The following is a 266,585-nucleotide window of genomic DNA, read 5'->3' as shown; positions in this document are numbered from 1 at the left end:
CATCTTTCTAGTATTCTGGGTGATGAGCAGAAAGGACATGTAAGGGACTTGCTGCATAAAAAAAGTGAGGGTTGGCTTTAGGAAAAGCAGTGAGATATTGATTGAATTGCAGGCTGAACAAGCTTTTTACATGGAGTACTTTCACTGGAAAGACCAATAGACAAACAATAGCACTGCAGACTTAGCTGTTGGGCTCAAGTGTTCTTGCAAAAGAAGAAAGCAAGCCCAACACTTAAAATACTTGACAATATTTGTTATTACTGATAAAATGTGAAGCTTCAGTTTATAGAAAGAAAAAGGTTATTTTGCAAACACTATTTACCACCATGAACTCTCCATCATTAATAGGCTTTTTCTGATCAGAGGCCAGGGGTGATATTAATGAATGTGAGTTTGAAAATATTAGATAATAAATTGTTTACAAATAATATTTACATAAAATAGAAATATACCTATGCATGTTATATATTATGGTATATAATATAAATATTTATAATTAATATATAAGAAAATATTTATGAGATCTGCATAAATCAGTGAAGTATTTTCCAAATAACTAATGTCACACAAGATTAATTCAAAGTTAATATTGAATACAAATTAATCTTGAATACAAGATTAATTCAAAGTTCACGGTAGACCAGTGCATGCAAAGTTCATTGATGCAGTTTTATTTACTTGTTTTGCCACTACTAAGCTTTGAACTCAGGGCTCTGTGATTGCTGGGCTTGCTTGTGTAGATAGCACTCTACCATTTGAGCCATGCCTCCAGCTTTGTTTCTTCTTACAGATCTCTTACTCTGCTTTCTTGACACGACTGCTTTCTTTGCTTTAGCAAAACTGTTTTCTCGTTTTGTTTTGTTTTGTGCTGAGCCTGGGGCTTGAACTCAGGGCCTAGGCATTGTCCCTAGATTTTTCTACTCAAAGCTAGTTCCCTACCACTTGAGCCACAGCCCCACTTCCAGCTTGTTGGTGGTTAATTGGAGAAAAGAGTCTCATGGACTTGGGCTGGCTTTGAACCTTGATCCTCGGATCTCAGCCTCCTGAGTAGCTAGGATGACAGGTGTGAGCCATTGGTGCCTGGTCAGCTCAGCTCTTAACATTGTTCTAGTTGTCATCTCATACTTATAAGGGAGGTGGATATTGCCCAGTGCTCTGCTGGGCATATACACAGATACATATAACATGTTACCAATATAAATGTGGATTGTGCAAGTGATAAATAACAATAAACTATACAATACTCTTGATGATAAATTCCATATATCCAATTGATGGGCTCAGAATGCTTCCATTGATTGCTGCAGAAAGAAGTCCTGTGTGCGGAGCACGAGTATGGTTATAATTGACAAACAATCCCAGCTCTGACATAAATGCTGGCCGATAGTTTTAACAAGTAAGATGAAAGTAAAAAGATGAAAGATACATGTCAGAACTCTACTTATTGGTCAATGATGTGAGAGAATATTACCAGATAATAGTTATCAAATACTGGAAGTCTCTGTCTTCCCTTTTTGCTCTATTTGCTAAGTAATGGTTACAGACAACACACTTCCAATTTAATCTGTATTGATGACCTTCTACTCAAAAGAGATTTTGCTCCTCAGGGTCCAGGTTGTGGTTGTTGTAAGTTGGGAAGGCTACTACTGACCTATTGAGTAGAAGCCAGAGACTTCCCTCCCACATTGAGAAACCCTGATCTTCATTATTAACACATTAAATATTTATTTATTTCTTTTAGTCATGGGGCTTGAACTCAAGGCCTATGCTGTCCCTGAGCTTTTTTGCTCAAGGGTACTGCTCTACTACTTTGAGCCATAGATCTACTTCCAGTTTTCTGGTGGTTAATTGGAGATAAGAGTCCCATGAGGGGGCTAGGAAGATGGCTCAATGGTAGAGCGCTTGCCTTGCATGCCTGAGGCCCTGGGTTCGATTCCTCAGCACCACATAAGTAAAATGAAAAAAGCTGGAAGTGGCGCTGTGGCTCAAGTGGTAGAGCGCTAGCCTTGAGCTGAAGAGCTGAGGGACAGCGCCCAGGCCCAGAGTTCAGGCCCCACGACCGGACCCAAAAAACAAACAAAAAAAAAGAGTCCCATGAACTTTTCTGCCTGGGCTGGCTTTGAAACACAGTACTCAGATCTCAGCCTTCTGAGTAGCTAGGATTACAGTGCCCACTTTAAAGGGATTTTTTTAAACAGTTATTTTAAAAGTTGAGTCCATCACCAAAATGTTAGGTCAAGCTTTGGTGTACAGCGTTGGTCAGTTTCTGTGTTATATATAGTCTTACTGTGAGGATTAATTGTAGGTGTCAACTTGACTGGCCTAAAGACTGCCCAGATAGCTGGTTAGACATTATCTTCTAAGCATGTCCATGGGCTCTTTTTGAGCTTCTTGTACCTTTGAACATTGGAGTTTCTGGTGTCAGGCTTCTTGTGTCACTGAGTCTCTTAAGACTCTACACAGATTGTCTTTCCTCCCTCCCTTCCTTTCTCAGGCCAATACTGGGGTGTCAACTCAGGGCCTCTCACTCTTGCTTGGCTTCTTTTGTTCACATCTGGCACCACTAGATCCATGCTTCCAGTTCCAGCTTCTTGCTGGCTAGTGGGAGATAAGAATCTCCTGGATTTGTCTGTTTGAGCTGGCTTCAGACTGTGATTCTCAGACAGCCTCCTGAGTAGCTAGGATTACAGGCGTGAGCCACCAGCATTTGTTATAGGCTAGACTGCATTTCTCACATACTGTCTCCTATGTCGCAAGAGCTTACAAAATAACAGACCCACTGTGTGGTCTCTATATGAACGGCATTGGTTCATTTGGAAATTTGTTCAAAAGGCACATTTCTTGAGCCAGACCCCCCAACCCACACAATGAGAAATTCTGGGGAGAGAGACCAACAGTCTATGATTCAAATGGTCTCCAGGTTCCTCTGAGACACCCTGCAGCCTGAGAGCCCCGGTATTAGATTATATAGCTTCTTTTCTTCTTTAAAAAAGTTATATTTTATCCTTTAGGAGAGCAACAAAACAAATTCAGGTCATCCTGATTAAATTTGGTAGTTTCCTCCAGACTCCAGGAATGACAAATAATGTTTGAGAATGCATTACTCCTATGAAGGAATAATCTCATTGATCGCATATTGATTTATTCTACTTCTTCTTAAGAAGATGACTGCTTTTTTTTAAAAAAAATTCTGTGCCTATTGTAGCCACCCATACACTATTAAACCATATCCATCTAGCATAATACAACTTTTTCAGGATATATTTCTTGATTTCCACACCTTTCTGATATTCTCCTCATAGGTAGAGATTTAACTTTTGAATCTGGTTTAGGCTACAGCACCTAAGGAAGTTCAGAGTTCACCTGAGATATCAAAATATGAATGATTTTTAGGCTTTAAACAACATTCTTTCTGTTGGAGCATTCGCCTTCTTTTATTTTAAATTTCATTTAAAATCTATCATATGCGTTTTCTAAAGTATATATGCTGGTAAAACCTATAAAGAATTTGAGTAAGAATTAAATAAAACAGAAAATGACTGATAACTGGATTTCCCTCCCCCCAATTATGTAATTTGTGCCAAATTCTGGTATAAAAGCAGTAAGACTCACCAGTTGGCCTATTGCCTAGATGACAATTTGATACTTTGGCATGCTTCCTTCTAATAATTTTTTAGTATTTCTACATTTTTATTATACAATAGAAGCATATATTTGTGCTTTCATTATGCTACTTTTTAATTTTTTCTCTTTTCATTATGATACTTTTTAAACTAAACATTACGTCATGAGCATTTCCATGTCATTGGATATTTTTTTGAAATACGAGTCTCTACATGGTTCTGTATTAATTATGTGTATGAAATAGGAATTGTTCGACTAAACTCCTATTTAGGACCTTTGGGTTATATTTAATTATCTTACTTTTCAAATAACAGTCATGATGAAGCAATGTGCGTATTTAACAAATTAATACATTGTTTTCAAAGCTTTTCTAGTTTCTTGGTCATCTTTTCCCCCTCTATGTTGTATGACTTGCTTCTCAGTTCACACCTACAAATTCTTTATCATTCTTTGATCTCAGGCTTTCTTTAGATTGTGATACATGTGTTTGCATAAGCATCAGAAAGCCATGAAAATCTAAAATTTGAAAGGACTTTATATGCAGGTTCACAGTGCCAAGAATGGTAGTGAACCCTTTTTCTCTGTAAACTTCCATTCCTGTTGCTGTGCCAACATGCAGGTTTCTATGATTTCTGATTCCTAAGACAAAAGCATGGCAATAACAATTATTTGGTTACAATTTGAAATGTAAGTGACCCAGGAAACAGAGAACATGCAAGAATGTTATTATGTTTAATTCATAGACCTTGTTTGTCTTTGTAAAATATCTTGGCTGTTTCAAAATCTAAAGACAAGCAAGGCATCTTAGGTAAGAAGGTGAACCATCTTCCTATGTTCATTTATTTCTGGTAAAAAGTCACATGAAATATTCCTCTCTCAACATCCACATCACAAAACTTCTGAAGCTGAAATGAATAATTTTCTATTATTTTTAACAAACCATTTTGCCTACTATCTGAGTCTTTTCTCAGTGTGTTCCAGTACTGGGGCTTGAACTCAGGGCCCAACACTTGGCTTTTTTCACTCACAGCTAGTGCTGTACTACTTGAGCCATGCTTCCTTTTCTAGGTTTTTGCAGTTATTTAGAGATAAGAGTCTCTAGGGCTGGGCGCCGGTGGCTCATGTCTGTAATCCAAGCTACTCAGGAGGCTGAGATCTAAGTATCTCAGTTCAAAGCCAGCCGGGGCAGGGAAGTCTGTGAGACTCTTATCTCCAATAAACCACTCAGAAAACTGGAAGTGGTGCTGTGGCTCAAGTGGTAGAGTGCTAGCCTTGAGCTGAAGAGCTGAGGGACAGCGTTCAGGCCCAGAATTCAAGCCCCATGACTGACAAAAAAACTCACTTGGATTTGAATCTTGATCCTCAGATCTCAACCACTGGCATCCTGAGTATTTTTCTTTTGAGAATAAGGAAAATTAAGGTCAAATGTGGTTCAGTTATGACAAAAAATTTAAAGAAACACTTCCATGGCATAAAACCAAAAAGTAAATGCATTACAAGTGGTTCTTACGATATGTATGTCTAAATGTATGAATGTACCAAGTCTTGATTGTCCAATGCATGAGCAAAATGATCTCAGTATTGGTTTAACTCCACAGGACAAGTAATAGCAATGAACAGTGACCTTTTGCTCTATCCTGAGAAGTTCCTGTTATCATTCAGATTTACTTTACTTTCCACTTAGCACATTCATCCTCTTGATAAGCAAGAAACTTTAGGAACTCTAAGGAGACCTATCTATTATAGTTTTAAAAAAATCTTATTTTAATTAGCATACTTGAGGTACTTCCCATTGAGGCTTTTGGCCCTAACTAGCAGTTACAAAAACAATTTTTAAAAATGGAACATTCAGGCACTGGTGGCTCAGGCCTGTAATGCTAGCTACTCAGGAGGCTGAGATCTGAGGATCGTGGTTTAAAGCTAGACTGGGCAGGAACATCCGAGAAGACTCCAATTATCCAGCAGAAAACCAGAAGCCCAAAGTGGTAGAACACTAGCCTTGAGTATAAAGAGCTCAAGGACAGTGGCTAGGCCCTGAGGTCAAGCCTCATGACCAACAACATCAAAAGGAACACACCAGCTGTTCAGAAGATGTGGCTCTGATCCTTTTTTTTTTTTTTGCCAGGCCTGGGGCTTGAACTCTGGGCCTGGGTACTATCCTTGAGCTTCTTTTGCTCAAGGCTAACACTCTACCCCTTGAGCCATAGCTCCACTTCGAGCTTTTTGTGTGTATGTAGTACTGTGGAATGGAACCCACAGCTTCATGCATGCTAGGCAAGATCTCTACCACTAAGCCACATTTCCCAATTATCTGGCCCCAAATTCTATACTGTTTTAACTCTGTCCTAGGGGGATACTGTAGGAGCTTTTCCGGAGGTCGCCGTCAGAGGGCGCTGATGAGCAATCGCTTCGCCACCCACAGCAGGCCGGGGCGCTCTCTTCCCTCTTCTCTCTGATCCCGATTTCCGCCGGAAGCGGGCGCGTCAGTTGTTGTTGTCCGGTACCGGCGCGGCTCCGCTGCCAGTCGGCTGTGGGGTGAACCTGGCGGGGTGGTCTGGGTCGGAGGAGCTGGAAACTCGAGCTTCGGGCCGGGCGGCGGGATGGACGTCCTGAAATCGGAGATTCTGCGGAAACGACAGCTGGTGGAGGACAGGAACCTGTTGGTGGTGAGGACCCGGATGGTTGTGGGGCTCGGGGGTGGGCGTGGGGGTGGGGGGAGGGACGGGGGGGTGGGGGGGGACGGGGGGGTGGGGGGGGACGGGGGGGTGGGGGGGGACGGGGGGGTGGGGGGGACGGGGGGGTGGGGGGGAGGGACGTGGGGGTGGGGGGGACGTGGGGGTGGGGGGGACGTGGGGGTGGGGGGAGGGACGTGGGGGTGGGGGGGGACGTGGGGTGGGGGGGCGTGGGGATGGGGGGGAGGGACGTGGGGTGGGGGGAGACGGGGGTGGGGGGGAGGGACGTGGGGGGGGGGGCGTGGGGGTGGGGGGGCGTGGGGATGGGGGAGGGACGTGGGGGTGGGGGGAGACGTGGGGGTGGGGGGCGTGGGGGTGGGGGGGAGGGACGTGGGGGTGGGGGGGACGTGGGGGGGACGTGGGGGTTGGGGGAAGGGGTGTGGGGATGGGGGAGGGACGTGGGGGTGGGGAGGACGTGGGGGTTGGGGGAAGGGGTGTGGGGATGGGGGAGGGACGTGGGGGTGGGGGGGACGTGGGGGTGGGGGGAGACGGGGGGGTGGGGGGGGACGTGGGGGTGGGGGGGACGTGGGGGTGGGGGGAGGGACGTGGGGGTGGGGGGAGGGACGTGGGGGTGGGGGGACGTGGGGGTGGGGGGGAGGGACGTGGGGGGGGTGGCGATGCCACCGAGGGAATGGGGGGGCGGCCATGGGGTTGGGGAGAACCCCCCTCTGGGTCACCCTGGCCACCTCAGCATAGGAGACCCCAAAGTTGTGGCACCCCCTTCGCCTCCTCCCCCCAGCCCCCCATCAGTTCCCCTCCCTCCTCCTTGGTCTTCTGGCGGAGAGCCCCCGTCCTGTTAACGGTTTCCTCCCGAAGCAGGGGCAGGGCGGCCTCGGGACTCTAGGACTAGAGTTCTCTTAGTGACACACGCCATCTCTGGAGTCGGTTCCCCAGCACCAGGCTCGCTGCCGCGCTCGGTGCCTGGCACGGCTAAGACGGTCCCGAGAGGTACTGAAAGCCAGGGAGAAAGGAACGGGGACCGGGGTTCTGACCTGACTCAGGAGCGTCCGTACGCCATCCCGCTGTCTCACCGGGGAACAGTAACCCAGCGCCGCCAGTTCGGCAAGGTTTGGGTCTCAGGAGACCTCTGTACTCGTAAACATTGTTGAGTCGGGGACTTCTATGGACGGGTTATTCGTCTGTCTGTGTTTACCCGCTAATAAGTTAGAGAAACTTGAAAAATACATGTTCGCTGATCATCTGGGGAACACCGGCTAGCCAATGACAGTCGCACAAAATGATATTATTGTAGTATGCCTGAGGTTTCTAGAGCATTCTTAAGGCATTAAGGAAACTCAAGTACGCGGATGGCAGGTCTAAACTTCTCAGCACTTTTTTTTTATTCGGAAGCTGGGATTTTTTTTTTAATCATAGGCAACAAATAATGATAGCCTCATGGTGTTCAGTGGGAAACATGACCGATTATTCAAGCCCTAAGTGTAGTTTGTCAGTATCAGTTCATGATAAAATAGTACTCCGTGAAAAAAAACAACAACAGCCCATTTAGCTTTCAGCTTAGTTGCCTTTCCCTCGGGGGGGGGGGGGGTGGGGGGGGTGGGGGGGGGCTATTGTACTTTGGTATAAATGCAAAATGCTTTATGCATACTTCCTGTTTTGTCCCACAGGATATTAAAAGACTGTGGCCAAGTATCACGGCTTAATATAATTGTTTTACTATAGATTAACTCTCATCCAAACATCTGAAATACTCCAAAATCCTGCAGCCGACTTCAGTTGAATTTTCAAAACACAGTCACACTAAAACTATTGTGTAAAATTGCCTCTGATCCTGTAAAGTGTACATGGACACATGGGAATTTTGTGTTTCCCCTTCTCCAAAGTAACTTATTATGAATGTGCAACTACTGCAGAATAATTTAAGAAAGAAAAAAGCCCGTGGGATCCAGAACACTGCTGGTTCCAGGTGTTTTGAGTAAGGGCTGCTTAACCTTGATCTCTTCAAAGAGATTGTGGAGCAAAACTGGCTATCTCTGCATGTTGACAGTCCCGTGCCTCTGCCTTGATTTCTTGTCGAAGCTTACCATTTCTTACCCATAGTATTGAAAACAGCTATGGCCTCATGGTTCCTCTCAAAAGGTCTTTCTAAACCCACAGGTGTCTGAGGTCCTATGCTTTGCCAATGCTTTGAGGCCTTTGATTGATGGATGTATACCATATAAGTTAGAGTTGTTAAGTTGGTGGGTGGCAGATTTCATAATCATTAGTTCTAAAATAGTAGCCAGTTGCTGGTGGCTCATCCTGTAATCCTCGCTACTCAGGAGGTTGAGCTCTCAAAGCCAGCTTAGGCAGGAAAGTCTATGAGACTCTCTTCGCCAGTTAACCACCAAAAAGCTGGAAGTGAGCTGTGGTTCAAAATGTAGAGTGTTAGCTTTGATTTTTAAAAAAATGCTGAGGGACAGTGCCAGGTGCTGAGTTCTAGCCCCAAGACTGGCCCATTTAAAAACAACAGCAACAAAAGAACCAGCTGCGAAAAAGGGAGCTAATTAAAACACATGTGCTGGATCTGTACTTGATATGAGGGAGCACAGTGCTGTAAAGGGAGAATTGCTTTATGAAAGACTCAGCTCAACCTGTGTTTACAGAATGCACATTTGCATAATTAGGTTTGATTTAAAACAGTGTTCATAATTACTTTTAATTTTGCATCATGAACTTTTCCTAGTTGACTTTAGCTTTTAATTTAGCACTTGGTTTGGTCATATATATGTGCTGATTGTGTGTGTGTGTGTGTGTTGCAGTTGAGACTTAGGGTTGCATGTATATATGTATATGTAATTTTTTTGGTGGCATTGTAGATTGAACCTGGGGCACTGTGCATGTTAGGCAAGCATTCTCTACTGAGTTACATCCCCAGCTCGTGAAGGGTCTCTGTCGCCCCCAAAAGCAAGGTTCAAGCCCAGTATTGGCACACATGCACAAACATAAGGACTCTCTAAAATAATCAAAAAGCCAAGATGAAGGCATGGCTCAAGTGGTGGGCAACCACTTGATGGGCAATCTCCCCATCATGCCTGGCTTTTTTGCTCAAGGCTGGTTTTACCAGTGAGGCTACACTTTCCATTTCCTGCATTTGCTGGCTAATTTCTACTTTTCTACTGCGGCTGTTTTTGAACTGCAGTCATCAGATATCAGCTATAGCTAGTTTTATATATTCATGAGTCATCAGCGCCCAGCTTTACTGTAGTCTAATTTGCATTTTCCTGATAATTAGCTACGCCAAGCACTTTTCTTGTGGCTCTTATCATTTAATTGAATATTTAAATTAGATTAGTTTCTGTTTCATATTAAGTTGAAAGGCCTCCACCCCATCTCTCGGTACCTCGGTTTGAACTCAGGGGTTTGTTCTTACTCAGCGTGCTTGTTCACTCCTGACACTCTACCATGTGAGCTGTGCTTCCAGTTTGACTTTATGCTAGTTATTGGAGTCTTTTCTACTTTTGAATTTCTGGATTTCAGTCTCCTGATGAGCTAGAATTATAGACTTGAGCCACCAGCACCCAGCTATCATATGATACGATTGGTTATTTCCTTCTGTTTTTCTCCCTCTGTCATTTCCCCACCTGTACCCTACCCTCCCTCCCTCCTCCTCCTCCCTTTTCTTTCTAAATCGTCTTGTGGAATCTTATTTTTAAAGTAGTTTTGGCATGCAGTAACTATGTTTGTTTGTTTGTTGCTGCCCATCCTGGGCTTGAATTATTTTGCCAGTCCTGGGGCTTGAACTCAGGGCCTGGGCACTGTCCCTGAGCTTCTTTTGCTGAAGGCTAGCACTCTACCCCTTGAGCCACAGTGCCACTTCTGGCCTTTTCTGCTTATGTGGTACTGAGGAATGGAACTCAGGGTTTCATGTGTGCTATGTGAACACTATCACTAAGCCACATTCCCAGCCCTAGGCTACACTTTTAATATGCACAATTCAGTGAATTTCAACACATGTATGCATCTGTGAAACTGTCTACAGCAGAGTGTGAACAGACCCATCTCACCAGAAGTTTCCTTACATGCTTTGTAATCCCTCCTTCCCTCCTTGCAGCCTGTCCCACCCTGTCCACCCATAGCCACTGTTCTCCTTTGGTTACTTTATATTAGATAGCATGTTCTAGAATTTTATGCAAATAGAATGATTGGTTATGTTCTCTTGCTTGCTTGCTTTCATTCAGCCTATTAGATGCACTGACATCACTGAAAAATATATTGCCTTGATAGTATAAAATATGTATAGTATATAAAAATATATTCTTGATAGTTTTTTTCCATTTCCTAGAATTCATCTTGATAAATATTATTTTATGTAATCAGAAGCGCAGAAGCATTGTGCCTTTGGCTTCCTCCCCTAAGAGTATCCTCCTTTGGTCTCACTACATGTGCATACCTAGAGCTCTTGATAATGTTTGCTGTCACCATTGACTCACTGATTTTCATGTAGGCAGACGTTATGGATGATGGAGCCTTCACGAGCTTAGACCTGTGAATCCTCACTTTTATCATCTAGAGAGTACAACTTGGATAGAATCCAAGAATAACATTTATAAAGCAGGGTTATAGGGTCTCACCAGGTTTCCTAAACAATATTTTCAGATGTTCTGATATTTAACGCCTAGTAAATTAGGTGTGTCCTATGGAATTGAGACAGTTCAATGAGACATTCATGGACAGTGGGCCCTGGCCTTGGCAGTCCTTTCGGGGAGTACCCCAATGGAGTTGGCAAACGTATTTGAAATATGATGATTGTAGAACACATAGGAAAAAAGAATAATTTGAGATGCTGAATTTGGGGTGTCTGGGTACAGAGGACCACACCAAAAGCTTAAGAACCAGAGTTCTGGCTCTGCCTCTGTCACTCAGCAGTCTTGCCCAGTTCTTAGAATGTTGCCTGATCTCATTCTCAATTTTCTTAACCTGTAAAAGGGGATAGTTCCTTAGTAGTTTCATACTGTCAGTTCCTTATCAAATAGCATTTCTGCCTTTTGTTTCTGGCAAATTGTGTTTGCTGTGTGGTTGATAAGTGTATAATGTTTATTGAGTTAATGAGTGAACTTTGTTTACACGAAAACAGTTGTCTAATGGGCTCTATATATTCTTTCCCTAACCCACATAACTAGCAAAAGGGACATGTTTTTATGTCACCAACATATATTCATATCCAACAAAATTAAATTATTTGATATAAATTCACAGTCATATATGCCAATCAATTTATGTATGTTTTTGTGTTTGCAGTTGGTTTGTTCAAATCAGATCCACACAAAATTAACTAATTGCATTTCTATATCAGGACTTCTTTCCTTTTAATCTAGAATATTTTCATTCCTCCAGCTTCCCCTTTTTGTCCCATGAAATTAATCTGTTGGAGAGGCTAAAACTAACCCAGTGTCCTGGGTTGATTTGATTGCTTCCTGGTGTTGTCTTTCCTTACTCCTTTATTCTCTACCTTTGAGAAGAGTATGTCATAGATGCTGCTGTCTCCTTCTTGTGATTTTCATAGGCTGGGCATAATATTTTACTGACAATTAGTGTGGATTCAGGTGCTGGTAACTGGTTCTTGCTCTTATTGTCACCCTCAAACCTTTGTCCTAAAATAGATTTAGCATTTGTACAGAGTTGCTACCTGAGTGAGTGAACGTTGGAACTACAAGATACTAAAGACATGTGAGATAATATTGAGGTTCTGTTATCATTAGTTTACAAAGTTGGGAAGTGTCTATTTGAGTAGAGTCATCAATGGAATAATATCCAAGAGGCAGAGCTGCACATAGCTTGTAAATTGGGCTGTAGATTTCACAGTACAGGTATGTAAAGTACTAACATTTTTAGCCTGGATCAGACTCTCAGATCTCTGTTACTTAACATCAAAACAAATCAAGCAAAAGCCTTGGATTCACTAACAACATTTGGTATCAATATTATTTTAACAATGAATTGATAACTAAAATTCTAAGACACAAAAAGGGTTTAGGGATATCCTTGGAACTCTTTTTTTCAAAAGTTGCCTATATCTGCCCAAGTTATGTTGGTTTTGGTTATGAGTAAAACATTAAAACACAATTTTATGGTACATAATCCACTTGTAGAAATTTTCTTTCAACTTAGACCTTAGGAAATTATGAACATTTGGAAAATATTACTGGTTCTTTGCTGAGTTGGACAAACATAGTCAAGTGATAGTTTGAGGAAAATACTTGCACATCTGTTTCACATCCATGCCAATACCCACTTCAGGTTACAGAGACCGTAGAACCAAAAAGCAAGAAATTTTTGTAAAACTTAGGAGTTATCAAAAGCTTTCCAAAGCACTTGAGGACTATGGGACATTAAATTTGCCCAAGGATATATTATTAACCTTCTTGTTTCCTTTAATAGGAAAATAAGAAATATTTCAAGAGAAGTGAACTTGCAAAAAAAGAAGAGGAAGCTTATTTTGAAAGATGTGGCTACAAGGTAAGAATGCCAGTTTTTTATGTTAAATTATATGTTTCTGAGTTTATTATTGTACAGTTGATAAATGACAAAATTATTGATCTCTGTTCAATTTATTAATGTTATACATTAGCCTATAAGTGAGAAGCCATCTGGAGAGGTATGAGTTTTTGCCTTTGCTTTTTAAAAATACATCTCGAGTTCAGGAAAATACATGCATGACTTCTGGCTTGGATTGGTTTGGCTTTTTGTGGACAGCATGAAGTGGCTTGAGATCAAAGCTGGATCTGCAACTGCCTGATTTCCATCTCCACACCTCTCCTCTCCCCACCTCTCCCACAAGAGTTCAAAGCACTTTAGTCACTCAGCAGCAGTGACACTGGCAGCGGTGATGTCCCTGCTTTCTCCTGAATATTTTAAGCCATTGATTTTGTTTGCAGTGATGGTAAATTCCTTTGGGGCCCTAAGTACTGCTGCCTAAACTACAGCATACTGTACATTAATATGCTTTTGTGTTAGAATAAGGGATAGCATTTTATAGTTATGATAGTCCATTGGTTGAGAACAATTTTGAAATACTGTTTAGAAACAGATGACTTGTCTGAAAGACTTTGCTTGTGTATTTTAGAAGCAATGCTGAAATGATCTTTGACATTAGTTGATATCGTACTGGGGTTTTTATTGGGAGGGGTTACTGGTTGTAACCTCCCATATGGAGAAGCCATGTTTGAGATCTTAGACAACTAGATCTAGTCTAATAATCTGAACTCACTGTCATGAGAGTCTACTGAAATACTTACGCTGAACCCTAATTTGAAATCAACTTTCTGCTTGTGAAACATCGATATAAAATTAACATTCTTGTGCATGTAGTGGGCAAAGTCCTGGAAATTAATTTATGTGACACAGCATTTCTAAAAGGACGCATGAGGAATGCAAATGGTATGCAGATGCACTTAGCTTCATTTTGTAGTGCTGGAAAAGGGCAAGTAGTAAAGAAGCATGGGTTAGATTTCTGGCAGCTGTGTTCTGTTAGTTTTCCGTGGATGTATTTATTTCATTTGCTTTTAGTTTAGGAAGTTAAAATGTGTTTTATGTAAATAACTATTAGGTAATCAGCCAGAAAGAAAAGTCCTTGTATTTTGCTTGTCCGACCACTATTATATAATTCAAGCTTATTATAAGTTTAGTCTGCTGACTTGTCACATTCCCAGATCTCTAACATTGAACCTTTTCAACTTTTTTGCTAAGGTAGGAAGATAATTCTGCCCCACGTGAATAGTCTCAGGGAGTGGGTAGGCTTCTTTTATATATTGGAAAGCAATGAAGCAGAGTAATTACTGTGGAGGGATTGCTTGCAACTTTGAGTCCAGCTGACAAAAATCTCTTTCATCCTTGTCCTACAGCTGTCAACTGCCACTGTGTAATTCAAAGTGTTTTTAGTTTGGAGATTTGGATTACAAACTTGAAAATTAAGCACAGTTTTTTGTTTTTTCTAAAGATGTATTTAATATTTTCTTTTTGGTAATGGTAACAATATAGTATTGCACAATCCCTTTTCCTTTATAAGAGTGAGTTACCATTTTTATGACTTGGTCATGGGTGCTGTCCCTGAGCTCTTTATTTCAATGGTAGTGCTCTACTACTTTGATCCACAGCTCTACGTCTGGTTTTCTGGTAGTTAATTGGAGATAAGAGACTCACAGGACTTTCCTGCTCGTGCTAGCTTCAAACCATGATTCTCAATTCTTAGTCTCCTGAGTAGCTAGGATTACAGACATGAGCTACCAGTGCCTGGCAGTTCTTTTTACTTTGATTTAATCTCAATGTCAGTCAGTTATGGTAAATACAACTTTAACCATAAACTGTAGAATCATGAATTAAATAATTTTAACCAAATGCTTTTCTTAATTGAATGAGTTTCTTTCTTTACTGTTGATCTTTGGTGGTGTTTTGAATCTGGCTCCTAGAATTGAGTGGCTAAATTGGAAACCATGAGTCAATATGCAGTGGGGCTCACATTAGTTTTCCTAATCTGTGACATGGACTGCTACTCAGATATGGAAAACATTGAAGAGCTTTTTCCTTGAGGTTTCATATGCAAAGTCTATCCACTCTTTCTTTGACTGACATACAAAGAGCTGCCATTTTTCATTTTCCTATAAATATAGTTCATACCTTGGTTTTTGGCCAGTTCTGTATAGCATGGAGAAGTTTTCTGTACGTCTGATAACAATTTCTCTGGGGTTGGAAGAATCCTTTTCCAAACCAAAATAAGGAAAAAGCTTGAGTTGGAAGTTTCACAGATTTCTGGTGGAAAGCAATTTTTTAGTCTTCATTTTAACACTCGCAGCAATCAACACTGTAAAGTTTCTCTCCGAGGAGAAGCAAATTGATTGTTGTAAAGAAGTGTACCTAAAATAGAAGCCAAGGAGAAAGTGAGTGCAGATTTCAGCCTTATTGAGTTTGATTTTGGAAACCACTATAGTAATGCCACGTTTATAGCAAGAGTGCTTTCTCTGCGTGCATGCTGTCTACTTGCGATGTTCCTGACTGAAATGGATGCATTTACTAAGCTCTTAAAAGCATGTACAACTATTAGGATTAGGAATTTTTTCCTTAGAGAAACATGTAGAATACATTTAGTATTTAAACATGCTTAATTTTTGTGCATAGCTAATGTGGTGATGACATTAATTGTATTTTAAAAACTGAACTTTATTTCTTTTGGCAATTAATATAGATACAACCTAAAGAAGAAGACCAGAAACCACTAACTTCATCAAATCCAGTATTAGAACTTGAACTGGCTGAGGAAAAATTACCCATGACTCTTTCTAGGCAAGAGGTAGGTTAATATTACAAGCATTAGGTGGACAAAAAGAAAAATAGTGTTTGCCTAAGTTATATGTTATTTCCCATACAGGAAAGCTAACCCCCAAACCCCTGTAGCTACAGTTTTCTTCATGCGCTACTACATTATTCTCTGCTTGTTTTTTAGTAGTGGTATCTTCCAAGCATAAACTTTAAATAATGAACAAATGCATTCTAAGTAAATATAAATTCACCTAATATACTTAAATTATTTTTATGTAATTTTGCTAATTATTCTCTTTATCTGCTTCATCTTTCCAGATCAACTACAGAGATTTACATATTTTTAATGTTTTTACTTTCAACTTTCTGTCACTAGAATTGAACATGTTTTTGTTTTCCATGGTCATTAATGTTTCTTTTTTTTCTGGAATCTTTTTTTCATATGTGGAATCTAGTTTTTTTTTTTTTAATCTGAATCTATATCTCCTCCTCCTCCTTCTCTCCTCTCCTTCCTCTTCTCCTCTTCCTCTTCTTCTACCTCTTCCTCCTCTTCTCCTCTTCTTCTCTTTTCTGTGCTGGTATTGGGTCTAGAGCACGGCAGCTCAGGGATGGTGTCCAGGCCCTGAGTTCAAGCCCCAGGACAGATGTGACCCTCCCCTCCTTAATTATTATTCTTCTTCAGTTTTTTTCTTTTTATTAATTTCATTATTGTAAAGATGCTGTACTCTGAGGGGTTACAGTTACATGAGTAAGAATGAGTACATTTCTTGTCAAGCAGTGTTACCCTCTCCTCTGTTTTTCTCCTATCCCTTCCCGTACCCCACCTTCTACCCCCATACCAAAGTTGTAAGGGTTATTTCCAATATAGTGTCTTGTGAGTATCATTGTTACAATGGTTCATCCTGTGTCCTTGTTTCAGCATTTTGTTAATTGTCCTTCCCCTCCCCAAATTAGATAAATGTCCTCAATTATTTTTGTTACCTTTAAGTAGTTGTACAAAAGATTTTCAATTCAGCATGTCAGTTTGTAAGTACAGTGCATCTTGATCGGTGTCTCTCCTATTTCTCCCAACCCCCACCCATCCCTTCAATTTTCTTGGTTCTAAGAGACAAGTCATAATTATGTAAAATGAGAACCAAAAGTTAATCCTTTTTCTTATATTCTGATAAAAAGGCTCGCTTTATTTACTTTTTTTTTTTTTTTTGCATTTCTTAAACAATACAGATGGTTTATGTTAGGAGCTTGCTTTACATTTGAATTGTAGATTCATCTGTCTGGCCATTTTCTAGGAACTATTCAGTAATAAGATTTTATAGTATTGACATTTGAGTCAAGGTTTTTTTAATTAAAGTATTCTATTTTCTGCTTTGCTCCCAGTTTAGTATAATTGAAATGATTAAAATTTTTGGAGATTTTATATTCATTCAAACATGAATTTGGATAATTAGATTAGCTTTATTAAACCCACATTTCAATATTATGGTAAAATATGCAAATTATTTTGAGATGTTTAGTGTCTTTCCTGTTTTGAAAAATTAAGTAATATACTGGACATTTGTTTCTGTTTATAGGTTATCAGAAGATTGAGAGAAAGAGGAGAACCAATTAGACTGTTTGGAGAAACTGATTATGACGCTTTTCAACGTTTAAGAAAAATAGAGATCCTTACCCCAGAAGTTAACAAGGTAAGCAGTACGAAGCTAGAAAAGTAGCACAATAGCACATAAGCTACAAGAGTATAGAGCTTGGCTAATTACATGCTTATAGGCAAAAATGAAAATACTGAGTTGTCAGATTACTTCTGCTGAAGGAAGACAAGTTTTCTTCAGTTTTAAAATAGATATGTGTTTTCAGTCTAAGTTAAGTGCATATATAGAAATTTGGGGGCAAGAGTTTAGGAATAGGTTTGGGTTCCATTCCTGGATTATAGTTATTAGTATGTGATCACTTGAGTTTTAATCTAAGTCTTAAAAGTCCTCATTTGTAAAATAGAAGCAATGATACCTGGCTCCTTCAGATGTTATGAACATTGAATGAGATAATCTTTTGGAATTCCTTGTCTTCCACATGATGCATAGCAGGTACTTAGTTTTTGATAAAAGTTAGTCTTTAAGAAAATTTTTAGTTGGATTTGTTTCTTTATCTGAATGGACATTTTAAATATCTTCCTTTAAATATGCATATACAACTTAGTGATGATAGTTTTATAGATAGCATAATGTATTGATATAGAATATACCAAAAGTATAATGTGTTGATAATGTTGTGTCCTATTTTGTCAACTTCTTAACTGCATGTGGATAGAAAAATGAAGCATACATACCCTTAATGAAAAGCCATAGGTTAAAGATACATGGAAGTTCATAAGAGGTACTTTGTCTTTACTTAGGGCCTGAGGAATGATTTGAAAGCAGCTTTGGATAAGATTGACCAGCAGTATCTCAATGAAATTGTGGGTGGGCAGGAGCCTGGGGAGGAGGATACACAGAATGATCTTAAAGTGCATGAGGAAAACACCACCATCGAAGAGTTAGAGGTAATGTCTATGCTCAGCCCAGCCAGCTCCCCATTGCCTCTTTTTCCTGGGCAGAGATGGCTGAGCCAATCATTTGTCACTGCAGATCACACTGGAGTGTGCTGCCTCAGTGTTTTTCCACTGTCATTTGTTCAGATTCCTCTACCTTCTTCCTTCACAAGTATCCACTGTAATGTGTTTGATGTTTCTCCTTTTTTCTGGTGTTTGGGGAAAGCCTGCAGTATTTTATGTGCATATATTGCATGGTGGTAATTTCTATTCCCTTCCTTTTGGTTTTACTTGATTTTCTCTTTGTACTGCTTTAAGATCCATCCTTGATACTTTAGACACATTTAATTCCTTTGCTTTTAATTGTTACATGTGGCATTCATTATATTTTGATGTTTCCTTATAATGATGGGCTGCTGAATTCTTCCAGCTCCTTAACAACAAACAGCTTTGTGATAAACAATCTTATACAACTGCTGTGGTCTGAAACAGGATTGTGGAATTGTATGTGTATAGATAACTTGCCTAAGAACTGCCAAGTTGCTATCCCCATTTGTAGCACCATAGCAGTGTGCAAGGGGTTTGTGTCCTTACATTCCTGCTAACATGTGGTGGTGGGTCTAGCTTTCCAGTTTAGCCTTGTGTTGAATGTGCGATCATATGTGTAATTTTCATTAAAAAGTAGTGTTGTGTCATGTTTACCTGTAATATAATATAGCTTCAAATATTGAAAAGTGCTTAATGCAACATAAGCTGTAATTTTTGTTTCCTTTAGTTTCTGGCTCTTATACATATAGTGGTCGCTAAGAGTGAGATAATAGTTGTGAATCAAGGTTGTACTCATTTTAATGCCCCTTCTCCCAGCAGCTATCTAAAGTTTACTGAAGTAATAAGTGTAGGCAACTAGTTGTTGGTCAGAATCTTACTTCTCCCTCTTCCCCTCCCTCTCTTTCTTCCTTTTCTTTTTTTTTTTTAACAGCTTTAAATACTCAGTATGTAAGATACCCATTTCAAGTATATAATTCATTAGTTTTTAATATCTTCACAGGTTGATGCTACCATTATCATAATCTAATTTTAGAACATTTTTGTCTCTCCCAAAAAAAAATCCATTCCTAGTCACAAGCAGTAGCTTCATAAAAAGATAGCAAGCAGTTGGGCCTCAGAGGCTCACACCTGTAATCCTAGCTACTCAGAAGGCTGAGATCTGAAAATTGCAGTTCTAAGCCAGCCCAGGCAGGAAAGTCTGTGAGACTCCAATTAACCAGCAAAAATCCAGAAGTGGAACTGTGGCTCAAGTGGTAGAATGCTAATCGATAGGAAGCATACTCTCTAAATACAGATAGCAGATTAGCATCTTGATTTTTTTCCCTCCTAATGTGTCTAGAAATTTGAACAGGTTTTAAAATAAAAATAGAAGGGTGTGATAACCTTGTTTAACCTGGTGATGCTCATGTGTTCCTATTCAGTTGTGTGTTAATGAGCAGAAGTGTTGTTCCTTTCTCTTCAGGCCCTGGGGGAATCGTTAGGGAAGGGCGATGACCATAAGGACATGGACATCATCACCAAGTTCCTGAAGGTGAGTATCTTAGGTAAGGGAGGAGGGCATTTTGAACTTTCAAGAACTATTGTTTTGGGGCTATACAGGGTGAAAGGCAGGACAGGGAAATTCTGAAACATTATGTTTATATCACCACTGTGCACTTGCATGTAGCAGTTAAGGAAAATATGTATTTACTTTGTGCACACATAGTAGAATCCTAACAGCAAAATGAGCAAGATATTTGGAGGAGTTTCCTATTTTTTGTAAACACCCTAGGAAGGAGTGCAGTGGAAGGCTGCAGAGCTTTATACAAGAGTGGTGCAAATGGCCAGAAGGGAAGGACACTAGCATCAGAGAACAACACATGTGACCGTCAGCCCTGTGTGCACCTGCCTACTTGGCTGTGATGGCCAGTTCTGCCTTTGTGGTCAGCATTTCTCTCGAATGTTTTAGGTAACGCAGGCAAATCCCAGGTTCATTTCAGTATTCTCGAACAAAGAGTTCAAGAATACGAAGACATTTAGATGCCAAAAATGCTTTTACTTGTGTTGATATTTTAAATACAGAATTTGGTCATCAAGACCCTGGAATGCATTGAGGATAAGGCATAGCACTCCACAGCACTGGTGGGTGCGAACTGGGTGGGGGCCTCTCATGTAGACATGCATGCGTGCACTCCTTGGCCTTCAGAGGTGCTTTCTTTGGAAGGGTTCCAGTTAGACAGAAAACTCAGGAAGGATGGGTCACTTCCGTTTTGCATTTATTCCTTTTTTCTCCTCCATTAGTAACATCCGTTAGTGGGATTTTTAGTTGATCTGTGTGTTCTGTGTAAGAAGAAAGTCCAAATGTTACAACATACATGGAAGAATGACTACCACAGTGCATGTGGTACTATGGATGACAAATCTAGATGGGTTGATTTTTATGGTACAAATAAACCCAGTGAAAGTTTTATTTCACTCAAATAGTTAAGAAGCTTGATAGTTCTTTTTTGAGGAAATGATTTATCTTAAGGTAGGGCTGTAGTACAGTGGGAAGTTTGTGATTTGCTAAAGATACTACTTTGGAACCTATATGATAAACAAGTAGTTCATTAAGTCTTACCCTGACATTTTTAATCAGTGACATCCACTATAAGGATGAGAGAGCCTACTTTATGTTAGAATGTGCATGCACGTATTGCCCACTAGGTGGCATTGCAATCTCATGTTCCTTGTTCTTTAAACAGTTTCTTCTTGGCGTCTGGGCTAAAGAATTGAATGCCAGAGAAGATTATATAAAGCGCAGTGTGCAGGGTAAACTAAACAGTGCTACTCAGAAACAAACTGAGTCCTATCTCAGGCCACTCTTCAGAAAGCTTCGGAAAAGGGTAAGAGTTGTTTTGTGAGCTTACAAAATGAAATCAGAATATGTTAATTGGGAATAAATGCTGTTTTCACTGTCCCCAATAGTTTCCAAAGTTATTTTTTTTCTCTTCCAGAATCTTCCTGCTGACATAAAAGAGTCAATAACAGATATTATCAAGTTCATGTTGCAGAGAGAATACGTGAAGGTATATTATTATGTTGTGCCTTGAAGTTATTTTGAGCATATTTAAGTAGTGTGCATAATACAATGCTCATTTGGGATGAGAGAAGTTTACGTAGTACATTTAAGAATAAATGTTAAAGGAACTAGGAAACAAGTTGTATTTTCTATTGTTTTGTCAGCATAAAGCATTGATTACCTTCAGATCACAACTGTATTTTCTTAGTACTTTCTTCTGTTTTTGGTACCACAGAGGATTAGACTCAGGGCCTCCCAAGTGTAAGGCAGGTGCTCTATTCCTTAAACACTCCCTTACCTTAAGTTTTGTTTGTTTGTTTGTTTTCATAGTGGTACTGAGGTTTAAACTTGAGGCCTCACAGAGCCAGCCTCCACCCTGATGTTTGTTATTTTTCAGATAGGGTCTCTCTTCCTGCCTTGAGATGTGAGCTGTGCCTTGAGCCCTCCTGAGTAGCTGGGATAACAGGTGTGCACTGCTCCATCCAGGTGGTCACAGAGAAGGGGGGTCGTGTGTGTGTGTGTGTGTGTGTGTGTGTGTGTGTGGGTGTGTGTGGGTGTGTGTGGGTGGGTGGGTGTGGGTGTGGGTGCGCGCACGCGCGCGCACATGTGCACATCAGTCCTGGGACTTAAACTCAGGGCCTGGGTACTCTCCTCGAGTGTTTTTAACTCAAGTCTAGCACTCTGCCACTTGAGCTACAGCTCTACTTCTGTAGTCATTTTTAAAGTAGGTTGAAAAGTTCTTTTAAAGCATGAGTAGTTTTTAGGCAGGGCTTATTTTATGAATGAGATTACTTTCCAAGTTTATAAATGGTTGATTATAGCTTGCAACGGATTCTCCCATAGAAAGGATGTCATATAGATTTGTTTCCCAGACCTGCAATAAAAGGCCTTTTAATCTATGATATAGCTGAGCTATTGCACTGATGATAAAAGGCAATTTAGCCATGCTCAGTATTGCTTGTGTGGAAAAACAGTCCAAGGATGGCTGCCAGGACTCACTCTCACTTCTGCAGCAGTAGCAGACCCTGTGCAGGGGAATGCTGTTTTTCTTTGTTCCTGGGTGGGCTTTCCAGGGATAGCACTCTGGTGTCCAGGGCTTCTGAGGGCAGTGGAGGGCAGTCGGTTGGTATAGGGGGACAAGGAGAGAGTGCCTGTGATTGGAGTTTGAACCATGCCTCCCTAGAAGTTAGGAGAAAAGGATGTCAGCACAGATATCACAGAGCAGTGCTAGAGCCCTGGAAACTGAGAAGGCCCTGCTGGGATTTTGGGTGACCGCGTGGTTTACTTGCAGCGTTAGGCTAATGAGGGTAACAAGCCATTTTATTCCTTGTAAGAGCCAGTTCTGTCAACAGGGTTTCTCAGTTTCTGTCAGTTGCATGATACTTAGGGTAATTACATTGGACCACAGTCATCATGGCCGAAGAAAAAAGTAATCAGCTTACTCGCCTGCTGGAGGAAACACTGTTCTTGTTTTTCCTCATAGTGGTATATCAGAATCAGGTGGAAGGTTCTTGTTATTTTTTTTTTAAGGAAACTAGATATTGCTATTTTTATCAGTCAAAGTTGAATAAAAATTTATATATACAAGCTGGGTATGGTGACACACACCTGTATTCGTAGCTGCTCAGGTGGCAGAGATAGGAGCATTTAGGTTTGAGTCCACCTGGGCAGGAAGTTATTGAGAAAACCTGTCTCAAAGGACAGAGGTGGGGTGATGGGCACCTGTAATCCCATCTGCTTGGGAGGTGGAGGTTGGAGGATTGTTGTCCAAGGCTGGCTCTAGGTGAAGAACTGGAGGCTCTGAAAAATAAGGAGGCCTGAGAGGTGTAGCTTAAGTGATAGAGCTCAAACATAAGGCCCTGGAATTCATAATTTGCCTACATCCTAAACAGCACAATAAAAAAAAGCACATGAGAATCAGTGATTTAAAAAAAGTTTGTATACTGTTTAAAATTAAACTTTTCAAAATGTGTTGAGTAGAGTAAGTTCAGATGTCGTGAGTAGTGTAAATAGTCGCAACTTGTTCCTAGTGCTTATTTTTCATCAACTGAGCTCATCAATCGTATAGGTGTCTGATTTTCAAAATTAAAATCTCTTGGAGGTCTGCTTTGAAACCCACACTATCTGTCAGAATTTACTTGGCTCTTTTTTCTCTTCCTTCCTTGCAGCCAGATTTTGATTTTTAAAAGCCCTGTGTCTTTATTGGTTTAAGTGTCTTGGAAAGTGGGAGACTCGTGGGTCTAAAGAAAGAAGTCTCATCCTTTAGCCATTTGCTCGAGGGCCAGTGTTCTCTCTCTTTATACTTGTTACGGATCTTGTTGATAGTCCTAGCACACAGGCCCATTGCTTCTAGAGAGCTGCATCTGTGCAGGGCGCAGGTGGCAGCTCAGGCTAGGTGGTGGGAAATGATTGAACCTCTGTGGTCTTCGGGCTGCTCTGGAGAAGACAAGGTCTAGAGGAGACCCAAAGTAGAGTCTTTGTCACTGCATCACAATAACTGCCTTATTCCAGACCTGAAAGAATGTTTGTCTTTTTACAGCTTTCATTTCCTCCCGCCCTCCTTTTCCCCAGTGCATTTATGATTTCCAGCAGGACAATCCCATGACTCAATTTTGTGTGTGTGTGCATGTGTGCGCGTGTGTATGTGCATACATGAGCCAGTCCTTGGGTTTGAACTCAGGTCCTGAGCATTGTCCATGACTTTTGTGCTCAAGGATAGCACCCTATCACTTGAACCATAGCTCCACTTCTGTTTTTTGGTGTTTAATTGGAGATAAGAGTCTCACAGACTTCTCTGCCTGGGATGGCTTTGGTCCTCAGATCTCAGCCTCCTGAATAGCTAGGATTACAGGCGTGAGCCACTGGTGCCCTTATTTGAACAGCATAAACATTGTATCTTCAATATGCCAAAGATGTGGATGGAAATTCTGTCATAAAAGGCTGTGAAATACTTGGAATATAAATATGGAGCAAGCTGTCTTTCTGCATTTCTGATTTTCTTCAACTTTCTTTTCAGGCAAATGATGCTTACCTTCAGATGGCCATTGGCAATGCTCCATGGCCTATTGGTGTCACTATGGTTGGTATCCATGCCAGAACTGGCCGGGAAAAGATTTTTTCCAAGCATGTTGCCCATGTTTTAAATGATGAAACTCAGCGGAAATATATTCAGGTGAGCAGTTTGTAGCAGGGTTAAAGTTTGCTCAAACATTCTTTGAATTCCAAACTTGAAAGTTTCATGTGCAAGAAAAGAATTGAAATTGTTCCCTCTTATCTGGAGTTTGATTCCAAGATCCTCGCCCTCCCCAGAGTAGATGTCGACAATAAATTAAGGCATCTAAAATTTAAGGATAGTATTTTTTTTTTTTTTCTGGTTGTGGTGCTTGAACTCTGGGTCTGGGTGCTGTCCCTTAGCTCTTCAGCTCAAAGCGAACACTCTATCACTTGAACCACAGCACCACTTCTGGTTTTCTAGTGGTTAATTGGAGATGAGTCTCACAGACTTTCCTACCTGGGCTGGCTTTGAACCACAATCCTCAGATCTCAGCCTCCTGAGTAGCTAGGATTATAGGTGTGAGCCACTGGCACCTGGCTAAAGATAGTATTGAACACCAATACGTAAATTAGGCACAGTAAGAAAGTAACAAAAGCTGGGCATGATGGTGAGATCTCAAGGCCAGCCTGAGTAGTGAGTAGTGAGTCCTAGGCCAACTTGTGTGATGAGCCCACATAGTGAGACCCTGTAAATAATAGAAATAAATGAGCAGTAGTGGTAAAGTAGAACAGTTATATAGTATGCCATAGTGAATTGCCAATGTGGTCTCTTATTTCCTGTGAGGTGACACAGTTGCTCTGTGTGATGCGACTGGGGTGAAGGACACAGGCATTGTGACCACATTGGCTGCCATTGCCCTGATACATTTAGGCCTTGACCATGCTGGTTGACTGTGGGTAACTGGTGCAGTACACAGTGGAGCACAGGCCGGGCGAGCACTGTGTAAATACACAGGACGTGGCGTGATAGGGTGAAAATCCCTGTAGAGGAGCACTTGCATTTAAGACACCTTCATCGAGAAAGGAACCTTTCCATTTTCCTTCGTGATAGAGGACAGGACCAAGTGTTGGGCCTTAGTTACCTTAGCACTAAACATATTGCAGTTGTTTGTGTATTTTGGAAAAAAAATATGTATATTAGCAAGTTAAGTTTATCAGAGAAATGTTGGAGTGTGGAAATTCAGTTCAGGTCTTTTACAGTACATTGTTTTTTATAAGTTCCACTTTAGACCCAGGGTCACTAAAAGTTTCAAAGTGACCCATCTGTTTGAAAGAGGAATGAAGAGACTGATCAACTTATATGGTCATTTTTAAAGTCATGTATAATCATAATTCTGTATTTACATTACTAGGCCCAAAGAATTAGTAGTTCAGTTTTCTTGAAGTTATACATAGAAACATGTTTGCACTGTTGTTGGGCCAAACTTTTCTGAAAACTTGATGGAAAAAAAAATAAACTAATCTAGCTTTGCCAAATTGTCATAAATCCAGATTATGTCTGAATAATGATGTTTGCTGGATGGTTATTCTAAAACTTGGAGATGATACTCTGAAAGTTTACTTGGGATTTGAAATTCACTTACTTGCATAAAGTTCTTTCAGATTTTATGCCAGAGAACAGTCATTACCATATTCATGAGTTTTCTTCTTCTTCTTTGTATTTCAGTTCCAAGTGTTGGATGTTAATTTGTGTCACGCTTTATGCCTTATTCACATATATTAGCATTTTAAGATGCAATTTTAGTGTGAGTTGTAGACATTTTAGAGTTCAAGTACAATTTTACAAAATTGAGCACATTTCCATTCCTTAATAACCCCAACTGACTGTATTAAAGGCAGAAACTTTAAGTTGGGGAAAAAAAATTAGTTTGGCTTTAACAATGGAATAGAATTTCAAGGATTGAATTTATCAATTATGTTCATCTATACTACGAACAAAGCCATAATGTATAAAAGTTCATATAATTTTCTTAAAAACATGATTTACTTTTATAAATATATGATTTTCATTTCTCCTAGATTGACTTTATGTTTAAAAATACCTTGGCATTTATTTAAGATTTTTTTTTGGGGGGGGGGGGCTCCGGTGGTGGGGCTGAACTCTGGGCCTGGGCGCTGTCCCTCAGCTCATCAGCTCAAAGCTAGTGCTCTACCACTTGAGCCACAGCGCTTTTTTCTTTTTGCTTATGTGGTGCTGAGGAATCGAACCCAGGGCCTCAGGCATGCAAGGCAAGCGCTCTACCACTGAGCCACCTTCCCAGCCCTTATTTAAGATTTCTGAAGGTTTTTTTTTTTTTTTTTTAATTTTTAGAAGCTGTGCAGTGAACTATCTTCCCTCTATTTTTTAATTAATGTCCTTTGGCACTTGTTTTTAAGACACTACAAGAAGAAAATAGAAACCTTGCAATTTTCATATTTGATAAAGTACTATGCGTTAATTTGGCATTGAAATAAAATTTTCTACTAAAGACATACATTTTTATCCTTTTTTTTGCCAAGTTAATTAGGGAAAACTGGTGAGCATCATATAGTGTGTGTGTGTGTGTGTGTGTGTGTGTGTGTGTGTATGTGTGTGTGTATTTGGGTTGGTCTTGGGCTTACACTCAGGTCCTTGGCACTGTCCCGGAACTTTATTTTGCTCAAGGCTAGAGCTCTACCACTTGAGTCACAGCTCCACTTCTAGCTTTTTGGGAAATTTATTTGGAGACAAGAGTCTCACTTTCCTGTTTGGGCTGGCTTTGAACCAAGATCCTCAGATCTCAGCCTCCTGAGTAGCTAGGATTACAGGTGTGAGCTACTGGTGCCCAGCTTTGAATATACTATATCTGAAATTTATAAAATTATTTAACATAGTCTCAGAAATAATATTTGTGGATAAAACAGGTAGACTCATCCTACTGAGCAAGGGAAACCTTGTAGCACTTAATAATGAGTCTGTGCTCCATGGCTGAATGCCATGTAGCTTTAATACAGTCCTGACTTAACATTCTTGTAACTGACTTGGGTGACTTGCAGAAGTTGTTTTATCAGATTTGCTGAGAACAGGAGACTAAGAGGGATAAAGAAGTGTGTTAATGTGGAAAAGACATTGACATTCCACAAGTTCTGATAGACTAAGAGACTTTTTTGGTTGGTTTGTTTTTGTGGTGATAGGGATTGAATCCAGGGCTTTACAGATGCTAGACATACTCTACTACTAAGCCACAGCCTAGCCCTAGAGAAGGGTAAATTTAATAGCAAGGATGACCATAAGGAAATTTAGATCCTGCTTGCTTAAGTGTACAATTTGAGTAGTGGGCTTTAAGAACCAGGGAAGCTGGGCGTTGGTGGCTCATGCCTGTAATCCTAGGTGCTCAGGAGGCTGAGAGGAGGATATACAGTTCTAAACTAGCCTGGGCAGGAAAGTCTGAGAGACTCTTATCTCCAGAAAACTGGAAGTGGCACTGTGGCTCAAGTGGTAGAGTACTTGCCTTGAGCTGAAGAGCTCAAGGATAGCATCCAGGCCCAGAGTTCAAGCCCCATGACCAACAAAAATAAAGATCAAGATTATTCAGTGGACTAAATGAAATGCATTAGAACTGGTAGCATGAACATGGCCTCCAGGAAGGTTAGAGGTAGCTTTCACTCATTCTTGGTAGATTTTGCAGGACAAGAACTAATTCACTGTTGTGTCCTGAGGCTGCAACAGTATGGGGTTGACAGAGGTCCCATGAAGTATTTGTTGATTGGATAAAAATTCTGTAGCTCCAGAGCATTGGCAGTCTTGTTCTTTTTCTAGTGTTGAGAGTGTTGGTGGACTCTGGGCAAGAGATCTGTGGACATGGCAGAGCTTTCTAATTGGGAGAGGGTTCAGCTTTCCCAGTACAACCAAGGACCTGTTGAGGTGTAGGGAGGCAGATTGAGTCAGTATAAGGAAAAACTTTTGAAAATCTTTTTATCTTGAGATACAAGAAGTTGAAAAACAGTATGATGCAGGTTTGGGGGCTTTTTTTGTTTTTGTTTTTTAACTTAAAATTGTTTTATTATAAAGATGCTGTACAGAAGGGTTACAGTTACATGAGTAAGGTAATGAGTACATTTCTTGTCCAACATTGTTACCTTCTTGTTTTTGTTTTTTGTTTTGGTGCCAGTCCTTGGGCTTCAACTCTGGCCTGGACTCTGTTGTTGAGTTTTTGTCCTCAAGGCTAGCACTCTACCACTTGAGTCATAGCTCCACTTCTGGCTTTTTAGTGGTTAATTGAAGAGTCTCTCAGGTTTGCCCCAGCTGGCTTTGAACCATGATCTCAAGATCTCAGCTCCTGAGTAGCTAGGATTACAGGTGTGAGCCGCCAGTGCCCAGCATGATGCAGCTTTTTAGTAGGCAGAATTGTCCATGGTGGGGGTAGGACTGCCACAGGAGATGGAGGAGATCATGGCCATGTCATGTTTGTAGGCATTGAATTAGCTGTGACCCATTTGGCCCCAGTGGTCCTTAAACCTCTGATTGTTCTCTGCCAGTTTCCCTAGAACTTACTGTGGGAAAAACTCAGTGCCCACAACAGACAGATAATAAGGGAGCTAAGTTTTAAGACCCCATGGTGAGGTAGGTCTTTTTCTGCTAACATAATACTCATTTTCTTCTCAATGCTACTGTAAGGAAACAGGCTATGCAAGCTCAGTACTAAGCTATAGATAATGCTTAGTTTCTGAGTGATGGAGTTGCTTTATTATTTTGTAACTTTGTAGTAATAGGGTTCAAATGTGGTTAGATACATTTTCTTTTTGATGAGAAGTTGAAGTCTTTTTTTTAAAATACATACTCAGCTGAGTGCAGTGACTCAGGCTTGTATAAGCAGTCCTAGCTACTCAGAAGATAGAGATCAGGAGATTGCTGTTTGAACCTTGCTAGAGCTAAAAAGAAGCTTGAGAAACTCCATCTCAGTCAATGGCTGGGTACAGTAGAGCAAGGAGGGGCAAGGAGAAATATACATAGAAGGATCACAGTTTTGGGCCAGACTGGGCATAAAATGAGACCCTTCCCTTAAAATAGCCAATGGAGAAAGGGGTTTGAAGCGTGGGTTGAAGTGATAAAGTGCCTGCCTAGCAAGTGTGAGGCCCTTGAAACTTCATTCAGTACTGGCATGCACACGTGTGTGTGTATGCACACACACACATCTATAGTTTGCTGCCCTCTGGCAAATGTAAACAGATCTCTTATGTGATGATGCTGTTAAGAAGTCATCATGGAAATAACTTTTAAAATACACATCAAATACTGTAGTGCTTGGAGTGGTAGAGCACGGTGATTGTGGATATGTGTAGCATATATGAAGTGTAACATAAACTCATCCAGAACTTCATGTCAGTTCCCAGCCTCAGCCTGCCTGCTCTCACCATAAGTAACTGCTACTCTGACTCACGTCATTATTGGTATTGGTTAGTTCTGCCTGTTCCTGGGCATATTACATAAAAGGATTTGGGGATATGTAGAATAGTCATCTGAAATGTAGACAATATTTGTTTTTTAAAGAAGGTAGAAAACAATTCAAGAAGCTATTTCACTGAAACATGTTTTGGCTTTTACACATACCTATCGGTTTAAACTATGGAAGTTGTTTGATGTGTTTCTCATGGCAATTAAATATTCCAAGGAGAGGGTTTCTCACCATGCAGATCAAAGATGTATAGCTTACAGCTATGCACATATATACATATATATACACACGTATATATAGCTCACCTCAGTGCTAGGTTAGTGACTTCAGGATTTGTTCATTCTGTCCAAAACATTTGTAATTATGGGCCCAGATTTGGGGAAAGCTCCCTTTACACAGATTAGAAGAAGTTCTTATTTAGAGACGGTAATTCATTCATTTCTAGACACCTCTTGGACATTGCTTACTTGTTGGAGAAAAGGCAAAGAAGAAGTAGTGAAATGCTCATCACAGGGCTGTGGGCCCTCCAGAGCTCCTCAGCCTCTCCCTGGCCTTGTTCTGTGATTTCGCTTGTCCTCTGGTTGCTTCCTATTGGGTAGGCAGTGAGAGGGGACTGGAAGGTTACGTGGTATTAGGAAAACAAGTTTGGGTTCTTTTCTTAATTCTTTGCTGCAGCCTCCCTGCGGTTGCCCGCACCCCTCTGCCCAAGGCCTTTGGTCCTTTTAGGTGACTGTCTTCTCTATGGTTATCCTCCACTCTCCCTCACCCTTTCAGAGCCCGCGCTAGCCACCGCTTTCCAGGAGTGCTACCTCTGGGAACGAACTGTACTGTTCTTTGTCTGAAGTCCTGTCCGCTCCTTTGTAAAAGTCTTGGAAGTGTTATCAAATTACTGTTTGAGTATGTCCTTTTTTTCCTGCTGTGCACTCCTGGCATTTAGAGACTAATTGATGTATATACTGTGCTAAACAGATTCCTTTGGGGATTAGAACATGAAAGAATATCCCAAGTTTTTCTTCAACTCCCAACTACAAAAGCAAAAAAGCCTTTACTATTTTTTTTCTGGCAAGTTTTCAGAAACCTTATATTCTGTAGTAAAGACAATATTACAACCTTTTATGTCAGTTTGGTCCATTTATCTCAGGGTGGTTTTTTGTTTGTTTGGTTTTTGTCCATTGTGGGCCTTGAACTCTTGGCCTAGGTGCTGTCCCTGAGCTCTTTTGCTCAAGGCTAGTGTTCTACCACTTGAGATATAGTACCACTTCTGGTTTTCTGGTGGTTAATTGGAGATTAGAGTCTCAGAGACTTTTCTGCCCAGGCTGGCTTTGAAGCGTGTTTCTTAGATCTCAGCCTCCTGAGCAGTTAGGATTACAGCACCCAGCTTATATCTTAGGTTTTGATGGAGCTCTTCTTACAACATTTGCCAACTTCATTTATCCATGAAACATTTGCAAATTTCTAGTATGACCCTGAATTATCAAAATCAGTACACAGAAACATTCCTACAATAAATGATCACATCTTGATCCACAATCATTCATTGTTACTGGTAAGAGAGTTCCTCACGCATCAGTGTTTAGATTACATGTCATACATTCATAGGTCAGGTGGCTTTGTGCTGCAGCCATTTCCTTTAGTGGCCAGGTGTTGCATGATGAGATCTACCCTAACTTTGTTTTTTTCAGAGTATTAAGCCCAGAGTTTTAAGAGAAAAATACTGCTAGCATTTGTCTTTTACATATTAGCCCCTTTTAATTTCACAGAACATTATTATGTTGTGCAACCATATTTTGAGCCATGTGGATCTTTTTTCATCTGTAACTTAATTGTGAGGAAATGGACATTCAATCTTCAGCTGTGTGCTGGAAATAAAAAGACCAGGTTGCTTCTACTGTGGAAGCTTGGCATTGAAATAAGTGAGTCTTCCCCCAAATTAGAGAAAAGGAATAGAAAGGGCGATTCTATTATCCTTCTTATTAGTGGTGCTAGGAATTAGAAGATAGAGAAGTTCCTTTGAAATAATGAGGGGAGTATGTCCAGTTCTCTTCCAGTAAATAATACCCTAATTTTTAGAAACCTTCAAAGAAGTAACTTCAGTGGTTTGTTTATAGATTGGATAGTTTAGGCCCACGATTGTTGGAATCTAGTTGACAAAGGGTGAATTGTTACATGTAGTTGACCCACTTTTACTGCTCTAAAACATTCCATTGCGAGCATATTAAATGCATTCATGCAGTCTTCTATATGGATGGAAATTTAGGTTGTTTCCAAATTCTTTGCTTTTGGGCTGGGAAGGTGGCTCAGTGGGAGAGCACTTGCCTTGCATGCATGAGGCCCTGGGTTTGATTCCTCAGCACCACATAAGCAAAAAGAAAAAAGCCGGAAATGGTGCTGTGGCACAAGTGGTAGAGTGCTCGCCTTGAGCTGAAGAGCTGAGGGACAGCGCCCAGGCCCAGAGTTCAGGCCCCACGACCGGACCCAAAAACCAAACTCTTTGCTTTTTGCTTATTTGTTTTGCTAGGATGAAGAACATTGAACATTTTTGTATGTATCTCGAAGTGCATGTGAATAAACTTTACTGGGGGTACACTTCTCACTGGGATTGCTGGGGATGGCCTGTCCCGATGACAAACTTAAGGGAAGCCAGTTAGTAATAGTGCATGCATCATAACCACTTCATTCTCTTTATGTTTGTAGGGATTGAAGAGGTTAATGACCATTTGCCAGAAACACTTTCCTACAGATCCATCGAAATGTGTGGAGTATAATGCACTATGAGATCTCTGCAGTGTTCATGTGGCACTGAGAAACCTAAGGAGGCGGGACCAGACTTCTGTCATTACCAAAGGGAATAAAGGAAGAGCACAGTGGACTTGCCTGTCTCAGAGTTCCACCTGATACAATTCTTGATCAGTTTGAAAACTGTTGGCTTTCATGTGGTTCCTGACTATACACCAGTTTTCATGTCTTGCTTTCATTGTAATCACTGAAAAGTTCATTTTTAAAGACTTTTCCCCACATTTTAAATGTGTAGACAGCAGTAACAGAAGGGGGTTTTGAATGATCTTTTCCCATGTGACCTGAAAATTATGGTTAGATAATTAGAAACACTTGAGTATGGATTTAAATCTTTCTGTAAAATATGATAAATTGCACATTGCCTTTTATGTAGTATTTATAGAAAATATTTTTATATGTGGAGACACTGAGTGAAATTTTATAGTCTTTAAATGTTTCTGAGTTTTTACCATTTTGCAGGAGAATGTGAATGCAAATGTTACCGTTAAGGGCTGGGAAGGTGGCTCAGTGGTAGAGCGCTTGCCTTGCATGCCTGAGGCCCTGGGTTCGATTCCTCAGCACCACATAAGCAAAAAGAAAAAAAGCCGGAAGTGGCGCTGTGGCCCAAGTGGTAGAGCACTAGCCTTGAGCTGAAGAGCTGAGGGACAGAGCCCAGGCCCAGAGGTCAGGCCTCACGACTGGACCTAAAAAAAAAAATGTTACCGTTAACTCATATTTTTCATTTATTTTCTCTCCTTGCAGATAGATTAACAGCCAGTAGCAGTTTGAGAAACAAAACTGGTATATTATACTAACCACATATGCAGTGAGCGCCTGTGCAGCAGGGGGAGGAGTGGGGAGCAGAGCCTGCTGAGAAGGCTGGCTTGTGAGCGCCATGGAGGAGGAAGTGCCAGGACTGATGCCACCACCTGTGATGACTGTGTTCTGGCAGTGGTCTTCCAGAAAGTGAGGCCTTGTTCTAGAACTTCCACGGTGTCATACTTGGATCATTGTGATCCATCACTGCCTTCACTTTGTCATTGAGAAGACTGAGTGAATATAGTCATGTGGGTTAAGAGGCTGCAGAATGGCAGTATCTGAGAGTATCCAAAGTCAGAACTCCCCAGCTGTGTGTTTCAGCACCTTGTGCTGACAGTGGAGGCTGTGGACAAGCCTCAGCTCCTGGTCTCACAGTGAGGTGCCAAGTACACACCCAGTACCGCAGCTGTGTTTCAGATAAATGCTGAGATCGGAGCTCAGCCAGTGCTTGCTGTGTCTTTCAGGAACCCCATGCCCCCAGTAGCAGCAGGATCACCATGGTGGAATGAGCGGCAAGGACGGGAATGAGGAGATGGTGAGGCTTTTCCCAGAGTTGAGACCCAGAGTTGCTTTTCCTCTCAGTCAGTTCCAAGTTTAGAAGAGCAGAAGATGGCAACTAGAGGCTGCTAGTGGGAGGCTTAGCTTTACAGTCTCTTATTCTGGCTCCTCTGGAGAAAGAAAGCTAGTTTAGCTTGCTGTTCTCAATTGAGTTTTACATCCCTTCCCTCCCTTCATACCCTTCTTCCTTTCTCTCACCACACATTTGGGAAGTCTCCTATTCCTTCCCTGCCCTCCTCTTTTTTTCTTTTTCTTTTTGTCTGGTGCAGGGGTTTTAAATCAGGGCTTCACATTTGGTCAGCATGCTTAATTGGCTGTGCTCTACCACTTGGTCCACACCTCCAGCCCTGCTTTTTGCTGGCTAACGTTTTTAGGAGATGGAATTTCTTGGACTTTTTTTTTTTTTTGGCCTGGACTGGGTTTGAACTATGTAATCCTCTGTATAGAGGAACCTATTAGCACATGGGAGGTGAATTTTTATAAGTATCACAGTTCAGACTCCCAGCATATGTCTTGTTGAACTGGACTTATAATATTGTTATCAAATTTATAATATCAAATGGATACTGCCTGAATCCTTTTCTTCCATTCACAGACTGCAGAACAGTTAATCTTTTGCTATTAATGTTCCACAAAAAGAAGAGACTGTATCATGTAACACCAATATGGCCTAAACTAGATCATATATTTTATAGGCTATGAGTGCTAGCTATTTTTATTGAGTGGAGGGAGAGTCAAAGATGGAGATCCTCACAACAGTGTTCCAGATCTGTCACATTGAAGATGTTTGGATGGCTGGATATGGTAAAGACTTAAAGATGCTCCTCACTGAATCATGAAAATTTTGGTTTAGCAGTTGTTAATGTATTTTGGTTATAAACTATAAAACAATAAAAACCATCACAACCCTAAACATTTCTTCCCTCCTTCCATCTACATGAGAAGGATTCAGATTAAGCAAACACTGAGCTTTTTCCCTCAAGTGACTATAGATACATCTCCATATATGGTGATTCATCCTGATAAGCACTGTAGCAGAACATAGTAGATGCTTTATTTTTTGTTCCTATCCTAACCATAGCTTGACTTCCATTCACCTGTAGTTAGGTAGAGTCATCTTAACAGCTTGTTTTGTAAGACACATAGTTTGTTGGATTCAGTATGCAGTGATAGTGGTTACCAAGACCACATGGCTAGCTGGGAGCTTTGGGGAGCTGCTACCACCTCATGGAGATAGGATCCACACTGCATGGCTGTCCTGGGAAGAAACCGCATTCAAAATCTGAAGTAGGATTTCTGCTGAATGCTACTGCTTTCCCCCTTGTGAAGCTGAAAAGAGGTACGCAAGACCATCGTAAGTTGGGGACCATCTATTGCGTTTCCTAGGAGTCCCGTTTTCAACTGAAAAAGCCACATTATTTTCAGGCAATGTGGAAGCCATGGCTGTGGTTTTACTTTGGGGAGAAAAGGAGAAAAATACAACCGATGCCAAAGAACTGACACTTAAAAACAGGACTAGAGCTGGGAAGGTGGCTCAGTGGTATAGCGCTTGCCTTGCATGCCTGAGGCCCTGGGTTCAATTCCTCAGCACCACATAAGCAAAAAGAAAAAAAAACTGGAAGTGGCGCTGTGGCTCAAGTGGTAGAGCGCTAGCCTTGAGCTGAAGAGCTGAGGGACAGCGCCCAGGCCCAGACCGGACCCCCCCAAAAAAACAAAAACAGGAGAGTCCAGATCTTGTAGGAAGAAGGGAAAGGCCCTGAGAGAACGGAGTGTAACTACACAGGGATTGCCATTGGTCTCTGGAGTGCTGGCATGCAGGTCTGACAGGCTATGACTTCCCTGAGAAGCTGTTCTGATGCTTTCCTGACCTCCAGCACCTTGGTCACTCTGGGGTTTGGTCTCAGTGCAGTTGACTTTTTTAGGAAAGAGTACTTATTTTGAAAGTGAATTCCTTGGAGAAGATGGCGCAAAGTGTTTCAGAATCCTTGAGAGATTTGAATTTGGGGATGCATGTCACTAGTTCCTATTTAGGCATAGGACATCCCTTGTTAATGCTCACTGTAGATGGGTTGTGGGGTTAAGTGGGGGTAGTTCGAATGAAAGGTAGCCTTGAGTTTCCAATTTTCTTTGGAGCATAGTTTAATGCGTTGCATCTCTTCCCTGCTCCAGTCTGCTTGTAAGCCCCTGAAAGAATAACTTTATCCCATAAAAATTTGTGGTGTGGTATCATATTGGGACTTGAGTCGAAAAACACTTTCTCACGCATATCGATGTAAGAGTTTCCAGCTGTCAAGAGAGCCAGAGCCAGCCCTGGTCCCCAGAGGGTTACTATGGCAACTGGTTTTCATCACAGACTGCAGTTCCGTTGGCTGAATTATAACCGCATTGCTAATACTTTAGTGGTTAACAGTTACCTTCCTATCTTTTGAAACTTAAAAAGTTCTGGCAGGGTGAAAGAAGCAAGGGAATGCAGTGTGGCTAGCAGCACCAGCTGTGGTGTGGGTGACCCCATTCAAGATTTTGGACCCCTTTCTTTGGAACATTTAACATTGGCCAACACCATTTATTATGAAAGTGTTACTTTACCTCAGTATAAACTGGACTTTGTACAACATGCTTAAACTAACCTTTGCACTGCCTTTCATGGTTACTGAATGAGCTAGGCCAGTTCCTTTTGCTTTGTTTCTTCCCTGTTTTACGTGTGAGCTTTTTTTCCCCAACGCAAATTTTTCATACATTTTCCAAGTGTAAGCATGTACCCATGAAGAACAGGTCACAAATTTGAAGAGGCTTTCTGAGTATTGTTGGTAAATCTCCTGATCCACCCCCTGGGCTTCCTGTGCATGGCAGGCAAGTCATTCCCCTAGGCTTCCCCTGCCCCTTCCTAACTCCAGTTTTATAGCCTGATAAAACCAAAATTGCCTTTGCTTTTCAACTGCCCTTTAAGGTGTGGGGAACGTTATGACCTGTGAGTATAGTGAGCCTGGCATGGACATTCTGTCCTCTTCTGAGGGACAGACTGCAACTCACTGCAAATAATAATGCATGTGGAAGCCCAGAAGTGCATCCACACAGACATACAACCGAAACCCAAGCACTATTCTGTGTTTCTTCTGAAACCATGCTGGTTGTGACCCACTAGTCGGTTTACGACCTATTAATGTCTTGTGATCGGCAGTTTGAGAATGATGGATGAGAAGGCATTATCAGCAGATTTAAGGAAATGACTTGTTAGATGAATTCAGAGCAGAGTGAAAAAACTCTTTTTTTTTTTTTTTTTTAAATTCCGAGGTAACACTTGGCTCTTAGGTGTAGTGTGAAATTTAACAGATGATAAAACCTTGAGTACTTCAAATGCTAAGTACTTCTGAAGCAATAATTCTTAAGTTTAAAATGAGGAGACTTGTCCAGAGAGAACGAAGAATAATAAAGTTAAGCAGTAGATGTGTAAGCCATGTAGAAGGAAATTGGCATCCAGGATAGACTGTAAATCATTGAGTGAAGCAAGAATAGGGTAAGGCATTGTGGAATAAATTGGGGGTTGTTACAAGACTGAGGATGAGGGGGAGGTAGCTGCAGAGAATCCAGAATGAGCAGTTGGTAGGAAAATGATTTGTGCAGCTCTTAGAAAATTATTTCCCAAGACCAAAGTAGTGCTAGATTATGTTTTCCAATGTAAAGTTTTGAATCAAGTGTAACATCTAGACTCAGGGTACTATATCATATCCATTTCCCACAACTGAATAACTGCAAAAGCTACTAGCACCCTGATCAGGATAGATAGTTATTCCCCCAGAAAACTCTTACGTGACCCTCCCCTATCAGCCATGGCCATGATTTCTAGCATCACAGGTTTCGAATCCTCTTCATTGCAATTTCATTCACAAGCCATGGTTTTACCCAAGTAAAGCACCAAATGCAGTTTAGTGTATTCACAGCTGTACTTCCATGGTCACAGTCTTTGGTTTAGAATGTTTCATCACTCCACCACATACACATACACATACACACCCAACAACAACAAACAACCCTATTCCTGTTAGCCACTTCACAGATGGTTTTGGCTGTTAGTCTTTTAATTATTTTTTTCTTTTTCCGTAGATGGAATCAAAGAACTTGACTTCTTGGTTCAGTTTAGGTTTTCTGGTATTCATCCCTGGTATGTGTGGTTGTGGTTCATTGTTCTCATTGTGAGAAACCACAGTTTATCTCTTGTACTGTTGATGGATGTGTGAGTGGCTTCTGTTTTTGCATGACACAGAAGCGCTAAGCCTGCATGTGAAAGGTAAGTTATTTATATGCATATGTTCTCACATTATATTCTAACATCATTATACTGTTTGATGCATTTTTTACTTTTAAAATGTGACCTCTTGTATGCAGTTGTTGAATATATTTCTTTATATGTATGCACATATACATATATAGAAGATGTATATGTATACATACAGAGCGAGTATAAATGTATATGCAGTATACTGAGATGTATATACACATAAATACATACATACACATATAAATTTGAGAGCTCCAGTTGCTCTACATCTAGCTACACTGGATATGTCATTTGTGATTTTGATTTTTAGCTCTTCGGAGGGCTACAGTGGTATCACATTATGGATTTAAAGTGCATTCCCCTGATAACTGATCAAGTTGAGCCCATTTTCATATGTTTAATGGCCATTTGGATATTCCCTTTTGTGAAGTTCTTATTCATAAAAGTTATTTTTGTCCATTTAGTTGCCTACCTTTTTCTTGCTGCTTTATAGTTAATTCTTTATATATTCTGCCTGATACAGCATTGATATACTGCTCTGGCTTGCCTTTGTGCTAGGGAAATAAACTCAGGACACACCCAGATATTGACATAATTGTCTCAGTTATCTTTGGCAGATAGATTTCATAGAAGTCAAGTCATTTATCAGTCTTAAGTGATGTAATTTTTTTTTCTCTTGTTTAGTGAGTATAGGATTTAGGAGAAGAGGAAATGGGAATTTTTTGCACATTTTGTGAGATTTCGGTTTTGTAAGACTATTTTTCCTCTTCTAATATACAGGTCCATATATGTGTGGTGTATACACTGTTAGTTGCTTACCCTACTTTAATTTTCATTCTTGTCCTTAGAACCCTAATTTATTCAGTGCTGCAGTACACAGTTAAAGCTACTTGCTTTCATAAGACCCCTTCTGGTTGTTATTGTCCACGTAGTATGGCTCTACCGGTGAGATATATAGGTAGACTTTTGTTCATTGAGACTTCCAAGACTGGCTTAGCTGGCATACGTATTTTGCCTTTTCCTGCAGTCAGAAAGCGTGCCTGGCAGCCATTCTGAGAGAGCCATGTGTAAAAGATGTCAGAGATGAAGATAAAGCCTTGTTCTTTAATGGCATTATGGAATCACTATTCAAAACTTGTAACTAATAGGAGATAGGTGTGTGTGTGAGAGAAAGAGAGAGAGAGAGATAATGAGAGAAAAGTATGAGGGAGGAGGTAGGAAAGGAAGGAATTAACTAATTCATGAAGTTATGGAGGCTGAGAAGTACCGTTATCTGCCACCAGTAAACAGATTCCAGCCTGAATGAGATGGTCTAAGGAACAAGGACCGAGAGAATTAATGGTATCGCTTCCTGTGATGGTGTAAGTTCCAGTCTGAAGGCAGAGCGCTGACATTCTAGGTCAAGAAGTAATCCCACTTTTCTCCTCAACAGGATGGTAGCTATCCACACAGAAGGGAATCTGCTTTACTCAGTCTGCCAATTCAAGTGTGAATCGTACCCTCATACCCAAACTCAGAACAATATTCAGAACTCTCTGAACACGCTTAACCATCCCAGCTACCTCTCCCAAGCCTCATGTTCTATGAATATTGTGTAAATGCCTGCAATCGTGTTTCCATTATATTCAGTTCAATGTAGTCCCTAAGTGATACATTTATTGGACTTCAAACCCCTTTAGATGTTTGGCACATGTTTCATGAAATCTGACTTTGCTACATCCTCCTAAAACAAGTACAACAGTACTCACTTGAATTGGTTCTGGGAATAATGGTACAACATGATTTTGGTTACAGACGAGGCACAAATTAAACATGTTAAAGGCAGTTGAAAGGCAAGAAGGTATGAACAGATGCCAATGGGACTTGCTGTGGCCTCTCAAGAGTCTCAGTTTATTGGACAGAAACCTCTATCTTCTGTTCTTGTGTATTTTCCAAATCCCCACTAGAGTAAGAAGTGACCTTCAGAGGAATGAACTCTTGAGTATCTGCTGTGTCCGTGACACATTTGAGGAAATACATAATTTGGAGAAGGTTAGCTTGCTATGTTTGTCTGGAGGTTACTACCATCTCTCCTAATTCAGTGACTCACATAGTCATGGGCCAAAAAAATTCATGTAGTTTTTGTCCTTTGTGCTATGCATATATGTATTTTTATATATAGACACACATATATAAAATTAAAGATGAGTTTTATATATGATAGCACTAGATTTTATAGGTGTCTGCCTTTTCTTTGACCCTTGACCAGGATCTTCTAAGTGCTTTGACCAGCTATGATTCCGTGAGAAGAGGAAAATTGGTGGTTAGTATGAGTGCTGGTAGTTGAAGCCATTGTCCTATCTCCAGCCACACCTTTCCTGTTCTACTTGATTAGGAGGCTCTGCAAACCCTATCTCTCTCCTATTCTGGCTGCTTTGTGTGTGTTTCCCCACCCATAGTGGACACGTGAAAGACAGGAACCTTCAGAAGAGAAGAAGAGATCTGCTTCTTCCTGTCCTCTCTGTCCTGAGCAGTGGTGACATTCTAGCAACCATTCTTCAGCCAGGTAGTAGCAGTTTCCACCTTAAAAGAATCATTGGTTTCAGATCGCAGGTTTTCTACACTCTAGAATCAGCTCTATGCCTCCCCTCAAAGATGGCAGCACTGTCAACCAGGCATTCCTTTTCCTTTCCTGTGCTTTGGGGTCCCACTAGGTTCCTGAGGTCCCAACTCCAAGAAGTGCTTCCTGCCAACTCTTAAAGTTGAAGCACCCAGGCTCTTACTGTTTTTCCCCAGCCCTAAACATTTACCTAAGCCCTTAGCTTTTGTGTTCCCTACTACCATTTTGCCTTTTACCTTTTGACTATCTGGGTTTATAATGACTCATCTCTGTTAAAATAATTGAATGGGTCTCCTGATACATGGACCCTAGGCCATCTTTGGAGCCAATCCCTTTAGGACTTCCTACTGGTACTCATCAACATGGCTTGTGGGCTTGCACCCGAGGTTATGGAATTCACCTCCCCGCTCCCCCCCTCCCCCACCACACAACAATGGAGATAAATGTAATGAGAAACTGATGGCTTACCTTCTCTGCCCAGTCCTTTCTTCCTCGAGGCATTTTCCCCAATGTATTCCTTTCTCCTATACCTGCACCTTTTTGGCTCCCTTTCCAGTCTAGATCCTATGATCACCATATATTTACTCCCCAACTTACCAGCAGCTTCCATTATGTTGGGACTTCTGCCACACTCCAAGCAGGGATCACTTCATCACCCACCCCTCTCCCTTGTCCTGACTAGTGTTTGCTACTCAAAAGTTTCCTAGTCTCTTAAGTGTCCAGTGTTGTGGAAACACTGCTTATGCTTTGTGATTGTCCTGACTGCACTCTTGTTACACTGCTGTCCACAGCACCCAGATGTGGCCTGCTTCACTACACCCAGGCAATCAGGAAGATTTTCTTGCTCCAAATTTACCAGCCTGACCTGGCTGTCATAGGCTAAACTTTTCACAGTCCTTGTGTTTTTTTTTTTAAATTGACTCACTTCCTAATATGTTATATAATCGTTTAAGTTCTCCCTTTTTTTCTTCAATGTAATAGCAATATCTAGTGACAGGGATCTCATATCTGTTTTTCCCCCTGTAGGTTCTAAGTGTGAGAGAAAGCAAACAGGAGTGATTTCAAGTTCTCCAACCTGAGCATTGCAAGGGTGGAGCTTCCTGTAGGTGAGCTGTGGAAGCCATTAATGAAGCAGATGTGGAGGTCAAGAGTTTAGTTCTGGACCTGTTAGCATGATAGATGTCTGTGGAGATGCTCAGTAGGCAGTAGGATGTACAGGGTCAAGAGAAGAGGCTCAGGATGGAGAGAAACAGGTATCATCAAGCATACAAGTGGAATAGAAAAGATGAATTTGGGTGACAGTGGCTCACGTCTGTAATCCTAGCTACTCAGGAGGCTAAGATCTGAGGATCAAGGTTCGAAGCCAGCCTGGTAAGAAAGTAGGTAAGACTCTTCAATTGAGCAACAACAAAAACTGGATGTAGAGCTGTTGCTCAAGGGATTAGGTGCTAGCCTTGAACAATGTGTTCAGGGACAGCACCAATACCCTGAGTTCAAACCTCAGGACCAGCAGATGTATACTCTGGAGTCCAAGTACAGAAGGTGATTGAATGAAGCAAGGCAACCATTGCATCCTGTGCTGCAAGTAAGTTGCATAAAATGACAACAGATCATTAATGATGGGACTCTGCATGGCATGGATTTGACAGTACATCTGGCAGAGATGCTAAAGCACAGTTGGAGTAGGTTTAAGAGGAAATGGGTGGAAAAAAATGAGAGGAGCCAAGTAGCTTAAGGAGATAGAAATTTATGAAGAGAAAAATGGGTTCCTGCTAAGAAACAAACCTTGGTGCAACTGTCAACCTGTAAGCTTGTTATCAGTTACTGTGTAAGCAGATAATCAGTTACAAATAATAATTAATCAGCTTCGGCCCACTGAGCTCCTGCCTGCGGACAGTGACTTTGTTGGGATCATGGCATTGTGCAAGCCAGAGAAGTTGCACCTTGCTGGCTCAGCCATCTTTCCCTATCATCTCTGAACATCCAACTCCTTGAACGAGGTGTCAGGCCCTGTCTGTACATTTGTTCATCTGTTGTCCTTGAGAATCCATTTTAATCTCTTTGTTTAATGCCTGTGACTGCTAATCACTGTATATGGTGATCATGTCTGCTGTCTCATCCGTCAGCACCCCGGCTCTAGCCTAGTGTGCTATGCATGGACCAAGAGGGCCAGTGGCACACTTGCTGGCCCTCCTCAGTGGCTCTGCACAGTCTTCCTAGGGCTTCGCACAAGGTCCTTTTTGAACTGGTATTCTGGGAAAATGACAAGGGCTGGCTATTTCTACTATGGTCTGCAGGATTAAGATGTTTATGTTAATTTAACAGTTAACTTTGTTAGCACTATGTAAGGGGAGAAGGAGAGGAGACAGAAGGAGGAGGGAGAGGCATGTTAAAGGTAGATTTATTTCCTATTTACAGTAAAAGGCATACATGAGCATGTTCTTAAGTGTAGATTAGTCAGATATCAGTGGCTCTTGCTTATAGTCCTAGCTACTCAGGGGGCTGAGATCTGAGATTCGAGGTTCAGAGTCACCCCAAACAGACCAAAGTTATCTCCACCTAACTAGCAAAAAGCCAGGAGTAGAGATGTGGTTCAACGTATTAACAGCACTAGCTGTAAGTGGAAAAAGCCAAGTGAGGGCTGGAGGCCAAGTTCAAGTTTAGATTATTTTGAAATGTGCTGTGCTTCCCTAAGGAAAGGAGGTTTAGGGTCTTCCCGAGAGCTGCTGGTGCTCAGGGAGCAGGAAATGCTGCCCTGGCAGGGTCACTTCCAGCCTCATTGATGATTGTCTTTGTCTTCCCTTTTTAGCAATGCTTGGCCTGCAGGACAGCCAAGCTTTTGTGTCTTCAAGATGTTCCTGGAAGCCAGACTTCCAGCTTCCTGCTAGAGAAGAGAAGCCTGTCAGGTAAGGGGCTGGGCAGGCAGCTGTCAGTTGTAGCCATTTGCGGCTGTTGCTTTGGCCATGTGATATTTAGGCCGGAGCCAACACTGAGGGTGAACAATGGTGGTTGTACAGTGCTTGAACATCCAGTTTATCTACCCAGTGGATCTTTTCTCTTTTACAGCAAGCTGGGGACAACATAAAAAGAGAAACCAAGGCTGTCCTTCCCTTTGTGATTCTTTCACCAGGGACTGTGGGACTAGCACACACTGCAGCATGTAGGATATAAAGGTAGCTGTTGCAATGTATTGGTTTTTGTTTTGTTTTGTTTTTTGGTCGGTCGTGGGGCTTGAACTCTGGGCCTGGGCGCTGTCCCTCAGCTCTTCAGCTCAAGGCGAGCGCTCTACCACTTGAGCTACAGCGCCACTTCCGGTTTCCTAGTGGTTTATTGGAGAGAGGAGTCTCACGGTCTCTCCTGCCCGGGCTGATTTTGAACCACAATCCTCAGATCTCAGCCTCCTGAGTAGCTAGGATTACAGGCGTGAGCCACCAGCGCCGGCTTGCAATGTATTGTTGACCCAGTGACAATGGCCAAAATAGCCTCCAATGTCAAATCCTTTTTGGAAAAGAAGGAACACAATTTAGACTAGATGATCTTATATAGTTTACAAAAGGAAATTAGTCTCTACTGAAGACGAGAGCTTGTCTTTACCATCTGGAAAAATCAACAAGAATATCATGTATAAACCAGTTTTTTAAAAATAATCCAGCTGTGTGCTGGTGGCTTATGCCTGGCATCCAAGCTGCTCAGGAGGCTGATATCTGGAGGATAGAAGTCAGCCTGAGCAGAAAAGCCCGTAACCAGCAAAAAGCCAGGCTGGAGGCATGGCTCAAGTGGTTGAGCACCAGTCATAAAGCTGAGAAATTTTTTTTTTTTTTGGGTCCGGTCGTGTGGCCTGTACTCTGGGCCTGGGCGCTGTCCCTCAGCTCTTCAGCTCAAGGCTAGTGCTCTACCACTTGAGCCACAGTACCACTTCCGGCTTTTTTCTTTTTGCTTATGTGGTGCTGAGGAATCAAACCCAGGGCCTCAGGCATGCAAGGCAAGCGCTTTACCACTGAGCCACCTTCCCAGCCCCCTGAGCAAACATCTTACCACATAGAAATAAACAATGTCCAAGAGGCATCAGGAATCTTTTCATTTTGAAAATGCTTTAATAAGTGTTGACAACACTGTTTTGCAAAATGTAAAGGTACTATACAAATTCTTAATACAAAAAGAATAAATTAAAAGCAGATTTCTTTTTAATTCTGCAACTTTGTCTACAACATACATCTTTCTCATTGATTACAGTTGAACAGAATCCAGTAAAATCATTTTACATGCTCTACAGTCAGTTTCAGGAGCAACCTAATCTCCCCCCCACCCCCATTATTAAACTAGAGTCCATTTTACACAACTTGTAATAAACTATTGACATTAATGGATATGTAAAACTTTACACCTAGTTAACTAAGCAGTAATTGGTCGTTGGATAGCACCTGGATGAGGTTTGCTATATTTCGAACTAAACTAATACTTAATGAAAACAAATTGGAATTTTAACAGTTTTCAACACTCACCTGCATATAACAAAATGAGAACCCCACCTGGCTCACAGCAGTCTGATGTATGAGTCTTTTCGCCAGTCTCCTGGCTGAACAGGCAATTTCTTATTGTATCCAAAGAATCCAATAGGGGCTTTTATATCAGACCAGGAGCTTCATAATTCATTTTGTTTTAAAGAAATAGGGCTATAGAAAGAATTTGTAAGTGCTCGCATACAATCACCACAGCGTTTCCCACAACGACCATCGTGGCAGGCCAGAAGGGCTGTCACTTTATGTACATTTTATATTAACCGAACACAGCGAAACAGTAAAACCTGTTTGACTCAATCTCCTTCTTCACTACCAGACTGTCATTTTGTTTGCTGGGACTGTAATTCCTGCTTCTACTCCACTCATCTGCTTTCCCCCGCCCTACTAATCTAAAGTGTACCCCATGTTTTTGGAAGAACTTCTGCCTCTCCGTAGAACTGGGCTAAAAGCTTGATCCAACAGGCTTCAGACTTTATTTCTGACTTCTACCCATGTCCTAGAACCTGTAACCAGGTAACCGCACCACCTCTAGTTTCTCTCTTGACTTTTTAACCTGTTGCTCATAGCTGTGTTGAATTCCCTCTGTACCTTCTTTTGAGAGAAAGGAAAATGACCCAATGTGCATCACATTTCCGAGTAGGGGAAGGGGTGGGTGGAGGTAATCTAAAAACTATTTTAAGCTCTAATTACCCAAATAAGAGCCATAAACTACCCCTCCCCATTCAAGTGCCAGATTCATATCCTAACCAGTTTCTATTTATCTTGCAGGTTTACTCCTCAAGCATTCTGGGAATAACATTTTGTCCCTCAAGCTGGAAGCGTCAACCAAGCCATATGCATTGCTGGGGTGCCTGCCCTCACGCCCCACAGAGAAGTGGCAGAGGAGTTGGTGGCCGTGGCCAGGGTGGTATGAATGTCCCACTTGAGTGACAGCACTTTCCAGGCTACAGCAGAGGGAGCATCATGGCTGGTTAGTCCATTCTGCACCTTCCTGGTCTGGTAGAGTCTACTGATTAGTTCACACAGACATGAAAAACAAAGGTTTTCCTTTTGACACGGTAGCTAACTTTTAGTTCTGCTTTCCCACAAAAGTACCCCTTACCCTGGCTCCTGCTCCTGGCTGTCAAATGCCTTTGACTAGGAAGTCCTTACAAATGAGAAAATCCCCCCACCCCCCCTGCGCCATCATGCACAGTCTACCTCCTCCACAGAGACCTTTTGTGCCATCTTGAGTCACCCATCTAAGATTGTGCACTGGTTATTAGAAAAATGTTTTTTTTTGAGGCCTTTGAAGTTTGATGGCTTTCCGGTTGTGCATTGAGCATAGCTCAAAGCACATGTAAACGGCAGCTCCCACACGTGTTCTCTTCCTCGTTTTTCCTTGGTTGGATGCTGCAAACCAAGGTGGCGCTTCGAGGCGACTGTTTACGGTTGTAGTATCTGGGCCCTTCGGGAGCTGATTTTTTTTTTTCAACCCTGCTCTGCCTGCCGGCTGGTAGACACATGTAAATCTTCCCACCTAAGGGCATGGCTGGGCTCTTTAAGTGACACACAGAAGTCGCATCTGCTAAGGAACAGAAAAATGAGCCACGACAGATAAACACACTTGGCTGGATGGCAATGTGCTTTTTCCCTTGGTTTCCCATAAAAATGAAAAGCAAATGAAAAACCTTGAAGAAAACACAGGGGATACTTCGACTAGTGGCTTTAATGAGAGAGAACCCCCTTTTGGGCAATGGTCACCTTCAAGTTTCCTGGAAAGAAAGCAGGGCCTGGGCAGAGACCAGGGCTTGCTGTACACTGCTCCCTGCAAGGACTGATTTCCTGGTGTCCAGATGGATGGAGTCATTGAGTCAGCAGGGCCATGCCTTGCTGCCACCACCCTTGTGGGACTACTTTGCACGGCTCTCTCTCAGAAGGGGAAGAGGATGTTTAAAGGAGATGGACTGAAGACAAGATTTACGAGTTGGCTTTCACTTGGGGTGTGCAGAGTTTAAAATCTCGTTGAAGAAAGAATGTCTTCCTCTTGGCCCCTTACGTATTGGTTTGTTTTTGTTTTTGCATGTGTTTAATCTTTGGCAGCATAGAACTGATCGTGAATCTCCCGATGCATCTCTGAAGGGCTAGATTTCCTCTCTCACTCCCCCCCATGGCCACTCCCCGCAGGCGGTCTCACTTAGGAGGATTTTGGGGGAGACTAAGGGTCCCCACAAGGTGGGGCCACTCTCCTTGAAGGGCATGGTGGGCCTATGGCAGCAGCTGTCTGCATGTAAATCTTGCTTCCCTTCTCTCCCTTGACTACTTGTCCGCAGGAGTTCATGCATGCTGGCTTCCCGGACGGTGCCTGGCAGAGGGAGGCCACCAAGGCGCCATTGAGGATTGCTGTCTGGCTCTCTGTGGGCAAGAGAGCCAGGGGGACACACAGTGGGACCGGAACCTTCCAGAATGTCTCCTCAGTCAGGTATTTGAGGGTTTGAAGGGATTGCGGAGACAGGAGCAAAAAGAAAAAAAAAAAGTGCTGAGGGCCAAAGCTGGTGCAGGTGACAGTGCGTCTGGGTAAGGCAAATGAGAGGCCGTGAGGTGGCAGAGAATGGCATCGGGCTGGCTCACACGAGGGTCCCGGGCTTGGCTTTTTCCTGCCCGTACCACTGGACATCGGCTAGTTCTGGATAGAGGGAGGAATCCAGGAAGCAGCTGTCAGTGTAGCTCCTGTGGGGGTCAAGGAGGAGACGACAGGGTTAGAGGCGGAGCATGCAGGGATGTGGGCCCTCCCTCACCATGGTCTCCCCTGCCCAGAAGGCGCGAAGCCTGGCACTCGAGGGTGCCCAGGATACAGGAGGCACCCAGAGACCACAAGGGTCTCATAACAGGGCTTTGGAATCCTTGGGAAACTGAGCTAGCTGCTCTTCCTCAACGTGGCTCTCACATCGGCCCCATCCTGGAATCACCTGGGAGACTCAAAAATGCTCCTGTTTGAGCTCTGAGGTTGCTACTGGTAGAAATGGGGTGTGTGTGCTGGGGTGGGCCTGGGGTGCTTTCTACCCTCTCCCAGGTGATTTTCAGATGCACCCTCTGTGAGAGCTCTCTGGGGCTGCATGCCTTGGTGGTAAAGGGGAACCTGATTTCTCTGGTAGATTTTTTTTTTATTCTGTCCTAAAAAAAACATTTAAAATATGTGACTTTCCCTGTAGTCAGACTGACAGGATATTCTGAATTTGAGTTCTAATTTTTTAAAATAAAATCAATTCTGTGGATTCTAAACAATCTGTTTTTGTGATTATAAAGGAAAAATACTTATTTAAAATATACAGCAGGGGGCTAGCTGTGCAGCTCCAGACCTCGGCTTTAACCCCTGGCACCAAAACAGCCAATAGAACATACAGGAAAGCAAAGAAGGAAAGACTTCTCAAGAAAACAGGTAGGCATGACTGGTTGGGATGGGTAGAGGTGATTGTGAAACATCAAGAAGTTGTCTGGAGGAGATGGGGAAAAACAAGTCATTGCAACTATGAGAAGTACAAGTTGTCATGTCAAAAATGAACTTTACAACTTTGGTGGGGGGGGGGAGAGGGATTGGGTGGGGCGGGGGGAGGCTGGGAAGGGATATGAAAGGTAAACAAAGGAGGAGGCTGCAATGCTTGATAAGAAATGTACTCATTATCTTGCCCATGTAATTGTAATCCCTCTGTACAGTATGTTCACAAAAAATAAAAATTAAAAAAGTTGTCACATGGCTAGATTGACGGCAATATGCAATACGAGGGTCCATTATCAAGGACCAACTACCCTAAACCAGCTCCCTGTGCCCAGTGCTGGGGAAGAGGCGGGCATGGTTGGTGGGGAGGTCAAAGCAAGGCGAGTTTACAGGGTATCATAACAGCCTGCTGAGGCAGCTCACACAGAAGAATCACTCATTTACAGGGCTCTGTGGAGCAAGTGAACGACACGGTTCTGGGGCTTGTAAATTCTTGGTAAACACGCTCTGTCACTGAGCCACACATTCCCAGCTAGTGTCTGTACTTTGTGAATGTTCCTCATTTAGTCCAAAAAGTCCATGAAAGCTAGAAAATGCCAAAGGTTTGTTTGTATCCTGGTGGTTTCCCTCCCTCCCCCTCCCCCTCCCCCTTAGTATTAGGGCTTGAACTCAGGGCCTTGCTCTGGCTTGCTTGCTGGACACCCTCAGCATTTCTGCTAGGCAATTAGAGAGGTGGATCCTAAGGACTGTTCTGCTGGGGCTGGCCTTGAGCTATGATCCCTCTAGGTTTCTGCCTCCTGAGTGGCTAGGATTATAACTGTGAGCCATTGGCATCGGGCATTCTAGTGGATTCTAATGACACTTTTGTACTTGCAGCCCTGGAAACAATGGGTTAACTCCTTAAATGTGGCACCAGAATCAAAGGAATAAAAGGCCCTTAGTTATGATGCTGCCATGGTGTGTGAGTTTGGATGGTAAGTGGATGATTCTATTGCACCCACCCTAGGACTGAGAACTTCTAATGGGAAAGGTGTTTGGGCCCAACATGGGAGAATTGCAAGCTGCCCCCCTGGAGGCCAGTATCTCTTTAAGGTTGGCACTTCTTCCTGGATAGACCTGTGACCCTGGCTTCCCATGTAGAGTCCAACCAGGAATCAATTCCAAGATGGCAAAGGCCAAGCCAGGCAGCTTTGAAAGCATGAGGCTGACAGGAGCAGAAAACAGAGCCATGGGAGGAGAGTACTGGCGGGCCCCAGCCCCATCTCCATCAGCCGATTCACTCCTCCATGCTTACGTCTATTGAATTGATTTCTGTTTCCTAGGCAATGAATACTACCAGCACCTTGAAATAGGAACTCTGGAGAGAAATTCGTTGTGGATACATTTGTTTGTGATATGGATATATCTTTTGGACAAAATTTCCCTTTACACTTCATAGGCTATTTAGAAATCACCTCCGCCAGCATTTCTCAAAGTAGACCTGTGAAGGCTCTGAGGAAACAAAGGTTCTCTGGACAAGTAAGTTTGAGGACCTGGCCTTTAGGAACACTGATACACACTAAACACAGATACGCTAAAGTCCTGTATTACCATGTTTTACTCAGAACTGCTCAAACTTCATGACCTATTAATGCCCACACAACACACAATATCCCATAACTTCATACTATCAATTGTGTTTGAATCTCTTTGTGTAACATCTCAAAACAGTTTTTGGCTGAAACTCTGATAGTTTAAAAAATGGGCCAGGCAGTGGTGGCTCACACCTATAATCCTAGTTACTTTTAGGAGGTTGAGATCTGAGGATCACGGTTCGAAGCCAGCCTGGGCAGGAAAGTCCATGAGACTCTCATCTCCAGTGAACTACCAGAAAAAAAAAGCGGAAGTGGCATTGTGGCTCAAGTGGTACAGTGCTAGTCTTGAGCTGAAGAGCTCGGGCAGTGCCAGGCCTGGAGTTCATGCACCATGACCAACCCCCCCCCCCAAAAAAAAATAGGTAATAGTTTGCACCACAAATACAAAGGACCTCTGTCACAATACAATGCGCTTGAGAGGAACTGAAAATCCTCTTTATATGGAGCAGAAGCTCAATGCTCACTGAGTTCAAAGCAGTAGCATTTAAATGAGGCAGCAGGTCATGCAGTTTACAATGTATGTGAGACTCAGTTAATGGGTGGGGGGGGGGAGTTGCTGGACCACATGCTCACCTGTGCCTCATTAAGGAGACCCCTGTATTGCTAACACACAGATCTGTGGGCTTGGCAGGTTTGTTTTTAAACTGTAGAGCTCTTTACTCCTTAGCATTGAATGGACCAAACAAGATCTCTGGTGGGGCAGGGGCAGGGGCAGGGGCAGGGGCAGCCCAGTGGCTGTCCCAGATGGAATCTGGAAGGGCCACAGAGTGACAGCTACAGCCTGCCCGGTCTCTACCTCTTCTGAGAAGGGGTGCTTACAGCATCCCTTGCGACTGGCCTGAAATGTGTGTACTATTTTCTGACTAAAGTGCAGCTATTGAAGGAATAAAAGAAAAAACAAGAGGAAGCTGGACGGAAATACGTATCCACCCACTCTACAGATGTTCCACAGGAAGTATTTCTAAGAGATTCTCCAGCATTTCTGAAGGATGTAGCAGGCAGCCTTCAAGGTTGGAAATGTGGCTGAACCTGTTGGCATTGTATTTTCTGGTGGGGCTTAGTGAAGCCCTAGCTTCTCAGTCTATACAAATCAATCCTATGCTAAGAGAAGATGCCTCGGGCCAAGGAAGTGGGCAGCCCTCATGAACAACGCAAACCGGGAAGCACTACCTGGTCCCTGGGGAAATCAACTAAGTTGTCCCCTGGCACGTGACCTGGGAGGTTTTTCTGCCACCCAGGAGGGAACTTCGGAGTCTACCGTTGGCTTTATGGAATGCCCTTTACCAGGTAAGATCCAGGGCAGTGGCTAAGCCAGGGCCTCTAACTCATGATCCTCAGTCAGCTGTGTTTTACAGCTGCTTTGACAGGGAGGTGAAGTGATTGATGTGTGTATGGGGGAGGAAGGGTGGAGAAATTTCAATTAAATTCAATTACTTTGTATGAATTGATTTTTGTCAATGTACAGTTCCAAGAACAGTCATAAATTGCTTCTGCAAGTGTACACTTCATGCTTATCATCCTTTCTAAATTCTGAGCTGCGCTTTATCACTATGCCTTACTAAAAATGACTTCGTTTACAAAACTGACTGGGTAGAGAGAGGGTCACGTGACAAGGCCCTCTTGAGTCCAGTCCACCCGGCTGCACATGAACTTGTTTCTAAATTCCAGCTTCTCCATCACAGTCTCACAGTAATCTTTCAAACCTACTTAATTCTGAAGTGCCCACTTCCAGCACTTCTAGCACATTATTTTGTCAAACTATACTGAAGGAAAAAAATGGATCCTTTCTATTTAAAAAGACTGCTCTTACACAGAAGGCTGGGTGCAGTGGTAATCCTAGCTACTCAGCACTGGAAAAAGTGATTGCTCTCATCACTGAATCTTTAACATTTTTGGTTTTAACTCTTGGAGCACTTAATACATATGCACGCCTGGGGGCTGGGAAGGTGGCTCAGTGGTAGAGCGCTTGCCTTGCATGCTCAAGGCCCTGGGTTCGATTCCTCAGCACCACATAAGCAAAAAGAAAAAAGCTGGAAGTGGCGCTGTGGCTCAAGTGGTAGAGCACTAGCCTTGAGCTGAAGAGCTGAGGGACAGTGCCCAGACCCAGAGTTCAGGTCCCACGACCGGACCCAAAAAAAAAAAATACATATGCACGCCTGTCCCCTAATAGCTTTGTGAACTGTGGCCTTGAACGTGAACTTCTGGAACTAAGATCTTATATAGAGTCAAGGTTCCATTTTTTTGACCAAATTAAAAATTTTAGACTAGGCATGGTGGCTCATGTCTGTAATACCAGCTACTCAGTTGACAGATGTCCAGAGGCTCAAGGTCAGCCCAAGCAAAAATGTGAGACTCTGAAAAACAGCTAAAGAAAAAAAAAACATGGCTAGATGCATGGCTCAAGCGGTAGAGTACCTGCCTAGCAAGCACAGGGCCCTGGATTCAAACCTCAATACCACCAAACAAACATACCCCAAAAGCATTCTGTCTACCTCTGCATGGCATCCTCCTATTTCTAGAAATGCTGATCTCAATGCTATGCAATTAAAAAACCCCTGGACAGCAGCGTTTTAGAAATTTCAACAGGCATTGCAGTTAATAGCCAGGAAGGTACCAAGGGCTCATTCTGATGAGTTCCTAGGTGGTGATGGTAATGATGGTGGTGGAGGTGGTGATGGTGATGAAGCTAATCCACAGGGTTTTATAGCATCTGTACAAATACATAGCTGTCACTCAAAAATGCAGCGATGTGATCTCAGGTGCTTCTACCTTGATACTTGGACACACTAGTCCAACACTGCTCACTGAGCCACTGAAAAATATTCACGGACACTTAATTGGGAATCTTTCTAGGAAGTAGCATTAATAATATCCAACATCTGATGATAAAAACCACACATACAAATGGATAGTTCCACATTGTCTAGAAAGAAGACGTAATGGCTTCCACTCAGATGTTTCCTTCTGGAAACCGTGACAGCACATGTGCAGCGCACCTGGGATCACAAACTCATGAGCAGTAAGAACAAAACGTTCCCTTACGATACCTCTATTCATCAGTACTTTGGTGAGTTGGAGACTCAGACCCATCCATGATGGGTGAGCTTTCTGTTGCTTCTCTGAACAAAGGAAAGCAGAAGAGGAAGAGAAGAGAGGTTATGTTAGAAAGAGGCGTTTGACACACATGATTAGTAGCTCATTAGCACACCGGAAGGACCCACTGATCACCCACGTGTCAGTGACAACGTAAGCAATACAGAACGGCCCATCCCCATTTGTGTGGCTTTGGGAAGGTAGGTAGCACTGGCAGTGTTCCCTGCATGCTATTTTAAAAAAAATCATTATCTTCAGAGAGCAGCTATTGCTTGTGAATAATCACTCAATCCAATCTGGCAAAACAGCCGACTTCAAAAACCAAAGTAAGGTCTAACTTAAGTGATTAGCCTTGTAAATCCCAGCCTATGGTCAAACACACTGGCATATATTTGGATCAGGCAAGATGGGCATGATCTGGAAGTGCTGGAGGATCCAGAGAGAAGTGTTCTATTTGGATGAGATGGTTTAGCCCCTGAAGGGAGACAGAGGCTGTCTCTTGGGAATTAATCTTGGGGAGACTTGGACTGTAAGCCCTGTCCAGAGAGAGCCTAGGGCTGGAGTGAAATGGTATGTAAGTGAGTTTGCAAATGATTCATAATAAAGACACAGGGGTAGCTACTATCAAACACAACTAAGTAGCAAGGGTAGACAATACATTCTCTTAAGATTAAGAGGTAGAGCGGGACGGGGCAGGGGTAGTCAAACCATCTGTCAATCACCTAGTAGGAGGGCTTGTGGAAGCAGCCTGCTGCTTCTGCCCCTAGGCTTGGGCTCCTGGTCTGGGATCCACCAGCTGGGTGGAAGAAGTTTCGGGGGGTCAAGGCACTTAGTTTCCTTGAGCCTCATCCTTAAAGCCAAAGAATCCAGATATTTCCCCTTGCCGCAATGCATGCAGCCTGGATTCTAGGAGCTGAGAAAGCCTGTGAACTTCCAGCAAGTGCTCATGAAGTGTGAGCAGTCCCTCCATCCAAAACAAAGGCTCCGGGAAGCCCGGGTAAAATCACTGCTCGACACTGTGGAGATTCATCTCCCAGCCAGCAATCAGATTTTTCCAGACACCCCTCCCCCATCTCCAGCAGAGCAGAAACTCGCTGAGGTTGGAGACAGGAGCAGGTAGCAGGTCACTCACACCTGCTGGAGGCATGGGTGAGAACGTCCTACCCGGCCACAGGTTATAACGCTCAAGGAGGACACCTAACACCACCCAAAAAAAGAACTGACTCCTGCTTTCATATACTGTGCTGGGCCCAGCCTTTACTTGAAGGTCTTAAGGCACCTGACTCGCTTTACTTCTTCATAAAGAACAAGTGCTCAGTGCAGACAGAGCCTTTTTCCATCAGATGCATTCCGATGTACTGAGAAGCATGTGCCAGATGCCGGGGGCACCATTCAGGGAGGGCTGGCCTGGCACTTCCGGTTGGCCTGGGTTATCATTAGAACCCAAGCCAGATGTCTGGAATTCTGACCAGAGGAATGCAATATTTCCTGTTTCCCCTCCCCACATTCTGGGGAGGGGGGTGAAGGTGGGGTTCATGACCTACTGTGAAAGCATACGTACAGAACTCACCCCCATAAAGAACAGAGGACAGAGGTAGAAGGGGTCAGTGAGTGATTCATGAAGTTTCTTTGGAAACAAAGCCATGTCCCCATCATGAGCCCTGCTAACTTGCTTGCTCCTATGTCTTGCATCACTAGGGTCTCCCATTGACAATGTTCAGACATGGCCTAGAATGCAGAAGAGCCAGGCGCGGCAGGGAGGGAACACTCACCCCGTCTGCCAGGTCAGGAGGTGGTGGGGGCTGCTTGGGGGGGTGGCTCCAACCTCACTGGACGGCGTCGAGCTTCTCTGGCTCTGAGGTAAGGCAGCTGCACACGGAGGGAGTGGGAAAGAGGGAGAGGACATGGCTGAGACCAGGTGAAGGAGCTCGGGACATGGCCTCTGCACCTTTGAGCATGGGGCCCCATTGCCAGGGATTCAGGCTACAGCCCCTTTGGCAGGGTCTTGGTGACCCCACAGCACAATCACAGTGCACAAACATCTCTGTACATCCACCAAACCAGGTGCCTCCATTCTGACTTGGGCTGATCTGGGACCCCAAGTTCCCACTTTGCCACGGGAGCCATCCCCCGGAGGGGTCTGGTTTCTATGGTAAAGGCAGCAAAGGCCCTTTGAGGGAGAGCCTGGCAGAGCTCATGCAGGGATGCCTGCTCTGTGGACAGCAGGAGCCTCTGCCTTGGGACTCCCTGGGACAGAGAAGCTGCCAGAAAGATTCTCCACCTATTCTCTGCAGACTTCTGAGGTGTGTTCAGGTTGCCATTTGTTAACTTTTAACACTGCCTAAATGGGCAGCACCTTCATAACTCAGCCACATACTCCCCATTTACTGACAGGCCACAGGAGTCCACTGGGAAGTGGTGGATGGCAATCCCAGTAGATGCAGTCTTTGCTCTCTTGGAAATGGCATCCTTTTCCTCAATCATAGACATGGCTTCTCGAACGTTTTTTTTTAACACATGCCAAAAGACTGGCGGCCAAACTTGAGGAGTGCTGTTGACAGGACATAAGCTTTTCTATCTCTGTCTGCCCTGGTAGTGTCATGGATGGTCCTGCCGCTCAGCTGTACACAGAAGGTACAGCCTCAGCCTTGGAACACTGCTTTACGGTACTTAGAGGAAGGAGGACTGGGAAGAAGGCTGCAGGACCATAAAATCCATGGTACCTCCACGATCCACTCACTTGGTTCTGTTCCGGCCTCTGCGGTTTGGCAGAGTTGTAGCTTGCCTGTTTAACCTCTAATCCCTCCTCACCAGAATAGAGGGGGCACCTCGGGCTGGATAAACCCTGAGGAACGGAGTTCATCCAGCACCCTTAGATTTCTAAGCCTGGCGCTGGTGGCTCACACCTGTAACCCTAGCTACTCAGGAGGAGGCTGAGGTCCCAGGGTTGAAGTTCAAAACTGGCCTGGGCAGGAAAGGCCATGAGACACCCCTCCCCCCCCCAATCTCCAAGTAACCACCTAAACACCAGAAGTGGCTCAAAGTGGCAGAGTGCTAGCTTTAAGCAGAAAAGCTCCAGACCCTGAGCTCAAGCCCCATAACTAACTAAAACAAAGGGGGCCCGACTAGGTCGGCCTGCCACCCCCACATCCAAGCGCACCCCCCCCCCTTAGGGATGATCCCCACCAGGTCTAAGGACCCCGCCTCCCCCCTCCCCCCGGGGCGCGCCCTCTCACCTGACGTGGCCTTACACATCTGGGGCATCCTGGTGACCCGGCTGTGCGCCACGAAGGTGCTCTGGGAGGAGGTGCTGTACTGGGAGCCGCTGTCGGAGGAGGTGGAGCTGGTGTGCGACAGGCGGCAGTGCTCGCGGTGCGAGGACGTGGAGCGCTGGTACCACTGGCGCAGCTCGTCGGACACGGCCGCGCGCCCCGCGCCCTTGTCGTGCGCGCCCTCGCGGCCCAGCGACGGAGTCCGCAGGATCTGCGATCGCGAGGGGGTCAGGCGCCCGGCGTCGCCCTCGTCCCCGCCGCCGCCGCCGCCGCCGCCGCCGCGCCAGCTCTCCTTGAACAGCCCCCCGGCCGTGTAGGAGTTGGAGGTCTTGAACTGCGCCTTGACGCTGTAGTGGCCTTCCTGGTCGCTCTCCAGGCTGCGCACCACCACGGGCGTGGCGCCGCCCTCCACGTACAGCGGGTACTCCTTGATGCGGTACTGCGAGCTGGGCTGGCTCTGGCTGTGCAGGTACACGCCGCCGCCCGCGCCGCCCGCGCCCGCGCGCGCCGCCGCCAGGTTGGGCATGCTGCCCGAGCTCGCCGAGCCCAGCGCGCCCGCCGCGCGCGCCCGCTGCCGCTGCCGCTGCCGCGCCTTGCTCGGCGAGTCCTCCGCCAGCGTCGAGTAGTTGGCGTTCATCTGCGCCGGGTAGTAGTGCTCGGAGCTCGAGTGGCTGGTGCACGACGAGCAGTCGTCCATGGGGTCCGAGCCGTTGCTGCTACGAGTCCGCGGGGTGTAGAAGTCGGGGCTCCCCGTGTCATTCTCCGAACCCAGGAGTTTGCCCTGGGACTCTAAGCTGGAGCTCCGGTGTCTAAAGTGCAGAGCGAGGCTGTGCAGCCGCGTGGGGCTGATGTCCACCGACCTGCGGGGAAGACGAGGTTTGGGTCCATGGGAACCCCTGCGTGTGCAGGGGAATCCCCACTTCCTAGGCCCTCCTAGCCTCAGGGAGGTGGTCACAAAACCCACGCGGGCGCCCAGCAACGGCAGAACCAGGAGTTAAGAGTTGGGTTCCTAAGGGTGGGGCCTGGCAGAGGGCCAGAAGCTAGGACATGCAGTCCTCTAAAAAGTACATGCCAATATCTAGTTTCTCTCTGTGTGTGTGTGTGCGCGCTGGGGCTTGAATTCAGGGCCTGGGCGCTGTCCCTGAGCTTCTTTTGCTCAAGGCTAGCACTCTATCACTTGAGCCACAGTGCCACTTCCAGTTCTCTTGGTAGTTTAGTGGAGATAAGAGTTTCACAGACTTTCCTGCCCAGGCTGGCTTCAAACTGTGATCCTCAGATCTCAGCCTTCTGAGTAGCCAGGATTGCAGGCCTGAGCCACTGGTGCCCAACTAGAGGGTTTTTGTTTTTTTTTTAAGGTGCATAATAATGTTCTAGATATGAAGAGAACTAGCAGATCAATATTGTTGGTGTTATAGAAACCCTTTTTTAAAATGTCATCTTTGTAGGATAAAAGAGCAAAGATAACAACAACAACAACAAAAGGCCAGGTGTGGTGGTATATATTTATAATCCTGGCCAGGTAGGAGGCAAAGTTTAGATGCTAATCAGACACTGGCTCCGGCAAAGGAAGAAGACCCTATGAAAAACAAACTACAGCAAAAAGGCCTAGAGGCATGGCTCAAAGGGTAGAGTATCTACCTAGCAGGTATAAGCCCTGGGTTCAAAAGACAGAACTAACCCCCCCCCCCAAACCCAAACCCAAACCAACGCTCCTACAAAGACCCTTTCATATGATTAAAACAAATCACTCCCAAACCCACACAAACTGATGACCATTTCCCGTGAAGACTCTACGCTGGAAGCTTGGTGGAGCACAATCCCACCCCCCACCCCCCCCACAGATGGTACAAATACTCACCCTATGTGGAGCTGTCTACAGTCCCCGCTACCTGACTCCATCAGTGGCCCTGTCTCACTGGACAGATGATGGTACCCAAGGCTGGGGATAAGAAGTCAACGGTGGCTCCTCCACCACTCAAGCCCCCACTGGAGGCCCCCAGCAAGGGACTTTCCATGACCTGGCTTTACTTCTGTTTGAGAAGATGGATGCAATATACTGAAGCTTAATTTTTTGCCTGTTTTACTTGCTGTTAATTTATATCTGGAGCATTAAAGCCAGTCTGAAATAATCCTGGGCATACTATCAAATAAATCAAGGTCAGTGCAAGGGTGATTGGGATTCCCCACTTCCGGTGTTAACCAGCTTTCCTGCCTCCAAGTCCACTGAGGACGCTGATCCAGGAGCCTGGGGATCCCCTAGTGGACGCCCCGTGTCCCTAGATGTGCAAAGGGGGCTGTCAGATTTCTTGGCTAACGTAGTCTGACTGCTCTGGTTTTCAAGCTTTTTTCACTTACAAAGAGACCTCGTCTTACTGGCTCAGGCCGGATTCCAGCTCACCTGTCCTTTGGCCACGGCTAGGGGTTCACCATGCCTCGCTATAGACCAAGGCGAGGTGCGGAGGGCCGGAGGACTCACCTCGTGGAATGGACGTAGTGGGGGCTCCGGACGCGCAGGTCTGGCGTGGAGGGCATGCTGGACTGCGAGTTCCAGTGCGGGAGGCCTCGGATGGGGCTGTTCTGCAAGGAGCCGCTTCCCCCGCCGCCGCCGGCCTCGGCGCAGCTCCCCGTGCTGGGAAAGCGCTTGTGGCTGCTGAGGACCAAGCAGGCAAGCCAAGCTCCACACCCCTGCCCGACAGCCAGGCACCTTTACCCGCGGGCCTGAGCAACGTGGGGTGCAGAGCTCCCGGGATGGATGGGAGGCTGGTGCAGGACTCCCTTTCTCCCCTCCGGATCGCTGCCTTTTCTCCAGCAATGGGGTGTGGGGTGAGGGGGGCTTGTCCCTACTCCCCCCCTTCAGTCAATAGCAGATACAGACTCTCCCTAGACAATCTCTCTATTCTATGAAGCCTTCCCTTTATGTCTTTATTTCTGGAGCCTTCCACCCCCAGGTCTTTATAGGGTGTGTAATGAACGGAAATGAGAAAAACACAGACTTGAACCAGAAGTGCCTTCCAAAAAAACCTCCCCAGAACCCCAACGCTGTCTACAATATTATCCAAGGAATGAGCTGATAATGCGCAGCTCAGGTTGCAGCAGCTTGGCTCTACAACTCTGCCGGAAGACGGTTTTGGATTTCGCACCGCTTTGGGATTCCTGTGAGTGGCCTCTCGTTTTGCCATCTTGGAACTGTGCTGCCTAAAGATCTCCCGTGGAACTTAACAACGTTAAAGCCATCTGCCAGCAGGTTGAGTGTGAGCCAGGCCTGCCAGTTTCCCTGCGCCTCGACCGAGTGGGCAGCAGAGGGCGCTGTGAGCACAGAAAGGCAAAGCCAGGCTATGGAGCATTATGGGAGCACTATGTGGGGGGAGGACTATGTGGGGGGAGGACTTGGGGTCTGTAGGTGAGCTCTGGCCACCTTCGTGGACAAGGACAGGCAATGTCGGCAGTGACCTGCTTTGGGCCTCCTGGCCCGACTCACCCGGAATGACTGTGGGAGGAACGCTTCTTGACCTTCTCATAGGGCTCATCCAGAGACGACTCGCTCCACATCTTGGGCTTTATGGGGGACTTGTCGTAGTCGCTGCGGTGATAGTGCATCTGCCTGAGTCCCTCCAGGGACTGCGGAGGCGGGGGCCTGTTGTGTGAGGACGGCGGCCGTGGGGGGAGTCCCTTGTGCGGGGACTGTAAGGGGGATATTGTGCTGGTAACCTGAGCATCTTCTGCATGGAGACAGGAAGAAAGACAAGTCTCGGTCACCCCACTACTGCCACCAGCACGCTGGAGCCACGTGGCAAAGCTCCACCTGTGTCCCCCGAGAGCCCTGGGACTCTGCAGATCTAAACTCCCAGCAGAATGAGCTGGGAGGAGAGGTGGCCCTTTTAATGAATGAATCCTGTTAATTAAAGCCTAAATTCTATCCAATAGCTTTCAAATCACAGCAAGAACGTACTTACTATTTAGTATATCACAACTCCTGTTTTTGTAGTACAGGGACTTGAACCCAGGGCCTTGTTCTAGCAAGCACTCTACCACTTGAGCTATGCCCTCAGCCTTTTTTTCCCCTTTTTTAAAGTTGTTTTATCAAGCAGTCCCCTACTTATGCTTTTTTCCCCTAGCTAGGATCATAGACATGTGCTACCATGCCTGGCTTTATTGTAACTGTTTTCTTTTATGGTGGTGGGATTGAACCTGAGGCTTTCCATGGAGCTAAACCCCTACTTTGTAACTTTAAGAAACAGTAAACAGGGCTGGGAAGGAGGCTCAGTGGTAGAGCGCTTGCCTTGCATGCCTGAGGCCCTGAGTTCGATTCCTCAGTACCACATAAGCAAAAAGAAAAAAGCCGGAAGTGGCGCTGTGGCTCAAGTGGTAGAGCGCTAGCCTTGAGCTGAAGAGCTGAGGGACAGCGCCCAGGCCCAGAGTTCAGGCCCCACGACCGGACCCAAAAAAAAAAAAAAAAAGAAAGAAAGAAAAAAAAAAGAAACAGTAAACATCAAGTTTGTTTGGGGGAAATTTAAGCTTCAGGAGGGTTTTGTCTGCTCCGCCCTCTACGATGCCCTCAGGATCAGGAATGAGTGTGGACACTCAGCAGGTGCTCAAGAGACATTTAATGGAGGGGGGAAAATGTATGTATATCCACCAAGTATGATTCTCTGCCCATGGATCTAGTTATTTAGTCTTTTTTTTGTTTGTTTGTTTTAATTCCAGAACTACCTATATTCTTAGTCTGTTCTGATATATTTTAATTAATTGGCAGTGCTGGGACTGAACCCAGGGCCTCACACGAGCAACACAAGTGCTCTACCACTGAGTTACATCTCTGGGCTTGTGTGGGTGGAATTTCATTTAGGAAGGGCCTTGGGGTTGCTCCATCTCCCATGGGCACGGTGGGGCAGGTAGAAGACTTTTAGAGGAAGTGCTGCAGCTGGACAGGGGAAGGCACCATGGGGAAGAGGAAGGAAGGACACAGGGCCGGAGCATGCAGTGGTGATGGCTGGTGAGAGCCGTGGGCATAGTCCAGCTGGGCAGTGGCTGGTAAAAGGGGGAGGAGAGAGCAAGGGGGCCGGGTTTCGGGGTGGCACCATGACAAGCAAGGAGCCCTGAGCACTGCCTGGGACCTGAATGGCAGGCAAGCAGAGGGGAACTGCAGGAGAACTCTGCACGTCGTTGATAAGCGCGAGTCACATAGTTAGGATGGAAATCCTGCTGCAGAATGATTCATCTGGCAGGTTGGGGCTGGGACAGGAGAGAGGGATGAGGGAGGACCAGCAAAGATGTCTTGTGTCTTGTAATGAGATCCTGGGGCAGAGGAGGAAGGACCTTTGTGTTCATGGGTAAGGCGGGGTGGGAGGGCATGGGGGACGGATAGGGAACGGGTGGAGGGGGGCCACCACCAGGCAGGCACGGGGTTTCACAGCGACATTCTCAACCCTTAACCCAGAAGCCTAAATACACTCCCACCCCTCCTTTGCCCCCCACCCCCTGCCTCCCAAATCAATACAGGAGGTCTAGAAACTGAGGGCTGGGTGTGGTGGTGCATGCCTGTGATCTGAGCTATGGGACAAAATGTGAGACCTTATCAGAAAAGAATGAAAAAAAAAAGGGGGTGAGCATGGGGGGAAGCGTCACAGCTCAAGCTGAACAGCATTTACTTAGCAAGCGTAAGACCCTGAGTTCAAACCCCAGTAATGCGGAGAGAGACAGAGACAGACAGAGATTGAGAGGGAGAGGGAAAGAGGGAGAGCGAGGGGCAGAGGGGGAGGGGGAGGGGGAGGACCAGCCCCCCTTCCCTGCAGTGGGAGTCTGGGACACAAAGTGGCACAAGGGCGCTTTCAGGATATTGGAGACCTGGGAACATGGGGAGGAAAGGATGACCAAGACTGATGTCTCGCTCGAGCTAACATTACCTGTTGCTCTGGTCACTCCTCTGTCACAAAAGAACTTCACTAACTGGTTCTTGTTCCCTTCCCAGAAGAGATGGGGGCACCGGAAGTCATAACAGGGTTGGACATTTGGCACTGAAAATGAATCTTAGCCAGGTGCCGGTGGCTCACGCCTGCTATCCTAGCTACTCAGGAGGCTGAGATCTGAGGATTGTGATTCGAAGCTAGTCTGGGCAGGCGAGACCATAAGACTCTAATATCCAATTAACCACCGAAAAGACAGAAGCAGAGCTATGGCTCAAACTGTAGAGTGCTAGGCTTGAACACAAAAGCTCAGGGACTGTCAGGCCCTGAGTTCAAGCCCCAGGATCAGCGCACGCACGCACACACACACACACACACACGCACGCACGCACGCACGCACGCACGCGCACACACACACACACACACGCACGCACGCACACACGCATACACACCAGAACAGAAAATGCATTTCTGTTTCTTGGATGCCTCCATATACCTCCATGTATGAAGCAGACAATAAAATATTCCAATCTGACTTGTAATAAGTAGAGCCAAGAGGACTGGGTAAATAACTCACCAGACGTTCCCCACATCAAGAGCAATGACTATTATTATTGCAATTATCATTATTGCTAGGACTTGGGTAGGCCTTTTATGTTTTCCCTCTGAAAAACCACTTATCACTGCCTGCCTGAGGTTTCCCCAGAGGGCAAAAAAATTAACTGCCACTTAATATATTTCTATGTAATTAATGTTCCCCCTCCTAATCATTTGGTTTAACACCCACAGCAAGACTCAGAAATGGTTCCGAGTTTTGGAATTCTTAACTTTGGCTGGAGACGGTGATGGTGTGGCTTTGCTAAGACTCGTTATGAAAATATCACAGCTGTGCCTTTTACCTGTCATCCTAGCTACCCAGGAGGTTGAGGTCTGGAGGATGGCAGATCAAGGCCAGCCTGGGCCATAAAAGTCTGAGAGTCTCCATTTTCATGTAACCAATAAAAAGCTGGGTGGCTCAAGTGCTAGTGCACACCAGCTGAACAAGGAAGCTGAGTGAGTGTGAGGTCCTAAGTTCAAACCCCAGTACAGAGCTGGGGGAAAGGGGATAAACTGCCAAGGGACAGGGCTGGAGCATCTAATGGAAATAGGATAATGTCGATAATGTCCATGGCTGGCCAGATGTGGAAAGGGCATCCCCCCACGCTGTCTCAGAAGGTACCAGAGGTGGATTTTCTTCCCTCCAACTAGTCTAGACTCTGGTTGGTTCTGTGTTTGTTTTGCTCATGGCTAGTGCTCTATCACTTCGAGTTTATGAATGGTTAACTGGAGCAAGAGTCTCATGGAGGCTTTTCTGCCCAGGCTGGCTTTGAACCACAATCCTTAGATCTCAGCCTCCTGAGTAGCTAGGATTACAGGTGTGAACTACCGACATCAGGACTCTGTGTTGATTTTTGATCCAAATCTATTTCCACCTCTCACCACGACATGAATACTCCACAGGAAACTATACACAAACTACAGATTCTCTGTTTAGTATTTTTCTTTTAAATCCCATTTTACCTCCGGGCCAAAGGAAATACTCTAAAAGGATTCCAATCAATAACACCCACCCGCTTTCGACTCAGTCATGGATGTGGGCAGGAATCCAGCTGCCACCTGGCCTGGCTTTCCCCCTCAGCCAAGGCTGTCTCCATTACCGCATGCACAACAACTCAGACTTCACCACTATCCCTCCATTGAGAGCCAGAAATCAAAACCTACCATCTTCAAGAACAAGGGCATCGGAGAGGGAGCTGTCCTCGCTGGCAATATTTCCATCTAGAAGACCAAAAATAAACAAATAAGTAAAGCTGAATCTAAGAGGTTGGGTTGGTTCCTCTGTGGGAACAAAAGGACTTGGGTGTATGACCACCCCTTCCCCTTCTCTTTCTAATGCCAAAGAAAGAATCCATGGAATACAATGGCAGTGCTTTGAGGTGTTTTGACAGGCCCTACCCCAGAGAGCACAAGGCACCCGCCTTTGTGGGTTTTGTTCTGATTGAGGGGATACCACTGCAGAGCGTTTTCCTATCACATAAAGGCTGCCAGGTCCCACTAAGCACATCATTGTCCCAGCACTAACTCGGGGCATGTACTGACTGCACCAGAGGAAGTCAACTGCTATTTATGACACAAATGCGAAACTCGAGAAGGGAACTTAAGTTTTGCTCACATGGCAATAAATGGTTTCTCAATAAACTGAAGTCATTAGGAGAGAAAACATGCCTGCTAAGTACAGACTCTGTCTCTCTAAAGCTTATTTTTATAGACACCATTCAATTACGAGCACACCCAACTGGTTGACAGTAAAATAATCCTCCTTATTTCACATAAATTAAATTCCACTGGGGAAACTAAGGTAAACCTAGGAAGATGGGTTTGTCTGAACTTGCTCTGTTCCCTGGCAAGTCAGCAAAGGGCTACACTCTTCAGATTCCAAGTTTAGAGTTTTATCTTTAATTTTTTTGTTTAGTGGTACTGGGGTTTGAACTCAGGGACCTGTGCTTTGAGCCATGCCTCCAGCCCTTTTTAGTTACCAGGTTTGGGCCTGGGCTGGCCTTGAACTATGATCCTCCTGTTACAAGTACGGTACCTGGGATTATGGATCTATGCCACTACTCCAGGCTTGTTCTTTGAGATAGGGTCTCCCTATCTTTTTTTTTTTTTTTTTAAACCTGAGCTGGCCTCAGGTTTTTGGATTTTTTTCCGCAGAGCTGGAAAGTCCAAGTGCCTTGGAGGGGCAGATGTGGGCCTCAAAGGAGGTGTAAGCGAGAGAAGGCTGTGTGTAAGAAAGTTGGGGAAAGTGGAGATAGTAGAGAGATGGCCATTTCTAGTTTCCTAGAGCATGAAAGGATTTTTTTTAATGGCCTTCCCATTGGAATTCACTTCTTTATATTGTCAGGTGGATGTGGGCAAGGGGATGGAAGGTTCTGATCCGAATCTCCAGCCTGCCATTGCTTCCCTGGTATGCCCACATTTTAGGCTGTAGACACATATATAATTGTGGCACAAGATACCCAACATGCAGTTCATAATGCCTAACCATTCTGCGCTCCATGCAGGGACACAGCATACCCTTCACAGTTGTCCGACCTGTCTGGATAATAAACCTCCCAGGCTGCATCCACCCAGAACCCTCCCCCTCCCAATAAACCTTTTGGAAACTTCTATTCTTCTGCCTTTCTAGAGCAAAAGTATATACAGAACACTCCACATAGGCTATCAAGAATCTGCGGACTTAAGAGAAAAGAAAAAGTTTACGATCATTAGGGAGACTCGAAGTGTGTTGGCGGATGGAGGGGAATTTCCTTCTGGAATTTACCAAACATCATTAGCCAAACCCTTAAGCCCAGATGGGGGGTTCAGGGCTCCGGACAATCTGAGGGGATAGCCAGGGCCTCCCAAGTCACAGTTTTTGCTAGAAGGGTCCTGGCCACCCAATCAGCCTGGGGTGGGAGATTGGGGGGCCAGAGGGTAGCAGGGAGTGGTCCCCTACTTGCTTATCCTACAAGCTGTCCACCTTGCCTTCCAGCCTTGGAGAGGAGTAGGCAGATCCCTGAGATTGGCAGGGGTGGGAGTGGAGGTGGGGGTGGGTTAGGGAGTGGGTTAGCTCTGGCCTAGCCTGGGCTAGCCTAGTCACCCTGATCATGGTGAGGAGTGGGGGGGGTGTGTGGGTGTTGCTTGCTCCTTCAGGGGAGACATCAGAGGTGAGGTCCTGAGACCCTTGCCTCCCCCTCCCCCCACGGGGCTGTCACTGTGTGCACGTGGCCGCTATGTGGCCGTGGGAGGGGCTGGCACTGACCGTCTATGACCAGCGAGGTCCTCTGCGTGGGTTTCTTCCCGGACTTGACTCGGTTCTCGTTGATGGCATTTTCAATCTCCTGCAGCTTCTTCAGTGCATTCAGGTACGAGGTTTTTCTTTGTTTTTTCAGTTTCTTGCTGACGTTGGGGTCACTGGCCAGGCGGCGGGCAGCCTCGGTGATCTGGGACTGAATGGCGAACTCTCGTTCCAGGCGCTCCAGCTCTGCTTCCTGTGGTTTTTTGTATTCATTTATTTTGGGGGGAGTCATCATCTATCATGGAAGATGGCACATGGGGGGTGGGGCTCCAACCCCCCCATCCTACCCTGAATCCCTTCCCAAGCTTTGCCTGGCTTCATTTCTCCCGCCTCGAACAAGGCTCCTGGGGACATTCATCCAGCTGTCATTTTCCTTCCATTTGGGGCACAGGAAGTGGCCCGATTTCTAGAACAGTCTTCTGAGTTAGCTCACCCCTGCCCTCTGTCACACTTTCGTGTCCCTCGTGTTGGGACACGTCCTCACTGACCTGGCTGCTTTTACAAGCCCCAGCCATCCACACACCTGCCTGCTCAGGGAGCCCTGCCCGGCTTGGCCCCCACACGGGGCCTGCAGAGTAGGTGGTGGTAGAACCAGTTTTCCCTCAGCAACTTGGATGGTGTTCAGGGTCCCCTTCCTTCCTCTTTCTGGGCTAGCTCCCTCCTGGCTCAGCCCCTGTCTTTGGCCAGGATGTCAGAGGTGCCCCAGGTTCCCTCCCCACCCCATGTTGATGGCGTGTCTGCTGCCAGCCTCTGTGGCACAGCTGTTCCTCTGCATGATTGGAGGACGGGGGGAGGCAAAGGCAGGACCCCCCTTAATGCATCAGGATGTCCGCTCCTTAATTTCCTCTCTTTCCCCTGAGAGCCGGCTCTGTGATGCTCACATTTGCGCCTCTTTACTGTCGCAGGCTGGGTACCTGGGAGCTCATGGGAGTCTGCCCAACCCTCAGGAGCCCACAACAGACAGTACAACCAAGACCCCAAAGTGGCCAGGGGACAGCTTCTCATCTATCACTCACTTAACCCTAGCACTGCAAACCTGGCCTGGGCAGACCTCATTGTGGGTGTGCACTCAGCCTCCTGGGGGACCTGAGACTGCAGTTTTAGGTGATTTCCTAGCACTTCCAGGGACCCACCCCCACCCCAGGCACCTGAGTGTCCTCCTCTCTGTGTCCACACCATGTCTCACGCTAGGAAGCCATGTTCCTCTCAATCGCTTTCTCAAAAGACTGAAAGTACACTCCATTCTGTTCCCTGGGCTCAGTCCTGCCCTCTTGGGTCTCATGTTAATGAGTAACTATTCAGAAGAGATTTGGGGAGACCCTGGAGCAGAAGGTCCACTTGCCCTTCATTTCTGGATGATACTTGCTGCTGGATACTTGCTACTCAATCAGAGGTTCAAGTGTTTTGTTTTGGGAGCCTCTATCCCCCCCAAACTGATTTCTCCAGTCTTGGCCCTCACCAGTGTTCAGACAAAACAGGATCAAAAAACAAACAAAAAAAACCTTTTGAAATAAGTCTCTCCCAAATACAGACACGTGAGTCCAGGATGGATTTCACGCCTTTTGCCCGAATACACACTAGTTTCAGCAACCAGGTAAATTCAGACGGGGAAGGCAGGCCTTTCTGAACAGTGCCCCTGGGGACAAGGCCCTGCCTTTCCCTCTCCTCCTGCTCCCCTCCACAGACCCGATGAGGTAAGACTCTGAGTCACCGCGGCAGGGCCACCACTGCAGAGACAAGGAGGTACAGGCATCCCCAGAATGTTCCCCTCAAACTTAACGGGGGCCACTAGCAACTGGCCTAGAGTGTTAGACAAATAAACTTCAACCAAAGCCAAAGGCCTCCAAAGGTAAACAAAGTCATCCTCCTAAGAGAACCACATACCAAGGAACCAGCTCACTCTGCAAGAGACGAAGGCGAGCTCCTGGTATTAGGAAGCAATGGAGAAACCTTTGCAGAGAACTTGGAGGTCCTAAGGGAGGGGGAAGGGAAGGGAAGGGAAGGGCACCGCACCTCTCCTTTGGGCAGGATTTTCTGCTCATCCAGCTTGAACGCAGTCCCTATTCTTCTCCGAACAATAGGCGGTTCCTCTCCTGGATCTAGGGGATATTCGACAGGCAGTTTCCCAGTGAGCTCCTGTGTGTATGGAAACAGCATTCAGAGCGGTGATAAATCATCGCACAGCACGTGTGCCAGCATTGATGCTACACGCACACGATCATGCACGCACCCATCAACACACACATTCCATATATAAATAAGTCTATGCCTAAATAAGACTTCAGGAAATGAAATTTCACCTCTATAAAAATGTGTGACATTCTTTTCTCTACAGAATACCTGCACTTTGGAAAGTTGTTTTTTTTATTATTATTATTTCTTTCCTTTTTCCCCAGAATCAATTTCTATCAAAAGTAAATAAAAGTTTGACTGGCTTAAACACAACTACAATTCGACTCACTTGCCAATCTACTTAGAAACCCCCTATACCCACAGTGGCAAGATCACAGCCAGGCAAGATCACACAACCAGTATGCAGCAGCTATACCATCTATAGGGACTTTCTATTCTAAACCCTGTCCTCTGACTTTCTAGGAAAGGGAGGTACTGGGGTTTTGAACTCAGGACCTTGCACTTGCTTGGGCCATACTCCATAGTCCAACCATGTGTTCTCTGCCCTGTATCAAATATCCCCTGCAATATCTCAGTTGAAAAGTTCTTTCAAGTGATTTCTCTTAAGAGGAGTGGTATTTATATGGTGAATCACAGAAAAAAATGCACTACATAATTTAAAGACTGAGTATGGACAGTAAATACTCCACTCTGGCCAGATACTCAAGGAATAGGCTGAACGTAAAAAGACACTAATCCGGGCACCAGTGGCTCACACCCTGTAATCCTAGCTACTCAGGAGACTGAGATCTGAGGATCACGGTTCAAAGCCAGCCTGGGCAGGAAAGTCCGTGAGACTCTATCTCCAATAAATCACAAGAAAACCAGAAGTGATGCTGTGGCTCAAGTGGTAGAGCACTCACCTTGAGCTGAAGAGATGAGGGACAGTGCTAAGGCCCAGAGCTCAAGCCCCACAACAGACCAAAAACAAAAAAAAAGACACTAACCTGGGCTGGGAATGTGGCTCGGTGGTAGAGTGCTTGCCTAGCATGCATGAAGCCCTGGGTTCGGTTCCTCAGTACCACATACACAGAAAAGGCCAGAAGTGGCACTGTGGCTCAAGTGGTAGTGCTAGCCTTGAGCAAAAGAAACTCAGGAACAGTGCTCAGGCTCAGACAGTTCAAGCCCCAGGACTGGCAAAAAAAAAAAAAAAAAAGAAAAAAAAAGACTAACGTGTGTAAAATTAAGAGTTTTAAGTTAATCTATTTTCACTGACAAGGTATCTAATGAATTCTGTAATTCTGTTGAGTGTGTGCTTTGGGCTCTGGGGATCTAATTATCGGGGATAGAATGACAGACCCCGATGAACACAACAACCCAGGGTCAGTGCAAGATCTCAGGAATGAAGTAGATCAGGATTAGAAGTAGGCCCTCCATGAGTGTGCTACATTGAGGCTTCATGAATAAAGATCAACTGGAGTAAGCAGCTGACCCAGGCTGTGGAGGCTTAGCCTGACTGGACTGCAAGAGGTAACCTCCAAAACTACTGTGTTCCGCCAAGGACAATGTCCAGCAAAGACCAGGTCTGGCCCTAAACCAATGCAGATGCTATATACACAATGACGCAGCGGGCTGCTCTGATCAGGAAGGGCTTAGCAGTGTCTGGGAACTGCGAGTATCCCAGGAAAAGGCTTTTGGGCTGGCCAATCCAGTCCTTAGCAGCCAATGGCAGGGGATCCCACCGCAGGGAGGGGTCACTGCGGCCTCTCTCATTCTGCTGTGTGCTGATGTACTGCTGTGCTTGTGCATGTACCCACAGAGACGCACACCATCGGCTCTCCTGCATCTCTGCTGTCCTGCATCTCTTTCCTGCTGCACCCACATCACTGGGAGTGACCTGGTAGTTTTTTTTTTTTATTCCTCTGTGTAAGCATTTCAGAGCACAATGGCCACTATCGGAGCACAGACCATTTTGCTATGTCAGTCTCTGTTTTTATTCTTTAAAAAAAATGCCATTCAAATATCTCCCAAGCAGTCACGTGTCTATTCTGCAACTTTTTATCCTGTTCCCCTCCAAGGCTGTCGATAAATGAATGCAAACTATCGAGGGTTCCACATGGTCAGGACTTTTCTTTTTTTCCTGCCTTGAAACTTAGGAAAAAAGGAGAGGAAAGGTTGTTATGGTGTCATGGGTTTATAACTCTAAAGGGTTTGTGGTTTTAAAATATATGGTAAAAATGGGGCTACTGGTTTTCCACCATTGGCTTGAAGTCACCTGGGTTTGAGGCTTGATTCCACAGGTATTTAATTTGATTTTATATGTAACCAGAGCTGCATGGCAGAGAGGTAACTTTAATGCACTGCTGTGCGTGGCGCCTTCATTGGGTTTATGTCTTTATAGAAAGTCCAAAGCTCCCACTAGGCCTCCTGCCTGCCCTGGCTCTCCAGGGCTCAGCCCTGATTTCCTGACTTTTCTGAGAGCTAAAAGGGGAGCGAGTTAAGCAGAAAGGAACAAGTAGCTGCCTTTGGGTTTTTGGTTTTTTTCCCTTCTGCTGCTCAAGTTGGATTTTGTGTTGTCAACGTTGTACGAAGTGGGAGCTCTGTGTTCTGATTTGGTTTTTGTTTGAGGCGAGACCGTGGGACTGTTAAAAGCCTCACACTCACCTCGCCTGGACATGTTTCTTCTATTTTCTAATGGAGATTCACTGCTGGGTTTAGAGACTTTTCTTTTATTAAAAACAAAACAAAGCTGTACATATTATTAAAGACAGACACTGAAACCCATATATATATATATATATATATATATATATATATATATATATATATATATATATAATTTTTTTTCCTATTGTTCCAGCATATTCTTTGTAAAATCGTTGCTAACATTAACGGTATCACATAGCACATTCCCCCTGGCTGGGACGATTGCTTTCCTAAGATTTCCAATGGATTTGTGCTAATGTGGTTCTGCTTTGAGTGGGCTCTGGTTTAAATCAATCCAGACCATAATTAAGCCAAGTTGAAGTGTAATGTGATCTCATTCTACAACCCCCTCCTGATGCAAGGCATTAGTATTTGGGGGGCTCACACTTTGTTTGGGAAGCTCTTTCTAGTTCCCATTCTGAACTGTTTACCCACAGAGCTCTGTGTCATGTTCTGATCGCCCAGAATAGCAACTTCCCCATGCCCACGTGCAAGCACACCACACGCACACACAGGCACACTAAACATTGAAGTCCCTGAACATTGGTGACCAAGAGCCATACAGTCCACAACAGAAGAAGGTACAAATGCACATTGTAAACACAGGCACAAATAAACATAGGCATGGATGGCAGAAGTCACTACGTGCTCATAAAAATGAAGACGAGACTAGATAGAAGCTAGAGGAGACATTGCTTTACATCCAATTCATAATGCTAGACTACAATGCTAGACTAAGTTTTATAATGCTAGACTAACACTGCATTGAAAAATTTAAAAATGTTGGGTGCCAGTGGCTCACGCCTGTAATCCTAGCTACTCAGAAGGCTAAGACCTGAGGATCATGGTTCAAAACCAGCCTGAGCAGGAAAGTCTATGAGCCTCTTATCTCCAATTAACCACCAGAAAACTGGAAGTGGTGCTGTGGCTTGAGTGTTTAAGAGCACTAGCCTTGAGCTGAAGAGCTCAGAGACAGTGCCTAGGCGTACAGTTCAAGGCCTACAACTGAAAAAAAAAATCACAAAAAAATCCAAAAATTAAAAAAAAAAAGTCTGTAATCCTAGCTACTCAAGAGGCTGAGATCAGAGGATCAAAGTTGAAAGCCAGCTGGGGTCAGACATATGAAGAGAATCTTATTTCCAATTAACCAGCAAAATGCCAGAATACTATGTCGGGAACTTAAAAGATTTCCTGAGCATTGCCAAGCACTGGTGGCCCACGCCTGTGACCTTAGGAGGCTGAGATCTGATGATCATAGTTCAAAGCCAGCACTGGCAGGAAAGTCCATGAGACATTTACCTCCATTAATCACCAAAAAAGCCAAAAGTAGAGAGTTATGGCTCAAGTGATAAGAGTGGCTAGCCTTATGCAAGAAAGCTCGGGGACAGTGCACAGGCCCTGAGTTCAAGCAACAGAACCAGTACCAAAGAATTTTAAAATATTAAACCTAATTAAAAAATGGATTACTGAGTATTTCAGTCACATCTTGTAACCTTGCAGACCCACAATGATATCTGAAATGTCTTTAGGAAAAGCAAACGCTTCCCCCAACCATAAATCCAGATAGATACTCTTGGAAAAATAGAGTCAAGCCACTCTAACGAATGAGGTAATGACACGAGAGGAAATGTTTTATAAGCCTCCGTGCATGGAAAAGGAATTGTTCATCTGCCTTGTCATTGGACTTCTGGCAGGGTCCCAGTTAGGGGACTGCTGGCACCAATTATAACAAGTGATTTTCTCTCCAGATCTACTTCCTGTGTGTGCCAGAGTACCTGGTAGAGGTTTGGAGGTTGCCAGAACCGGCTCCACCCTTCCTTCCTTCCATAGGTATAGATGATGACGTCAGACAACACAGGTTTAACTGCTTACCGCTTCCCGGAGACACAGACGCTTCAGCTCCTCCAGCCGCTGGCGCAATGTCTCCTCCAGAGCTTCCTGCCTGGATTTCAAGGCAGCCAGCATGTCTTTCTTGGCTGACTGGGAGCTATCTGATTCCTGAGAACCTGTCAATAAACAGCAGGGTTACTAGGCCAGCTGACCGGGAGACGCACATCTGGACCAGTAATGAATTTAACTGGAGCCCACACTGTGGATCTGGGGTTTATCCTGAGGAACCAAGGGAGTGTGAAATTAAACAGGTGCTTGGCCTTCTGAGCAGGAGGAGTGCATTCCAGCACTGCCTGGAATTTATAGAGAGTCAGAGGACTGGCAGGAAAATGGACACTTCTGACAAAAAGATTCAAGATATGTCATGTGCCCACTGGAATTGCACCAGCCATTTTTAATATGCTTTGCACAATGAGGAGAGAAAAGTAAAGTGCAAGTCAATAATTTTAACACTTTTAAAAAATATGTTCTCTGGTCCATTTAAAAATGCTGTTTTTTTTTCTTTTTTGGGGGGGATGGAGAGGGCTTGGACATGGTAGGAGGATCATGAATTTGAGGCTGTCTAGCAAGATATGGCGTCAAAAACAAACCCACCTAATTTTATTATAATTAGTTTATTTTTACTTGGTGAAAAGCTTATGCCTGCTTATCATAAATATTTAATGTAGGATGGCATTGATCAAAGCTGCATTGTACTCATAAACTTAGTTTAAAAAATGTAAATAAGTATAAAATAGTCATCCAGTCATCCAGTTATGCCTTTTCTTTTGACCTTTTCTTCTACTGAAAAAATAAATTAGAGCTGGGCCTGGTGGCTCATGCTTATAATTTTAATCAGGAGGCTGAGATCTGAGAATCACAGTTCAAAGCTCGCGCACACACACACACACACACACACTAAACAGAGCCTCTGAGCAGCAAGCTCATATTCCTTTCCATACCGGGTGTCTTAGATTGTCACAGATCTGACGATGAAGAACTCTCAATAGCACATTTTAACTTAGATTTTGTTCTTTTCTTTCTCTGGTTCATTTGAACTTGATTTTGAGAATCTCTATTACCGATTACTGAACACCTATTGCTAATCAACACTGATCCTATGTACCATTCTTTTGCCTACCCAATAGCAAATCAGTTAGCTCGAATGGACAAGCAAATAAATGTTATCAGTCATACATTTGGATGGTATAATTAAAATATATCTCATCTTGGTAAGGGGAAAAAAAAAACAATCTAGCACCTGTATAAGGTTTCTTTGTTGAAACTACCTTCCAAGTGTCCAAGTAAGTTGAAACTCCTGGATTTTGATGTGCTTCACGCACTTGCAGGTTTCCAAATTCAATAGCAAACTCATGCAAAAGCATGGCCCATGCTGAGACTCTATTACCTCATGGTTCTCTTATGCTAAGTCCATATGGTGTTGCACGCACGAAAGGTATCATCGGATATTACTGCAGGCTCTCTTTTTTGAGATGGTTCAGGTTTTCTACTGCCATGTGTCAACTGCCCTGAGCTTCCCACTCAGCCTACAGCCATCCAAGGCAAGATGGTGGAAGCATTGCACATTTTTATCTGGTTTTCTTCGTATCAGTCATTTGAAGACATGGGAAAATCTAATGAGGAACTCCCTGTTTTATCATGTAAAACATTTGAGGCTGGAACTGAATAGTGGAAGGAAGTCAGACTTCAGATTTTTTTTTTTTAAATGGGCCTAGGGAAATTTGGATCCAAAGAGATTAAAGGATTTCTAGCGCGAGTGAAAAACTCATTGTTTTCTCTTTCACCTCTGCCTCACCTCTCAATAGGAAATGATTTATTAAGTAAAATTTAAGAACTGTGTTCAAAAATCGTAACAGAAATTCAGGGAAGTCAAGCACACTATTTTTGGATGATTGCGTCTCCAGCGATGGGATTAGTTAAGAGTTGGCCTTGAGGTCCAGGGCTCATTAAAGCTACCTAAATTATAATTATTTATAATAATCTACATACCAAACCCACATCAGGCAGACCAGAATCTTGGCAGGGTGGGTGGTTTTGGAGAACTGCTCTATGTGTACCTGGCCTTCCTAAGGATAGCTTTCTCCACTGTACACCTTTAAGCTTAGAAATCCTTTCAGGAACAATTTCAGGCCCAGGGGTGAAGTTATAGCCCTGCAAAGCACTGAGCTAGCCTGCCAGGAACATGCAGATTTCCAGTTTAAAAGTAACTCTATTTTTGAAGCAAGGGCAAGATGGATCTAGGTTTCCTTTTTTTTTTTTTTGGTCCGGTCGTGGGGCCTGAACTCTGGGCCTGGGCACTGTTCCTCAGCTCTTCAGCTCAAGGCTAGCGCTCTACCACTTGAGCACTTGAGCCCCAGCGCCACTTCTGGCTTCTTTTCTTTTTGCTTATGTGGTGCTGAGGAATTGAACCCAGGGCCTCAGGCATGCAAGGCAAGTGCTCTACCACTGAGCCACCTTCCCAGCCCCGGATCTAGGTTTTCTAAAGTATGCTGCATGACTACTAACAATGGGGAGGGGAAGAGAGGGAGAAACAGGGATGGCGCAGGGAAGGACGAGAGAGGGAAGAGGAGGAAGAAGAGAGAGAAGGGGAGAAAAGAGAAAGGAAGGAAGAAAGAGAGAGGAAGAGGAGGAGGGGGACAAAGGGAAGGAGGGATGGAGAAGACAGGGAGGGAGGGAAAGAGGAAGGAAGGAAAAGGGACAGAGAGACAAGGAGGAGGAGGAGGAGGAGGAAAAGAGGAGGAGGAAGTAGGGAGAGAGGAACAGGGAAGAAGAGAGATAGCCCAGAGAGGAGAGAAACAAGGGAGGCAGAGATGAAAGAGAGAGAGATCCAAAAGGCATCCCCCTCCGGAGGAGTCCAAAGTGCTGAGTGATGAGGGCGGGTGTCCACCCCCGCCACCGCCCCCCCTCCACCGTCATTCCTGAAGGAGTCTACCACGCTAACCAGGAAAAGGAAGCCAAAAGTCAGATCCACTCTTTTGATGGCAAAAGAGGAAACTGAGTCGGGGAAGAGCTCTACAGCTCACGATTATACAGGGAATGGTTCTAGACAAGAAGATAATTGTAAATGAGCATCCAGGGTCGGGGAATGAAGTGAAACTATTGGTTCCTGTGATTTATCCACTGCGTTCTTAAACACGTCACTGCCTTTGCCATGCAAGGCTAAGTTGAGCCACACAAGATGGGAGAGGAGAAAGAGGGAGATAGAGAGAGGGGGGAGAGGGAGAGAAGGGGGAGAGAGAGAGAGGGAAGAAGAGAGAATGAGAGAGGGGAAGAGAGAGGGAGAGAGGGGGAGGGAGGGAGGGATTGAAGGTGAGGGAAGGAGGGAAACAAGGAAGGAGGTAAGGAGAGAGGGGGAGAGGGGGAGGGAAAGAGGGAGGGGGAGGAGGAAAAGAGGAAGAGGGGAAGAGAGGGAGATGGAGAGAAATCTCTTCTGCTCCCTTGGAAAAGATGAAGGAATGAGGGCAGAGACCTCTGACTTTCCATCACACATCTGGGGGACAGTGTAAAGCCTCAAGGTTCCAAGTTTCTCAGAGCCATCACGGCCCCATCAATAAAATGCCCGACTGACTGCTCTCCAAGATTCTCTCAAACTAGAAGAATCTATTATTTCATAAACAATTTACTCAGGTAGTTCCCACTTATCACTAGCCATCATTTCTGTAATTTGTATAAAAGTGCAATTGGACCCTTCTCTCTCTCTCTCTCTCCCTCCCTTGTTTGTTCTCTCTTTTAAGTTTTAAACTCAGGATCTTGTACTTACCACTATACCACTTGAGCCACTGCTCCAGCTCTTTTTGTGTTAGCCCATTTTGCAATTAGGGGCTCCCACTTTTTGCCCCCCAGGGCTCTCCTTGGACCCAGTGATTTTCCTATTCAGTGCTTAGCAAACACCTCCTACTTGATGCCAAGTTGAAAATAATAACGTTTTGACTTTGGCTCTTTTATGACGACATTTTGCTCCTAATTCAAAGAACTTTATTGAAACAGGTCATCAGTAATCAGGCCAATGCAGAGGAGGCAAGGGGCTGATCATAAAGACCACATTATTATGATGTGCCAGTACTGAACTCAGGGCTTTGAGGTCTCTCTTGGCTTTTTTGTCAAGGCTGACACTTTACCACTCCAGCCACACCTCCACTTCTGGCTTCTGGGGTAGTTAGAGATAAGAGTCTCACAGACTTTCCTGTGGAGCCATGATCCTCAGATCTCAGCCTCCTGAGTAACTAGGATTACTGGTGTGAGCCAGAGGGGCTGGGCAAGAACACAGTTCCTATTTACATAGGTGCGACAGAGAGAGATGGACACAGTCATTTTCAGAGGGCGTTGTTTGGAGATCTTTTGCCAAGACGGACGCGGGCATTCTGGAAGATCCTGGATGCAATGCCTCTATCACTCACTGTTTCCTTCCTACTTTCCAGCTGGGTCTCCACACATCAGGCCAGTATGCAGCTGCAAGCAGAGGAGCTGGATGTGAAGTCAGGAGAGCAGATAGCAACTTTCCTCCTGGCCACCACATGGCAGGATCTCCTCAGTCAGCTGCTATGGAGAATTTGGGCCAATCATTCTAAAGATCCCGGGTGGTGGGCACTGGGCACCAGGCACCGGATATGAGTGAGCATCCTGCTGTGAATGAAGGGCCCAGGCAGGAATCTGGCTCATCCGTTTTCACACAGACAGAATGCTCCTGACCAGCTAGAGAATTCCAGAAAGTATGGGGTGGGGTACCTTCTAGACAGTGCCCCCCAAGACAAAAGTCTGTTGTCCTCAAAGCAAAAGAGGGGAAATGGAAATCTGCTTTGGCCTTTAAGGGGAAATTAAAAGAGAGAGAGAGAGAGAGAGAGAGAGAGAATATGAAGACAGCATTTTCCCAGCAGATCTGTAAAAGCTGCAAGGAAAAGTTTTGGCAGGTACCCAGGAGTAAATATGGGGAAAAGGTTTGAACTCTCCTTTATGATAAAGAGATATTTATTTCCCTGACAAATCCTTGAGGATGAATTCCTGACATCAAAGATTGTCCCCAGAGACCCTGTAAAATAATGCCATATTGCCAGATGGCAGATCAACATGTCATCTCAGGGGACCTGCTCAGAGAATTCAATGTCATTTTTTTTAAAACATGAAAAGTGCATGCTTGGAAAACTTTTCATCAAGCTGAGAAAGAAATAAAAGATTTCACTTTGGAGAGTACTGAAATCGAAGCTCATTGAAAAGCAAGTGCCTTTGGGGTGGTAGCTGTGGCCTCTGGGATGATGACTTTGCTTTCTGGGGAGATCCACATTCTCAGTGGCATGTTCCCCAAAGAGGAAGGAAGACAAATGTCACTCCAAAGGGGAGATGTGGAGTGTGAGGGAAAAAAAGAGAGGGAGGAAGGGAGAGAAGTACGAGGAAAAAACAGACAGATAGATGGACACAGAGGAAGTGTGATAAATAGAGAGAAAAAGAGAAATAATCAATGGCTCACACCTGTAATCCTAGTTACTCGGGATCTGAGATCTGAGAATTACAATTCAAAGCCAGTGAGGGCAGGGAAGTCTATGAGACTCTGATCTCCATTAAGCTACAAAAAAAAAAATCTAGAATTGGAGCTGTGGCTCAAGTGGTAGAGCACTAGCCTTGAGTGAAAAAAGATCAGAGAGAGAGTACCCAGGCAATATCCGCCCCCCCAACCCCAAAAAGGTACCAGCATCTGCTAAAATAGCTAAGTGAAACAATCCTATGTTAGTAGCATAGTTTCTATAGCTTACACTGAGAAAGGAGAGGGCTGATATTTCTGGTCCCAGGGTTGCTAGTCTATTGCAATGTGGAATTGGGAGATGAACTGCAAGGCTCAAAGATCTCTCTTCTATGCTCCCTAGCGCATAGAAGAGCTCACCAAACAGGAACAGAGAGGTGACAGGAAGATAGATGTGTCTTCCAGGGTTGAAAATCTCATCTCTGGAAAGAGGTCTGTTTAGATGAACCATTGTCATTCTGTCTTGGCTCTCATACTGGTACGGAGATTGAACTCTTGGCATCCCGTTTGCTAGGCAAGTGAGCACACACTCTTGGCCCTTTCCACTTTGTTTTTCAGATATAGTCTTGTACTAACTTTGGCCCAGGTTGGCCTCACACCAAGGTCCTCCTACTTTTGCCTCCTTAGGGCATAAATAACAGCCATATAAGTGATTGTTACTGTATTTTTTTTCTTCTCCCTAAAATAGGAAAGAACAACCACCCTGTCTCCCTCTGATTCTTGACTCAGGTCAGGCCTGCTCAAATGAGTCCAGAAACATGGATTCTGCAGAAGGAGCCCTTTTAGCCCTTACAGTTACACAGTGCAGGATAAACAAACCCTGGAAGCATGGACTCCTTTGGCAGTACCTGGGGGCTGTGCCCAATAGTCGAGCCAAGATGAGGAGCAAAATCAAGGCTCCTGGAATCCAGCACATTGTTAGACCTAAAAGGAGAAGCACTGGGCAGCTGACAATAGAAAACTTTAAAAGGCCAGAGAGATAGACAAAAGACAGAGGAGCAATTAAAAAGAAAAAAAAAAAAAAAGGAAGGGATGCAGACACAGAGACAAAAACCAAAACAAAGGACATCAGATGATTTACAAATATATTTGAGCTGAATGTTGACAGTGATATTGGCAGGCGCCGATCAGATCACCTCTGTAGGGAGAGATTTCAGCTAGCTGGCATCCTCATTGTTATGCTAGTTATTAATAAACTGTCTCACGATGGAGGGAAGTGTTTGTATTCAGAGAAGGAGAATGTGAGAATAGTTGAGTAATAACATGGACTGAGCCCAGGCCAGGCTGGGGCCAGCGCTGAGGACAAGATGTTTCCTCTCAACCGGGTACTCACTGGTGGCTCACGCCTGTAATCCTAGATACTTAAGAGGCTGAGATCTGAGGATCATAGTTCAAAGTCAACTTAGGTAGGAAAGTCTATGAGCCTCTTATCTCCAATTAACCACCAAAAAAGCTGGGAGTGGAAATGTGGCTCAAGTTCTAGAACACCAGCCTTGAGCAAAAAGGCTAAGGGATAGCACCCAGATCTTAAGTTCAAGCCCCAAGAACAACAACAACAACAAAAGATATTTTCTCCCAGAAAGTGTCAGAACTGTGGTATGACAGCAAACTAGTTTGGTTTTATTTTACATCTTCAGCCATCGATCTTTCCCTACATCCTTTATAATCCTACTGATCACACTGAAGATGACTCCATTCTACCTCATTAACCAAACAGCTGAAGTATCTACTTAGAAATACAACATGTCACTTTGTATCATAGGTACTGGGTAGTTTATAACCCTGTATCTCCATTCAAGATGTCAACAGTTGTCTGCCTTGTCCTTACATTTAACAGAATACACAGTAACATTTTGTTGTTGGTGGTGGTGTTTAGGTGCTTAATACAAATCACACAGCTTGCACAACACCGGGTAATTTTCCTAAAATGGGTCAGAACCACTTGTTTTAAATAGCTGGAGAGTGAAACCATTCTTTCTCTGCTCTGTTCCTTCGGTGCCAGCAAGTCGCTGAAACAATGCTTAGAGCAAACTTCAGGCTCTCTCCCACTTCCAGAGGAGTTATGAAAAGACTACAGTTACAAAGCCAAGCGCAGTTGTTTTGTGTTGTTTTTGTGTTGTCCTGTTTTTCCTCCCTTTTAGTCTTTTCTGGCATCTCAACTAATGAGAGAAGAGAAAGCAGGAATGAGCCTCTCAATGAACCTCCCTCTGCCCCTCCCTAACCCCTCTACCCCCCAAAAATAAAGGATTTAAGGACCTTTAAAAACAAAACTCTGAACACATCTTAACCAAATTCACACTTGTGTCCTCTAACTGGATCTGAGCCTTCTAAAAGATGGTTCTCTCTCTCCACACAGAGGAGTAAAAGCCATGGACAGAGGAGTCATTTCCAAATTTGGAGGAAAGTTCTGGGCTCTTATGGAGCACAACAAGCTTACTGCTAACCCCAGAGGTGAGTTAGCAGACTTATTGCATCTTACACACAGATGGATTTATCCCAGCTCTGGCCTGCAGCTCTGATGTAGAGGGAACCCATGTCAAGGTTCCTGGAGGATCGAGGCCTCTGAAGCTCCGGCTCCGGCCCTTTGCAGGATTCAGGGTCCCCGCTCACGTGGAATTATTCATTCAACTACGTTACCATTTTCTTTTCAATATGCTTGCTCACAGCTCAGGGCATGAGTCAGCACGGACTTCTGACTTTTGTCAAAGATTATCACGACTTTTCTTTATTTGTGCAGCATTTGAGGCCCTGGACATTGAAGATTTCTGGATATTGGATTTCTTGGCAATGTTAAAGGTAATTTACATGCCCATAAAAAGGAAAAATTACTGATAACATGGTAATCCTTTAGCTGTATGTATGTGTGTCTGTGTCTGTGTCTGTGTGTGCATGTGCATGCATGCACCAGTCATGGGAGGCTTGAACTCAGGGTCTAGGTGCTGTTCCTGAGCTCTTTTGCTCAAGGTCAGTGCTCTACCACTTTGAGCTACTTTCAGTTTTCTGGTGGTTAACTAAGAGTCTCACAGACTTTTCTACTGGGCTGGCTTTGAACTGTGATTCTCAGATCTTAGCCTCCCGAGTAGCTACAATTACAGGCGTAAGCCACTGGCACCTGGCCTGATATTTTTTTTTTTTTTTGTCGGTCGTGGGGCTTGAACTCTGGGCCTGGGCGCTGTCCCTCAGCTCTTCAGCTCAAGGCCAGCGCCCTACCACTTGAGCTACAGCGCCACTTCCGGTTTTCTGGTGGTTTATTGGAGATAGGAGTCTCACGGTCTCTCCTGCCCGGGCTGGCTTTGAACCGCGATCCTCAGATCTCAGCCTTCTGAGTAGCTAGGATTACAGGCGTGAGCCACCAGCACCCAGCTTGGCCTGATATATTTTTGAGGAACATTTATATTTTTAAAAAAGGGGAAGGAGAGGAAACAGTTTATCAGACTTGACACTGGTTTATCCATGTCACATTTACATTCATTCTTGTGTCACATTTTCTTTCCAGGCGCCTCAGTACTGGAGACTGAATCCAGGCCTACGGCCGTGCACATGCTAGCCAAGTACTCTACAACGGAGCATATCCCCAACCCTAGTTACTTTCTTTTGTACAAGCCAGTCTCAAACTCAGGATCCTTTGCTTCAGCCTCCTGAGTAATGAGGGTTACAGGCAGGCACCATCAAGTTCAATTCAGTGTTTCATTTTCTGATAAAAAGTTATAATGGGAAATCTGACATATATGTATGTATGCATGTATTTCTTTACAGTGCTTCAGGTCAGCATTGAGCTGTGACAGTAAGCCTGTGGGCTTGTCCTATCTATCAGCACATGACAGGCAAGAGAGGAAAGGGTAGAGACAGGGGTGGGAGACTGGCCAGCCCCCTCAATTCTCAGGTGGGGGTGCAGGGGTGGGGAATTGGGGGGGAGGTGGCCTTAGAATTGTGAAATCCAGAGGGGAGGGGCTAATGGCTTTCCCAGGAGAGGGTTTGATGTCCTTCCAACACAGGAGCCAGCAAGGGCTGTGGGGCAAGGGAAGCAGCCTTGGAGGGAGCTAGGACAAGATCTGTAGATCCTAGAAATGCACTTGGTGATAGATGGCACATATCCTGCTTGTGGTCCCTCCCCCCATTGTCCTCTCTGTTTTTCCTAAGTCATGGGGGTGGGCGTGGGGCATCCCCAAGGAGCCTCAGCCTTGGCAAGGAAGGCGAGTTTTTCAGGCTGCAGCTTGCAGGGTTGGGAAGAGGTTGATAGGGTTCTTTTCCTCACCCTGTGTTTCTTCTTGCCCAGCTGGTTTTGTGACAAAAGCGCTGAGTGTCAATGCCAGCCAGTGCATCTCCTCTGCTCGTGGCCTTAAGCTGTTCCTATCAACTCCTAAGCATCTCACCTGCGGCCTTGCTACTCCAGATTAAACATCTGAAAGTCACTTAAATAGCCTAGGAGAAAGATGCTTATAGATTAGGTGTGGGGGTAGATTGGGCCCAAAGATTTTCTTGTGATTTATTTTCTAGCCTGCTGGCTTGCTCATTCATGTCAACCCGAGGGCTGCAATAGATTGTATTGTTTCTAGGCTGCGTGGACGAAACCCATTTCATTGTAGGATGTTCGGTTTGGGGGTTCTGGTCATGGCTATGTCTACAGCTGCTGGAGGTTGTCCTAAGGATGTGAGAGGCTCAGGCAGGTGAACCAGGATTCTGTGATCTTGAGCAATACCCCTAGACAGGAAGGTAAGGTGAATAGCAGCCAGGAATTTAGGAGCGGCGTATTTAGAAACACAGTACCAACTTCTTTGTCTTAACCCTAGCGCACCTTCGTGAGCTGCAGTATTAACACAAGGAGAAAAAACAAAGAGAGCAAGAGCATCTTTCTCCATCTGACCTTGCCTGCAGGCCCCAAATAATTAGGATGAGAAAGGCCATCATAAACAAACGAACAAAAAGACCTGTATCCTAAAAAGACCTGTATTCCTAAGGAAGCAAGTGTTTGAAAAAATGGCTCTTCCTGGCACAACATGCTTATCTCAAAGGATAAACATCTGTGCCAGGATGCATTCTTTATCTTGAGGAGAAATACCAGTTTTCATATACATGGCAAAATGCATTCTTTCCTAAAAGGAATACCATGATGGGCACATAGCTCATGTACAGGCAGTCTCACTCAGGCCTCTGAGCTCAAGCGGTAAAAGTGTAACACCAAGAGTGAGTAAAGAAAAACGCTTATGGGCATAACTTTAAGTCAGACCCTGCCTTTATCATATAAATCACCCGGATGTCCAAGAGCCTCATCTCTCTCCCTTTGAGGCATCCACACTCTGTTAGTGTGGTCTTGTCTTTCTGTCATGTCTGCTTGCCTGCTTGTTTCCCCAATAAAGCTTCACCAAGTTTTCTTACCATTATGGCATGTCCAGAGAGTCATTCTGACTGAAGTTTCAAGGGCCCTAAGTGAAGAGCCACTAGTTTCTCAGGGAAAGGTCACAAACCCTCACCTGCATCTGGGGACACCCGCACCTCCAGATCTTACCTCTCCCCCTAGCAAGAAGATGGACTCTCCAAGTATAGATCCTGGGTTGGCAACATATCCTTATTCCCAGGCTTACTCCCACTTACAGAATCTCTGGGGGAGGCCCAGCACTGATCCTTTCCACAGTGTCTGCCAAATGGCTCTGCTGCAGCCTGGGACGAACCCAGGTGGCGTGGGGCTAGACTCCCCGGGACTGAATATAGGAGGCAAATGAGCTGCTAGGCCCAGGCTCTTATCTGAGGCTCAACTTTAATGATGGCTAGGGAAAGCCATTGTCTGTTTTGTCTAAAAGACAAACAGGGTGTTGGCTTTGGCTCCCTCCTCAGCCTTTCAGCAGGAGGCTGGGAGTGGCTGTAATTCCAGGCAGGGGTCTCAGGGTTTGAATGGCATTCATTCTCTTTGATATAAGAAGAAGGACTTTTGCTGAGATCCCACTCACACAGACTTCTAAGCCTTGCAAAGAAGGACCTTTTGCCGGAAACACTTTAGGAGAATCCCAGGCAGCCTTGGGATTAGAGTAAAACCCCATGGTGTTGGCAGAGGCAGCTCAGGTTTTGTGGGGCCTGGAGCTTATGGTTTTGGTGACCAACAGTGTGCAGAAGTGCACGAGACTTGACAAAACATAAGATGTAAACACACCCTTAGTGCCCTGCCCCCAACTTAGTTGTCTCTAGCTGTTCCCTGAGCTCTGGGCAGGAAGGACAGGTACCCTACCAGAATTCTTTCCATGGAGGCTTTGTCCTGGCTAGGATTGTATGGCACCAGCCATGGAGCCAACCAGATAACTCTGAGCTTCCCTTCCTCCCTTTTCTCTTTCTGATTTGCTATTGTTGTTGCAGCTGTTTTAATGACCCTGGAAGAGGAGGGAGGAGGAGACCTTCTTTGCTCAGAGGCAAAGTGATACAACACCCACGCCAATCAGGTTTTAGCCACCTGGTATGTGCAGTACTCTTCATTGGTTATACTTTTCTCATGTTTAAACACAATCGTACTGTACTCTCCCAATCTCTCTCTTCTCTTTCTCTCCTCTCTCTCTCTCTCTTTCTGTCTCTTACTGTCTCTCGCTGTCTCTCTCTCCCCTTCCTTGAGCTACTCCCTGTCATTTCAGCAAGTGGCATTTTCTCTTGAAGCCAGCCAGATCTGTAATCTCAGATCTGTCTGTGTGTCCCCATATCTAATGACAAAATGACCCGTCACAGGCTCACAGAAATCATCAGCAGAGCTGGATCTCCAGACTTGCGGTGAGAAAGGGTGTTTATCATCCTACTGTACCCAGAGACAACAGTAGTCTCTACCTGTCAAATCCCAAGAAGTTCTTGGCAAGAGAATGTAGCATCTCTTAGCACCATGATTGTGGATGCCAGTCCTACCTCGGTACAATCCCTGCTTTATGGAGGAGAATGATGGAAGGGGTGACATGAATCAAGACGTACTGCACTCACAAGTTGACGTGCTGGAATTGAACCCCTTTGTATGTCTACTTAAAGATAGTAATCAGATATTTTAAGTAATCCCTGCTTAAGAATGCAGAAGTGAACCTCACTTTCTGTCCTTGGAGCTGACATTCCTGATGACTGGGGCAGCATTCTGAAAGGATCTGGGGATGACTTGGGAGATTTCTGTGCTCCCAGAAGCTCGTCCCACATGGTGGAGTCATGCAGATCCTCTCCACTAGCTCTTGGATACTTCCAGACATTTTTCTTATCCACCCATGCAGTCCTTCTACTTCTAGAGCTAGCTTTTGGAGCCACCATTATCTCTACTGCACAGGGATCCAACTGGGGTTGAACTCATCAGCAAGACTCCACCCACCGTCCTCCAGGAGGGGGCGGGCCCTACCTGAGGACAGCAGGCTCCCGCTGCTGCCGCTGATTATCTTCCCCTTGCTCCCCATGTGGGCCAGCTTCGAGGTCTTCAGTGTCCCGGTTTCTGTGAGGTCGATGGCAATCTCGCTCAGACTTCGTGCCGCATGGATCTTGGACTGGAATGGAAAGGTAAACAGTCATCTCAAAAGGGATTAGAAAGCACTCATCTGCTGGTCCTAGATTTCAGCAGGTCTGCAACCCTCTGGCCCAAACTATGCTAATCACCAAAACTCTTCGTGGGAGCAGAGTTGGCACAGGAGTTGCTCAAATGATGGAATTCCTCTGCCTATGGTTTTGTAAGCTGTGGAAGTACATGGGAAGCTGGGCCCACTGATTCATGACTTACTCCCAGCCACTAAGAAGTAGAGGCTAAAGAACTGTGGTCTGAGCCGGGCACCGGTGGCTCACGCCTATACTCAGGAGGCTGAGATATGAGGATCTCTCGGTTCAAAGCCAGCCCAGGCAGGAACATCCGTGAGACTCTGATCTCCAATAAACCACTAGAAAACCGGAAGTGGTGCTGTGGCTCAAGCGGTAGAGCACTCACATTGAGCTGAAGAGCATAGGGGCAGCGCCCAGGCCCAGAGTTCAAGCCCCACGACCGACCAAAACAAAAAAAAAGAACTGTGGTCTGAGGCTGGCCTGGATAAATGTATGAGACAGGATCTGAAAAACAACTAAGGCGTGACTAGGGAGTGTCATGAAGATGATTAGTGGTAAAGCGCTGAGTTCATACCCCAGGAGCAGACACATACACATATACAAAGAAAGGAAGGAAGAAAGGAAGGAAGGAAGAAAGAAAGAGAGGCAGACAGGGAGAAAGAAAGAAAGAAAGGCAGGCAGACAGACAGGAAGGAAGATCGAAATGGGCAACCATCCATCAGAGCTCACGCCTGTAAGCATTAGAGACCCTGGAGGCTGAGATGTGAAGATCGCAGTTCAAAGCCAACCCAAGCAGGAAAGTCCCTGAGACTCTTTCTAATTAACCACCAAAAAGCCAGAAGTAGAGCTGTGGCTCAAGTGGCAGAGTTACCCTTGAGTGAAAAAAACTAAGGGACAGTGCCCATACCCTGAGTTCAAGCCCTAGTCCAGCGTGTGTGTGTGTGTGTGTGTGTGTGTGTGTGTGTGTGTGTGTGTGTGTGTGTGTGTGTGTGTGTGAATCACGGGCTTAATCTCACTGAGTCTCATTATACATATGTAAACCAGGAAACAACCACCTACCATGGGGGTGGGGGGAGCTGGAGCTGGGTCAGGGACATAGAATGCCTACAAAGCATCCTCTCTGCTTTTCCTACCCCTCTCCCCCCTTGCTTTTCCACCTGACACACGGCAATCAATGACAACCTGTGACTATAATGATTGTGAGCTTAAAAAGGAAAAGGAATTTCCAGCTTTCTAAATGACACGGGAGATTTAGGAAACAAATACATGAAAATTTAATGAGTTTGTAAAGGATTAAAACCTCTTAAATTGTTAGCCTGATGACCAAGGGGAAATCTAAAGGATCAAGTCAACATCCTAGGCCTGTAACCATGGTGTATTATGGATAGAAGCTTCTGGAACTGTTGATTTGGATACTTGGGTCCTACAAAAAGCATCTGCCATGGACTTTGCGTCTATTTTGATACCTGAATATATGCTCCAAAGTCTTCCTATCAAACTCTACTCAGTACAGAGATTAATTGGCTGTATTTGGCGAACAGTCACAGCAGTTAATAATCAGAAAATACTGTATGCACAGTACCATCTCTGAACATGCCTTTTTTTTTTTTTTTAAAGCAAAGCTATCTTATCTGCCTTACCACCTTCACATTGAAAATACATTGCATTTCCTCCATGCATTGCTCATTTGGTTATTTTTGTCATTGTTCGGGAAATCAGCTTTTCCTATACCATGAATTTCAGTCAACCACTTCTATAACCCACACATTTGCTCTTCTTTTCCTCTCTCTGGGGCCTTTAACTGTAGCATACAGGGATGGAGCCAGGTGAGGGTCATAATTGAGGTTTCCAGTTGCTCACTGTGCTGCTCTCGCCTGGCTGAGAAAGGTTAGGTCCTTCCACACCTGGAAGGCACTGAACAGGCAGATTCTGCAGGCTACGGAGGGGTGCAGACACCACTGCCCTCTCCCCCTGATTTATGCCTTCCTTTTGCACCTAGACACCCTCATTTGTCCTGAAGAGGCTGCCAGGGCCCCTTGAGGCCTTGCCCTTCCTCTGGCCTGATGTTGTTGTGGTGCCGGTGAATGACAACAACTTCCACCCTCCACTTCCGCCCTCTGCACACTTCTTCCGGTTAACAAGACTCTTGTTGGTCAGAGGAAACACTGAGGCATGTTGGGTATTTACCTGGTATGAACTGTCTTCCTTCTCCTCTCTCTTTGCCATTGGTCCTCCCTCAGCTAAGGCCTTCTTTCTGACCTCAATTTTTCTTCCTTGCCTTCAGAACCAGCTCACCGTCCTCAGGTTAGGGTCCCCTTCTTCATAATACAATCTCAGCTGCTAGGCCTTGCAGGATTGTGGCTTGATGCAGAAGGCAGGAAAAGGCTTTCTTTCTCAGCCTATCTACAATATCCATCTGGTTGTGCTTTATCCCCCAAGCAAGCAGAGCAAGCCCAATCCATTACTTCCTTTCTTTCTGCAAGACTCTTTCCCAAGACCGGTGTTTCCATACAAAGAAGCCCACACTTACATAGTTATGTAGCAATAACTTATAATAAGTCCTGGACCGATGTAACATAGTGGCAAGGGCCAGGCTCTGAAGTCCGAAAGACCCAGATTGGATTCCTGACTCTTTCCAATCAATCACCATCAGATTTTAATCCTTGACCTCTCTGGTCCTCAGATTCCTGTTTGTAATATGGAGATCTTAAAGCCCACATCACAGAGTTGGGATACAGAGTAAGTTAGATGGTATGTGTCAAAGCCATGGCAATAGGACTAAGATATAAATTAGGGCCTGGAAGTAATTTGCTAAATAAGGTTAGATGGATGGCTTGACCTGGTATTTTAAGGATCTCATTAATCACATGGAAAACCAGTTCTCTAACCTCCCCCTTTTAATCCTGCTACACTCCAGTCTCACAGGCAGAAAATAATATGGGAGAGGGAACAACAGATAACCCATTTAAAGATTCTAGATTCTTAGAAGTTTCTAGAACTTTCTAGAATGGAACTATCATAATGACGCAACAGATTCTGTAGAGGGAGAGAAACAAGAAGAAAATGAACACTGTCTGGGAGATTCTCTCTTTGCAAAGTATCGTCTCTGGGCCAACCCAAAAGAACTGAGGGTAGAACCATAAACTGCTGAATGTCTTGCTTTGAGAGTCTTGTCCTTAAATATCATCTTGTCACTGATGATTCTGTAGGTCAGGCTTTCTTTTCTTTTTTCTTTTTGGGTACGTCGTGGGGCCTGGACTCTAGGCCTGGGCGCTGTCCCTCAGCTCTTCAGCTCAAGGCTAGTGCTCTACCACTTGAGCCACAGTGCCACTTTCAGCTTTTTTTTCTGCTTATGTGGTGCTGAGGAATCGAACCCAGGGCCTCAAGCATGCAAGGCAAGCGCTCTACCACTGAGCCACCTTCCCAGCCCTGGGCTTTCTTTTCTTTATCGTGTTTATAACTCTTCTTTTGATTCTAGATGGAATGAATACTAGCTGACTGGATTGGGGAAAAGAGAGAAAAAGAAAAGCTTAAGAAGACTTAGAAAAGATTAAGGAGGAGGAAAGATGTTTGCCTTGGAACTCAAGCTCTACTCTGAGTTCAGAAGAAAAGTGTCTGATGTCTCTAAACAATTTAAGCTTTCAAACATTTTCCTCTGAAGTCTTACAAACATTTCTTGGCTCTGGGCTGCCAGAGTTGCTGGGATCCTGCTGACAACATTTCTGATCTTGAGGGTCAGCATATATAAGTTACCAATTATAATTAGTAACTGCATCGCCTCTCCTACGGAATGAGCCACAGGAAACCGGTCAGTACAACAGCCTCCCTTCCACTCTGCCTTTGATGTTTGATAGTGGAAGGATCTCTTTATGTACACATGTAGGGTGATGATGAATAAAGAGTAGGGAAGAGGGAGAGGGAGAAGGAGAGGGAGGTGAGGGCGTGGGGGGGCGGGGGGGGGGTGGGAAGGGAGGAGAGGGAGACAGAGGAGTTTTCCTAAATGGTTTTTGGTGACCTGAACGTCAGGGCAGCCCATGTGCTGTCTTGGTAGCCCCGCCCTCGCTGACTCAAGCCACTAGACCACACTTGTCTCTGGTGTTGATAAACATCACTTGGGAGGCCTGAGCTTTGCTGAAGCACTTCAGAGAAAGGAATGGTTGGCACCATCCCATACAGTAGAGTGTGAAGCCAAGCCAAGATGCCAGCCCACACGGACTGTCCAGACATATTTAAAGCTATTTTTTTTTTCCATCTCAAGCCCGTCAGTTATCACTCACTCCAAAGCCACACAGCCCACCAGAGACAGATCACTAGTCATGGATCCCTTCTTCAGTGAAGAATGAAGTTGCAAAGACGAAAGGTGTTATGTAATTCCTACAAGGAATTAATGTCATCGTCTTTGATGTAATGTGGGGTCTTTGAGAGAATTTAAACTTGAAGAAAGCATTGGGCAGGATACAGTAAATTAGACTAATTAGTGTGTTAATAAAAGACAGCACAATTTCACAAACATTGTGTCATTTGTCCAGCTACTGATTTAGGTCAGAGGGTTCCTTTCCCATTCGCTAGTTAGGAAAAACACATATGAATATATAAAACACCTGTTCAAAGTCAGGTGGGGGGACAGCTCACATCTGTAATCCTAGCTACTCAGGAGGCTGAGACCTGAGGATCACAGTATGAAGCCAGCTTGGGCAGGAAAGTCTGTGAGACTCTTATCTCTGAGTAGCTACCAAAAAAGTTGGAGGTGGACCTGTGCCTCAAGTGTTAGATCACTAGCCCTGAGCAAATCAGCTGAATTCAAGCCCCAGGATTGGTACATGTGTACATTATGCACACCCCTCCTCCCACAAAACCTGTCAAAGGTCATGGAGCTAGAAAACAGAGCTGTCTAATATTCAAGTAGGGAAATTTGGTCCTCCACTGTCTCTGAGGTTGAAGAGTTGGTTCCTAGGAGTAAAGCAAGAGTTCTAGAACATTCTTGACTGTGCAAGGATTTCTGGGGAGAAATTCTATTCCCGTTGGAAATGGGGAACTTTTCTTCTGTCCCCCAGGGTACTGAGCATGACAGCTGAGATCTTAATGCTCTAGGCATTTGATTTTATTTCTTAAAAGATGCTTGTTTGTTAAGTGATTTAGGATGGCTTCATTCTGAGATTCGCTTGCTATGCTAGCAGCTGACCTTGAAACCCGCTGGGCAATGCTGCCCAGGTATGGGCCATATCTGAAGGGGGGTGGGGGCTAAAGGACCCCAAGAACAGGCTGTGTGAGACAGCCAGGACCTCCAACTGACGGAAGGGCATACCTTCCTCTAGTTGAAATGTGCTACATATTTTTCCCCTTTTCAGATTCTGATATCAATGTATGGTTGTGTGTGTGTGTTCAAGAGGAATTGGCAGTGGGGTTCAAGACATTTTCCTAATCCTCCATTTTTTGCCACCCATTGCCGAACCACATATGGGGTGCATCAACTTTTAAAGGTGGTGACCTCTAACTCTCAGCCCGGGAGAGCCGGGTGCTGCCCCCTCATCCCCCCCCCCCCCCCCCCCCGCACTGTCTCAAAGCCTGAGCCAGACCCTTCGGCCCTGTTTCTTTCCATCTAATTGAGCTTTACACTTTTGTGTACGGGGCCACCAACCACCAGGAGAGTTACAGATAGTCCCATAATTCCTACCACTAAAATATTCCCCCTGGGGCACAGTCACCCCAGAAAGTAACCAAAAAGAAAAAAAAAACAATCAGGAAGAAGACTTAGAACAGGAAACAGTATTTGACAAAGGAGCTAGTGATTGTCACCGGAACTCGGGGGGGGGGGGGTGCTTCATCCCTCCCAACAATTTCTCTTGCTCTTTTCTTCTGATCCCCTGCCCTGACTTGACCCCAACTCCTTCCAAGAAAAAGAAAAGCCCATAATAAAAGAAAACAAGGCAGAACAGAAAGAGCCCAAGAGGGCACTGATCTAGTGGCCTTGGTGCAGTCAGAACAGAGTTCTCAGCCAGCTCCTGAGAAAGAGCCCAAGGGGAAAGGAAACCCCCATGGGTGTGTGTGTGGGGGGGGGGACCCACTCAGCAGGAGGCCAAGGCTGGTGTTCCCACCAGCAGGATGCTGGGACTAGTGCAGAGTCACCTGAGTGGGAGTGGCCTACAGGGGGCTGGAAGGGGAGGAGGGGAGGCCAGGTGGAGTAAGAGGGGGCAGAGTGTTGACATAAGCCCTATGTGAACCAGGGACACGTCATTCTCCCACCCACCCACAAACACAGCCCTGTGTCTGGGCTGGGGGTGGTAGGTGAATCTTCCTGGACAGATGGCTCTTTCCCAATGCCTGAGGCTCTGGCTCTACCAGAGGGAAACAGGGCTGCTACGTGTGTGTGTATGTGTGTGTGCACGCGCGCTTTTGCTTTTCCAGTTTTGCATTTTTAGAAATGAAGTTGGCAGTTGGAAAAGCCTGGAGGGTTTTCACAGCAATTAACCTAAACAGTTAAGTGGTGTCTATGAGTTAAGAATAGTTAACTCTTTTTTAAAAAAAATGCTTTTTGTTCAAAAACAAAACAATATCCCAGTGTTTAAACAACCAGTAGGGCTCCATTTGGAAGGTCTGCTCCTCAGAGTGTCTTCTGAATTCCCAAAGCAGGCTGGGAATTCTTCCCTTGGGCTCTGCCTGCTTGGAGCAGGCTGCTTGAGTAGCCACAATGGTAGCAGAGCCAGAGCCCCAAACCAGGTAGCAATGGACTTGCCCTCTCTTAAAGAGGAATCGGCCTTTTCCCCTCCCACCTGAAGCCCCAAGAGGCAAGTGCCTACCTGTACAAGACTCAGGCCAAAGACAGGGCACCTCCCTCTCCACCCATCCAATTCCCACCCCTAAACTTCTGCCCCCAGGCCAGCTCCCAAATCTGCGCACTTACCTTACTCTGCTTTCTGTCCAGATAGAACTGGTGCTGGCTAATTGCCATCGCCCAAATGGACTTGATCAACGCCGGGCACGCATACCACGTGTGTACTGCAATGCCACTGTGTCCGAAGGTCCTCCTTGTCACCGAAGCCCTATGAAAGTGAGAGTCATTAGTTTTTATGTTGATCAGGGTGGGCAAAGTTGCTCGTCGAATAGCTTTTATAGGAGAACCATGGGGTCCTAAAAGCCCTGGTATGAAGGGGACAGAGGAACTCACAGACACGTGTGCGCTCACACACACTCACAAACAGATTCAGGCACACAGGCACATGTGTGTGACTGACTTCTTAGGGCTCTGAAAGTTTCTTCCTGCTCTGGGATAAGACAGATCTTTGTAGGCTGGAGGACTTCCTGATCTTCAGCTCCTCCCTCGGGCGAAGGCAAACCTCAAAGGTGAAAAGCTCTCCGCGAATCAGGTAAACGCTGCCTCTGGTGAAGATGAGTAGAATTCTTCCCTGGGGGCCACAGGTCACAGCATCTGAAGATAACTAGACTTATATCAGTCTACCTCAACAGTCCAAGTAGATTCAAGGGGCAAGGAGGCTTGGAGAGTCAAGACACAGAGAGAGGAAGGAAGGAGGAAGGCAGAGAGGAAGAAGCTGATCAGTTCCCCTGGCCACTGTGTAGACGTTTATATGCCTAAAGAGAATACACATGTGTGAAGTAGAGAGGTGCAATCAAGAGTTTTAAAATGAAGACAAAGCTCCGATCCCAACACAATTCACATGTTAATGGAGTTTTGGAGAAAAAGAGCTATGTGGTCATATTCTCAGTGAGGTATATTTTATATGATTGGGAGATAAAAATCTGAGAACAAATGAAACCTGAGAATGTGTCCTGGTATGTGTGTGTGTGTGTGTGTGTTGTGTGTGTGTGTATGTGTGTGTGTGTGTGTGTGTGAGAGAGAGAAAGAGAGAGAGAGAGAGAGAGAGAGAGAGAGGAGTTCATGTGAGGTATGAGGGAGACAGATGATGCAGGTTGGGTGGGACTGGGGTATCTGATCTGTATGTCAAAAGTAAGGTTCATGCTGGGAGCCGGTGGCTCACGCCTGTTATCCTAGCTACTCAGGAGGCTGAGATCTGAGGATCTCAGCACAAAGCTATCCCAGTTAGACAAACGCAAGAGAATCTTATCTCCAATTGACCAGCAAAAAACTGGAAGTGGGAGCAGGCTCAAGTAGCAGAGCTCCAAGCTTAAGCAGAAAAAGCTAAGGGACAACACTCAAATCTTGAATTCAAGCCCTCGTACCCACACGAGAAGAGGAGGAAGAAAAAGAGATGTATGGTTTCAAGAGGAAGATAGGTAATGAAGCATAAGATTTGTGAATAACAGCATTGCCCCTCCCCACTCATAGCCCATTTTTTTCCCCTCGTCTAAAACTTAAAACACTTCCGGCTTCTTCATACCTGCTTCTAAGAAGAAATTCAAATCTGGTGATTAGAAACCTGATACTAAGCAGGGCTTTCCTCTCTTGAGTTCAAACAAAAGTTAAGGGAAAGTGTGTACGGTGGGAACGAGTAGAGAGGAGGGGGGAGAAGGAGGCCTCTCCCTTCCCCACCAGGTCTCTGTAGTTTTGAACATTGTGACCTGAGGTAAAGATTGGTTTCTAGGGCAACTGCTAGAGTTGGGAATAAATATATATTTTTTTCCAGAAAAACTGAAGGAGATTTAGAAAGAGGAATTATAAAGGGGGGGGTGGTGGTGAGGATAGTGGTTAGCACTGGGTGCTGCTGGCTTTTAGGTAATACAAGTGACAAAAGGTTAAGTGGCTCCCCGGATCCATCTAAATCAGATTCTGCCAGACGTCTCTCCTCCTCCATTAGTGAGTTATCTCCTCGACTCAATCTCCATTTTCAGGCCCTTCCCACCTCACTGACTTGCCTATTGTTGCCAAATCTTGGAAATGAAGTAGGGTTTGCCCTATTTCAGCTCTATTAGAGACTGGTAGAAGCTGAGGTGGGTTAGGAGAGTCAGGCTGTGTAGATGGACGAAGTCTACTGCACATCGGGTGCCCCGTGGGTCCTCACAAGCACCCTTGACCCCGAGTGATGTTGCTGTCATTGTGGGCTCCCACCAATGACATCATTACCTGATTCTACCTGGCATTTCCCAGCTGTGAACAGCTCTCTCCCTGGCTTGGAGGAGGGAAGGTCAACATCAAGGTAAAGTTAATTAGATGAACCTCCCTGTTCCCAATAAGCAAGGCAGCAAGCAACAGGGAGACCAATGCCACATTAAAAACTCCACCGGCCCACGAGAGGGGAATTAGTAGGTGGAAAGAACTAGTGGGTGGCTCTGCCATGTAACTAGCTGGCTTGAGACAATTCCTTCTCTTTGGACATCCAGAGTCTTTTCCTTCCAGCTGAAGCTAGTGTGGGCCTCATCTGCTTTCCTGCTCATCTCTGGGAAAAAGAAACATGGTGGACTGAGGACTACTTTCCTCAGAGGAGCTGGCCATACTCCAAGCTCAGCAAGCCACCTGTGGGTCCTCTCCTCCTGTCTGTTTTAGGACTTCAGATGAGGAAGGACATTCCTGCCTGGTGTCCTGAGCTGCCTTCGAGCCCACATCCTGGCTTTAATCCTAGTTACCCTTTGAGGTTCAGCTCAGATTTTCTTCTCAGGAAGCCCCTCTGGACCAGCTGGTCTTGCTTTGGCATCTGTATCCCCTAGCACTTAGGGTTTATGCTATCTGGCACTCAGCCTTGAGTTACAGTGGAGCAGACCTCTGGGTTCAAAACCTGTCTGTACTGTGTACTGGCTGTTTACAACCTACAGTGGGTTACTATACCTTCTGTGCCTCAGTTTCCCACACATAGAGCGGGAATAACAATAGGACCCACTGAAGGAATGTGTATGTTTAGACTGGTGTCTTCAGAGGGCCCCTCAATTCCCCCCAAAAGTGTCAGCTCCTTCTTCTACCTGTCACCCCAACTCTGCTAAAAGTTCTTCAAGGAAGAGGACCTGCCTTGGTGTTTCCCTTGTACCCTACCACCACAAGCCCAGTGTCCAAACAGAAGCTTCCCCGAACATATGGGATAGATTCCTTTTGTTTTAATAAGCGAAAGCCCAGTTAGTGGTAAGGTTTGAGGTTGGATGCTTTTCTCTATCTCTGGATCTTGGGGAAAAGAAGGAAATTTATACTGCATTGCTGATAGGGATGATAATGCACAGAGTGAGTGCATGTGTACACACAGACACACACATAGAGGCTTAAAATGATTTGTCCAAGGTGCTCTCTGAGAGAGCAGAATTCCCAGCAGAGGACAAGCATGGAAAATAATATTTATTTATTCAATTTTCTCTGGCATCTGACCCATTCATTTCACTCTTAGATTTTCCTTGACTCTCACATGGTGGTGAAGAATCTGCTATGATAGAGTTCACCTCGAAAAACAGCCCTGCGTTTCTTGTTGGCTGAGTTCTTTTTGGAGAACCCCTCTCCCTGTGGGGCTGTGCAGATGGACTGGCCTGTATTCGGCAAGACCCTGAAAACCACTAGCTATCCTTTTGTTCAAGACTCCTGCTTGCACCTCACTTCAGGCACAGGTATCCTGTAGAATGTTCTCCAGTTGCTAGTCCCACAGGTACTGTGGGGGCAGGGATAAGCTGTGGCCTAGAGAGGCTGCTCCGTGCAGATTACAGGGCAAGGTAAGCTGTACACGATCCCCAGGAGTTATCACCAGCTGCAGGAACCCAGGCAGCCGCACCCCCCCCCCCCCCCAGCCCTGTCATGGGTACGACATGTCTTCCAGTCCCCAGCGCTCCCTGGGAGGCACGGCAGCTTGTCTCATGGAATCAGAGCCAAGAGTGCAGTGGCATTCATGTCAGCTCTTCCTCTCAGTCTGCAACTGGGTATCACCCATCCCTAAAGGTTCATTTTGGATTTTCTGGAGCGGCAGAACTTTGGACTGTCTCCCCAGGCTACTCTGCCAATGTGCTTCTTCTGCCTTCCTTCTCAGGTGTCAGCCTGGTTCTAAGTAATTCTGTGGCTGTTTGGGGCCTGCCAGCAGACAAAGAGGAAAAGCAGAGGGCAAATGTTGCCCCGGACCCCTTCCACGCCCGACTCTGCATTCCAAACTTATTGTCTGGCACTGGACTTGAAACACGGATTTTTCACCCTGTGTTCTCTGGAGGGAAAAACAATGGTGCGTCTGTACACGCAGTCACCACGCTCACATCCTAAGAGTACAACTGCCAGAAGAAAACAATGGCTTTAGTGACAAATTCCTTTTAGTGTCAACTGTCCTGCTTGAAATCCTCTCCTACTCTGAGCAGCTCTGATGAGCAAGCTTTTTTGGCCTGCTCTTTGGGACAGCTTCCCAGAGGGACTGAGCCACTGCCCAGGGGAACTTGGTATTTGTTCCAAAGTGCCACCGACATTCTTGCTAAGTCCCCTGGCGTGCAAAGACACACATATGCAGAGAGCAAGTAGGATGAAGCCAGAGTTTGGAATCGCTAATCACACACACACACACACACACACACACACACACACACACACACACACACACACACACACAGCATTTATCAACATAAAGCTTTACCTTCTGACTTGAACTCTGTCCTCCAAGGTTCCCCAATCCCTCCCTCTCCTCCCCCTCCACCCTCCTCTCAAACTGAACAAGGATCCCACAGGCACAACCATCATCATCATCATCATCGTATCAATGGCATGCTCTACTGTGCTCTCGAGAACAAGGACTTTTTTTTTCAAGCTTACCTGCGTGGGTCATGGACTTCCACTGAAAACTTCTTTTCCCTGAAATACAGGTTTTCCAGCTGCCTCCACTGGAATATCTGGACAGAGAACAACGGGAGTTTAAATTCACCAGCGGCTCCTTCTTCAAGGCTTCACCTCCCACAGCTGGCAGCTTCCTTATCACAGCTGAGCCCGTGCAGTGGTGGGTGCCTCCTGCTCCGCTGGGGCATCCGCACACGCGCGCACACGCGCACACACGCGCGCACACACACAGAGCAACTCCGGGGTTCAAAATCCCGGGCAGCGTGGGTGTGGATTTCCCTGCAGATTTCTTCAGGGGAAACAAAAACAAGTTCTTTTTTCGAGTTGTCCTCCCGGTGCGCCTTTGTTGAGTGGTGTAGGACAGTTCCCAGCTCCGCAGACTTTTCCCTCCAAGGAGGGAGGAGGGGAGGGGGGAGGAGGGGGGCGGGAGCGTTGCGCCCACCCTCGCCGGGCGGAGGGCGGGCTGCGCCCCGGCGCTTCCTCCCCTCAAGTGCTGAAATGGGCAGGCGGTCAAATTCCCAGCCTCCCATCGGGGACTCCACTTCCTGCCGCTAATGTGCTCTGGCCCGGGACGCGATCGCAGGCGCAGGGCGGAGGCTGCCGGGGGCGGGAAGGGTCGAGGAGGAGGGAGGTGGGGGGGTCCCCGGCCACCCCGCGATCCGCGCGCCCGCCGCGCTCGCCCTCGGCTTTGTGCAGCACAAAGAGAAGCCAGCGTTCTGCGGCCAGGGCCCGGAGGGACCCCGGCGCACAGACCCCACGCCCGGGGCGCTGGGAGGGCGCAGCGCGGCTGGGAGGCGGCTGCAAGTTGGAGATGTCCCAGGCGCCCCGGGACCCACGCTGGGTGAAAGTGAAAGCTGCCCGGCCCGCCGGGGACGTCGGTCCGTCCGTCCGTCCGGGAGGCCTGGGCAGAGGCTGCGCGCGCATCGGTATCCACTGGGACGGAGGCTGCATCCATCCCCCGCGGGGGGCTTAGCATGTGAGTGGGCCTTCCCCTGCCAGTGGCTGACCCCCCCCCCCCCACCGCCCCCGAGACCCCTTTCGAGAACTCCTGAGATCAGGGGCGTCTTTAGGGTCTCGTTCCAGAGCCCTGATGTGGGAGTCTGACCCTCTTCAGGCCTGTCTGCCCATGATTCCTCCACCATACAAACCACCTTCCTGGGGCTCATCAACTTTTCCCTCCCCCCCCCTCCCTCCCTCCCTCCCTCCCAGTCTCTCTCTCTCTCCCTCCCTCTTATATTGGGGGCTAAACTAAAGCCATGCCCCCAGTCCCATTTCACTCCCGTTAATCTGTTAAATAGAGTTTCACATTTGTTGCCCAAGACCAGCCTCAGACTAACGATCCTCCCAGTTTCCATCTGTGGAGTAGCTGGGATGACAGGGAACCACACCACCTGGCTTAGTGGGTGAGATGAGGTCTTGATAACTTGGTGCCCAGGGTTGCCTTTCAGCCACGTTCCTCCTGACCAGTTCCTCTTAAGTAACTGGGATCGCAGGTGTAACCACAGGGCCCAGCTTCTGTCAATCTTATCTGTCCAGGCCCAGAGTACTGGCAGTCAATACCCGACCAACGGATTTGCCATCGATGTAAAACTGGGACGGAATAAAAACCTGGTTTCTAGAGTGGCTACCTTCTTTTCTCTCCAAAGTTTCCCTGCTGCAACTTAAAATTATTTTCCCAGCATAAGCTCTAGGGAATTAGGGGCATCTACCGTCTCTTCTTGAGGAGCAACTTCATTTGTTCATGATTTTGAGTGCGGGTCATTCCAAAATAGAAACTTCTCTAATTTTTGTTTTTGTTTTGTTTTGTGGAAGGACGGTGAACTCAGGCCCCGGGCACTGTCCTTAAGTTTTCATGCTCAAGGCTAACTAGCATTCTACCACTTGAGCCACAGCTCCTCTTTCAGCATTTTTGGTGGTTAAGTGGAGATAGTTTCGTGGACCTTCCTGCCCGGGGCTGGCTGTGAACCTCCATCATCAGATCTCAGCCTCTTGAGTAGCTGGATTACATGTGAGCCACCCACCAAAGGAGAGCTGCTGAGAACAAATGACTCAAAGCCCAGACAGCTTTGTGTCCATGTTCCCTTGTAGAGGATTCACTTGTCTAATACATAGCCCTGTGTCCCTGGCTCCCCTTAGATGGATGTTCAAGTAACTATCCATCCTTCCATGGAAGCACCCCAACTTCCTCTCTGATCCCAAGTGCCAGGTATCTGGCTCCAGACACATAAACACCAGCACATAAACAAGGGGCTCTATGATGTCAGCCTCATGTCCTACAAGTCAGGTGTGGACCAGCCTGGCCAGGTGCTGGGGCTTTGATGCTTGACTGCTTGGATTGGGGCTTGCTGGCTTCCAAGTTGGTGGCTCTTGGGAGAAATGCAGCAGTGGTCCCATTAGCCTCAGTGTTCCCATTTGTGTAAGGGCAATCATGACCCTACTAAAAAGGATCTCAGCAGCAGCAGAACCTTAGCTCTTATTGGCATTAACACTCAACAGATTCAGACAATACTATCATCCCTGATTGCTCTTACTTCTTCCTGGCAAGTAATGACTCCAGAGCAACCAAAGAAATTGTCCTTGCATTTCCTATCTCCAAGTTATTTTTTTCTTCTTTGTGCCAGTACTAGGGCTTGAACTCAGGGCCAGGGCACTGTCCCTTAGCTTTATTGATCAAGGTTTATACTCTATCCTTTGAGCCATGTTTCCACTTCTGCCTTTTTAGTGATTAACTAGAAAGAAGAATTTCATGGACTTTCCTACTCAGGCTGTCTTTAAACCGCAACCCTCAGATTTCAGCCTCCTGAGTAGCTTAGGATTACAGGCGAGATCTGCCTACATACACTCAGGTTTAGTTCAGTCTTCATTTGAGCTTAAAAATTAGATAAAATATGTGCTGGAAATCTCTATGTGAGTATGCAGATTTATTCTTCCTACCCCATGCTATCTCCTCTTTAGATCTGAATAAAGGGGTGCCTGGCTGATACTCCCTCTTGAAGAGACTTTAAGCAAAGTGCAATTGGATATGACAGTCTGACCTAGTGAGGGACCTACCGCCCCTTCACTCAAAAAGCATATTCTGCTGCTGCCATCTTGAAAGTCTAAATATGTTGCTTTTGAATTTTGCACTGGCCAGGCAGCATGGGGCGTGTGTGTGTGTGTGTGTGTGTGTGTGTGTGTGTGTGTGTGTGTGTGTATAAGTCCACTCTTCCTTAGACATGCAGGGAGATTGGCCTCTCCTGCCACACCTGGCACCTGTGTGCCAGAGGTGTGCATGAGAGAGAAAAAAAAAACACCCATGTGTGCATTTCCTTTGAAGCCCACTCCCCGCCTGATAAAGAGCCCCAGAAACCAAATGCTCAGAAGGCTGGTTCCCTGGCAACGCCTCCTTCCCCAGCCCCTTGCAAAATAAAACACAAACCCAAGCCTTCACTCTAAGTGGTCCCTGATGTTGAGCTCTGTGTGGAAATTCGCGTGTCTGCCAAAGGGCCCATCTGGTCTTGCTGGGCTGCAGCCACTGAGGCTTTCCTGGGGAGGGTGTCTGCCTCTGGCCCCTGCTTCCCAGGCATGTCCCTAACATGATGTACTGTCTGCAAAAATTTTCTAACAGGGTGCAGAACAACCAATCCCCTGGATGTCTGCTTTAAGCATTCATTAATTCATTCATTGTTGTGTGCAAATGAAACAGGTGAATGAGTAAGTAGCTTTTCAGGATTGGATCGCTGTATGGGGACAGAGGGCTGAGGAGGACGTGTGGGAACACTTGTCCTCACTTAGGGGAGAGCGTGGAGCTGGGCGTGGAGGAGCAGGAGTGTAAGTGTAGTAAGACAGGGAGGGCACAAGCAATTGCTGCTGTCTGAGAGGGCCAGGTGTCACTTGCTCTAAAGATATGGTGCCCTTTATGGGGATCTGGCACATTTCTGTTCTATCAGCCCCTCAGCTGAGAGCCTTCTCCCACCAGCTCCTCAGCATTCCACTATGAGACAGACCGACCAAAGATAATAAGAAGCAATCCTAAGACACACCCCCCACCCCACACACACGTTTTTTTTTTTGGTGGCAGTATTGGGACTTGAACTCAGGGGTCTGGATATGTCCCTTAATTTTTCATTCAAGGTTAGTGCTCTACCCTTTGAGCCATGGCTCCACTTCTGGCTTTTTGGTGGTTAACTGGAAATAAGAGTCTCATGGACTTCCCTGCACCGGCTAGTTTTGAACCTTGATTCTCAGATCTCAGCCTCCCGAGTAGCTGGGATTATATGCACAGCCATTTGTGCGCAGCTCACCTCTAATGTAAATCGGGTAGGACGGGCTTTGAGTGGGCTGGCTTTGGGACAGACCCTCACCATTCGCGTCACTCCACAGAAGATTCCTGGGTTTGGCTACAGGGACACCTGCCACCACACATTGTCATTGGTACTTGTGACATTGAGTGTGTTCCCTTAGGATTTTATGTAACTCCTGTGGCCAATTATGCCCACGTAGCCGATTAAAAGCTCAACTATGCAGTTTTATCAATAAGCAAAGGCTATAGTAATTAATACCTATTCAAATCAAGGCCTTTCTAATGCGCTTCATCTAGGCATCTTTTTATAAAGCTCTGGATACATCATTTCTTTGATCATTTAATTTCCTCCAAGGAGAGTGAAGGGGAAATTTTCTCAAGGAAGAAAATGAAGCTAAGAGTCATGAGGGAAAAACTGCTCAGGGCCACACATGATAAGTGAAGGAGCCAGACACTGAAGTAAAGGGCACCTGGACCATTAATTACTCCAGCCTCTAACTATGCTGCTTGTCCCACGCCTCTGTCAATTAGTAGGAACAACTTTTGCTCACTAATGGGTGGTTAGCTTTACAAGTAGAGCGATTTTTAACAAACGAGCAACAATGTGACTGGAAGGAGGAAGCCAGAATCCCAAATCTTGTAAGTTATCCACAATGACTACTTTCTTCACAGACTGTCAACGTTAATGTTGGAGATCTAGCTTCCTCCACATACTTGTTTCAATATTCAGTAGCTTTCAGCCAAGGACTAAAAAAATGATAGGGTGAAAAATAATAGCCTGAGTGATTTGTGGCTTCACAGAAAATGAAAACTTCAAGCTGGGCACTGGTGGCTCACGCCTGTGATCCTAACTACTTAGGAGGCTGAAATGAGAGGATCCAGGTTCAAAGCCAACTTGGCTTTGAAAGTTCATGAGCCTCTCCAAAAAGCCAGAAGTGGAGCTGTGGCTCAAGGGGTAGGTAGTGTGTCAGACTTGAATGAAAAAGCTAAGGGACAGTACCCAAGCCTTGAGCTCAAGCCCTAGTACCAGCAATGAAACAAAATTTTTGAGAAACTCTTTGGAAGTGGTGTCACTGACATGGTTTTGTCTGTCACCATCATTGGGACCCTAGATTGAAGTTCTTAGCTTCTGACCTAGACTTGCTGGGACTCTCAATGTGGCCCTCTAGGTTCCCAAGATGAAGTTCAGTGTCCTCAAGGATAAAACAGAAGATAGGAAACTTTTACCTAGGGACAGCAAATGGGAGGAGTTAATGGAGGATACTACAGGTGCTTAATGGCTGGTTCCTATCAGCGGGTCCCTTGGCTGGATCTCCATAATTGGTGAGTGGCTGAGAGCTGGAGTAGAAGAAAGGGCCTTGATCCTGCTCCCTGGATTTCCTCTGCAGCCCCTGTTTATTGAGTTCTGAAATTACATGTGCATTCGTGGGGGCGGGGTGGGGTGGGGTGAGGAGGAAGCACTCAGGATGCTGTGGAAATCAAGGCTTGAAAGGAAGCTTGGATTAGTAGTGGCTCAGACTCTAGACCAAGACTTTAGGGAGCCTTCAGTGCCTCCTGTCCCCAAGGCTGAGTCACCATGTCTGTTAATGACCTTCCAATGAGTAACTTCCTGCTTCATCCAGAGGGGCCATTATGTGGAATCCTAGCAGCCCATCTCCTCCCTTCAAAGATAAACCACTCCAGCGGACAGAGATTAGGGAAGGGGCAGAGGTGAAGTAAGTAACTGATGTTGGTACCTACGCTTTGTGACTGGGCTTTTTTTTATATACCACGATGCTCTGACAACAACTGAAACAAGAATAGTTGGAGCTCTGGCTAAGGAAAGGCTTACTTCTGCAAGTGACCAGGCTTTGGTGGTCTGAGCAAGGCTGGGCCCTTTCCAAACACCAGGAAGGAATTCTCTCATGAGAAGAATTAAGACTTGCAGACAGGAATAATCTCCAAGCTCAGAACACACAGACTAAAAGAAGAAAAAAGAAAAAAAAAAGATCCACTTCTGTATTTCACTTCTGCTCTTTCCCCTTTCCTCAAGCAGACTGCCTGCTCAGGAATGGCCAGGTTTATTTGTACATTCAGCAAATAAAAACGAGTTTCTACCCATCTGTAGGACAAAAGGAGGAAGTGGCTGACCATGAACCAGCTGGAGTTTGAAATAGGAAGTGCCACTGAAGACACCATGGCTGGGCTGGGCAGGGCTGGCAGGGGATTTTTGTCATGGACTGTCTGCTGCCAGCATTGAGACATGAACTCTTGCTTGGCTTTTTCACTCAAGCCTGGCACTCTACCACTTGAGCACACTTCCACTTCCAAGTCTTTGCTGGTTAACTGGAGATAGGAGTCTTTCAGAGTTTTCTGCCTGGGCTTGCTTCGAACTCTGATTCTCTTGAATAGTTAGTATGACAGGCATGACCTACCAGTGGCCAACTTCTGGATGGGCTTTGCTATAGTGGCTCAACTAGTTTTAGTGAAAACGGAAGCAGGTGTACAAAAGCAGGATGAAGCAGAGGGCTGAAGCCAGTTCTTCAGGCATTAAGGTGTAGCAACACCCTTATCTTCATTATCTGTCTAACCATCCAAATAGTGGGTGACTCCTGTGTGCTGTCATATGCCAAAAGTGGGGGGGGGGGGGAGCATGACACTTCCACTGTCAACATCTCCTGATTGAAGCAACCAAAGACTGAAAATATTTGAGAGAAAAGTATGCCTTTAGTGCACACATAGAGACCTTTTACTTGTCATCATTTCCCCAGATAATACAGTGTAACAACCACTTACACAACATTCACATAGTCTCAGCTATCAGAAACCATCTAGAGATAGGATTAAAAGCATGGACAAGGCTGGGTGCCCCTAATCCTAGCTACTCAAGAGGCTGACACTTGAGGATCAAAGTTTGAAGGTAGCCTAGGCAGAAAACACTGTAAGACTCTTATCTCCAATTAACCAACAAACAGCTGGAAGTGGAGCTGTGGCTCAAGTGGTAGAGTAAAAAAAACCTCAGAGACAGAGCTCAGTATTAGCATGCACCCAGGCCCACACACGACATGCACAAGGTAAGTGAATACAAACCACAGCTGCATAAGGGTCTTGAGCAGCCTCAGAGTTTGGTATCTGAAGAAGGTTCTAGAACCATTTTCCCACAGACGCTGAGGAACAACTGTACTTGTAAGGAATTTATAATCCAGCAGGGACGACCGGAACACATAAAATAGCCTGTTCATACTATAGAAACAGCTTCATGGTAGAGCTGTACCTTGTCACTGTTCCACTCCAGACTTTAAAGAAACACTTGTGTTGTGCCACTTGGACAAGCTAGGTCTCAAGCTTTTGCCCCAAATAATTCACACTCCTGGCTGTCACTACTGATTTGCATACCAAATGGCTCCTTGTTTTTAGGAGCAAAACCCTGGCTTGACAATGATCCTGTTAAGTCTCTCTCCATCCCAGCTCCCTAAAATAGGGTATGTAGGTGACCCCACATTCCCAGCATAGGTCAAGTCAGCCCTGTAGATCTAGAAATCACCACATTGCTTTTGTGTGTGTGTGCGTGTGCACGCGTGTGTGCATGCTACTTCTAGGGCTTGAACTCAGGGCCTGGGCGCTGTCCCTGAGCTTTTTTTTTTTGTACTCAAAGCTAGGCTAGCACTCTTTCATGTACCCTCATGCCCAACCCTTGAGCCTCAGCTCTACTTCTAGCTTTTTGGTGGTTCATTGAAGAATCTCATGGGCTTTCCTGCCTGGGCTGGCTCTGAACCACAATCATCAGATCTCAGCCTCCGGAATAGCTAGGATTACAGGTGTGAGCCACCAGCATCCGGCTTCTCTATTGAATTTAAAAATAAAAATCACTGGCTTTAAACATTTTCTATTTTTGAGAGATAGTACAGAATAGTTATACTACCTGCCACTTCCACAGTGGCTATACGCCTTGAAAATTTAAATGATATTTTAGTGCTACTGGGATTTGAACTCGGGGTTTCATTATTGCTAGGCAAGTGCTAGAATCCTAGTTCTCTTTTTCTCTCTCTCCATTGTTATTATTTAGGTAGGGTCTCTTTTTTTTTTTTTTTTGCCTGTGGCCAGCCTCAAATCATGATCTTCCTACGTCCTTCTGTAATCGCTTGGATTAAAATGCATGTACCATCATGCCCAACTCTTATCTTTAGCAGTCCTTGTATCTACCTTTTCATCTTTGAAATAACTACTAAAACAACACTTTGCACAGAGGGCTGCTGCACTGAGTGAATGAATGCATACCAAATGCTTCAAATGGTGCCTGGTACACAGAACTTAATAAATGTTAGGTATCCTTAAGACTGTTCCCTTGCATTGTTTATACTATGTTATTCTTAATGTAAAGATAAATAAACACAGGTCTTACTTTGAGCAACTATTAGCCCAAGGTACAGGTTTGTGCAATTTTCTTTGATACAGGCCTATAATCCTGGCACTTGGGTGGCTAAACCAGGACAGTTTGAGCTACTGTCAAAACAAAAACAAACAACAACAAATCCTAAACCAATAAGAGCCATTTTTTGCTCCACTGTTTTTTCTTTTTTAAACCTTGCAAGTGCAAGTCTACCCAAGTGCTTACATGTTTAGCTAGTTTGCTGTACTTTCTTATTTACCCAGCTAATTCATCCACAGGCTGCATTCTGACCAGAATCTGCTTTGACCACTTGATGACTGAGAAGTTTGAATCCTACTGTAGCCTAACTCAGTGTTAATCAGAGCAGAATAGGCCAACACTGCCCTCCAAAATACAAAAACCATCATCCCAAGAGATAAGCTGAGGATGTACACCCTGTATCACCCATCCTGCAACAAGCCTCCCAGAGTCTATTTTCTGCAGAGACCAACACAGAGCCAGCAAACCAAACAATGCCTAAGTTTTCTCTGCAGCCAGACCTAATGCAATTCAAGATGCTCCCCCACCCCCAGCTGCCTTCCTCTCTCTGTCAGACAACAGGAGCTCCAAATTGATGTAGTTAATCCAATGACAGATACCCAGAGCACCAGCCTCGACCCTTTAATGGATGGCCTCTTTTTTTTTTTTATACCCCATCAAAAACCTTTTAGCTTTCTTTGGCTTAAGATCATTAGGAAGTGAAAAGAAAGAGGTTAACGAGTCTTTACAATGAGCCGATAGAGAAACAGGCCATTTTATTTTTCCCTGTGGCACTTGGCTTCTTTCTATCCTTTCCCCAGAGGCTTGTCTCTCTGTTATTTTCTCCAGTGCACCTTGGCTTCTCTTGCAGAATGACTTGAGCAGAAAAGCTGTGGCATATGTAAATACTTTAAAGGGGTGCTGAGGAGGGCTGCTGTAATATCTACTCCCTCTTTTTTTTTGGTGCCAGTCCTAAGGCTTGAACTTGGGGCCTGGGCATTATTCCACTTGAGCCACATCTTCACTTTCATTTTGTGGAAGGTTAATTGAAGAGTCTCTTGGACTTTCTTGCCTGGGCTGTCTTCAAACCTCGATCCTCAGACTCAGCCTCCTGAGTACTTAGGAGTATAGGTGTGAGCCACCAGCACCTGGCTCGGCAGGTGCTCAGTTTTCCTTGAGGAAAACTGCACCCAGTGTACTGTGCCTTCCATGCAATGCTTTAAAGTTGGCTAGTATTAATGACTCTGCAAAGCACTTGGTACAGCTGGGGAGAGAATTATGATGGGTCATTTCTCACGCCTTAGCAAGAACATCTGGTTTTGGACTGCCAAAAGTGGTTTTAAAAATTATTTTATGGCTACATATTAATTGTCCAAAGTGATGGGTTGCATTGTGACATTTCTATATATGCGTAAAATACAGTTTGGTCATATTCACCCCCCTCCATTGCTCTTTCTTATCCGGCCCCTTTTTATTTCTTGAGTGCTTTTTAAAAATGGGATGCATTATGACCTTTCAATATGTGCATACAACGAACCTGCAAAGTGGTTTTTTTGTTGTTGTTGCACAGTTGGACTGCTTCGGAGGACAGATTTTCAGTAGAAAAAAAGTAGCATTTTTCTATTTTTAGGGGGTAGGTTGCCAGTTGTCTCACACACGGGAGCATCACAGAAATGTCCTGATCCCCTCATGGAGGTTCATCGACCCCAGTGAAGACAGAGATGGATGGCAGAGAATGGATTGGTAACTGGCCTAAGCGAAATACAACTTATCTCTGGTAACTAAAGTATGAAGTGCTTATACTGCCAGCCACTCAGGAGATGGAGGTAGGAAGGCCGCTGTTTGAGGTCAGCCCAGGCAAAATTAGTAAGACTCTACCTCAAAAGTAAAATAAAAACAAAGCTGCGTGCCAGTGGCTCAGATCTGTAAATCCTAGCTACTCAGGAGGCTGAGATCTGAGGATCAAGATTTGAAGCCAGCCAGGGAAGGCAAATCAGTAAGTCTCTTACCTTCAATTAATTAGTAAAAAGCTAGAACTGAAGGTATAGCTCAAATGGTAGAGCACCAGCCTTGAGCAAAATAGAGTGGTAGGAGTTTGAGGCCCCGAGGTCAAGGCTTAGTACTGGCACACATGCATGTGTGTGCGTGCACACACACACACACACACACACACACACACATACACACACACACACACAGAGTAAAATGAAAATTGGAGTATGTGGCTCAAGTGATACTTGAGCTCAAGGCCCTGGTTTCAATTCCCAGTGGAACAAAACAAAGCAATAATCAAGCAAAAAAAAAAACTAAAATAACCCAAAAGCTATCACACTTCAAAAAGATAAGATGACAGTATTCTACCTTTAGTTTTATCTGTGAAAAACAAAATACAAAGACAAGGAACAAGCAGCAAGGGCTGTTGGGGGAATCACTTTAATAGCAGTGTGTCCACACTCAGAACTCCTGGTTCTTCCAGAATTCCTTGGCCTCCTCCCCCCATTTTGTGGAGTCCGGGAAGGCCCTGTAGACCCACGGTGGGCCTAGAAGGAAGCACCTGCGTGCGGCTCAGATTTCAGGGGTGAGCTCTGGCTTCTCCACTGGACCCTGAGCCAGGGAGTGATGGAGGCGGAGAGCCAGGTCTGCAGCTTGCTTTCCATCCTGCAGGCTGCATGCACTACCCTGGGGGGTTACGGGCAGGAAGGAGAGGGCGTGGCCTGGGCTTTCTCCTGGGTGGGTCTGACAGTCCAGCTGGCGGAAGGAGGCTTGCTGCGTGCAGACCTGTGGACTCTGATGCTCTCCCTCCAGGCATCCTCTGGCTGGAGCACAGACATCCCAGTAAGAAGGGGACATGTCTGGTGGTGACACAAAGTCCAGCATTCCAGTCTTTCCAGAAAGGCCGGTCCCATTTAAAGTGCTGCTTTCTACCCTTTTGCCCTAGGGGAATCCTGGTGTGGTAGATCAGCTTATTTTGGATTTTTGAGACTCTATCATTTGGGGGACAGGGGAGTTGACAGGACCACAGGACAACTGGGGTCTTCTCAGCAGGCTGCCTAGAACAGCCTCCTTCTCACAAGGGCCAACCCTGGCCTCTGGAGCTCCCCGTGCCTCTCTTGAGGCTAGCTTTCCCAGATCATCATATATATCCCTCTCTCAAAGCAATGATCAAGCCAGGCTCATACCTGTAATCCTAAACTTACTCAGGTGGCCGAAATCTGAGGACCATGGTTCGAAGCCAACCTAAGCAGAAAAATTATCATGAGATTCATCTCCAACTAACCACTCAAAAACTGGAAATGGTGCTGTGGCTCAAAGTGGTTAGAGCACTAGCCTTGAGCAAGAATTGCTCAGAGTCAGCACCTAGGCCATGAGTTCAAGTCCCATGACTGACAAAGAAAGAAATAAATCCTTGAAAAAGAAAAGAACAAATGATGGGCTGGGAAGGTGGCTCAGTGGTAAAGCACTTGCCTTGCATGCCTGAGGCCCTGGGTTCGATTCCCCAGCACCACATAAATAAGCAAAAATAAAAAAAGCTGGAAGTGGCATTGTGGCTCAAGTGGCAGAGCGCTAGCCTTGAGCTGAAGAGCTGAGGGACAGCGCCCAGGCCCAGAGTTCAGGCCCCATGACCGGGCCCCCCCAAAAAAAAGAAAAAAAAAAGAAAAGAACAAATGAATGAAAGAAGAAAAAAACAGGGAGGGGGGGATCTTCTAGCGTTCCCTAAGCATTGCACAATTCAGCAGAAACAAGGTGCTAACATCTCAAGAGCACGAGTTCCAGGATTTGACAGTCAGGGTTTCCTAGCCTAACAGTTCCTGCTTGGAAAAAACAGGAGGAATCCAGGTGAACCAGAAGTGTCCAGCAATCTGCAGGACACCAGCTATGAGCTCTTGACACCTTATTACCGTTAGCTTACAGCTGCCTTTTGCGCTAACAGACAATAAGTAAAATCAAAGCAGAGCCCAGATGGGAGCAATATTTTATGCTTTTCATCAACAAATCAAAGCTGTAAAAAGGTACAGAGCCTCCTTCCTCCTCCTTCTCCCTTACAAATGTCTTGCTCTTCCCTATGAGTTATGCGCATTCCAATCTTTGAGGCCATTCCCCACCTACTTGCAGACCTGTTTAACCTTCGTGGTGGGTGAAGATGTGGCATTAGACTCTCGGCTTGCATGCTTTCATTTGCCGAGCATCTACCCCAAGTCAGGCACTGTACTAGACTCCAAGGATGCAGTACTAAATAAAACCACCTTGTACATCCTTCTGAAGGACGAGGCAAACAAATAAGAAATAAACAACAACCACAAAACCATAAGGCACGGTGAGTTAGAGGATAACAGTGTCTCAGGATAAATGTAAAACAGGCAAGAAGGCAGACAAGGTGGCCATTATTAGCAGGGTTGTCAGGGAACACCTTAAGATGACATCTGAATAAATACCAGAAAGGCAACTGCAACTATGTGATGGACTCCAGCAGGTGCAAAGGCCCCGTGTGAGTTTGTGTGAGCATACACTGTTGTAGAAAATGTTGAAGTAAACATCAACGAACCATGGCATATTACCCTGACACGAAAAAGGAAGAGACCACAGTGTGGATGGCACTTGAAAACCTTATTCTAAGTGAATGACTCAGACATGAAAGGCTACATATTGCACGATTTCATTCATATAAAATTCCCAGAAACCATGCATAGTGGTGCATAACCTATAATTCCCAGATACTTGGGAAGTAGAGGCAAGAGGATCTTGAATCCAAGATCAGCCTAGATAAAGTTATAAACTGCTATCTCAAAAACAAAATACATAAAAACAAAAGGACTAAGGGTGTAACTCAAAGGGTAAGAACAAGGCCCTGGGTCTAATCACTAGTACCACAAAACAAAACCAGGAAAGGAAAAATCTAGCCTAGATAAGTATGTACCTAGCACTTTCTGGAAGAAAGAGAGGTGATCTGAAGTTCTTTGTGGACTGTTCGCTGTCCCGACTACCAAACCATAGATTTCATCAACCTGGGTCCATGATGGACTTTGATTAGAACTCAGTAAAGTACTTAAAGAAGCCAGTTACTCACTACAAAGGAGAAGCTCCTAATTCTCCACGGCGCCTTTTTCCCTATGTAAGAAGCTGGTCCACCCTTGTAGAGGAAGAACTCCTCATCCAGGGAGCCCCATGGATCATAACTTACTTCCCCTAGCCATCAGTACAAAGGCAGCCATAGTAGGGAGTCTTGGGGTGACATTCTCTTCTACTGCTGTGTAACCAAGCCATCTTTCACTTTGCTAGTGAGAAACCTGGCCATTGACTAGGCTTAATTTTTTTAAATGAGTTTTCAAAGCTCAAATATAAACTCATTATGTACTGACAAATGCACACACGCACACATAGGAAATTCACTTGGCTGTGACATGTCACGCTTACCAACCGTAGGGCTGGGATTTGGTTCCTAGTTCAACCTAAAGAGTCTGGAACCCAGAAACATTCTGGCTTTTGGTCTTTCTATTAAAATGTTGGGAACAAAGAAGGCACTGGTGACTCACACACCTGTGAGCGGAGAGTGAGGATCATGGTTTGAAGCCAGCCCAGGCAGGAAAGTCCATGAGACTCTTATCTCCAATAAACTACAAAAAAGCCTGAAATAGAGCTGTGGCTCAAGTGATAGAACATTAGCTTAAGCAAAAAAACTTGAACTCAAGTTCAAGCCTCAGGACTGGCACAAAAACACAACAAATAAAAAAAGCAAAGGCTAGAACAGCAACAGCCATTGCAAGAGGCTAAGCACACTTAGTGTGTGTGTGGGGGGGGGATGCTAATTAGATGCCAGTGTTTAAGGACTGGTAGAGAGATATGCAAAAGCCCAAACAGTCACCAGAAAACACTTCTGGCAAAGGTTAGGGAAAGGGTTTCACTGGCAGGGTCCTCTTGTCACTGACCCACAAACACTTGCCATGACTTACGGATAATATCACTTTTAAAACTTTAGAGCCAAGGATTGTCCAGTAGATGTGCTGGCTGATACAAGATGCGCAATGCCACTAAAGAGCATTGACTGTCCCATAGCAAAGGGGAGTGTGGTAGGAAGATTAACAAACTGGTAAGACACAGTGACCTGTGCCTTTGTTGGCATTCAAGTGTGTCTGATACTGTCACCCAATTGTTACCCACTGCCCTTTGTTCACTTAAAAAAAATATCCTGGGGCTGGGAAGGTGGCTCAGTGGTAGAGCGCTTGCCTTGCATGCACGAGGCCCTGGGTTCGATTCCTCAGCACCACATAAGCAAAAAGAAAAAAAGCCGGAAGTGGCGCTGTGGCTCAAGTGGTAGAGCGCTAGCCTTGAGCTGAAGAGCTGAGGGACAGCGCCCAGGCCCAGAGTTCAAGCCCCACAACTGGGCCACCCCCAAAAAATATCCTGGTTTGAGTATTAAAGCCCCATGTTTGCCATATGCCAGTGGCTCACCCCTGTAACCCTAGTTACTCAAGAGGCTGAGATTTGAGGATTATAGTTGGAAGTCATCTTATGTAGACTCTTATCTCCAATTCATGGGCAAAAAACCAGAAGTGGATCTGTGTGGCTCAAGTAGTAGAGAGCCAGCCCTGAGGAAAAAGGCTAAGGGATAGCACCCAGGCACTGAGTTCAAGCTCCAGTCTAGGCACAAGCAAACAACATCAGATGGTCGCAAAATTATAAATACTTCTATTGCACTTATATAGGGACTCTAGAAGAGTCCAAGTAGAACAGGAAGAAGAAAGAGGAGGGGAAGATGAGTCCAAAGTTTCAGTTTTACAAGATGAAGACAGTCCTGTAGATCTGTTCCAAAACACTGAATACACACACATGACCACTCAACTGTGCACGGAGAAATGGCTTAAGATGGCCAACTTTGTTATGTAAATTTAAAAAAAAATCACAATTTTAAATACCTTATGTTTAGATGACTTGGAAAATCCTGATGCACATTTGGGGTGTAACATGTTCATGAAAGTGGAAACTGAGAGCACTGTTACAGGGGGCGAGGGGTGTGCCTTGAGCATTCTGTTCCCCTCAAATGAGGGGTCGGTCATTAGAATCACCGGGGAGAGCAGGCCTGGAAGTCAGGTGAGGTGAGTCTGCTTGGGAGAAGGGATATGGGTTGGAGGTTTCTATCTGGAATTTCCCCCCAAGGCCCATGTTCCCAGGGTAGTGCTACTGGGAGGTGGCAGAACCTTTAAGAGGTTAGGTTAGGGAGAGGACTTTAGGTTATTGGGAATGCACCTTTGAAGGAGACTGACATACTTCTCCCTTTCTCTTCTTCTCTGTCCCTTGCTGGTGATGAGGTGAGTGGTTTGGATCCACCCTGTACTCTGTACCATTGCATGCTGCCTCATCACAGGCCCCAAAGCAATGGATCATGGACTCCAGGAACCGCCAGCACTGAAATCAAAATTGATCTTTCCTCCTTATAAGTTGATCATCTCAGGTACTTTGTTATAGCTAATTGGTCAGGACCGCTTCAGGAACTTGCACTGTCTTAAAGCGCATCTTAATTCCTTCATAAAAGCTTCCTTTGCTATTTGGAGTGACTGTGTCGCCCTTTGCTGTGGGAGTGAGGAGGAGCCATGGGACTCCTTTGGTTTTATCGAGGGGCCAGCGAAGAATACATGAAAAGGAACAATGTGAGATAGCAAAGATTTACCCTTGAGTCTCAAGAGTTTTACACTCAGGTCAATATCCTTATGATCCTCAGCAAAGTCTTTGGTTTTGATACCAGAAAACCCAAATCTGTTCATAAGTCACTACTGGTTCATAGTTCCTTTTGGGCTGAGTGAGGGTATTGGATGTTCTTCTCTGGTGGTTTGGGATCCAACAATAGCATTTGGTTTTGACTTGCTCCTTCAAATCGCATCCAAGGTCAACAGGACTCCTACAGCAGTGGGAATCTGGGTCTGCAGAGCTATTTAGAAGTCAGCTAGTCTCCAGGGAGCTGCTGTGTCAGTCTGGCAGGGTGTTTATTTGCATGGTATAAATACCCAATGTGTGTCTGACCTGTACTATCCATGCAACCAATAGGGCTATTTATACGACTTTTTGTTTGTTTGTTTTTAATGCCGGTGCCTATGCTAACCAATGGCAGAGATGGTTAGAAGGCTAGGATCCCTGGCATTGTGTGGGGATGAGGTAAGACCCTAGGAAACCACATGCCACAACAGACATGGGATGGGGGAGAAAAACTGCTTTTGATCATCAAATCAGATCTAGTGTGGGTTAGTACAGTGGCTTTAGCTCAAGGAGATTAGCCACTTAGAAACTGGTATCGTCTCCCTGCTAACAATGTCTTCAGCAAAAAGAAAAAAAAAGGCTCATTTTTTTCCCCTTCATTCTTTATTATCCCTTTCTGGTGTGAAAATGACATTCCTCTTTGTATTTTAAGTTTCAAGATTACCTCCCCCAATCACTAGATTCTTGACAGCTTTATCAACTGCTCCAACAGGGAAGAAATCCACACTTAGGGAAATGACTCTGACTTGCAAAATTGGAGCTACAACTATCTTGACCAACTCACCTGGACACCTAAGTGCTCCAGGCAGGGCCAGGATGTCAGGCTTGGAGATGGATCCTCACAACTGTGTGGAGGCATTTTCAAAGACAAAGGGACGGACCTCCTCCAAGAATGTCACCCTGGGAGCGAGAGATTCAAATCTGTTTCTCCTTAATTCCCCTTTTGCAAGGGAAGTCTCACCCACCTTAGCTTCTCTCTTAAGATTTTTCCGCAGATAACTAACTCACTGTGAGGCAATGCTGTTTGTGTTTTCCTGCTCAGAGACAGATCAGCCTTCTCAAAGGTGACAATCTGCCAGAGCAGGCGCTTGAACAAGAAAATAAAAACAGAAGCTGGTGCCTCAGAAAGCATCGCTTACTCAGGACCGGGCTCAGAAAGGCTCCCACCAGAACCTGTGGGAACCAAGGGACCCCGGGTTCCCAGATCCAATAACCAGGAAAGAAAAGCCTCGGAACAAAGAGACATTGTTTGCTCTTCAAGACCATCCCGCCTCTCACGTTCAGTATAAATGAGACTGTAACGATATTTGCTATGCCAAGGGCAACAATGCTTTTATCTTAGGGGTGGGGAGGGGGAGGGGTTGGGAAACTCTCCCAAAGGGAAATCTACTCAAGAAGGAGAAAATTAGACATCAAGATCTAGCCTGCATCTTTCGGTCTCCATTTCACAGATACACAGAGAAGCAAATTCAGTTATCTGGAAGTGAATCAATAACAACGAAATTCTCCTTTATGATTTACTTTGGACCACTGAGTGGAACTGGTTTATAAGGCACTTTTTTTTTTTAAGTTTTAAATTTATATTTAACAAGGTATAACTGAGGGCTGGGTGTGAGGCTCATGTGGTAGGATACCTGCTTAGCAAATGCAAGGCTTTGAGTTCGAAACTCAGTACCAACCAGCCAATAAATAAATAAAAGCAAACCAGGTTTAACTGCTCTTGGAATTTGATTATGACAGACTCAAATAGCTCTATAACAAAACATGACAATAGAGAATGCTAGAGAGTTCCTTGTCATTTGTCTGTGGAACAAACTTCTCAAAGTTCAGGGAATTTACTCAGATTATTTATTTATTCGTTCATTTATTTAATTTATTGTGCCAGTCCTGAGGCTTGAACTCAGAACCTGGGTGCTGTCCATGAACACTTTTGCTCAGGGCTAGCACTCTACCACTTGAACCACAGCTCCACTTATGGCTTTTTGGAAGTTCATTGGAGATAAGAGTCTCAAGGACTTTCGTGCCCAGGTTGGCTTTGAACCACAATCCTCAGATCTCAGCTTCTTGAGTAGCTAAGGTTACAGGCATGAGCTACTGGTGCCCAGCTTATGGTCTTTATAACAACTGAATGCTCTGACTGTATTGACGGTTATAATTTAACTGTCTTTCTCACTAGACTGTAAACTCTGAGAGGGCAGGGATCTCATCTCATTTACTGTAGGGTCTGCAGGGCTGAGAGCAGGCATCATGTGACATGAAAAAGTGAAGGGGTTTCTAGAAAGTAGAGCAGCACAGTCCCACCTATAACTGGCAGCTCGAAGTGTGTGCATGAATTGGGAAATCTAGGAAAATAGAAGGTGCTTTAAAAAGTGTCTGTTATGCCAGGCGCTGGTGGCTCACGCCTGTAATCCTAGCTACTCAGGAGGCTGAGATCTGAGGATCACAGTTCAAAGTCAGGCTGGGCAGGAAAGTCCATGAGACTCTTTTTTTTTTTTTTTTGGTCGGTTGTGGGGCCTGAACTCTGGGCCTAGGCGCTGTCCCGTAGCTCTTTAGCTCAAGGCTAGCGCTCTACCACTTGAGCCACACTGCCACTTCTAGATTTTTCTGCTCATGTGGTACTGAGGAATTGAACCCAGGGCCTCATGCATGCAAGGCAAGTACTCTACCACTGAGCCACCTTCCCAGCCCTCCTTTCTTATTTTTAAATGGCAAGTTATGGTAATTCCCTATGCCCTCCCCCCATATCCATCCAGCAGGTCTGTTGCCCAGCTTTGAGGCCTTCCTCCTCCCCCTTGATGACCCATGGCCACGCTCTGTCACCTCAAGCACTGAACTCTGACAGGTCCACTTAGCCCTGCCTTGGGATCTAAAGGCACCAGAGGAAGAGGCCCTTTGATCCCACACTGTGAATGAGGGAAGGCTGCAAAATGCTAAGCATGCTAAACAGACTGGAGTGCTGAGGGCGTGGTTGCCATGGGGAAATACAGAGGCTGGGAATGAGTGAGCACTCGGCCTGGGCCAAATCAGAGGGCTGAGTGGCCAGCAAATGAGTCAGGCACATCCAAGGAGAAGCCGAGCTGAGGAGTCAGCAATGAACCAACAGCATTCTTGTCACACTGAATAATTTACCAGGGTCATGCTGTTGGGAAGTAGCCCATGGTTAATGTTATGTTTCCTGTAAATATGATTTTCCCTTCCTGTCTCATCATCTCATTGAGTTCAAAAATCTTCCCGCATAAGGGGGAGGTGGCACTGAGGCGCCAATTCCCAGATTCAGTTGCCCCCTCCCCCCCATCTTTGAAATACTCTAAGGAGTCTCAGGAAGCAACGCTGGCTGATTGGGGATGGGGGCAGGCCAATTTCTCTGGTTCCTTTTTCTAATGGCTCAGGAGGGACCCTGTAGTGATCCTAATTGTGCATCTAAGTGTACATAAAAGCCCCCCTAATTACGCATCAAATAAATAAGTAAATGCTGTCTGCTGGGTACATAACAAAGCCTGATGTCGCCATTGGTTCCCAATGGAGAGCTTTCATTCAATACAGGCTGAGGAGTGCGCTGAATCGGTAAGCACTGATTTACAGATATTGAATCCTCTGCCTGGGAAGGTTTTTGTGAATCACGTTCTTCCTATTTGCTCTCTGGTGCTTTGAGCCTCAGACATGGCCTGCATGATGGATGACTTCTCTCTCTCTCAAGCCCCGTTCAGAAAAAAATTCTATTTTAACTTATCACAGCTTCTGATTGTCTGTGGGTTATCCCGAGTCCCGGAGAGTAAAAAATACAAGCATCCAGCAGGAAACAGGGCTCCGCTTAGGACTAATGGGGCAGTTAGTGGGGTCTTTGGTGGGGAACAGTCTGACCTTCCCACACCTCTGGGACTGAAGTGGCCAAGAGGGGCTGAATGTCACAGAGATTAGAGTTCTGCACTGCCTCCAGGTTTGATCTAACAGATGTGGGAGACCTCCCTTCCCACATAGGGTGCCACCCTTGCTCCAAGTGAGATAGATAAATATATCTTTGCTCCCTGGGACCAGACTTAATAAATGACACCTCTTCAATATGAAATATAAGCATTTCACTCAAATGTTTTCATCAAAGAAAGAGGAAATATGCGTGTGTACGTGTGTGTCTGTGTGTATGATGTTGGGGATTAAACTCAAGATCTCACGTTTACTAGGCTAGGGCTTTTACTACTTAAGCCATGGGGCTAGAGAGCCCTTTTACTTTCAGAAAAAGGTCTCATGAGTTTTCCTGGGCCCACTTTGGACTGGGATCTTCCTACCTCTATTTCCTGAGTAGCTGAGCTGACAGGCTTATACCACCATGCTTGGCCAATACACAAAAAAGAAACAGTCTTGGGGCTGGGAATGTGGCTTTGTGGTAGAGTGCTTGCCTCGCGTGCATGAAACCTTGGGTTTGACTCCTTAGTGCCATATAAACAAAAAAAAAATAATAAAATTATATTTAAAGAAAAGACCTACCTTCCTTCCTTCCTTTCTCTTTCTCTCTCTCCATTTCTTCCCCTTCTTCTCCCTCTTTGGTGGTCCTGGGATCTGAACCCAGGGCATGTTGTACCACAGACAGCCACTCCCTTCACCAGGATGAGGATATCTTTCATCAATCAAGGAAGATAGAGTGACAAACATTGCCTATGTTGCAAGTGCAGCTTCTGGCAGCTGGACTCCTTGCCACCAGACCAGGAAGCCATGTTGTTTATGCCACGTGCTCATTCTCACACTTACAGAATGAGTACGTAGTGCAAGGTGCCACTGAACTTCTGGGCAATCAATATAACATCAAGGTTCAGGTGGAAGACGTGTTTCACTTCCAAAAGCTTTCCATGGACACATTCTATTTCTTCCCTTCCTGCCAGGTTGCGGAACTGGTAATACCAAACCTCCTGGCCAATTTTGGCCCAATGTACTTCTGCAAAATGTGTAGGCTGACATAGCCCTGCCTGAAGGAGGAAGGCAAAGGATGTATTCTTGGAGGCACTGCAAACAGAGCCATGGCAGAGATGTACTCTGAATCCTGTCTCTATGCTGTTCAAGTTTTTCTGCAGATAGTTTTAAGCAGTAGGAAGTAGACATTTGTCCTGCTGTCCAATTGTGGAGCACTTGCAGGTTTTTAACTTATACTCCCACCCCTATCTCTAAGCCTGCACTCAAAGTTCCTGTTCCATTAGGGGGTTAGAAGGAGAACCCAGTGAGGAAGCTCACTCTTTAAGATGTAAACTTGGTAAGAAGCATTTAGTCAACAAAATCACTGAAATGCCATAAAAAAAAGAAACACTCTTCCTTGTACAATGGGCAAAAACTATGGAGCAGCCAACTTAATTGTGGATAGTTGCTTTTCCGCTTTTAACGTCTGAAGTCTTTGTACTTGGCCATAAGTGCACACTAAGAAAAAGCTTTACCCACATGCCAGTGGGACTCTGTCTTATCATTCTCTGATGCCAATAGCGCTCTATCTTGTCAAGTATTAGCCCCTCATTTAGGCAGTGTTTCCTTGCACAAGGAATTCTGAACCTAGGCTACAATAGGGTAAAATAATCTATAGAGCCGAAAGCTTTAATTTCTTTTTCTTTTTCTCCTACTACAACTTTGCTATTTCTGCCTCCAGCGTTAAACCAAGCCAGACACAGCAAAGTCATCAGCTCTGTCCTATGATACTACCTTGTGCTACACAGAAACTCTACCAAGTCGAGTAACTACAGGAAGAAGAGACACAATAAAATAATGAAAAAGGATGTCTCTAGGTGTTACATAGTGTGTGAGTAGAGTGAGAATTCAGAAATGGGGAGGAGGCAGAAGGTGGAGGAAAATGTCATTGGGTGAAACACTGAAGTAGGGTTTCCTAAGAACTAATGAGAAGCTATTTGATGGCTTATCAACAATTCTTCAACCTATCCTCAGATACCATTTAGGGTCCTCACAGTCTCGTGTGTGTGTGTGTGTGTGTGTGTGTGTGTGTGTGTGTGTGTGTGTGTGTGTGTGTGTGTGTGTGTGTGTGTGTGTGTTGGGATGGAGGATTGAACTCTGGGCTTCATACTCTTGCTCTATTCTTTCTGCTCATTGATAGTACTCTACCACTTGGACCATGCCTTCAGTTCTGGCTTTTTTGTTGGTTAGAGATAACACTCTTATAGATTTATCTGTCTGTGCTGGCTCAGAACTGAGAGTCTCTTATCTCAGCCTCCTACCTAGCTAGGATTACAGGTGTGAGACACTGATACTTGGCTTCCTCATATTTTTAAAAGTACCGTATCAACAAGCAAGGGTCATTGTTCTTGGGAATGTGCAGACATTACATGGTTCAACTTTGCTTTTAACATTCTTTGCTGCTCTTTTTTTTTTTTTTTAAACATTTTCGGGGGGCCATTCTTCTCAATGTTTTTCTAAACACTCTGGAAGTCGGTTTTCAGAAGTTCAATATTTCTAAACTCTTTAGAACATAGTCAAAAGCCAAACTATAGGCTCTGAGACATTTCCACAAGTCTAGCTCTTCCTGACATGACATATACCCTGAAGGGGAAAAAGTCATGTTTGTTGTTGTTGTTCTGTTTTGCTTTTCTGCTTTACTTCACTTACTTCTGTTGGTACTGGGAATTAAACTCAGGGCCTTGCACTTGTTAGGCAAGTGTTCCGTTACTTAAAATCATAATCCAGTCTTTCTCTTTCTAATTTTTCACATCGGGCTTCCTACTTTTTGCCGGGGCCAACCTAAGACTGAGATCTTGTTTCCTCTGCTTCCTAAGTATCTGAGACCACAGGTATAAATCACCACAGCTGGCTTGTTTTTGAGATAGGATCTCGCTAACTCTCATCTGGGCTGGTCTCCAATCTTGGTCCTCCCAATGTTCAGGAACAGTAAGCATGTCCCACCATGCCCAGCTATTTAAAAAAAAAAAATAACAACAAATCAAGTCCAGAGGCTTGCATTAAGAGTTGAGCTTCATGCCAGACTTGAGTAAAAAAAGCTAAGGGACAGTGCGCAGGCTCTGAGTTCAAACCCTATGACCAATACAAAACCAAAAACAAAACACCCACAAAAACAAAACAAAACAAAAGAAACCCAAGAGTTGAGCTTGAGTAAGTCTAGGAAGCCACTTGTTCTGAAGGTCTGGATAGCAGATGGTAGAAGGTGATTAGAAGTGGATGTCCCATGTTTTACCCGCCTGCCCAAAGCCACTGAAAAAAAAAATTCAGTGGTAGCTGGGCACCAGTGCTCACACCTGTAAGCCTGCTACTCAGGAGGCTGAGATCTGAGGATCCTAGTTCAAAGCCTGCCCAGGCAGGGAAGTCTGTGAGACTCTTATCTCCAATAAACCACTCAGAAAACCGGAAGTAGCACTGTGGCTCAAGTGGTAGAGCACTTGCCTTGAGCTGAAGAGCTGAGGGACAGAGCCTAGGCCCAGAGTTCAAGCCCCACAACTGACAAAAAAATAAAAATAAAAATAAAATAAAAAAATTCAGTGGTATAGGGTAAACTCTGAAATCAGAATGACAAGCTACATCCTTACCCTTGGAAAGCAAGGACCAAGCTGTCTTGCCATTTCTGGATAGCCAGCCTCTACCATCCCTCGTGAGTTTGGGAGGCGTGTTTTTAGTGGGCCATATGGCAACACTGCTGCAGATCGCCTTAGCTTGGTGCTCACGGTGGCCTGTGAATCCCAGAGAATGCCTCCTAGCCCTTCAGAGGGAAGGGAGGGGTTAGAGAGGAGGCTCCACCCTGCATTGCCTCTACTTGAATGTTGGCCCTTAGTTCCAGGAGCCCATAGGACCTGGCTGCCCTAACCAGGTCAGAGTGTCAGCGAGGGCCTCCTCTGCCTTGGGCTGAGAACAGCTGCCCATACTAGAGAAGCAGCTGCTGTTGAAGATGTCTCTGAGTGCTCAGAGCTGGGCGCTGTTCCATTTCCTGAGCATTCCCTGGAGGCTCAAGGTGCCAGGAAGGAGAGGCTCCACAGGGGTGGGGGATGGGAGGGGAAACCCCTCTTGTGCAGTTTGCCCAGCCTCTGGAGGGCATCCCCTACTTTCCCTCCCTAGCTTCCATCTCTTGGTACAGTCATGGTTTACAAATTCTGCACACCCTTGAGCCTTGAGAGAACACACTAATGCTCCCGGTGAGAGATCTCAGGATACCGAGACTCAAGACTAGCCCCGTCCTAAACTGCACTCAGAAACCCTTCCACCAGGCTTCCCCCTCTAGGCCTTGGCCATTCAAGAAGCCTGGTAGTACTTGTGAACTTCTTCTCTACCTGAATGTTCTTCCACCAGAGTTGACTAATGCCTTCTAAACATCTTTCTATTTCCCTCTTCCAAACCTCTAACTGAAAGCCACGCTCAAACTCCTATCCATCCTGACCCACACTGTGAGGACAATGTCCTTGATTTCAGGTCTTGCCTTGTGTTCTTTCATCCACCCTTTACGCAGCTGCCAGAGGCACGGTCCCAAGTCAGGGAGGCTCCGACATGGACGTGTACCCTTGGCTGCAAATGGTGTCATGAAACCAGCTCATCTGTGGATTCGTAACATGTGGTTTTGACTAGGTGTGGTAGAAATCAACAGAAAGAAGTTACTACAGAAGGTATTTCTGAATTTCCATTCGCGCAGTGGACCTGCTTGGGCAGTCCTGAGTTATCATGAGTTGTGTATAAATCATTGTGTGACCTGTTGAGTGCTTCCTTGCCCTTAATTCTGTGAAAATCTGTTTCTCCAAAAATGGTACCCCCCAAAGCAAGCTCAAAGTGAATGTGCTTCATCGAAGGGAAAGAGCGGAAATTGGAGGTGTGTTCAAAGCTGACATGTCTGTCTGTAGCAGAGGTTGGATGGTGTTAAGGGAGAATGAATGGAACATCCACAGTACAGAACTGACCTCTGTGTATCCTAAGCATGAGTGGTTTGTCCTCCATGGAGCATTCTTTGCAGAGTACCAAAGGTCTCTTTGTGGGTACCAAAAGTCCACTGTACTCTGTGCCTCCTCTTGCCTAGACAGTATGAAGTTATGTCTTGTCAGAGCTGGGCCTCTCTGGGCCTCCTTGCCAGCTGGTATGCTGTGCTCCCCTAATAGCATGCTGCCCATCTCTGTGCTTCCAGCTGGCTTCTCTCTCTCTTTCCTAAACAACCCCCATCCATTCACATGGGGCTGCAAAGCTCTTACCATCTTCCTGACGCAGCCCAACTTCCCATAGGCACCTAGCTTCTTCTAGATTTTCCAGCCTAGACAATACTACTAATAATTTATCCTAGTGCTAAAATAAAATATAAATTATATTTATGAAACATTATATATATATAGTATAATAGTGATAATTGGTCCTGGGCTTTACATTGACCAAGTACTACCCCATTAGTTTTCAAGTCTTCATTAGGATCGCAATCAGAGAAGTGAAGAAGGCTTACACACATCAATGCATTGACGAGAACAGATTTGAATACTTGTTAACATCTCTTCGCTTAGAGAGAGCTGGAGATGTAACTGCCGAGGGCCTCAGCAATCCACCTCGACCAAGGTCTTCCACCTATGTGCACGCAAGAGCTGAATATATTACAAGGACTAGGAAAAGGCTCTTGGGAGTGTCCTTGGGTAAGCAGAATAATCAGTCAAGCTAGCTGGAAAAAGAGAAGAGTCTTTGAAAACAAGAGGAGAAGAGAGAACTTAGCAGCTAATGCACAGATCATCAGGATGGATCCATGGGAAAAAGCACAGAGGGAGCAGGAAGCAAGACCATAGGAAGGAGTATAGGCAGGTCCCACAACTCCAAAAGCTGAAGACAGGAAAAAGAAGAACGCAGGGTCCACGTCATTTCTTGCCTCTAAAAATGAAAACAGGTTTTGGAAACAGCCACAAAAATAAGACTATCCATTCCCACAAAGAACCAGGTTTCTGCTGAATTGTTCCTAGTAAATAATGCCTTCATATTTGTTCAAGATCTTTACTAAGAACTTAAACGATGTACGGATGCACTGAGTGAAAATCCTTCCCACCCCAAAGACAGGTGTTAACCGGGCAGAGAACAATAAGCTCAGATATGCAGTGTGGGTTTCAAGTTCAGTCATAGATTAAGACCCTTAGAAAGCAATCTGGGGTGACACATGGACTATTACTACTTTCTCTCTCCTAACACCAGAGTGGTTTTCATAGATTTTTTGTTTGGTACATATTCCAAGGTTTTGATCTGAACACCAGCTCTGTCATTCTCTGCCAGAGATTCTGAATGACAGCACTGGTCTCCAAGATATTTTTCCATTCCAATTTTCCAATCTGTTTGGGTAAAGGAAAAGCAGAAAATTCCAAGATGGCGCGCCATCATGCATTTTGTTTTGTATTTCCAATGACACTGAAGACCCTTCTCACCCTCCCTTGCCCTCTAGCAAATGACTTTACTCTCTCATCGCTTCTGTACCATAAAGTTATTTTGCAAGATTTTCAGGAGCTCTTCTTACTCTCTACTTCACTTCCTTTTGACCTATGACCTCCTCCAACTTTCAGGAGTGGCCTCAGGCTTCAAGAGTTCATTTTCCCAGAGTATATAGGCTTCCACAGTTCCACCGGTTCTGAGAGATCTGACCCAAGGCATTTTACCTTAAAAGTTTCCTTAGAGATGAGAGAAAATATTTACCCAAAAAACTCAAGATAGGATTACCATGGAGTCATTTGAATACATAGCTTAGCTGGGAGACTGGCAAACACTTGGGTTTCACAGTGTTACCATTTTCAACTTGTTCCCCTCTCAAAATGTGAGCCACTCAGAGCACAGAGGAGATCACCCTTACCTTCCTGGGCTTCACTTTATCATGGTAGTCGTACTGGAAGATTCCTTTGTAGCTCAGTCCCAGCCACCATGGTATCCCTTGCTTGTCCTACAATATCCAAAGGAGGGATGGTAAGTAAAAAATCAGAGGAGATAAACATAGGTCAAGGGATTTCCTGGCTCAGCTGACGACAAGGGGTGGTTCACTTTCCTTGGGATGGATGGAGCCCACCTGCCTACAGGTGTGCCCATTGAGGGCTGAGCTATATAGACACAGTGACGTGGACCAAAACCTGGACTGGAGAATTAGCTCTGAAGCACAGGCTTGGTCCCTCCCCGTCCCTTCTCCTCCTGGAGGTTAGGAGTAAGTGCTCCAGTCCAGTTTTTCCTTCTAAGACTTTAGGCTTTCTGGTCTGGGCCTCTCATGTATCACAAAAGAAAACTTGAAAGATATTGAGCAACCAAAAAATACAGGAAGGACATTCTGTGCAAAGAACTGATACTCACTTGTCAGAGCTAGAGGTACTCGCAGAGACCATGGGGGTCAGTGAGTTGGCCCTGCTTAAAGGTAAGTTAAGCCCTCCCCAGCTACCCTCAGCCAATGGTAGCATGGGCTGGAAGGAATCACCTCAAATGGGGACGGCTGGGTGCCAGGCAGGATCTTAAAGTTCTTGTCATTGGACAATTCAAAACATTCTCAGGACTGAATTAGAAACACCAAATCCCTCTGTTCATTAACAAGGACTCTTGTTAAATGAATACAGATTTACACTAATTTCAGGTCTCTGAATAACCAGATAGACCTCACAGATGATGAGTGTCCTAAAACTTCAGAATTTCTGTGATGGTTTTCAAACATTTATGAAGTATGAGTTATTTCTATGAAGTACAAAGATAAATGAGATAAACCTTGAGAAATGATTTGCAGCTTTAAAGGGTATATTATTTTGTGGTTCTAGGATTTGAATTCAAGGCCTGTGCTTGCTAGGCAGATGCTGTACCACCCGAGCCTGGTACAATCTTCACCCCAATTTTGCTTTGCTTTTGTTGGTGCTGAGGATTGAACCCAGAGCCTCACGTACACCAAGCATGTGTTGCCCTCCCACCACGCTACAAAATCTGAAACCAGTATAAAATCTTCGTCCTCAACCACTGTCTTTGTAAGTAGACTGTCTTCTGCACTCATTTCAGGAAATAGAACAAGAGAAAACACAATGTTGCAGGGATGTGTTGTCATTACCCTATGATTGGGCACTCGTGAGGTTGAAAGGCTGCCAATCAGTGAGCTTGTTTCAAATGGATTATTCTTGTGCTCCAGCACTCTTTTCCCAATAAATAGAAGAGCAATTGCTTATGTTTTGCGATTTCAAGAGCTAATCACTTAAAACACTCCTGGGGCCCTTTGAAAAAAATCATAAGCTCTGCTTTTGGTGTCTAACAAATAGAAAACTATTTGTGGAATGCAAAAACCAAAACCAAACCAAACCATATAGGTTAAGAGGCAGCCTTTCTGCTACATTCTAGAGCCAGACCAAAGATGGAAGCCAGTTTAGAAATCAAAGGGAAGGTTCCTGTGTCTCAAATAGGGCTTTGCTATCCAGAAGATCTTCCATGGGGAACTTTCATGAGGAGGCAAATTTCTCAATCTCTTTTAGTGATAAGAGGGGACTGGGAATGTGGCTTAGTGGTAGAGTGTTTGCCTAACATGCATGAAGCCCTGGGTTCAATTCCTCAGTACCACATGAGAGGGGGGGGGGGAGGGGGGGAGGGAGGGAGGGGAGAGAGTGAGAGAGAATAGAAACATTCCTCCACCCCCCTAAACATTCCCACAATTCCTCATGGTTTGATTTCTATGAAATGCTTTTAGTATCCTGTCAGGATCACCTGTTAGACCTATATGGTCCTTTACAGCAACTGGAATATGGGCTCCATAGTTCTCACTAGCTATGATTAATCCTGGCAAATTCTGAGCTTCTTTTTACCTAGACTTGAATTTCCTGTTGGGGACATGATTGCTCATTGGTTCCAGTGGCTACATCGCAGGGCACAATGTGGCCAAGGGTGAAGCCCACTTTCCTCATTTGGGAAAGAAGGCCAGATCACCCTACTTTTAGACCCTGCCTACAAACAGCTTGGGGTGGGTGTGACGGCGGCAATACACTCTGTGAACAATGGCCAAAGAGATTAAGAGCTCTCACTGGTGAGAACAACTCTGGTGGGAAATCAAGAAAAATTTAGTCTCATCCAGGCAAGAATTTAAGCTGCTGGATGATACTGGATCCCCATGGGAGGCTGACAGCTCTAGTTCCAACCCTTGTTTTCATTTTGGAAACGCACAATGCCATCCCTTGACTCATTTCCCAATATACAGTCATTCAGTAAATATTTACTGAGCATCTACTATGTGCCAGGTGCCACACTGTGTTCTGGGACTATGGAACAGAACACGAGACAACGTATTCTTTGCCATCAAAAGTCTGCTGTTTAGCACTGTGCGACATAGGCGATTCAGCGCATGCCAGTGGTACACAAAATACTCCATGAGCTGTCACGGAGGAGACAGAATGAAAGCAACAGGTGCACGTTTCAGTCTAAAGAAATTAAGAAGCAAACTGAAAGGAAACGAAACAATACTTGGAATAGTTGGCTGGCAAATGTATCTTTTTGGCTGGAATTTGGGCAATGGCTTCCTTCATCTTTTTATTGAGGGGCAAATGAAGTCAGAACAAGGGAAATTTTCCTTCTTTTTTGTGGGGGGGAGGGGGGTTCTTTTTTTCTTTTGCCAGGCCTGGGGCTTGAACTCAGGGCCAAGGCACTGTCCTTGAGCTTCTTTTGCTCAAGGCTAGCACTCTACCACTTGGGCCACAGCGCCACTTCCAGCTTTTTCTGTTTATGTGGTACTGAGGAATCAAACCCAAGGCTTCATGCATGCTAGGCAAGCACTCTACCACTGAGCCACCTTCCCAGACTGTTGGCTTTGTTTTCTTCTGAGATCAGGACTGGGGCTCAGTATCTGTCACTTTCCTTCATTCGCTGGCTGTCACTTTACCACCCTGAAACTTTCCTTCTTGTGAGATCACAGAGGTATACTTTAAAGGATAAATCTTACACTGGTACACTATGCATGAAATTAAAGAGAATTTAGAATTAAAAGCCCAATTTCACATTGGACTTGCAATTACAATATGTAAAAACATAGCTCCCATCCTTTTTCCCCTCCCTCTCTCCCTTTCTTCCTTCCTTTCTGGAAGTACTGGGATTTGAACTCAAAGCCTTGTGCTTGCTAGGCTGGTGCTCTACCATTTGAGCCATGCCTCCTGCCCTGGTTTTGGCTGGTCATTTTTGAGATAGAGTCTTGTGAGCTTTTCTGCCTAGCCTTGAGTCTAGCTCCCTCTACCCTTAGCTCTTGGATAGCTAGAATAATAGGCATGAAGCACTGCCACCTGACCTCACTGGCAGTCATTCTTCCTACACAAGTGTGTGCCTAAGCTGCAATCTGTCTGTTTTAGGTTTCTCTTGGATGCTGGGATCACAGGTGTGCTCTGCTGCTTCCAGCTTCTCTCTGTGTAGATGGAATCTTGTGGACTTTTCTGCCTGGACAGGCTTAGAACCATAGTATTCCCACTCTCAGTCTCTCATGTAGCTTGGGGTGTGCCCAGCTACGGATTGAATAGGGCGTCTCACAACTCCTTTCTGGCTAGCTTTAGACCTCAATCCTCCCAACCTCAGCTTCCCTAGTAGCTAGAATTACAGGTGTGAGCATCTGTAGATGCTTAAATAGTCATGTATTCAATCTGTCAGCCTGTTCTCTTCTTGAAGTTATATACATGAACTGGGCCACCAAGAGAAGTACTAGATTCTGCTGGAAGGTTCTGTTCTACAGTTTCCTATATTGCCCAGAGTCTTTCTACCAAGATACTCCAGAGTCCCAATCTCCCAGGGTTCCTCTGAGACTGAAAGCATGTAGGGATTTATTCTACTATTTCACAAAAGAAAGCACTGAGTTCCAGTATGTGACTGTATCAAGTGTCAGTACCTGAGGGGGAAATTCAGTTGCCTGATCTCCCTAGCATGCATTCTTCCTGACCAGCTTATGCTTACTCTTTTTTTTTTGGTCAGTTGTGGGGCTTGAACTCAGAGCCTGGGCACTGTCCCTGAGCTTCTTTGCTCAAGGCTAGCTCTCTACCACTTTGAGTCACAGCACCATTTCTGGTTTTCTGGTGGTTAACTGGGGATAAGAATCTTATGGACTTTCCTCCCTGAGCTGGCTACAAACCATGATCTTCAGATCTCAGTCTCCTAAATAGCTAGGATTACAAGTGTGAGCCATCAGTGCTTGGCTTCTTACTCCTTGTTTAAAAAGGAGGAAAAACAGGGCTGGGAATGTGGCTTAGTGGCAGAGTATTTGCATAGCATGCATGAAGCCCTGGGTTCGAATCCTCAGTAGCACATAAACAGAAAAAGTTGGAAGTGGTGCGGTGGCTCAAGTGGTAGAGTGCTAGCCTTGAGCAAAAGACAGCTCAGGGACAGAGCCTTGGCCCTGAGTTCAAGCACCAGGATTGGCAAAAAAGGAAAAAAAAAAAGGTGAAAAAAAAAACTTCATAATTGTGTTGTTGTATTGTTTAGTCTTTCCCCCCCCCCCCCCTTCAGTTGTGGGGCTTGAACTCTGGACCTGAGTGCTGTTCCCTGCGTTCTTCAGTTCAAGGCGAGTGCTCTACTGCTTGAGCCACACCACCACTTCCGGTTTTCTGGTGGTTAATTGGTTAAGAGTCTCAAGGACTTTTCTGCCAGGGTTGGCTTTGAACTGCAATCCTCAGATCTCAGCCTCCTGAGTAGCTAGGATTACAGGCATGAGCCACTGACACCCGGCTATACTGTTTAGTTTTTTAAGGGCAGGAGGTCACTTTCCAAGTGAGTTCGCTTACCTTCACAGCATAATAATGAACCCCATAGGTCGGGAGAGACTCCACGATGCTCATGTAGCTGTAGACAACACACAACACACACACAAACAATGCACACAAGGCTGGTTATTTCAGCAGAACTGGTACCAGAGACATGCTATTTTTATTCTTATTCTTTTGTATGTGTGATAAGTTCTGGGGGGGTGATGATTTATTTGCAAAATTGTTGAAAAACTCCCTTTCCCCAGATAGTTGTTTTCTAAGCAGAAGAGAACAACCTTACATATGATCTCTTTCACACACACACACACACACATACACACACATATACACATTCACACATATTCTTCATAAGTGTTGGGAAGGACCACTTACTTCACAATTGCTTGACCTCTCGTCTGTCCATTCAGTTTCTTGTAGTGCTCAATGACTCTGTCTTCACTGGAATCAAAAGAAAAGAATTCTGTTAGTAGAGGCCAAACATCCTGCTGACTGAGATGCTTCCAAGCATCTACTAAGCTTGATGGATCCAATCAAAAGCTCCATGGAACAATCCACTCTGGGAAAAATGATTTGTCTTCAAACAGCCTACGTGAAATCTTTGGGCTATGGACTCTCTCTTTTTCTCTCTCTCTCTCTCTTCCTCCCCTTTCTCCTTCCTTCACCCACTTTTCTTTTCTTCCCTCCTCCTTTTCTTGTCTTTTTTGTCTGTCCTAGTGCTTGAACTCAGGGCCTAGGCACTGTCCCTGAGCTTTTGTGTTCAAGGCTAGTGTTCTACCATTTGAGCCACAGCTCCACTTCTGGCTTTTTGATGGTAATTGAAAAGTCTCACAGACTTTACTGTCCAGGCTGCCCTTGAACTGTGATCTTCAGATCTCAGCCTCCTGAGTAGCTAGTATTACAGACGTGAGCCATCAGTGCCTGCCCAGCTATAGATTTTCTGAGTGGGGTACTAGGCTGGTTTTTCCCCTCAGAGAACCCACACTCTCTAGAGAGCTTTATCTTGGACTTCTAGGAGAGAAGAAGCTATAAGTAGAGGCTACAGGACATCACCTTGCTTAAATTTCTTTGTTCCCCTTCTATGCTACATGGACTCCAGCCTGAGGTGGAGGAGCGGTTGACTCTAATCAGTGTTCACAACCCCACTTTTCTGAAGAGTCTGAGATTTGGTGTTTCCAAGGAGGAAGGAAAGTTCTGTCATTTGGGCCTGGTTAACAAAAGCCTAAGGGAAACCATAAACCAGCTACCAGGATGAGATGGCAGTACCTTCACCTCTTGAAATCTTAGTTCTAAAGCAACTAGAGATTATTAGCTGGTTCTTCGATGTCAATGGCTAGTCAGGCAGATAAGAGGCAGTGGAGGGCAACCTGGGTACTGCCTTCTTGGAGAAGTGAGCTGGAAACAATGGCTGCTCCCACTGCTGCTTGGGAATCATGGGGACTGGGGGACAGGTGCAGACTGGAGACCTCAGGTCCCACCCCAAACCACCGCCTCCATGAGGCCTGGCCAAATGGTCTTTCTTCAACTATAGCCAAAAGGACCCTTTCAATCACCCAGAAAAGCTCCAAGATGGGAGTGGTGTTGCTCCTAGATGCATTCCTTTAAGATGCCATTTGTTCACCCATATTATCTATGATGAGTGGGTGTGAAGTCTTCTTTCCTTCAGTTAGTTCTGTTTTTCCTTTCTAGCTCTGTCATCTTTCTATATGCTCCTGGAGTCATCCTCAAGGGAAACCGGTTTCTCTTTCAATTACAACCTTCATCTTCAATGATGACTGCATTTCAGTGTCCTGAGATTTGATGCAGGACGGTTAGAACTCATCACCAGGAAAGGTTCCTCTAGGTTCCCAGGATGGATGCTGGCTCACTACGAGGAGGAACCTTTTTCTACCTGGGGAATGCTCACTTCTGTGGACCTGCTGTTCAGGAAGGGACCACTATACATTCCCGCAGCTCCTACACTGGAAATGTGACAGGGTTCGCTTCCAGCACACAAACCTGGAGGGACATTTTCTCTCGAGGAACCCCAGCCTCAGTACAACTCCTTCCGGAGTTGTTTCAGGAACTTCAGGGTTGCTCTTCTGGTCTCCTCCTTACCCATCTGATACACCAACAGCTGTGTTGGTGTCTTCCCTACCATGTGACCTGGGATTTGGTGAGGTCAAGCAACTCAGTGTGAATACAAGCTTTTCTTTCTTTTCTGGCTATGGGGAAGAAGGTCTCTGAGAGGGAGGTAGGGTGATGAGTCAAGGCAGTAGGGTAGTGGTGAACTTAAGGCTCAGGAAAACATCGTGAGAGAATGTCTGCAATATTGTCAGGTGTCCGTTCCTCTGCTTACAGCAACAGCCTGACCACAGGCTTCCACAGTGTGACTTCTTCTGGCCTCTGCTTTCCTGGCTCTTCTCTTCTATCTATGGGGGAGGCACATGCCTGTAATCTCACCATTTGAGAGCCTGAGGCAGGAGTTCTAGGACAGCCCAAGCTAAGTAGTTGAGACTCTCAAGAAACACTGTGGGTTTACCATGTGATAACATACATGATGCTGACGAGGGACTAATCCCACTCCCTGCTTGTCTCCCCCACCCCTGCCCCGCACCACCCCCTGCCCTCAGCCCTGCAACTTCTTCTGCAAACTATATTGGAAACTGTATCCAATTTAGTGGATCTGTGGTAAGGGTCCCATGGACCAACCATGAGAAACTCATGAATCATGGTGAACCAAACCTCAAAACATTTGTCTGGAGGGCAGTGTGACACCCAGGATTCAGGCTGAATGAACTCTGGCCAAGGGCTGGGCGGTGATGTGAAGTTAAATCATCTCTCTACAGCCAAGGGGATGCTGGAAACCACAGGTGGTGGGAAGGGAAATAGGAATGGTGACATGGCTCCTGATTTTGGAGGAGCTGTCAGCCTCTACCAGTCAGGGTTTTGGTCAGGAATGACATCTTTGTAGGCAGGTGGTAGGGGTGACTGGCCCAGGAGGGAGAATGGAGGCCAGGACTTTGATCTTGCTTTGTTCTGTGGCTCCAGGCTTATCACTGTGGCTTTCAGTGTCAGTCATCTCCTCTGGAGAACCATGTGGTCTATTAAACACTTGGTGATGAGTGCGGGATGGCTCAGCATTATTGTCTTTGTACTGCTTTCCAGTGACAGACGGGGGCTTATCTCCTGTCTTAACTGGAGTCTGAAGTGAACAGATGTGGTTATCCCCCACTTCCATTTTTATCTTTTATTATTTTTCAACTTGTTTTGGTGGGTAATTGGAGATAAGAGTATCTTGGATTTGTCTGCCTGGGCTGGCTCTAAGCCAAGATCCTCAGAGCTCAGTCTCCTGAGTAGCTAGGGTGACAGGCATAAGCCACTAGTACCTGACTCCATTGGGAGATTTTTTTTTTGGTACCTTTTAGATGGCCCATGCTATGGATTCACCTGCTCTATGCAGATGGCTTTTTTGTCCTACTATACTCTCAGTGCATATAGATCATGGCCTAAGTGCTGGTGGGTCTGAATGAGACCCAGGAGAAATGCTAGCCTGGTCATCAAGGGAAGGGACATACTATCAAGACAGTATAGGTCTAGCTACAGACAAAGATGTTCATGTTGACAAAAACAGATGCATGCGCCTGAAGGAAGGTCTTTCTGTGTTATAATAATTTGCACGGAGCAGCTGGTACAGACAATGCAAGAAAAACCCCTGAGTCCTGAGGGTGAGCAAACAAGAGGCGTTGATAGCTCTGAAATGTGTATCAGAGTTTAATAAATAGTGTTTGGAAACAAATGCACAGAGAGAGGATGGAGGGAGAGATGAAGCCAAGGGCACTTCTGACTCCAGACAATGCAACATTATAGCTCTCAATGGCAATTGCCTTTTTCCAGTCTCCTTCATGTATCCCTATGTCCTTCACCACTGGGTTCCAGAAGATAAGGCCCATGGAACATGGGCAGTTGGGAGGAAGGCCAGAGGGTTTCATAAACAAAGAAACAGAATGTCATTATGTTGGGAGCTCTCACGACCAGACTGCAAAGATTGGAAGTTTGGACACATGATGCACTTGCAGATTAAACAGACTCTGTTCTTTCGGAACAGATAATAATGCTCGAAAACTGTTACCTAAAATCACTTGGTGGAGGATGGATGGAACTGGAGATCACCATGTTAAGGGAACTATATGAATCCCACAAAGCCAAGTATCATATTTGTGGAGACTAGGGGACAAGAGTACAAAGCAACCAAGGTCACAAAAGTATGTTAGGAAGATGGAAGGGGAAGAGAAAAAAGGAGAGGGAAGAAGGGTAAGAAAATAATAGATATATATAGAAAATAATAGATATATATATAGAAAATAATAGGGTTGAATAGGATCAATGTACATTATATGCAGGTATGGAAATGGTATGCTGAAATCATTACTATGTACAAAACAACTTATGCCAATAAAAAAGAAGGTTGAGCTGCTATTTATTCACATCTGTGTTTCCAGAGGAAGAGTGATAGGTCATTCAGAACTGCAGCTAGAGGTACCAGCACACCGATGGAAGCTGGCAGCCTTAGACAGGGAACCCAGCCCTTGGTGAATCTGATCTCTCAGAAAGAACTGATTGTAGAGCTAGAGTGAACTCTAGCCAGTGAACTCTGCATCAAGGCGTGGTGTACCCTAGCAGAAGAAACTGTTAAAGCTATCTGAGCAGAAGTGTCCAGATGAGACGAAACTCTAGCGATCCAAATATTTTAGAACAAGCAGGCAGAGGTGCTTGCTCAGCGACATGTTGTGTCTTATTACAATGAACTTGTGTGGGGTTTGTTTGTTTCTGGGATTATAGGCATCTGGCTGTGATTGTTTTACTTGGGTCTTATCTTCAGAGCAGTTACATGGATTTCCATGAAGGAGTCAGAAGGAACACTGGGAAAGCAGTCCTGTCCTGGTCAGAAGGCAGTGGTCAGTCCCGATGTGTCCAGCAGGATTGCATCACACTGCCCAGAAATCTGAGCCCTGGGCCACTGTGGCTGAGGCCACAATCTGGAACTTTCCAAATGTCTGAATCACTCAGTAATTCAGGGATCCAGAGATGGAATAACGTCACAAAGGAAGAAACTCAGGAGATACAGAACACCAGTGAGAAAGAAAAGAATCTATTTCTCTCTTGGCAAAGAAAAAAACACTCCCTACATTGCTCCCCACACCTCTTCCTGTCACTGAATGACAGAATTCCCACGTGGAGCTCTACCAGCACAGGGAAAGTTCTCAAACAGGCAAAGCTTCCGAAGTGAAACCTTCCTTTTTTTTTTTTTTAAGGGGTATTCTTCCACACAACATTACCACTTAAAAAAAAAACAACAAACAACCAAAAATGATCTCCGAAGACATAGTGGAGCTGGTGAGAGCCATGAAAGCCAGTACTGGGTAGGTCCCACCAGCACCCAGTGCACTTCCTGGGGATGAGGGATTGCTGGGAGATTCTGAGGGGTCTTACCAGTAGGCCAAAGAGGGGTGCTCCTTCAGGGCTTGGGTGGGAAGGGCTGGCAGCTTCTTCAGGTCACTCCTCACCACTTCATTGCTGAGAGAGAGAAGACCAAGAAACTTACTCACCCTCAGAAAAAATAACCACATGACTTAACACGGCCTGGCCTGGTTACCTCATCTGAGGTCCTGAGGCCTGCTGCCTTTCGTCAGAAGAGGCAGGAAAGAGAGCCTATCTTTATTAATAGTTTATTAAATTTATTAATATCTTATTTATTAATATAGATGGAGAAGAACATATGTCACAGAGCCCAGAGGCCTCCTCTCCCAGCTCCAGCCCAGTGCTAGGACCACCCAAGGCACTGTCTCAACTCTCTGGCAGATCGAGGGACCCTGAACAGCCACTGGCATGAATCCAGGGAGGCGTGGGGTCCCCAGGGCCCTGCAGTTGGGCTGGCAGGCCCCCAGGAATGGGCAATATCACCATGTGCCCCTGACCACTGTGGGGCCTCCCTAATGCTCAACGCTGGGTTTCTTTGTTTCATTTTTACCACACATTGGAAATGACTCGCTCGAAGATGTAAGTCAATAATCTTGGCTTTTTGACAAGGCTTGGAAATGACTGAGAGCACACGAAGTGGCGTCTGCTACGAATGGGAAGTTTTGTACACAGACTCAAGTGGGCTCAGGTTTGGGAGATCACCGCCCCTCTCTTCCCCAGCAAAACTAAAGAAACCAGATTTAAGTTGGCGATGTAGCTGAGTGGTAGTGCCTAGTATGCACAGCCACTAGGTTTGATTCCCCAGCACTGCAAAGCCAAAGCAGATAAAAACAGCAACAAAACAGCAGCAAAAACAAAAGTTTCCCCCTAGTTTTTTTTTTTTCCGCCAGTCCTGGGCTTGAACTCAGGGCCAGGGCACTGTCCCTGAGCTTCTTTTGCTCAAGGCTAGCACATTTCTGTCACAGCGCCATTTCTGACTTTTGGTGTGTGTGGTACTGACTCAGGGCTTCATGCATGCTAGGCAAGCACTCTACCACTAAGCCACAGTCCCAGCCTTCCCCTATTTTAATCAGTATTCTTCTGATGTTCAGCTCAGCCACTTGCTACATCCCTTCAGGACAGGGCTGTTTAGAACCACCAGTGGCATCCACTTGAGGGTGGCTGTGGTATCTCTGTTCGCCTATCCAAAAGCCCAGGATGCCAAGCTGGGTGCCACGGCTCAACTCCAGCCCTGCTTGTCATCTGTAGCTCTAGCCTGGGCCGTCAGCAGTGATTATGTTGCACAAGGAAAGCAAGGGCAGATAGGTATTGGCCACTGAACACTAGGCAGTGTCTTTTAGAGATTAATGGAAAAATATGACAGAAGAAGGAAGAAAATAAGGAAGGGAGAGAGGGAGGAAAGGAGAGTGTGAAGGAAGGAATGAGGGATGGAGGGAATAAGAAAAGGAAAAAAAAGAGGAAGAGGAGAGAAAAAGGAAGAAAGAAAACCTTTCTTGGAGAAAACCATGCCAATAGTTCCAAGTGGTGATAAGGAATTACCTGCAAGTTTGGTACCATTGTCACTGCTTCTAGAAAGGGAATTTTCTTGTCTTAAAAAAATAATATGCCGGGCGCTGGTGGCTTATGCCTGTAATCCTAGCTACTCAGGAGGTTGAGATATGAGGATTGCAGTTCAAAGCCAGCCCATGCAGGAACATCTGTGAGACTCTTATCTCCAATAAACCACTAGAAAACCGGAAGTGATGTTGTGGCTCAAGCGGTAGAGCACTCGCCTTGAGCTGAAGAGCTGTGAGACAGCGCCCAAGCCCAGAGTTCAAGCGCCGCGACCGACTAAAAAAAAAAAAAAAAATATATATATATATATATATATATGTATATACACACACACACATATATATATATATGTATATATATATTTAAGGTCTTGCTATGTATCCCAGGATCAACCCATGTTTCCTCTGCCTCAGCTTCCCAAGGTCTGGAATGACAATGGTGTAATCCCATGTTTGGTAAGCTTTTACCTTTTGAGGGGAGGGTTGTTGTTGAGGTTTGAACTCATGTCCCTGTCCTTGCTAAGCAAGTGATCTACCACCTGAACAATGTCCTCAAACCTTCTGCTTTTGTTATTTTTCTAAGAGGGTCTTGGTTGGCCTGAACTTCCATTCTCACACTTATGCTTCTCATGTAGTTGTGATGATAGGTACTTCTTATTGGTTCAAATGGGGGGGGGGGTTCCTCCCAAACTTTTAACCAAGCCAGCCTCCAGTTACAATCCTCTCAACTTCAGCCTCCTAAGGAGCTAGGATGACATGTATAAGCCACTGAGCCCAGCTGAAAGAGTATTTTTCAAATGCACTATGGCTGGTGATGTTTGAACAACCAAATAGAAGGAAAAGCTCAACTTATAATCGAATCAAAATATACAAGTACTTGGGATTTTTATAATCTAACTGGCAAGGGAGATTAGAATCAATTAGCTGGACAGCTTTCATTTTGACACGGTGGTAGAGGCACAATGAGCCTTGATCAGATTCACCCTTTCCATCATTCGCCTTCATCCCTTTCCCAAACCAATCTCAACAAACTCCACTGTTCTGTGTTTGTACCTGTACATAAAGTCAGCTGACCATATTCACACTCACCATCTCTGTTTTCCATCTCTCTTTCCACTAGGGCCCTAATTCCAGACAGGATCTGTTTGACATTCTTTTTTTTTTTTTTTTTGTCGGTCGTGGGGCTTGAACTCTGGGCCTGGGCACTGTCCCTCAGCTCTTCAGCTCAAGGCGAGCGCTCTACCACTTGAGCTACAGCACCACTTCCGGTTTTCTGGTGGTTTATTGGAGATAGGAGTCTCACGGTCTTTCCTGCCCGGGCTGGCTTTGAACCGCGATCCTCAGATCTCAGCCTCCTGAGTAGCTAGGATTACAGGTGTGAGCCACCAGCGCCCAGCCTGTTTGACATTCTTATCCTTTATTCTTACTAGTTTGTGTGCTAATTGTTCAAAGAGGTTTCACTGTGGTATTTTACACAGGCATCTACAATTCAGCATCTGAATCAGATTGACCCTTCTCTTCATCTCTCTCCCCCCATCCCCGTTATCCCCCTCAATTCCATAGCTTTCAGTGAATTTCACCATGCCACCTTCATTTCCAGCACGGTGGATTTGGCCTTGTTCATCCTCCAACACCTCTTCATGGTCAACAAGGTGAGGGCATTCAGAGTCCATTCTGTCATATGGAAAGTATGGTAGGGCCTACAGAGAGATGCACATGGTCCTTATCTAAAAGGCAACTCAGGATGAAGCTGAGGAGTACAAGAGTTATCTAGCAGAGACAACTGACTCTGTGGGTAATGTCTGATCATGTTAAATCAACTAGGAAAGTTCAGAGGAAATAAAGGCCCTTTGGGGTTCTGGTAAAAAGCACATTAGAGGAAGAATCTGCATGAAGCAAAGGATAGGGCTATCCACCCATCATCTATCTACCCATCCATCCATCCATCCATCATCTATTTACCCACCCACCCAACCATCCATCATCTATCTACCCACTCATCCATTATCTATCCATCCATCCATCTATATATTGTCTATATACCATCCATCTATTCATTCATTCATCTATCCACCCATTATCTATCTGTCACCTCTTTCTCTCCCCACCTTCTTCTATCAGTTTTCTCCTCAGGGGAACACAGCTGAGTGGAGGAGGCCATATAACTTGAAATATAGCTATGAAACAGGAGCAGCTGGTGGTAAAGAACAATATGGCTGGGCTGGGAAGGTGGCTCAGTGGCAGAGCGCTTGCCTTGCATGCATGAGGTCCTGGGTTCGATTCCTCAGCACCACATAAGCAGAAAAAGCTGGAAGTAGCGCTGTGGCTCAAGTGGTAGAGCGCTAGCCTTGAGCTGAAGAGCTGAGGGACAGCACCCAGGCCCACAGTTCAGGCCCCACATCCAGCAAAAAAAAAAAAAAAAAGAACAATATGGCTGGAAAGTCAGGCTAGGCATAGAATTCTAAGAATCTTCAGTTCCAGCCTAGAAGGGTTCAAAGTGCGCCAGGAGGAAGCAGAAGATGCTCTGAAGGGTTCCACAAAGGGTCCCTAGTGCTTAGGGATTCTCAGGAATAGTTTGACACTTACTTAGACAAATGCTCAGTTGGGCAAACACTCAGAAGCCCACAGTCATGAACTTCTGGGTCCTTTCTAGCCATATTAGTGCCAAAGATGACACCTTAAAGATCAAAAGACACTTCAATCAGATAAATTGATTGGCTGAAACTGTGGGGGAAGCAATCCAGAAAAGAGCTAAACCTTGAGTGTGGCTCTCCCTGCACCAGCACATCTAGAGTGTATTTGGGAAGGAAGGAGTCACTTTACCTGCCAACCACTCATTTGTTGGCAAACAACTTTCCCCACTGCTAGCCACAGGCTAGACTTCCTCACAGAAGCTTTCTGGAGAATTCTGTTCTTCCTCCAGGGCAGGGTTACACCCAACAAACAAACAACAAAAACCTGCAACAAGAAATCATCAGGGCGTGAAGCCCATTGAAATCCATTCCATTCTGGAAGGGATCCATGACTCCTAATCTGTCCCAGAGGATGAGTGAAAAGAAATGTTCTATTTGCCTTCTGCTGTTTGTAAACATCTGCAGTGACTTAGTCAATCTAGCCCAACTCTGCAGCTCGAGATCAGAAAGCTGCCCTCATGGGAGAGGTGGATCACTCTATCTTCCAAAACTTGTGAGACTGTAGCTTAGTGAATATGCTAGAAGTTTCCAGCTCCATTGCTCAGTGATTTTCACTTTGCTAGTATCCTCAGAGTCCAGGGGACCTGGCAAAATGCCAACTTAAAACATACCATAAGGGTTGGGACAAGGTTCAAATGGTAGAGCACTTGCTTAGCAAGTGCAAGGTTCTGAGTTCAAACCCCACTAGTGCTAATATATATCTCACATATAGTTTATATTATAATAAAATTTATTTAAAAATACCTTAACCATGGTCTACTTTGAGCAAAACACACACACCAAACGGTTTCTTAGAGAACCAATTACTAGACTGACAATATAATTCAAGTCTTTTGCCATACTGGTGATTCAACCCAGGGCCTAATATATGCCAGGAATGTGTGCTACTACTCCAACCATGACCAACCCTTTTGCTAATGCTTTGTTTTTGAGACAGAGTCTTGCTACCTTTGCAAAATTGGTTTCAAACTCATTAAGCTTCTGCTTCTGCCTCCTGAGTAGCTGAGATTAAAGACAGTACCACCATACATAGTGAAGTCTTTTTTAAAAAAATATTAACCAGATTTTACTAAAATGTTTTAGATAGTTATTAATATTATCAGCATAAAACAAGTTTGTCAATATTATAATAGTTTTTCATGGTAGTGGTGGGTTGAGACAATGTCCTGTATTTAAGCACCTACAACGTGGGTAGCAACATGTGAATGATCTACTAGGGGAAAACAAAGATTTCTAACTATGCAAGCAATAAGGACTTGTCTAATGAATAGTAACAATGTATTTAATTAAGACAGCCATGAAGTACAGGTGGAAATTAAGCCTGAAAAGATGATGAACAAAATGTACAATGTGTTTTCCTTTATAAAAGTAGGTATTAAGTGATGTAAGCCACGCCCAAAGAAATACAGGTCTGAAGGTTTCCCTAATTTGCAATAACTAGTATATGTCTAGGACAAGCAGAAAAGCTCAAAAGCTATGTACATATGACATATAAGATGATGTTAAGCGAAATGAACCCCAAGATAGGGACACAAGTGGTTTTTTTCTTTCTTGCTATTGTTTTTAATGTACTTATAATGTACTATGTGATATTTTTTGTTTCTTTTGTATGTTCTTCCTGCATGGCATAACCCGTTTTCACTGTATTTGATTCTGGTGCCCTGCATCTTGTATATACATTTTTCTAATTTGGGGAGGGGAAAGGAAATAACAAAATGCTTAAATAAGGATACAGGTTGACCCACTGTAACAATGAGATGTACAAGACACTATGTTGAAAACGAACTTTACAACTTTGGGGTGGGGGGAGGAGGTAGGTGGGGAGGGAAGGGATGATAGGGGAAAAACAAAGGAGGAGGTACAGGGCTCCATAGGAAATGTACTCATTACCTTACTCATGGAACTGTAACCCCTTTGTACAGTATCTTTACAATGAAAAACATATTTAAAAAAGCAGGGAAGAACTTTTTCAGGAAATTCCCTTTGGGTCAAACAAGATGTCAACAATTTGTAGGAGAAACCTGGGGCCAACAGTGGTGTATGCTTAACATGAAGGAATTCTTCCTGAAATCAGTTGCTTTGATTTGTCTCTATACACAAAACAACAGAGCAGAGAAACCCAGAACATTATACATAATGTAAGGGAGGAATCTGATGCTCAGAAACGGGCATATCCTATACTATGTGGGACCGACGCCTCCATGTTTTACGGGTGCATCATGAAGGTAAGCTTCTCTAGGAAGGTCCATTCTTTTGTAAAACAAGCTTATTTCAGATTCCCAATCCCTTGGCCACAATTCCCAAATCCAAAAAGCTTCAAGAAACAGCTTTTCTTAACCAATTTGGAGGAAAACCAGATAGGGTCTTACGCTTTTGCCCTAGTGGCTTCAGACTGTGATCTTCCTATCTCTGCTTTCTGAGTAGGGATTACAGACATGTGCCACCTTGGTCCATACAAATCCATGTTTTACTCAAGGCCACGATTGACCTGCATCTCTCTGTCCTGGCAGAAGCATCTGTGCTTTGGGGCAAAAGTGCTGAGTTTAATGCTAGGCACTGTCCAAACCCCTGCCTAGGGTGGTAAAGGAAACCTGGTACCCAGCTCTGAGTCGCCTGTCTCAAACCCTCCAAATTTTGAATTTGGAAGCACTGATCTAAAAAGTTTCAAATATCAATGAGAGATTTCTTTCTCCAACCCTACCACAAAACTAGAAAATTCTGAGATGGATTAAAAGGATGTTACAGGTTTTTGTTTGCATTTGATCTTTAAAAAGCATGCAGAGCCAGGTACTAGTGGCTCATGCCTGTAATCCTAGCTACTCAGGAGGCTGAGATCAGAGGACTGGGGTTCAAAGCCAGCCTGTGCAGGAAAGTCCATGAAACCACTAGAAAACTGGAAGTGGTGCTGTGGCACAAAATGGTAGAGCACTAGCCTTGACTGAAAGAGCTCAGGGACACCATCCAGGCCCTGAGTTCAAGCCCCATGGTCAACAACAACAACACAACAACAACACAACAACAACAGAAAGGCATGCAGAGCTGGGCACCAGTGGCTCACACCTGTAATCCTAGCTAGTTGGGAGGCTGAGATCTGGTTCAAAGCCAGACCTGGCAGGTAGGTGAGAATCTTATCCCCGAAGAACTAGAAAGCTTGAGCTGTGGCTCAAGGGGGTATAGGGCTAACCTTGAATGAAAAAACCTAAGAGACAACACTGAGGCCCTGAGTTCAAGCATGCAGGAAACAACTATCTCTTCTTGATTTCCTCCTTGTGTCTTTCCTCCTCTGCCTCTTTTCTTTTCCAATCATGGGAATGCTGCAGTTTTAATGCACCATGGGACTGAACCTGTGTATATGCAAAACCTCTGTCATTCTCCCTGACATCTACCCACCCAGGGAAGCAGCGTAAGAGATTTCCCCCAGCATGGGATTATATGTTCAGAACATGTGTTGTGGATAAATACGCCATACTAATTTATCATCTGTTCATAGGGGCCAAGTTACAGACACTTGTGAACAATGGGTCTTTATTTTGGATGCTAATTGTTCACTTATGTAAGCAGAGATTTCTTTCTTGATGAGGCTGGTTGTCCTAGGCTAAAAGGAGCATTCTGCAAATTTAGTTTCAAATGTGTAAAATTCAAAACGAGTTTAAAAATTGCTTTTTAAGTATATGATTGTGGGTAGATAATTTGATCCAAATAGATGAGAAAAACAGAACTGATTAATTTTTGTAAGTGTCACTGTTTGGTTTGGGAATCTCAACTCTAAAAATCTGCCACAGTGTTATAACTAAGGGACCGCTTTTTCCTATTCAGAGTTTATTCAAAATGGGATATTGAGACTGAATAACTCCTTAACAAAAGGGAATAATTTGTCATCATACAATTTTTCCTCCTTAGTATCTAGCTTAATACACCCCAAAGGATTCTCAACACTCTGTGTGTGTGTGTGTGTGTGTGTGTGTACCAATCCTGGGGTTTAAACTCAGGCCTGGGTGCTGTACTCAAGTCTACAAGTCTAGCATTCTAGATAGCTCCATTTTTGGCTTTTTGGTTGTTAATTGGAGATGATAGTCTCATAGACTTTCCTGCCTAGGCTGGCTTTGAACCATGATCTTCAGATTTCAGCTTTGTGAGTAGCTAGCCACTGGTGCCCAGCCTGAATACTTTATAATACTTCAGAAAGTACTAAAAGGCTCTGTCCAATGGACTTCAGGGCACAAAACAAAACTGACTTGAACATTTTGTTTCTGTGTTTTCAGATATAGTTGTTTTCAAAAGCTCTTGCTGGCACAAAGGTCCCCCAGCTGCTCCTGAATTACTCCTGCTTCTCAAGGTCATTTTGAAATCATGGGAAAAACTTCCCACATCCCTCTTCTTTCTCTTTGTAAAAATAAAGTCATATATGAGAATTATCATTTTGACTCTTCTCACCAAGGTTGTCCTTGGGCTGATAGGTATATTTATAGTTTAAGATATAACAATTTTTCTAGGAAGTTTCTAATCAGGAAGTTTAAACATTTAGGTATAACCAAGGCTGTGCATCTATGCAAGTTGCATTCCAGATATTAATGATTCTCTACATAGTTGTCAGAATCGTTTTTCACTAATTAGCTAAAAGTCTCTGCAAATCTATTTCTCTTACCATGCATATGATAGTGAGATAGCGGCTCTTTCTCCCTCCTGGAAATTAAACAACTGGAGGAAAATAGACCATAAACAACCCAAAAGGTTTCATAATGACTTCAGACTGAGCTTGCTTAGTTAGACTTGTTTTAGTTAAAAACCACTCTGTAAATGGAAAAATAATGATACTGGTACGAATTGTGATTTACAGACCATTTTTAAAGAATCATCTTTCAACACTTGTCTGTCAGCTGGGTAAGAAAAAAACTTGGTCATCTTTGTCAAGATAGCAGTTGGTACAAATGTTTATATTAGTAAAAAAAAAACAAAACAAAAAAAAGTCTTTTAGGAAGAGAATTAGCTCTTTGTCTCCATTTCCTGTTGACTTGCTAAAATTTTTGCTTTAACTTATGACTGTATCCTCTGGTCTGACCAGAAGAGACTTAAGATTCTGGAACTTTCAGAGATCAGTGAGCCAACTTTAGTTTATTATTCACAAATGTGCTTTGAAAAAGGTGGACCAAGGTTTCTGTTGTTGTTTTTAAACAAGAGGGCTTTTTTTGGGGGGGGAGAGGGGTGTCACCAAAGTTCCTTTTTCTTCATACAGACTAGCGACCACATAGTTTATAAAATAAAATATTAAAGTCATTATTCTTTTTGCCTGTAATTGTCCTCACAGAGACCTCAGAACATGCGGCCTCTGGGAAGTTAATGGGAATGTTTTTTTCAGTACAAATAAATACTCCAACTCCTCTTCTGAAATTGAGAAGAAAATCAATTTCCCTTGTTTATGAAGGGCTGTTATTTATTTCTATTGACTGAGTCATGCATCACTCTACTTCCTAAAGCATGACTTTTTAAACAATTTTTTAAGAATAGAATTAGAACCCTACCGATGGCTATCTCAGGACATAGTAAGAATTCTTCCAGACCACAAAACCTTGATAAGTTGATACTCTCTCAGGAAGACTGGCATTTAATTTTGCGCAGATGTCTTATTAACTGACCTAGAAGTATGTGATCCAAACCTCACTTCTTCTCCTTTGGTGGCTCCATTTGTTTGGAATGGCAAGCTTATCTAAAAGAAGGCAGTTTACCAGGGAGGCAAAACCGGCCCTGGATCTTACAGGCATCTCCTTACCACTGTTCCCTTCCAGGTGTTGGTAGCTTTCTTGGTCCTCATAAATCTCATGCAGAGAGAATCCTGGATTAGTGATCAGCATGAGTAAGCCCCGTTCTCTGTAAAATTATGCTCCTAGAGGGCTGGAGGTGTAACACAGTGGTAAAATGCCTGCCTGGCACGCATGAGGCCTTGATTTATTTCTACTGGGTAATGGCTAATCCTTGCTGCTTAGGGAACTGAGATCTCAGTATCACAATTCAAAGCTAGCTGTGCAGGAAAAGTCCGTGAGACACTTATCTCCAATTAACCACCAAAAAGTCACAAGTAGAGCTGTGGCTCAAGTGGTAGAGCATGCTATTCTTTGAGTGAAAAAGTTAAGGGATAGTGCCCAGGCCCTGAGTTCAAGCCCCAGGACTGGTACAACAACAACAACAACAATAATAATAATAAGATGATGATGATGATGATGATGATACTCTCTGGTCCCCAGTAGGTGACCTGGAGCTTTGCTAATCTGCTTCCAATAAACCTGGGTAGCAGAAAGAAATTCTACACAATAGTTGTTTTGTATGACTCTGATAACGGCCAGATGATCTCTAAGCAGTTAAAATCATTTCAATTTTGCAAAATGTTAAAGTTATATTATTAGTAGGAGTGATACTCATATTTGAATTCAGGGCCGGAGCTTGCTAAACAGGCACTCTACCACGTGAGGCACTCTTCCAAGTCTCTTTCCTGCTTTATTTGTGGGACTCGGTCTTGCTTTATGCTTGAGCCAGTCTGGACTGCGGTCCTCCTATTTGTGCTTTATTACTGGGATGACAGGCACATTATAGCACCCAGTCATTGTGTTTCCTCTATTTAAAAATTACTTTTTATCATAGAAATTGGGTCAATTCCCATTAAGAAAGGTGGACAGAGGGTGACAAGTGAGTTGACTCTCAAATTAGAGAAATGTCCCTGGTCAGTAGGGTTTTCAGCTAACTTCCCCTTAAGTCATTTTTGTAGGGTATGGTGATAAGTCCTTTATCAAATTAAGTTCAAATATCACTAGAAAGTTTGGATGTCCAGCCACTTTAAGTCGTGTTCTCTGCATTGACCTTAGGAAAGAAGAAGGTATTTTTTTCTATAATAGCTCAAGGATTGAAAATGCTATAAAAATAAGAACATCAGTGCTGAGCACTTGAAACATGATAATAGGATGAACAAAGGCATGCTTGGTTGGCTACTGCTTCATAGGCACTGGAGATGAGCAAAGGAGAATTTTTGTTATAAGTCTGTTGGTCCTTCCGTAGCTCCCTTGATCCCACAGCTCTGGGGCTACTGGATTGTTTTTAAAACAGAAAAGCTAACACTCCTGACTTTTGCAAAGTTGACAGACGCGAAAATGTTTCTTTTTAAGTGTATATATGTCAGGAAATGAAATAAGATTACCCATGTTATGCTCCGGAAAATAATACAAGTGAACAAACATTATCTTTAGATAAAGCGACTTCCTAATCCTTTAACGTATTGCACACATTTGTCCTCTACATGTCAGAATCTGAATATGTATGACCTATATTTCTTCCTATCACAGACAATACTACTTATCTGGTTATTCTCTGCTCATTTGCTTTCAGCAATGCTAAACCCAACATTTCACTGTCCAGTTCAATAAGACAAGCCAGTGAGCATGTCCATTAACTAGAAGAGAGTTACGTAAGAGGAAGCCTTCAGGGATTTGCTAAGCAAAATAGTCAAAAAAAAAAAAAAGAAGAATAGAGTCTGTACATTCACTCTCCTGGATTGTCATTATATTTTTCTCTATTAAAGTATATATGTGCTTATTTTTTCTCTATAAAAGTGTACCAGTGCTTATTTCTCTTGTTAAAAAAAAATAACCTTTTTTTCCTCCATTGTGCTTCAAGAAAATTACTCCCATAATTTGTAGATTTCTAATACTTATTCCACAAAGTAGGCCCTAGTTATAGAGATATAGGCAGGCCCCCAAACAAAAACAAACAGCTGTTTAGAAATTAGAGATTCAAGACCCCTCAGGACCTGAGAGAATTACAGTGCCTTTTGTATGTGGCCAAAACTTTCAAAAGCCATTTGGTCATCTGGATTCTAGATAGCCTTGGACCCTGTATTATATATGTAACAGCCGTTCCCTGCAGTTCTATATTTCTAAGTTGGCATTTTGTTTTATTCACGTCATTCAGGAAAATGCACCCCACATACAGGGTATGTTTCCACGTCAAAGCCATCCACTTATTCACAACTAAGAATGTACAGTCACGCGTTAAGAGCTAATCACAAAACTCACCTTCTCCAAAACTAAATCCAGAGAAGGGCACATCTGAAATGCCTGACCTTCAACCACGAAATGCAAGGTCATCAACGCTGTGTTGAAGTGGATGGGAAGGAGTTCAGACACAAGGAATTTAAAAGTACTCCTCTTATTTCACAACTCCAGGAGTCTCTAACGAATCAGTTTCACAGGACTTCTGAAGCGTTGTCCTAACCACCAGGCCTACTTGAGAAGAAGGGCCTGTCTGTCACGTGGAACACACCACTTCTTCTGTCTATGGGGGGTGGGTTTTAAGTGATGAGATAACCTACCTTAGCATAAAGTGTCTGACCTTCCTCTCCCTTCACAGCTATTTCTCTCCCCTGACAGCTACAGTTACAACCTTTTAGACAGCTCCCTGACAAATAGAGCTCTACCAGGTCCCTTGATTTCCTTGATTCCAGCCAACCCTCCTGGCATTCTACCAGCTCACAAGGGAGCCATGAATGGCTGCCGGGCCTGGCCTGTATACTTCCTCTCTGGCAATCCGTGTGGCCAGGCTGCATGGTCTGTGGGGCCACATGAGGTTGCTCCCAGTTCACATTCCATCCTGTCAGGGTTCTCTTAAGAATAAATAATATTTACAGTAGGAGGTCAGAGCTGGCCAATGAAAAAGGGTCTTCAGAGTAAGTAAACTAGGCACTGGAATCCACTGGGCTTGTGAAATTTCATAGAACTGCAGGAATCTTTCAAGTAGATACACTACTACTCGTCAAAACCCCACATTTCTAGAACAAATTAAGATCACAAGAAAATAACACAGGCAAATTATCATGTAGTTTTGACAACCTGAAAATGTTTCATTGAACAAGTTCGGTAAGTAGAGATTAGCTAAGTACTGTGTTTAAGATCCAGCTTTGTATAGTCACTCTCAATAAAAAACGGGACACCTCTGCTTTCTACTAAGGATTTGGGGAACCTGAATGACGTAACTTGGAGATCTCCTTATGAAAATATCTAAAGAGCTGAAGAAATCACATTTTAGGTTAGAGGTCGGTAAACTATTACTTGGGCCAAATTCAACCATCTTCCTGGAAAAGATAGAGAAGACCAAGAGGAGGGAAGAAGGAGGAAGAAGAGGAAGAAGATCAGGAAGGGGGGGAACTAAGGGGAGAAAGAGGAGGAAGAAGGATTTCATGATACAAGAAAACATATTAGCATCCAAATTTCTGTCTTCCTAAATGAAGTTTTATTGAAACACACTCACGCCCACTGGCTGAGTGACTGCAATAGATGATTTCATGGCCTGCAAAATCCAAATCCAAGCTATTTACTGGCTTTTTTTTCCCAGAAAAAGTTTGCCTACTTTAGATTTAAAAATGAATTTTTACCTTTTGGAAATGTCTGATGAAACATGTACCTCCAGCTTAGTTATATTGCCTTTACAGATTAAAGCTTCAAAGCACAGCAAAACATATATTTCTTGAGGAAGTCTAAGTATAATTTAAAAAACTTATGCTGGTACTGGGGCTTGAACTCAGAGCCTTGCACTCTAACTTGGGTTTTCCACACAAAGCTGGCACTCTACCACTTGAGCCACATCTCCACTTACAAGTTTTTAGAGGTCTAATGGACTTTTCTGCTTGGGATGACTTCAAACTATGATCCTCAGAGCTCAGTCTCTTGTGTAGTTAAGATTACAAGTGTGATCTACTAGTACCTGGCTCAATTTCTTTCTAATACCAATTTTCATGTGCCCCGATACCACACTTTGCTCTGTGTGTGTGGTTATCTCCTCTCACTTGTAGCTAGACCTTGATGTAAAGCATCTTGGGTTTCCACAGAGGAGTTTGATAATGTAGAATGCATGGAAAGTCCCTGTCTTTGAGCACAGTCCCATTGAGGGATGGCTACAATAATCTGCTCTGTGAAGGTCATGAACAGTCTCGATTGTAGGCAATTTCAGCCATGCTGCTCATTGGGTGGTGCTTATGGAATGAATGGGAAAATTCAAGTTTGCCTTCTATAGGGTTACCCCATAGCTAAGTCTGTTTGTGTTATCATCTCCAACAGAATCTCAAGCAGGAAGGAAAGGACTTCCTGTGTTTCTAGTAACCTATGGGATTTTCCTTTAGTATGGTACATTACTGATCTTTCTCTGTGTGATCTATCTGTTCCCATCCACAAGCTGACAGGTGGATCTCATCGCTGATACACATCAATCAACTGTCAGATAATAGTCAGATGACAAAGGATAGGCACCGCAGATCTTTTAATGGGAAAGCCACAGAATACATTTTAAAGCCCAAACAAAACAAACAAGAAAAATACCCCATTGGTAAACTCACCTAGAAAAATCTCCCTTTGCTTCCTGTAGAGGGGAAAAAAAAAGAACATCAGCCCAACACACAAATGCAGTGCTAGTCTGTAAAATACCTGCTTTAATCACGCCAGCAACCCTGAGATTACAGCAAGACCTGTATTCTCTCACCCTACTCTACAAGACCTGTTACTCTAACCCCACTACTACAGGAAGACAAGAGGGAGTCCATGCACTTCCCCTGGAATAGGAAACTCGAAAGTTAAGCTTTAGAAAGTTACAAATAAATTGATAGGCAAGTTTTTACTCCCAGGCCCTGGTCTAATGTGTGTGTGTGTTTTCTAAATCTGACGGTGTGTTCAGATAAAACTATTTTCCCCCTTCCCTTTTTCCTTTTCCCCCTTCCCTCCTTTTCCCTCCCCTTCCCTGCTCTCCTTTCCTGCCTTCTTCCTACTTTTCTTTCTTTGAGACAGCGAATTGCTATGTTATGGGTGGATCTTGAACTCTTAGCCTCAAGCCAACCCCTGCCTCATCCTCCCAGATAGCTGGGATTACAGGTGTACACTACTATGCCTGACCAGAACCATTTCTTATGTCACTTTGTCCTGTGAGTTCTTTCTGAATGATACCAAAGACTCAAGAGGTAGGGACATGGAAATTCAGCGAATCAAGACTAAGATCTTGATATGGAGCAGTGCTAAATATTTGCTGAAGGAATCATTTCTACTCACTCCACCATTCTCCCTGACTCTCTCCCTCTCTTACATAAGCTAAAAGCTTAAAAAAATTTTTTTTTTGCTTTGTCATTACAAGTGACACAGAGTGATTCACTAGCAATTCATTCTAGCTATTCACTTGGTTTTTCCCAGGAAAGAAAAGGGTACAAAACTCAAAGAAAGTAGAGCCACTGCTTAAACACCTACTTTCCTTGACAGTGACATACAGTCTTAACAACTTGGAATAGTAAAACCCATCTATAGCCATAGGATCATGCTCTTACTAGCCCCTCCCAGCTAGGAAAAAGAAGACAGAATGCATATGGCCCTGCCTGTGCAGGTCCTCTTCTAGTCTGGGTAGAGCAACTTACCTGTAAAATGTAGGAAGCTAATTCAAATACCACTTCACTGTCAACGTCAATAAGCTCCTGAAAGGAAAAACAGCAGGCAAGGTAAGTTTGGTAATGCTTTATGACTTCTTCACGACAGCACTCTGCAAAGAGACTTAATCTTCCCTGAGGAGTCCCCCAGAATCTCAACACTCAGGGAATATCAGACCACAGATCTGAATTTCCTGCCTCCTGACATTGCTAGACACCCTCCTTATTGCTCTGAACCAGAGACAACCAGTGCTCCTTCCATGGCATCCACAGGCTTCATCCTCAAGTCTGGATGAGACATTACGGAGGGCACCGTGTCCAGCATGTTACAATCTTGTTCACCTCGCTAATCACTGGAGTAGGGGTGCTTGATAATCAATTGCATTTTCATGGTAAATTCCCACTTTAGAACTGGTGGCAAGGTACCGTGGAAAGAAATGCATTAATGGGATCATGATTCTTCATGTTAAAACCAAAGACAGGGAACTTGAAATCTGTGGCTCTTCGGTTACATGGGGGACATTTCTTTCATGTGCTCATAACTCAGGGTAGCAAAGGGCTACCATGTTGTTGGGAACAGAGAACCATTTTATTTATTGCAAAGGCTTCTATGGCTTAAGTCACGATGGGGAGGAGTTCCAGTATGTTTATGTTCTATTATTTTTTCCTCAAATCTTAATTGTGATCTAGGGCTATGCCCTTTAAAAGTGCAAACTTATCCTTAGTTCTTGGGAACAAAATCAAATGTGTATTTTGTTTTTCAGGATTCATATATTGTTTTAAACCACAAAAGGATGCTTTTACCGGGCACCGGCTCATGCCTGTAATCCTAGCTACCCAGGAGGCTGAGATATGAGAATCACGGTTCAAAGCCAGCCCGGGCAGGAAAGTCCATGAGACTCTTGTCTCTAATAAACCACTAGAAAACCGGAAGCGGTGCTGTGGCTCAAGCAGTAGAGCACTCGCCTTGTGCTGAAGAGTGCAGGGACAGCACCCAAGCCCAGAGTTCAAGCCCCACGATCGACCAAAAAAAGGAAGCTTTCACATAGGGCAGGTCACATTTGTACTGGGAGTCCCATGAGATTGCATAATTAAACACTATGATGTTTTTAGAAAAGGGTGACACATTTCTCATTAAGCGATATAAGATTGTACTTCCTAATTTTTTGAATAGCTTTACACTTATCAAAAAACTACATGTGATTAACTCATAAAACTTCATGAGTATGGACACAGATGCTATGGTATCATTACCACAGTCAAGGTAACAGACATGCCCACTGTCTCCTAACTGAGTGTGCTTGTGCATTAATTAACATGATCTACCTTCTTAATAAGCTTTTTTCCCCCTGGTCCTAGTCCTTGAACACTGGGCTTGGACACAGTCCCTAAGCCTCTGTGTCAAGGCTAGTGCTCTACCACTTGAGCCACAGCTTCCATTTTAGCTTTTTTTGGTGGTTAATTGGAGATACTAAGAGTCTCATGGACTTTCCTGCCTGGGCTGGCTTCAAACCTTGATCCTCATATCTCAGCCTCCTGAGTAGCTAGGATTATAGGCATGAGCCACCAGCACCCAAGATGAGTTTTAAGTGAATGATGCTGTTCTGATATATAGAGCTCATATGTTAAAGACAGAATGAAATCTCTAGTCCATTAGCATGTGATAAGAAATCAAGGAGCTGACAACTGTATTTCCATGTCAAAGTAGAAATGTCCTTCAGGGTTCTTTCCCTATTATCTCTAGGTCCTGTAGTGAGTAGCTAGATAAGAGCTGAAGAAAGAGTTGGAAAGACTTAGAGACCAGCTAGCCCAGCCTCAAGAACAGAAAGTCATGCCTTAAGAGCAGCTATGGAGCTAGAAATCATCTCCCAAGGACTCAGTCTCAACCAATATAATTCTCAGAACAATACCTATAATTGACCTTTGCTTAAAAGAGTTACTTTATTATTTATTAATTTTCTATCAGTCCTGGGGCTTGAACTCTGGGTCTGGGCGCTGTCCCTGAGCTTCTTTTTGCTCAGGTAACCACTCTACCACTTTGAGCCACAGTGCCACTTCCGGCTTTTTTGAGTAGTTTATTGGAGATAAAAGTCTCAGGGAATTTCCTGCTCTGGCTAGCTTTGAACTGCTGCGATTCTCAGATCTCAGCCTCCTGAGTAGTTAGCATCACCGGTGTGTGCCACTGGCACCCTGGCTATTTTTATTATTATTTTTCCTATCTTTTTTGTTAAATTTTAGAATTTTTTGTCATAAAGGTGATGGACAGAGGAGTTATAGTTACATAAGTCAGGTAAAGAGTGTATTTCTTTTTGCATTTTATGTATTTCTTCCCTTGGTCTTTCCCAGTTTTTCCTTTGTATCCCACCGGCAAGTTGTATAGTTCATTTTCAACAGAGTGTCTAGTGAGTAGCACTGCTGTATTTGTTCACTTTGTCCCTCCAGTTCCCTCCCAAAGACAGATAAATGAACAGGACAAAAGAAAAGAAAACAAAAACAGCAACAAAAAACCCTCATGTTTCCATTTTCTGGAGTTTATTTTGACAAATACTATTGTATATAATCATATGCACGTAGACATTGCACTTTTGTGTTCCTCTCCTAAGAGTATTCTCCTTTGGTCTGTAGAGTGTGTATGAATGCCTAGAGTCCTGTACAATTTATCATGTGAATTTTAGATCTAGCTTCTTCATATGAGAGAAAACATGTCAATTGTCTCTCTGAGCTTGGCTTATCTCACGTAACATGATTTGTTCTAGGTCCATCTAATTCCCTGTGAATGACACAATAGTCTTCCTTCTAATGGTTATGTAAACTTCCATTATATATAGATACCCATTTTTTGGATCCACTCATCTACAATAGGCCATTTGGGCTGTTTCCATAGGTTTGCTATTGTGAAGAGTATAGCAGTGAACACGGATGTACAAGTGTCTGCTGCATCCTGGCTTGTGATGTTCTGGGCAGATGCCCAGGAGTGGTATGGCTGGGTCGTAGAAAAGATCTATGTCTAGTCTTTTGAAGAACCTCCAGATTGTTGTCCAAAGAGGCTGTATGAGTTTACAATCCCGCCAACAGTGTAAGAGGGTTCCCCTTCCACCACATCCCCAACATTTGTTGTAAAAATTCACGATCCTGGTCAATCTGACTGGAGGGAGATGGAATCTCAGCGTTGGTTTGATTTTTATTTCCTTTATGGCCAGGGATGTTGAGCATTTCCTCATGTGTTTCTTTACCATTTTTTAAAAGAGTTACTTTCAATGATGACTTGAACTAAAAACCAAACTGATTTTGAATTTTCTAATTATTCTCAATGAGTCCTAAATTGTCCCCAATAATTCAAGACAAAGCATTAAGCAATTATATCTCTATCTTCTGAAGAAAGAATATCCTGGAGGTCTTCTAGGCCTCAGCATTTCAAAGATGGAACTAACGTTTTACTGAACCATGTCAGAAACACAGCCTAAGAGAATGACCCAGAATAAGGAAGAATGGAGGACAATAACTCTTTATGTTTAACAGGATGGAAGAGTTTTATGGCTCTGTAATTGATATAGACCTTCCATGCAGGGCATGTAGAGGAATGTTTGGAATTACACCAGTGGGATTACCAGGTCCCATCAGAATGTAAATCATTGAAAAGTGCACAAATGATCACACAGAAATGCAGTCCAGGGCTTCCACAATGGCTCATTTCTACTTAACAGGGTCCGTTTCCTTTCCCACTGTGCAGCTTCCTAATGAGCTCCCGGGTCTCCTTAGCAGACTTGGTGTGTGTGTGTGCTTTCCTGTCAAACATTTACACCTACCTTGCAGCTAATGGTCAGTGTAGGCTAATGGTTAACATGACTGGGAGGTTTACATCTGTGCTGCTCCAAACTTCCCATCAGAAAACAGCCCTTTTAAGTGTGAGCATAGAGTGTAGTTCATGATTTGAGGCATCTGCTAAAATGGAAAGATCTATACCTATGTGGGGAGGAATGGATGGATGGACGAAGAAGAGGAGGAAGCAGAGGAGGAGAGGAGGAGGAGGTGTGTGTGTATATGTGTTTATGCATGTGCGCACACCCTGGTACTGAGTCTTGAACTCAGGGCTTGTGCGCTGTCCCTGAGCTTTTGTGTTCAAGATTGGTGTCTCTACCACTTGGGCCACAGCTCCACTTCCAGCTTTTGCTGGTTAATTGCAGTAAGAGTATTTTAGCTTTGTCTACCCGAGCTGGCTTTGAACTACAATCCTCAGATCTCAGCCTCCCCAGTAGCTAGTTTTATAAGTATGAACCACCAGCCTCAGGCTCATCTTTTCTGAGCTGGAGCCTCTCATCCCATCTTCTGCCTGTGGGTTGAGCTTTACAAGGTTGCTCCTCTGGTTCCTAGGCCTCTGGGCATGGATCCCACAGCGTGGACTTCTACCACAAACAGCCCTGCATGAGAAATGCCTTCCTATGGATCTATACATATTTTTTTTATTGCTTCCGTTTCTCTTCAGAGGCCTGACTCAAGCGGTGCATACCATCACAGCGGGTCAGGCTGCACTTGCAATCTTTGTCTCACTGGACAGCACAGAATTCTACACGGAGATGCTTGGGGTAGGCAGGGCCCACAGGGCTGTGGCACAGGCCAGGACTGCTTCGAGCTTACACAATCTCCTTCCTCAGCCCTCTGCCAGGTTGGCAAGTCACTTCATGCGTGTCACATGATGCACATGAGTACATGCATACCATTCACACTGAGCCATGGCTGTGCCTGGCTGACACTGGGGCTTCTCCTGCAGGTTGTTGCACACAGCCCGATGACAGGGCCGTGTGAGCGAGTGCCTAGAAAGCTGGAAGGGTCCCTCCCTGTCCTTCCTTTTGTTTTTCCTGCTGTCTCCCCCACAACACATGCGGCGTCTACACAAATCAAAGAGATGAGAACGACCAGGCTTACATGTTGCTGTCCCTGTCGTGTGGGGATAGGATTCTGGGCTTTGTTTCTGCCACCTACAGATACAATGACATCATCTGTTCATTAGCAGAGCTCTTTGAAGATTTCCAATAAAGACCTTTTCTTTGAATGACAAGACTGATAGCGATTTATAGACCTCTCTGTCCACTGTGGCCCAGTATTGAGTCTAATTGCTTAGACTCAATAACTGCGAAGCTTCAGTCCAACGCAGATAGCTCAGCAAGGAATACAAAGTACAAGGATTTCTAAGCTTTTTCTTCCATCGTGATCTGCTCTTTACTGAATACATTTAGGCCCCCAACTTGGGGATGTGCAAAAACAAAACAAAAAACAACCCAGGCAAGTCCCTGGTACCTAGGCTTCTCAAACTGATCCGTTAAATCCACTGTTTGGATCCAGGCACCAGTAGCTCACACCTGTAATCTTAGCTACTCAGGTGGCTGAGACCTGGAGGATTGAGGCTCAAAGTCCACCTAGGCAGAAAAGTCTGGAGACTGCCAGGTGGCTCAATAATAGTGTGGCAGCTATTAGCAAGCAAGGCGAGTGAGAACATGAGGTTTGGTGTTCAAGCCTTGGTGACAGTTCCCAAAGAACCCCACAGAGCTAGAGTAGGATTGCCCAGCAAATACTCAGCATCACTAATCACCCCAAGGACTCTCCTGACATTTCAGATCAAGAGGAATCAAGAGGAGATCCTAACAGATCCCAGGGTTTGGAGTTCCAGGGTGGTAGACGTTTCCAGAACAACACTTGGTATTCTGAGAGAAATCTCCATTCTACATCTCTATGTCCTAACTATCCATCCAACATGAAGTCAGAAGGATAAAGACATTTTCAGATATGCAAAGGCCCCAGACATTCTGCTTTCCACATGTACATGATGGCCAGGGATTACTGGAGGACATTCTCCAGCGAGACAATGGTGTAAAACAAACAATAAGAAGCACAACAGCAGCAAAACAAGCAAACAAAAACAACACAGGAGACAGGGGACCCAACACAGCACAGAGAGACCCAGGTAAGGAAGGGGTCTCCCGCGTTAGAGCTGCAGAAGAAACCAAGTTCAGGCTAGATCAGAAAGTCGGAGAATGCTAAGAGGAAAATGAAACGCAGCAAAGCCCCAAAGAAAAGCCAGAGAGAGAACCAGGAATCATCTTTGCCTTAGGAAGAAACTTGAGAATCCATCTGCGAATCTGCAGGAGCTATGGGAGGAAGAAGGAAAAAAAAAAAAGCAAAAGCAAAGGATACATAGAAACGAAGCAATTAAAAGCAAAGCATTCATTCCCTTCAGGTCAAACAACTGGTTGTCTTAAGAAAGGAATCACAAGGGCAGAAACTACATGGATTAGTCATAATCATGTCATGCTGATGACTGTGGCTTTAAGCCAGTGCTGTTACCACCTACAGAGAAAATAAGGAAAAGGGAAAGTATGGGTGCTTGTATAAGACACCTTAATCCTCATCCATTAAAAAAAAAGTGGGATGTGGTTATGCATGCCTGTAATCACAGCACTTGGAACTCTTTTCAAGGAAAGCTTGGCCCTACAGTAAATGAATAAATGATTTCATTAAGTCTAAAATGGACAAATCTAGGAATAGCAGTGCTATTTATTTAGAAATGTAGAGACACATCCTGGAAAAGGCGGCTAAAAATGGTTGAAGAGGTAGACATATTTTTATAATCAGCCCTTTAGAACCATTTGACTTTCAAACTACATCACATAAATCTTTGGGAAACATAATACAAACAATTCTGGTGGTGTTGAAGACAGAGCCTGGCACATGCTAGATTCTGCACCTCAGCCCCTGACCAAATATAGATCTAATTCTTTAAAAATGTGAGTAAGAGCTGGGAATGTGGCTTAGTGGTAGAGTGCTTGCCTAGCATGCATGAAGCCCTGGGTGCCATTCCTCAGTACCACATAAAGCTGGAAGTGTCACTGGCTCAAGTGGTAGAGAGTACTAGCCTTGAGCAAAAGAAGCTCAAGGACAGTGCCCAGGCCCTGACTTCAAGCCCCAGGACTGGCAAAAATAAATAAAATATGAATGAAATTCATTCTTCACATTGACAGGGCTAAGCAGTTTGCCTTCCCTCAACAGCTTAGCTTCTGTAGGAATGTCCCCAGGAAACAAGGAGGTAGCTGGTGTCAAATTGCTGAGGAAACCAAAGCCCAGGTGAGCAGCACAGCAAGGTGATTAGGTTATCAGATGCCCTGCCTTCTGGGCTCTCCAGCACTTCTATAGTGCTAGGAGACCATGTGAGTGGCATGGGAAAAAAATCATAGCCAAGAGATGCAATGCAGGTCTGGATCCAAGTGGCTAACAGCGCCGGGTGTCCTATGTTGGTCTCTTGTCTTCCAGAGCACGTGGGAGTAGGTCTTGGAATGCTCTCACTTAGGCAGAGGATCAAGAGCTTAGAGATAGTGTGAAGGGGAAGGGGGTCCCATTTAGTCCATTCCCCAAGTGGCATTGCTGAGAGGGAAACCCAATCTGTCCCAGCAAAAGCCAACCAGTCAGCCAGCTCCATGGCCCTTATTATCTGTGTTTCTGACTGGAGCCAGGGTCCTGCCGGTTCAGATACATCTGTTCTTCTCAATACCAGCTCCTCCTGCAAAGTTCTTGTTAATTCCCACTCTACATCTCTCAGAAGACAGGAGGCTCAGGACAAGGAGTAGACACCCAAGGTTCTTTGTAAACTGTCAGTGTATTCAAACTAGGGACTACTGAGGGAGATGAGTGGTCTCTCATGTTCTTGTATCCTACCTACATTTCCAGGGAAGCCATCATTGGTCATCTGTGCTCACTTGCCTAATCAAGCTGAAGGAGAGACTTTGAGGAAGTAGAGAAGGTTCTAGAACGGTCCCCACTCCCTGATCACCAGGTGGGTTGAGGCTGTGGGCATTTGGGCTTTAAATGGGGCTGGCTCCAAAGGCATCCAACCAGATGACCTTCACTTGGGAAATCTGTAACATTCATTTCTGAGGATTTAGTCTCCTTTTCTGTTTTTTGAAAATTTCCATAAATTCCTGAGTCCTTGGCATTCATGATATTCAGCTCTAGCTTAGCTTTTGCAACTGGGAGTGGGGAGCGGGGGTGGGTGGAGAATGAACTACTTACTCCAAGGGAGAAACTGTTTCCTGTGCCTTTACCCAGGTGTTGTCAGACTGGAGAGTGATTGCATGCGTTTGGTGATTTTTACTTTAGCTCACGTCTGCCACCTAGTGGACACCTCACCTTTTATTGCTTCACTTTGAAAGTGAACATTCCTCTTCCTCCTCCTCTTCTTTCTTCTCCTCTTCCTCTTCCCACCAACTTCCTCCTCTACTTCCCACCATCCTCTTCCTCTTCTTCCCCCCACCCTTCTTCTCCTCTTCCTTCTTCCTCCTCTTCCGTCTCTCATGCTTTGTCTTTCTTTCTGGCACCTTGGTTTGAAATGAGGGCCTCATACTTGTTTCTCTTACTCAGTTGGCTGGTGCTCTACCACTTGCACCATGCCTCCATTCAGGCGTTTAGCTGTTTAACTGGACAAAGACTTCTCAATCCTCCTGCCTAGACTGGCTCTGTACCACAATCCTCCCTGCCTGGGCCTCCTGAGTAGTAGCTAAGACTACAGACATGAGCCATGGGTATCCAGCCTAGTTCCACTGTCTAATAAAGACAGTGGGGGATTAGGGAGAGAAAAGAGTTTCCAAGAACCCTGAACTACAGAGGGTGTCCTTTCCTCCATCTAACAGAAATCAAAACGAGTATGGTGTGATCTTAGCCCAGTCATTGCCACCATCAAGGTGCTTCTGGAGACTGAGCTTGATGTGGCAGGAGCCTTTGCTCTTGGTAGAATTATTCTGTGATATGTGTGTGTGCTGAAGTACTTCCCAAGGGGAAAGCGAGGGCATATCACTACTCTAACTCTGTGGATCAAGTTGGATGAGTCGTTGTAACCCTCAAGCCTGACTTTAATTAAATACAAAAGCAGTACAGGCCACAAGATCTCGGAATACATCCAGTGGTTCCCAGCCCACCCATGGGTTTCTTGGCTTTGAAGTTCCCAGGGCTGCACCCAAAAAGCAGGAAGTGGAGCTGTGGCTCATGTGCACACGGCAAATACACACACACACACACACACACACACATATATACACACACACACACAGTTCATTCATACTTTCAAAGTTCATTCATACCAGTCTAAGTTGATGAGTACTCTTATCATATTCATCCAGGTTCCCCACTGACTAGTGTATTTGTCATACCCATCCACATTCCCCACCGTCTCAGCTGACAGAAACCTCTAGCACTGGCATGCAGCTAAGAAACACCTCTCTACAAAGCTCTGACATTGTTTAGCTGATTCCCCCCCTCTCCCCCCCCCCCACTGCCCCGGCCCCGTGAAGTTCTTAAACCATGTTAATGGAAGCAACATGGCATCTCCAGCTTCCAGTGCCACTTCCAGGTTTTGATAGGAAAGTGTCCAGGAAGGGGGACGCTCGTACCTTATAGATGCAGGACTTGGCGTTCAGGAAGAACAGCTCGATGGTGGCATTGTCCTTCAGGTAGGAAATGCTTTCGATGTAGAACCTGCAAGAGGAAACACACACACGTACACATGAGCCACGAGGTGCAGCGGAGCAGAGGCCAAGGGTTCTCTCCAGCTGAGGCTTTGTGGTGGGAACTTGATCTCCCCGTGCTACATGAGTGAGAAAGACACCAGCCAGAAACTTGCCTCTGCTTCCTTTTAAGGAGGAAGTTTGTCTCATACGTTTCTATACAGCAGGGTAAGTTCACCATGTCTGAGGGATCCCTGATTGACAAGGACCGGGGCCTACTATCTACCTGGAGTACTAAGTCAACCTTTCTTTCTCCTCATCTGTTTCCTAATCTTTCACAATGCGTGGATTCATACATGACTTTTTCATCCTAAGCATTGTGTGTGTGTGTGTGTGTGTGTGTGTGTGTGTGTGTGTGTGTGTGTGTGTGTGTGTGTGTGTGTATGCACGCGCGTACTAGAGCTTGAACTCAGGGCCTCTCACTTTTTCTTTTTCTCAAGGCTGGTGCTCTGCCAGTTTCGCCACACATCCATTTCTACCTTGTTGCTGCTTAATTGGAAGAGTTTCTCAGATTTGTCTGCTTGGCTGGATTCCAACTGCAATCCTCAGATCTCAGCCTCCTGGCTAGGATTACAGGTGGGAGCCCTGGCTCTCTGGCAAGTTAGACTTATTTAAAAAATAAATAAAGATAATTTCTTCATGAACAGGAGGGATGGGAGGAGTGGCATTTCTCCTTGAGACACTTCCCATGGGCTTTCCTGAGGGTGGCGAACCGAGAGGAGATTTGAGATTTGAGCGCATCCCGAGAGCTGTGGCCAAGTGTTCTTAACATTGTAATCTTCACGCATTAGTTAAGCCAAATAAGATCTGAATTCCTATCCAGATGGAACATGTGAATTTTTTTTCAAGGAAACATGCTGACATTATTTAAGTGTACATTAAATGTGCCTTTCTGCACGGATGCCTTCAGAGTTGAAGAAAGCCTTTACTCAGACAATGTGCTTGTTCTGTGGACCAGTGACCCGAGGGAGGAAGCTGGATAGGATGTGTCTGAAATGTTATGGAGGGGGGGCACTGGTCATGGGAGATCTCATGCTGAAAGTAGATCAGACTAGCTACTTGGCTTTTGGAAGCTGGATAGACACGAGGGCAGGAGGAGAAGGTGAAGGAAGGAAGTCAAATGTTCCTTTTGCACAGTGTTCCTCAGGGAGGAAATCAGAGCCACGGATTGAGGGTTGGCTGACTGTGTCTCAGGATGACTCCTACAGTCTCCAACTATACCAGAAGGCACATCTCATCATATCAAATCGTATTTATCAAAATGAACTCCAGGAAATGGAAACGAGGATTTCCCCTTGTTTTCTTGTTGTCCTGTTTGTTCATTGATGTGTCTTTGGGAGGGTAAGGGGGAAGCACAGAAATGGAGGGACAAAGGGTGAACCAACGCAGCAGTGACACTCACTAGACGCTATGTTGAAAACGAACTTTACTTGTGGGTGGGGATGGGAGGGAGGAACTGTAAGACAGAGAGGGAAAGGGTAACACTGTTCCAAAAAGAAGTGTACTCCTTACTTGATCTATGTAATTGTAACCACTCGATATATCACCTTTATAACAACAATTTTTTTAAAAAAGGGAAGTGGACTCTCAATCAATGGCTCTCCATCTGTTTATTTTCTGTGGTGGTACTGGGGCTTGAACTCAAGACCTCAGATTCTCTCTTGACTTTTCCACTCAAGGCCATCACTCTACTACTTGAGCCATAGCTCTATTCTAGCTCTTCACTGATTAATAATGGAAGAGGCTCTCAGATATGGCTGCCCAGGGCTGGCTGGCTTTGAACCACAATCCTCAGACTTCAGCCTCCTGAATAGCTAGGATTACAGGTGTGAGTCACCAGCAAACACCTAATTTGTCTGCCATTCTTAATTACTACCAGGCTGCCTTCCTGTGAGTGACCAGCTCCTGGTAGGCCAGGAACAATTCACTCATTTTGGACCTCCCAGCCGAATTAAATGCTTGATACTTGTCAACTTTTCTCCATTCCTTCCTTTCAGATCAAGATAGTAAGGAGGGAGGAGGACAAATAAATGATTCATAAGATATCATAAGATTCTTGATATGCAGTCTGTAGCCAGCCAGCCATGAGCCACTGTTACTTTCTCTTTCCAGCAACACAGAAAATAGACAACTATTGGCAAGCCTATATGTATCCCAATACTAAAGTAAGAGCATGCCCTCAGAGGGACCCCTGATGGAAACCTTACTGTAATAATAAACTTGAGTCTAAATCTGTAGAGTCTGAAATAGTCTAATTATGAATATCTTTATCTCATTTGCTTATGTGTGTGTGTTTAGCCAGGCTTGAGGCTTGAAAGCTGGACCTGGGCTTCTTTTGCTCAAAGCTACTGCGCTCTACCACTTGATCCACAGCACTACTTCTGGCTTTTTCTGAGTAGTTTATTAGAGATAAGAGTCTCACAGACTTTCCTGCATAGGCTGGCTTCAAACCGTAATCCTCAGATCTCAGCTTCCTGAGTTGCTAGGATTACAGATGTGAGTCTTGGTGCCTGGCCTTTGAGTTTTTGAGAATTAGGGAATAAAGGCAATTTGTGTACCCTGCCCTCCCAATCCTCAACCCCAATCTTCTCTCAAATAGTATTTTAAGAAAATACAACCTTCCGCTTTTCCTTGCAATTCTCTAATAAAGGAAAATTCAAATGAGGTGGTAAAGTTGGCAGAAATACCATTTCTGTTGTCTGGCATGAGGGATAGGGAAGGTGGTAAAAATAACAAGCTTTTATTGGGACGAAAAAAATCCCCTGCTCGTGACAGAAACTGGAAAGAGGGTTTCCTGTTAGCCTTCGTCACCAAGACAACGGCCTGGAAAACCCCAGGTGCTCCGGGCCTGTCATATGTTTTGTTCATAACCTTGGACACTTAGCTTATTCTAAACTTTGCATCCATGCCAGGGAACTGCCAAGGTAAAAATGCCTGGAGAAAAACAGCCCGAAGACAACTCCATTCACATCCTGAGCCGGCATCAGGCTGAAGAGACTTATGGGGAGATGGCATGTGCTGATGACTTCCGTGCAAAGTGGAGACTGTCTTTATTTAAAAAAAAAAAAAAAAGAAAATTCGGCTTTCACAGGTGCCTCGTCCACCATCTCTTTGAGCAGTAGGTGGCGCTGTTGCATTTCCTTAACTGCCCATATCGGGAGGGGTGGGTTTCCCCAAATACCAGGCTCACAAAGAACATTCTGGGTCTCCTGGAAGACCCAGGGAAATGAAAGAAGGTCTTGCTGGCCCAGGAGGGGGCAATGCTCCCAGGTTGGCCAATTCCTAGAGGTAGCAAGCTCCTCATCATTAAACAGGATTCTCATAGGCAGGCAGCCAACCAATCCAGAGAGATGCCTCCAACCGGCAGGTTACAGGATACAGACCAGACCCAAGGGGCAGTCCTGCAGCCTTGAGCATGACAAAACCATCCATTCCTCCACCTGCATACCTGTCTCACTGGTCCTCCAAGCAGAGACCACAGACAAGACTTGGGCTCGCTTCTCTGGGTGCTTTACAGCAAGGCCCTGCCAACAGGGTATAGTAGTCATGGGCCCCCTCCTCTTGGTAATGGTGAATGAACTCTTCCCCACAGTGGACACCTCTTCATCTGCCCACCCCATGATACCTACACACTAAAGGAATCTTATACAATGCTGAGTTGAAGGCTTTTTGTGTGTGTGCTGGTCCTAGGGCTTGAACTTAGGGCCTAGGCAACTTTTTCACTCAAAGCTAGTATGCTACCACTTGAGCCACAGCTCCACTTGTGGCTTTTTGGTGGATAACTAGAGATAGGAGTCCCGTGGACTTTCCTGCCCAGGCTGGCATTGAAACACAATCCTCAGATCTCAGCCTCCCAAGTAGCTAGAATTACAGGCATGAGTGCGTCACCTGCACTTGGTTTGCAGTTGTCTTCCGGATTTGAAGGGAGCACCTTCTAGAACAAACTCCGCCGTGATGCTCCTTGAATCCCAGGAGCCATGTTACACCTGTGCTAGCCCTAGAAGAGCGCATGCTCCGTATTCACATGTTTGAGTGCATTAAACCACAGTGGGCAGTCTCAGCCCCTTCTTTAATTCAAGGAAGCTTCCAACTGCAACAGACTGAACTCCGTCCAGCCAAATGACATCAGCCAGGTCCCCTCCGGCCGGCTCCTGTGCCTCTCTCTGCAGCCACCCGCGGGCAGTTGAGACTCACTGTGTATTTACAGCAAGTGTTAATTACATGGGCCACTGACTTCATTTTGTGATGAACACAAATGTCACATTTGGAATGGCTGATTGTTGGTGGCCCAACAGAGCAGCAATAATGACAATGATAAGCTGTGACTTTCTGTGGCCACACATCTTGGATGCTTGGTGTCTTGGAGGCTCTGAAGTCTTCACTAAACTCTGATAAGTTTTGGTTAGCAGGCACTTCATTTCAGACCTATGCCGCCATTGTTCTTGGGAGAAAGCGGAAGTAGCATCTGTGTCTCTGTCAGCAGAGTCCACGGACTCAGATTTGCCTGGAGAATCTTCCTCCAGCGAAGAGCCTCCTGGCATCTCCATGCGGTCTCTTTCCTGTTGTTCACTCCCATTTGTTTATTTGTGAAACTCAACGTTTGAAGAGACAAAGCTAATCTGTTTATTTTCCTAAAAGCAGAGTAAGCTGCCAGGGTTAAAGGGATGCTGAAGAGTTCAACACAAAGAATAGTCTTGAGTATAAAGTCGTCCCCTCAAACACGTAATGTACTCACCTGGCACACTGGTTCATGCCTATAATCCCAACTATGTGGGAGGATCTGGAGGATCATGGTTCAGGGCCATCCTAGGCAAACAGTTCTCCAGGTCCTATCTCAAACCATAGCTGGGTATGGTGGCATGCCTGCCACCCCACCCAGCTACACAGAAAATGTAAATAGGAAGATTGTAGTCCAGGCTGGCCTAGGGAATAAATGAGATCTGAAAAGAAACTAAAGCAAAAAAAAGGCTGGAGGCATGATTCAAGTGGGAGAACACCTTCAGGTCAAATCCCAGTACTGCCAAAAAAGAAAAAAAAAGGTTTGCTTTGGTAACTAGCTCTATTTTCTCTCTCTATTTTTTCTTGCCCTATTTATTATTTTTGGGGGGAGGTAAACAATATGAGAGTCATTGTCCTCAAATTTCAAGCAGGGTAATAGCTTGAGGTAAAAAGCCTCTCAAGCACATACTGCTGGGTGTGAGGGCGTGGGGAGAGGCGAGAATGGCCCAGAAGGTAGAAATCAGGCATCAGAGGACAGGCTAAGGCTATATGAAGGAAAATGGGAAGCCAGAAAGAATCCTGATCCAGGATCGGATGAACTCTAGAAGGATGCTCAGGGGTCTCCTCCAGTAGAGACTGAAAGAGGTCAAAGCAAGGGGCTGAGACGACCAAGGAGATTTCAAGTCTGGGACAGGTTGAGGAAGGCCTGGATGAGGGCAGAGGGAGGTGCTCAGAGAGCTGGGGCTGGTAGAAGAGGTATGGCAGGGGAGAGGAGGAGAGGAGGGCCTGGGTGCGGCAGAGCAGAGGAAGCCCAGGTTGATGCCCACCTTCTGAGGGGTGTTGCGCAGTGGGGGAGGTATCTTAGAGACAGTGAGTTGCCATTGGAGGAGGAGTGTGATGTCAGGAGCCTGGTAGAACAGCAACGATGTCATTGGGTTCTACCTGCATTGTACACTCAGGCCTTAGCAGGGTCTATGGACTCCATACTTGAAATGAGAGGTTTTTCAACACTGACTGAGGTAACCAGGGCCAGAGGCATCGGAGTTCACGCGTGGGAAGGACAGGATGGCTCACTATGCTGCTAAGAGCTCAGTGTGCTTTGGTTCAGAAAGGTCACTGGAGGACCTGTAATCCAAGCATCCAGGATGCTGAGTGAAGATAATCATGATGAGTTCAAAGCTAGCCTGGGCTACCTAGTAAGACCCCCACTAACAGAGTGGGAAGGGATGAAACAGGTTTGGAGAAAATCCCACCTGATCCTACTTTTTTTTTCTTAAACTGTACTGGGAGGAGTTGAACTTTGATCTGCAGATCTCAGTCTCCTGAGTAGCTAGGATTAAAGGTGTATGAGCCACTAGTGAGCCTTGTTCATATTTTTGAGATGGGGTCTTGCTATCTTTGTCTCTTAGCCATAATCTTCCCACCACCAACACTCCAGTAGTCTGCCTGCACAGCCTCCTGTATGTTTTAAAGCTGCCTTTTTTTAAAAAGCTGTTTCTCAAAAAAAAAAAGTAATGGGATTTTGTAGGCAGTTGTGACTGTATTGGGGACTAGCCCTAGGCGGGAGGTTAGGTTTGAATCCCATAATACAAAGCATACCAGCAGGCAGCTTGGAGTTACACTTGTGTATTTAATCGGTCTTGAGCCATTTTTTTTTTTAAATTGTGTTCCTAGGTTGGTTTCCCGTAGAATTGTCTCCTAGAGAAAAGTGCTCATTGATCACTGCTGGGCTATGTTGACCCAGTGCCCTCTAAAAGAGCTTGTAGCCTGTGTTTTCCTAACAATTTCCTCTGCTGTGAAGGTTGGCAGATTGAACTTGTGGTGTATTTGGCTTTGTACAGGGAGAGAGGGTAGGACTTGGGGGTCAGCTTACCAGTATTGGAAGATACTGGTATTTGATCCTCTTGTAGGGAAACTTTGCCTATAGATTGGAAACTCAAAGCATCATTAGAATAACTATTAAACAAATAAAAACAACAGAAATCTGGGCGCCTGTGGCTCATGCCTGTAATCCTAGCTACTCAGGAGGCTGAGATCTGACGACTGAGGGTCAAAACCAGCCTGGGCAAGGAAAGTCTATGAGACTCTGATTTCCAATTAACCACAAAAAGCCAAAAGTGGAGCTGTGGCTTGAAGTGGTAGAGTGCTAGCCTTGAGTGAAAATGTTAAGGGACTATGTTAGGCCCTGACTTCAAGCCCTAGTACCAGCACAAACAAGAGAGAAAAAACAACAACAACAAAAACCCATAAGGCATGCAGAATGTCAGGAATTGTGTTAAGCCTTACTGATTCTCAGCACAACCAATCAGATCTCAGAGAAGGAGAACCAGCCCTTGGAAGAAGGGCGGGGTAGGTGGTGTCAATCCTTTACAGGGATTACAGGTAAATGAACTGCTTCCCTTCCACTCTGTTCTTGCCCATTCCTGCCTACTTCTCTTCTTGCAAACATTAATCTTTGCTTTCTCAGGTTTCTTTGCCCTTCATCTGAGAAACTGAGATGCCATTAAAGAGAACTTGCCATTGCAAGGTCCCTATCACCAATGAAAATGGCTGGGCCTAGCTCTGTTACCTTCCAAGCTGCTAAGCAAATCAAGATGGCATTCAGCACGAAGCTTACACTTTATCCCTCAGCAGAGGGAGAGAGAGACACTCCAGCCTGTTCAATGGACCCTTGAGGTCAGACTTTACAGACTGTCTTGTGGACTCAGGCAGGCTGTGCCTGGATTGCAGTCTTCACTCTGCTCTTCAGGGAGAATGAGTTGTACATGGCATGTGTGTCTGCTCGGGAACTTAAAAGATTCTAACATTTTTGAGGAGCGGAGTCTATGTGTCGGGTGCGAGTGGAAATGTCCCCTTGTGGCTGTGATCAGTGGTGGCATGCTCAAGGCTCTGGGTTCGATCCCCAGCACCATCATCAAAGGGAGATGATGATGACAACCGTAGAATGCTTCTGCAGGAGTTAGAGCCAAAGTTCTAGGAAGAGCAAGCAAGCGGGGTGGCTTCACAGACAGGGCGCTCAGAGATCCTGACCTGGGGACTCTGATTCTGCCATGAGTTGGACTTTGGCAGTGGGTAAGTCCTGGGGTCGGCTTCAGGAGACTGTCTGGAAATGATGTGACACATAATGGCTCCCTGGCAAACACTGATGAACTGAAGCTGTCGGAATGGATGAGCGGACAAGAACTGCCCTGGTCTCTATTACACAAGGCTGGATCAACCTGGGATCTGCGGTCACACCATCCTGTCTGGAATCAAACTCCTACATTCCAACATACTCGAGTGGCATTTATGATGGAAATCCAGACTTCCGCTACAGCACTTCACATGACACCAAGAAAAGCATCCCAGAATTTCCCGGGATGTGTGCTATGGTGGGAAACTCAGTTTAGTTTGAGCTGTATGGTCCTTTCCCACCATTCCCTCAGCCTCCCCCAGAGTAACCCCAAAACACGTGTGAAGTTTTTAATCTTCATGTCACACATGGACCCTAGTGGGAGCATGCAAACAAGGGCTGGGTCATGGTTGATGTGGTCGAGGACCCTCAGGGCAAGTGCAAGGACTTGAGTTCAAATCCTCGTGCTGCCACACACACAAAAACAGTACAAAGATATGTGTCAGAGCATACATCCCGACATGTTCCCTACACAGACATCTCACACACACCTTGCACACTCATCCCTGCACACATGACATACTCCTGCCTCTTGTGTTCACAGCTCCCACAGGGACAAGTATGGTGAGCTCACATCTCTCTCTCTCTGCCATGTCTTGCACACACTCTCCTTTAGCAGAAACCAAGATACACTTGTTCTCCCCAGCCTTTGGCTCATTCATAGCCGAGAGAGAGCGAGAGACAGACAGAGAAAGCGAGACAGAGAGAGAGAGAGAGAGAGAGAGAGAGAGAGAGAGAGAGAGAGAGAGAGAGAGAGAGAGAGAGCGGTTAAGTGTGAGCCCACATGCACATACCTGACACAAAAGTACAACACCACGGGTCCCGACTTCTTGGGGAAATCATGTTCCAGCACCCTCCGGTCTAGCTGAAGCCAGTTGAAGTGTCCCCTGAGGAGAAGAGTGACAAGTGGGTCAAGGTGGTGGGTTTGCTGCACTGTTTTGGGACAGGGGTGCATGTGGACAGAACATGCTAGATGGCAGCTACCTGGGCACCTTTGCCTGGCTGCTGTCTGTTTAGAGAGGTACAAGAGAACTACCCAGGGACAGCGTGGGCAGGAGAGGCACCACCTGGTGTGTGGGCGGGAGCTCCGCCCACTGCCTGTTTGCTAGATTCCTGATTCCATGAACCCCCTTCCCACCACTCGAGGCTGGCTGGCCGCTGCTTCTCCCAGAGGCCTCAATGCAAATTAAGGACACATTCACACTCTTCAAAAACCCCTACCGGAAGTACCTGGGTTAAGTCTTGAATCCCAGTTCCTTCGAACATGAAGTTGACACTTGCATATGGCTGAGCCATTCTACTCTCCCATGTTCCCCTCCTCCCCTGGAAAGGATTTATTCCACAATGCTGTAATGACCATGTTCCTAGACTCTTGGCAGTCACTTCCCAGACATTTCTTAGACACTGGAATAGCCCACATTCAGAACCATCCCAACATTGACCAGTAGACAACTAGATAGACAAATCATGATAGAGTCACCCAGTAGAATACTATGCAGTACTAAAGAAAATGTGCTGCCGGCTCGGGTGAATTGAAAAATATGCTGAGAGAAAGAAGTCGACAAAAAGAGGAAGTGGAAATGAGGTTTTTATTCTTTTTATTTTTGTCTTGTCTTGTTCATTTATTTGTCTTTAGGAGGGTAAGGGTCACAGAAATGGAGGGACAAAGTGAACAAATGCAGCTCACTAGATACTATGCTGAAAATGAACTATACAACTTGTAGGTGGGGACAAAGGGGAAAACTGGGAGAGAGCAAGGGAAGGGGCGACATTGTCCCAAAACAAATGTACATATGACCTGACATGTAACTGTAACCCCTCTGTACCTCACCTTTATAATAATTTTCATATATATATATATATATATATATATATATATATAAATACTACACAACTTCAAGTATGTAAAGCTCTAGAAAATACAAACTGATCTATAGTGACAAATCATATTGGGGGTGTCAGGGAGGGGCCGTGGGGAGACACTTCAGGAGTGATGGTTGTTGATTACCTTCATTGTGATGACAGCTTTCATGGTTGCAGACATCTTGGTAAACCAACCAAATCGTACACTTTAATACATACAGTTTATTCTATGTCCATTATAATTCATTAAAAATCAGCCAGAGAAGGCCAGGAACGGTGGCTCAGGTCTATAATCCCAGATACTTGGAAGGTGGAGGTAGGGGAATCATGGTCATAATCTAGCCTCTGGCCAAACATGCCATCTGGAAAATAGGACCATATATGGATGGAGGGTGTGGCTTACGTGGTAGAGCCTCTGTTTAGCAAGCATGAGACTCCAAGTTCAAATCTCAGTTGTGGAGAAGGAGCCTAACAGGGAGAGAGTTCAGCGGGGAATAGAGGTTTACTTCCATAAAATGATGGTGATCACACCCCTGTGTTCATGGTTTCCTCCCCATCTTTCTTTCTTTCCCATAAACACTCTGACCACGTCCTCTGGAAGAGCAGCAGCAGTGAGGGCAACAGACCCGGTCCCTTCTCCCCAGGCTTGTGTCCTTCTAAGGAGGCAATCGTCCACCACCATCTCCATACTTAATTACAAAGATCAGAATGTTTCACACACACAGCCTCAAGATCAGAAGATGATCCAGGCTTGAGAAATCCTCACCACACCCAGTGGTTTGCCAGCTGCTGAGATGGAACCCAGGCGCCCCGTTGGGTTTGCCTTCTTCCATTCTCCTCCAACCACATTGGTAAAGGACAGATCTGTAGGTTGATTCCTTCACTGTACTCCCATAACAAACCTCCTTAAAGAATAACATTTTTAGTTGGGTGCTAGTGGCTCACACCTGTAATCCTAGCTACTCAGGAGGCTGAGATCTGAGGACTGTGGTTCAAAGCCAGCCTGGGCAGGAAAGTCTGCGAGTCTCATCTCCAATTAACTATCAGAAAACCAGAAGTGGCACTGTGGCTCTAATGGTAGAGTGCTAGCCTTGAGCTGAAGAGCTGAAGGATAGCGCCCAGGCCCAGAGTTCAAGCCCCATGACTGACAAAAAAAAAATTAAAAATTAAAAAAAAATTCAGCAAATAAATTGAGACAGGGTCTCATGCTCTTGCCAAGGCTGGCCTGGAGTCTCAAACCTCCAGCCTAAGCTTCATGGGTGCTGGGTATAAGGGTGTGTGCTACCAAAGTTGGCTGCAAATGAACTCATTTAACTGGAAATTCCTTTGTTCCTGGATGTGTGTTGGTTTAATCTTTGTTAGGCAATTGAATGGCTAAAAATAAATATACAAAAATGACCAGAAATCAGATCAAGGAGGCAAGAACAGCTCTAAGCTCGAATAGCTAGCTTCTGAGGAGAAATGGCCTTCCTTACTTCCCATTTCTTCCTTCCACTTCAGTCCTGGGACGATTGGTGTGACACATACACTTGTGTGGCTCTGATGGAGAGGCAAGGCCCACGCCCAGAGTACTCGGATGCTCAGGAGGAAGGAAGTGACTCCTCCATTTATGAGCTGTGACAGTCTCAAGGGCAGAGACAAAAGGGACAAGTAACTGACTCTCAAGTCCCTTGGGGTAACTGCTAGTATCTGGGCAAAAGCCAAAAGTAAAACAGAAACCAGAATTCTGAAGCCACTGGTTCTGCTTGTAGTAAGACGTAATAAAATTCATTTATTTTTTGCTCATTTTATTAGGTAGGAAGCCACAATTCTTAACGCTGGAACCAAAGCTTCCCCCACATCCTACGTAACACTTTTCAATCCTGACATCAAGTGCCTCCCTCAAATCCCAGATGAGGAACAAAGGTCAAAGAAGCATTTCCTGTGTGTAGCGGAAATAAGAGAACCTGGTGCCTTCCTTCGTTTCATGGCTGCCATTGATGGTTTTCATTTGACCATGCACATTAGTGTCTCTGCCAATCACCAAGCCAAAAGAACAAAAGGCCTCTAGCCCACAGACACTCAAAAGCATTTTCATTAGTGCTCACTGATAACCATCTTTAAAGCTGGGCAAGTGGCGGCCTCCTTGGTTTACTGAGGCAGGAGGTCAGACTATTGGGTCTGTAATAAATGTGCAATTGCTTTGGGGCAACAGAAATTGAATGCATTTATTTAACAGATTGCTTTGGGTTCGGACACATACTACAAATGGATTTTTTATGTTTTGCTTTGTTTTTTGGTTCAAGTGTTGGTTCCTTCGATAGACAGCCTCAGGGAGAGCTTTGTGGAGGGTTAGTGGAGGGTGCAGGTGGGATGCATCTGTCTGAACCAATCTCTTCTCAGGACTCAAGGAGAGGGGACTGCATGTTGGGCCTCTAGGAGGATTTTCTTGTAGCCAGGCTATTTTGGGGAAAGCCAAATAAGGCTGTGAAATTCTTACAGGTTATCATCGGATGTTAGATGTTTAACTGTTTAGTGTCCTTCATTCCACATGATGCCCAGGCTCATCAACAATGGCTCAGGGGTCCCGATTTAGCCTCAAATCCCAGAGAATGGCTAAGGCAGGGTATGTAGCTGGGAGATACTATTTCTAAATCATAGGCTCTGCAGACCAACTGAGATTCCTGGCTTTAAGTTTTTCATTCTGGAGGCATTGTTTGTTCTACTGTGTTATCTTCAGTTCAGGCCATGTTTTTATTATAACCCCTCCTACACTATGTTTTATTAATTATTTCCTAAACTATAAACATAGACTCAACAAGGAGGGGGGTGGTGGGGCAAAGGTCAGTTATTTCTGATCTCCAGTGGTTAGCAGTGAATCTGAAGTGAATTCCATATTTACTCAGAATAAATTCCCTTACATTGTGCCCCATAGATTCATATTCTTGTAGGTTCAGGAGCTGACACCAAGTGTAAACATTGTTTCTGTCTGAAACAAAGGATCCTAGCTGGGCGCCGATAATCCTAGCTACTCAGGAGGCAGAGATCGGAGGATTGCAGTTCAAAGCCAGCCAGGCAGGAAAGTCCATGAGACTCTAATATCTAATAAACTACTAAAAAATGCTGGAAGTGGAGCTGTGGTTTAGGTGGTAGAGCACTAGCCTCGAGCAAAAGAAGCTTAGGGAGACAACACCTAGGCCCTAAGTAAGCCCCACAATTGCCACCAAAAAAAAAAAATCCGACGTGAAGAGTTCACTCTGCTCATCTATGGAGGACTCAAGCTCCCTCAATAGTGTGGCATTGGGACAGAAAGATGGAAGAGGAATCCAAGATCATCCCCATTCATCGTTGGTTGGTGCCATTGGCCTTGATTCATCTTCACTACACACAGGAAGAGATATGTCCAGATCTCCTTGGATTACTAAATACAAGGTGCTGATGCTGTTCGCAGTGATGTCTAATGGTGCAGCACTCTTTCCTGAGGTGCAGGGAGGGGACATGGGGTCAGCCATGCATCAAGCTCACCTGCTGGGCTGACCGAGGCAGAAGTTGGGACCATTCATGTTCTCCTGTCCCACCAGCCAAGTGTTAATGACTAGAAACGCTAAGCCCATTTCTAAATAAACTCTATTCCCACGATTGCTGCTGCTGGGTCTTCCTACCACAATTAGAACATGGCCTTTGTACTTTAAATGGTAGCTAAGCCTGCGGCTGGCAATGCTCATCAAATAGAGCCTTTGTGGGGGGCCTCAGCTGATGACCCCCAAGTTCTAGTCCCTCAGGGACACAAAGACATACTCCCAGGAGCCAGCCTTCCTGGTGGGAGTGTATAGATCAGCTTCCAACAAGCCTGGCCATTTTGAGTTTCACTGATTTCTATCAATTCAGCCCACAAAGAATACCAACCAAGGGATTTAATTAATGAAGACACAGGATGCTAAAAAAAATCCTTACCTGGTTAGTTTCAGGGCACTCAGACGATGACCCTGGTGTTTGGGTCTCTGTGACCTTTCTACAACTTTGAGCAAAAGCCTTGTACATAAACTTTAGTGGAAGAGAAGGAGTATAAGCTCTTAACAAATTTCAAAGGGGTCTGGGATGAAATAATATGATAAGAACTACTCATCTTCCTAACTGGGACCTAAAAATGTGTTCCAACTGCACTTGATTTTTAAAATATGTAATAATGGCCAAGTTTTTTGATACATCTTAAAGTTCCCTCATCTTTATAATTTAATGAGCAATGCATAAAATACCTGACAGGGGATTAAGATTAAAATTTAAGTGAAGTACAGCAATCACTATTCCAGTTTGAGCTATGTTGTGTTTACTGACAAGTCTAAAATTCTAATTATGGCTTTTGCAAGTGGGCTCCTCTGACCTCATCCAGCCAAGAATTTAAAGAAACAATTAAACTCTGGAATCAAGACAGCAATGGGAAGACTTCAAAAATAAAATGTAGGTCAGGCACAGTGGTTCATGCCTGTAATCCCAGCATTCGTTTTAATCTAGTTTGGGCTACGCAGTGAGACCTTGTTTCAGAAAAAATAGATAAACAATAAAAGAAAAATATAAAAATGACTTTTTCTAACTGCTGAGATATGGAAACCTTGGCTATGCTAGTTGTATGCATGGGTTCACAAAGCCTGGTATACTTTTTTTTTTTTTGGTCAGTTGTGGGGCTTGAACTCTGGGACTAGGCACTGTCCCTCAGCTCTTCAGCTCAAGGCGAGTGCTCTACCGCTTGAGCTACAGCACCACTTCCACAAAGCCTGAACTTTAGAGTTGTGTACAATCTTGCAGGTCCTAAAACACTGATATCACTGACCCCTCCCTCTAAGTTTCCCCTTCTCCCCTTCCAATGCAAGGTTATAGTGGAGTCAAGTTCTCTCCTTAGATCTGGAGGAATGGAGCAAAAGAAACTTACACTTTTTTTCTCTCTGGAACAAAGTTTGTAAATTTGGCTACATTGGAACTACCTGAGGTAGCTTTGAAAACTCCCAACTCTTAGGCCACATCTGGGGCAATTTAATCAGAACTTCTAGGAGGAAGTCCCAGGCATTGGCTTTTTGTTTGTTTTTCTCCCCTGACTGGGTTTTGAACTCAAGGCCTCAGGCTCACTAATTTTCTTGCTGAATTAGCACTCTACCACTTAAGCTAACCCTTCAGCCTGGCTTTTTTGCTGGTTATTTTGGAGATGGAGTCTCATGGACTTTTCTTGCTGGGCTGACTTCAAACTGTGATCTGAGTCTCAGCCAACTTAATGGCTAGGGTTATAGACATGAGCCAGTGGCACCCAGGGGACAATAACTTTTCATATGGTATTCTAGGTGCTCCAATGTGAAGTCAGGGTTGAGAACCATGACTCTAACTGCGTAAATCAGTATCTTAAGATGGGATTTACAGAAGGCTCTTACTTGGCTCAAAACATTGTATGTTCTTACTTAACTTTGAAACACTGAATGTTTTAAAGGTGGCCCAGATGTCCTTGATTGAACCTTGATCACATGACTGAGTTATTGCTAGATAATAGGCCACCTGTATCTCCTTTTATTTGGACAGAATTAGTTAAAAAATAATAAAAAAAGGAGGCGGAATGCAATGGAATCCTGGAACAGAAAAAAAGGCATTCATAGGAAACTGTTCAAGTCTGTGTTTTAATTAGTTTACCACCCACGTGAATATCTTCGTTTTGATAAATGTGACATGGTGCGTCAGATGCTGGCATTTGGGGAAGCTGGTAAAACCACTATCTTTGCAAGTCAATTTCAAAATTAAAAGTTACTACATTAAATAAAGCCAGATGAGGGGTGGCTCACACCTATAATCCTAGCTACTGAAGAGGCTCAGATGAGGAGGATTATGGCTAGAGGTCAGCTATGTGAGAACCCCTTCTCCACTAATAGCTGAGTGTCATGGAGCATTCCTGTCATCTGCACTACAGCTTTGGGGGCGGGGGGAGGGAGGAGGGGAAGGGAGGGGAGGGGGAGTGATGAAAGAGGCTGTGAGTTCTCTGGACTGTGACAGGAGAGTTTTGTTCCTCTGCCAACCTCGTGCAAGCCTGACCTGCATGCATGCATGGACATGCACCCATCTCCCTTGGGAGAAGACTGGCTCTCCGACTTGCCACTGATTACTTCTGGCCAACAGTCGGGAGGAGTCTGAAATCAGAGCACGCAGGATTTCCTCTTTGGCCCAAGGTAACATGTTACCTTTGAATCTTGTTGATTCAAAAGGGAAGTCAAACTGGGCCTCATGTAGAATTCATGGACTCCTTGGGTTGAGTAACTCTGCTTGGGAAATGGGAACAATGGGGACATGATTCATTGAAACTTACGGTTTCCTTCCAATCATGAAGAACAGCACAGAGAGCAATTAAGGGCATTACTGTGGGGCTCAAGAGAAAGGGTAGAAAACATTGGCGTTTGAGAAAGTAATTGTTCTAGATGCGAAGTTGTTTAAGGGCAGTTTTTCTTTATTTCCTGCTGGGTGCCTTTATTACTACCCGCTTGCTCTTCTTACAGCTGTGCTGACCCAGCTCTACCTCCAGGGGGTGCTCTAGACACCTGAAGAGCATCTTCCTGTGCGCCCTTATCTAAGGCTTGGTGGAGGGGAGAGGCCTTAGGGGTGTCAGCTCAGGGGGCTGGCCTTGGACATATGACTTTGCTCCTTTCACCCACTTCTGAACCCACCACTGCCCCCAAAAGGTCACTTGTCCATAGGGTGACAATATATTCCAAGTTATCTAGTATAGCTTCAACTTACATTCCCTTTTATTCCATGATTCTCTCTGCATAATAAATCACCTGACCACTTTGTCCATTTGCAGTGTCCCCAAGACTAAGAGTCACAGACGGGCATTCTCTTGCTGATCAGCAAGGATTCAGAGTTGGTCCTACCTCGGTGGTCCTACTTGGTTTGGGGGAGGGGGTGGCCTAAGCCCCCCTTTTCCCATTGCTGTGCCCCTCCACTACCGTCATTCCAAACTATGAGCATTTTAGGAAGCTATTTTCACAGCTCTAAGAATTTGGAAAGGCATGTGTGCATGTAAGCACACTGAGGAAAAAGAATTACAAAGGATTTACTATTTACAAAAGATTTTCTATTTCTAGTGCTGGGGATTGAACCCTGGGCCGCACACATGCTGGTGTGGACTCTCCCCTGATCTCCTGCCCAGACGCTACCTTATCCTTATCTAAGAGTTTTGGCAGACAGTCATGGTCCTCTTTGATTAGAAAAATTAAAAGCCAGAAATTGAATGAAGATATTCCTTGTATTGGGAAATAACACTTTGTTGAGCCAGAATGAGAGACTGTTGAAAGCAAATACGTGTGTGTGTGTGTGTGTGTGTGTGTGTGTGCGTGTGTGTGTGTGTGTGTGTGTGTGTGCGTGTGTGTGCGTGTGCGCGCTTTAACTCATGGCCTCATACTCTCCCTTAGCTTTTTCACTCATGGCTGACATTCTACCACTTGAGCAACACCTCCGCTTTTGGAGAGAAGAGTCTCTCGGATTTGTCTGCCTGGGATGGCTTCTAACCTCCATCCTTAGATCTCAGCCTCCTGAGTAGCTAGGATTACAGGCATGAGGCACCAATGCCCAGCACAAACATATTTTTAATCAGATGAGTGATGGCAATTTTTGACTTATATTCTATTCCAGCTCAAACAGAGACTGGCCCAGTTAGGTTTCATTTTGAACTTATCATCAACTTTACTTCCTGTTATTCCAATACTGGAGAGAAATGTTTAATTTCCAGAAGTTTTTCATTTAACTTTAATGAAAACCAAACCTTGGCAGATCCACTTAAAAAAAACAAAACAACAACCACCCTCCCCCCCCAAAAAAACCAGCCTTTTTTATCTCAACATGAGCCTATTTGATTATGAGTTTACCTACAAATATTACCTCCTAATATTAGCACCACCCTAATTATATCCTTTGTCTGCTCCAGCCACGGTCACAAGACTTTGGAAACTCTGATGATGAACTTGGACTGACCCCACACCATGGGACCCAAGTGGCCTGCAGCTGACTTCACTTCTCACGGTGGACACAGCTCAGTGTGAGGCTTGGCTCTGTCCTATTCGGGGTCTGCGGGCTTTGGGCAGCACTTACGTCTCATCTGTGAATGCAATTCCAAAGTATTCCTTCTCCTTCAGGTTGAAATGAGAAGCCACGAGGTCCAGAAGCTCCTTGGCCAAAAGCTTGGGCTAGGGAAAGAACACAAGAGGGAAAGGGTTAAGTGAGGAGAGGTTACTTCTCCCCCTAAAGAGGCAAGCACAAATTTCCATCACTGGTCAATGGAATGTCTCCAAGTACAAGCCCTGTACATCAATGCAAATGAGTTCTAGAAGCCAAAAAAGAATAAGCTACCAGGGAACAAGGATAGGATATCAGGGAGCCAGCAGCTGAGTGAAGGGTTAGAGTCTGCTGATAGAGACTCTGTCTCATTTCCTAGCAATTTTGTTAAATCAACAAATAGTACTTGCTCTTTGGCAGAGATGTCAAACCCAGTAACTTCCTTTCTCCACAATTTAGGTTGCATTGATAAGAAGATGCCTTACTTAACAAAATATATTTAACAAACACAGACAGATGCTCCATATTTATGCTATGGTTTCCTTCCAATAAACCAACCAAAGTTAAAAATGGTGTTATGTAAAAAAATAAATTATGCCAGGTCCCAGTGGCTCATGCTTGTAATCCTAGTACTCAAAGCGCTGAGATACTAAGGATTGTGATTAAAATGTAGCCTAGACAGAAAAGTCTTTGAGACTCTGTCTCTAAAATAACCAGCAAAAAGTCAGACTGGAGGCATGGCTCAGAGGGGTAGAGTGCCTCAGGGCATGAGGTCCTGAGTTTAATCCTCAGTGCCACCCAAAACCAGCCAAACAAAAAAAAAGTAAATAAATCCATCCACTTTATCTACCAAACATCAGAATTAGCAACACCATCAACTATAGAGTGTCAGCTATTTTCTGGTCTCCTTGTGATTGACTAGGAACTTCTGTTACCACGTAGCATCCTTGAGAGAGGACCTTTATTACTAGCTCAGGGAAAAGATCCAACTTGAAATTCAGAGTTCAGTTTCTACTGGATGCATATTGATTTTGCACCCTTGTGAAGAGATAAAATCCTAAGTCAAACCATAGCAAGCCTGGTCTATTTTCTCCAGGCACTGTTTTAAGCATTTTTCCATCAGTATCTTTTTTTTTTTTTTTTTTTTTTTGGGTCCGGTCGTGGGGCCTGAACTCTGGGCCTGGGTGCTGTCCCTCAGCTCTTCAGCTCAAGGCTAGCACTCTACCACTTGAGCCACAGCACCACTTCTGGCTTTTTTCTTTTTTCTTATGTGGTGCTGAGGAATCGAACCCAAGGCCTCAGGCATGCAAGGCAAGCGCTCTACCACTGAGCCACCTTCCTAGCCCCAGTATCTTTTTTCTTAGATTGCCTTGTTATATAGCCCAGGTTAGCCTTGAAGCTATGGTCTTCCTGCCTCAGTGCCACCCCCACCCCTCCAGCAATGGTAGGATTACATGTATGTGCCACCACACTTGGCTAACATCAGTATTTTCCATCCTGAGCTGAGCCAATGAGATTGCCCATCACATAGGGAGGGAACAGTTGAACAGTTCTAGGGAGTGTGCAAGATTTAGCAGCTGTTTCCCTTTTGCTGTCTTCATTCTCTCTCCCTCAATGACCACAATTCACTAGGAGAATTGAGCCTTGGCTTTGAAGCTATGGCGGCACTTCTTCTTGGAAGGTGGAAGTACATGGCAGAACCCATCTTGATAAACCAGCGCCTTCTATACATCCATTCCCACTACATTTTGAAAAAGTAAAATAAAACCAACCAACCAAACAACCCCGCCCCCCCAACCAAATCTCTGAACCAACAGGGAATTCAAGATTTTATATCACAGCCTCCTTCATTTAGAGAAGAAATTCTACCCTAGAGAACAAGGTGAGGAATACAAACTTCATTGCAAAATATCACTGATGAATTAAGAAGATGAAAAAATGAAAGGGACTCTTGAAACTCTGAGCAACTGCTGATTCTTGTGGGCTCTTGCAGCCGGCTGTCAATGTGACTTCCTCCCAGGCCCGGTGTTGGGCTGCCCAGTTTCAAAGCATGGAGTATATCAGTACTGTCAGGCAGGTTGGCTGTTTGTAAAATGCACTGCAACTTATTTGTCCAAATGATTTCCATCTCTTTCAAGGTGATCCTATTTCTATGATGCTTACAAGTGCTTTAAACATTGAGAGCCAGATGTGGTAGTGCATGTTTGTAATCCCAGCACACAGAGGGCTGAGGCAAGAGGATCGAGAGTTCGAGGCCAGCCTAGGCTACACAAATGAGACATTGTCTTAAAAGATGTTTTCTTGGATAACCTTTTGGATTAGCTCTTGAAGCTTGTGTCAGACTCAGCATCCTTGGTGGTAAATGTTCTTACACTCACAACCGTCCTGACGTTTTACAAATGTCAAAAGTTACCTGAAGTCATGTCTAGCGAGGCCAGAGAGTGAGTGACTGAGATGGGTATCATAAAGTGAGGTGAAACTGTAAGGTGAATACTAGGGTTCATGGGAATGATGGTGAGGGACTAATCCCAAAGTTGGGAATGACAGATATAAGATTTCTTTCTCTTTGGGAGTTCAACTTTTAAGCTCACATCTCAAGATACCAACCCAAGAGGAAAAGGAATATTCCTAGGGTACAATTTATCTCTATATGATTTAGTGGAGGACGGAGAGGGGGTGAATGGAAGGTACTGGGTTAGAAATGGTAAGGTTAGGGGTCAGGAAACAGAACCTTGGCTAATAGGCATTGAGAACTTAGCGAGATAAGGTGTTTTTAAAGAGCAGAAAGGGAGGCTGATCATACTACTTTCAACCCTCCTCTTCCTCTTTCCAAGCCTTCCAGGAGCTCACCGATGCATTACTACATTCAAATTTATGGTGCTGAGAAAGATCAACAGATCATCTCATTATCACTTAAGATACAGATGGTCGTCCTCTGCCAATGGAGATTCTCAGAGATGCCGGTGGGCTGTCCCCAGACTCAGCACAGCAGAATTTAGGACAAGATCTGGACACACAAAGGAATACTACCTCAGCTTCAATAAGGAATAACATTCTGACACATGCTACAACGCTGGTGAACTTGAAGATATTGTAGTAATGGAAGATACATACTACATCATCCCACTACAAACAATTTCATAGAGCCAAGAGAATGGGTGTTACCTAATGGTTATAGAATTTCTGTTTGTGATGCTGACAGTTTTGGAAAGAGTGTTAACTTTATATTAGGAATATTTTATCCTAATTTTTAAAAAAGAAAAAAGGAAAACACACAAAGAGCTAACTCTGACTGGTTTTCTCAAAGCCCATGTGGATAACATCCCTCTGGCATTCTGCTTCCTGGGTGAAAGGTGAAGGGTCATGTCTTGTGGGGACTCTGACTGAGAGGAGGGTTATACTGCTCAACCTAAACTAATACACTGACCTTCTGGATTTATACATCAGTATTTTGAACTGGGTTAGTGTGCATGTTCACATGAGGGTATAAAATAAGGTCTTTGTGATTACATGGCAGTAGAAATGACACAATAAGCCAAGATTCACCAGTTATGGGTACCAGTTATGACTTTTGACTGGTTTGTTCATGGAGTTGTGTCTCTCGGATTGTGCCTGCCACCATCACATTGGAACTCTGACAGTAAGAAAGCAAGTTTTGAGCTGACAGTTCTCTGGGCAATAGTAACACCACTGGAGAAAACTTGGTTCTCCAGCATGAACTGTTTTTCAAGAACAGTAGCTATATGGAAGATCCTTTGTTAATCATCTTGAAAAAAGTGCTCTCTGTACTATGTACAACATGTTATTATAGATTGCAGACACCACCTCGACCAGCCAGGACGTACATATAAAGAGATCAAAGCAGTGTTGAGGAGATGTGAAGGTTACAGCTCCCAGATCTCCTAGAAAAGTCACATGAGGCATTCCATTGTCAAGGTGACAGGCTGGATAGTGGCTGTTTCCATAATCAAGATGGAAGCCAGTGTGGGAAACAAACAGCTTGATCATCTATTGAGACTTCATCCCAACTGACCTCACCCACCCCGCCTCAGGCCCTACTTCCTTCAGTCTCTGTAAAAGTTGCTTAAAACCCATCTTGGGTGCTGGCATCTCAATTTCCTGATCTTGCAAACTAAGACAATATCCCACCTTGACATGATGGTGATTAATGAACTCCATTCTGCCCAATGTTCCTTACCCTCATTTGGAGCAAGTTGCTGGGTAAGCAGAAAGCTCTCTGCTTTTACACACTTTCAAGAGATGTTTATACAATCCTGCTGATTATAATTTACCAGTGACTCCTGCTGTAAACATCTGTGCTGCTTCCCAGGGACTGTGGTGGGAGCAAGGCCAGGAAGGCAGCCTGGAGCCCAGAGAAGTTGCACAGGAGTCAGAACACCAACAGGAGTAAGACCAGCCTTACTTAGGTCAGTTACAGATGACCTCCTCGGAGTCACTGGCCATGGGTGGGAACCATGCAAGTGGCATCACTGGGAATAACAGGTGTATATTACTGTACACAGACATTGTGCTAGGATCACAGGTGTGTACCATGGTGCCCAGCCATTGGTTGACATGGAGTCTTGCAAACGTTTTTGCCCTGACTGGCTTGAACCATGACCTACCATCTCCACCTTCTGAGTAGCCAGGATTACAGGCTGGAGCCACCACAGCCCAGTTGTATTCTTTTTATCTAGGCAGGAAATTTCCTTGCAAATGAATGCACTGTGCTTTGTGCGAATGCTTCTGGTAGAACTGGTCATCCTTTCGATGTTAATTGGGCCTAGAGACCTGGCTACCAGCACTTACAGCAGAGAAGAGAGCATACTGGGTCATCTTCCTGCGCCGATCCCACCATTCTTGGCATCTCAAGGGCACTGGATTGTCCCCAAGGCACACCAAACAATGTTGGCCAAACATTCGGGGTGACAGGGGTAAGCCACCAGTGCCTGGCTCCATCTCAGATTCTAAATAAGAGAAATTTCCATTTGTGAATTAACTGTATTATACAACAACAGCCAGGTGCTGGTGGATCATACCTGTAATCCCAGCTACTCAAGAGGCTGAGATCTGAGGAACACAGTCTGTGAGACTCTTACCTCCAATGAACCACTGAAAAACCAGAAGTAGAGCTGTGGCTCAACTGGTCGTGTACTAGCTTTGAGTAAAAGAGCTCAGGCATGGTGTCCAGGCCCTGAATTCAAACCCCAGGACTGGCAAAAAAATGAAACCACCAAATAGCAACTATCAAATGGCTCCATCTGTGCTGTGGAGGTATCAATCATGCCCAAGGCTCAAGCGTCTCAGCTTTCCCCCATCCCAAGGGTAATCTTGATTAGTCACTTGCCACTCTGAGGATTGCAGTGACTGCTAGGCTGACAGAGGACAGATCATGGCCACCAGGACACATAGTGAAGCTCCCTGTGCTGGGCACTGCCTGCTTGACCCCTCTGCCTGGCGATCCTGAGACCTGATGGCTGGGTGACTCTTGTCCTTTGGTAGTGGCCCCAGCTGTAAGATGGTACAAAGGGTTGGTCCTGGAGAGGACAGAAGCCTATGATGGAGCCAGTGTGGTTCTTCACCCTAGACAGAAGGAGCAGCCTGGAGCACAAGCTGTCTGAGCAGCTGTCTGTTATGGTGCTCCTGCCTGCTCACCCTGGGGGCTCTGCTATAAGCCCTGAGAGTGCTCATTGGCCGTCCCTGATTCCTGGGGAGGGGAAGGAGGGGGAGAGGGGAGGATGAGGTCATCGTGTGCTGATTCTGTGTGGTGATACAGAGCCGGCATCCCGCCCCCCTTCTTAGAGCTCTCTCTTGATTATCCAGGGAGTCTCAGTTCCTTCCTGCCCACGCAAGCAGAGCCATGGATTCTGTGACAGGGGACAGACTCCAGTCAGTCTGCAGATGGGAAGAACCATGGAGTCTGAGACCCCAAAATAGTTAGGGGGTACCCCAGGGAACCTAGGGCCAAGTAGCGAGCTGGTCCTGCTAGAACCTGACTTCATAGCCTTTACCTCCAGCTTTGAGGCCCACAGCAGTATGCCAGCTCCACAGAGTCATGACTATGACTGATCACTGAGCCTGCACTGGGTGCTGAGCAGGGGCTTACTCGGTTATCCTTCACAGATGTCAATCCCAACATCTGTGAAGGAGATGTGGGGTCATCCCATTGCACACAAGAGGGAACTAAGGCACACGGAGAGAAGTACTTGGCCAAACTTTTACAGCTAGCACTGAAAAGACCTCAAGCACTGGACAGCTAGATGGGGTCGGGTCACATGCACTGATGGAGTCTTGGGGTTTGCAGTAGATCACATACCTCCAAGCATTATGAAGGTGCCTGTGATCCTGCCCGTAATTCCTGTATTCATGTGCTGCCTGGCCTCCTCCTGCCCGGCCTTCTCCTGCCTGGCCTTCTCCTCCCTCCACCTACAGCCCAAGTGGCATTCGTATCTTTAATCCTCTCTCTTTTGTGCATCCATCTCTCCTTCTGAGACAGTCTGACATTTTTACCCAGAGTTAGGGACCTTCAAAAGTTTCCTAGCTCTTTCCCTTTCCCTTCTCCTTTTTATCTTAATTCCATGGATCTTTTCCTTCCCTTCTTACACTTCTTTCTCCCATAGTCTTCTAAGGTGCAGCTTGGTCTTTGAGTCCTTAGAAAAGTTGAGGCTAAGATTGTTTTGAAAGAGAGTCTTTTCCATCCATGCATTTGAATGATGCCCAATGGGAAGGCTTTGACAGGCGTAGATAATTATTGCTCCTCTAAAAATGCAAAGTGCTCTGCCAGCCGACTGGGGAATCTGTTTTATTCAGGATTCCCCCCTCTGGGGATTCTGGGAGGTAGGCAGGTGTTCATTAGAGAGTGCCTCCAATTCACAGCGTAAACCCTAGACTCTAGGCTGCTCAGGGCAATGTCAGGAGGAGTTAAGGCAGGCCTTCTACAATAGTCAACAATGGCACTGCTTAAGTGAAGGGAGACACAAAGTCTTGTAGGACAAGGCTATCAAGTCTGCAGTCTAAATTCTGAAATATCTCCGGCCAAAATGAAGATTAAACTGAGTTTTATTTTCTTGGAATTCCAAGACTCCTCTTCTACAGACATCTGGTCTGCCACTTCCTTCATTTGTTTTATTATTAAAGATGTTTATCCTACATATTTCATCTGACACTGTCTTGTCTTCCAAGGAGTATCTGGGAATGTAGTCCACCTATAATCACAGAAAGATGACGAAATTCTCCAAGATCAAAAAATCCATTGGCAGATGTGTTACTCTGCTAGTTGGCCAGATGGACCACTTCAAACTTGGAGGTCTTCTGACATTGTCCACAAGATCATTTCATTTGCTTGATCTCCAGGCAAAGTAGAGAAGTGTGTGGTCCAAGTAGGCAGTGGTAAAGAGAAGCCACTGAAATTGGAGTTTGGAAACAGGCTCTGTGGCTCACAAAGATCATCAAGTCTTAGACAAAATTCAGATGTCTGAATCATGCATTTAAATCGCAAACCGTGCACCTAGCAGTTTTTAGGATTTTGTTTTGGAAGGGCTTGAGGAGAAGAGTAAATGAGGTGGGGCAGGTAGGTTGTAAGCTACCTTTCCAGTGTAATAGACAGAAGCAGGTGACACTTTCTGTTCTCTGCTTCGGATATGGCTGGTATGCTGAGAATCTTGCTTTGTTGGTGCCATATTGAAAGAGACACTAGCCCTTTGTCCAGTGCTGAGAGAGGCTGGGCTTCTAAGGGGTTAAAGATAATATGGTACGAAAATTTCTCTTAAAATATAAGTACCCTTTTTGTGAAACCTGGGCTGTGAATTTGTAAACAGACCATAGGGCTGGGATCCTAACTTCTGAAGTACACTTAATCAGCCTCTATCTTCACTTGGAAATATTGGAACAATAACATCAATCACACAGGGTTATTATGAGGACTCAGTACTCAGTAAATAGTCAGTAAAAGTGAGCTCCCCTTTTCTCCTTCAACCAGTAACTGAATCCCTATAAACATTATAAGGACCTTCTCTGATTAGATCAAAATCCTTTCCTGGAACTGGGCTCCTGTGGCTCATGCCTGTAATCCTAGCTACTCAGGAGGCTGAGAGCTGAGGAATGTGGTTCAAAGCCAGTCTGAGCAGAAAAGTCCATGAGTCTCTTATTCTCCAATTAACCACCCAAAAATCCGGAAGTGGAGCTGCAGCTCAAGCAGTAGAGTTCCATCCTTGACTGATAAAGCTAAGAAATGGCACCAAGGCCCTGAGTTCAAGCCCCAGTACTAGCATGCACAGAAGAATCCTCTTTTGAGTGAGTAATCCTCTTTATCTTGGGGATCATGAACAAGTCATCATGAACAGAAAACAGACATCTTCCCTTAAACTTGCATGAATAGCCTTGCCCTTGCTGATCTCAGTTCTTGTGATATAATATCTGCTTCATTCACTAGAGAATTTACTCTCTCACATCTGTCCCGTATATTGCTTTTGCAGGGTTGAAATTACATAATTGGCTGGGAGAAAAAGAAGTCTCTCTTCCTCCAGCTCCAGCAATATGCCTGGAGATATGGCACTGGCTTTTCAATGTTTATCAGCATTTTAATATGGAAGTTTCCCAAGCGCCCACCCAGTGGATTCTCCCCGTGGGCAGCTCTGGCAGAATCATGCAGGGAGCTGTTGGCGAGCTACATTCAGCTCTGCTGCTGCTGTTTTTTGCGATACAATTAAAAATGCACTTTTAAGTGGGGTGGGAAGGTAATGAAAAAAAATGTGTGTAGGTATGGGTCCCCATGAGCCCAAAAAGGGAAGACTAGTGGGGCTGAAAAGAGCAGTTTCATGAGTCAGAGAAGTAAGCCTGTAAGCAAGGCAGCCTCTGTCCCTTCTGATATGCTAATGAACTAATAAACAGATGCTACGAAAGAACCTCAGCTAGACCCAAGGAAAGTCCGAATTTGTAATATCTTCATTCTTGGGCTAGAAATTTTACATTATTGTTTACTTACATTTTACCCACTTCCAAAAGATTTAGAGGAGGCTTCCTGAATTTTAAATGGTATAAAACAGGGAGATTAAAAACTTAAATAAGACTATGTCTATAAAAGAACACTGAGTTATAAGATAAACTACTATAACCCCCTCCCACCCCACTTTTATGGCTTTCAGATTTTTTTATGGCTCTAACTTGTGGCTTTAATTATTACTAACAGTGGTCTGAAGTATTAATATCAATATGAATTACAAGAAAATGTTACTATCAATACTAAGTGATATTGATATTGTCTTAGTATCCATGCTATTAGTGAAATGTTAACATTTACCTCTTTTTATTATGGCACATCATTTTAAGTATTCTATTTTTGTATTATTGTTATTAATCTCTATGCCTAGCCAAGACATTACCCTTTAAGTATGCATATAAAGGAAATAAAACATCACACACATATATATTTATATATTTGGAATTATTGGTGGATTTCAGCAAGCGATGGGGTCTTGGAACATAGTCTACACATTGTGATAATGGGACATTGTCATTCAGCCTTGCACAGAGGTCAGTTCTGTGGAGGAAATTCTCTCTAGGTTACTCACAGGGGCTTCATTAGCAGACAAAACAATCAGGCAAAGGATTGGTCATGGTGGCACATGTCTATAATCCCAGCAACCAGAAAACAAAGGTAGGAGGATCACAGGTCCTAAGTCAGTCCTGGAGAAAAAGCATGAGACCCTATCTGAAAAAGGACTGGAGATATGGCTCAAGTGGTAGAGTACCTATCTATAAAAAGTTCAAGACCCTGAGTTCAAACACCAGTACTGCCAACTATTGAATGAATGAATGAAGCAGACTAAGTCCATCCACAGTGGCAAACATTTTCTCACAAATATATCCAAGAAGTTCACATAGGAGACAGCAGTGTCTGGGAACAGCAGAAAAACCTCTGTGAGGGATAGTTTTTAGTCTGGCCCCCTGAAGGTCCAACACACAGGCCCCTAGCGCACTCTCCCCAGTCTGTTCCCCCCCCCCCCCCCCCCCCCCCGTCTCCCCAGTGTCTGGAGCAGATTTAAAAACCATCTCCTGAAACCCGACAGGATGTTCTGGGTGAGACCGAATGTTCAATGTTTACAGGACTGAATCTGGCCAAAAATTTTGGAGGCAATATTTTATTAGCCTTTAAACACATGCTCATGTCTGCTATTATTAAACGGCTTGGCACTGACACTTTATCTTGATCCTGAAGCCAAACCGCATGAGAAATATAAAGTCAGTCCCAATTCAGGCAAAGCAAAACAGCCTCCTTCATGCTGATAAGGACGGAGGCAGCCTGCTTCAAAGGTCACGTTCAGAAGGGTGAAAGCTGAAGACAGAGCCTGCAAGATGCAGCCCTTTGGACCACAAGATGGATGGGAAGTGCAGATGTAGCTAGCCAGGAAGCAGAGACGCCTTTGACTCTGCAGGTCTGGGAGGGCACCCCAGAAGTCCCACACCCCTGGGGTGGGGGTGAGCAAAGTGGGGGGGTCTCTCTACCGCCTGCCTGCTCTTCTGTGCCACACTCGGCTAGACAAGGTGCTCTTTGGGTCTGTGTTCCTTCCTTTGTGTGTGTATATTGATTCTGGGGCTTGAATTCAGGGTGTGGGCTCTGTCCCTGACCTTTTTTGCCCCAACCTAGTGCTCTACCACTTGAGTCACAGCTCCACTTAGGGCTCTTTTTGGTAGTTTAGTGGGGATAAGAGTCTCATAGACTTTCCTGCTTGGCTTGCCTCATGCAAAATGACCAAGTGGGTGGGTGAATCCATGAATGAATGAATGAATGAATGAATGAATGGGGAGGAGACCAGAAGAGAACAAGAGGAGAGTTCAGACTGAAAGAAAAAAAACAAAACAGCGTTCACCTGATTTCTGATCCCTCAGGCCTCCTGCAAGCCAGGCTGTTTGGCTAGTTGTGAGTTCTATCAGGTCCACGGGCCACCCAAAGCCCACACGGCTTCTTGCCTTGTAGGCCTGTGAGAGGTGCAGAATTCTTTACTTTTCTTGTGTCCGTGACTAAGCACCTGACAGACACAACTTAGAGCAAAGATGGATTCTGACTCATGGGGTCAGAGGGCCAGAGACTCCCAGGGACCTGCCTCCACTGACCCACTTCTTCTAGTAAAGTCTCACTGCCTCAAGTTTTCAGAAATGGTGTCAATGACCAATGGTTCAAAACATGTACCTGTGGGAGGCATTTCCTATTCCAACCATAACAGGCCTCTTCCCCTTCCTCACCTCACTCTACCTTCCTGCCAGCCTGGGACTCAAACCCAATCTGTGTTGTACATGCTAAACAGGCACTCTAGCACTGAGCCCCAGCCCCCAGCCTTTGGTTTGCTCGAGATAAGAGTCTCACTGTGTAGCTCACATTGGCCTCAAATTCACAACCCTTCCTGCCTTCACCTCTCCAGTGCGGGGATTACAGGCATATATCACCATGCTTGACCCAGAGAGGTTATCTTCAGCCACTGGGAAATGTCTCTACTTCATTAGGACAATTCTAGTTATGTACCCAGTTGAGGCCCAGCACTTCTGCGAATGATCCCGCTGGGCTCCAATACCTTTTATAAGTGGAGTAAAGAGGTATGAAACGGTATCCATCCGTGAGAAAAAGGAGAGACAAGGCAAAGGCATGCACCTCCACTCTTTGCTTTTGACTCCGGCTTGCAAAGCATTTCATCTCAATCCACCAGAGCCTGCAGGGCCCTGTGAAACACTGAACTTGAGGATTCTTAATTATATGCTTAGCGTGCAATGCAGTGGACCCTCTGACCCTCCTTGTGCTGGCCCTGGAGCTCAGCAGTGACCTGGCCTGGAGTATGATCATGTGGCCTGCTACTCTTCTTTCTGCAGTAGTTAATGAGCTTCGCATGCATAATCGTGTGTCAGCCTGCATGACAGCAATCATCATAGGCTACACTCCTGATAGCAAAGGTCACTGGCTGCTGAGTGTTCCTTCAACAGAGTCATCACTCCTTGCGCTTCCTTTCATCTGCAGGAGTAGATGGGACCAGTTTCTCTCTCTCCCTCTCTCTCTCTCTCTCTCTCACACACACACACACACATCATACCACAAAAGAGACTTGGCTGTCTGTGTAGCTTCCTTTCCCAGCCCCCCTTGGTCAGCCTCTCTGATTTTCCATGAAGGCAAAGATTCATAATGCTTATGTGAGAGTAATAAGATGAAGCAGGATGTATGTATATCTTTTTCCAGAACTTCTCTGAAAGAGCTCTGGTGGCGGTGGGGGGGGGGGGGGGGGGGGGTTAGATGTGGCATGGTGGTACAGCATTTGCTTGGTATCCCCATCAAACAAACAGAACCATAAATGTGGGCTCCACAGACCACTTCCAAACCTAGTTCTACTGCTGGTGAACCAGCTCAGAGCTCCATGTCCACGCATGTCACCACTGCCCTGTCACCTTACACAACAGGCCATCCTGCTCACCAGATGCTGAAAGCAAAGGGAGGTCTGATGGGTATAGTCGGTCAAGATCGCATAGGCGTGTGCATTTGGTATCACAAATTTTGATTTTCAAAATCACTCTAGACGTCTGACTTTGCACCTGACCCTTCTGACCTACACAAAGGCACAAACAAAAAAAAGTGAGACCAGAATATTATCAATGTTCCTGGCTGCCAGCTGGGAACTAGGTATAAGATCACTGCCTGGAAAACCAGGGTTGACTGCCAGAGAGGAGGAAGGTTTTAGGATCAAGAGTCCAGGACTAGAATCCTGATTGCATAAACTGTCCTTTAATCGTTTTCAAAGTCATTGCATTTCTCAGACCATTGGTTTCTTTCCTGTCAAATGGATGCAATATCATATCATCACGTTCTAGAACATTAAGGAATGCTGTTCTAGAACAGTGTGTGGATTAGAGGAGATCTGGCGAATTACCATTCACCAGTTCTGGGGCTTGAACTCAGGGCCTATGCTTTTGTACTCAAGGTTAGGGCTCTACCACTTGAGACACGGCTCTACTCTTGCCTTTTCACTGGCTAATTGGAGATAAGAGTATTATGGACTTCCTTGCCTAGGCTGGCTTTGAACTGTGATCCTCAGATCTCAGCCTCCTGAGTAGTTTAGAGTTACAGGCACGAGCCACCTGCACGGGGCCATGATTGTTTCTTAATGCTTGTTCATTTTTCCTGCTTTCCCTCTGCATTGCTCTCCAGGCCCCATCTGCCTATCCTCACCCTTGTCCCGTGTCTTCATTTTTGGGTGGGAGTCACTCTGGGGAGGTCACAGGCTGACCTGCCAAGATGGCAACCCAGAATTCATCCAAGCCAAGAACTTGGGATTTATTCATTTATTTCTTAGCCAAAACTGGGGTGGGGTGGGGGTGGGGGTGGGAAGGGAGATATCTCTTGGCCATAGTTTCAAGACTCATTTCTATAGTCAGAGAATGGTGAGGAAAAAAAAAACACAAACAATTAATGAGAAAAACAAACTCTATCCCAGTGACAGGAGGTCAGTGAAGAATCAGACCAGGACAACCAACCATTGGTGTCCAACTCTTGTATGAGTGTGTGTATGAGTGTGAATTTTCTGCACACTTTCAGTTGCTTCCTTTGAACATGTGTGCCAAAAAACACTTCCCACTCTCCTTTCTGAACACCTGGCTGAAATGCCTTCCTGATGAACTTGCAGGAAGGTCAAGGATTGTCCCCTGCCTCGGAGAAGCGGGAAAGTTTGGTTCCTCCAAACAGACATGTGTGCTTCATTCAGAGCCAGAGGCTGTGGAGCGGGCAGCAGGGGGTCTGTACTGAATTAGTGATGTTCAGCCCTCAGCAGCATTTCAGGATCAGCAGGGAGGCTTAAAAAGCCAGAGCTGCCTGAGCTCCCTAGACTTAATTGTTGGGTGGGCTCAGGGAACCAGTATGGGCCAAGAACCTGAGTTCAGGCAGGTTCACGGTACTATGTTTGTTTGGGCTGTTGTTAGAACACTGGTGCTCTTCAGGTGTCACATGCTCTCCCTGAATGCGGTGTTTCTAGAGCATCTAGGAAGAAGTGCCAGGTGCACACCTTCAAGTCTGTTCCTGCTAACAGTCTTGCAGGTCCACAGCTATCTGCACATAGGGGGTGCTCCCCTGGCCCAAGGCCAGGTGGTGCTAAGCCCCCATTATTGGCTGTGTGGCCTCAGGCAAGTAGAATGTGGCATTCAATACCACATCAGAGCAGAGAGTAGGGAGGATTGAACTTGCACCAGAGAAGCCCCTAGAACAATGCCTGGCCTCTAGGTGAAAGCTCTATGTGTGCTCAGCATTATTAGTGTACTATGCTTCCTGCCTGAGAGGTTGGCTGGATCTCACCCAGTGGGGTTGTGAGTTTGGCCCGGGATTCTGTGCCTTTAACCATGGGGCCATACCTTCCCACTGGTGCTGCTTGCTGGGGAAAAAAGAGACACAAAATAAGCCCATCAGTTCATGCAGAGTGTGTGTGTGTGTATGTGTGTACACACACGCGTGCGCATGTGCTTGTGCACTCTGACATAGGCCTGGCATGGCAGGGCATGATGGAGGGCTGGGTGAATGATATATAAGAGGGCATGTCGGGACCCCAGGCATGGTCTTGGGGAAGAGGATAAGAGATTTTTGAGTCCTGCCCCAAGGCTGTGATCAATCTTAGGAGGGACATGAACAGATGTGACATTATAATTGTGAAGAGTCTGACATACTACCTCTGCATTTTTATATATGAGAGAGACTGAGAGACCCCTTGAACTAGATTATCTGGGGGGGGGGGAGGGGAGAGGTCACAGGGTAGAGGGTATCTCAGATCACTCTAGCAAGGGTTCAAATGCAATCCTATGCAGACCCCAATCCTATGCGACCCCACGGCCCATCAGAGGGCAATGTCTGAACCAGTTCTAGTTGCATTCAGTCTGGACTCTCCACAGTATGAGCTTCAGTCAGGGGGAGAACATTCTAGAAAGTCAGAGGGTAGCACCTCCCTCCTTTCACAGGACCTGCCAGGATTCTTCTGTGGAAGAAGAGGATATATGGTTTGAGAGGAGGCAGTTGAGGTGGCAGCCTCCTCCCTAGAGCTTTGCTGACATCCACACTCCTCCCCCCTTCCTGGAGTTCCACCTGACCCAGCTGCAGGAGTGGTGTGTTCACGTCTGGATTTCACACTGGATTTCTATCTTTCCCTAGGGAGCATCCTCAAGGCCAGGGGAGGGGGGAGGAGGCGGGGGGGGGGGGCAAGTCTGAAGCCTCTTGCAGGGGGTAGGTCTAGAAAAAAGGCAGGCTGAGCTCTCAGTATGGAGTCTCAGAACTTCTTGCCCTTGCCCTCTTCTTCTGTCTTCACATGTAGACACACAGTCTACAGACAGCATTAGACACTTTCTTCTCTCAGAGGCTCCATGTGAAACTGAGGACAGAGTTAGTGTAGAACGGGTCAGGGGACACAGCTCTGCTCAGCATGCACCAGACCCTGCCCCCCCCCAAACCCAAATACTTCAACTCTTTTGCTAAGAAGGTTTTGCCTTCCAAAACACTTTCCAAAAAAGGCTGCAAGATACCTTTGTAAAGGTGCATCAAAAAATATTTACGGGGGAGGGGGGCTGGGAAGGTGGCTCAGTGGTAGAGCGCTTGCCTTGCATGCTCAAGGCCCTAGGTTCGATTCCTCAGCACCACATAAGCAGGAAAAAAAAGCCGGAAGTGGCGCTGTAGCTCAAGTGGTAGAGTGCTAGCCTTGAGCTGAAGAGCTGAGGGACAGTACCCAGGCCTAGAGTTCAAGCCCCACGACTGGACCCCTCCCCAAAATATAAAAATATTTATGGGAGGCGGGGGGGGGAGTGTAGTTGTGGAAGTGGGAAGGAAGGGATGGTAGGGGGAAAACAAAGGAGGAGGCAACAATGCTCAATAGGAAATGTACTCATTACCTTGCTCATGTAACGGTAACCCCTCTGTACAGCATTTTTACAAAAAACGTACAAAAAGATTTACAATGGACATTTTAGCATATATAATGTAAAGATTATCAACAACCATTTCAGTGTTGAATTCAGAAGTGATGGGTTTCCTTCCATGTCATGGATAACCCACCTTCAGAACTCTTTGCTTCAAAATGCCAAAACTCTAGACACATAAAACAGTATTAAGTCTATTTTGAAGAAGAATTAAATCAGTGAATTGAGTGAATGTGGCCAAAAAGGAAGGGAAGCTGTTAAATATACAACTTACAGGCCTTTTAAAGTACTATTAAGCTGGCACCCATGGCTCACGTGTAATTCTAGCTACTCAGGAGGCTGAGATCTAGAGATTGGCTTTGGAAGTCAGCCTGGACAGACCAGTCTGTGAGACTCTTATCTCCAATTAACCAGCATAAAGCTAGAAAGTGGAGCTGTGACTCACATGGTAGAATGCTAGCCTTTAGTGAAAAAGCTGAGTACAACACCTAGGCCCCAAATTCAAGCCTCAGTAACAGCACAAAAACAAAAAAACTACCATTAATTCAGAATTCTATCACTAATTCCACGTTTATTGCCTGATCCTTCACTACAACACTTCATAAACAGAACATATTAAAAATGTAAGAAATAAAGATCTGCAATAAATACAAATGTCGAGTGATACTGAAAACACAGTAGAAGAACCTGACCCCAAAAGATCTTTGCCATTCAACAGACCTTCTGAAAAATTAACCATCCAATTTTAATGTTATACAACTTACAACCTTGAATTGCTTCTATTATTTATTTAATTTTTAAAACAACTCTGGAAGGAAAAATCCTGATGATCTAAGACACGTCTCATTTCCTCCTGGTGTAAATGGAGGGTAAATGTCATATATGTGTTATTGGAAGTGGAATGTCCTGTTCCTCATGAAAACTGGACTCAATCTGTTGTTTTGGGTGCTTTATTTTTCTTTTTGCTTTTTTAATTGGCACAGGGATGGTTCAGAGGAACTGATTAATTTTCACCCTTTTCCTTCTGACTGAATCACCACTGGGACACTGACAAGAACAGGTGGCCTCATGGTGAGCACCACAGACCCGCACCTGGCACCCTGGGAATCACAACTGGTGAGACACCAAACCTAGATTCCGTGTGTGTGTGTGTGTGTGTGTGTGTGTGTGTGTGTGTGTGTGTGTGTGTGTGTGTGTGTGTGTGTGTGTGTGTGTGTGTGTGTGTGTGTGTGTGTGTGTGTGTGTGTGTGTGTGTGTGTGTGTGTGTGTGTGTGTGTGTGTGTGTGTGTGTGTGTGTAGGGGGGGTCCACGCAGTAATCTGGAGGTAGGGGAGGGGTGGATGAGAACTCTTGTGGGAGCGTCTGATTTGCTATACACGACCCTCTTGTCCCCAACCTGGCCCTTCCTGCCAGCACCCTTATTTTGAGGTTTGGTTCCCGTAGAAAAGCCCCAATCCTAAGACTCTTCCTGCCCAACCTTCCTGTCCCAGTGCCCAAGAAGCAAAAGCTTCCACCATGCCAAGCATGCCCCAAGAGCTGGGCTCACAAGAGTCCACACAGAGCTGTCCTCAGAGCTCCTGCCAGTCCTTCACAGCCAGAACAATAGCCCATGTGCCATTCATGACCCAGAACACCCCAGCTGAGAGCTGTGGGGACGGGAGGGGGGAAAGACATGGATAAGCAACAAACTAAAACCTTTCATTTTCCTCCTAAGATCTCCCAAAATTCCTAACTGTGATCTGCCCCAAATCCATTAACACCTGTGACCACAGCCGTTTTCAAACATCTGGGGGTCATGCAGTGGCATCTTGAGATCACACCTGTACTCCTAGCTACTCACGAGGCAGAGACCTGAGGATTGAAGTTCAAAGCCAGCTCAGGTAGCAAGGTCCATGAAATTCTTATCTCCAACTGACCACCAAAAAGCTGGAAGTGGAGCTGTGGCTCAAGTGGCAGAGTGCCAGCCTTGAGCAAAAAAACAAAGGGACAGTGTAGGGCCAGTTTCAAACCTCAGGGGGTGCAGGCAAATGCACACCCCCCCCACACACGTGCACGCGCACACACACACACACACACATACATGTACATGTAGGGTTAGTGAGCAGCCGTGGTGGAGGATGGGAACGGTGCAGGGTTGGGGAGTGGGGGAGTCCTCCAATAGACCCTAGCATACATGAGCTGCCTGGATTGTAGAACTAGAGTTTTTGATGGTTTCACAGGGCTCTATATACATAAGGACAGTCAAATTGCATGCTTTCAATTCATGAACTTTAGCCTGGGCATGGCGTGGCACATCTTTGATCCCCACACTCTTTGGAGGCAGAAGCGGGAGAAATGCAAGTTCTGGACCACATAGTGAGACTCTGTCTCAAAAACATAACAAAAATAAGACAAAGCAACCCCTGTGCTTTCATAAAGTTCAGTTATACCTCATTAGGAGATACTTTAATTTTTTTTCTTTAAAGTGGCTTGCACCTATAAATCTTAGCTACTCAGGAGGATGAGATCTGAGGATCGCCGTTCAAAGCCAGCCCAGACAAGAAAGTCTGTGAGATTTTTATCTCCAATTAACCACCAAAAAGCTGGATGTGGAGCTGTGGCTCAAATGGTAGAGACCCAACTTTGAGCAAAAAAAAAAAAAGCTCAGGGACAGCACCCAGACCTTGAGTTCAAGCCCCAGGACCAGCACCAAAAAGTAAACAAAGGATTCGTTTAAACAAGAAAATGGGGGACTGGGAAGGTAACTCAGTGGTAGAGTGCTTGCCTTGTATGCCTGAGGCCCTGGGTTCGATTCCTCAGCACCATATAAGCAAAAAGAAGTGGCACTGTGGCTCAAGTGGTAGAGCACTAGCCTTGAGCTGAAGAGCTGAGGGACAGCGCTCAGGCCCCACGACTGGACCAAAACAAACAAAAAAAAACACAAGAAAATGGCACATGATTGTTGTAAAACTTCCTCTCTTGGCCTTGGCCTTCAATTCTGGGACTTTTAGACAGACACACTGTCACACACAGTGGACAAGCCCAATGGAGCTGAGACTGGAGAAAAGGCAGGCTCTCCCTTGAGAACATGGTAAAAACCCATTATCCAGGCCTCAGAGCCACTCTCTTAAGCCAGTCCCAGAGATAGGCACCAGTGGCTCCTATCTATAATCCTAGCTACTTTGGAGGAGTAGATGAAGAGGATTATGGTTTGAAGCCAGCCCAGGCAAAAAGTTCTTAAGACTCTCCCCTCTCCAATCTCATCAAGAGTTGGGTGCAGTTCATGCCAGCATCTTGGCTATTTGCTACACTGAGATGGGGGAAGGAATGCAGTTCTAGGACAACTAGGGCAAAAAAAAAGTTCATGAGATTCCCCTCTCCACAGAAAAGGCTGGGTGTGACAGTGCCAGCCTGTCATCCCAGCTACGGCAGGAAGTGTAAAACAGGTTTGTAGTCTAGGACAGGCTAGGCAGAAAAACCAACAAACAAAATCCCTTACTTCAAAAATAACCAGAGACCAAAAAAAGCTGGAGGCATGGCTCAGCAGGTATGAAGCCCTGAGTTCTAAACCTAGTATCACACACATACACACACACACACACACACACACACACACACACACACACACACACACACACACACACACACACGAGAAAGAGAGAGAGACAGAGACAGAGACAAAGAGACAGGAAGGGAAGGAGGAAGGGAGGGAGGAAGAGAGGAAGGGAGGGGAAGGGAGAAAGAAAAGCCAGTCTCAACAGAAGGCTAGGGACCTGGTCAATGGTAGAGTGCCTGCCTAGCAAAGAGGAAGAGGCTGGTCTCTAGACACAGATTAGCCCAGTCGTTCCTAAAATATAGCCCTGCCTGCAGACATGAGCTCAGCTCTCATCTTTGAATCTTCGGGATTCAAAAGAAAAATGGGGAGCAATCAGGCCCCTTACCCCTGAGGCTTTTTTTTTTTTTTTAGCCACTCCATCTATTAATTCTGAATAGTCAAAGGACAACAGAATGTGAAAGCCTGCCATTAGAAAGAAAACTTTGGACGAGACTGACTGACTTCATCCCTCAGGGAAGACAAAATTGATGGGCCTGAAGTTTGTGGTCCAGAGTCTGTAGGGGGGGGTGGTTTCTAGGAAGTGCATCCAGAGAAGGGGGCAGGGCATACAGGACAACAGGAAGGCTGTTGTTCAGAGAGCACACATTGCCTTTGTCCATTCATCCATGGATGGGCACCTAGGCTGACCGCACAGTCAGGCTCTCCTGGGTAGTGCCCAGATGTGTGGGTGTCTCTAGAGGAAGCTGATTTTGATTTTGGGGGGGGTATAGACCCAGCTATGGTCATGACTGGATCACAGACGGCAATTTTATTTTGTTTTTTGAGCACTCTGGTGTCTGGTCTAATTCACATTCCTAATGGCGCTGTGTGTCATTATTTTCATTTGCTGAATAGCTAGAAAGAGAGCGCCTGATATGGGCCTGGAATGATGCGACTTGGAATGAACTTCAAGAGTTCAGTTTTTTTTTTAAGGAATAGGCATCCATCTGTTTGGAAAGAAACTCAGGCCATTTATCTTTCATCATGGGAGTGCCACAGACATGCAATGTAGCATAGCTCAAAGCCAGCTCAAAGACGAAGAGATGGTGTGGAAATCAGCATGGTTCTGTGAGTGTGTGTGTGTGTGTGTGTGTGTGTGTGTGTGTGTGTGTATGTATGTGTGTTTGTGTGTGTGTGTGTATATGTGCTGGTCCTAGGGCTTGAATTCAGGGCCTGGGCACTGTCCCTAAGCTTTTATTTTTTCTTTCTCAAGGCTAGCACTCTACCACTTGAGCGATAGCTCCACATCAGGCTTTTTGGTTATTCATTGGAAATAAAAGTCTCACAAACTTTCCTGCCCAGGCTGGCTTTAAAACAAGATCCTCAAATCTCAGCCTCCTGAGTAGCTATTGAGCCACTGGCATCCGGCAAAAATCATCATGTTTTAAGTGGAAAACATAGAAAGGCTAAGTGGCCTTCTTAGAGTCTGTGGAAGAACTGAGAGAGGACCTGTCTCTACAGACTTGATATTTCCCACAGTGTTTGCACATGGAGCTCAGGTTCACACAATGAAGAAGCTGGATCCGCAAAACAGTTTGTGGTGAAGGAGGGAGGGTTCTCCTTGTTGAGGAGACCTGGGAACACTGTTTCTGCAGAGATCTTCACTGCAGGACTCATCTGTGGATTTTTATAGGCAATTATGTCCATATCTCAGGTGGGAAAACTACAACAAAGATGTCTCATGTGTATGGAACGTAGCACAGGGTATAGATATAACGGTTCTGGAAATGGTTTCCTCAGGGGCAACTGTCCTTTGCAAAGACTATCCCAAGTGACAAATGGAATGTTAAACCGATCTAACGGTTGCCTGTCTCCCTCCCTTCATAGGGCCACTGTGCTGGAAAGAAACTTCTCACAAATCACATCTGGCTAAGCGCCATAAAGCTCAAGGGCTCAGAGGCTGGAAGTCTGGCTGGGCTCTGAGTCACAATTCCTCCTGCTACAAGCACCAAAAGCCAGCGATCCCGCCAAGACTCCTGGTCTTGTTTAATGAAACCACTTAGAGCTTCTCTCAGGTCAGGTTGTTGGCAGGGATGAACAACAGTGACAAAAGAACAGGTCTCCCCACTTCCCCTGCCCCAACCACTTTCATTTCATAAACCGGCTGAATGGAGCACCTTTTACACTTAAAAAAAATTTAGTGCTGGTCCTGGGGCTTAAACTCAGGGACTGGGTGCTGTCCCTGGCACTCTACCATTTGAGCTCCAGCTCTTCTTCTAGGATTTTTGGTGGCTAATTGGAGATCAGAGTCTCACAGGCTTTTCTGCCTAGGCTGCCTCTGAACTTGGATCCTCAGATCTCAGCCTCCTGCATCACTAGGATTACAGTGTGAGCCACCAGTGCCACTGCTACCTTCTAGTGTTTGAATCCACTCAAGCACTATTATTATCCAAGGTCTAGTTCTGTGTACCACCAGTAATGGTACAACCTTGCAGTCAATGAGATGGGTGGGGCAGGGATGGATGGAGAATGATAGAAAGGTTTTGCTGATCAACAGACACTGTATACATAAGTGAACATGTTAAAGGGAAACCCTTTTGTACAACTACTTGAAGATAATAAAAAGAAATGTATGTCAGGTGTGATGGCACATACTTATATTCTCAACACTCAGGAGGTTGAGGCAGGAGGATCATGAGTTTGAGACCAGCCTGGATTACATAATGAGACCTGTCTCCAAACACAAAAGCCAAAACAGAAACAAAGCACCCAGTAAGAAAGGAATGTGATTCTGCTGTGACTCCCAGTGTTCTGTTCCTCAGAAACCAATTCTTCCCGTCTATCAGATGTTCCCACACACCCGGGCCTCCCCAGACACAGCCCACTCAAGTGTCTTCTACTCTGTGTCTTCTACTCCCTCCCTCCTCCCCCTCCTGTTCCTACAGCATCAGTGCAGCCTGGGGAGGGGCTCCTATGGAAACCTGCCCAGGAACACTCTGAAGAAGATAGGGAACAAGGCCAGCTTAGTACCTCTGAAACCAGCCTTTCGTGATGGAAAGGGCAGACATTTTCTTCTCTGAGCTCTTTTAAATCACGAGTAGCCAGGTGACAGTGGCTCATGCCTATAATTCTGGCTACTCAGGAGACTGTCATCTGGGGATTGTAGTTCAAAGCCAGCCAGGTAGAAAAGTCTATGAGACTCTATCTCCAAAAGCAGCAGTAAAAAGCTGGACTGGAAGCATGGTGTTAGTGGTAGAGCACCAGCCATAAGCATGAAAGCCAAGCAAGTGCACAAGGACTTGATCTCTCTAAGCCACATTACCCCATTGTCAGATCACTACGGTAAACCCATTTCTTGCTAAAGCTCCTTTAGAATGTTCTCTACATATCTGACTTGAGTCACATTCTATTCTTTAGACCCTATGTTCCCACATGTTGGGATGACTTGCTTCTTTTTCTTTAATTTTAAAGGTGGTGTACAGAGAGGTTAGTTATATAAGTAAGATAATAAGTACATTTATTGTCAAACATTGTTACCCCCTCCCTCGTTGTTTTTCTCCCACAGTGGAGTCTACAATGCTGCTGTAACTGTGACTTTGAATAAAAGCCATGTGATGGTGACTCACGCAATGAGTAAAGTGTTAACTTCAAGGCTGGGCTGGAAGAATCCCTGTGGTGGAAGAAGTGGGGAGATCACCAATGACTTACTCATTCATTTGGACAGAAGACTAAGGGAACCGTGTTTATGAGGAAATAACTTCTGAATGGCCCTTCTCTGTGGTCACCTCAGCCAACAGGATCCCTGCCATACCGTGCCCGCCAAAAGAACTCGGAGGGACTCTGGAGATGTCGTTATCCGGTCTAGGGCTTTGGGTGAGGCTCTAGTGAATCTGGCCAGCACAATTAGCATCCTTCTCTTTGTTCTTCCTGTGATTTCATGTACGTAGACTTTTCCAGACTTCCATGTGGCCCTGTCAGAGATGCCCAGCTCACAGCTCATCAAACCTGGGACCCCCTGAGTCACTCAGTACACACAGCCTGCTGGTTAGGGACCAGGGGACAGGGATCTCACAGCCATATCTTATTGAGGTTGCAATGAGGGAACTGAACACAAGGTATCACATCAGCATGTGCTGACCCCACTCCAGGCCAGGTTTTCTCTGTGGACACACTGAATCCAAAGGTTCCTGCTGATGGCTTGTCCCACCCAGGTGGCAAACCACAGTGTCCCCTATCAAAATGATGGGAGTGAAGCCATCGCACGGCCAGGGACGTTTTAGTAAGTGGTTTCACACACTATGCTGCTCTAGAGGCTCACAGCTGCCTTTCAAAGTGTGGATCATTAACTACTCTTCTCTTTGCTTTTCCTTTCCTCACTTTCTTTACAGAGGGAGGGAGGAAGGGTGGGCAAATACAGTCATGGACTTCCCATATACATTATGTAAAAGGTGAACTATGTAACTTGAGGGTATGGATGGGATAGGGAAAGATGGGGAGACCCATGGAAGAGGGGACATGGATCAAAATGCAGTATACTCACAATCTGACTCGTGGAATTGAAACCCCTGTGGTACTAAAAAGAAGAAACAAGCAAACAGCCAAGCTCAGAGAGACCAATGGCACATGTTTTCTCTCACATGCTGGAGCGAAATCTAAAATACACCAGGTCTTGATAAGTTATACAGGCACAAACAGTGAGACCAAAGGAGGATACTCTGAGGGGAGAAACAAAGGCACAATGCCTCTGTGTCTCTGATCATATGACATAATATTTATCAAAATGGGAAAAAATAAAAGCAGAAGAACAAAAAAAAAAACCTTGAAAAACTCTCAATGGTTTCACTGAGGTGGGTATCATAATCATTGGGACCCTGTCTGGTCCTTGATTGGGGTTCTCAGTTACTATGATTCTTAATGTGATAACAGGTCCTCCAGGTTCTCAAGTTGAAAGTTCCATATTCCTGCTTTACCCATAAAGAAAAAAGTGAGGGGCTAAGAAACAGGCCCTTGAGCTCTGGGAACCATAAAGGGCACTACAGAAGCCAGCTGGGGCCGAAGCACTGCTTCTTAACATCCAGTCAGCAGAATCTTCATATCCTGTGAGTGGCTGAGGGCTGGAGCAAGCTAGGGGCACAAGTCAAGGGCCTGCTGAATGTACCTCAAATGACACCGCTCCAAATGACACAATGTAGAATGACCATCATTTTTGTCCTGTGCATTCATGAATATAAATTAATGAGAAAAAAAATGACAACTGTTGAACTCAGGGTTAGAAGGCTGCTTTACTTGCTAAGATTTGTGCATTGTATGTGAGTATATGTTAGCAGTATGTGTGCATGTGTGCGGTATGTAAGTGTGCATGCAATGTGTATATGTGAGTGTGCATGAGTGTGTGCTTGATAGACTCAATGCTGAAAGCATGTTGATGTCACCGACTCGTGAGTTTATAGGTCATTTTATTAATCTCCAAAAGGGAGTAAAAGGTCATGATTTACCCACACTTCTCCAGCTCTGCTACTCATATGTGGTCAAAATGGAGTAATGAGATGTTCTGGAATTACCAGAGTTCTAAAGCACCTTTGTGTGAAATAGAGATGAGATTCCTTTAAAAAAAAAAACCCCACTGGCAATCTTATAAGGGAAAGGAAGGCCAAAGTAGAGGAATGCTCATAATTTTTAAATATTGCTGATACATGACCCACTTTAGTGCAGTACTGTAACTTACAATCTATCACCAATTTTAAACTGATCAATCATTGTACTGATCTATTACTATTCTCAAAAGGGCTCCATGTGAAAATTTTCAAACTTCCTTCCTTAAAAACAAACTTGCAGCAGGGCGTTGGTGGCTCACACCTGTAATCCTAGCTACTCAGCAGGCTGAGATCTGAGTATACAGGTTCAAAGCCAGCCTGGGCAGGAAAGTCTGTGAGACTCTTATCTCCAATAAACCACCAGAAAACTGGAAGTGGTTCTGTGGCTCAAGTGGTAGAGTGCTAGCCTTGAGCTGAAGAGCTCAGGGATAGCACTCAGGCCCAGAGTTCAAACCCGATGACCACCACCACCAACAAAAACAAAACAAAAAACAAAAAAACTTGCCCAATCAGTATGACTTGATGGTTAGGCAGCCTCCCAGGGGGGATTGGTCAAAGATTGTTGGGGCTCCCACAGGCCTTGTTAGTTACTTAGAAGTGTAAGCTACACTTTACTAAATGTTGTGGTGGGAGAGGGTGATTATAAATACCCCAGTACTCCCAATGAGCACTACAAAGCCAGGCAACTTGGATGGAAGATACATGTGAACTTGTGGCTACCTGAGCCTGATAGTCATGTGCTGAGAAACTCTATCACTTTCCTCCATATGAAAGACACTGATGCCTTCCATGTCTGTCTTCCAACCAAACACAGCCAACGTGACCCATATAAAATCGATACAATTCATATGGATGTATACCTCAGCATCATTTCAATGTAAAACGCAAGAAGAATGGGGTCATCCACAAAAGACTGTGATGCAAATGTCAAAATCATGTTCTCCTATTTTATCCCTCAGGATGAATAATGATAAGCCCAAAACCTAACTCGGTTTTCTGGATAGTTATCTGGACTCTGTGTAACCAACTATGCATACATATTCTGTCTCTTGTCCCATGGCCTTGGCACGTGAATTATATGTGACATTGAAAAGGCACACAGTGATAACCAGTGTTCAAGAAAAGATTAGATGATGGCTAGGCAGTTATTTTTGATGGACTGTCAGCCCATCATTTGTCAAATGAACCCACACTGAACTCTATAAACACTCCTTAAAGTCTTGCACACAAGGTTCCTATGGTACAGGAGACCTAATGAGTACATAAAAGAGCACTGTAAATTGTGTGGTATGATAGCCTTTCTAGCTTTTCTCCCAAAGCCAAGCTTGTTAACATTCCCACTTTACAGGTAAAACAGCAAAGGCAAATGTCAGTCTAGGTTACCATGACTACAAGTGGTCCAGCCTGAGCCTTAGATTCTAGCTAAGAGATGCTTACTGAGCACCAGAGAGCCTCTAAACAACTTGTGTGTCCTAATTCATTTAATCCTAATCAGAAGCCTACAAGGCAGGCATTAGCATCAATTTAGAGATCAAATTAAGGCAGTGAGACTAGAGGTAACTATTTTTCCCCCCCTGTGAAATAGGTTCTGCAAGCAGCCAAGATCACAGAGCTGCTAAGTAATAGAGTCAACATTTACAGCTGAGCCACATGGCCCCAAAGCCAGTGCTCAGCATATTGAAGCCTTCTCTCACTCTGGAACCAGGCAGCCTGGTTTTCAATTGGTATCTACAATTTACTGGAGGTGCCCTCTTGGTAACTTACATAAGTTCTCTGTGCCCCAATTTCCTCAACTGAGAAACGAGAACAATGGTTAACCCATGGCACAGGGCTACAAAGCTGACTTGCTGAGTCAGCACATACAAGCTCTTAGAACAGTGTCGAACACAAGAGTAAGTGTTAGCTAATGAAATTAGCTAATGCAATGATTAGTCACTAAGCTACATAACTTTCGAAATCATCTAGGAGATGATTTATATAGTTTGGAGTAAGGGCACATGCCTTTAATCCTAGCACTTTGGAAATAGAGGTAGAAAGATTAGCAAGCAAGACCTTGTCTTAAGAAACAAACAAGCAAACAAAAAGATGGTTGTATAATTAAAACTCAGTTGATATGGACTGATCCAGAAATTCATCTTTGTGCATAAAGGACATGCATATTTCCTATCACCTGGGGTCTACCTAGAATAGTGGTTTCCAAACTCAGCTCTCCTGAGACATCTTCATGTTAACAAGGACTAGATGGCAGGGTTCAAACTTCCAACATCTGTATGATTTTTGTAGCTAAAAGAAATGTGAGAACCCTTGGTCTAAAAGAATGGAGTAAGGTCCTGCAGTTCCTTGTGCTCACAGCTCAGTGTGGCAAACAAATACCACAGAGACCACCATAGAGTGGGCAGTTTAGGGCCAAACTCATACCTATTTGACATCCTGTGGCTTTGAAAACAGAACACTGCTGGATCATGGAGGAACTTGAGAGCCAACACAAGAGTTTTAAATAAGATTAGATAGTGGAGGCCTTCATGCAGCGATGGGTTACAACATAACACTTGGAGAAGAATGATCTGCTTGTGTGGTGGAGGACACACTGGGGTGGAGAGAACTGCTGGAGGAGGGAACTGCTTTTGGACTCCAAAGAGACACAATTTCCCATGACAATGAGCCTTTGGGGAGTGTTGAGTCCAGGACGGTCACTATCTTCCACTGGGGGTGGAGAAGGAAGGTCATTCCCTTATGAACACAAAGGAAGACTGAGAAGATATGACAGTGGGCATGGTGTGGAGAAATCAGCCAACAAGGACTGCAGCTACCCAAGTACTACACTCATGACTCACTTTCCAATCAGGCTAAGAAGACAGCCACTCAGATTTCATGGGGCAGGGAATGATGTGCTGGGAGAGGGGGTTGAGTGTGAAGTTGGAGCTGCCATATTGGTAGGTCATCACAAAGACCAGTAGGCAGCTAGAGATATGGGATTGGGGCTTTGGTAAGATTTGAGAATCTTCCACACCTCTTTGGTGGATACATAGTTGGTTCTGTGCTGAGCAAGTGGGTTAAAATTCAAGGGCTACGGGTCAGTTCAGGAGAGAAGAGTCAGGAGGGAGTGATTCAGATTTTCTTAAACTTTTTAATCTTTCTTCCACCACCTCGATACCTGACACTCTCATTTTCTTTCTGTAAAGGGGAGGAGGGGTCCCAACAGAGATGGGAGAATGAGCCAGCTGTCTTCCCTGTCCCCCTGGCCCTCTTTGACACCAGAGGCAAGGGTTTGTGGATAGGAACACATGGAGAAGGTGAATGATCCTGACCAATGTAGAAAGCAAGCAGCAGACACACTTGATGCCTTTAAGAACACCAAGCACTGGACTTGTAAAGAGTTGTACTGTCTAAATAGTAATTTAGCACACAGATTCTTAGCCCAAAGGGAGGGGCAGAGATCTGCCATGGTACATAGGTGCTATTTACCACAGAAGCCAGTATCTGAATTTTCCAAAGTTACAAAATTAATCTAAGAATTACAGACACAAAGCACAATGCTAACACCATCTAAGCTAACTCTCAGCTTCCCATCATCCTATCCTATCCAAGGAAGGCCAGTTTTCTCTCCACTTCCGAAGTCTTCCTAGCGGTGTGCACATATGCTATACCTTTCTCCTACTAACATTGTTCCTCACATTTTGCTGGACTGCATGCTGTATGAGTTTGTTCCAATCTTCCCTTTCCTTTTTTTTTTTTTTGTCAGTCGTGTGGCCTGAACTCTGGGCCTAAGTGTTGTCCCTCAGCTCTTCATCTCAAGGCTCATGCTCTACCACTTGAGCCACAGTGGCACTTCCAGCTTTTTCTGCTTATGTGGTGCTCAGGAATCGAATCCAGGGCCTCATGCATGCAGGGCAAGCACTCTACCACTGAGCCACCTTCCCAGCCTTCCCTTTACTTCTTGTCTCCCATTAGCACAGAAACAAGGAACATACCATTCAAAAGCCCTCTCTCCTGAGGAGCCTTATCTGCAAATGCTCTCATATAACACCACCATGAAAATGCTTCTGTAAAGGGACCATGGAGTAAAGGGCCCAGCAGAGAAACAAAAGCAAACACAAAGCAATCAAAAGAACCAACTTTCTGGAGCGCTACTCATTCCTGGAAGAAAGGAGGCCATACTTCCCTTTCCTTCTCTTACTCTCCCTTTCACATTTGATTTGAGCCTCTTGAAATTGCCCTTTTCTCAGGACAGTGTTGGCCAAATATTTGCCATCACCAATGATTCCAATAAATGCATGTTAATATAGGCTAAAATCAAGGGGGAAATGGGGCACAGAGATGGGAGTGTGCCTGGAGGGAATGGGATGTGGGGGAAGGGAAGCACAGAAGCGGCGTTGCTAGGCAACCAGCAGCCTGGACCAGACAGCCCAGGAGCTAAAGATGCAGAGATGGCCTCTCCTCTCTTGCCCTGCCCTGCCCTGCACCTCACTGAGCTGTCTGGCTCTAAGCTGTGTGTGTGTGTGAGGGGGTCCCCAGATGGTAGCATCAATCTGTCGTATCCTGACACTCGGCCTTCTCTCATCTCCCCCCAGGGAGACAGGGATCTGCCTTTGTTTTCAACCAGCGTGAAAAGAGCTCACCAACTTTACCATAAAGACTCTTGCTAGAGAGGGAACATGCATAGCATCCCCTTCCTCCTCCCCAAGGAGGGGAGGGGTGGCACCATTTAGCTGTGTGCCTCCCGTGGGTATATTTTATCAACTATTTCTTATTCTGTTATATACCACTAAATGAGCTTTTTAACTACATATAGAATTACCACCGAGTCTGTGTCAATACTCTCTTATATCTTAATATGTAGTTGCTTCACTACGTGCCTTTACAATGTTAAATATTATCACCACCCCCAGAGTCTGCAAAGACATCTGGTTTGCTCATTTGGTGGTGTGCCCAGGTTTGCAGAGGGGAGCCTAATAAATGATGACGGCAATCAGGCCAAAGTTGAGGTCAGCCCAAGGCGGGGCTGCCTGAATCCCATTTGGCTCTTGTTTGATGGGGTGGCCTGGTGGTGTGGGAGGTCCCAGACAGAAGGTTCATAATGCTGAGTCCCTCTGTCTGCTCCCAGTTTCTGTGAATGGCTTCTTAGCCCTTGTCTGAGCCAGGAACTCCTGGTGAATTGAGTACAGACAGGAGCAGATGGCAGGCATGGACCACGCTTCAGTAGATGGTCCAGCCAGCCAATCAGAAGAAACCACCTGCCCACCTTGCACCCTTGAGAAGATATGGAATCAATTCTATTTTTTTTTCTTTCTTGGCAACATGTGCTTTTGGGGAATTCCTGGTTTTTCTTCGTAGCAAACAATCCTGTGCATATTTTTTTTCTAAGAGAAAAATATTAACCATAAAGTGGCTACAGAGGCGGTATAAGGGTAAATGTGTATGTGAATGTATGCAAGTCAGCTCATTTATTCTATGCAGGATCATTAGTCTAGATTTTTTTTAACACATCATATACAGCTGGTTTGTTTTATAGCTCATGTTAGCTCAGAATGTTTACTCTGTCTCCAGACCTTCTTTATTCACAGCTCATGTTAACTTTAACCTTGAAGATTAACTGACACTAATATCACTGTGAGCCAGAGACTAGTGTTGGGAAGGCAATGATTGCTTCGTCTTCTGCTTTGCAAAGTTCTTTCAACCTGGTAGACTGCAGCTTACATAAGATGCGAAAATCCTTCACCCCTGTGTGTCACATCATTAAATCATTACTAGATAGACTAGGACCTGAATTCAAAGGCACACAACCTTATCTCAGGTAAGATAAGGTTGGAAGTCTCTCATTTCCATCATTAGACCAGTAAAGAAGCTGCATTACGAATGATTGGCACCATGTCTCAGGTCTTCATTGAGTGTACTTGTTATCATGCAGCAAAGACAGAGCAAGACGTTGTAATAGAGCCCTCAGCTCAAACCATGCATCCCACTTAGCCAGCGACAGGCCTTTGAACGAGTTATTTAACCTTTCTGAATGCCCATTTTCTTATCTGAGTCGGCTGCTACGTGGTACTGTGAGGATGAAATCAGATATGCTCTGGACAAGTTCTAAGAATGGCAAAATGTAGTTATTATTGTGATGGACACTCAGTATGAGATCTGGGTGACCTGAAGCAATTCTATTATGTGCACGTTCTACCCCCTATTGTTTAAATAACTTCTATTCTTTAGATAAAGTCATCCCAAAGAAATACAACGGGAGCCACAAAGTAAGCCATAATATATTATATATATATATATGTATATGTATGTATGTATGTATGTATGTATTTTTTCCCCTGAGAAAGGGCCTCAATATTTGTAGCCCAGAGTGGCCTCAAACTTGCAATATTCCTGCCTTTGCCTTTTAAGTTCTGGGATCACAGGCATACACCACCATATCTGGCAATTTTAATGTTTTAAATAGCCATATGGAAAAAGAAACAGAGGAGATTAATTCAAATATACAAATTCCTCCAACCTAAAATACCCAAATATTAACCTTTCAACATAGAATCAGCAACCTAAAAATCATTAGTAAAACACCCAGTTTTTTAAAAATATGAAATCTTTAACATTGGTGTGTTCTCTCTGTCACCACTGAACACCTCTGGAGTGTTGCTTGGGTTTTGGGGGGAAAGAGGTGGGTAGGTAGTACTGTGGCTTGAACTCAGGCTGGTACTCTACCACTTGAGGCACACTGCTACTTCTGGCATTTTGTTGCTTAAGTGGAGATAAGAATCTCATGGAATTTTCTGCCTTTGCTGGTTTCAAATCAAGCTCCTCAGATCTCCATCTGCTTGACAGCTAGGATTACAGGCATGAAGCACAGTGCCCAGCAGCCAGATACTTCTGTTCCAGTAGCCTTTGCAAGATTAGGGACAGTATGTAATTCCAGCAGTCATCTACTTACTATCTTGAATTCTCTTGGAAAACACTGATTACTTAAATTGTGCCCCATTTCTGAGAATTGTGGGGATACCTTGTTCCTCTGTTTTCCTAGAAGTGAGCAGTTATGAATGTCCTGTGGCCATAGACTATGTCAGAGGGAAGAGACACAGCCATCCCCAGACAGCTTGGAGCTTAAGACACAGCCTCACAGGATGGATCAGCTTCTTAAGCCAAACAGGAAGTAAGGTAGGTGATGGCAGGAAGTTGTGTAAATGGAGAGGACTGCAGTGGGTAAAAGCTTTATCACAGAGGAAGGAACTTCTGCCATCTAAAATGGTGGGCAAAAAAGCAGAAAAGGTGGTCCAAGGATTGGAAAGAAAAGTTTATTTTCTCCTGCTGGCCTGTCTTCTGGGAAAACAGGGCCTTATACAGTATATATCATAAACCTTCAGAGAATATCATAAGCATGATGCCATTCCATTCCAGTGGAAATCCATTCTAATTTTTATGAGGAACTGGGAAGAGTGGCACACACATATCATCCCAGCTATTCAGGAGGCAAAAATTGGAGGTTCAAGGTTAAGAGGTTCACTCCAGGCAAGAAGTTAGTGAGATTCTATCTCAACAAAAGAGACAGGTGTGGTGGTATGCACCTGTGATCTCAGTCATACATAGGGAATCCCAGTCAGAGGCAGGTCTAGGCAAGAATGTGAGGCCCTTATCAGAAAAATAACCTAAAAGCAAAAGTTACTAAGGTGTGGGGTAAGCAGTAGAGAGCCTTGAGTTCAAATCCTTTGCTGATAAAAATATAAATGCTAGCCAGGTGCTGGTGGCTCACACTTGTAATCCTAGCTACTCAGGAGGCTGAGATCTGAGGATCTTGGTTCGAAGTCATCCCAGGCAGGAAAGTCCATGAGACTCTTATCTCCAATTAACCTCCAGAAAACCTGAAGTGGTGCTATGGCTCAAGCAGTAGAGCACTTGCCTCGAGATGAAAAGTGCAGGGACAGTGCCCAGGTCCAGAGTTCAAGCCCCACGACCGGCCAAAAATAAAAATAAAAAATAAAAATGCTCATTGCTCTTCCATCTCCACCTCTGTTACCAAAGCTTCAGGAAGAGGCTCAGAGCTTCAGAATCATAGACGATGGTGGCCCCTCTCACTTTTCATGGAGGCTTTCAGACTAAAGTTCTCATGAGTAAACAATTTCAGATGACAGGGTGAAAAACACAGACTTCAGGTTGGCCTGCCATACACCCATGACGTACTATGGAGTGCTCACATCATCTGTCCAATTGTCCTTAAGTGAAATGTAAGAACTTACGGAGCAACCTGGTAAAGATATGAGCACAGGGCACTGGTGACTTGTGCTAACACTATTCATCTACCTCAGGAGGCTTGAGATCTGCAGGGATCCCAGTTGGAAGACAACCTGGGAAGAAAGTCCATAAGACTCATCACCACAATAACCAGCAATAAAAGCTCAACTGGTGGTAGAGCATCAGCTCAAATAAGCTCAAGGACTTGAGCACAAACCTTGGTACAAATGAAAAACAAACAAGCAAATGACATATCAGGAAATGGCCTGTGTATTTAGATTAATTCCTAGCCTGCACTCCGTTGCCTTCCACCCTCCCCCACTACAAATAATGTACCATTTACGGGGATGATCCAGGTTTTGGAAGAACAGGTTTCACTCAGTAATCTCCAAGGGCTCGACAGGCTAAACATTCAATGTGAGAATTAAGGCCATTTTCTCCGTAAGCCAGAGAAAGGAAATGTTAAGGCAACGTTCCATCACTGCATGAAATTATCTATGTGCTTGTCTAGCTCCAGACTCCTCCGTAGGATGCAGTTCCCGACTTTTCTGTGGGAGCAAACTCTTTTTCCAAACCTGCATCCCACCTGACAAACCTTGTCAGGTCAATATAATGGAAAATGTCATTCCTCTCCCTCCCCATCTTTCCAACTCTGGACTGAAAGGTAACAACAGGTACTGCTTAGTCCAAAGCTGATAACAAATATCCTGAACTGGTCCTCAACCTCAAGTTCAATACTTGATATAGATGACTAAAATAGAGTTAAGGTAGAAATGAATCTGAAGGTAATCATTTTATGAACATTTAAAATAAGGGCACAGAAACTGGATGCTAGTGTCTAGGCCTATAATCCTATCTACTGAGAGAGGAGGACCATGGTTCAAAGTCAGTCTGGGCAAAAAAGTCCCTGAGACTCTTATCATTAAAAAAAAAAGGCAGAAGCGAAGCTGTGGCTCGTGTGGAAGAGTACCAGCTTTGAGCAAAAACAAAAACAAAAACAAAACTGAGTTCAAGCCCCAGTGCTAACACACAAAAAAAATGAGGACATGAGGTCAAAATGTTTGGAGTCAAATGGAATCTAGAAATGGAGCCAAATGAGCTGGAGAATAGGGGCTACCCTTAGAAAGAAATCTAATTTAGAATTCAGGACAACAGAACTTTGTAGAAGAGAAAGACAATTCATATATTTAAGTTGGCTTTTGTCCAATTGCTGTCTCCAAGTTTTGCTGAAGCCTGTTCTAAAATAGTTTTCTCTTTTATATCTATATGTATAAAGAAATTCGTGTGTGCCAAATCAAATTCCTGGCCAAACAGTTGGTTCCATGGTGAGAAATACTGAAAAGATGTAATAATAATACCAAGCAAGGTATCTTAGGCTCTACTTTCCTTTTTTTCATTCAACAAGTATGTATCTTAATGACATCTTCCAGAAACTGGACTGAGCACTAGTATCACAATGGCCAAGGTACAGACTTATTCCTCAAATTTTGGGGGGGAGGGCTTTGGAAAGCAGTAACAAGTACAGAAGCAATGACAATGAGGTGTATATGGCCATGTAGGAGATTACCACAGGACAAAGAGCTGCCTGGCCAGGCATCAGAGAACACTGGTGTGGGGGAGGGGACTGAAGAACTCAGTGAAATTAGCCAGACACAGGGGACAGGGGCGTGGGAAGGACAGTTCCTAGGAAGAGAGAACACTGTAGAATATGTCTGACAAAGCATGGCAAGAACATGAGTCTCTCTTGCTTGACCAATACTTTCATGATTTTATAGGACTGAAGAAAACTGCTCCCCTACTATGCGCATCAGTAATTCTGTGTGTTTCTGGGACTTAAGTCCCTATCAGCTATCCCCGTTCACATTTTCCTAAGGCCAGCTGGCCAATCCACAGCCATGAAATTGTCATTTGAAGTCTCATTTCTTATCCCAGAAGGTAGCTTTGTCCTAAGCCTCAAGCTTTAAGAAAACCTTACAAAACATACCAGGCAGATTAATCACCTATGAACTCACCCACTGAGTCTTAAAGTATCAGGCATCTAATGTTGGTTTGGTGAAAGAAAGACTCTGTGAACTGAAGAGATCTTCCTTAATAGTTTACCTTTATTGCTTCCCTCACCCAAATCCAAACACCAAGTCTGACTTTTAACAAGACTGCAGGCTATACGATCTAACCTAATAAGGACTTGATCTTTAATGCAAAAGTCTACACAGAGGGATAAGTTAATGACAACATTTATTCCTAATAGGGGCTGCCCTTAAAAAGAATACTGCTTTGGTGTTCTGGACAACAGAATATTGTAGAAGAGAAAGACAATTCATCTATTTAAGTTGGCTTTTGTCCAATAGTTTCAAGTTCCATTTTTCTAAGGTTGGCTAAAGCCTATTAGTCTTTCCATTTTGTATATGTCTAAAGAAAATTTGGAAAATACTATTTTGCAAAATACTTCAACAAATCCACACAGGTGAATGATTAGGTAATAATAGTGTTATTGGTTTCTGGAAATGTATGCAGCTCTTAACAAAGATGGTCATTTATAGTCACTTGGAAAGTGCTAGTGAAAAACAATACTAAGTGGTAAAGTAAAACATACAAAATTACACATGCATTATGATTGCAACTGTGCAAGAAATGCAAATATGAAAAAAATGCTGCAAAGATATCCACCAAAAGGAGAAAAGTAACGCAATGGTAAAAGCAGGAGCTGAATAATAGCTTTTAAGGCTGTTTAAACAAGGTTCAGGATGCCATCTGTTCAAGGGCAAGGTGTGCAAGTCCAGAGGCTGTGATTCTGACTTCTATGACCCTTACATGTTCTCAGCTTGGGGAGAAACTGGTTGATTTCCCATGTCTCAGTTTTTCCAGATGTTCAACAGTGATGATGACGTAAGAGTACAGGCACTTACACTTCCAAGAGCACATACCTTGTCTCTTTAATTTGAAAAAGAGTAGACTGTGTGCTATTCCCTCTGAGCAAAGTGTGACCAGTCACTTTTACTTCCACCAAGAGTTATGAATTAGATTATATGGCAGTTCACTCTTTCCAAGCAGGAAGAATAACCCAAGGCACTTATGGAATTTCCTTTCCTAAAGAATCATAACAATAGCTTAGATATACATCTGGCCTTGCAAATTCCCAAGGTGCAATGTCCAGAGACAGAGAACGAGTAAAAAAAAAATAGCTCACACACACAATACCCTGGTGTGCCCCAGCCCAGTCTCTGCAGATTTCATAGCTAGATATTGAAGAACACTTGACCTCTTCTTCCTTCTCCAACAAATCAACCTCAGAATCACATGAATCTCAGGAGAAACTTACAAAGTGGGCCCCGAAGGGACTTACCTGTACCAGGAGTTCCAGCTTCCTGTCATCCAGAAGGTGTACTTGACATCGACGGCCCTCCGTCATCTAAGAGACAAGAGACATGGTGGCCATTAAAGTGGAGAAGTGGGACAAAGGATGTGAGGGCTCCTGAGCTGGACCCCACTGGAGATAGTTGTCTGGGAGAGTTGGGTCATCAGTAACAAGAAGTGGTAGTAGTGGCACCTCATTCATTCAGAAATATTTATGGGGCAATTTCTATCCAGCCGGGGCTATTCTGAGAGCCAGATATGGAGCAGCACTTAATACTTCATGGAGCTTACATTTCCATGGAGGAGAAATAAAATAACATATGCATTTGCAATATCTTACTAAGTTATGGTAAGTGTTCTTCATATATTCATTATTCCATTCAGTAACTGCATTACCACAAGTGAGAGCGCTCAAGATCCCATCTTTGGCCCCAGATTCACAGTTTCCCTTGTTGATCAGTACCAAAGCAGAGCCCCACCCATCTTGCATCTTGGTGTTAGCCCAGCATGTCAAGAATGACCTGAGTCTATGCAGGACTGTCAGCATAAGCAGGATAGAAGTACCCACAGCCTACCTGGAACCCTATCCCTTGTGCCTTTTGAGATTTCTGTCTCTGAAGAGTGAAATAAGAAGTTGGAGCTGGGCACCGGTGGCTCATGCGTGAAATCCTAGCTACTCAGGAGGCTGAGATCTGAGGATCGCAGTTCAGAGCCAGTCTGGGCAGGAAAGTCCTTGAGACATTTATCTCCAATAAACCACCAGAAAACTGGACGTGGCGCTGTGGCTCAAGTGGTAGAGCAGTAGCCTCGAGCTGAAGAGCTGAGGGACAGTATCCAGGCCCAGAGTTCAAGCCCCATGACTGATTAAAAAAAAAAAAGCTGGCACTGGAGGAACTAAGTCCAGACTTAGCCCTGATAATTACTGGCTGGCTACAAGACTTTGGTGATTTCTAGACCCCAATCTCATAGGCAAAAACATGGGCTGGGTCTGGTGGGGTGCTAATATTTAATAACTGAATTTGTTTGATGTGTATCATTTGCTAACATTGTCCTCAAAGGAAATCCTCAGCACAGCAAGTCTCTTCAGAGATAGCAGCTAGCTGCAGCTATATGAATTATTGTCCTGCTGAAAGCCAAACACCTACATGATGTCTGCTGACAGACAGGTGACTGTTACAATGCTGACAGTATTTGCAACCCCAGGAATATAGCAACAACGCCAAGAGTACAAATTGCTCAACTGCCGTGAAATCCCGAGGAAGTAATAGGCTCTGAGTATTACTTTTGTTTTTAAAATATTGTGTATTATGCTTATATAATTTTTTTTGGGGGGTCCAGTTGTGGGGCCTGAACTCTGGGCCTGGGCGCTGTCCCTCAGCTCTTCAGCGCAAGGCTAGCGCTCTACCACTTGAGCCACAGCGCCACTTCCGGTTTTTTTCTTTTTGCTTATGTGGTGCTGAGGAATCAAACCCAGGGCCTCATGCATGCAAGGCAAGCGCTCTACCACTGAGCCACCTTCCCAGCCCCAATGCTTATATAATTTAATTTTAGGAATGGCTAAGTTTTAGATCTGGTTCCAGAAATCCCTAAAAAATGTAGTGACCAGCTCTCATGAGTTGACCTCAACAGCACTGTGTGGATCTGAAGCCCTTTTAATGTTCACCTAGTGGAATATACTGGGCTGTTCAGTATTTCCCACCATGCTATCACCCCTAGTGAGGACCAATATTTTCCCCAGAGATGAGCCATGTTAAGCAGCTGTAAATAAAGGAGAGATGCACATAGGTAGATCCATGAGACTCATCTCCAATTAACCACCAAAAAGCTGGAAATAAAGCTGTGGCTAGCCTTGAGCAAAAAAGCCTGGGCACAGTACCCAGGCTGGAGTTCAAACCCTGGAGTTCAAACTCCCGGATGGCTCAAGCACAGCTCAAGTGGTAGAACATCTGCCTAGCAAATGTGAGGCCCTGGGTTCAAACCCCAATACTTTCCCCAAACAAAAACCTCCACCAAAAATGTTAATTTCAAATTTCAGTAGGGCTGTTAATAGGAACTATATAAGTACTCGAGAGAAAAGTTCAGAGCTACAGAAATGATTCTCACTAAAAAGTTTAACAGAGTGGAAATTAGTTCAAAAAGTGGTATACACTCCCTGATTGTTAAAAGGTCTTAAAAAAAAAAGTTTATCACAGGCTTAAGAAAATTCTTTGAAGGGTGAAGAAGAAAATTTATGAAAGACATACAATGTCTTTGTATCTCTCAAACACAACACTTTGAGCTTCCTCACATGGTGGAAAGTTAAGGGTTTGTATCAGCTTTTTAGTTACTGATTCACATTCTAATAGATTTTATGAAATCAAGTTGGTATCTAAGAGACCTATTTACAGTAATGAAGCCATAGAACACCACACTCTCAAAATATTTCACAGCACATAAAGTTCAGATGTAAAAGTTGACCCTGTCGGTCTTATTTTCATGAAAAGTAAAAATGCTCATTAAAATTCAATAATACCACTTTGTCTGCCCTGTAGCTAAAGGAAGTGTATTGAGAAGCTGGTATTTATTCCTGGGGAAAAGGTAAGCCTGCCCCTCCCTCATCCATGTCTCCCTTGGAGGAAAATAAAGGAAGCCTACAAAAGACACCCCAGGAATGTCTGAATAGAGACTAGTGTTTGATTCATTGTAGTTTTGGAGGTCCACCTTCCCTTTGACAACAGGGGTGTGGGTTGTTTCTTAAAAGAGCACCTGTTTATTGTTTGAGTCCTAATTTAGACTGGAGTACCAGGTTTCCCTCATCGCTTCAGAAAAGGCGCACCGTGTGGGCGGGTACAGCCCAAAAGCAGACATCTGCAGCTTTGTGTGGCTTGCCAGGCACAGCTGAAATTTTCTCTTGAATACTAACAATTGTAAAATAGCACTGTGTTTCTTTTCTTTTCTCTCTCTTTTTTTTTTCAGCTGCGCAAGCATATTTGGATCCCCGGCATCACCCTCAAAGGAAATCCTTTGGAGAACGATGCTGTATGTACAGAGATGTCAGCTGGCTGCTATTCTAACCCTGAATTGTTTTGTACAACACAATTCTGTATCAATCACCAGCCTCCTAAAGGCTCCTGATTCTAAGGATGTGCCAGTTCTGGGGCTTGAACTCAGGGCCTGGGTGTTGTCCCTAAGCTTTTTTGCTCAAGGCTAGCACTGTAACACTTGAGTCACAGTTGCACTTCAGGATTTTTGCTGGTTAATTGGAGACGAGAGTCTCATGGCCTTTTCTGATGGGGCTGGTTTGAACCACAATCCTGAGATCTTAGCTTCCTGAATAGCTACGATTAAAGGCATGAGCCACTGGTGCCTGGCACAGAATCCTTTTGAATGTCACTTTTCTTCAAGACAGTGTAAATATTCTGAGTTGGGGAAATCTTTCTCTTCCAATACAGACTCAAATCTTCCCACTTTCCTGTGCTTCTTATTATTCCCCTTTTCTCAATATTATGTACCTTTTTCCTGTCTGCTCCTGACATTCCTTGGCTGTCCTCTCCCACTTTTCTTGCCCTTCACTTAATAATTTATGTGCCACAGTATATGTGTGTACAGAAGGATTCCAAAGGAATCATCCCAGCTCTGCTAGTTCTAACATTTGTATAGAAATGTTACAAAGTTGTATAATGGCCATACCACCATTTGAAACATCCTGAACTTAGAAAAATACACTTTTGCTTTAGAATGAAACCTAAAAATTAGGCTATCAATATGTTACTCTTTCCCCCAGTTCCCTGGGTTAATTTTCATGGGTGAAGACCCATGTATCTATCCACCCATACACACACACACACACACACACACGCACACATACCCCTAGTTACTACATGCTTACTTATTTCTTGGTACAAAGCTAAGTTACCAAATTGGGCTTCATATTCCTGTTGGAGATAATGCATGATTGAGACAGTAAAATTAAAAAATTATATATCCTAGTGACTCGTAAGAATTACCTAAAACAAAGAACGACCAATTTCAAGGCATAGTTTATTTAGAAACATTCCCAATTATCTCTAAGCAAGCTGAAATGCTATCTGTAAAAACTTGACCATCAATCAGAAAATTCAGAGGTGAAAAAAGCTATGTGAGCTAAGGCACACACACAGAAACTTGTTTCACCACCAGTCTTCCCAGTGAAGGGTCTTTAACCCAGAGGCCATCCTAAGAATGCCAGAGGCATTACTGCACAATGTGACCTTTGACCCCAGCCATTTCCTGGCTTAGAAGAAAATTCCAAGGCCATGACTACAATTTCCCTGCACTAGACATTATTGGAACTCTTTTTTTTTGGGGGGGGGGGAGAGATTGGGGGAGGTGTCACTTAAAAAGTATCACCTTGCTTTCCACACTCCAGTTACCTCCTCAGAAAGATAAAAGCCGAAGCAGCAATGTAGGAACCCAAAGTTTTAGAACAACAAACTTCAATAAAATCAAACCGTACTTCACTCACATCCAGGAACTGAATAGAAGCAACATGTCTACAGCCACCAAGAAATACAAGCTGTTGGTGAAAAGTTCAGAGACAAAGACCCGAATGACAAGTTAAAATTTATTAGAAATATATGTTTGGCAGGATGGAGGTTTAAACTTAGAGCCTTGCTGGTGCTCTTGCCACTTGAGCTGCACCTCCCGCCTAGCTCTTTGCTGGCTATTTTTGGAGTTAGAATCTCTCTGACTTTTCTGCCTGGACTGGCTCTGAGTACCTAGGATCATAGGCCTGAACCACTGGTACTAGGCTTATAGGCTCATTTTTTGAAAGTACTATGTATTAAAATCAGGTGATAAAGGCAAGGAGATTCAAGTTCTATTGGCAACAGAGGTCTTATTTAGGAAGAGGTGACATTGATCAAGATGCACTGTACTCATAAATTGACATGATGAAATGAAACCCCTCTATAAAATTACTTAAAGATGACAACAACAACAACAACAACAAGGCTGATCTTAGCCTCACTTTGCTCTACCACCTCCTCCAATTGTGCTCTCTCTGTTTTTTGTGACTCTTGGACTTAGAAGAACAAACGAGGTGAACCCCTGGGGTTCTGGCTGCCCAATACAGCTGCAGCTCCTAAGACACAGGTGAGGATGTAGCTGTGTGGGCCTCCATTTGTCACAGCCAAAGGAAACTAGCTTTTTTTCTTTGCTAATGCAGAAAGACAAGCCATGGCGTCAGGGGCTGCACTCAGGGCATGGGGACACAGGCTGCAGTGTCTGAGGAGGAACAGCATTAGCCCCCTGATGTCACCAAAGGACTCAGAGATCTGTGTGCATTCAAGCCCCAAGTCCTATGAGACAACCAGTTTAATACTGTCCACGTGATACATCTGGGCAGCAAGTGTGTAGAAAACCACGCCAGTGTCTGAACTAGCATTAAAAAAATCATGCAAGGGACCTAGGCAAATAAGAGATGAGACCCACCAGGCAGCCCCAGCATGGAAGAGGACCCCTGACTTAAAGGGAGACTGTGGAATATGAGGAAGAAAAAGATCAGGAACAGAGGACAAACTCCTGGGCCTGGAGGGGAGGGCAGGGGCAAGGTGTCTGGTTAGTGGCTAGTGTATGTGGAGTCTGGGGCCAGGATGGACAATTGCTCTGTGTCTAGCTCTGACCAAATAGGAAACAAATACTGCAGGGTCCAAATGCATGAGCCTGGAGAGGTGCTATGTGCCCAGACATTAGCTCCAAGCCCAGAGCAGTAAAGCCACCCAGGGTAGAAGGCATCCGGTTCCTGGAAGACTATGGCATTTTCTGCCCACCTCCCCAACTAGCCAGACACCTCTAGAAGAGAAACTTGGGTTTCCTACCTGGATTCTGCCACGGCTGAAATTTCTTCTACAAACAGAACTCTTTATTTTTCTGTGTTGATACCAGGGCTTGAATTCAGGACTTCTCACTTTGGCTCAGCTTGCCTGCTCACAGCTGATGCTCTGTCACTTAGCCACACCTCCAACCTGCCTTTTATTTGGTTAATTGGAGATGGCGTCTCAAAGACTGTTCTGTCCTGGTTGGCTTTAAACCATAATCCTCCAGGTATCAGCCCTGAATAGCTAACTAAGATCAGAGGCTTGAGCCATTGGTTCAAGCTTCGGACTTCTTCTCGAACACTAACCTACCATCCTGCTCAAAGCACAAACATTTATGAAGTCATAGGCACGTTAATACAACCCAGCTGCAGACCTTTGCTTCTCTGCAGGCCTAGAAGCTTAGGTCTTTTTGGTTTTGCCTTTGCAGCAGTGGGAGTCTCTGAAGACACAGAGATATAATCCTACTCAATGGAGACTTCATTAAGGTTACTTAGAGAGAGCTCAGGGAAGGGAGCAGAGCCTAGTCCTAGTAAGGAAAAGGGAGTGCAGAATTTGGAGCACAGAGGAAGTAATGGGCTGTGTGAATGTGTGAACCGAGGCTTGAGGGGAAAGATTAAGCAGACCTGGACAGAGCTGGGAGTGGGAGGTGTTGGGGGGAAGGGATGCTCAGATTTGGGATCTGGATGGGACAAGGAAACCATCTCTTTCTCTCTTTATGCTGTGAAACAGGAATCAGCGGATAAGAATCTCATCGTGTGATGAGTCCGTGAATGCCTCTGATCTCAGCTACTTGGGAGGCAGAGGCAGGAGAGGCTCAAGTTCCAAGCCTACTGGGGCAAACTTAGCCAGATTCTTTCTCAAAAACAAAATATAAATATAAATGATATAATAAAAGCAAGTGTGAAGCCCTTGGTTAAAACACCAGTACTAAGGAAGCTGAGATCTGAGGATGGCAGTTTAGATCCAGTCCAAGTAAGAATGTTCATGAGACTCTTATTTTCCATAAACTACCAAAAAAGCCAGAAATGGAGTTGTGGCTCAAGCGGTAGAGCGCTAGCCTTGAGCACAAAAAAGCTCAGGGACAGCATCCGGGCACTAACTCAAGCCCCAGGACTGGCACACATACATAGAAAATTAAGTCAGAAAGTAGAGAGTGAGACAGAAAAGGAGAGAGTGAGTATGATGTCCTAAAATTTTTCCATGTGACATTTACGAAACATCAAAGGCACAGAACCTGCGAGCAGCATTTCCAGTGCCGCCCAAATTGATGGGGCCAAAGTTGCAAAACTAACGTTGATATTTAAAATAAGAAAGCCAAGGACAAGAAAAGACCCTTTAAAGACATGTTCCAAGCAGGAAGAGCAAAGAAAAGGATGGAGCCACCCCTCATAGCCAGTAAGGTCAAACCATGGAACAATATAGTTCCTGTTTTGTTTCAAACTGCTCAACCAAGAAGGGACACAATGAGCTAACAAGGAGAATCTAAAGCCACTGTCCCCAAGGTAAGACCCAGATGGTTACATTAAAAACAAGTATGTGAGTTGTTTAGGGATACAGGTGGACCTGTTGCAACAATGAGAAGTACAAGTTGTCATGTCCAAAACGAGCTTTACAGTCCGTGCGGGGGGGGGGGGGGGGGGGGGGGGGGGGGGAGAAGGAGACGGATTGGGATTGGGGGGGAGGGGGGAGGCTGGGAAGGGATGTGAAGGGTAAACCAAAGGAGGAGGCTGCAATGCTTGGTAAGAAATGTACGCATTATCCTGCCCATGTAATTGTAACCCCTCTGTACAGTATGTTCACAAATAAAATAAAATAAAATTAAAAAAAATAAAAATAAAAACAAGTATGTGAGCTGGGCGCTGGTGGCTCACATCTGTAATCCTAGCTACATAGGAGGCTGAAATCTGGGGATCATGTTTTGCACAATCCCAAAAGCTAGAAGTGGAGTTGTGGCTCCAGTGGTAGAATGCTAGCTTTGGCACAAAAAAAGCACAGGGACAGAGTCTGGACCCTGAGTTCAAGCACCACTACTAGCACCAAAAAACGAAACCAACCAACCAAACAAAAAACGCACAGAAAATAACTACCACCACCACCATCACCAAAACAGGCATTTGATCATTTCTTAGTACTTTCTAGACATGAAAGCAATGGGCCAAAGTAGGAGTGGATTATATTGAAATAATTCTCCTGCACAAAGAAAAGATAAATGCAAACTTGGGGGTGTGACGAGAGCAATAATTACGAGAGGGTTATTTTAACTAGCAGAGAATTACAACTCAGAAGACCACGAACACAAGAAATAAAAACAGAAGGCAACTGGTCAAACGACTCATATCCTTTGGCTCAGTCATTTCTCTCCTCTAGTAATGTATTCTAAATGAAATAAAGAAACAGAGGTAAGGGATTTGTAGGTATAAAAGCTCCCCAGGGTGTGTATCCATTCAAGTGCTCTGAGTGTTTATTGCTAGTCAGGCATCTCACTGGATATACTGTGATGAAGGCAATTTTGTTTCTGTACTTAAGATGATTCCAAGGGTAGAAGAAATACCAAGTTAACAGCACTTGCAGAGTACTGAGTGTGGCAACAGTGTTGGGTGGAAGATGCTTTGGGGAGGAGGCATAGGACAAAGAGTCATACCTGGTGGGTGGGAGATGCCCTTTTGAGGAAGTACTATTGGTAGACCTTGACATCTGGCAAAGCAGCGTGACTAAGAAGGGCTATAGTGAGTGAGAATGTGGCATGTTGTGAACATGGCAGCATCTGCCTTGCAAAAGCACTAGAGGATGGGCATAGGTGGTGGGTGAGGAGCAGAGCCCTGTTTATAAGCACAGACACCCTCCCCTCTGTGAGGAGGCCTAAACACTATTGCCCAATCAACTTCATCAGAAGTGGGGCAGAAAGAGTCAGTAAAGAGGATTCAAATTGCAAATGTTAAGGCGCAGTGCCTAGAGCAGGATACACAAGCATTTGGAAAAACTGTAACGTAATTCCAAAATACATACCGACTTTCTCAGTCTGTGTATAAAAATGGACATGGAAGGCACGTTCATCAGATTTCCACATGATGAAGAGGTTTGGATGGTAGCTTCAAGGTGTAAACATTGGGACCAGATTGTTTTTTTGTTTTTGTTTTTGTTTCTGTCAGTCATGGCGCTTGAACTCTGGGCCTGGGCACCGTCCCTCAACTCTTCAGCTCAAGGTGAACGCTCTACCACTTGAGCCATAGCGCCACTTCCAGTTTTCTGGTGGGTTATTGGAGACTCCCATGGACTTTCCTGCCTGGGCTGGCTTTGAATGGAGATCCTCAGATCTCAGCCTCCTGAGTAGCTAGGATTACAGGCGTGAACCACCGGTGCCCGGTGGGACCAGATTGTTTATGGTTTGTTTCCCACTCACAGTTCAATGCCAGAAGCAAAGCATTCAGAACATTAACCATTTACAGTTAAACCATTTCTCGATTCTGGGTATCATATTTTGGGTAGGAAATGAAAGAAACTGGAGAAATCCAAGGAAGGACAACAAGATTGAAGATAGGGTTACCATGTAATCTATTCTTGCCAAGAGAGATGTACGTGAGTACAAATTCAGGCTCTGATTGATGACATGGCAGGAACAAGCATGGACCAGGACCATCTTGGGTAAAGCTGGATGGGAAAACTTGCTAAATGGATGAGTATAATTAGAAAGGAGACGAACATTTGACTTGGCGGGCCAAAAATAGAATCAATGAGTGGAAGTTGCAAAGACACATTGGAATTCAATAGAAGGAAGAACGTTAAACAGGCATTATTGTTCAACATGGAATGGGTTGCCTGATTATCATGACTAGTGAACAGGACAGGCAGGGGACCTCAGCCTGGGGGTAACAGAAGGGATTACTGAGCTCAGCTGGAAGGTGGGATCTAAGATACCAAGATCTCTTCCTACTCTAGTAAACTGGGATGGACAAAAGAGGAAGAAAATGCATTCATCTGAACAGCTTATACATTGACTTGCCATGTTTCCTATTGCAGTATCACATGTTATTCGATAAAACAAATATTTACAATGTTCAGTACTGCTTCAGGAAACTTTCAAAACTGCAAGTGGCTCATGACTGGAATCCTAGCTATTCAGGAGACTGAGATCTGGGGATGGCAGTTCAAAGCCAGCCCGGGTAGGAATGTCCATGAGACTCTGATCTCCAATTAACCAGCAAAAAAGTCAAAAGTAGAACTGTGGCTCAAGTAATAGAATGCCAGCCAAAGACAGCAGCCAGGCCCTGAGTTCAAGTTCTAATACTGGCACAAGAAAAAGAAAATTGCACTTCAGATACACAGCTACAAACAAATTCTTCCTAGTTTGCTTTTTTTTTTTTTAACATTACGGATTTCTCTTGTTTAAATGTGCAGTCAAATAGTTTCTATTTAAAAATGTAATGTTGGGGCTGGGAGAGGGTGTAGATCTGTGGAAGAGGGCCTGCTTAACATGCAAGAAACCCTGGGTTCAATGCCAGCAGCAAAAGTTAAAAAGGAAAATAAGATGTAACACTCTATGTGTTACATGCATGTGCCAACCTCTGTTTTGGTGGAGTAGTCCTGTGTTTGATAACCCAAGATATCAACGCTCCAACATCTAATTCAATCTGTCTTAATATTTTTGGCAGAACTGAGTTTTGCATTCAAAGCTTTGTGCTTCTGAAGCAAGTACTCTCCTACTACAGCCATGTACCCAAATCTTTTTGCTTTACTATTTTTCAGAAAAGGCCCAGAACTTTTTACCTAGACTGGCCTCAGACCTTTATCCACTTACTTACACCTCTTGAATAACCAGGATTAAAGGCATGAACCACTACATCTGGATTTTGTTTTGTTTTGAGACAAGATCTCACTATGCAGCCCAGGCTGGCCTCAACTTTCTAAGTGCTGGGATTACAGGCATGTACCATCACACTCAGCACAAGCTGTCATTTTGTTACATTTAAATCTATTTTTTGCGTGCCTTGTCTTCAGTGGGAGTCAAAGCAGCACTAGTTCAACTGTGGATCTCATCATTCAGTAAGTTTCCATAGTTGTAAATTTTTCATTGGCCTTAAAATGACAATGTGTATAGAACTGTAGCAGAATGATATGACCGCAATAAACAAATTAATAAACCTATACTTATATACTGTATCTCCTTATATATCTATTCAGGGGATAATCATAATATATTCACTGTTCAGCTTCATTGATAGTCATAAGATCATTCTGGTTCTTGGTGGTACTTAAGCTTGTAAGTCAGGGCCTTGCATTACTAGGCAAGCACCCTACTAGCCTAGGGACAGGTTTTCAATATCCCATTCGGTAGAAAGCCTCAGAGGGCTCAGTACACCTGTCAGTTTTATAGTTCCTAGGCTCATGGGACCACAGGTCATGCAGAATCAACATGGCTCTGCCGTTTGTGACACCTCCCTCACCACACGGGTGAGGATGTGGAAGTGGCTGCCCCTCTCCTTATCATGAGTGGGGAACTCTGACATTATCAGGGGCTATTTGGCTATCTATCAGATCAACTGAGGGCCATACAATACCATTGGTACAGGCAGATGGCCGCAAGAAGCCAACTAGAAGCACATAAGAATCCTAGATGTCTATCCTGTCATGTACCCTCCTCTGCAAGATGAAATCTGTGAATCCCAGTGGTCATAGCCTCCCTTGTTCCCCTCTTCTGAGATGTGCAGGTCGGGAAGTACTACTCCAAGCCATCTGCAAGCTTCTCAAATTCCACCCTTGCATTCTTCAAAGGCCTTGTAGCCTTTGAAGCAGAGTGGCCAGAGTCACCATAGCAGTGGCTAGGCCCCCAGGTCACCTGCTTTGACAGAACCTCAGGAACCTGAGTCCAGGGGCCAAGCTACACGCCCAGCTTGGCATCACACCAACTTCCTCCATATCATCTCCCCCCAGTGACCATCACCCCAACTTCCCCCAGTGCTCCAGAGCTAGAAGACCACGAGTCCTGCAGGGTGATCGGTGGGTGCTGACTTGGAGAGCTCATAAGACGGCCCCTGCCCCTCCACAATAAAATGCCCAGGGAGAGCCTGGGAAGTGCTTGTATTAGAGGGTGTTTCAAGCTTCCCTGACATCTAGAGGGGACAGACAGTATTATCGGAGTTCTTCGGAAAGCTAGAACACCGCTGCCAGTGCTCACCCACATTCACCTGGTGGGAGGTTTCTCCACTGACAGGTTGTTCCAGAAGCCTCCCAGACCTGCTTCTGGGGTCCTTGATGAGGCTGCACAAATTCCGGAGCTGTTCCTAGTCACCCAGTGCCCTTTAGCAGCGGGGGTGAAGAAGCAGGCTTGGAAATGAGAGAGAAGCAGGAAGGAGGCAGGAGAGGGGTCTAGCAGCAGAGCTGTCCCTATTTCTCACTCTGCAAGCCTCCAGGGAGAAATGACAGGAAACAAGGCGGGACGTACAAGTGCACGGACCAGAGCAAATGCAAGTTCAAAAAAACATCCAGGGTGCACAGCATTTGCCAGCAGTTGCAGAAATAAAGACGCTATGTTGTATCTGCTAGCCAAATCAAAAATTCTAATTGGATACAGAACAATTTCTCTGAGCTTTCGGCAGGAGGTAATTATTGTGTTGACTACACACAGAAAAAAACAAGCCTGCAACTGAGCCTACTGTTTGGCTGTTTCCATGTGAGGAGGAACAAGGGATGTGAGCTTTGTTGGGTTTTTGTTTTTGTTTTTTGGTGTGTTTGTTTGGGTTTTTTTTTGGTCGGTCATGGGGCTTGAACTCTGGGGCTGGGCGCTGTCTCTCAGCTCTTCAGCTCAAAGCAAGTACTCTAGCACTTGAGCCACAGCGCCACTTCTGGTTTTCTGGTAGTTAATTGGAGATAAGAGTCTCACGAACTTTCCTGCCTGGCCTGGCTTTGAACCATGATCCTCAGATCTCAGCTTTCTGAGTGGCTAGGATTATAAGCGTGAGCCACCAGTGGCTGGCTTAGTTTTTTTTTTGTTGTTGTTTCTTTTGTGTGTTTTCTTTTTTCCCCCCAGATCAGTGCTGATTAAGAGATCAGCAACACTGATCTTCTCTTCTAGATTTAAAAGGACAATGTTGATGGCTTAACAGGTCACCATGTTACCTGGAAATGTGGCTGTGATTACAGGAAAGCCAGAGTTTCAAATGCAGACAGACAGGAGGTGGTGGTGACTACAGTTTTTATCTGGGTGCTCAGCACTGGGTTTGAAACACAAAAAATTCTCAGCTCATGTGGGCTTCTTGATCTTGCTTCTCCCCCACGGGGTTCCCCTCCATCTTCTACCCCCAATTTCTGTGCTATAGTTCCCAAACCATAGGCTCCTCTTTGTCTCACATCCCACATCCAAACTACCCAGAAAAATCTTGTTGGTTCTGTGTGTATAATACCCAGCACCCAGACTCTTCTACAGCATCTTGTCATCGCATGGCCAATTCTTCCAATCACCATCCTCTCCCTCCACCCCCAACTTCCTCAATGGAGCATCTGGTCCCCCATTGGCCCCTGCTCACATTGCTGGGCAAGAACTCTACCACTGAGCCATTTCTCCATTTCCTCCTCACAGTTCCCTTCCTACGCTTTATTTTCACCCTATAGCATCCTATGTAACTCAAACTCGCCAAGGATAAGCATTTCTGTCGCTTCTCACCCACATTCCTGGAAGGTAGAAACATAAAGTCGTGAACATGTCTGTGGGGCTCAGACAGACGATGTGCTATTGGGGCAGATTTGCAAGGCTAAGCCTTTCATTGGAGGATTGAGGACTGCTAGGAGTCAAATGAATTCTCTCCCCTCCCCCCCACACACACACACACACAGAGGGTGAGCTACGTGGCAGAGAGATGGGGTAATTGTCCTGTCAGGAAAACATGATTGCGGATACAAGTAAGCAAGTAAAGAAATGAGAAACCCCACACTGACCATTCATAACCGAGTTACACTTCTGAGCACCTACTAGACTCTAGGCATAATGGCTGGTGCTTACTTATCAACAATAAGTAAGATTTGGTTCTTCTCTTAAAAAACTAAAATGGGCTGGGCGCCAGTGGCTCACACCTGTAATCCTAACTACTCAAGAGGCTGAGATCCAAGGATCAGCCCAGGCAGGAAAGTCCATCAGACTCTTATCTTCAATTAACCAGAAAAAAAATGCCAGAAAGGGAGCTGTGGCTTATGTGGTAGAGTGCTAGCCTTGACTGGAAAACTCAGGGACAGTGCCTAGACCCTGAGTTCAAATCTCAGGACCAACACAAAAACCAAACCCAAACAAAACAACAGCAGAAATTTGTGGTGGGAAACATGAATCGACTGCTTATCATGGGTTAGAAGACCACATTGGGACTGAGTCTAGGGGGGGATGCTTTGGGAGAAAAATGATGGCTATCAGCACAGAATCAGGAGCCAACACTGGAGGCTCCAGTTAAAGGGTAAGTAGGTGTGACTCAGACAGAAAAGGGACTGGGGAGGTGGGGATGGGGGGTGCCAGGAATGGAGGGAGTGCTGTGTAGGACGAGGGGGGGGGGGGGCGTGTGGATCTTAGTGAGAAGGCACAATTGCAGAATCTGACATTTAAGATTAGTGGCAAGGCCATGCGCGCGTGCATATGTGCACGTGTGTGTGTGTGTGTGTGTGTGTGTGTGTGTGTGTGTGTGTGTGTGTGTATAGAGGATATTAAAAGAAGCTACTACTAGATTGTGGTAAGCCTTTTTAAAATCCCATGCTAAGGAGCATGGTCTACAAGGAATGAATGCAGCCATGGGGCCAAGCAAAAATGGAGGAATGGGAGAGGGTTACGTATTTTGGTGGTGGTGGGTCACTAGGAAGCTGTTAAAGGGATAGCTTGTGATGATTTTATTATGACTCAGGAATGTCAGAAGGGTCTGCAACATGACCTTGGAGGTAGCTGCCTTGCTCTAAAAGAATCTGGGAAGCACATATAGGATAAAGGTGGATAAAATTAGTGAAAAGGCTCACTACAGAGGAGCTGAATTCTAGTAATGTAGGGAGGGGAAGCAGGAAGCAGATGATGAGTCAGACATCACAGGACAAGGATTTTTAAGCCTTAGGAGGAAGAGGAAGAAGAGTAGTCAGAAAACCACTGGTGGGTTCCATAATAACAAAGGGAAACAGCAAACTTTAGTGAACTCTGGAACTCCACCCAAAGGAGATGGGGAAGAGAATTTAGGGAACATGGCTAAGTAGCCACACAAGGAATCAGCCAGTTCAGAGCCAGTGTGGTAGAGAGACCATCACTCCCGCAGTAGGGTCAGATAAGAAGGAACAAGCGAATGTCTGTCTGTGTGCAACCTCACATTTCTGCTGGCCAGGCAAGCTGCAGGATCTTAAAGCCTGAAGTGAGTATGATGTTTGCGGACTGACATTTTGCTACGCCCAATAAAAGACCAAAAGCCACAGTATAACCCTTATAGCTCATGGCATTTTTCACTTGAGTTCTGTTTGTTCTCTAAGAATGTGGTCAGTTCTATTGTTGAGAAGAAAAGAATCAAAAGAAACAAAGGGCTGTGTTGGATATTATTCTTTGAATATTCAGATGTCTTTTGAATTTGGGAGTTGTATCAAAATAGCACAAAATCCTTATCGACTAAGTTACAACCTTAGGAAGAGGAAGGGAGACAAATTAAATTGCTGAGGGTTACAAAAGCCATATTTTCCACTATAAAGAAAGGAAGGAAGCAGAAACAAATACCAATGTATAATTTCTCCATAAAATGACAGACCCACTCCACCCTGTCCAGGCCAAAGATGACCATAAACTGTTCCCAAAGGCTCATCTAAAATATATCTTAGTCTTGGCTGTGGATATAATGTTCTATAAATACATTCCCTGTCTGTGTATTTGCTGTAATGCTTTTCATTTTGCTGCCTGTGTGTGTCTGTTTTAATCAGTCACCAAAGACACAGATCATCTCTCATTTTGATTTATTTTACTTATCACCTAGAAGGTTAAGTGCATAAATAATTTTGTCAACTATTATGCAAATTGGCATGTTGATTTCTTGTATTCCCATGAAACCACCCCAGTAGTTAGTTTCACTGGAGTTGGGTGGTTGGAACAAAGAGGAAAAAAAACAACAACTAACCAGCATCCAGTCCTCTCACATCTAGCCTACTATCTCACTCACTTGATGCCATAATTTCTTGGGTAAAATATAGTAAACAGGAGCTCAAGCTCTTCCTAGCCAGTGATAAGGAAAAGGAAGTCATCAAAGTATATTATGCAGTAGCTATATTTTTGGATTTTCATGTTACATGACTCTGGTGGCTCACACCTGTAATCCTAGTTACTCAGGAGGTTGAAGTCTGCGGATCAAGGTTCAAAGCCAACCTGGGCATTGAAATCCATAAGACTTTTATCTCTCCAGTCAGAGAGCAAAAAATTAGAAGTGGAAGTGTGGCTCAAGGGCTGAGTGCTAGCCTTGAGCGGAAAAAATCCAAGCCCTGAGTTCAAGCCGCAGCAAAACTGGCACACAAAGAGACAAAGTCATTAATTGACAAAATAATTTTAGTAATTCTTATTTTTTCACTCTCAATTTTATTTTTTCAAGATTGAAACTTTGTATTTTAGAAGACTATAGAATTCTGGCAAGGTCGGGTAAAATGCTCTGTGCGTGCAAAAGCAAAATCATCTTTCTCCTCTTTCTCCCTCACCTGCATACTCCAGCACTCACTGAGCCCCAGTCAGGGCATAAGAGCCCCAGGCTCTCTCATTAGCTCCTGTTTATTCACCCCTATTCCCCCTTTCACATTCAGGAGGTTCCATCCTGCCACCTATCATTCTTCATAAACTCTCCCTGCTTCCAATAATAAAGATTGCTAGGGTCATGCCTTTACGTGCAGAGCCCTTTCTGGAAGACAACGTGACATTTATCAAATATCAGAACTAATGTTTATTCCCCCACACTACCTCTCTCTATAATATTTCAGTACTGTACAGGCCTGTGTAACATGTATTTCTACTTCCACGCCTAGTTCAGTGTGTTCTAACCCCCCATAGCCACCCCAACCCAAGTTAGCATCAAAGATCTTCAGGCCAACAATGGAGTGAAAAAGCAGAAATAAGGTAAAATGACAAAAATTCTGAAAGCCTTCCATACATTTTTGAGTGTCAGCTGCTTCATGGGTATTATCTTATTTGATCCTCTGCATGTGACTTACTTATAAAGTCAGAGAGATCCAGTCACTCACTCTAGGCTTCACAGTTAGAAAGTGGTACCACTGGGTTGATGATTAAACTCAGGGCAGATCATGCTATAGGGTGCTCTGTATTTGCCACACGAGCTTATACTGTGTAAATTCACCTCATGGTGTGGATACCTTAGCCCTAGTACAGTGAGATCCTAGCAGGAGGCCATCAATACCTGTAAGCTCTTTTTCATCTTCTTCATTCACGTGGTCTACATAGGCCTTCCATTTCTAAAATGCTCTCTATCAAAAATATTCAATGGACCATCTGCCAATTATACATGCACATGCTTTGCAGACTGCACTAAACACTGATGAGTCCCGGTGCCCTCACAACCAGACCTATGGCTCTTGCTTCTCTTGCCTTCTGCACATGTCTCTTCTCTCCTGCCAAGACCTGCAGGCTACATCTGTGCTACTGGCCACTCTATAGTTCTTCTGTTGCAAAACACTCAAGCAGACCAATAAAAGAGGATTGAGAAGGCAGAACACTGAACTCCATTGTGCTCAGCTCTGCGGCTGCTTCATGTCCTCACCACCCTCCCCTTTTCTGCGTTCTCTCTGAGCAACAGAGAAATAAATATTGGGTATGTATTGGGTTCGCTGAAGAAAGCAGGAAGTGGGCAAGCCAGCACTATCCCTGGGCTACATGTAGGTGTGTCCTCTAGTTCCAGATGGTTCTCTACTATTTGGGTTTGTAGTCTGGGTTCGTCCCATTTCTACACTTCTTCACAGGCACGCAGTGAGAGCGTAATTGTGCATTTTATGGTTATGAATGGTACAGCCTGGCAACTCTCTGATTGTTTTCCATTCGCTGTCATGCATTATCAATCTAATTCCCCATTTCACGCCATTATCCCCCATGCATTCCTCATATAGCAAGGACAAAGAAAGGCCACAGCCTGGCAAAGATGGGAGCAACACCAGAAGAACAGGCTAATTCTGGTGAAAATGCTGGATTTCCAGCCTCAAGTTTGCAGGTCATAGATCTCAACTGATTTGAAGTGAAAAATACTGTTCAAAGGTTGAGTGGTTTGCATTCACACCTGGCCCAAGATTGACAATGTATTTCTCATGGAGAAAGCTAACTCCTACCACTACAATCTAACAACAGGTTAGACCCTGACAAATGACATTTTATATTAGATCTCTGGGGTTTGCAGGTTTCTAATGAAACCAAAAGAGATCAATTTGGTTGGTTTGTGTAATGATGAATCCACCCAGAAATTGCTTACTCAACAAGAATCTATAAAGGGATGAGCAATCAGTTAAACAGAGTAGTGAGAATTAGGTGAATGTTTATGGTAGGGGTGGGGAGGTAGCTCTGCAGTAGAGCACTTCCCTAGTATGTAAAGGCCTTGCATTTGCAGCACTGCACAAAAAGTAAACAATGTCTGCAGTAGCCTGAGATTGGCCAATAAATGCTAAGCTAAGAAGGGGCATGTGAATGTGGCCAGAGTTCAGGCCAAAGAATATGCAAGTGCCAATGCTCTTAACCATGCACAAGATGTCTCCTGTGCTTCATTATTGATGTCTGGAACTCCACTTTGTGTGAGTGTGAGTGTTGAGCCACAGCTCCACTTTCTGCTTTTTTGGTGCTTCATTAGAGATGAATCTCACGGAATCTCCTGCCTGGGCTGGCTTTCAGCTTTTGATCTCAACTTCCTGAGTAACTGGGATTACAGGCATGAGCCACTATCATCCAGCTGGAGCTCCACTTTCAAAAGAAAAATCCAGAACACACCCCACCAGATGAAGATCATGCTTCTAAGTAAGCGAGATAAGACAAGTGACATCTTTGAATTAGTGTCAGTCTGGAGGGCAGTTACTTTTTCAGCTCCAAGCAAAGTGGCCGGCTCATCTTTTCTTGATTTTTCGGTACTATGTTGCTGAATCTAGCTCTTCTATTACTTTCCAAAAACGATTACCTTCTTCCTTGCAAGCCATTTTCATCTTCAAAGAAAAGAGCATTTCTCTTGGGAAGAAAACATTCCACTTCCACTGATACAAGTAAGAACTGAGAACACACAGGATCAAGAGCACCCAAAATAAGCATCAGGAGAGATCTCAGGATCCTATCCATAGTTCTAAAAAACAAAGCCAGGAGCTGGGAAGGTGGCTCAGTGGTAGAGTGCTTGCTTTGCATGCATGAGGCCTTGGCTTCAGTTCCTCAGCACCACATAAGCAGAAAAAGCCGGAAATGGCGCTGTGGCTCAAGTAGTAGAGCACTAGCCTTGAGCTGAAGAGCTGAGAGACAGCGCCCAGGCCCAGAGTTCAGGTCCCACAACCGACCCCCCAAAACAACAACAACAACAACAAAACAAAGCCACCAGTGGCAGGGCCTTTAATGCCAGGGGTGGGGTGTCTGTATGATTCCTCATAAGAGAAAGACAAGTTAAGCCTAGGGACCCAGGAGAGGGTAGCAGGGGTTGGCTTTAGGGGACTCAAAGGAAACTGCTGTGGTGAAAGTTTTAATAGGCTAGATTAATGCTGATTCGGAAAACTTCTGGCCGAGAAGAGCAGTGGCTCCATGTGTCTTTGTGTACAATAATGGCTGTCAAGCACAGCACTCCAAAGGCTATTGTACCTGCTCTAGAGACTCGATCTTCCAGGGAAAACAGAAAGGCTGGGGTAGGGGCAGGGGGGAGGGAAGAATGGAAAACACTACCACCTACAAGGCTTCCTCTAGTTACAGCTAGAAAGACATCACATGATTTTTTTTAAAAAATTACTCAAATCTCACCTGTCCCCAGCAGGTTAGACTTGGAGCAGTCACTCACCCCACATTCCCTAAGACTCTGATTTTCAGTAGAACCTAAAGTGTGGGATGGACTGCTCCGCACCGTAAAGTGTCCTTTGAACAGAGACGGCCAGCATCTTCTTTTGTTCTTGCATGACCTTTTCAGAGAAAGAGAGCAGCAGACAACACAGAACCTGATATGGGCAAGGTGGAACCATACCGGAAGGAAGATCCTGGAGAGGACACCTGGAATGCTAGTCTGATTTACCTGTGTCACCTGGCAAGGTAAGGGAGCTCCTCTCTTGCTCCTTTAGGTCAGGGAGAGAATTTATAGGATTTAGAACAAATTATCACTGAGATCATTACCCTGTTGTCCTGTGGTGAGACCCTAGAAATCACTTCTAATAGAGACACTGGAATATTCTACAGCTAAGAAACGTACAGAGAGAATTTCTACCACAATTTTTACTGATCCATCAGATAATATCCCCAAAAGAGAGTTAGTGAGTGGCAAAGTCAGACTTAGCTGTTCTGATTACTGTGTATAGTATGGTTTAAAGTAACTTCATAAGCTAGTTAACTGTTAGCAGGCTTATTTTTTTTGGCAGGGGGGCGGCTTGGATTCATTTACCTAAAATTGCTCCAGAGGTTGCTTTATTTGTTTATGCTAGTCCCAGAACTTAAACGCAGGGTGTGAGCACTGTTCCTAAGCTTTTGTGGTCAAGGCTAGACCTCTACCCCTTGAACCACATGCTTTTTGTGGTTAATTGGAGATAACAATCTCAAGGACTTTTCTGTCAGGTCAGCTTTGAATTATGATCTTCAGATCTTAACCTCCTGAGTAGCTAGGATTACAGGCATGAGCCACTGATGCCCAGCTCTTTTATTATTTTTTAAAGATGTATTTACTTATGAAAAATTAAGAATAAGCCTTTTAGAGAATAGACTACTAGTCAAGTTTTCAGGCATTAAAGATAAGTATATACTTCTAAGAAACCATCACCTGGCTAGCAGGATACATGTAAATAGAATTATAAGCATCATACACAAACACACGCCAGCATAAACAATGTGAGCACAAGTGGCATATTTACATGGTAAAATCAATAATGACCTTTTAAGTCTCACCTCCACACCACACTGAAAACAGCTCATACAGCATCTCATTCCTTCAATAGAAGATTTTCTGAACTTCCTCCCCAACCATCTCCTATCTTCTCCCCCACCCCCCAAGCCAACCATAGAGCCTCCATCCACTGTAAAGCTGACCCAGAACCTTTCCTTGACAACTTTTGCATATCCACTATCATCAAAGCTTTCTCCTAACTTCTAGAACCCAAGCAAGAAGGCACGTAGATTCTCTCATGACCTCTCCCTGTAACTCTGCTGTAACAATTAAAGCACCGCCCTGTACATCTGGGAGTCAGTTCTCAGGGAGGCCTCAGTTTCCCTGCTATCAAGATCATGCTAATGGCATTCCATTGCCAGGCTAATGGAGGGGCAGGAAAACTTGATAACAATACAAAGAGGCTAGTAATAAAATTAGTCTAGGATGAAAATAACATAGCAAGAGCCGTGGTACATGACACTTGATCAGGGCAAAAGCTGTGAAGAGGTTTCTGACGCTTATTCCTACTAAAACCATCCCCCTTTAATTCAAGGAAACTTTTTTTTAATAAAAAAAGTTATCTTTAGGAAGTGAGGTTGTTCAAAGTGTGTGTAAAGAAATATCACAATGAAACCACTCTCACACTATAAGTGTACACTAATTCACACATAAAAACGTAATCTCTAACCACACAACTCTGTGTGTGTGTGTGTGTGTGTGTGTGTGTGTGTGAGAGAGAGAGAGAGAGAGAGAGAGAGAGAGAGAGAGAGAGAGAGAGATTGAGAGAGGAGAGAGAGAGAGAACTGGGGCTTGAACTCAGGGCCTCACACTCTCACTTAGCTAAAAAATTCAAAAAATTCTTGCTTGGTTCACCAGAATCTGGAAGGCCTTTTGCTGATTCACTGGAGAGAATAGTCTAACCAACTCTACCCAGGCTGGCTTCAAACCACAGTCTTCAGATCTCGGCCTCCTGAGTAGTTAAGATTACAGGTGTGAGCCACAGCACCCAGCACTAACCACAAAACTTTGCATATAGCATGCTCCTTCTTTCAAAATACCTGGAGGCAACTTTCTAATCACGGGTTGTATGGCTGAACAATACAGTATGAATTTCAAAGCCCACCCAAATGCTGCCTCCAATTAAAATAATTATAACTATGCAACCTCTGAGGATTAAATGTCTGCTAATCCAAGAGCCCCAGACAGATCTCTCAATCCTTTTGTCTTAAACAAATCCAAATGTCATTGGTGGCAGAATAGATCCTTCTGACAACAGAAGACAATGTACAACTTGACTCTTCTGAAATTTGAGGTAGTGAGACACAAGGAACGGCATTAGAGACTCTGGTTTTCTGGGACCAAACGGATGGGTTGGATGTAATTTAAAGACCATAAATAAAACACTGAAACACACACACACACACACAAACACCCCTCCTAGCCCCAAAGCACTTGGTTGCATAGTTTAAGAATAACATATATTGCTTATCTCTACAAATTCTAAAGACAGTTGCATCCAGCTCCTGAGATACTGTCCCCAGAGTCTGCGGTGGCTGCCTTGCATGCAGTCAGCAGTAGGTTCTAGGTTAGCTGGTGCGTTCCCATGTCCCTCACATGTATAGAAAGAGTGGTGATGGATTCTGAGGTGGGAAGGGACTGGAGTGAGGTGGAGGAGAGGAGGGGAAGAGGAGCAGCTGAATGCCCCCAGCAGTTGAAGGCCGGCTGTCAATCCAACATTACAGATGAGCCATCTCCCATTTAGAAATGTGGCTGTCTGGGTTTTCCGCACATCCCTGTCTCTCATCAGAATCTGGGAGGATTCAAACTGAAAGGAGCCAGAGGCGGCAGTGGCAGCCCGGGCTGGGCTGTTCCATTCACAGGGGAGGCAGAGTCTCCTCCATTCACGGTGGGGTCAGGGAGTCCTTTTGCTGGCACTGGATCTCCTATCTCAGCAAGCTGCGCTTCCCGGGAGGGCGGGCGCTTCGCAGGCATCATTCAGAATAAGGATGTCCGTTAAGGAGCCCGCTGCCAAAGCTATTATTAGAACAACCATCCCTTGGACATTTTGCAGAATTTGCTTGGACCCACTGAGCGGTTACTCTGCTAATAGGGGATTGGAGAAAGGCTGGTGACACCCAGGCACACACGGCCCTCCCCCAGGTTCCCAAGTGCAGGCAGTAATCTTTTCCTGAATTCACCATGCAACAACATCTGGGCAGCTGCTACAATACAGAGGCACTACGTGTGTGTGTGTGTGTGTATGTGTGTGTGTCTTAAACTCAGGGCCTGGCCACTGTCTCTGAGCTTTTTCCGGCTTAAGGCTAAATAAGCACTGTACCACTTGAGCCACAGCTCCACTTCTGACTTTTTTTTTTTTGCTGGCTAATCGAAGATCAGTGTCTCTGGCTGAGTTTCCCTGTGGCAGGCTGGCTTTGAACCGCGATCCTCAGACCTTGGCCACCTGAGCAGCTAGGATTACAGGCGTGAGCCCCTGGCTGCCCATTTAATAACAACAACAACAGCAATAACAATAATAAGCAGGTACTAACTAAGAGGGAGAGGAGGGTCTCAGGCCTGAGAAGCTCTCCCCCTCCCTCTGGCCAGCCTGGGATTCTCTCTGCATCCAACTTGCCGCAGACCTCCCGGAATGGGAGAGCCGGCTTGGGCGGTCCGAGGCTCCGAGGCCCGGCCTCCGGCCACCTTGCTGCCCAAGCGCTTCTCTCGGCCACCCCAGGGCAGCACTGCGCTGTCACTTCCAGAAAACGTGAAAACCAATTAAAACATGAAACACCCAGCTGGCCCGCAGCCCTGCCTTTCCCCCGGCCTCCCTGCCCGGGGAACCCCAGGGAGCGCGGGCAAGGCAGGGCCAGGGAGTGGAGTGGGCTGCACCCCACGTGGAGCTGGCATCCAAAAAATGTAACCTAGGCGAAATAAAAGCCTCTGGCCGCCCCCGGCCCGGGAATGGGATGGGGGACCCCCCCCTCCACCCCCGCGTTCGGGTCGCCCAGCCCAGCCAGGGGGTGGGGTGGGGGGCTGGAAGGAGAAATAACGTGCTGCATAATCAATTGTCTGCCTGCCGCCGCAACTGGGAAACAAAGACACATTACCTTCTATTTTTGGCGCTTCCAAGTCAGCCCAGGAACTTGGGGTCTTAGGCGGCTGCTCCACGGAAACCGGCGTCCCATCCGCCCCCGGGGTGCAGGCCCGTGGCCTAGCCGGCGGCCTGGGCGCCCGGCGCCGCCTCCTCCTCCTTCTCCTCCTCCGCCTCCTCCGCCTTCTCCGCCCTCTCTGCAGCAGCAGCCCTCCCGCGCTCCCGGTCCCCGGTCCCGTCCTGGTCCCCGCCCCCGCCGCCGCCGCTGCTGCCGCCCGCCCCGGTCCTCCGTCAGCCCATCGCCCGCTCGCGCCCCTCACGCCGAGCCTGGCCACGCGCCAGGGCGCACCGCCGCCGCCGGCCCGCCCCTCGCCCGCGCGGGGACCTGCGGCCCGCGGCGCCCGGCCCGCCGCATGGTGTCCCCGCGCGCCCCGGCCCGCCAGGCCCCGGTGGCCGCGGATCGTTGGTGTCAGGCAGGAGGGAACCGGGTGCGCCTCCGCCCGGCCGGCCTAACGAGCGCCGCACGATCCCGGGACAACAATGAGCGCCCCCTCCAAGCCCCGGACACCCCCCAAGTCGCCCCGGAGGAGCCGGCTCCGCTCCCAGCCTCCTCTCTGCGGCACCCGCCGGCGAGACAAAGTTAGCGCCTGGCCGTGATCCCACAGAGGCTGCGCGCGTCCCCGGCGCGCGCGGGGAGGCCGGGGACCCCCGCGCCGACACCCAAGCGCCCCCCGCCTCTCCCCCACGCCCCACCAAAGCCACCAAAAGAGACCCCACGAGGAGGCCCACGCCTACCCTGCGAGCCTGGGGGAAGAAGCAACTCCCGGGGCGCTAGGCGCGGCTCCCAGCCCCTGATCTACACCGATTAGCTTGAATTTTAATTTCCCTTCAACTCTGGGGTTGGGCAAGTTGCTGAGAGATAACCTAGCCAAGGGTGACAGTCAGGGATTCACAGAGTTCTCGGGAACTAACTTCCCTGTCAACAGGCTGGGAGGGCAAAATGGGTTGGGGAGTCCTCAGTCCAAAAAGAAAAGAAAAAAAAAAAAAAAAGGAAAGGAAGAAAGGAGGAGGGAGGGAGGGAGGAGAAGGAGTAGAGAAGGAGACAGGGAGAGAGTATAGACAGACAGAGAGACACAGGCTGAGAAAATCCTCACCAAGAACAATAACCAATTCACATTGTGCGTCTAAATGTTTATTGCCTGGGGAGCTCAATTTGCTTTAAACACATTTTTTCCCTCCCAGAATTGTCAAAATATGGTTGATAAGATAAAAGGAACAGCAGGAGCAGCACCCACTTAAAAAAAAAGACTTATTTCAGGATTAAAATCTTTCTCTAGAATCCACCCATCTCTTGAATTCTAATTTACGTTCATCCATTCCAATGTATGCTCATCTGTCCCCAGGGCCAGAGGTGGTTTCTCCATGCAATCCTCTGGTGCAGAGGAGTCCGGTACTGACAGGCAGGTGCCATTTCCAGGGAATAGACAGGGAAGACTTGCAAACTTTGTCACGAAAAGACATCTCTCACTTCCCACCTTCTTTCCAGACACGGGCAGTGTAATCTTTCCTAAGGATCATTGATTAAAAAAAGAAAGAAAGAAAGAAAAAAAAAACTTCTGACAGTTCAAGAGATCTCATTAGCAGTAGAAGTGCTGGGTACCGTTAGTACCAGACAAAAGCAGAACACCAAAGTTAAGGGTCATGGATCTAATTTCAGGCTGTCAGGATCATGTGGTCAAGGCTGGAGACCTCGACAATGATCTAAATGAGTGTAACCGGAACCTGGGTTTGAATCTGATTTTTCTGTACTTTTGGAGCTCTGGAGGGCTTCTTCCAATGCAAAGCCTGATTCCCAATACAATTAAAACGCATCTCCTTGTAGTGAAAGACCCCCAGAGGGAGTATCAACTTTTCATTTTCTTTTCTCTTTTGTCTGGAAATAGAACACAAGACCTCACCCATGCTGAATGACACTACTAGTTGTCAGAAGCAGGCTGCTTCCACCTCTGATCTGTTGGGACAGCGACCCTGAGAAAATATTCAGACTTCCAAATACTTCTCAATTTCCATCATGTAGGAGGGGTTGGATCCTATCTTCACCAGGCCTCCTGGAGTCTTCAATATGCCCTACACTATCCCATCCACAGGTCCTCTTTCCAAGTATTCCCTTCTATCAGACAGCACGTACCCCGCAACCTGGAAGGACAAGACGGGGAGGTCTCCCTTCTCTTTTCCTTTTTGCCCCTTCTCAGCCCCAAAGCCATCCTCCTGGTGTGCAGTGTCTCTAGTTTTATGAAGTCCTCATCACCTTTCTTTGAATGTCACCAGAAGTTGCTAAAACAGGCTGTGCTCAGGGTTTCCCTGGCCCTCAAGAATAAAGGCTTTCCCCTTTCTGATGGTGCTAAGGACCAGGCCCTCCTAACTTATCAGTCTTGTCTTTTCCTGAACAACTCCTCCGGCTACATAATCACCTCCAGGTCCCCGTTTATGCCAGATGTTCCTCCATCCCTTATCACCTAGCACCTGGGACTGTAGAAACCCCTTGGATCATGTCAAAGCCAACAGTGCCCCAGCCTGTCTATCATCATCACATTTGTTCTCCTATCACAAAGGCCTCAGCTCTGTCTTTGGACCACTCTCTTCCTGCCTGGAAGGCCCATCTACCCTATCTGCCCTCCCCCAATCTTGGTGGGGCTGGATCCTTGTTAACCATCAGTTCTTGACACTCACGTTTCATCCTGTACCCCCTTCCCGGATGGACCTTGTCCAGGTCTCCGTTGCAGCAGAGGTCTGTTTATTTCCCTCTCAGCACGCATAAGACCCCAGAATGTGCCTCCCTGGAATGTTCATTTGTTGGTCACATTCTGAAATGGTCATTCAGAGAAGCAGGAGACACACTGAAGATCTGCCCTGCATCCTGGGAAGACCATCAGAGATCTCCCTGCATAGGCAGAGTCTTTCCCAGGCTCCTGCCCCTTCTGTGGGCTGCAGCTGCAGGGCATATTTGCATTGGCTCCTCCCCTTGCCTGTCTATGACCCTTGCCACTTTCCTCCAGGGTCTCAATCTCTCCTGTGGTATATCAGCTTCCACCGTCAAGCTCTCCTTCCAGCCTCTTACTATGCACTATGGCTCCCATGATAAGCCACCTAATAAAATCTGTATGTTTTCCCCCCATGAATTATCTCTTGCTAGTTTATTTCATACACTAAAAGTATCAAAACTCATTTGGAACAGTGAAAATTTAAGTGTGTATACTAAACTGTGATTGATGCCCACAGAATGTCTGAAGAGCACAAACTGGTACCAGACTACCTGAGTTCAAATCTTGCTGTGGTCACCTTCTCCTAGCTAGATATCCTGAAGTGAGTTTCTTAACCTCTCTGTGCCTGTAGGAAATGGGGAGACTAGTTCTGCCTACCTCACAGGGGTGAGGGTTAGATGAGTTAGTATATATAAAGCAATTAATTCTGGCAACCAGGGCCTAGATATATTGAGTGTGTGATTATCTTTACACTCTTTATTGTTTCCACTCTTTCCCTATGGCCTGGATTTGGTACCTGGCTTCAGATTGCTTTATCCCCAAAGCCTTTTGTGTGGGGCTTGGATTATAAATGGAAAAGACTATTAAAATGAACTCCAAGGAATGGAAACAAGAGGTTTCTTCTTGTTGTTTCTGTTTTATTTTTGTCTTTTTTTTTTTTAATCTGTCTTTGGGAGGGTAAGGAGGAAATGGCGAGACAAAGGGTGAACAAATGCAGCAGAGCTACTCACTAGACACTATGTTGAGAATGAACTGTACAACTTGTAGGTGGGGCTGGGAAGGAAAAACTGGGAGAGAGTAAGGAAAGGGGTGACACTGTCCAAAAAGAAATGTACTCGTTACCTGATTTATGTAACTGTAACCCCTCTGTATTATCACCTTTATAATAACAATTAAAAAAAAATGGAAAAGAACTATGAGAAGAGCCGGGCTCCAGTGGCTCAGGTCTATAATCCTAGCTACGCAGGAGGCTGAGATCTGAGGATCACGGTTCAAAGCCAGTCCAGGCAGGAAAGTCCATGAGACTCTTATCTCCAATAAACCACTAGAAAAAAAGAAGTGGCACTGTGGCTCAAGTGGTAGAATGCTTGCTTTGAGCTGAAGAGCTGAGGGACAGCGCCCAAGCCCAGAGTTCAAGCCCTACGACTGATAAAAAAAAAAAAAAAAATTATGAGAAGAAAAACTATTTGAGGGGCTGGGAAGGTGGCTCAGTGGTAAAGCGCTTGCCTTGCATGCTTGAGGCCCTGGGTTCGATTCCTCAGCACCACATAAGCAAAAAAAAAAGAAAAACTATTTGAAAAAGTTTGATGCACAAAGACAATCAGCTATGGTTAAGTTTAGATGAAATACTCTTCAAACTTAAGTTACTGGAAAGTTAATGAATGAATATCTGAAATAAACTCATGGTTTTTCCTTAGAGTTCGCAGATGAAAAGCTCTGCTAGACAGAACTCTAATTGTTTGTTCCCTTGAAAAGTAGCCAGTCCCACTACTCAGGATGCAGCCAGTTATGTGCAAAATAGATATTAAGATAGGCCTGAGGAGCCTGGTGCTGGTGACTCATGCCTGTCATCCTAGCTCCTCAAGAGGCTGAGATCTGAGGATCCTGGTTCAAAGCCAGGTTGGGCAAGAAAGTCTGTGAAATTCCTATCTCCAATAACCAGAAAAAAACTGGAAGTAGAGGTATGGTTCAAATGGGAGAATGCTAACTTTGAAAGAAAAAGTTATTTATAATATGATTTCTTTGTTTCTTTGTATGTCCCTCCCCCACAGTACAACCCCTGTTTTTACTGTATTTGCTGTAGGTATAATTCATGGAGAGGAAGGGAAAAACAAATTGTTTAAATAGGGATACAGGTGGACCCATTGCAACAAAGAGATGTACAAGACGCTATGTTGAAAAACAAACTTTACAACTTTGGTGGGGGATGGGGGGTGAGGGGGGGGAGGTGGGAAGGGATGGGAAGGGGAAACAAAGGAGGAGGCAACAATGCTTGATAAGAAATGAACTCATTACCTTGTCCATGTAATTGTAACTCCTCTGTATGGTATTTTCACAACAACAACAAAAAAAAAAAAAAAAGAAAAAGAAAAAGCTAATAGACTAGTGCCCGGGCCCCAAATTCAAGCCCTAATTCCAGCATGTGCGTGTGCATACGCGCGCACACCCCCCCAACAGAGTCTTCATTTCCCCACATGCTTTGTTTTTACCTTTGAAAATAGTCATTAAATTTTTCTGAAGCAACAGTTGAAACCAGCAAGAGAACAGAGGACAACTACTCGTAAACCACTAGTTGTGAGATTATAATAAGCAGTTATCCAAGAGGTTTCTGTTAGGTGCTTTTTAGAAAGATGGGCTCATTGGTATGGATAATATGCAAATGACCCTAAGCCATGGCATCTCACGGAAGAAGACAGACAAGAATTGCCCGAGCCCTAAACCCTGTCCAGCAGTCACCAAGAATAAGACTCCTGGAAGATGAGAAATCAGATACTCCATCAAGACAGTAAAGTCACTTAAAGCTTGTGGCAAAAACAAAAGGAAAGAAAACCACCTCATTCATCTACCTGTTTATGCAACTAAATAAAAGGCAAAAGATTTATATGATCTGAAGAGAAAACCAGAATGTGTGTTTATGGAACTAAGAAGAAGACAGTTTTGGCTCAGAGCAATCAAATGAGAATGCACACAAATTATATGCCGTGTCCTTAAAGTTCAGCACTTGTTCAACACATTGGGTGCCTTAGCTTCTAGCCCTAGCACCAGAGAGAGTAAAATCACCTTCAGAATTGCTAGAAACTGAAAGGCATATCAAAAGAGAAAAGTAGACCAAGTGCTTTGATAGGGATATAGTCAAGGCCTTTTAAGTACAAAAGATGAACATAAATCTATCCATAACATATATATGCTCTGTGATGAGATACAATGACAGAACACATTTTCCAAAGTGCCCTGAACACATTTGTGAACAGTCATGAGACAGGTATATTGCAAAAGCAGTTACCATCTCCTGTTCTTCTCTGAATCTGTGCCCTTAGCACTAAGGCTGTTGCAAAGTGATATCTCCAGATCAAGTCTGTCTTTCCCTTCTGTTGAAAGTAGGTGTGTCTTCTGACCTGCCTCAGCAAATGAAATGCACAAGGAGCAATAATATGCAGATTCAAAACTTGGGCCTCCATCCATCCCCATTTCTGTCTGATCCCCATCGATCTCTTGGACCACTGTCCAGCAGTTTCATGAATGAGCCTATTGGACGATGAGAAAAAAGATGGACCAAAATATCTGTCTTGTCCCAGCCATGGTTTTGAGAGGTAAAAGAGCCCAGCCAATATCAGGAAAGCCACTTGTATGATTTGAGGCTGATCAGTCACACAAGGAAGATCAGAGCTAAGCTGGGCCTGAATTACCAAAATGCAAAACCATTAACTAAATAAGTACTGATTCTTTCAAGCTACTGTTTTTTGCAATGATTTGTTAAACAGCATGATTAGCTGGCTAGTCATGCTAATTTGGAAAACAAAGCTGTTTATTTTTCCATTATTCTCTATTCTATTTTTTATTGTTTATTTAATCCTTTCCTCTATGTTTCATTCTTTCTTCCCTTTTTTCTTCCTTTCCTCTTTTCTGCTTTTCTTCTTTATGTTACTACATATACGCTGAAATCAGTGAATGTATCTTGATCTGTAAAAAGCTTGATAGAAAAAAATAACATACTTTTTTTTCATTGAAATATATGAATTTTATTTTACCTTTTTTGCCAGTCTTGGAACTTGAACTCAGGGCCAGGGTGCTGTCGCTGGGCTTTTTTTTTTTTCCATCAAGGCTAATGATCTACCACCTTAAGCCACAGCTCCAATTCCCATTTTCTGAGGGTTAATTAGAGATAAAGAGTCTCACAAACCTTCCTTCCCTGGCTGTCCTTAAACCATGATTCTCAGATCTTAGCCTCTGAATAGCTAGGATTACAGGGGTGAGCCACCGGTGCCAGCTGAATGTTTTATTTAGTACATTGTCATCCAAAACCAACAAATACACCCTTCTCTGACAGATACACAGCTGCATTAAACCATTTTCCCTGTCTGTGGGCTGACAATTTATGTGCCAGTCATCAAGAACCCCATACTTGTAGGCCTCTGGGAGTGTCATGAAAAAAAACGTAGTGGTTTGAAAACTTGTCTTTTTAAGGAAATGTAAGAAAATGACAATTGCTTCTAAATTTTTACTTAAAAAAATAGCATTCTGAACAGATTTTGTCCTTCCTCTAGGGACAAAGTTGCTAAGTGGAGGTTTCAAACCCAGAGTTGAGCTGTTTGTTTTATAGAAAAAAAAAATACAAAGACATTAACCACAGGCTCAAAAACTTTCCAAAGTTTGGAGGCATGGCTCAGGTGGTAGAGTGTGAGTCAGTGAGCGAAAGCGTCAGATCAAGGGTTCGAATCCTGGTCTTGGACACAAAAAGATAAAGAAGAATGTCAAATAAAAACAGTAAGAAGAGTGGCTCACGATGGCTTTTTTTTCCCTCCAAAGCCAAACTTTTCATGGCTCTCCAGAACAAAGCAAAATGAAGTGCGTTTTGTTCTTGCAAATGGTAAGATCACTTTCCAGAACTAAAGCTCTACTGTGAGATGTGAGCACAAAGGGTTGCTAGAGAACAATGAGGTGGTTTTTTTTGTAGTTCTAGGTTTGGTTCATGTTCTCCAAGCCAGAGTTTTGGGGGTAAAAGTTAAGAAATACATCTGCTACTGTATAAGTGCACTGGAACAGTTCTAGATGCCCAAGAATTTAAGAGATTGATGGCTGGGTCAACTTGTTCATCAAATGCAAGAACACTTTTTTTTTTTTTTTTTTAAACATTTTGCCCTGTGCTGTTAGGTGGCATCACAAGGAATCCTGTTGGGGGTGGGGGAAGGGAGGGCTGGGCCTTGTATTCAGGATATTGCTCATTATTTGCAATAAATACAGTAGAAACAAGCTAAATGCCCATAGATTGATGAATGGCTAAATCAGATATAACCTCTCTTGATGATGGAATATTATTCAGCTGCAACTAAGATGCTGATATATACTATGGTGTAGATGAGCCTTGGCTGCATGCAAATGAAAAAAAAAAAGTTAGGTAGACCATATATTTATGATTCTATTCCTATGAAATGTGTACAATAGATAAATCTACATATAGAGAAAGGAAATTGCCTGTCCTTGACAAGGTGGTAATGAATGGCATAGTTTGTTCTGAAATTGATTGTGCTGAAAGCTGTTTTAATCTCTGAATATACTAGAGATCATGGAATTACAACTCTAAGGGGTAAATTGTATGGTATGTGAATTATATCAGTGATAATAGTAGTTATTATGACAATTACTAGTATTACTATATCTAATATACATTATATTACTAACATATTATCTATCATATTGTTGTTATAATCAATGATATGATAATTCCATCTCACCCTGCCTTCAGTAGGCCATCACTATCCCAGCTCTAGGGCATTGGTTTGCTCTTTTCTTCCATAAGATACTTGGGGCTGGAGGAATTTGTAAGTACTAAAGGTCTATAGATGTTCAAAAGTGGGGCTAAGTCAAATCCCCTGTTGATGATCCTTAGTCTTTGATTTAACAGCGCATTAGTGAGACCCTCCAAGATGTGAGGCACCTGTGTTAGCAGTGAGGATAAAGTTAGGGCCCTCTGACCTGGGCATTCCATGGGGGGCTGGTGAACCACGGCCTATTAGATTGGAATAAGCTGGGGAGGACGAAGGAGACAGCAGAGGCCTCTGAAGGACATTTGTCATGAGTGGAAAAGAGCCACGAAGGGAGTTTGGTTGGGACAGCCATGGACCCATTGCCTGAGGCAAAGACACAGTAGAGGCCACCACTCGAGGCCTGTCATATGGCTCAGCAGGAGGCCCTGCTCTCTCCAAGAAGGGGAAATGTTGAGGAGATACCCCATGTTGCCTGGAGCTGGGGCTAGCCTCATTTCCTCTTTCCAGGGCCATGTGGTACAGTGTCCTCCTGTTTCTCATGGGATGCTTCGGGACAAGGATGGAAATCAATGCCCTTAGCATAGACACATCCATAGTTGGTAAAAAGAACCACCAACAAAAGCCATGGTACCATGAGGAAGGTAACTAATGACTAACAAATCCAGTGTGTGAGAAATGACAGGATCGGTATTGCCCACAATATCATAAATCATCACTATTGATGAATAAGGCCAGTAACAACAGTTATAATCTAATAAGAGCTTCATTGGTTTCTGCTTACCACAGGTCCTAGGGCTGCTTTTTCTCTTTATTAATTTCTTAGCCAAACTGATGAAATATATCTTTTTGGTAGTACTGCGGTTGAACTCGGGGCCTCATGTTTGCTGGGTTCTATTAGCCTTTTTTTTTTTTTTTGCTCCTGTTATTTTTTCCAGTAGCATCTTGCATTGAACCTGAGCAAATCTGGACTACAGTTTTTTTCCATTTATGCTTCCCATGTAGTTCAGATGACAAGTACCTATCACCACCCCTGCCTTGGTTGTTGAGATGGAATCTTGCCTACTTTTGCCTCAGTCCAAGCCCCAGAACCAAGAGAATAGTAATAGTAATAATAATAATAATAACAAAAAGCAGGAAGCCTAGCGAAGCTCAATCTCCACGCTGATTTTGGCATGAAGTCTATCATGCCTTGTGACCTTGTCCCAGTTTGTCACCCATGCTGATCATCTTGGTCCCCACTGGAGACTTGGCACCACACCTTGGGTTTGCTTTCTGCCTTTCTCCTTGGACCATTCATGCGGTCCTCAACCTCAGAGGCTCTGGGGCCTTACTTTCTTCCCTGTCCTCTACATCTGCTCATAGCACAGCCCTGCCAATCACTGGCTGGATTTGGAAGATCCTAGCAGGTCAAGCAAGGCCATTATTGATCTGCAGGGAATGCCCAGTGTACATGCCCCTTGATGGCCTAGAAACACTGCTATGATTGTCTATCACAGGCTCTCATCTGGGATCCTAGCTACTCAAGGAGCCTAAGACTGAGGATCATGGTTCAAAGCCAGCCTAGGCAGGAAAGTCTGTGAGACTCTTATCTCTAATGAACAGCAAAAAGCCAGAAGTGGAGCTGTGGCTCAACGGGTAGAGTGTTAGCCTTGAGTGAAAAAGCCAAGTGAGAGTGTAAGGCCCTGAGTTTAAGGCCCAGTACCAGCACGCACACACACACACACACACACACACACACACACACACACACACACACACACACACACACACACACACACACACACACACACACACACACACACACACACACACACTCATTGAGTATCTCACAGGCCCCAACACTTAATCTAAATGCCACGCACACCCCATAAGGACCTTTGAGAGATAGTATTGCACCCACTTTACAGAAGAAGAAATTAAGACTTAGTACCTTGCCCAAGGTTGCTCAGTGAGCGACCTCTAGATGCTTCCAAACCTAAGGTATCTCTCCAGAGAACAATGCTAAATTGTTCAGTACATAGATGTTGATTTTTTTTGCTTGTTTGTTTGTTTGCTTGCTTGCTTTTAGGGAATGAAGATAGATATTCCATTCATTTTTGAACAACAGGCCCTAGCCATTCAGGATGAAAGGTCTACTTTTGACAGGACTGCTTTGAAGTTTTTATATTGGATCATTTCTAAGTCAAAAAAAGAAAGAAAGAAAGACTTACCCCAGTGAGCCTAGAGAATTCTTGGCTTTCAACATAGTATTTTAAACATTCAGGGTAGGAGGAATGGCTTGTGGTTCTTTTGTGGTACTGAGGATTAAATTTAGGATCATAGACTTGTTCTACCACTTGAGCCACTCTGTTTCTTCTCTTCAGATAGATTCTTGGCTAATTTTAACTGGGGTGGCCTTTGACGTCAATCTTCCTACCTCTGCCTTCCATGTAGTTGGGGTTACAGCATATGCTGCTAAGCCTGGGCCCTTCTGTAATTCTTGATAAAGACTCATCACAAAGAAGTGGCTTGAACCTGGTCAATCCCATGTCCAGATAATGCTGCAGGCTGCAGCAGCTGGTAGCCTGGTGCATGAGTCAGGGTTGGTAAACACAAATGGCTAAGCTTACCATTACTGATAGAGTAGAAGGACTCTCTAGTTTTATCCTAATCATCTCTTTTCTTACATTGTAATGTTAGATGCATACTTTTATTTAATAACAAACACACTCTGTGCTTTGATTCCCCCTCCCCTCCTAAACCACTGAAAACATCCCAGCCAATCAGGAACGGTAATGAGCAAGCTTCATGAAAGAGTGATGCTAAGCAGGACACAAAGACAACAGCTTGGCCATCTTGGTCTCTTGTTGAAGGGTTGATGCAGGCGACCTCCCCACTACAGGAGAGGGGACAGGTAGCCTGGGCTACAGCAGGGCAGCAAGTCTCCCAGGGAGTGTGGCCTTGGCTGAGCTGTCCAACAGTGTCTGCCTCTCATTTTATTGTATCTATCATCTATCCACTAAATGTGGTGGTGGTTAGTTAGATATGGTCATTCTGTGAAGGCCTGTCTTCTTCTCTTTTGGTGCCTTGAACAGTACCACATACGGAGTTCAGTCAGTCTTTGGGGGGTGAAGGAAAGACACATGGTGTCTTTAGACTGAGTAAACCTCATTCTAGCCCCCAGCTCAGATCCTGGGAATTAGCAGTCAATGCCTTCAGAGGATTTCAGGAACCAGAGCTTTTGTTTATTCCCTTAACTTTTCTTAGTGAGAATCTATTCTTTGTTATAGAGATCAGTGAAGAATACTATAAAACAAACTGGGCATGGTAGCACATGCCTGTGATCCCTTCCGACTGTGGCAAGAGGGTTATGAATTCCAGATCAGCTTAGACTACATAGCAAGATCATGTATTGAAAGAAACAATAAACAATAGTAAACAGAAAGCAAGAAGAAAAGGATTATTATAAAACAAAGCAAAATGGACTTTGTTTAAAAAAATGTCAGAATATAGACATAAAAAATAATAATGTGGCAGACGGGACTGTTGAGGGGAGCAGTGGGTGGGGGCAGTGGAAGTGGGGGTGAATATGACCACTGTATACTCTGTGTATATGTGGAAGTAACATAACGAAACCCACGAACACAAAAACAGAGGCAGGAATGGGAGAAGGGAGACAAGGTAAGAGTCATAGAAGGTGTGAATTAGAACAGATCACAATATATTCATGTGTGGAACTATCCAATGAAACCCTTTTATACAATTAATATACACTAATGAAAAAATTTTAAAAGCTTAAAATATAAGCATACACACACACATATATTTATTTTATCTATGTTACCTATTTGTGCTAGTACCAGAACTTGAACTCAGGGCCTGTCTTGTCACTCAGCTTTTTGCTCATGGCTGGTCCTCTACCACTTGAGCCATGACTCTGGTTCTGACTTTTGCCGGTTAACTGGAGTTAAGAGTCTCTGATACTTTTCGGCCTCAGCTGGCTTTGAACCAGGATCCTCAGATCTCAGCCTCCTGAGTAGCTAGGATTAGAGACCTGAGTCACTGGACACCCAGCTCATATTATTTGTGCTGTTCTCATTCCTGATTCATTGCCAAATCATCCTCTGTGTGACTTCACAGCTGCATTCAAAACTCTTACACTTACTTTTTTTTAAATTTTGGGATTCATCTTGATTTGCACAGAGGCATTGCTTAGAAACTGAGGGCAAGTTATGCTCTCTCCCATTTTCTTTCACACTTGCTTCTCCACTAAGTGCTGTTTCTTAAGATGATAGAGTCTCACAGATGGACGGACTGTGGTTGATATATGCATGTGTGTGGGATGCGTGGGGGAGGGGCAGGAGGCTCCTTGGCAGAAATTAGGGGTGGGGGAGATGGTAAGGGTTGGGGGGAGGCCTGCTCTAGCGTGGTCAGCTTTAAATGAGCCTGTTCGCGACTTTGTTTATGCCGCAGTTGGGTGTTGTTCTACTCGGGAAGCTGTTCATTCATCATCGTGCTAATGAGTTAATAAGTACCTAGATGCCTGTATTTTCTAATGATGTTGCCTGTTCCTTCTGGGCGGTAATGGCATAAACGATTTGAAAAGAAGGGTTCAAGAGAGAAAAAATAAAACAAATTAAAAGAAAAAATCCCCCCCAGAAACATCAGAAATCCATTTGTCCTACGACCATTTCAGAGTTACATATCATCACTAAACTTAGATGACAGAAAATACTACCAACAGACATATGTATGTAATTGCTTTATATGAGTATAATGAGGCACAGCAATTAAGCAAAAAAAAATCCTACTTCAAAATTCAAAGTTTGGTTTTCTTTTTTTAAAAAAAATTGAAAGGAGGCCCTGTCTGAGTGATATGGTTTATATAACAACATAAAGGACCATCAAAAGAAGCCAATGGAAACCTGAACACACTCTCCCTCTCTCTCTCTCTCTCCCTCCCTCTCCCTTCCTCCCTCTCTCTCTCTTTTTCTGTCTGTCTCTCTGTCTATCTGTCTCTCTGTCTCTGTCTCTTTCTCTCTCTCTCTCTCCTGTCTCCAGTTCTTAAGAAGTTTCACAGCAATAGAGGAAGTCATCACACATAAAGCAATAATGAAGCCACACTAAATCTGTATAAAACCAGGAAGACAGAAAAAAAGAAAAAGCCAGGCACTGTAATATTCCTTTAGTGTTGTAGGCTTAAAAATACAGTGATATGGGGCTGGGAAGGTGGCTCAGTGGTAGAGTGCTTGCCTTGCATGCATGAGGCTCTGGGTTCGATTCCTCAGCACCACATAAGCAAAAAGAAAAAAGCTGGAAGTGGCGCTGTGGCTCAAGTGGTAGAGCGTTAGCCTTGAGCTGAAGAGCTGAGGGACAGCGCCCAGGCCCAGAGTTCAGGCCCCACGACCGGACCCTCCTCCCTGCCCCCCAAAAATACAGTGATAGGGTTTTAGTTGACTAGGCTGTCTTCACACCCAGGGCTCAAGTGATTCTCCTGCCTGTGCCTTTTGAGTGCTGGGATTACAGGGGTGTGCCACCGTGCCCAGCTAATACAGCAGTTTTCATTGGTAACAAATCTACTATGCTCCTCACTCTATTCTTCTTCTGTTGCAATCTATGCTCTGTACTCTTATGTCCCCGACACTCCCATGAAACTAACTCCCATTCCCTAATCACATTGGATATGATGGTATTGGGAAGTGTGCACTTCTGAAAGTCATCAGAACATGAGGATAGAGCTCTCCATGCAAAGCTAATCCCAGCTGCTTGGGAGGAGCTTAGCTCAAAGCTAGTCTGAGTAAAAAGACCTCATCTCAACTAACAAGTCAAATATGGTAGTGTGTATCTGTCATCCAGGGTACTTGGAGGCATAGGTAGGAGGATCCTGGAGAGAGGCCAGCCCTGTGCAAATGCTGAAGACTCTATTACAAGAATGGAGGTCCTGCCAGTACTGAAATCTGTTCACACATTGATCATGGACTTCCAGACTCCACAAGAGTGAGAAATAAATGCTTACTATTTAAATCAGCACATCTATGGCATTTATTATAGCAGACCAGGTTGACTAAGTGACAATTCCTCCATCATGACACGCACTGAAGAATTCTTTTTAAGCAGAGGGACCACAAGAAACAAACAGACAGACAACAGTTAAAGGGTCTCGAGAACAATGCTAAGAGTGTGGAATTCCAAAGATAGAAGTATTTTGTAGAGCCAGAAAAGATGTATGTTATTTGATATATGGAATAGAGACCAGAGAGGTTAATGTACTTGTCCAAGGCCACGTAGAGTGAGTGCTCACAGCAGACAAGTTATTGATTCTGCAAGGCTGGAGAAGATAGATCCCTACCTATAAGGTAGTCTACAAGTGAAAATCTCGCTTTTCTGCCAGTCTTGATAGCAAGCGGGAGCTGCAAAGTACTGTTCTATTATCCTCATAACAAGATCCAACTAGGAGATCACGTTAACATCTTAGTATCCCGGTTAAAACTGCTTAAGATTCCCAAGAACTTCAGTGCCTTGTAGCTTTCCTCCTCTTGTCTGCACAATGAACCACGGGACAGGGATGTTCTCTTTGTGACTTCTACTGACGTCAGCCATGCCAGCAACAAACTGAAGGCATTCAAATGGCAGGACAGGCTTGCTGTGTGCTATTATACCCAGCCATTCATTCTTGGGTTAAATTGTGTTAAAAGTGAGAAAATGGGATGAAAAAAAAAAACCATTTGATCCATAATAATATTGCAGGGTAATTGTGTACTTCCTGAAATACTAAGACTGGCACACCTACCTTGGGCACAGTGTAAACAGTGTGTAATTTTATCACTAGGGTCTGTTAGAGCAGAGGAGGAGAAGGAGAGGAGGGCGGGGGAGGGGAGAAGAGGAAGAAAGAGAGAGGGAGCAGGGGAGGGGGGAAAGGGAGGGCCTACAGCAAGTGAGGCTTTCTGGGATAACTCTATCCAAAAATACCTCTTCTAGAAGCATGTTTATGCATGTTTCCATAAGGAAAATAGATGATCAGGCTTTCCTTTCATTATAGGACAATCTGCCATGAACACATGTGAATGAATGCCTTTGTTTTGCACACGCAGGCACACATGCATGCACACACAAGCACACACGCCAGACATACCAGTATGATACCATGTATATTATGTGATACTTTTGTTCTGACTAGCAAATTATTCGAATCAGGGAAGAACATAGATTTTACTTAAACCTTTTCTTTTTCTTTTGATGGTACTGGGGTTTGAACTCAAGAGTGTCTGGGTTGTTAGGCAGAAATGATCACTAATCCAGCATAGACGATGATCCACTTGTTGACACTTCTTGTACATGGAATGCAAGTGCCCAACTCCTTCTGTTGAGATGGGGGTCTTGTGATCTTTTTAGCACAGGTGGGCCTGGAACTTCCATCCTTCTGATCAGAGCCTCATATGAAATGGAGATGGCAGGCTTGAGCCACTGGTTTAGAAAGTGGGGAGGGGTGTCTCATGAGCTTGTTACTTGGGCTGGCTTTGAACTGATTTCTACCTCCTGAATAGACAGACTTACAGGCACGAGCTACTGCTGTCAAACATTCATGCAAAACCATAGGGGAAAAACTCACTATTAGGGCAGGGAAGGGACAGTACAGGCTGTAGCTGACTGCTAAAAGCAGCAACTTTTGAGCCAGGTGCTGATAGCTCATACCTGTAATTCCAACTACTCAGAAAGGCTGAGATCTGAGGATCATGGTTCATAGCTAGCTAGGCCAGGAAAGTTTGTGAGAGTCTTATCTTCAACTAACCACCAAAAAGCCAGAAGTGGAGCTGTGGCTCACGTGGTAGAGCACAAGCCTCAGGCAAAAATAAATAAATAAATAATAAATACATAAATAAATAAAGCACAGGGACAGTGCCCAGGCCTTGAGTTCAAATCTCAGTACTGCGGAAATACACATGCACACAGCAATAGCAGCAGCTTTGGAAGATCCTGAATCTGCTATTTCCTTAGTTTTATATTCTTTGTGAGTCCCACTAACATTCTATCCATGTTGCCTAGTCAGGAAATGGTTGCACACAACTTCTGCCTGGCTTACAGTACATCGATTACACCACAGTCAATCATCCTTTAAAATCCTTGGCCACATCACAGTAAACCCTGGTTCAAAGTCCTGTGGTGATTCTCCATTTACCTAAGAGTGAAAGCAGGAGTGCACATGGGAACGCAAACATACATAGTGGTTGGATCAAATCCTTCCTTCCTTTTGACTACCCCCTTTTTTCCTGTCATTGGACAATGACTACAAAAGTCCTATCTCCAGGCCAGTGAGCTGGCACTTTTCTCTGCCTGCCTAGTAACTCTCTTCCCCCTGCTAGCATCTCTTGGAGGCATTTAGGATGTTTCTCAAAGAGAAGACCTCCCTGTCTCCAGTCTAAACGACTCCCTTTTCCTCTAGAACTCAGTCCTGCTCCATTGCCTTCCTTTTCCTCATGATATTTCCCATCAACCAACACAGTGTGGATGGATAGTCCTTTTTCTCCTGTCTACCCTGGGAGCCTGGGTCCTTCAACATGGCAACTTCAAGCCTGGGTGCTGGTGACTCACACCTGTAATCCTAGCTACTCAGGAGGCTGAGATCTAAGGATCATGGTTGAAGTCAATCTGGGCAAGAAAGTCCATGAGACTCTGATCTCCAATAAACTACTTAGAAAAAGCCAGAAGTGGTGGAGGGGGGGCGGGGGGAGGATGGGAAGGGGAAACAAAGGAGGAGGCTACAATGCTTGATAAGAATTGTACTCATTATGCTGCCCATGTAATTGTAACCCCTCTGTATAGTATTTTCACAATAAAAAAATTAAAAAAAGAAAAAAAGAAAAAGCCAGAAGTGGATCTGTGGCTCAAGTGGTAGAGTGCTAGCCTTGAGCACAAAGAGGTTCAGGAACAGTGCCCAGGCCCTGAGTTCAAGTCCTAGGACTGGCAACAACAAAGAAACAAATAAACAAAAAACCCCAAACCCAAAAAAAAAAAAAAAAACCCAACAAACTCAAAAGAAAAAAACCATGGAAACTTCCAGGAGAGTAGACATAGAATATATTTAATCTGATCTCTCTCCAGTATTTGAGGCCACTGGCATACAAAAGGAGCTCACTGGATAGTTCTTGAAAGAATAATTCAGAGAACACAACTGGACCCTTTTGCATTAGCTAGATTGTCAGTTGCCGGGTGCATGGTTGTTGAGACTATGCAGTTACTTATTTTGTTAGCTGTTAAGTGAAGTAGGCACCTTTAAGGGCAGACACCTATATTAATGTACCTTTGAAGTGCCCTTTCATTTTTCTCCCTCCTGGACTGAGTTATTGCAGAAAGCTGGACATGCCCAGAAGAGTTCTTGACACCATCCTTATGATGCAAGTTGAGCATGCACAAAGTGTTCCTGTTTGAAAGATGCTTGAAAGATGCTCCATGATGTTGAGTTCTACATATGTAGTCCAGAAATGTGTCCGCCATCTTTCCTTCTTCAACTATGATTTTAAAATGAAGGTGCTCAGGTGTCTGTTTTAACTGGGCCTGTGCCCCTGAAGTACTTTCTTTTCTTTTCTTTTCTTTTTTTTTTTGGGTCCGGTTGTGGGGCCTGGGCGCTGTCCTTCAGCTCTTCAGCTCAAGGCTAGCACTCTACCACTTGAGCCACAGCGCCACTTCCAGCTTTTTTTTTTTCTGCTTATGGGGCACTGAGGAATCGAACCCAGGGCCTCATGCATGCAAGGCAAGCACTCTACCACTGAGCTGCCTTCCCAGTCCTGAAGTACTTTCTTATATGAAAATCATGGCATCCTGAAGAGAATCCATGCTTCCTTCCTTTGAGGAGGGTATGGCTTTGGAAGCAATTCCCATTGTCTTCCACAGGTACTAGATGTTTTTTCCCTCCAATATTCTATTTGGGCTGTGCTTGTCTTTTTTTGGGGGGGGGGCTTTGCATTCAGTAATATTTGCTTTCTACATTTTGTTCTTGGTTATTCTAACCAATTTCCCTCCAGAGTTACTATATACAAGAGGCAGAATGCCAAATGTTCTTCAATGTCAGTTTCTCTGCCTTCACCCAAACTCCATTTCATCTAGGAGTGGTTGTACACGACTACAATCTCAGCCAATCAGGAGGCTGACAGAGAACTGCATGCTCAAAGCCAGTTGGGCAACTTGGCAAAATTCTGATTCAAAATAAAACTTGACAAGGGATTGGGGATGCAGTTCAGCATGTGCAAAATCCAGGCTTCAGTTCTCAGTATCAAAACAACAATAACAAAAACAAACAAAAAAACCCCAGTATCTCCAAACTCTTTTCTGCGTAATGATATATGCCTAGTGAGCATTTGAACACGCTGACAAGTTTTTCTTGTTTTAAAATAACAGGTTTAGGGGAAGGGCAAAACCAAATCGTTTAAATAGGGATACAGGTGGACCCATTGCAACAATGAGATGTACAAGTCATTATGTCCAAAATTGAACTTTACAACTTTGGTGAGGGGGGGAGGGGGAAGGGGTAGCGGGGAGGACTGGGTAGGGGGGTGGGGTGAGGATGGGAAGGGATGGGAAGGGGAAACAAAGGAGGAGGCTACAATGCTTGATAAGAAATGTACTCATTATCTTGCCCATGTAATTGTAACCCCTCTGTACAGTATTTTCACAATAAAAAAATAAAAATAAAAAAATAACAGGTTTCTTGGTAGGTGACAGTGGCTCACACCTGTAATCTTAGCTACTTGGGAGGCTGAGAGCTGAGGACTGCAATTCACAGTAAGAAAGTCTGTGAGATTCTCATCTCCAATTAACCATCAAAAAGCTGGAGGTGAAACTGTGGCTCAAGTGGTAGAGCACTAGCCCTGAGCACAAAAGCTTAGGGACAGCTTCTAGACCTTGAGTTCAAGCCTGGCACAAAACACTACCACCACCAAAACAAACAAACAAAACCCAAACAGAAAAACAAACTACCCAGGCTCCTTTTAGTCAGGTACCCATGGCTCATGCTGCAATCTTAATTATGTAGGAGGCTGAGATCAGGAAGATCATGGTTTGTGGCCAGCAAAAGGGTAAAAGAGATTTCTTCTCAACTAGTAACTGAGCACAGAGGTGAATTCCTATTATCCTAGCTACCTGGGAAGCTGAGAACAGGAGGATTACGGTTTCAGGATAGCCTGGACACACTGTTTATTTTTATCTATTTTTTTTTTTTTTTGCCAGTCCTGGGGCTTGAACTCAGGGCCTGGGCGCTGTCCCTTAGCTCTTCAGCTCAAGGCAAGCGCTCTATCCCTTGAGCCACAGCACCACTTGCGGCTTTTTTCTTTTTTTCTGTTTATGTGGTCCTGAGCGATCAAACCCAGGGCTTCCTGCATGCTAAGCAAGCACTCTACCACTAAGCCACCTTCCCAGCCCTGGGCAAAATGTTTGTAAGACACCCATCTCACTGGAACAAGAAGAGTGGTGCATGCCTGCTATCTTCCCATTGTGGTTGAAATCACCTCAAGACTATTTAAATATCTGATAAAAGTGTAGCTAACGGGTACATAGTTATACTTATAGTTATGCTTAAGAAATAGACAAAAAAAGCCTACCAATTCAGTACAGATGCTGGTTTTTTGCTTTTTTTAAAAACAGGATCTTGCTATGTAGACTAGCCTGGTCTTGAACTCATGATCTTCCAGCCTGCCTTAATCTCCTGAGTGCTGAGATTACAGGCATGCATCACTTCATACAGTAGTACAGATACAATTCTTTCAAACAAACCTTTTTTTTTTAAATTGCAGTTGGTTGAATCCACAAGGCAAAGCTCAAGAGTATCGAAGCAGAGCTGGCTGATTTTCTGTTGAGAACAATCCTGTCTGACCCCCAGGAAGCATGGGAGAAGGAGAGGGAAGAGAAAGAGGGAAGGTAGGGGTGATTCCATAGACTGCTTTCTTTTGTCACAGCTATTGCTTAATGCCAAGGCAAGACTCAAAACAATTCTAGTCCCTAATACAAAGCAACACAATGGAAATGCCAAGAACCTGCCATCAACTTAGAAGGCAAAAGGTAAAGCAGAGAGGCCTGGATGTGTATTTGGAGGCTTCTGAACATCAGTTTCTACAAAGAGTAGCCTGAAGCACGCTATTTCCTTTGTGATTTCTTGGGGTTTGACTGAAGCAATCATAAGGAAAGTCTGCAGCACTCATAGCTCATTGACAGTTTCTTTACTGCTCTGGGAGACAGTGTCCAAGCATCTATGGAATGAATGCTATTAAGACATTTCTAGTGCAGTGAAAAAAAAAAAAAAAAACAGCCACCACAGAGTAACTTCTGGGCTTTCCATTTTGAGTTCTACGATGGGGTTTCCTATCTTTCAAAGAAGATCATGGGATGCTTTCCCAAATCAAGAGTTCAACTAGGCCTCCATGTAGGATTTCTGCTCAGACTGGGGTTCGAACAATTGCCCTCTCTACTCACATACAAAATAACCCATTCAGAAAGACTGTAGAGGAAATGTCCTCTAGAATCTAGTCTTTCCCATGAATTTCTGCTTGAAGACTGATTTTTACAGCTTACTGAATCATATCGGAGCACCTGATTTTTCTTATGCCATTGAAGAATTTGAATTTCAATTGGATTCAGATGTTTAAGGGTTTTTTTTTTTTGCTTCTCCTTTTCTCTGGCTATTGATGCTACTAGGAACCAGGGAAAGAATTTTAAAAAAACCTGCTCAGAGATATCCTCTGCATGAGGAAAAGATTAAGAAAAAGATCTTGATATTTCTATAGCTGTCTTCTTGTAAAAGAGAACTAACAGCAACCCCCATGCAAAGCCTGAAAGTTAAGCTGGAGATATTAAGAAATGTAACTGACTTTTTCCCCTTGGTATCATTTTTCTAGTGGTTTTCAGAATTATGAATTGCATTCATTATTCAAAATTCCAGCTCAGTGATCTATTAAAAAAAGAGAGAGAGAAGTTGAGTTGGAAGAAAATGATTATTCCTGACATATCTTTAGCTGATCTCACTCACAACTGAGTTCATTCTTCTCGCCTACTTAAAAATAAAAACTTATACCAAGTGCCAGTGGTTCACACCAGTAGTCCTGCCTACTTAGGAGGCTATGATCTGAGGATAGAAGTTCAAAGCCAGCCCAAGCAGGAAAGTCCTTAAGACTCTTATCTCTAACCAGCAAAAAACTGGAAGTGGCGGTGTGGTTTAAGTGGTATAGCACCAGCCTTGAGTGATAAAGCCAAGCAAGAGTGTGAGGCCCTGAATTCAAGCCCCAGTACTGGCACCAAAATACTATTATTGCTACTACTGCTAATAAAGTGTAGTAAAATTTCCTAAGCTTTGAATTCTAATCAATGGAAACAACTTATTGTTTTGCATAAGCATTAAGATTAATTTTATAGTATGGCAAATCATCTGAATGCACATTTAAAAAGCCATGGAATGCAAAAACAAACATAAAAATCCTTTCCAGGAGACAGGCAGTTGCTTCTTAAATTTCAGTGCCCTAATTTCATGTCTTTTTCCCTCTGGTGATACATGGAGGTGTATATTCTCTTAGCATTCCTGCTTCATGGGTCCACACAATGCTGAGGCTAGCTGATGAGGCTTAGAGGCAGGACACTGCTGGGAATATTTGCCATCTTTCTCCCTGCTATCCTCTCTACCCAGCGAGCACAGATGGCCTGGGGATACAAGTCTCAGGGACTTTCCCTAGTCAGAAAGAAACTTTTCCTTCCTGTCTATTCAGAGACGTGCCACCGAATAATGAGAAGCAGGAGCCCTCTTGGAATAATGTCACATGCAGTCTTTAATTGAGGCAGGTCTCCAATTTATTCCCAGCCTGATTGAGCATTGGGTGTTACATTAAAAATTGGTCCCAAAAGTAGTGGGACACGCTTGGGAACTTTCTCTTCCTGTGCCAAGCCGTTCTATTCGCCTCCCATTAAATTTTGTTATTAGTTGGAGAAATTTTTGGTTGATCAGCAGGCTACAAATCATTTTCAGGATGACAGCCTGCAGGGATTTATTGTTTTGAATTACCACTTGACATACAGAATGTAAAACTTCCGTAATCACAGACAGCATTTGTCCACTTCACTCTCTTTCTCAATGCAATAATCGGAGGGCAGTCAGGAGACCTGCAATGTCTTCTCCAGGTTGAACTCTGGCTGAAGAGCTTCCTGAACTGCCAGCCTCAGGATTAAGCCTGCCTAGGTCTCGAGTCACATGTGCAGGAAAGGTGTACCTTTAAGATCGTTAATAGTGGAGCCTGGCAAGGGAAAAAGTGTTGTCACTTCTAAAGTGAACCCCCATTCAGGAGGATGAGACATTTTTGCCAGGCAAACTGAGAACCACTGGTTGTAGCCCCTGGAGATTTCACCATCATTTTTTAGCAACATCCCTAGAGCTGGAGCCTCATTTCTAATACTGGCTATAAGTCATTCCCAAATGTGATCTTAGGCAAAATCTACATCACTTTTGCACTTCATTAGCAGCAAACAAATGGCAGTACGGTCACCTAGGTAGATGGAAGTTAAATGGTCTATTCCTCCATTTGCTCATCTAGGCAATGGGTATAATAAGCCTTCTCTCATGAGGTGGTTGTGAGGATTAAATTAGATGTCCCATGAAAATCACACCATATTGACATCACTGTGTAGCAAGTATTAGTGGTGATGATTATAATGATTACTATTCAACACCAGGACTATAGTGAGAATGAATTAGTTTCTCCAATCCACCTACTTCCATTTTCTAGAATGAGAACTATGTGTTAGTTCTACACGTTTCAAGCATTCCAGTGGGCCATGCCAGGTTGTCCACGGGGCTGCATTAGACTCTGGCTCCATTCCTCAGCATGCTCTGGTCTAATTGCAGACAGTTGCTGGATTCGGTGGTTTCTGTGGTCCTGGCTCACAACTCCAAAGAGGTGATGAGTGACGAGAGCAGATTCTGGCCACTATCTGCACATTCTAAGTGTTTGATAATGCTAGGCTATACTCGATAACCACGGTAGTGGCTTGTTCTGAACCCGGTTTTCAAGGAACCAGGAAGAAGCTGCAGACACATGGGTCCAGAGATATCCACGGAGACTTGGCAACATGACCCTAGGATTGTTTTATGATAGGGTAGGGTTGTCTCTATTGGATGAATGGTGATTCTCTCTAATCTACGGACTAATTATATGCAAAGGGTGTCCTTGCCAGACAATTCCCAAAAGGGGACTGGGGGCGGGGGTGGAGGAAGAAACAGATAACCCAATTGCAGCAATCTGTAAAATGTCATGGGCAGTCAGGAGGCAGGGGTTAGGAACACTGCTATAGGAAGACAACAGAGCAGAATTGGAGTAACTCTTAAATTGACATAGAATCCAGAATATCAGTTCTTAACCTGAGTTATGCTATTCCTTGGAAAGCTCTCTAAAAATTTAACTGAAGACTCCAGGTATGGGGCTGGGAAGATGGCTCAGTGGTAGAGCGCTTGCCTTGCATGCCTGAGGCCCTGGGTTCGATTCCTCAGCACCACATAAGCAAAAAGAAAAAAACCGAAAGTGGCGCTGTGGCTCAAGTGGTAGAGCGCTAGCCTTGAGCTGAAGAGCTGAGGGACAGCGCCCAGGTCCAGAGTTCAGGCCCCACGGCCGGGACCCCCTGCCCCCCCCAAAAAAGAGTCCAGGTATGATAGCGTGAGGTGGGGATGGGGAAAGATAACGTGATTCTTGGAGAGAGTTGGTGAGCCCCAGAGTGAAATGGAGGCCCACACAGGACTTGAACGCAGATCACCTGACCCCTAGCCCCAACTTCCTTTATTTTTTGTCAGTACTGGGGCTTGAAGTTAGGGCCTGGATACTGTCCATGAGCTTTTTTGTGCTCAAAGCTAGCACTCTACCACTTGAACCACAGTTCTACTTCCAGAATTTTGTGGTTAAATGGTGAAAAGAGTCTCATGGATTTTCTTCCCTGGGCTGGCTTTGAACTGCGATCCTCCGGTCTAAGTGTCATGAGTAGCTAGGATTACAGGTGTGAGTTGTTGGCACACAGCTTAGCGCTAAGCTTTTTATATCCTCTTTCAGCCCCCTCTTCTGGGATGGATGGGAGTTTCAGGCTCTGAACTGACCAAATCCATTGTTGCTTGGCTTTGCCACAGCGCTGTGCCCTGTAGACCAATTGTACCCATGACCTTTGTCTCCAGTGATAAATAAAGGCTCCTTTCCAATACTTCTTGTGCTTCCCTCTGAGCTCATAACAGCACATTTTACAAGGGGTGTAACTGCCTCTTTCTGAGGGAGTTAAAAACAACCCAGTAATATAGGAACACAAAGACTGAGAATTAAGAAACAATATACAAAAAGCCTCTTTTTTGTAGTATAGAGATTTGAACTCAGGTCTTCGTGCTTGCTTGGCTCACTTGTTCATGGCTGGTGTTTTACCACTTGAGCCACACTCATACTCTTTGTTTGCTCTTAGTTTGTTTTTCAGATATGCTTTCACACTTTTGACAAATCACAATCCTCGTACTTCTCCCTCTAGAGTACTTGGGATTACCAGTGTGCATCACCATGCTTATTTTAATCACTGCAATTAAAGAAAAGTATTTCTGACTATATTTAAAAGAAGGGTTGCAAAGTTATATATATATATATAATATATATATATATATAATATATATATATATAATATATATATATATATATATATATAATTTCTCCAGTCCCTGGCACATTATACCCCAAAGCATAACCAGAGGGGAACTAGATGTTTTCTAAAATTAGATTTGCTTAGGGTTGAAATTTTCTCTTGCAGGTCTTTTAGGTAAGCAGAAGATTTGATGTTTTTAACTTTTTAATTTAATTTTTTATTGTTACTATAAAGGTGATGTTCAGAGGGGTCACCATTTCCTAAGTCAGATAATGAGTACATTTCTTTTTGGACCATGTCACCCTTGATGATTGTATTAATCTTCTGGTCAATGTATGTTACTTCTCTCCAGTACTTCTTCTCTTGGTGGCCCCTAACATGCACGGGGACCCCCAGGACTCAGGCAAGACAAAGCTGGTCAGAGAGGGGAGAGGCAGGTAGTGAGACAGAGCAGGTCATTCGTAGGTACCATTGGGCAACACACACAGGACTACCATCGCCACGGTACACTGCATGGAGATACACTATAATACCACTGTGCAAAAACTAGCTACATCCAGAGTCACCCAAGGTGGTAAGGAAAACATTCCACCTGTTAGAGATGAAGATCTAAAAGATATGATCCAAAATACTGCTCTAGGAAGATGGCAAGCACTCTCTTTTGTGACAAATTAAACCTTTTACATCCTGGACCCCATACAAGAGTTCTATGCTGAAGAATCACTGTAGAGGCCCCGGAAGGAGTGGGGAGAAATGTGGAAGGAGGGCTGGCAAGAGCTTGGCTTCAGGGATGCATAAATCCTATAGTGCTAGCACAAGAGAGGGAAGTGCAGGAAGATGTGGACATGGTAGTTTCTGATTGTGTCAGCCAGCAGAACGCACAGAAGAGAGCTACTCCTTTTAGGTTTCTGATTCTGGAATTGGGATGGAAGTTAAACTCTTGCCTTAATCAATACCTAGAGGGAAACTTTATTCATGGAGCTTCTGGGCTTAACTGGATAGCTGGAAGGATGGGCGAAAAGTCTCCTCCCCATCTATTTGAGACTTTGGCTTCCCTCCCATATCCATTAACTGAAGGGGAGAGGGAAGCAAACTGCAGAGCTATCTCCTTATAGTCTGTGTAGAGTGCACAGATAGGAGGTTCCTGAGAGTATATGTTTCTCTTTCTCCTCCCCGCACCCCTACCACGCCTCCCCGAAACTCCACACCTTTCACTTGCTGCAATAAAATAATCTATCCCTTTGCCACAAAACATTTGAACATATATAGCATTAGGGTAGGTTGCTAAAGTGTATCGTGGTTTTGTTCCAGATCAACAAGGAACCAAATGCATGGTAATTCCCTCATTAAAAAGAAAATCCATGTCACATTATAAAGAGAACAGTGTATCTTAGGCCTTTTAGGCTGCTCTAACAAAATGCCTTAGACTGGGTGGGTTAAAAAGAACAGAGAATTAGTGTTTACAGTTTTTGAGGCTGGGAAGCCCAAGATGAAGGTGCCGGCAGATTCAGCATCTGCTCTGTCTGCCTCCTAAGTGAATGCCTTTTTGCTGTGCCCTTACAGCGTGGACTCACAAGGCAGGTCTCTGGAGTCTCTTATGTAAGCCCCCCACGAACTCATTACTCTCCAAAGTACCCACCTTCCCATACCACCACCTTAGTGATTCATTTGTAACATATGAATTTGGGTGACACAGACATTCAGACCATAGCACCATGCAAGTTCAAGGCTACGGCCGCAGCCCTCATTTTAGAGGCCATACCAAGTGATTAATCTATAACCTTCTAGAAAGTCCCAGAACAATCTTCAGAAACTGCATCAGAGAAGACTCTTTTTAAAAAAATAAGGAATGCTATATTTTCCAGAGAATGCACATATGAGGTCATCATCTCTGCTATGTAGTTTCCAACAATGAAGTGGATTCATTCAATACTCACTGGGAGCCCTTGCTCAGCCCTTGCTACCTGTCAGGGTTCTGTCCTGAACTGTCACCCATCATCACACTGCATTCTTAGACCAGCTGGGTGGATGCATGGGCACTGCCTGTCCCAAAGCCAAGAAGTTGAGGCTCAGGAAGTTCCATGATTCCCAGATGGTACTCACCCTGTGAGTAGGAAAAGTAGGAAACAAGACTCAAGCCAAGTCTGCCTAAGTTTCCCTTCCCTTCCCTTCTCTTCTCTTTTTCCTTCCTTCCTTGCCTGCCCTCCTTCCCTCCCTCCCATCCTCCCTCCTTCCTAATGGTAATAATTTCTCTCTCTTCTTCCCTCTCTCCCTCCCTCTCTCTCCCTCTCTATTTCTTTCCCTCCCTCCCTCCCTCCATCCCTCCCTCCTTCCCTCTCCCTCAATATGCCACTAC

The 266,585-nt window shown here is 44.8% G+C and overlaps 2 protein-coding genes across 2 annotated transcripts; one reads left to right on the top strand and one right to left on the bottom strand.

Moving 5' to 3' along the window:
* The first annotated feature begins 6,127 nt into the window (after positions 1-6,127).
* On the top strand, positions 6,128-32,916 carry Prpf18 (pre-mRNA processing factor 18). Its single transcript, XM_042686234.1, has 10 exons — positions 6,128-6,290; positions 12,735-12,812; positions 15,535-15,639; positions 17,180-17,293; positions 17,998-18,144; positions 19,643-19,711; positions 20,904-21,044; positions 21,156-21,227; positions 24,237-24,392; positions 32,383-32,916. The coding sequence occupies exons 1-10, from the start codon at positions 6,225-6,227 to the stop codon at positions 32,461-32,463; spliced, it is 1,029 nt and encodes a 342-aa protein (XP_042542168.1). The 5' UTR covers positions 6,128-6,224; the 3' UTR covers positions 32,464-32,916.
* A 12,249-nt stretch (positions 32,917-45,165) lies between these two features.
* On the bottom strand, positions 45,166-239,255 carry Frmd4a (FERM domain containing 4A). Its single transcript, XM_042686012.1, has 23 exons — positions 239,111-239,255; positions 215,097-215,162; positions 178,542-178,636; positions 169,379-169,471; positions 160,580-160,664; positions 151,140-151,196; positions 150,081-150,103; positions 135,478-135,561; positions 130,381-130,446; positions 130,027-130,084; positions 125,124-125,210; positions 97,911-97,987; positions 93,144-93,282; positions 86,055-86,196; positions 73,180-73,313; positions 68,503-68,625; positions 66,454-66,682; positions 64,374-64,430; positions 60,188-60,428; positions 59,186-59,359; positions 56,674-57,569; positions 55,210-55,306; positions 45,166-47,944 (listed from the first exon to the last, which is right to left on the bottom strand). Exons 2-23 carry the CDS (start codon positions 215,160-215,162, stop codon positions 47,842-47,844), a joined length of 3,126 nt encoding a protein of 1,041 aa, XP_042541946.1. The 5' UTR covers positions 239,111-239,255; the 3' UTR covers positions 45,166-47,841.
* Between the last annotated feature and the right edge of the window lie 27,330 nt (positions 239,256-266,585).

Source organism: Dipodomys spectabilis, unplaced genomic scaffold, assembly GCF_019054845.1.
Source record: "Dipodomys spectabilis isolate Male_0828 unplaced genomic scaffold, ASM1905484v1 ptg000096l, whole genome shotgun sequence".
Lineage (NCBI taxonomy): Eukaryota > Metazoa > Chordata > Mammalia > Rodentia > Heteromyidae > Dipodomys > Dipodomys spectabilis.
The sequence above is the reverse complement of the archived record's forward strand: the minus strand, read 5'-3'. Positions and strand labels throughout refer to the sequence as shown.

Bases quoted from the DNA above. Each gene is read 5' to 3' on its own strand.
- Frmd4a (XM_042686012.1), bottom strand. From the start codon at position 215,162: ATGACGGAGGGCCGTCGATGTCAAGTACACCTTCTGGATGACAGGAAG. The intron at 97,988-125,123 runs GTAAGGGTGATC...TTCTCTGTCCAG, and splicing joins ATAAAGTGAAGCCCAGGAAG to ATATTCCAGTGGAGGCAGCT. The intron at 60,429-64,373 runs GTAGGTTTTGAT...GTCTCCATGCAG, and splicing joins TGCCCTTGTTCTTGAAGATG to AAGATGCTCAGGTTACCAGC.
- Prpf18 (XM_042686234.1), top strand. From the start codon at position 6,225: ATGGACGTCCTGAAATCGGAGATTCTGCGGAAACGACAGCTGGTGGAG. The intron at 6,291-12,734 runs GTGAGGACCCGG...TTCCTTTAATAG, and splicing joins AGGACAGGAACCTGTTGGTG to GAAAATAAGAAATATTTCAA. The intron at 21,045-21,155 runs GTAAGAGTTGTT...TTTCTCTTCCAG, and splicing joins TCAGAAAGCTTCGGAAAAGG to AATCTTCCTGCTGACATAAA.